General features: G+C 43.7%; 4 protein-coding genes, 2 long non-coding RNA genes and 1 other non-coding gene across 24 annotated transcripts; 2 read left to right on the plus strand and 5 right to left on the minus strand.

The window, feature by feature from the left end:
- Positions 1-91,477: 91,477 nt before the first annotated feature.
- Positions 91,478-96,731, minus strand: LOC135544557 (uncharacterized). The gene is made up of 4 exons (XR_010456348.1): positions 96,631-96,731; positions 95,283-95,784; positions 94,594-94,869; positions 91,478-92,016 (listed from the first exon to the last, which is right to left on the minus strand). It is a non-coding gene; the product is annotated as an uncharacterized LOC135544557 (long non-coding RNA).
- LOC135544781 (U6atac minor spliceosomal RNA) lies at positions 96,119-96,246 on the minus strand. The gene has a single exon (XR_010456401.1). It is a non-coding gene; the product is annotated as a U6atac minor spliceosomal RNA (small nuclear RNA).
- LOC135544558 (uncharacterized) lies at positions 96,520-100,951 on the plus strand. The gene is made up of 2 exons (XR_010456349.1): positions 96,520-99,393; positions 99,496-100,951. It is a non-coding gene; the product is annotated as an uncharacterized LOC135544558 (long non-coding RNA).
- LOC135544555 (formin-binding protein 1-like) lies at positions 100,497-204,917 on the minus strand. 18 transcript variants are annotated; one of them, XM_064972268.1, is made up of 18 exons: positions 204,619-204,917; positions 160,986-161,101; positions 153,302-153,358; positions 152,998-153,145; positions 132,112-132,174; positions 130,421-130,525; positions 124,878-125,006; positions 124,255-124,401; positions 122,523-122,726; positions 119,777-119,965; positions 112,585-112,599; positions 112,260-112,295; positions 108,270-108,379; positions 107,771-107,903; positions 107,294-107,424; positions 107,007-107,179; positions 106,656-106,814; positions 100,497-104,681 (listed from the first exon to the last, which is right to left on the minus strand). In XM_064972268.1, the coding sequence occupies exons 1-18, from the start codon at positions 204,640-204,642 to the stop codon at positions 104,674-104,676; spliced, it is 1,947 nt and encodes a 648-aa protein (XP_064828340.1). In that variant the 5' UTR covers positions 204,643-204,917; the 3' UTR covers positions 100,497-104,673. The 18 variants fall into 18 exon arrangements, with proteins under 18 accessions (XP_064828340.1, XP_064828335.1, XP_064828326.1 ...); XM_064972263.1 differs by lacking the exon at positions 204,619-204,917 and adding an exon at positions 175,804-176,037 and having other exon boundaries at positions 119,777-119,872; XM_064972254.1 differs by lacking the exon at positions 204,619-204,917 and adding an exon at positions 175,804-176,037 and having other exon boundaries at positions 107,007-107,176.
- An 11,027-nt stretch (positions 204,918-215,944) lies between these two features.
- LOC135544559 (RNA exonuclease 4-like) lies at positions 215,945-220,798 on the plus strand. Its single transcript, XM_064972273.1, has 8 exons — positions 215,945-218,170; positions 218,326-218,693; positions 218,966-219,118; positions 219,406-219,599; positions 219,739-219,827; positions 219,925-219,999; positions 220,108-220,182; positions 220,271-220,798. Exons 1-8 carry the CDS (start codon positions 217,958-217,960, stop codon positions 220,412-220,414), a joined length of 1,311 nt encoding a protein of 436 aa, XP_064828345.1. The 5' UTR covers positions 215,945-217,957; the 3' UTR covers positions 220,415-220,798.
- A 69-nt stretch (positions 220,799-220,867) lies between these two features.
- Positions 220,868-229,644, minus strand: LOC135544560 (calcium channel flower homolog). The gene is made up of 5 exons (XM_064972274.1): positions 228,435-229,644; positions 225,992-226,064; positions 225,754-225,879; positions 225,270-225,377; positions 220,868-222,680 (listed from the first exon to the last, which is right to left on the minus strand). The coding sequence occupies exons 1-5, from the start codon at positions 228,538-228,540 to the stop codon at positions 222,593-222,595; spliced, it is 501 nt and encodes a 166-aa protein (XP_064828346.1). The 5' UTR covers positions 228,541-229,644; the 3' UTR covers positions 220,868-222,592.
- A 15,307-nt stretch (positions 229,645-244,951) lies between these two features.
- Positions 244,952-249,003, minus strand: ptcd2 (pentatricopeptide repeat domain 2). The gene is made up of 10 exons (XM_064972275.1): positions 248,859-249,003; positions 248,361-248,453; positions 248,131-248,260; positions 247,595-247,712; positions 247,309-247,387; positions 247,110-247,201; positions 246,275-246,388; positions 246,119-246,193; positions 245,907-246,020; positions 244,952-245,779 (listed from the first exon to the last, which is right to left on the minus strand). Exons 1-10 carry the CDS (start codon positions 248,968-248,970, stop codon positions 245,555-245,557), a joined length of 1,152 nt encoding a protein of 383 aa, XP_064828347.1. The 5' UTR covers positions 248,971-249,003; the 3' UTR covers positions 244,952-245,554.
- Positions 249,004-273,096: the final 24,093 nt, after the last annotated feature.

The raw sequence follows: 273,096 nt of genomic DNA on the forward strand, positions 1-273,096 counted from the left end.
ATCTACATTTCCAGACAATGCTGGAATCGACTTCCACTCCCTATGGAGAAACTCACTGGAAAGTGGAATCTCACTTGAATTTAAGTGGAATTGATCCCAACTCCGACCTCTTTCTCCGTGGTGCTGGCCGCCCATTCTAAATAGCTCTGTGCTCTGAGAGATAGACAGATGTGATTGTTTGTCCTTGACAGGGCTGTGTTTCCCAAAAATATTGTAGCACTAAAGATCATCTTCATTTCATTGAAACTAAATGAACGAAGGATGATCTTAGTGCTACGATGTTTTTGGGAAACCCAGCCCAAAACAGCAAGAATGGAGGAGGAGAGGGAGGACACACATACTGTGATGATCGTCCTGTACTCTCTGTCACCTAAACTAAAGCCAAGCTTTATAAAGAATAACCAGACATTGGAAACAGTTAATGATTTCTGAGAAGTACATTTGTTCGTGTAGGTAGCACAATGCCCTTTTGATTGGCGATCTGTGAAAGAGAGAAGAAACATATTAGACTTTATGGTCATACAGCCAACAGTTGGTTAGTGTGGGCAATATCTTCTTTTACGGTGCCAGGTATAATACACATTCTAATCATGTATATACTGGTCAAAACCTACAGCTATAATGAGATCCTATTTCACTATCAAAATGTTAAGGTTAAGCAAAAATAAATGTATATAGATACTTACCTCGTTTATTATTGAAGAGGGGTTTCTGTTAAATTCCTATTCAGAGAACTGAACCATTTGGGCTTCATGAATGACTTTTACTCTCACGGGTGGTCAAAATGTACTATCTTAAAGTCATGCCACCAATAGCCCATGCCTTTGGATTACCCAAACATGGGTTAATTAATGTTTTAATTTCCCTTTTTTACATATGAATATATAAATAAGATTGAGAACTGGCACAGGTCTTGCGTAGGGACCAATGGATCAGTGGGGTGGGTATCCCAGGAAGTGGGGGGATGATGGCCAAGTGCATTTTTTACATGGAAGACGTCAACAGTTAATGCACCAACCTGTTATCTGTCTACAGGACCCTGGACAGGACTGACTGGTACGGACGAGCCTCTGGGGCGAGACTGAACAGAGACAAGACAGAAGCCCACTTTTTCGGACCATGGGCAGACCCAGACTTGACCAGACTACCACTGACAGTTAAAAGGACATCTCACACTTGCCACCTTCCCGGTCAACAACAAGACCCAGGACCTCGCACGGTTCTGGCTGGGTTCTTACCTCAGGACCTTGAAAGGCCCCTGATCTCCCCTTGTCTGCCAGCAGGGGAAGACCTAACGCCCCAGCTCGTGCTGTATGAGGTGGGCCGAAGGCCTATTCCACCTAAGGCCTCCACCAAGCTCTGGCCTACCCTCACGTGTCTGAAGGATGCACTGTGGTCCTCCCGAAACCTGCTGGTAGTGAAACAATTAGAGACCACCCCCCCCAGGCAGTGGCCATGGTAGCCACGGAGGCCCTGGGGTGGTATGGAAAAAAGGGGGCCTCGACCCCAGGCGAAGGGACCCCCACAACACCCTATGTCCCGGTGGCCACGGCCTGAAAGCGCTACGGCGCCCAGGGCTATGCGCCTCGGGGAGGGATCTCCTCTGGGCCCCGATGGACAGGATGGTAATTGATTCGGAGGAGCAGGAGGAGGTGAGTTTGACAAGGACTCACTCCATTCCTGTACAAAGGACCAAAGACAGCATTTTAACCTCTCTGGGATATTCAGGACAGTAGCGACCCACCCCGCCAACAGCCAGTGAAAGTGCAGGGTGCCAAATTCACAATAACAAAAATCTCATAATTAAAATTCCTCAAGCATACAAGTATTTCACACCATTTTAAAGATATAATTCTCATTAATCCAGCCACAGTGTCTTATTTCAAAAAGGCTTTACAGCGAATGCACCACAAACGATTATGTTAGGTCACCACCAAGTCACAGAAAAACACCAAAGGGAGGAGTCACAAAAAGCAGAAATATAGACAAAATTAATCACTAACCTTTGATGATCTTCATCAGATGACACTCATAGGAATTCATGTTACACAATACATGTATGTTTTGTTTGATAAAGTGCATATTTCTATCAAAAAATCTCATTTTACATTTGCGTGTTATGTTCAGTAGTTCCAAAACATGCAGTGATTTTGCAGAGAGCCACATCAATTCACAGAAATACTCATAATAAACATTGATAAAAGATACAACTATTATACATGGAACTTCAGATAAACTTCTCCTTAATGCAACCACTGTGTCCGATTTAAAAAAAAAAACGGAAAAAGCACACCATGCAATAATCTGAGTACGGCGCTCAGAGCCCAAACCAGCCAAAGAAATATCCGCCATGTTGGGTAGTCAACATTAGTCAGAAATAGCATTATAAATATCCACTTACCTCTGATGATCTGATGATATTCATCAAAATGCACTCCGAGGAATCCCAGTTCCACAATATGTTTGATTTATGCGATATTGTCCATCATTTATGTCAAAGTAGCTACTTTTGTTAGCGCGTTTTGTAAACAAATCCAAAGTCATGAAGGGAGTTCACTAGGAGCAGACAAAATGTCAAAAAGTTCCGTTACAGTCCGTAGAAACATGTCAAACGATGTATAGAATCAATCTTTAGGATGTTTTTAACATAAATCTTCGATAATGTTCCAACCAGAGAATTCCTTTGTCTGTAGAAAAGCAATGGAACGCGAGCTAACTCTCATGACCGCTGTTGACATCTAGTGGAAGCCTTAGGAAGTGCAACATGACCAATATCCCACTGCATCTTCAATAGGGAATGAGTTGAAATTCGACCAACCTCAGATTTCCCACTTCCTGGTTGGATTTTTTCTCAGGTTTTCGCCTGAGTTCTGTTATACTCACAGACATCATTCAAACAGTTTTAGAAACTTCAGAGTGTTTTCTATCCAAATATACTAATTATATGCATATTCTAGCTTTAACCAGTTGCGACGAGCAAACCCGTATCCGGGAGTGTAATCATAGTGCATTAGCATAACGCAACTTTTCCTTTTCATGCATATCGCAAATGAAATGAAATAAATATATTCAAAGACAAGCTTAGCCTTTTGTTAACAACACTGTCATCTCAGATGTTCAAAATATGCGTTACAGCCAACGCTAGACAAGCATTTGTGTAAGTTTATCATGGCATAATGCTATGCTAGGCTCTGCTAGCAGCAGGCAACATTTTCACGAAAATAAGAAAAGCAACCAAATTAAATAATTTACCTTTGAGAACTTCAGATGCTTTCACTCAGGAGACTCCCAGTTAGATCGCTTTGTTCCTTTTTTCCAAAAAATATTATTTTTGTAGGTGAAAAAGCTCCCGTTTGTTCACCATGCTTGGCTGAGAAATCGACCAAAAAATGCTACAACTATAACGCCAAACTTTTTTCAAAATTAGCTACATAATATCGACAGAAACACGGCAAACAATGTTTAGGATCCATCCTCAATGTGTTCTTAACAAATATATTCAATAATATATCTGTCGAGGCAGTTGGTTTCTCAAGAAGCCATTCTTCAAGGGAAATGCCTAAAAAGACGTCACGATGCTGTAGACACCTTGTGGAAAACGTGGAAAATGTAAGCTCATTCGTAGCTCATTCACAGCCATATAAGGAGTCATTGGCACGAGGCAGTTTCAAAAAATGCGGCACTTCCTGGTTGGATTTTTATCTGGGTTTCGCCTGTAACATCAGTTCTGTGGCACTCACAGACAATATCTTTGCAGTTTAGGAAACGTCAGTGTCTTCTTTCCAAAGCTGTCAATTATATGCATAGTCCAAAAATTAAAATAGCGCCCCCCAAATCCAACTGGTTAATGGCTGAGTAGCAGGCAGTTTACTCTGGGCACCTTATTCATCCAAGTTAGTCAATACTGCCCCCCAGTCACCAAGAAGTTATCAAAGTTACTTTTTAACATGTTTTTCATGTCTTAAAAATGTTTAACCTTTGTTAAATCATTTGTACACATTTTAAATGGCTTTAACATAATTTGATGTTTTTTTTACAAGAATAGGTACTTTTATTCATGGTTGTTTCTATTGTTTTTAACAACATGTACTTTTAACAAATGAAAATGTAATATTCAAATGCTGTGTCTTATGTTTTTTTGACGTCTTTATGTGTATAAAATTACGTGCAAAGATGTATGCACTGTTTTAAAGGAAATGCGACAATAAACCGTTTCCAAGAGAAACAAAGTGTGTCCAGTGCATAAGCTTGCTATAGGCGAGCCCTTAACGGTTTGGCGTAATGTGGCCCATCCTGCTCTTCTGAATTGGCACCGCGACCTGTCCTGGATGGTCGCCCACGAAAGGTCACCATTATGCACTCCAGGGGCATGGCGAGGATATCCGCGTGCCCCCGACCCGCCTGTAGCCAAGACAAGTTGGTGAGGCACTTGGTCTGGGAGTGCAGAGCTGCCAGGGACCTGTGGAAAGAAGCAGGCCCCCTGATCTTTCCGTGTCTGCCAGCAGGGAAGGACCTAAAGCCCCAGCTTGTGCTGTATGGGGTGGCCTTCACCAAGCTCTGGCCCACCCTCGCGTGTCTGAAGGAAGCACTGTGGTCCTCCCGCAACCTGCTGGTAGTGAAACGAGTAGAGACCACCCCCCAGGCAGTGGCCAGGGTAGCCAGCCCTGAGGTGGTACAGTAGAAATGGGTCCTCGACCCCAGGCGAAGTGTCCCCCACCACACCCAAGGTCCCGGCGGCCATGGCCTGACAGTGCTGTGGCTCCTAGGGAGATGCGCCTAGGGGAGGGATCTCCTCTGGGCCCCGAAGGAAGTGACGGTAATTTATTCAGAGGAGCAGGAGGAGGCGAGTTTGTTGTTTTATGCCGTTTTTGGGTACTGTATAAACGATGTAAACAGGAAAATTATCAATAAAAACTTTCACAAAAGAAAAAAAAATCATATCAGTGGTTACTATACTAATATCAACCTACGCACAGGCGCTTGAGTGACTCAATTTGTATAAACCAAACTAAATTACAAAATTGTCAATGCTCAACTGTGAAGAGTTGACAATACAACAGAACAGCTTAACTGGAATTACATTTACTCTCACGGGTTGCCAAAAATAACAATCTGAAAGCCATGCCCCTACTAAGCCACAACTCCTGTCTTCTGATCTGACCCAACTGGCTGTGTCAAAAATAACACAACGTGTGTTCTGTCAATTATTTACCCAGCATTTTTGAGAGGGCAGCTGTGTGTGGATATAGCTAACTGTTTCTGCTCGCTCTCGCTTTCTCTCTCTCTGGGATGTTCACCTACATTATGTGTCCCGTATATTCAGAGACCCTATTTCCAGCCATGAGCCACCCTCGATCCCACCAGGGAGGATAGACAGGAGATTATCGTTTCACAGCAGCAGCTAAAGCAGAAGCCATCTCTTCTGATGTAATTGTCTATCTGGGCAGCAGGTTACAGAAACAAAGGACACTTGGAGAGCCAATATTGCTGTCATTTTCTTTTGGGAAATTAAGTAATAATAATACATGAGTAAAAACTATAACAATGAGTCTAGGATTCCTTATTGGATCTGTCCTGATGTCAATCATTATCCTGAGGAAAACCATAAACCTGGAGACCTGAATACCTCATCTGATGACATCATAGGCATCACCTTCATGAGACCCTGAGCTCCGCTCTATAACCATACCAACCAGAACACGGTGACCCAAACAGGTCAGGCACACGGGACTAATACTGCGTTAAAAAAAACTCACTTCCAACATTAGTGCGGGGGGGGGGGGGACGACTAACTCCAACTGGACAAAATAGCTTTGGGCAGTCATCCAACCTGGAATTCCAACTCTTCAACTCGGCCTCTAGAGCTCAGACTTTCCGACCTGAACATCACTTGGGTCATGGTATGACCTCATATTTTTCAGAGTTCCCAGTTGTCTGGAACTCACCATGTCACACAGCAACCATGGCGACAGCAACCAGACAGCATGCCACACGCAGCAGGCGAGCGGGGCTGGTGAAATCAGGTCCCTGTCCTCAATCCGGAAGCAACATGTTTAACGACATTATAATTGAATCTGAGAAGATCCCAACTACATGTGGAAGCATGGCACACATCAATGTTACTGTAACTGCACTATATGGCATCACTATACATTGAAGAGGACAGTTGCTAGAAAGTCAACAGGCTATTTCTTGCACCAGTGTTTTACAGCATGTGGCAGGGATAAGGTAGTATGGTGAAACCAGACTGAACACTGCACCCATTCATTTAAGTTTAACCAGGCTAGAGACAAGAAGCCTGAACGGGAGTGCCAGAGCTAGCATTGTGACCCATTGTCTTGTAAGCCTTAGCCTCCGACCAGCCCTGGACTACTCTAGAAACTCATAGTATCCGTGGGCTTCACAAGTAGTGCTAAAATGATCAGATTCATCGTAGAGTTGAATGCTGTGTGCTCTACTGGCCCCATTCCATCACGAATTGGGGCCACAAAAGTCCCAGCTAGCCCAGGGCTCTCACATTCCATTCATGTTGAACCACAACTCCAGGCGGACACAGCAGGCAAGCTCTATGGACACTATGTTCCCATGGTAACATCACTCACATGTTTCAGTGCTCATGAAACTCGGGAAGCAATGTGAGTCAGCAGGGTAACTAATGGTACTCTCACCTTCTTCAGTCACAGAAATAGGAAATAGAACTCCGATAGAAATATTGCTCATGTCTCCCATTCTCCATCCTGACCTCGTCCCCGCATTGTACAGTTTATGTAAATTGGGGAGTGTGCATGAGAGAAGGGGTGTGCATTTCTATCCTATAGGAAGGAGGCGGTGAGAGAGAGTGGTTGGAAGAGACCGCCCTGTCGGTCTACTACTCCACCTCTTTCTCTCACTCTTTCCCCTCCCTCCATCCCTCCCCACACAGGCACAGATAAGGTTCTCCTATAGTTCCTCCAGAGCCTATCGTGTAATAGCAGAAACATATTCTCTCTCTCTCTCTCTCTCTCTCTCTCTCTCTCTCTCACTCACTCTGCTTCTGCTGCTGACATAATGCTCACAGGCTCAGCGGTCCACAGGGAGGGTGGGGGAACCATGGTGAACTGAAAAAGTTCTATTAATGAACTTTCTTTCTTTTCTTTGCTCCTTCTCTTTTTCCCCTAATACTTCCAGTTCCCTCTCCCGTTTTACTGTTGGTAGAGTTCTTTGCCTGATTCTACTTCTCTTCTCTCTGTCACCCTCCTTCTCCCCCCCCCTCTCTACCAATATCTCACTGTTTCTCTGTCTTCCTACTTACCATTTTTATCTGCACTCTCATTTTCTCACTTTTTCCTCTACTATCATTTCTCTCTGCTGCGTGTTGTCAGTGGTGTTAAAACAAGTACTTGTCTGGATAGCAGCTCTGTATTGCAGCTCCAACATGTTTTTAACAAAAGTACCTGACAGCTGCACATTTGTCTTGGCATCCACTTTTGAAAGAATTCCATCCCACCCCTCTGCATCACTCGCTTCTCTGCCTCTCGTTCTCGCTCCCTCACGTTCCAATTATCTCTCGCACTCAGCCTTTTCTCCCTCTCTCTCCTTTCTCTCTATTTCGCTCTCTCTCTCATTATCTCTCCCATTCTAACTATCACTCACTCACTTTTTTACTACTTTCTCAGCTATCTCCCTCCCACCTCTTTTCTCTCTTTCTCGACCCCTCCTCTTCTTATTCCCTTTATTCTTTGCCCCTTCTCACTTTTCTCTTTATTTCCCCATTTCCTATCTCAAATAGCTAATTTTCTCTCTCTACCACCCTTGTCTCCCTTGCTCTCTGTTCTTCTCGCTCTCCTTTCTTACCAGCAGGTTGATTTATTGTCATGAATCTAGCCCTGGAGGCAGAACTGAGTGATTCCTGCTTGATTGGCCAGCTGCAAAGTCAAAATCGGCTATATTGTAAAATTAACCACTTCAACGTAAAGTCCCCTGTTTAGGGAGCTGTGTGGTTCTGGTACTGGTTCTGACTGACATTTTTGCTTATAAATCGATTTGTGGACACCATATATCAAAATGGCTTGCATTGAGCAGTAGCCCTGATTCTCACAGACACAAGAGTGAAATGTATGAAGCAGGATGTGAAATCTGACACCACTTGAAGCTGGAATGTTGCTCCTACCATTTCATTCGCTCTTCCGACTGTCCATCAATTCCTGGCTGAAACCTACTTCACAGCCACTAACAATGCCTGGAATCCTTACATCATAATGCAGCAGGAGAGAGTGGTTTCGTCCTTGTAGCACATTCAGAGATCGATTTAAAGCCAGTAATCTAAAATAATTCATAGATTTTCAAGCACTTTCTGTTTGTCATAGATTGACAATATTAATATGTGAGTGAGTTCCTAAAGAGTTCAGAATGCCAAGCTATAGCTCTGTGAGACGTTTACAGCGATGGAGGCAGACAGACATTTTGATCCAGATAGACTTTTAGAAAATATGCCCATTTTCTCCAACACAAATATGTATTTTACAGTCATAAGGAAGGTGAAATCTTATAGTTAGTCATTTTATACATTGATTATACTATATTTCGAAAAATGCAAGCCAATTGAAGCCTCATTCATATAGTTTTGTTTAATAGGAAATACATCATAAATATTTCATATTTTCCTATTTGTATCATCTTTGTACTGTGTACCTGAGCTTGAGTCCTCAAAAGTGACTATACCTCAGCAACAATTTTCTTTTCCAGAAAGGTGAGTTTTTAACCTTTCTTGGAGTATGCAGCATTACTAGTAATTGTTTAAGGCCCTCTCATGATAAATATTTACTTTTGGGGATTACGTAGATTACATTTTCAATTACATTTTGTTACATTCAAGAGGATTTAATGAAAACAAAAATGTGCCTTTTTGTCTTAATTTAAGGTTAGAGTTAGGCGTTAGGGAAAGAAAGCAATTTACTGGGGGTGGTCCAAAATAGGGGAGGGCTGTTAAATTTATTTTCTTGCTTTGGGGAGGGTTGTGTGTTTTTTTATTGGGCACAGGGAAGGAAGTGTGTTTTTTCCCCCTGGTTTACATTCGCTCTTTTGCAGATGTTACTATATAAATTCTTTCATCCTAGCCAAATAACCTCATGTGCCTCCCCTATATCAAGGTGTTTTAATACTTCCCTTATGCACTGTGCTTTTCCGTGTGCTATATTTTACTATATACCACAGGTCAGTGTAGGCTACCAGTCTAACGGTCCATCCTGCCCTCTATCCACCATTCACAGTGACAATAGTGGTAGGTGGATGGTTTGTCCAGATCTGCAATAGACTAACGAGGAATAATACCACACATAAAAACATTACAAGCTGCATCAGTTTTTAACATGAATCGACAAGACCAAATAGGAATAGTTCAAAGGCCAGGTGCATCGTTATACATGAAAGAGCAGTGAAGACATGAGACACACAGCTCAAAAAATCTCCCCTATTGATCTTGTTTGGGGACAATACAATTATAATACCTAGACTAGCCTACAACACCACAATGTAATGCATATTTACATGATTGTTTTCAAGTGAATACAACATTCTAGTTAGCTAGCACTACATTGCATAAAGTGTGGTGAAAGGTTGACTCAGAGAGAGAAAGAGAATAGTTCAACAGTGTTGAACAAATACATTTCTTACAGAATTAAGAAGAAGCAAGAGAGAGAGAAAGAGAGAGCTGCCTAGATTACATAGCTAACATTGAATTCGGCTAGCTAGTTTAGCCTACTCAAACAGAGAAGGATGCTATATTAGCTAGCTGGCTATGGCTATGCAACACTGGAACTATTTCAAGTCAAGATAAGCATTTGGTTTTATTCATTTATTGCCACCGAGGCCCGCGTGTGTAACTGCGAAACTGTTGTGAGCTGAAGTCCACAAGCGAAGGGAAAAGATGAGAGGAGGAGAGCACCTAAATAGATCCAAGAAGGAATTATAATAAAACCTGTTTGGGATAGGGGGCAGCATTTTCACTTTTGGATGAATAGCGTGCCCAGAGTGAACTGCCTCCTACTCTGTCCCAGATGATAATATATGCATATTATTATTATTATTGGATAGAAAACACTCTAGTTTCTAAAACTGTTTGAATGATGTCTGTGAGTATAACAGAACGCATGTGGCAGGCAAAAACCTGAGAAAAATCCAACCAGGAAGTGGGAAATCTGAGGTTTGTAGTTTTTCAAAGCTTGGCCTAGCAAATACACAGTATTTATGGGGTCAAGTTGTACTTCTTAAGGCTTCCACTAGATGTCAACCGTCTTTAGAAACTTGTTTCATGCTTCTCCTATAAAGGAGGGGGGAATGGGAGCTGAATGAGTCATGGGTCTGGCAGAGTGTCTCAGGCTCGTGACGCGCGGTCCAGACAGAGTTAGCTCTCGTTCCAGTACTTTTCTACAGACAATGGAATTCTCCGGTTGGAACCTTATTGATGATTTATGTTAAAACCATCCTAAAGATTGATTCCATACATCGTTTGGCATGTTTCTACGACCTGTAACATAACATTTTGAGTTTTTGTCTGGACGTAGTGCTCGCGCCTCAGGAAGTTGGATTACTGGGCTGAACACGCTAACAACAAGTGGCTATTTGGACATAAATGATGGACTTTATGGAACATTATGGAACAAATCAGTAATTTATTGTCGAACTGGGATTCCTGGGAGTGCATTCTGATGAAGATCATCAAAGGTAAGTGAATATTTACAATGTTATTTCTAACTTCTGTTGACTCCAACATGGCGGATATTTCTTTGGCTGGATTGGGCTCTGAGCGCTGTACTCAGATTATGCTTTTTCCGTAAAGTTTTTGTTGAAATCTGACACAGCGTTTGCATTAAGGAGAAGTATATCTTTAATTATGTGAATAACACTTGTATCTTATATCAATGTTTATTATGAGTATTTCTGCAAAATCACTGGATGTTTTGGAATCAAAACATTACTGCATGTAACGCGCCAATGTAAACTGAGATTTTTGGATATGAATATGCACATTATCACAATTTTTGTGACTCCTATCTTTGGCTGGAAAAATGGCTTCTTTTTTTTTGACTTGGCTCTGACCTAACATAATCATATGTTGTGCTTTCGCTGTAAAGCCTTTTTGAAATCGGACACGATGGGTAGATTAAAAAGAAGTGTAACTTTCATTTCCTGTATTGGACTTGTTAATGTGTGAAAGTTACATATTTCCCAAAAATATTTTTGAATTTCTCACACTGCCTTTTCAGCAGAATGTTGTCGAGGGGTTCCGCTAGCGGAACGCCTGCCCGAGAAAGGTTAACAAAGAGCTGTTTGTATGTGGCTGCTATGAAAGTGAACATTCATTTTTTTTCATTTTTGTTTGCATGTGATAAGGGGTGTATTCTGGGAAAATGCGCCAAGGTTTTCCTTAGCCCTTAGCTGTTAAAAAATAAAAAAGTCAATAAATGAAATTGCAGCAGGTCAAATTGTCCAGAAGAGGCTGTCTATCATAGCCTACACCCAGAATTCACGCATCAGCTCCATTCTCTCACACCTTGCGTGCCTGCTGCTGAGGAGAGAGAGCAAGAGGAGACTTGGCCTAGGCTACTGCTGATTGTGAAGATGGAGACCTTTTTCATTGAAGTAAAACAAACATTAGAAGAAAAAGAGCATGCCCATAGCGAAAAGCCTACAGGGGGAATTTTTAAATATTGAAGTGGACTAAGATGAGAAGGCTACTGTGCTATTCCCTATTCAGGTAGGATGACATTTTGGAACTTACATTTATTCATAATTATTTGTATTTTGTTTATTATTATTATTGGAAATCATTGTTATTATTGTAATCCTATGTATTAATCGAAACCAGTTCTTTAAATATGCAAAACCTGTTTTGTGTAATTCTGTTGAGACATTTTTCATTGGCTAAATTAAATAAATCTGTCTTTTTAATTGTGTGCTCCATATTCAGTTTAATGCAGTGTATAAGTTGGTCTGTTGTAAAATAAATGACAACCTATTTCCGTCATTTCTTGAGTATGATAGGTACTTGCCTTTGTTGGTAATTGCTGCAAAATTGCATGGCTCAAAACTTTTGTGAAAGTTTTAACCAATTCAAAAGTGTTTTCATTCATTTTGTTGAGCCATTTTCTTTGGCCAAATTAAGTTCCAACTGTAATGCTGTGTAATTGCCGCAATATAATAGCCTGCTCATATTTTCCTAATAAAGGGCTTAAATTACCTTTTATATTATCCTAATAATGTTTAGAAACTTTTGTGAAGGTTTGGTGTGGCTTTTATTCAGCTTAAGCTACTGCAAGCCAAAAATATGAAAGCACCGCTGCTCCAACTGACTTGAGAAAGAATGTTTCAGGCCTACCAGATTTACTCCTATAATCTAACATATATATAGTACTTCTCTCTATACAAAATATGCAGATTGAAAATGTATGAATTCGCCTACTTCTGTACATCTATATGTATAGCATATGCAGTAGCCATCTGACATTAAGAAATGCTTGTCGGTGTTGTAGAATGCTGCCGGCATATCTCTCTCTCTCTCTCTCTCTCTCTCTCTCTCTCCATCTTTATCTTTCTGGAGCTAGGCCTAAGCTTCTCTTCCTTTATATAGGCTAATTATTTTAATATTATCATATAGTGGACAACTAAGCCTATAGGCAGATGCATGCAATACCTTGATGCATTTAGTGCTCAAATCTCTGACAGATGAACCATTAGGTAGACAATTACTGTTATAGGAAAGTAGCCTAAAACCAAAATAAAAACACTTGCTATGAAGTTGTGTATGTGGTACACATCGAAACACAAGGAATAGTGTTTTGTAATTTGTCATAGGCTGTTTTTAAGGACACGTAAATGCGGCTCATTTGGCCAATTTCCCTTAATTGATGGCGCTGGCTCAGACAAGTTGGATCTGAATGCATATGGATGTCGGGTAAATTTCTAAAATGTCTGGCAAATTAAAAAAAATCCTGGTCATGTTGTTCGGTGCCAAATTGTCCTAAAGGATACCCTGAAATGTGCATTTTGTTTTTATGCAGATTTTGCAATATTAGCATGAACATCTGTCGCCAATTCGACAGAAGGCTATAGACACCCTAAAGACTGTGCACTTGATTATGCCTGCACATCATGTTTCACCGGTAGACTAGGGTTGAACATTTTCCAGGTATTTTACAAAATGGTCCTTCCTGAGAATAATCACTTTTCTCCCGGGCAACCCAGTATTTCCCACCCAAACCGGTTTCATTCTGTAGCATATAAAGCATATTAATATGTCTGGATTAGATTAAAGCTTGGATAGGCATGATCATTTAAGACGGATTCTACCTAAGCCTGATTAGACATACAGAATATGCAGAAATGTTATGAGCCAAGCCCAAATAAGCCAAAATGATTGTGCCATTATCCTATCCTATACTGTACCCTACCCTATATGATGTACAGTGCATTTGGAAAGTATTCAGACCTCTTGACTTTTTCTACATTTTGTTACATTAGAGCCTTATTCTAAAATTGATTAAATATTTAAATGTTGTTGTTAACCTGCACACAATACCCCATTATGACGAAGCAAAAAACATTTTTTTTTAAATTATCCTAATGTATTAAACATTCAGAACCCTTACTATGAGACTCGAAATTGAGCTCAGGTGCATCCTGTTTCCACTGATCCTCCTTGAGATTTTTCTACAACATGATTACCTGTGGTAAATTAAATTGATTAGACAGGATTTGGAAAGGCACACACCTGTTTATATAAGGTCCCACAGTTGACCGTGCATGTCAGAGCAAAAACCAAGCCCTGAGGTCGAAGGAATTGTCTGCAGAGTTCAAAGACATAATTGTGTCAAGGCACAGATCTGGGGAAGGGTACCAAAACATTTCTGCAGCATTGAAGGTCCCCAAGAACACAGTGGCCTTAACTGGAACCACCAAGACTCTTCCTAGAGCTGGCCAGCCGGCCAAACTGCGCAATCGGGGGAGAAGGGCCTTCGTCAGGGAGGTGACCAAGAACCTGATGGTCACTCACTGACAGAGCTCCAGAGTTTCTCTGTGCAAATGGGAGAACCTTACAGAAGGACCACCATCTCTGTAGCACTCCACCAATCAGGCCTTTATGGTAGAGTGGCCAGACGAAAGCCACTCCTCAGTAAAAGGCACATTACAGCCCACTTGGCGTTTTCCAAAAGTCACCTAAAGACTCTCAGACCCTGAGAAACAACCGTCTCTGGTCTGATTGAACTCTTTGATCTGAATGCCAAGCTTTAATTCTGGAGGAAACCTGGCGCCATCCCTACGGTGAAGCATGGTGGTGGCAGCATCATCCTGTGGGGATGTTCTTCAGCAGCAGGGACTGGGAGACTAGTCAGGATTGCGGTATAGATGAACGGAGCAAAGTACAGAAAGATCCTTGATGAAAACCTGCTCCAGAGCGCTTAGGACCTCAGACTGGGGCCAAGGTTCAGCTTCCAACGACCCTAAGCACACAGCCAAGACAACGCAGGAGTGGCTTCGGGACAAGTCTCTGAATGTCCTTGAGTGACTCAGCCAGAGCCTGGACTTGAACCAGATCGAACATCTCTGGAGAGACCTGAAAATAACTGTGCTCCTCAGACTGGGAGGCTTCCCATCCAAGCTGACAGAGCGGATCTGAGAAGATCTGCTGAGAAGAATGGTAAAAACTCCCCAAATACAGGTGTTGCAAGCTTGTAGCGTCATATCCAAGAAGACTCAAGGCTGTAATCGCTGCCAAAGGTGCTTCAACAAAGTACTGAGTAAAGGTCTGAATACTTATGTATATGTGATATTTCAGTTTTTCATTTCTTCATAAATGTGCAAACATTTATAAAAAAAGTTTTTGCTGTATCATTATTGTATATTGTGTGTAGATTTACGAGGGAAAAAATCAATTTAATACATTTTAGATTAAGGCTGTAACGTAACAAAATGTGGAAAAAGTCAAGGGGTAGAATACATTCCGAATGCACTGTAGGCTATCGCAGATTACCCACAACAGAAAAACATATGAGCCCATATGATGAACATTGCATTCAGAAAGTATTCAACCCCCTTGATTTTTTCCCCACATTTTGTTGTTACAGCCTGTATGTAAAATTGAGGGGGTCACTGGCCTACACATAATACTCCATAATGTCAAAGTTAAATTATTATTCTAAAAAAAAAAAAAAATTAAAAGAAAAGTTGAAATGTCTTGAGTCAACGGGAATTCAACCCCTTTGTTAAAGCAAGCCTAAATAAGTTCAGGCGTATACATTTGCTTAATAGCAAGTCACTTAATTCGTTGCATGGACCCACTCTGTGTGCAATATAAGCATTTTACATGATTTTGAATGACTACCTCATAGCTCTACCGACACATGCAATTATCTGTAAGGTCCCTCAGTCGAGCAGTGAATTTAAAAAAAGGTTCAACCACAAAGACCAGGGAGGTTTTCCACTGCCTTGCAAAGAAGGGCACCTATTGGTAGATAGGTAAAAAGGAAGCAGGCATTTCATATCCATTTGAGAATGGTGAAGTTATTAATTACACTTTGGATGGTGTCACAACAAAGGTACAGGTGTCCTTCCTAACTCTGTTGCCGGAGAGGAAGGAAACCGCTCAGGGATTTCACAATAAAGCCAATTGTTACTTTTTTTGAAACTGAGTTTAATGACTGTGATTGGGAAAAATATTGAACATTTAAGTTACTCCACAATACTAACCTAATTGACAGAGTGAAAAGAAGGAAGCCTGTACAGAACAAAAACATTCCAGAACATGCATCCTGTTTGCAACAAGGCACCAAAGTAAAACTGCAAATAGTGTGCTAAAGATATTAACTTTTTTTCCTGAATACAAAGTGCTATGTTTGGGGAAAATCCAATACAACACATTACTGAGTACCACACTCCATATTTTCAAGCATAGTGATGGCTGCATCATGTTATGGGTATGCTTGTAATCATTAAGGACTGGGGAGTTTTTCAGGATAAAAAAGACATGGAATGGAGCTAAGCACAGGCAAAATCCTAGACTAAAACCTGGTTCAGTCTACTACACTGGAGCTGGTTACCAAGAAGACAGTGAAAGTTCGTGAGTGGCCGAGTTACAGTTTTGAAAATCTATGGCAATACCTGAAAATGGTTTTCTTGCAATGATCAACAACCAATTTGACAAATCTTGAATAATTATTTTAAGAATAAATGGGCAAATGGCAAGTGTCTTCACTGACATTTTCAATCTCTTCCTGTCTGAGTCTGTAATACCAACATGTTTCAAGCAGACCACCATAGTCAAGCAGACCACCATAGACCCTGTGACCAAGAACATCAAGGCAACCTTCCTAAATGACTACCGACCTGTAGCACTCACGTCTGTAGCATTGAAATGCTTTGAAAGGCTGGTCATGGCTCACATCAACACCATTATTCCTGAAACCCTAACTCACTCCAATTTGCATACCGCACCAACAGATCCACAGATGATGCAGTCTCTATTGCACTCCACACTGCCCTTTCCCACCTGGACAAAAGGAACACCTATGTGAGAATGCTGTTCATTGACGACAGCTCAGCTCACCATAGTGCACTCAAAGCTCATCAATAAGCTAAGGATCCTGGGACTAAGCACCTCCCTATGCAACTGGATCCTGGACTTCCTGAGGTGCCACCGCCAGGTGGTAAGGGTAGGTAGCAACCTATCCGCTGATCTGATCCTAAACACGGGGGCCCCTCAGGGGTGCGTGCTCAGTCCCCTCCTGTACTCCCTGTTCACTCATATGACTGCATGGCCAGGCACGACTCTAACAGCATCATTAAGTTTGCCGATGACACAACAGTGGTAGGATTGAACACCGACAACGATGAGATCAGGAGGTCAGAGACCTGACCATGCGGTGCAAGGACAAAAACCTCTCCCTCAACGTGATCAATACAAAGGAAATTGTGGACTACAGGAAAAGGAGGCCCGAGCATGCCCCCATTCTCATCGACGGGGCTGTAGTGGTGCAGGTTGAGAGCTTCAAGTCCCTTGGTGTCCACATCAACAACAAACTAACATGGTCCAAGCACACCAAGACAGTTGTGAAGAGAGCACGACAAAACCTATTCCCCCTCAGGAGACTGAAAAGATTTGTCATGGGTCCTCAGATCCTGAAAAGGTTTTACAGCTGCACCATCGAGAGCATCCTGATGGGTTGCATCACTGCCTGGTATGGCAACTGCTCAGCCTCTGACCGCAAGGCTCTACAGGGGAAGTGCGTACGGCCCAGTGCATCACCGGGTCCAAACTTCCTGCCATCCAGGACCTCTATACCAGGAGGTGTCAGAGGAAGGCCCTAAAAAGTGTCAAAGACGCCAGACACCCTATTCATAGACTGTTCTCTCTGCTGCCGCACGACAAAGCGGTACCGGAGCGCCTAGACTTGGCGCTCCGGTACCGCTTGCCATGCGGCAGCAGAGAGGTTTCTAGACAGCTTCTACTCCCAAGCCATAAGACTCCTGAACAGCTAATCAATGGCTACACAGACAATTTGCATTGCCCCCCCCCCTTCTACTCTCTGTTATTATCTATACATATTCACTTTAATAACTCTACCCAAATGTACATATTACCTCAATTTCCTCGATGCCCCGGCACATTGACTCTGTACTGGTACCCCCTGTATAAAGCCCCGCTATTGTTATTTACTGCTGCTCTTTAATTATTTGTTAATCTTATCTCTTACTTTTTTTTAGGTATTTTCTTCCAACTGCATTGTTGGTTAAGGGCTTGTAAGTAAGCATTTCACTGTAAGGTCTATACCTGTTCTATTCGGCACATGTGGCAAATACAATTTGATGTGATTTGATTTGACTTGAAATGTTGCCCAATTAAGGTGTGGAAAGCTCTTAGAGACTTGCCCATAAAGACTAAAAGCTGTAATCACTGCCAAATGTGCTTCTACAAAGTATTGACCCAATGGTGTGGATGCTTATGTACAGTGCATTTGGAAAGTATTCAGACCCCTTGACTTTTCCACATTTTGTTATGTTACAGTCTTATTCGAAAATGGATTAAACAAAAACATGTCCCTCATCAATTTACACATAACAGCCCATTTTTGCAAGATCCATGACAGTAAATGTCAGCCTTCTTCTGGTTGGTTATAAATCCTTTCTATTTTACATTGAAGTCGAAAAATATAATTCACAATAAGCGTCCAATTTTCCGCTGCTTAGTGCGCTGACGGTGTGGTTTGGCCAAAGCCAATCTCAAGGTAGGTAGCATCCAGAGAAAGCGAGAGAAACAGAGAGAGATGTTTAACAACATCTAGAGAGAGAGAGAGTGAAGGAGAGATTTTTCAACTTAATGGAATAACCATACAATTACTACAAGCGGCATTTTTGTCAAGGCCGTAGCCTTAACACCTTGGAACGCAAAAACAAATATTTTAAAGAACATTTCCTTTGATGTTCTGTCTCATGGGTGTAGTTTGGGGAAGTGGGGGCAGAGGAGGAGGGGGAGATGGCTTGGGGAAGGCAATGGGAGGCGGAGGATTAGGGAAGAGAAGAAAGAGGGGAGGATGTCTCTGGAGTTTGGGATGAGTAGCGCCAGACAGCTGCTATGAGGGAGGGAGGATGGCGGGCAGGCAGAGAAGCAGGCAGGCAGAGATCCCCCGTGTCCATCCATGGGAAGTATAGAGAACAGTCTTCCTGGAAACAAGCAGCAATATTTCCTCTTAATGACTTTCTCTGAGTGAGGCTAAGTTGGGGGCCCCTTTGACAAGCTTCCAGCTCAGTGTTATCTATCTGTCAAACTATGTTCCAATCTAAGGGCCATAACTGAGCTCACCATCTCTGTGGTACACCCAACCACCATCTCTCGAGGTGGTAAAGAGACGCACACATCCATCAAGTTGGTGTTGGAACAGGGTGTTGATGAGGAAGGCAGAACAGGATTTGATGAACACAATAAGACCCTCGCACCAAACGGGTAAGGATACTAAAACATATACTTAGCAATGGTCACTTATCTCTATCTTCATTCCACTTCCACACAAAAGTGGGATGCCATAACTCATGGTTCAAAATTCAGACCAATGCAAGTGAGAAGTCTAAACTATAGCACACCACTGCATATGAAGGCATGCAATTGAAACGTTGTGCAGTCAGTGGTTGGAAAATCTCATCCTTTTATGGTTTCATATCTGAGGTCCAAACTAGTAATTATCTTTCCCTGTGGTCCTGACTCTCTGTCTGACCGCTCCAGTGGAAAAGCAGAACAGTGCAATAGCCTATGGAGGAGAAGAGAGAACGTGTGGGTTTGGTTTGGGTTTCTATTCAAACTGCTACTTTCCTGGTCTGAAATCATACAACACGGCTTTAAATCATGACTTAAATGGGCATGGAGGCGCTCTAGTCCATCTTTGAAGCTGTGATTACATTTTTGTCCGGATATAAATGCATCTTTAGTGTAGGTGGTGTGTTGGTTGTTTTGATTTGTGTCAACGCCTCTTGGTAGGTTACAATGAATTAAGGTGTCAGGTGATGTGACATTAAGTTTGATTTAGGAAGAGGGTACGTAACAGACGCGCACATCTACCGTCACTTAAAAAAGATAACCTTACAAAATCTCTCTCTCACATTTCACAAAATCATAGGCTGAAGATTCCATCAACATTTTTAGCTTTGATATGACATTAAATCTACAGCTGAACTTTCTCTCTGACTGCTCCTGCTGTCTTTTTGGTTACTTAAGTTTTGACACCAGGCTGTGGCCACAGTGAATGTTTGGATTCGTTGCTTCTTCTTTAGGATTTGGTTGGTGGATCAGATCCACAGATGACAAAATCTCAATCGCAATCCACACTGCCCTTTCCTACCTGGACAAAACGAACATCTATGTGAGAATGCTGTTCATGGACTACAGCTCAGCATTCAACACCATAGTGCCCACAAAGCTCATCACTAAGCTAAGGACCCTGGGACTAAACAACCTCCCTCTGCACCTGGATCCTGGACTTCCTGATGGGCTGACTCCAGGTGGCAAGGGTAGGCAACAACATGTCTGATCCTCAACACTGGGGCCCCTCAGGGGTGTGTGCTTAGTCCCCTCCTGTTTACCCATGATTGCGTGGCCAAATACGACTCCAACGCCATCATTAAGTTTGCTGACGACAAAACAATGGTAGGCCTGATTACCGACAATGATGAGACAGCCTATAGGGAGGAGGTCAGAGACCTGGCAGTGTTGTGCCAGGACAACAACCTCTCCCTCAACGTGATCAAGACAATGGAGCTGATTGTGGACTACAGGAAAAGGAGGGTCGAACACACCCCCTTCACATCGACGAGGCTGAAGTGGAGCAGGTCGAGCAATTCAAGTTCCTTGGTGTCCAACAAACTATCATGGTCCAAACACACCAAGACAGTCATGTAGAGGGCACAACAACACATTTCCCCCTTCAGGAGACTGAAAAGATTTGGCATGGGTCCCCAAATTCTCAAAAGGTTATACAGCTGCACCATCGAGAACATCCTGGCCGGTTGTAACACCGCCTGGTATGGCAACTGCTCGGCATCTGACCATAAAGGTGCTACAGAGGGTAGTGCGTACAGCCCAGTACACCACTGGGGCCAAACATCCTGCCACCAGGACTTATATACACTATGGGGTATCAGAGGAAAGCACCAAAAATGGTGAAAGACTCCAGTCACCCAAGTCATAGACTCTTCTCTCTGCTACCACATGGCAAGCAGTACCGGAGCAACAAGTCTAGAGATTACTTACTAGAGTAGCAGCAGTGTAAAATCAGATGGGGGAGTGTCAATGTAAATAGTCTGGTTGGCCATTTGATTAATTGTTCAGCAGTCTTGTGGCTTGTGGGTAGAAACTGTTAACCTGTTAACCTGTTAAAGGCTCCTTAAGAGGTTACCAGTTTCTACCCACAAGCCATAAAACTGTTGAACAATTAATCAAATGGCCCCCCAGAATATTTACATTGACACTCCCCCATTTGTTTTTACACTGCTGCTACTCTAGTAAATTATCTCTGCATAGTCACTTTACTCCTACATACATGCACAAATTACCTTGACTAACCTGCACCCCCGCACATTGACTCGGTACGATTACCCCTTGTATATAGCCTCGTTATTGTTTTTTTATTGTGTTACTTTTTATTCTTTTTTTAGTACAATTGGTAAATATTTTCTTAGCTCTTTCTTGAACTGCATTGTTGGTTAAGGGCTTGTAAGTAAGTATTTCCCAGTAAGGTTATTCTGCACGTGTGACAAAATAGTTTGATTTGATTTGGATCGAATCCAACTTTTAGGTGCATGCATCACCACATACTATACTGGTGTGTGACGCCATTCACGGCCTACCTACACTCCGTTCTTTTATACCATACTAGTCTAAGTTCTAATGTCACCTCTGCCCACATCTCAATAGACTCAACTCTAACCACTGTACTGGTGTGTGAGGCCATTCAAATGTAACCTCCATAGTCGTGAGAATTCATTTGGGGGGTAGGAACGCTGCAATATTTTTCTACCACAGGTGGGTGGGGAGGTATTTGCCAGATGTGGAGGTCCTGAGCTGGCGTGGTTACATGTGTTCGGCGATTGTGAGGCTGGTTGTACGTACTGCCAAATTCTCTTAAACAACGTTGAAGGCAACTTTTTGATAATTAATTAATTAAAATCTCTGGCAACAGCTTTGGTGGACATTCCTGCAATCAGCATGCCAATTGCACCCTCCCTCAAAACTTGAGACATCTGTTAAATTGCGCATTTAAAAAATGGCATTTTATTGTCCCCAGCACAAGGTGCACCTGTGTAATGATCATGCTGTTTAATCAGCTTCTTGATATGCACACCTGTCAGCTGGATGGATAATCTAGGCAAAGGAGAAATGCTCACTAACAATCAAATTTCAATCAAATATATTTATTAAGCCCTTTTTACATCAGCCGATGTCACAAAGTGCTGTACAGAAACCCAGCCTAAAACCCCAAACAGCAAGTAATGCAGATATAGAAGCATGGTGGCTAGGAAATACTTCCTAGAAAGGCTGGATCTTAGGAAGAAACCTAGAGAGGAACCAGGCTCTGAGGGGTGGCCAGTTCTCTTCTGGCTGTGCCGGGTGGAGATTATAACAGAACTTGGCCAAGATGTTCAAAAGTTCATAGATGACCAGCAGGGTGAAATAATAATAATCACAATGGTTGTAGAGTTTGCAAAAGGTCAGCACCTCAGGAGTAAATGTCAGTTGGCTTTTCATTCAGAGTTAGAGACAGCAGGTGCGGTAGAGAGAGAGTCCAAAACAGCAGGTCCGGGACAAGGTAGCACATCCAGTGAACAGGTCAGGGTTACATAGCCGCAGGCAGAACAGTTGAAACTGGAGCAGCAGCATGAACAGGTGGACTGGGGACCTGGGACATGGTCCTAGGGTTCATGTCCTCCGAGAGAAGAGAGAGAAAGAGAAATAGAGAAAGAGAGAGAGAATTAGAGGGAGCATACTTAAATTCACGCAGGACACCGGATAAGACAGGAAAATACTCCAGATGAACCAGACTGACCCTAGCCCCCTGACACATAAATAATTGCCGCATAAATACTGGACGCTGAGACAGGAGGCATCGGGAGACACTGTGGCCCCCGGACAGGGACTAACAGACAAGATACAACAGGGATGTAAACAAATTTGTGCACAGAATTTCAGAGAAATACGCTTTTCATGCACATGGAAAATGTCTGGGATCTTTCATTTCAGCTCATTAAACATGGGACCAACACTTTACATGTAGTGTTTATATTTTGTTCAGTATACAGTTTGGACGCAATTACTCATTCCAGGGTTTTTCTTTATTTTTACAATTTTCTACATTGTAAAATAATAGTGAAGACATCAAAACTAGGAAATTACACATATGGAATCATGTAATAACAAAAAATGTGTTAAATAAATATAAATATATTTTACATTTGAGATTCTTCAAAGTAGCCACACTTTGCCTTGATGACAGCTTTACACACTCTTGGCATTCTCTCAACCAGCTTCATGAGGTAGTCACCTGTAATGCATTTCAATTAACAGGTGTGACTTGTTAAAAGTTAATTTGTGGGAATTTCTTTCCTTCTTAATGCATTTGAGCCAAACAGTTGTGTTGTGACAGAAGATAGCCCTATTTGGTTAAAGACATAGTCCATATTATGGGAAGAACAGCTCAAATAAAGGAAACAACAGTCCATCATTTCTTGAAGACATGAAGGTTCGTCAATCTGTAAAATTCCAAGAACTTCAAGGTGCAGTCGCAAAAACCATAAAGTGCTATGATGAAACTGGCTCTCATGAGGACTGCCACAGGAAAGGAAGACCCGGAGTTACCTCTGCTGTAAAGGAATAAGTTCATTAGAGTTAACTGCACCTCAGATTGCGGCCTAAATAAATGCTTCACAGAGTTCAAGGACAAGACATAACTCTCAACATTAACTGCTCAGAGGAGACTGCTTGAATCAGGCCTTCATGGTCAAATTGCTGCAAAGAAACCACCACTAAAGGACACCAATAATAACAACATACTTGCTTGGGCCAAGAAACACGAACAATGGACATTAGACCAGTGGAAATCTGTCTTTTGTTCTGATGAGTCCAAATTTGAGATTTTTGGTTCCAACTGCCGTGTCTTTGTGAGACGCAGAGTAGGTGAACAGATGATCTCCGCATGTGTGGTTCCCATTTTGAAACATGGAGGAGGCGGTGTGAAAGTGTGGCGTTGCTTTGCTGGGGGCACGGTCCGTGATTTATTTAGAATTCAAGGCACACTTAACCAGCATGGCTACTACAGCATTATGCAGCGATACACCATCCCATCTGGTTTGCGCTTCGTGGGACTATCATTTGTTTTTCAACAGGACAATGACCCAACACACCTCCAGGCTGTGTAAGGGCTATTTGACCAAGAAGGAGAGTGGTGGAGTGCTGCAATAGATGACCTGGCCTCCATAATCACCCGACCTCAATCCAATTGAGATGGTTTGGGAGAAGTTGGACCACAGAGTGAAGGAAAAGCAGCCAACAAGCGCTCAACATATGTGGGTACTCCTTCAAAAAAAGGAAAAGCATTTCAGGTGAAGCTGGTTGACAGACTGCCAAGAATTTGCAAAGCTGTCATCAAGGCAAAGGGTGGCTACTTTGAAGAATCTAAAATCAAAAATATATTTTTGATTTGTTTGACACTTTTTGCGGGTATTAGATGATTCCATATGTGTTATTTCATAGTTTTGATGTCTTCACGATTATTCTACAATGTAGAAAATAGTGAAAAATAAAGAAAAAATCCTGAATGAGTAGGCGTGTCCAAACATTTGACTGGTACTGTACATTGTTGTATTTTCTTTATTAATCAGACGCTCTTATCACGCCATAGTGCTGTTAGACTTCTGATACAAATGCAGGGGGAAATGGGGGCCAGAAAATGGAATTGCTATTAAAATAAATGGTAAGGAAAAGTTTTTTGTATTTCCAAAATATAGTGTAATTCAAATGACAAAATACTCCGAAGTAATACAAATATGTATTTCAAATACATGTAACATAAATACTGCCCATCTCTGGGGAGGGAGATATCGATTATGAGAGAGAGACTGTTAGGATCTGAGAGGGAGATTGAGAGAGGGATAAAGGGGAAATGCAGAGAGGGAGGGATGGAGAGGGGCGACAGGGGTCCTCATCTCAACAGGGAGTTGCTCCTTGCTGGCTGTTGGCTATTAATCCGGGGAATTGTTTGAAGGTGGTAATTCCAAGGATAATTTAGCTATTTGATTTTGAATTTCACGATCCCTTGAGGTATCACCAAAATATATTGCAGGTCATGAACAGTCAAAATTATGTCTTTCATGAAATTGAATGACATTTGGATAAAACCAGATCAAAGCACAGTATGATGACCAATGTCTGGAAAATGACGGCTGCTTCTAAATTGAACAAGTTTGATCAGAAAGTTACTGGTCCTCCTCCCCTGTGTTAAACACTTGGATTCAGAGGGCAGGATTATTAAGGGGAGAGGGTGACATATCCTTTAACACCTTTTTAGTTAATACATGATTCCATATGTGTTATTTCATAGTTTTGATATCTTCACTATTATTCTACAATGTAGAAAGTAGTTTAAAAAAATAAAGAAAAACTCTGGAATGACTAGGTGTGTCCAAACTTTTGACTTGTACTATATACAATACAGTTGAAGTCGGAAGTTTACATACACTTATGTTGGAGTCAATAAAACTTGATTTTCAACTATTGCACAAATTTCTTGTTAACAAACTATAGTTTTGTCAAGTCGGTTAGGACATCTACTTTGTGCATGACACAAGTCATTTTTCAAACAATTGTTTACAGACAGATTGTTTCACTTATAATTCACAGTATCACAATTCCAGTGGGTCAGAAGTTTACATACACTAAGTTGACTGTGCCTTTAAACAGCTTGGAAAATTCCAGAAAATTATGTCATGGCTTTGGAAGCTTTTGATAAGATAATTGGCATCATTTGAGTCAATTGGAGGTGTACCTGTAGATGTATTTCAAGGCCTACCTTCAAACTCAGTGCCTCGTTGCTTGACATCATAGGAAACTCAAAAGAAATCAGCCAAGACCTCAGAAAAAAATTGTTGACCTCCGCAAGTCTGGTTCATCCTTGGGAGCAATTTCAAACACCTGAAAGTACCACGTTCATCTGTATAAACAATAGTACGCAAGTATAAACACCATGGGCCCACGCAGCCATCATACTGCTCAGGAAGGAGACGCGTTCTGTCTCCTAGAGATGAACGTACTTTGGTGCGAAAAGTGCAAATCAATACCAGAACAACAGCAAACTACCTTGTGAAGATGCTGGAGGAAACAGGTACAAAGTATCTATATCCACTGTAGAAGGAGTCCTATATCGACATAACCCGAAAGGCCGGTCAGCAAGGAAGAAGCAACTGCTCTAAAACCTCCATAAAAAAAAGCCAGACTATGGTTTGCAACTGCACCTTGTGACAAAGATCGTACTCATTTATTTTATTTTTTTGTCAAATATCGTACTTTTCAGCATTCTCACATAGGTATTCCTCTTGTCCAGATGGGTTAGGGCAGTGTGCAGTGTTGTTGTGATTGCGTCATCTGTGGACCTATTGGGGCGGTAAGCAAATTGGAGTGGGTCTAGGGTGTCAGGTAGGGTGGAGGTGATAGTTCCTTGACTAGTCTCTCAAAGCACTTCATGATGACGGAAGTGAGTGCTACGGGGCGGTAGTCGTTTAGCTCAGTTACCTTATCTTTCTTGGGAACTGGAACAATGGTGGCCCTCTTGAAGCATGTGGGAACAGCAGACTGGGATAAGTATTGATTGAATATGTGGGTAAACACACCAGCCAGATGGTCTGCGCATGCTCTGAGGACGCGGCTGGGGATGCCGTCTGGGCCTGCAGCCTTGCGAGGGTTAACACGTTTAAATGTTTTACTTACATCGGCTATAGTGAAGGAGAGTCCGCAGGTTTTGGTGGCGGGCCGTGTCAGTGGCACTGTATTGTCCTCAAAGCGAGCAAAAAAGTTATTTATTCTGTCTGGGAGCAATACATCCTGGTCCGCGACAGGGCTGGTTTTCTTTTTGTAATCCATGATTGACTGTAGACCCTGCCACATATCTCTTGTGGCTGAGCCGTTGAATTGCGACTCTACTTTGTCTCTATACTGACGCTTAGCTTGTTTGATTGCCTTGCGGAGGGAATAGCTACACTGTTTGTATTCGGTCTAGCAAGTTAGACACCGATCCTATCCACCAATATTTGTCTATATACATTTTTCATTGGGGTGTGCTTGATATATACCATTTCTTTATTGTATTTTTTATTCTTTATTTTTTTGGACACTCTGAACTACCCTGGTTTACGTTGGCCGTGATTGGTGAGGTTGGTCACCGACGGTCCTCAGTTACATTCACTTTATCTTGGAGTCTAATAATATCACTCCTCTTTCAATTGTGCTCTTGTTTAATTGTTGCGCTTGCTGAAGAGTTTAGACCCGCGGTTCGTTTACTTAATTGTACATATCCAAAATGCTAATTGTCCGTTTGTATACTTTCACTGAATTGTTCCCTCCTAATGACATTTAACAATTTGTCACGGTTTTCTTTAGGTGAAGGAGAGTCGGACCAAAATGCGGCGTGGCTATTGTGATCCGTGTTTAATGAAACAAAGTAAACACGAATCAAATACAAAAACAATAAACGTAACACGAAAACCGAAACAGCCTAATACTGGTGCTAAGTAACACAGAGACAGAACAAGGACAATCACCCACAAAACCCAACACCAAACAGGCTACCTCAAATTGAGAACCATATCTTGCCAAACACAGAAACAGACAAACTAGACACACAACATAGAATGCCCATTCAGATCACACCCTGACCAAACAAAACATAGAAACATACAAAGCAAACTATGGTCAGGGTGTGACAGTACCACCCCCCAAGGTGCAGACTCCGGCCGCAAAACCTGAACCTATTGGGGAGGGTCTGGGTGGGCATATGTCCGCGGTGGTGGCTCTGGTGCTGGACGTGGCCCCCACTTCACCATAGTCTTAGTCCGCCACCTTGTCCGCTTCCTTGGCCTCCTAACTACGGCGACCCTACTACATGACCCCACTGGACTGAGGGGCAGCTGCTCTGGACAGAGGGGCAGCTGCTCGGGACAGAGGGGCAGCTGCTCGGGACAGAGGGGTCTGGCGCCTCTGGGCAGAGGGGGTCTGGCGCCTCTGGGCAGAGGGGCTCTGGCGCCTCTGGGCAGAGGGGCTCTGGCAGCTCTGGGCAGACGGGCTCTGGCAGCTCTGGGCAGACGGGCTCTGGCAGCTCTGGGCAGACGGGCTCTGGCAGCTCTGGGCAGACGGGCTCTGGCAGCTCTGGGCAGACGGGCTCTGGCAGCTCTGGGCAGAGGGGCTCTGGCAGCTCTGGGCAGAGGGGCTCTGGCAGCTCTGGGCAGAGGGGCTCTGGCAGCTCTGGGCAGAGGGGCTCTGGCAGCTCTGGGCAGAGGGGCTCTTCAGACTCCAGCAGCAGCGCCGGACAGGCGGGAGACTCCGGCAGCAGCGCCGGACAGGCGGGAGACTCCGGCAGCAGCGCCGGACAGGCGGGAGACTCCGGCAGCAGCGCCGGACAGGCGGGAGACTCCGGCAGCAGCGCCGGACAGGCGGGAGACTCCGGCAGCAGCGCCGGACAGGCGGGAGACTCCGGCAGCAGCGCCGGACAGGCGGGAGACTCCGGCAGCAGCGCCGGACAGGCGGGAGACTCCGGCAGCAGCGCCGGACAGGCGGGAGACTCCGGCAACAGCGCTGGAGAGGAGGAAGGCTCCGGCAGCGCTGGACAGACTGGAGCACCTGTACAGATGAGCCTGAGAGACAGCCTGGTGCGGGGGGCTGCAACCGGAGGGCTGGTGCGTGGAGGTGGTGACAGATAGACCGGATCGTGCAGGCGCATTGGAGCTCTTGAGCACCGAGCCTGCCCAACCTTACCCGGTTGAATGGTCCCGGTCGCCCTGCCAGTGCGGCGAGGTGGAATAGCCCGCACTGGGCTATGCAGGTGAACCGGGGACACCATGCGCAAGGCTGGTGCCATGTAAGCCGGCCAAAGGAGACACACTGGAGACCAGATGCGTAGAGCCGGCTTCATGACCACTCTAGCCCGGCCGATACGCGGAGCTGGAATGTATCGCACCGGACTATGCACCCGCACTGGGCACACCGTGCGCTTCACAGCATAACATGGTGCCTGGGGCTGACTCTCGGGCTTCCATCCACGCCGCCGTGCTTGTTTCTCCAACTCCATTCTCCTGTAACCCTCTTCGCACTGCTCCAGCGAATCCCAGGCGGGCTCCGGCACTCTCCCTGGGTCGACCGCCCATCTGTCGATTTCCTCCCAAGTCGTATAATCCAGACTTCGTAGCTCCTGCTGCCGCTGCCTGTTGTCACGCCGCTTGGTCCTGTTGTGGTTGGTGATTCTGTCACGATTTTCTTTAGGTGAAGGAAAGTCGGACCAAAATGCGGCGTGGCTATTGCGATCCATGTTTAATGAAACAAAGTAAACACGAATAAAATACAAAAACAGTAAATGTAACACGAAAACCGAAACAGCCTAATACTTGTGCTAAGTAACACAGAGACAGAACAAGGACAATCACCCACAAATCCCAACACCAAACAGGCTACCTAAAAATGGTTCCCAATCAGAGACAATGACTAACACCTGCCTCAAATTGAGAACCATATCAGGCCAGACACAGAAACAGACAAACTAGACACACCACATAGAATGCCCACTCAGATCACACCCTGACCAAACAAAACGTAGAAACATACAAAGCAAACTATGGTCAGGGTGTGACACAATTTACCAATACCTACTGGTTAATGTCAAATGTTTCTCATATTTCAGCTCTGTGGCAACACCTATTGGACTACACTCATTTTATGGCCATTGAAATGCCACCAATCGCTGTTAATATTTTTCAATAACTGAAACTGAAGGTTATACTCGTTGTTTAAAGTGTAACCAAAATCCAAAATGTACACTTGCCTATTGACATATTTAATTTTTTTGATTTCAAGGGCATATGTAACTTCTTTCCTAGGTCAGTTTGACCTCACTGCATATGTAGGGTAATCAACGAATGTAGGGTAATCAACGGATGTTGAGTAAGAGAGAATTCCTGTTGCTCGTCTCGTTCATAATGACAATGTTAGGATTTGTATTATTCCTTTTTTGAAGGGTGGTGTACTATCATTTTTATTTTTGTGTATTTTGGGGGTGGTTGGGGGGGGTTACGTTTGCATTATCCAAAGATTCTTGTGCTCTGCTTCTTCTCTCTCAATCTCTCTTTTCCTCGTTCTTTTTCATTTGACATCTCCTCGTATAAGGATTTATGTCTAGTTCAACAACAATTCAGGATGGTACTTTAGTGCTTCCTGTCAGACCGGTGGCATGGAACATTTGCGGTTGTGGGGGGAAAATTAAGCGCTCTAGAGTATTTTCACATCTGATATCACATTTCTTCAAGAAACGCACCTACGTGTTAACGACCATACTAGATTTCGTAAAGCATGGGTTGGACAGGTTTTTCATTCTAATTTTAACGGCAAAGCCAGGGGAACAGCAATAGTGATTCACAAACGAGTACAGTTTTCACCCTCACAAATCATTTCAGATCCTGGAGGTTGTTATAGTGGCACCCTTTTCCAAACCCTTGTTTACGTCCCTAACTGGGATGACACTAGATACATGACATCTCTTTTAGACTCTCTCCCTAATCTTGACACCCACCGCCTCATCTTCGGCGGGGACCTTAACTGTGTTATTGAACCAAGACTTGACTGGTCTAATCCCAGAACACTTACTCCTTCCGGGATGGCAAAAGCTCTTTCTACATTCATGACCCAAATGGGTTGTTTTATCGAGGGAGCTTTCTCCACCCGGTCACAAAAGACTACTCCTACTTTTCTCATGTTCATCAAGCCTACTCGTGCATAGACAATTTTTTTTAGATAGAGCCCTTCTCCACTCAGTTAAAACTGCAGAATATTCTGCGATAGTGATTTCGGACTATTCCTCCACATTCTGGACATAGCACTTACTCCGAATGGAAAAAAAAACAGTTGAATTGGAGATTTAATACGGCTCTATTGTCTAACACAGAATTCTGGGACTTTATTTGTACCAACTTAGATGTATTCATTTCAACAAATAAAAATGATGACACCTCCCCTTCTCTTCTTTGGGAGACTTTCAAAGCTGTGTTACGGGGAAAGATAATTTCTTACAACACTCATTATGTCAAACAAAGAAAACTGAAGCATCAGGAACTGGTGGACTCAATCCTGGCAATAGACCGGCAATATTCAACTCCACCATCCCCTGAATTATATGCAGAGAGGCTGAAACTTCAAACTCAATTTAATCTACTTTCCACTGATAAAGCAGAGTTTCTGTTGCAACGAAGGGGACGTACTACGAATACGGAGACAAGGCCAGCCGCTTTTTGGCACACCAACTTAAATGCCAGTCAGCATCTCATCTTATCCCTCAGGGATATATCTCCTCTTACAAGTGATCCCTCTAATACAAATTCAACTTCCGTGTCATTTTATTCTAACCTCTACAAATCCAAACACCCATCAGATAATACGGTTATGGACAACTTTTTAGATAACTTGGATATCCCATCCATTGATATGGACATGAGGAAATTTCTGTACAACCCTCTGCATATTGATGAGATAACAAAGGGTCTAAAGTTAATGAAAGTGGCAAGTCCCCAGGCCCTGATGGCTTCGTCGTCGATTTTTACAAAAAATTCTCAGATCAACTCACCCCATTACTATAAGATATGTTCACCGACTCGTTATCACAGGGCTCTCTCCACTGATGCTAACCCAAGCCTATCTCACTTATACTTAAGAAAGATAAAGATCCGGCGGAATGTGGTGGATATCGACCCATTTAACTTTTGAACGCTGATGTTAGATTATTAGCTAAGGTTCTAGCATACCGGTTGGAACCCTGCCTTCAGGATCTCATATCTGATGATCAAACGGGTTTCATCTTAGGGTGACAACTGTTTTCCAATGTACGACTGCTTTTGAACATTATACTCTCTTTGTCTATCTCTCCAGACCCCAAAATTGTTGTTTCTCTTGATGCGGCGAAGGCTTTCGACCGGTTGGAGTGGGATTATTTATTTAAGATTTTGGGAATATTTGGTTTTGGGTCCAATTTCATCTCATGGATACGTCTGCTCTATTCCTACGGCTAGCGTACCCACCAACTCTCAACATTCAAAATACTTCCCGCTCTCCAGAGGAACCCGTCAAGGGTGCCCTATGTTCCCGCTCCTTTTTGCTCTTGCGATAGAACCGGCAGATCTTGCTTAGCTGGAAATCCTTCAAACCTCCCACTGCATCATCCTGGTTGAAAGATGTAATGTCTTTTCTGCACTTAGAAAAAATTAAATACATTGAGATGAAGTACTGATAACTCCTTCTTGAGATGGCAGCCTTTAATTTCCTTTTTTGAACAGTTGCCTTCTATGGATCAGAAGTAAGAATTTTGGCGGGATACGGGAGGGTGTGGGAAGGAAGGGATAGTATGTTGTGATGTTTTTTATTTTTTTGTATGTGTACTTGTGTGCATATTTATATATTTTTTCCAATCGTAAATGTATTTTATTTGTGTATGTATGCTGCTTTTGTTGTTAAAGGGGAGGAGGTGGTTCAATAACTATAGGGGGTAAAATGATGTATGTGTTAAATTTTTATTTTGTATTTCTTTATATGTTCAATAACAAAATAAAAACATTATTTATAACCTTGTCAACGTCTTGACTATATTTCTTATTCATTTTGCAACTCATTTTATATATGTTTTCATGGAAAACAAGGACATTTCTAAGTGACCCCAAACTTTTGAATGGTAGTGTATGTCACGACTTCTGCCGAAGTCGTAGCCTCTCCTTGTTCGGGCGGTGCTTGGCGTTCAACGTCACCGGTCTTCTAGCCATCATTGATCCTTTTTTCATTTTCCATTGGTTTTGTCTTGTCTTCCCACACACCTGTTTTCAATCCCATTCATTACCTGTTGTGTATATAACCCTCTGTTTCCCCTCATGTCTTTGTCAGAGATAGTTTTATTGTCAGTGTAGTGTGTTTGTTGTATAGGTGCGCGTCGGGTCCTTGTACCCATGTTTGTTTGTTATGTACTTTTAGTGTTATGGAGCATAATCCGTGGACTTTATTAAAAGACTCCATTTTACACTCCATTTGACTCTCCTGCGCCTGACTTCCCTGCCACCTATTACACCTATGCATGACAGTGTATATCTTTTTTTAAATTCAGATTTTTCATGGTATGGTTATGGTAACCTCTACCCACATCTCAGTATTCTAAACTCTAATGTATCCTCACTCCACATCTCAATAGATTAAATTCTAACGCAACCTCTACCCACATCTCAATAGTCTAAACTCTAACATCAGCTCACTCCCCCTTTACCCACATCTGTTACCTGTCCTCTACCTACCTGCTCTATCATTGGTCTCTGATGAACTCATCTACCTGGACTAGTGGTGTGTCTGTGGGGGCAGGTTTTCACATTGTCCCCCCCCCCCCAAGCAAAAAAGAACCATGGACCACGTCCAACTCATCAAAGCTTGAGCAAAGAGAAAAGATCAGTTGCGCTCATATCCTCAGCTTTGAAGGTTCTTGAATATTGGTCTGTCTGTCCTGTTTCCCCTCAAATCAATGGAATACAGAATAAAACGCACAGGTCCCAAAGCTTTTAAAAATGGATGGATTCTGAGAAAACCAGACTCCTTTTACCAGAGCAGATCATTTTTGTATTTGCCATTAACGACTGTTAACTCGTCAGTTATGGGAGACACCGCCAACCACTGTATTCCATAGGATATATTAGACAAGTAGATGGATAGAGTCGTCCCACTTGAAAGGGAAATAGAGCTGAATTAAGTAATTAACCCTTTATAGGGCCTATAGAGCATGTTGCTGTTCATTCCAAGTGGGATGGATTGATAGATGATGCCAAGTATACTCAATGTATCCTGCCATGCCTAGAACTAAGGCCCAGGCTGTCAAACATTGTTACGTTTCACAGTCCAGTTTTGTAGCCCAGTACCAAATTGATTGTAATTACAAAAACATGTTTTCTACGACAATACTAGACATCTTCTAGGTTCTTGAAGTTACATTTTCTGAAGCCTCATTGTTCTGCTGTGTTTGTTCAGCCATGTTGTTATTACTCCTCTCTCTGGGGTTGCATCCCAAAGCGCATCCTATTCCCTATGTAGTGCTCTACTTTTGACCAGAGCCCTATGGGTGGATGTCTGCATTCCAAATAGCACCCTATTCCCCTATGGGACCTGGTCAAAAGTAGCACACTGCATTCCAAATAGCACCCTATTCCCCTATGGGACCTGGTCAAAAGTAGCACACTGCATAATATGCCATTTAGTGGACACTTTCATCCAAAGCAACTTATATTTTACATATGAATGGTCCCAGGATTTGAACCCACTACTATGGTGTTACAAGCACCATGATCTACCAACTTAGCTACAAAGACCATTAGAAAGAGGCATCCACTCAGCTGCCACTTTATAACCAGCCATTGAAACTAACAATGGGGCTGTCAGATACACTAACTGCTCTCTCAAAGACAAAATTAACTGAACTCATACTGTATATTTTACTCATAAAATAAAAATGATTTGTGAATTGTAATGGAGGGCTTGGAAGAATTGTCCTGGGACTATTGAAACACATCAGGAGGCAAGTAGCCTAGCGGTTAGAGCATTGGGCCAGTAACGGAAAGGTTGCTAGTTTGAATAATTTAGCCGAAAAGGTGACAATTCTGTTCATGTGCCCTTGAGCACTTACCCTAATTGCTTTAGATTTGCACTGGCAGTGACCCCACTCTCCTAGGGTAAATTTGGATATGCAAAAAAAAAAACACGAGATAGGACAAATATAAACACCTTTTCATCCAAAGGAAGTTGTAAAATACAGATACTGCCAAACAGCCTTTTTTGTATTTCAGGACCATTTAGCAGATTATTTTATTCTACGCAATTTACAGTCGCGTGTGCATACATTCTGTATGTAGTCCTGGGAATCAAACCCACTATCCTGGCATTGCAAGTGCCACGCTCTGCCAACTGAGCTAAGGAGGACCTCCAATCTTCTTCTCTAGATCACCTTGAGGAGCCAACTAGGCGAATAGAAACTACAGTCAGGAAGGAAGAACCCTGATGGTACAACAGGAGTGAGACGGGAGACGCTTCCATTGGTGTTCAACTGGCTATGTACAGAGAACAAAGTCACGTCAAGATCGGAGAAAGAGAGAGATGGAGGGAAGGGGGAGTGAGACTAAGGAAAAGAGGGGTTTCAAAATTGGTTGTGAATCAGAGAAGGAAAAAGACAGAGACAGATAGAGGAGTCCAGTGCTGGCTGGGTCAGGGGGCTGTTGTGCTATCTGCCTATTTACAGAGAAGCCTGTCTGCTAAAGACATTTGAGTCCCCCTCCTCTCATTCATCACTGTTTCTAAATAAACACACATGCAGCCTCTCGCATGGCTGGGGAAAACACGGAGCTACACACACGCACCCATGCTTGCGCACACAGAGTCATGGAATTTCATACAAATACTCAGAAAGACGGAATAAAATTTGCTATATGATACATAAGCAAGGTTAGTCTGGTCAACCCTTTGTTGACAATGACCTATGTAAGCCCCTCCCTTCAGACAAGTGTCTCACAAATCTAGCTGAAGGGTCCACTGGGTTGCTGGGGGAGTAGTGCTGACGTGGAGGATCTCTGGCAAGGGGTTGCTTTGCTGTCGAGTCATCCCAGCCAGGGTGAGTCGTACCCTGGACAGTCATAGCCCCACATCCCCTTCTCCCTCCCTTTCCCTTGGGTGTCATCTCTCTCTCGCTCTCTAACCCTCTTTCTTGCACTCCCTCTCCCTCTCTTCTTTTCTCTCTCTCCCTCTCACCCCAACACACACACACACACACAAACTGCTGTATTTTTCAATTGACAAAACCTAATTTACTTGTGACTAGTTGAAGTATTTTTGGTGGGTTGATCCAAAGAGTCATTTTTTACAATGTGTACAATCTATGGTATACTGTAGCCACCCGAACAGAGACAACATCTCTCTATCTCTCTCTCTCTCTCTCTCTCTCTCTCTCTCTCTCTGTCTGTCTGCCTGTCTGTCTGATTTACACTGTGGATGGATCCTGAGGGACCTTGCTGACACGCTGGATGACATGTCACCTCTCCTGGGGGGTCGGCCCCCAACGATGGGAGCATGGGGAGGGTCAGGGGGGAGGAAGTGATGGTTTGGCCCCTAGCAGGAAGTTGGCTCGATGTGGAACATTAGAATCAACTCCCTCTCTGGGTGATTGGTGATAGGGTCTTCCCATTGGCTCGTACATGGGTCTGCAGACAGTCCAACCAACAAGTGGCGGTCTTTCTCTGTGAACTAACCACAACATGGCCCGAGACCCCCCTGGAGGTCTGACACCTACTACACACAGGGATGGGCAAAATCTTGGCAATACAATTAGAAAATACAGATACAAATGAAGATCAATGTATCAACATAAACGTCTAAATACTTTTATTTTTTAATGTATTTTATTAAAATACATGTATTTTGTGTTTTAAAATACAAATTTTTTTTTGTTGTTGTTGCAAGTAGCCAGCCCAAACAACATTCTCAGTAAAGGTTACAAAATAGCTTTTCTTGCTATGACTGTGATCAAGTACATTTTCCCTCACCAAAGTATTTATCAACATTTTTACACACATTTGTATTGAGTTATTTTATCAGGCGCTTTTATCACACCATGGTGCTATCAGACATCTGATACCAATGCAGGGTGAAAGTGGGGCCACAAAATGTGAACCACTATAAAAAATGATGTTGAAAAGTATTGTGTATTTTCAAAATACAAATGACATTATTTTGAAAAAACAAAATACATTTGAAGTGTAGTTCAGCCCAGTGTTATTCAAATGACAAAATACTCAGATGTAATGAAAATATGTATTTCAAATACATGTAACAGAAATAGTGCCTATCTCTGCCTCCAAGCACACTAGTGAAGCGCGCGCCAACTCATGACTCACAGTCACAGGGGGGTGGGCAGGTTAAGGGTCATGAAATAGTGTGTGGATGAATGGCAGGTGGGTGGTGGCCGGCCGGGTTGAATTATTGAAAAATATGCCTGCAATTTATATCTACAGGCGACATTGAGGTTTTTCTTTCATTATTTCTTTCTTTCTTTCAGCCTAAACATTAGGGCCTAACTGCACTTGCACTTGCGCCAAATAGCCTCCATTCTAATTACCAAATGCTTTTGGGAACTGGCAGAAAAACTTAACGTCAATCCATGGAGGCAAAAATAACAACCTCGAATTATCTTTATCAGCATCATAAAAGCCGATTGCAGCCTACAGTATTTCAACCACATACAATATAATAATATAAAATATGCATCCAAGCCTGAATTGAAAACATGTTGGGTCATTTTCATAGCTTTCTATTTCCATATAACTAGTCAAACTGATGTCAGTTGGATATTTTTCAAAGAAAATCTTTCCCAATTTTTTTTTCGTTATTAGGCACCCACTGTCAAAACAACGCATTTTCTATATTAGCGGGTTAGGGTCCGTTGCGAGCCTTAGATTTTCACTTTATCACATATAGTCTGGCGGTTGTGGACGGGTTATTTGCAATTGCGGGCGGGTGCAAGTCAACAAACAGCTGACCCGCGCACAAAACACCCACACCAGTTAGGTGGGCTTGTTTTCTGAAACAACAGGAGCCCTCATTGCTGCATTTCTGATGTTTTGGTTGTTTATTTCTTCCTTTATTCTTTCAATTTTCCACTAAGGCCCCAATGCTCCTGGCCTTAATGGCATTAGCAGATGAAGGGGAGGGGTAAGTGTGAGGGGAGTGTTTTCCTACTCTAAAGACCCCTGAAATTCCACAGACAGACATACTGGTACATATCTCCTCTAGAATCTCCCATACTTTAACTTAACGACTGGTATGATAAATTAATGTAGTTTTCCTCTTTGAAAGATATGGCAACAGGGTGTGCTTCATTTATTTTCCCAATTAAGAATGAGAATATTTTTTGTGTTATTTAACTAGGCAAGTCAGTTAAGAACACGTTCTTATTTACAATGACTGCACGAGGAACAGTGGGTTAACTGCCTTGTTCAGGGGCAGAATGACAGATTTATACCTTGTCAGCTCGGGGATTCGATCCAGCAACCTTACGGTTACTGTCCCAACGCTCTAACAACTAAGCTACCTGCCGCCGCAAACTATAATGCACATATAACATATAATGCATCCTGTATCAAGATATAGCCAAATGATGACCTAAAACACTGTGAAACACACTGTAGGATGACCCAGAGAGGTAGAGGTATCCCTAGCCCCTGTATCTGGTGAGGGAGGCCCCTGCCTGGCTGTGTGGCAGCAGCTCTCCCCCTCAGTGCCACACAGCATGGGGCTCCCCCACAGAGAGTGAGGCAGGAATGATTCCCCTCTGTTCTGCAAGGGGTTAGGTCACACCACTGGAATGTGGAAAAAGTGATGGCTCAGTTCTCTCTCTCTCTCTCTACCTCTCTCTCTCTCTACCTCTCTCTCTCTACCTCTCTTTTACTTCTCTCTACCTCTCTCCCTCTACCTCTCTCTCTACCTCGCTCTACCTCTCTCTCTCTCTACCTCTCTTTCTCTCTCTACCTCTCTCTCTACCTCTCTCTCTCTCTCTACCTCTCTCTCTACCTCTCTCTCTCTCTACCTCTCTCTACTTCTCTCTCTACACTTCTCTACCCCTCTCTCTCTCTACCTCTCTCTACCTCTCTCTACCTCTCTCTACCTCTCTCTACCTCTCTCTACCTCTACCTCCAATTCCCTGTCTCTAGATGCCGGATGAGGTGTTTGGGATGGTGGGAAAAAACACCAACCGGCTGCTTGAACAAGGTTTTCTTTTCCTCTCTTCCATGTTAACGTGTTAACCGGCTGGAGAGCACATTCTTTCCACCTCTGTCGGCCTCACGGGCCACATCTCCTCTTCCCTCTGGTTTACACAAAGAACTGATGCTGCTTACTGGGCTCTGCTCTGCTTGCTGTGGGACTCACTGATGGAGGGAGGGACCCTGGAGGCTGCCTACCAGGCATTTGCAGTTGAATCACACTTTCCAGTTTCCCCCTCAGTGTTCTCCAGGTGATCTTTATTTCTTTTTTTCTGAGAAGAAGTTTTCTAAAAAGGAAGAAAGCCTCAAATAAAAACACATGAGGCGTGGGTGAAACAAAAGTAATTTCTCCTCTTTCTTCAAGTTCATTCTAATGCAAACATGAAAACCGCAAGTCACACACGCACGTGCATACACAGTGCCTCTTTTAAGTGGGTTAAGTGGTGCCTGAAACACAGTCTGAAACACCCAGACACATGTATAATTACAAGCACAGGCACACACACACACACACACACATACACACACACACACACACACACACACACACACACACACAGTATACAATGCATTCGGAAAGAATTGGACCCAATATCCCATAATGACAAATCAAAAACAGGTTTTTAGAAATGAAATATGTATACACCACCATAAAAAAAATTATTGTGTCCATTAAAATAATGTAAAATTGATCAGAAATAAAGTGTAGACATTGTTAATTAATGTTGTAAATTACTATTGTAGCTGGAAAATTGAATTTTTAATGGAATATCTACATACTGTAGGTGTACAGAGGCCCACTATCAGCAACCATCACTCCCGACTAATTGATCATTAGAAAACCCTTTTGCAATTATGCTAGCACAGCTGAAAACTGTTGTTCTGATTAAAGAAGCAATAAAACTGGCCTTCTTTAGACTAGTTGAGTATCTGGAGCATCAGCATTTGGGGGTTCGATCACGAGTCCTCAAATGGCAGCTTCATTAAATAGTGCCCGCAGAACCCCAGTCTCAATGTCAACAGTGAAGAGGCGACTCTGAGATGCAGAATTCCTCTGTCCAGTGTCTGTGTTCTTTTGCCCATCTTAATCTTTTCTTGCTATTAGACAATCTGAGATATGGCTTTTTCTTTGCAACTCTGTCTAGAAGGCCAGCATCCCGGAGTCACCTATTCAAATCAAATCAAAGTGTATTTGTCACGTGTGCTGAATACAAGTGTAGACCTTACAGTGAAATGCTTACCTACAGGCTCTAACCAATGATGCAGGGGAAAAAAGGTATGTGATTGTGTGTGTGTGTGTGTGTGTGTGTGTGTGTGTGTGTGTGTGTGTGTGTGTGTGTGTGTGTGTGTGTGTGTGTGTGTGTGTGTGTGTGTGTGTGTGTGTGTGTGTGTGTGTGTGTGTGTGTGTGTGTGTGTGTAAAGAAGTAAAGTAAAGAAATAAATAAAACAGTATAACGACATTTGAAAAAAGAGTAGCAAGACTATATACAGACTTATTGAGGTAGTATGTACATGTAGGTATCGTTAAAGTGACTATGCATATATGATGAACAGAGAGTAGCAGAAGCGTAAAAAGAGGGGTTGGCGGGTGGTGGGACACAATGCAGATAGCCCGATTTGCCAATGGACGGGAGCACTGTTTGGTCGGGCCAATTGAGGTGTAGTACAGTGACTTGCGAAAGTATTCGGCCCCCTTGAACTTTGCGACCTTTTGCCACATTTCAGGCTTCAAACATAAAGATATAAATTTTGCACGCCCAATTTTTCAGTTTTTGTTTTGTTAAAAAAGTTTGAAATATCCAATAAATGTCGTTCCACTTCATGATTGTGTCCCACTTGTTGTTGATTCTTCACAAAAAAATACAGTTTTATATCTTTATGTTTGAAGCCTGAAATGTGGCAAAAGTTTGCAGAGTTCAAGGGGGCCAAATACTTTCGCAAGGCACTGTATGTACATGAATGTATAGTTAAAGTGACTATGCATATAAGATAAACAGAGAGTAGCAGCAATGTAAAAGAGGGGTTGGGAACGGAGGGGTAAACAATGCAAATAGTCCGGGTATAGTAGTTCAGTCCAGGTATAATAGTTCAGGAGTCTTATGGCGTGAGGGTAAAAACTGTTGAGAAGCCTTTTTGTCCTAGACTTGGCACTCCGGTACCGCTTGCCATGCGGTAATAGAAACAAAAGTCTATGACTGGGGTGGCTGGGGTCTTTGACAATTCTTAGGGCCTTCCTCTGACACCACCTGGTGTAGAGGTCCTGGATGGCAGGCAGCTTTGCCCCAGTGATGTACTGGGCCAAACGCACTACCCTCTGAAGTGCCTTGCGGTCGGAGGCCGAGCAATTGCCGTACCAGGCAGTGATGCAACTGGTCAGGATGCTCTCGATGTTGCAGCTGTAGAACCATTTGAGGATCTCAGGACCCATGCCAAATCTTTTTAGTTTCCTGAGGGGGAATAGGCTTTGTCGTGCCCTCTTCACAACTGTCTTGGTGTGTTTGGACCAATCTAGTTTGTTGTTGATGTGGACACCAAAGATTTTGAAGACTGGTGTTTTGCAGGTACTATTCAATGAAGCTGCCAGTTGAAGACTTGTGAGGCGTCTGTTTCTCAAACTAGACACTCTATGTACTTGTCGTCTTACTCAGTTGTGCAACGGGGCCTCCCACTCCTCTTTATATTCTGGTTAGAGCCAGTTTGTGCTGTTCTGTGAACGGAGTAGGACACAGCGTTGTACGAGATCTTCAGTTTCTTGGCAATTTCTCACATGGAAAAGCCTTAATTTCTCAGAACAAGAATAGAATGACGAGTTTCGGAAGAAAGTTCTTTGTTTCTGGCCATTTTGGGCCTGTAATCGAACCCACAAATGCTGATGCTTCAGATACTCAACTAGTCTAAAGTTGGCCAATAATTGCACAAGGGTTTTCTAATGATCAATTAGCCTTTTAAAACAATAAACCTGGATTAGCTAACACAGCGTGCTATTGGAACACAGGAGTGATGGTTGCTGATAATGGGCCTCTGTACGCCGATGCAGATATTCCATTAAAAATCAGACGTTTCCAGCAACAATAGTCCTTTACAACATTAACAATGTCTCCACTGTATTTCTGACCAATTTGATGTTATTTTAATGGACAAAAAATGAAAAAAAATACAATAAATTCTTTCAAAAACAAGGACATTTCTATGTGACCCCAAACTTTTGAACGGTAGTGTATATAGGGTCCCACAGTTGACAGTGCATGTCAGAGCAAAAACCAAGCCATGAGGTCGAAGGACTTGTCCGTAGAACTCAGAGACAGGATTGTGTCGAGGCACAGATCTGGGGAAGGGTACCAATACATGTCTGCATCGTTGAAGGTCTCCAAGAACACAGTGGCTTCAATCATTCTTAAATGGAAGAAGTTTGGAAACACCAAGACTCTTCCCAGAACTGGCTGCACGGCCAAACTGAGCAATCGGGGGAGAAGGGCCTTGGTCAGGGAGGTGAACAAGAACCTGATGGTCAATCTGACAGAGTTCCAGAGTTCCTCTGTGGAGTTTGGCAAATTTTCCAGAAGGACAAGCATCTCAGCAGCACTCCACCAATCAGGCCTTTATGGTGGAGTGGCCAGACAGAAGCCTCACTAACAGAACAAGTTTGCTAAAAGGCACATAAAGACTCTCAGACCCTGAGAAACAAGATTTTCTGGTCAGATGAAATCAAGATTGAACTCTTTGGCCTGACACCATTTCTACAGGGAAGCATGGTGGCGGCAGCATCGTGCTGTGGGGATGTTTTTCAGCAGCAGGGACTGGCAGACTAGTCATGATCAAGGGAAAGATGAAAGGAGCATAGAGAGATCCTTGATGAAATCCTGCTCCAGAGCGCTCAGGACCTCAGACCTGGGCGAAGCTTCACCTTCCAACAGGACAGCCACCCTAAGCACACTGCCAGGACAACACAGGAGTGGCTTCGGAAAAAGTCTCTGAATGTCTTTGAGTGGCCCAGTCGGAGCCCGGACTCGAAGCCAATCAAACATCTCTGGAGAGACCTGACATTTGCTGTGCAGCGACGCTCCCCATCCAACCTGACAGAGCTTGAGAGGATCTGCAGAGAAGACTGTGAGAAAGTCCCCAAATACAGATGTGCAAAGCTTGTCGCGTCATACCCAAGAAGACTCGAGGCTGTAATCGCTGCCAAAGGTGCTTCAACAAAGTACTGAGTAAAGGGCCTGAATGCTTATGTAACTGTGATATTTAAGTTCTTTATTTTGAATACATTTGCAGACATTTCTAAAAACCTGTTTTTGCTTTGCCATTATGGGGTATTGTGTGTAGATTGAAGAGGGGGGTGGAACAAATTTTATCCATTTTAGAATAATCTGAATACTTTCCGAATGCACTGTAAACAGACACGCAAACACACATACAGCATAAACATACACGCACTTCGGCAAGAGATGTAGGGCACGCATTTTGATCTGAATTCCATGGAACACACTATTTCCACTATGCTTCTACTGTATACAACATTGCGTTTCAACCATATACAAATTGATCTAATGACATCAATGAGCATCCAGCCCTACAGGAAAGGAACAAACACATTCATATAATCTGATGTCAGGTGCTCAGCTTAAGTGTACACACTCTGTAGGAGAGTTGACACTGATCCCTCACATCTCGCACCCTCTCAATTGCTCTTTTTGTCTCCAGATGAGGAGATGGGCCAGTGTAAATCGAGAGCGAAATTGATTGAAATGGGAAGAGACGAGATCGAAAGAGACATGGAGAGAGTGTTTGAGAGAGAGACAGAGAGTGTACAGTTGAAGTCGGAAGTTCACTCCCTGTCCTAGCATCACTAACACAGAGCCAAGACACTTTGCCTGAGCTCGCCTGATGCAAGGGGGTCAAACAGAATAGTCCCAGAAGTGCAAAAACGGTCAATTTGGCAATCCAAGTAGGCCTAATCAAAACTGTAAAGAAAATGTACACTATTTGGACCCAGGCCTATTAGAGAACAAGGGGCAGCTGCAGTAGGCCAGGGGAAGCAGAGAGCTAGAGAAGATGGACATGCAATAATAATCATCTGTATGAAGGTGAAGGAAGCCCACTGAGGTCACGACCCCACGTGAACTTATACATCAACATTGGGGTAGAGTCTGTTGTCTCCAAGGATTCTATTGGTGTGTAGCAGTACCAGGGGCCAGGGTTGGGGGGTGGGAGGAAGGGGGCTACAGACTAGGGGGGCTAAAGAGTGGATTCAGTGGTGCAAGAGTGGAATCCAGAGACAGGGGATACATTGTGAGAGGGAGGTGGGAGGTTAGGAGGGACGTGAGGGGGGACTGGAGGAGACGGTGTTTTTCAGTGCTATGGCTAGGGACGGGGGGTTGTTGAGGTGTAAGGGTTGTGTAGATCCCCTGGATGATGGCTGAGGTAATTTAAACCACCCCTTACAGAGAACAAAGCTGACAGGGAGGGAAGAACGTGAGGTCAAGTTTGTCCTCCTGGAGGCTTTGGGATGGTAAGGGTCAGAGGTTACATAGTGTCAAGTGGAAGAGAGGGGATGTCTGAGGGAGGGGAAAAGGGAAAAAGGAAGGAGAGTAAATGACAGCCATTTACCATGATCATCAGTTAATGAAGAGAGGGGTTTCTTCTCTCCTTTCTCCTCTTTCTACCAACTTTCTATTTCTCTCCATCTCTTTGAAATTGTAGTCCATGACAACAGCTATTTCTATGATCAAACTCTAACCTCCACACACATAAACACATACCTGAATACACACACTGGTTAATTCCCTCTCTCACTCTGATGTGCAACTGCCAAATGGCATGTGTCTAACTGTTCACTGTTCACTGTTTCCCCTGTTAGTATATTGACCAGACAGGAGCAGCGATGGTGGAAAAAGGAGAAGAAAACACAAACGCAGGTCATTTAATTAAGAGTAGGTACCGGGGCTTTGTTTATTTTTAAAGGTAATCACTTCCCAAAGAAAAGCCTCTGTGAAACAGACCCACGAATGGTCCAAAACAATGGATCCCCATTAAGCAAAATTCAATTGAAAATACATGTTTTAGATGTATTTTCCCAAAACATTTTAGGTGCTGAATGAAAGGTGAAAATACTGTACGCAATTTTGGGTTGTTGAAAAGACGTATTTTACGGACATCGAAAAAATACACGTAATTTTCCCTGACGTTGAAAATGAGGTGCATTTTAGGTGCCGAATGAAAGGTGAAAAGATAACTTGTTTTCCAGACGTTAAAAATACATTGTGTATTGACGTTGAAAATAAATATTTTTTCCGCTATAATAATATTTTACGCCTCTTAATAATATAAGAAAGAGAAGCCAAGTCAACATCCCAACAGATGACGCATTATTGCTCCCACCTGTCACATGCACTTTTTTTCACATGCTTAAATAAGTGGCCACAATTGTGACCACAAATAGAGCAACCTAGAGTATAAACAGACCACTTGCAAGAACATTCTCAGTAAGTTTTTTTATTTTTCTTGCTGCGTCTGTGATAAGTTGACGATTATCTCCCTTAGTTGAACGCACTGACTGTAAGTCACTCTTGATAACAGTGTCTGCTGATTGTTTTTCCACTTCCGTTTTTGGTCAAACGCTTGCAAAGCAAGCTGGGTATTATTTTAATGAGCTCTGCCTCCAAACAAGTACACATTTAGCCTTTTCTGAATATTGTTTTTGGTGGGACTAATAAAAAGACAAGAACAGCTCAAGGACAAGGACATACATTTCAAATAAATAATGGGAGAACTGATTTTGCAGTTTGCTTGTGTAATTTGAGATGGAAGGGCACACCATGTAAACATGGCTCTTTTCAATACTGTGCGTTGCCTTAAATTTGTTTTGAATGTGGGGATTGTGAAGAGACTCCTGGTGGCATGTCTGGTTGGGTATGTATGTGTATCTGTCAGAGCTGTATGTTATTTGGTTATACAGACAATGTGGAATTTTCATCATAGCTATATTTCTCATAAAAACAAGAAGTGATGCAGTCACTCTTTCTTCCACTTTAAGCTAAGTGAGACTGGCAGGCATCTTGTTGATATTAACACTCTGTTTACAGTGAAGGACAAGATGTGCTGCTCTGTTCTGTGACAGCGGCAGCTTTCCTAGCTCCTTTTTCGCAGCACCTGACCATATAACCATGCAATAGTCAAGATGTGTTAAAACCAGAGTCTGCAGGACTTGTTTGGTTGAATGTGGGGTCAAAAATGCAGAGACCACTCCCCATCTTCACAACAATAGAATCAATATGCCTTGACTGTGACAGTTCAGAATCTAATGTAACATTATTAAGTTTTAGTCTCCTCTTCATTCATAATCAGATTCAGCTGAGGTCTAGATCTTAGGGAATGATTTGTACCATATACAATGCTTTTAGTTTTAGATATGTTAAGGATTATTCCTACCCATCCATTCTTAAACTGACTGCAACTCCTTAGTTTAGGGTTGCAGTGATTTCATTAGCTGTGGTTGCTGACATGTATAATGTTGAATCATTTGCATACATAGACACACGGGCTTAGTTTAAGGCTAGTGGTTGATCATAAGTAAAAATAGAGAATAGTAAAGGGCCAAGACGGCTCCCTTGTGGAATACCACTATACATGTACAACATCAGATAATCTACCATTAAAGAAAGCCCTCAGTGTTCTCTTAGATAGCTAGCTCTCTATCTGTGGCAGATTATGTAAAGCCATAACACATTTGTTTTTTCAATAACAAATGATGGTCAAAAAAATCAAAGGCTGCACTGAAATCGAACAATACAGTTTCTACAATCTTTATTTGATCATTTCTTTCAGCCACACATCTGTCATTTGTGTCAGTGCAGTACATGTTGAGTTCCCATCCTATAAGCGTTCTGAAATAATTCGCAAAGAAATAGCATTGTATTTGGTCAAAGGCCATTTTTGACAAAATTACTATGAACTGGCAGCAAGCTGATTGGTCGGCTGTTAGAGACAATAAAGGGCACTTTACCATCCTTGGGTAGCGGTATCACTTTGGCTTCCCTCCAGGTCTGTGGAGAAACACTTTTCTCCAGACTCAGATTAAAGATGTGGCAAATATCAAATCAAATCAAATTTATTTATATAGCCCTTCGTACATCAGCTGATATCTCAAAGTTCTGTACAGAAACCCAGCCTAAAACCCCAAACAGCAAGCAATGCAGGTGTAGAAGCACGGTGGCTAGGAAAAACTCCCTAGAAAGGCCAAAACCTAGGAAGAACTGGGGTGGGGACAGCAAGGAGTCATCATGTCAGGTAGTCCTGGGGCATGGTCCTAGGGCTCAGGTCCTCCGAGAGAGAAAGAGAGAGAGAAGGAGAGAATTAGAGAACGCACACTTAGATTCAAACAGGACACCAAATTGGACAGGAGAAGTACACCAGATATAACAAACTGACCTTAGCCCCCCGACACATAAACTACTGCAGCATAAGTATTGGAGGCTGAGACAGGAGGGGTCAGGAGACACTGTTGCCCCATTCGAGGACACCCCCGGACAGGGCCAAACGGGAAGGATATAACCCCACCCACTTTGCCAAAGCACAGCCCCCACACCACTAGAGGGATATCTTCAACCACCAACTTACCATCCTGAGAAGGCTGAATATAACCCACAAAGATCTCCGCCATGGCACAACCCAAGGGGGGGCGCCAACCCAGACAGGATACCACATCAGTGAATCAATCCACTCAGGTGACGCACCCCTTCCAGGGACGGCATGAGAGAGCCCCAGTATAAGCCAGTGACTCAGCCCCTGTAATAGGGTTAGAGGCAGAGAATCCCAGTGGAAAGAGGGGAACCGGCCAGGCAGAGACAGCAAGGGCGGTTCGTTGCTCCAGAGCCTTTCCGTTCACCTTCCCACTCCTGGGCCAGACTACACTCAATCATATGACCCACTGAAGAGATGAGTCTTCAGTAAAGACTTAAAGGTTGAGACCGAGTTTGCGTCTCTGACATGGGTAGGCAGACCGTTCCATAAAAATGGAGCTCTATAGGAGAAAGCCCTGCTTCCAGCTGTATGCTTAGAAATTCTAGGGACAATTAGGAGGCCTGCGTCTTGTGACCGTAGCGTACGTGTAGGTATGTACGTGTAGGTATGTACGGCAGGACCAAATCAGAGAGATAGGTAGGAGCAAGCCCATGTATTGCTTTGTAGGTTAGCAGTAAAACCTTGAAATCAGCCCTTGCTTTGATAGGAAGCCAGTGTAGGGAGGCTAGCACTGGAGTAATATGATCAAATTTTTTGGTTCTAGTCAGGATTCTAGCAGCCGTATTTGGCACTAACTGAAGTTTATTTAGTGCTTTATCCGGGTAGCCGGAAAGTAGAGCATTGCAGTAGTCTAACCTAGAAGTGACAAAAGCATGGATTAATTTTTCTGCATCATTTTTGGACAGAAAGTTTCTGATTTTTGCAATGTTACGTAGATAGAAAAAAGCTGTCCTTGAAATGGTCTTGATATGTTCTTCAAAAGCGAGATCAGGGTCCAGAGTAACGCCGAGGTCCTTCACAGTTTTATTTGAGACGACTGTACAACCATTAAGATTAATTGTCAGATTCAACAGAAGATCTCTTTGTTTCTTGGGACCTAGAACAAGCATCTCTGTTTTGTCCGAGTTTAAAAGTAGAAAGTTTGCAGCCATCCACTTCCTTATGTCTGAAACACGGGCAATTTTGGGGCTTCACCATGTTTCATTGAAATGTACAGCTGTGTGTCATCCGCATAGCAGTGAAAGTTAACATTATGTTTTCGAATAACATCCCCAAGAGGTAAAATATATAGTGAAAACAATAGTGGTCCTAAAACGGAACCTTGAGGAACACCGAAATTTACAGTTGATTTGTCAGAGGACAAACCATTCACAGAGACAAACTGATATCTTTCCGACAGATAAGATCTAAACCAGGCCAGAACTTGTCCGTGTAGACCAATTTGGGTTTCCAATCTCCAAAATAATGTGGTGATCGATGATATCAAAAGCAGCACTAAGGTCTAGGAGCACGAGGACAGATGCAGAGCCTCGGTCCGATGCCATTAAAATGTCATTTACCACCTTCACAAGTGCCGTCTCAGTGCTATGATGGGGTCTAAAACCAGACTGAAGCATTTCGTATACATTGTTTGTCTTCAGGAAGACAGTGAGTTGCTGCGCAACAGCCTTTTCTAAAAATTTTGAGAGGAATGGAAGATTCGATATAGGCCGATAGTTTTTTATATTTTCTGGGTCAAGGTTTGGCTTTTTCAAGAGAGGCTTTATTACTGCCACTTTTAGTGAGTTTGGTACACATCCAGTGGATAGAGAGCCTTTCAGTAGTTTAGTTGGAATAGGGTCCAGTATGCAGCTTGAAGATTTAGAGGCCATGATTATTTTCATCATTGTGTCAAGAGATATAGTACTAAAACACTTGAGCTTCTCTCTTGATCCTAGGTCCTGGCAGAGTTGTGCAGACTCAGGACAACTGAGCTTTGAAGGAATGCGCAGATTTAAAAAGGAGTTTTTCCTCAAAGAAGTTCATGAATTTATCACTGCTAAAGTGAAAGTTATCCTCTCTTGGGGAATGCTGCTTTTTAGTTAGCTTTGCGACAGTATCAAAAAGGAATTTCGGATTGTTCTTATTTTCCTCAATTAAGTTAGAAAAATAGGATGATCGAGCAGCAGTAAGGGCTCTTCGGGACTGCATGGTACTGTCTTTCCAAGCTAGTCGGAAGTCTTCCAGTTTGGTGTGGCACCATTTCCGTTACAATTTTCTGGAAGCTTGCTTCAGAGCTCGGGTATTTTCTGTGTACCAGGGAGCTAGTTCCTTATGAGAAATGTTTTTAGTTTTTAGGGGTGCAACTGCATCTAGGGTATTGCGCAAGGTTAAATTGAGTTCCTCAGTTAGGTGGTTAACTGATTTTTGTCCTCTGGCATCCTTGGGTAGACAGAGGGAATCTGGAAGGACATCAAGGAATCTTTGTGTTGTCTGTGAATTTATAGCACGACTTTTGATGTTCCTTAGTTGTGATCTGAGCAGATTATTTGTTGCAATTGCAAACGTAATAAAATGGTGGTCCGATAGTCCAGGATTATGAGGAAAAACATTAAGATCCACAACATTTATTCCACGGAACAAAACTAGGTCCAGCGTATGACTGTGACAGTGAGTGGGTCCAGAGACATGTTGGACAAAACCCACTGAGTCGATGATGGCTCCGAAAGCCTTTTGGAGTGGGTCTGTGGACTTTTCCATGTGAATATTAAAGTCACCAAAGATTAGAATATTATCTGCTGTGACTACAAGGTCCGATAGGAATTCAGGGAACTCAGTGAGGAACGCTGTATATGGCCCAGGAGGCCGGTAAACAGTAGCTATAAAAAGTGATTGAGTAGGCTGCATATATTTCATGACTAGAAGCTCAAAAGACGAAAACGGCATTTTCTTTTGTAAATTGAAATTTGCTATCGTAAATGTTAGCAACACCTCCGCCTTTGCGGGATGCACGGGGGATATGGTCACTAGTGTAGCCAGGAGGTGAGGCCTCATTTAACACATTAAATTCATCAGGCTTAAGCCATGTTTCAGTCAGTCCAATCACATCAAGATTATGATCAGTGATCAGTTCATTGACTATAATTGCCTTTGAAGTAAGGGATCTAACATTAAGTAGCCATATTTTTTGAGATGTGAGGTATCATGATCTCTTTCAATAATGACAGGAATGGAGGTGGTCTTTATCCTAGTGAGATTGCTAAGGCGAACACCGCCATGTTTAGTTTTGCCCAACCTAGGTCGAGGCACAGACACGGTCTCTATGGTGATAGCTGAGCTGACTACACTGACTGTGCTAGTGGCAGACTCCACTATGCTGGCAGGCTGGCTAACAGCCTGCTGCCTGGCCTGCACCCTATTTCATTGTGGAACTAGAGGAGTTAGAGCCCTGTCTATGTTGGTAGATAAGATGAGAGCACCCCTCCAGCTTGGATGGAGTCCGTCACTCCTCAGCAGGTCAGGCTTGGTCCTGTTTGTGGGTGAGTCCCAGAAAGAGGGCCAATTATCTACAAATTCTATCTTTTGGGAGGGGCAGAAAACAGTTTTCAGCCAGCGATTGAGTTGTGAGACTGTTGTAGAGCTCATCACTCCCCCTAACTGGGAGGGGGCCAGAGACAATTATTCGATGCCGACACATCTTTCTAGCTGATTTACACGCAGAAGCTATGTTGCGCTTGGTGATCTCTGACTGTTTCATCCTAACATCGTTGGTGCCGACGTGGATAACAATATCTCTATACTCTCTACACTCGCCAGTTTTAGCTTTAGCCAGCACCATCTTCAGATTAGCCTCAACGTCGGTAGCCCTGCCCCCCGGTAAACAGTGTATGATCGCTGGATGATTCGTTTTAAGTCTAATACTGCGGGTAATGGAGTCGCCAATGACTAAAGTTTTCAATTTGTCAGAGCTATTGGTGGGAAGCTTCGGCGTCTCAGACCCCGTAACGGGAGGAGTAGAGACCAGAGAAGACTCGGCCTCTGACTCGACTCGCTGCTTAATGGGGAAAACCGGTTGAAAGTTTCTGTTGACTGAATGAGCGACACCGGTTGAGCGTTCCTACAGCATTTCCTTCCAGAAACCGTGAGAAAGTTGTCCGGCTGCGGGGACTGTGCCAGGGGATTTATACTACTATCTGTACTTACTGGTGGCACAGACGCTGTTTCATCCTTTCCTACACTGGAATTACCCTTGCCTAACGATTGCGTCTGAAGCTGGACTTGTAGCACAGCTATCCTCGCCGTAAGGCGAGTACAGCGACTGCAATTAGAAGGCATAATGTTAATGTTATTACTTAGCTTCGGCTGTTGGAGGTCCTGACGAATCGTGTCCAGATAAAGCGTCCGGAGTGAAAAAGTTTGAGGGAAAAAAAACAAAAATATAAACGGTAATTATAAAGTAAAAATCGTAAAGTTGTCAGGTAGCAAAATAGGTTGGCAACAAAACGCACAGCAACTCGAAAACAAGTCTGCAAGTTGTGACCGGAAATGATGGATTTTTATGAGTGGAAACACTGTCTGCTTACCATCCTCAGTAGCTTTCCATCTAGGTTGTCAATACCAGGTGTCTTCTCAATATTAACGGACAACAATAATTGTTACCACCTCTCCAACACTAAATTTACAAAATTCAAAATTACAATGCTTTATTTCATTTGTATATATTTTATGTATTATGGCCAGGGTTGGGGATGGCTGTTCACAAATCTAAATGTGTATTTGAACCCAATAATGGTTGAATTGAAGACGTTTAAGCTGCCTGTCAATCATTGTTTTTGAAACCAATGGATAGCCAGTGAAAAATGAGATCTTGCAACAGCTGCATAGTGCGTATCCCAGCCTATGGAATAAAAGTCAGGCTTTTATTTCTCAATCTAATTCATGATGATAAGACTAATAAATCCATAGGCCTAAATGGGTACATGCTCAAACTCGTACACTTTGAAATAGACTTAAAGGGGTAATCTGTAGTTGCTATATCCAAAGTTCCTGGTTCTGATCTGGTCCTGTGAGAGGGATATGTGTAGAGGGAGGAAGGAGAAGAGAGATGGTGAAGGATGGTGGGGGTGGGTGGAGAGTATGTCCATCAGCCTGGGCTGGTGCTGGAGGAGGAGCGATGTGGCGGCAAGGCTGGATACTGAGAGATCTAGGAGGGGGAGACAATTTCTAGGGTGGAGGGATCAGGGGTGGTAAAAAGTGTGTGTGTGGGGGGGGGTATGGGGAAAGGTTTAGGAGGGGGAGATGGTTCCTCTGAGGTATAGAGGACTTCGGGGAGCCTACGTGCTGGCTTTGGAGTTCTGATTCTGTTTTTTTGTATTGTCTGGTCTTTTGCCGTTGTGTTGTTGTGTCTTCGTTTTTAGTTTTTTGTTTGTCGTCTAGATTTTGTGTGTTCTGGGCATTGTGGTTCTTCTTCTTCACTGCCAGAGGAGTAGAGGCATTTTGAGAGGGGAGGGGAGGTTTCTTTTGGCAGGTGGGCTTGGGAACCAGCTCCTCTCTGGCCCAGGGTTTGAGGGAGGTGGAGAGGAAGGGGATGGTGGTGGATGCTCCGGCAGGGTTGAGTGTCATTTCTGGGGCGTCTTGGGTGGTGAAAGGGGTGGGGCCCGTTTCTGTGGCGTCTTTGGTGATGGGTTGGGCAGGGGCATGTGGAAAGGTCTGGGTCTGGTTCTGGGTCTTCGTTGTTGTCTGGTGGAGCGGGTGGGGACAATTTCTGGGACATCTTTGGTGGTGGGTTAGGCGGCGCATGTGGAAAGGTCTGGTTCCTTGTCAGTTGTTGTCTGGTGGAGGTGGTGTTGGGTTAAAATTTGGGTTGGTGGGGTTGGTGGCATAGGCACTTGCCCTTGCGCGGTAAGAATTGAGGCAGGTTTTAAAGAAGTGGCCCTCTTTCCCTCACAGGTTGCTGGGTTTTGTGGAAGTAGGGTCGAGGTAGGCTGGTCCCCTTTACAGATTATGCAGATTATGGCTGTGCAGGCTGTGGTCAGATAGCAGTGTTTTGGAGGTGTAACTGCATTACAGATGTCAAATCCGCGAGTGGCTGCTCGTGTGGTCATTGTCACGAAGCCACAACCATCCTACTTGTGTTCAAAGTTCAGAACATGAAAGTGTAGACTATATAGAAATAATGACATTCAAATGTTTAATCATTAAAGCAAATAATGAAGATTTCTATGAGCCTTACTGATGTGTAGATTACATATCATATTCCAGTGTTCCAACTTGTAAACAAGGCTGCAAGGGATTTCTCTTAATGCAGCCAATGGCAATTTCGACTTCAGGTATAATGCCAGGACATGCTTGTGGATTTGACAGCTCTAACACAGTTCCACCTCCGACAGTGCAAAAACAATTTATGTGGGTGCCATCTAGCGCAGATCTGATAGAATCTAGCCCTAAGTGTGCATAAATGCTCTCTGGATTTGAACTTGAACTTGCAACTTGGGGTCCGGAGTGCATTAATGTCTCAAGAGCTCCACCAGATGGTTATCTGTTACCAACGAAAACCGAAACAGCCTATACTGGTGTAACTAAACACAGAACAAGGACATCAGGACACTAAGGACAATCACCCACGAAACACTCAAAGAATATGGCTGCCTAAATATGGTTCCCAATCAGAGACAACGATAAACACCTGCCTCTGATTGAGAACCACTTCAGACAGCCATAGACTTAACTAGAACACCCCACTAAGCTACAATCCCAATACAAACACACCACCTACAAAAACCCATGCCACACCCTGGCCTGACCAAATAAATGAAGATAAACACAAAATACTTCGACCAGGGCGTGACAATATCCATATACTCTCAAAAATAAGAGTACGGTTACGATATAGCGTTGTTCCTTTCAGAGGTACACATAGGAACATGGTACTTGTCTGTACCTTTTAGGGTACATGTGCGGATAATCTAGTATAATGGTACATTTTTCTACCCAATATATTACATGTAGAGCTGTGTTCGTAACCATGCGGGTGGTGGGAATTTAACAGTTGTGAAGTTTTCAATACCAGTTGGATGCATTCACGTGCTTTGAAATTTTGGGGAAACGCCAATGGCCAACAAGATGCGTCAACCATAAACTAAGAGTACAGCAAAGCTTCCCCAAACCATCACACTACCGCCACCATGCTTGACCATTGGTTTAAGGTTCTTACTGTAGAATACAGTGTTTGGTTTTCGGCAGGAATAATGGCACCCATGTCGTCCAAAAAGTTATACTTTTGAATCATCTGTCCATAGAATATTCTTCGAAGTGGTTTTGGGCAAACTTCTGTCATGGAAAGATAATCTTTTTTATTATCTACATTTCTATCAGCTTAATATCCAAATTTCAATCAGTTTAATACTTTCCACACTCACACAACTTTCACATCCACATTGCCTTCGTGCTATTACTTGACTTAAGACTAATGGTATCAGTTTTATTGGTTTTGTTATTAAAAATATCTATTTTTTATACAAATTCATTTAAATTGACGTACTGAAATCAGTAGCCGTGTTTGCGGATGATGTGTCTCCTCCTGGGCAGCTCAGAGTAAGGGTCTGGCCAGGTCCTTCTCCTCTTTTGCTCAGACAGGAATTTTCCTCACGCTATTATAAAATGCACCACTGGTTTTCCTCGCAGACCCCCACTGGAAAGCTCCGCAGGCAGAATCAATCATCCAATTCGTGACGCCAAATTGTCGTGGAAATTCTACACGATTCTAACATTTAACTGGAGAGGTTCCAACAATCTGTCAGGAGCTCTCCCGGGGCAGTCCCGTTAGTTCTCTTATATACTGCAGTTATATTTGCATGATTTAGCTTATTCATCATTCATCATTCATAATTCATCATTAACATTTGCTTCATGCATTTGACAGACCAATACCTCACAAGGCTTCTTCTCTTTAAGCTGAGAGCTTGAAACTGAGATATATTGCGTTCTCAAATCAAGGGTATGGGCGTACTGGTAAATTGCAGATTCTATTAGTGAGGATAGTGAGGATTCGTTCAACATGAAAATGGCTTAAAAGCAACAAATGTGTAGTTTTGGACTGGCCTAATCCCAATTGAGATGTTGTGGCAGGACTTGAAATGAGCAGTTCATGCTTGAAAACCCAAAAATGAGTTACAGCAGTTCTGCATGGAAGAGAGGGCCAAAACATCCCCACAGCGACGTGAGAGACTGATAAACAAATACAGGAAGCACTGCAGCTAAAGGTGGCATAACCAGCTTTTGAGTGTGAAGGGGCAATAACGTTTTCACACAGGGGCATTGGGTGTTGCATAACATTGTTGTGTTATTTGTTCACTCAGGTTCCCTTTATCTAATATTAGCTTTTGGTTGAATGCCTGATAACATTCAATATAAAAAATATGCAAAAGTAGAGAAAACTGTCCTCCTGAATGGCACAGTGGTCTAAGGCATTGCAGTGCTAGCTGTGCCACTAAACATTCTGGGTTTGAGTCCAGGCTCTGTCACGCTGACATGGTGTTTCCTCTGACATATTGGTGCAGCTGGCTTCCGGGTTAAGTGGGCATTGTGTCAAGAAGCAGTGTGGCTTGGTTGGGTTGTGTTTCGGAGGACACACAGCTCTTGACCTTCGTCTCGCCCGAGTCCGTACGGGAGTTGCAGTGATGAGACAAGACTGTAACTACCAATTGGATACCATGAAAAAGGGGTAAAGAGAAAACTAAATAATTACTTTCTCACGGCATTGTACTTTCATTCATTTTTTAAAACTGGTACAGTAATCTACTATCACTTACGCTATCTCCAGACTAGTCTTGTGAGGGTTCATAGTTTGTGGGCCAAAACGTTCGGACGCTACAGACATTTCCGTGAGAAGACAGATTTTCAGGATGTCCCATGGTCTGACAAACACAACTATAGCTCTGCCACTTTCATCGCAGATGGGCGATGTTGGCAGATGCACTGGATTTGAAACGCAGTCCAAGCAAAACAACAGAAACTGTATCTCTATCTTAAATTGATGGATTTTGATGGGGATTTTTTTATAATGCTAATTAAATTCCCACTTGTTACAGGTGGGCTATTGTAAAATTCACAGTAGTTTACTCTAGTTAATCCATCACACTCACTGACATGATGGTCTGGTAGGAAAGTGATTATTACAATTACATAGTTATCTATTGACACAATCTTATAGTTCTTTGGTATTAAATTCTGTTTTTTCTTTTGGAAAAGTTTTATTGTTGCATTTCTTTTAAAAACAGCACATATATATTTTACACACAAAAACGTTATAAAATCATAACAAACAGCATTTGAATATTACATTTACATTTGTTAAAAAGTACACGTTAAAAACAATAGAAACAATCATGAATAAAATTACTTTTTCTTGTATAACAAATCTGTAAAAGCCATTTAAAATGTGTACAATTGATTTTACAAAGGTAAAACAATTTTAAGACATGAAAACATGTTAAAAAGTCACTTTGTTAAAAAAGCTGTCCTCGGTACTTTGCACAGGTAGGCACCGCAGCGCTGTCAAGCAATGACCGCCGGGACCTTGGGTGTTGTGGGGGACCGTTCGCCTGGGGTCATGGCCCCCTTTTTTCCATACCACCCCAGGGTTTCCGTGGCTACCATGGTCACTGCCTGCGGGGTGGTCACTACTCGTTTCACTACCAGCAGGTTGTGGGAGGACCACAGCGCATCCTTCAGACACATGAGAGGGGGCCAGAGCTTGGTGAAGGCCTTCGGTGGAATAGGCATTTGGCCCACGCCATACAGCATGAGCATTAGGTCATCCCCTGCTGGCAGACACGGGGAGATCAGGGTGCCTGCATCCTTCCACATGTCCCTGGCGGCTCTGCAATCCCAGAGCAAATGACTCTCCGACTCATCTTGGCCGCGGCCTGGTCGGGGGAACGCGGGTGTCCTTGCCATGCCCCGGGAGTGCATAACGGTCCTGACCAGGAGGATCCCATGGGCGACCATTCCAGGACAGGTCCCGGTGCTGGTTCAGCAGAGCAGGATGGGCCACATTGCGCCAAAACGTTGTGGGCTCACCTAGAGCAGGGAATTTCAAGAATTTCCTGTATTTAGCGCCATCCATCATTCCTTCAATTCTAACCAGTTTCCCAGTCCCTGCCGATGAAAAACATCCCCACAGCATGATGCTTCCACCACCATGCTTCACTGTGGGGATGGTGTTCTTGGGTTGATTAGAGGTGTTGGGTTTGCGCCAGACAGAGTTTTCCTTGATGGCCAAAAAGCTCAATTTTAGTCTCATCTGACCAGAGTACCTTCTTCCATATGTTTGGAGAGTCTCCCAAATTCATTTTGGCAAACACCAAACATGTTTGCTTATTTTTTTCTGGTCAGTCTTCCGTATAGCCCAGCTCTGTGGAGTATACGGCTTAAAGTGGTCTAATGGACAGATACTCCAATCTCTGCTGTGGAGCTTTGCAGCTCCTTCGGGGTTATTTGGTTGCTTCTTTGATTAATGCCCTCCTTGCCTGGTCCATGAGTTTTGGTGGGCGGCCCTCTCTTGGCAGGTTTGTTGTGGTGCCATATTCTTTCCATTTTTTAATAATGGATTCAATGGTGCTCCGTGGGAGGTTAAAAGTTTTGGATATTTTTTATAACCCAACTCTGATCTGTACTTCTCCACAACTTTGTCCCTGGCCTGTTTGGAGAGCTCCTTGGTCTTCATACAGCATGGGGCGACAGGGTAGCCTAGTGGTTAGAGCGTTGGACTAGTAACCGGAAGGTTGCGAGTTCAAACCCCTGAGCTGACAAGGTACAAATCTGTCGTTCTGCCCCTGAACAGGCAGTTAACCCACTGTTCCCAGGCTGTCATTGAAAATAAGAATTTGTTCTTAACTGACTTGCCTGGTTAAATAAAGGTAAAAAAAAAATAGTGCTGCTTGCTTGGTGGTGTCGCTTGCTTTGTGGTGTTGCAGACTCTGGGGTCTTTCAGAGTAGGTATATATATACTGATATCATGTGGCACTTAAATAAAGTTCACCTGTGTGTAATCTAACTAATTATGTGGCTTCTGAAGGTAATTGGTTGCACCAGATCTTATTTAGGGGCTTCATAGCAAAGGGGGTGAATAAAAAAGAATAGTGCTGCTTGCTTGGTGGTGTCGCTTGCTTTGTGGTGTTGCAGACTCTGGGGCCTTTCAGAGTAGGTATATATATACTGATATCATGTGGCACTTAAATAAAGTTCACCTGTGTGTAATCTAACTAATTATGTGACTTTTGAAGGTAATTGGTTGCACCAGATCTTATTTAGGGGCTTCATAGCAAAGGGGGTGAATACATACGCACGCACCACTTTTCCATTTTTATTATTTTTGAATTTTTTTGAAAGAAGTATTTTTTTAAATTTCACTTCACCAATGTATACTAATTTGTGTATGTCCATTACATGAAATCCAAATAAAAATCAATTTAAATTACAGGTTGTAAATGCAACAAAATATGAAAAACGCCAAGGGGGATGAATGCTTTTGCAAGGCACTGTACATATCCCAACCAGAAGCCATGGATTACAGGCAACATCCGCACTGAGCTAAAGGATAGAGCTGCCGCTATCCAGGAGTAGGACATAGTCCGGACGCTAATAAGAAAACCTGCTACGCACTCAGACGAACCATCAAACAGACTTTACAGGACTAAGATCGAAGTCTACCATTTAAATTACAGGTTGTAATGCAACAAAATAGTAAAAATGCGATGGGGAATACTTTTGCACGGCACTGTATGGGGAAATTAATGGCATTTTTGTAGAGTTTTTGGATAAACACTGATAATAAGGTCTGTGGTAAGCACAATCTTAGGACATCTATTGTGTTTTGTTTCTATGAAATCATCTTCTGCAGCTAACGTCATGTTTTGTGTATTTTATAGAACTTACAGTGGGGAGAACAAGTATTTGATACACTGCCAATTTTGCAGGTTTTCCTACTTACAAAGCATGTAGAGGTCTGTAATTTTTATCATATCATCATTTCAACTGTGAGAGAAGGAATCTAAAACAAAAATCCAGAAAATCACATTGTATGATTTTTAAGTAATTAATTAGCATTTTATTGCATGACATAAGTATTTGATACATCAGAAAAGCAGAACTTAATATTTGGTACAGAAACCTTTGTTTGCAATTACAGAGATCATACGTTTCCTGTAGTTCTTGACCAGGTTTGCACACACTCCAGCAGGGATTTTGGCCCACTCCTCCACACAGACCTTATTCAAATCCTTCAGGTTTTGGGGGTGTCGCTGGGCAATACGGACTTTCAGCTCCCTCCAAAGATTTTCTATTGGGTTCAGGTCTGGAGACTGGCTAGGCCACTCCAGGACCTTGAGATGCTTCTTACGGAACAACTCCGTAGTTGCCCTGGCTGTGTGTTTCGGGTCGTTGTCATGCTGGAGGACCCAGCCACGACCCATCTTCAATGCTCTTACTGAGGGAAGGAGGTTGTTGGCCAAGATCACGCGATACATGGCCCCATCCATCCTCCCCTCAATACGGTGCAGTCGTCCTGTCCCCTTTGCAGAAAAGCATCCCCAAAGAATGATGTTTCCACCGCCATGCTTCATGGTTGGGATGGTGTTCTTGGGGTTGTACTCATCCTTTTTCTTCCTCCAAACACTGTGAGTGGAGTTTAGACCAAAAAGCTCTATTGTTGTCTCATCAGACCACATGACCTTCTCCATCCCAGCCTTGTGCAGGTCTGCAATTTTATCCCTGATGTCCTTACATAGCTCTCTGGTCTTGGCCATTGTGGAGAGGTTGTTTGAGTCTGTTTGATTGAGTGCGTGGACAGGTGTCTTTTATACAGGTAACGAGTTCAAACAGGTGCAGTTAATACAGGTAATGAGTGGAAAACAGGAGGGCTTCTTAATGAAAAAGTAACCCGTCTGTGATTACCAGAACTCTTACTGGTTGGTAGGTGATCAAATACTTATGTCATACAATAAAATGCAAATTAATCACTTAAAAATCATACAATGTGATTTTCTGAATTTTTGTTTTAGATTCTGTCTTTCACAGTTGAAGTGTACCTATGATAAAAATTACAGACCTCTACATGCTTTGTAAGTAGGAAAACCTGCAAAATCGGCAGTGTGTCAAATACTTGTTCTCCCCACTGTATGTAGTCAAAAAAGCACATAAAAGCTTCATAATTCATGTTAACTGACTGATATTATCTCATAGATCAAAACGTATTAGATCTCCTAAATCTACTAAAACCTTAGCCCTAATTTTTGTTGTTTAATACAAAACCCTATTATTTCACCATTCATTTTCCCCCACAGGAATGACTGAACAAAACAGAGTTAACAAATTTCAGTTTTTTGGGACTATAAGCTGGCGAGCTCTATGCCATACCTTCTTAACTGCCCGTGGGAAGACTCATTAAGTTGTAATGATTTGAATGAAATATAGAACTTCAGTCTCACAAGCAACATTATGTTCATGAATGTAGTTATATAAGAAGAGGTACGACAGAGTGCTATGGGTTTGATTATGATACTGCTATCTCTTATCTGATTTATGGTCCACTGAAGCAGCCTGGGATGGTGCTGCCTGAGAAAATACAGTCTGCCATTTGACCTCTTGAGGAAGATCCAATCTGTCATCAAGTGGTTCTGTTTCTTCATCAGACAGTGGAGTCATCGGTGAGAGCAGCTCCATGGTCTCTTCATAGTGAGAGAGAGAGAAACACAACACCTAACACACACCCTTACCTGGGTCCTAAACTCATAGCAAGGCAGCCAAAGCATACTGTAGTGGTGCAACCCAGTAGTCTACAGTGGCTTCCTCTATATCCGTTCATTCATTTGTAGTGATCTGAACAGCAGATATGTGAAAGCACTTTCTTACTTGTTTTCACCCGTCCAGTTCTTTCAGATCAGAATGAGCAGAGAACAGAAACTATTGACATTGAGCCACTTCAGGCTATTGATGCACCCAAAACCTTGGGGGAGGTGCCATACTGTCCTGTTCCTCGAATTTGAGGTTGGCTCCGTTGATGTCCATACAGGAGCGGAGACACTCCCTCATCACCATGCCAACTCACACACACTAAGCCACCGTCCAGGTGACTCTGCATCCCTACCGGCATGCAGCTCTGACAGGTGGAAGGACATCAGGGTCGTGTTCATTTGCCCATAACAAAATGCTCATTGACGTTTCACGTAGGGAATTGTTTTCCATTTCTCAAATGAACACAACCCAGAGGCGGACAGGTCAGAAGGTAGTGTGAACAGCTCTGATCGTTTGACCTAATACTGTGATGTCGTGTTCAAATCAAATCAAATGTTATTGGTCACGTACACATATTTTGCAGATGTTATTGCGGGTGTAGCGAAATGCTTGTTTTCCGAGCTCCAACGGTGCAGTAGTATCTAGCAAATCACAACAATACACACAAATCTAAGAGTAAAAGAATGGAATTAAGAAGGACAAGCAATGTCAGATTGGCATTGACTAAAATACAGTTGAATACAGTATATACATATGAAATGAGTAAAGCTGTATGTAAAGATTATTAAAGTGACTAGTCTTCCATTATTAAAGTGACCAGTGAGTCCATGTCTATGTACATACGGCAGCAGCCTTTAAGGTGCAGGGTTGAGTATCCGGCTAATGATGGCTATTTAACAGTCTGATGGCCTTGAGATTTAAGCTATTTTTAAATCTCTCGGTCCCAGCTGATTCACCTGTACTGACCTCGCCTTCTGGATGAGGGTGGGGTGAACAGGCCATGGCTCGGGTAGATGATGTTCTTGATGATCTATTTGGCCTTCCTGTGATATCAGGTGCTGTAGGTGTCCTGGAGGGCAGGCAATGAGCCTCCGGTGATACGTTAGGCAGACCGCACCACCCTCTGGAGAGCCCTGGTGTCGTTGCCATACAAGGCGATGATACAGCCTTTACAGGAGGCTCTCAATTGTGCATCTGTAAAAGTTTGTGAGGGTCTTAGGGGCCAAGCCAAATTTCTTCAGCCTCCTGAGGTTGAAGAGGCGCTATTGAGGCGCCTTCTTCACCACACTGTCTGTGTGCGTGGACCATTTCAGATTGTCAGTGATGTGTACACAGAGGAACTTGAATCTTTCACCTTGTCCACTGTGGTCCTGTCGATGTGGATAGGGGCATGCTCCCTCTGCTGTCTCCTGAAATCCACGATTGGGGGGTGATACCGGAGTGTAGCTCCAGAGAGGGTTGGCACTGGGGTTTGCCCAGGCCTGACACAGCAACTGTAGCACACACACACACACACACACACACACACACACACACACACACACACACACACACACACACACACACACACACACACACACACACACACACACACACACACAGAGTCAACAACATTGTCATAAGTACACATACACTGTATATCATTACAACACTAAAGACTTTTGTTGTACACTCACCTGTATAATTAGTGGCCTCTCCGTGTCCTGAGCGGTTAAATAAATTTGATTAGTTTAGAAATAAATTATATTTATCTTTGTGAGCACAAATTAATCAACCAATCAATGCACATAAAACAAAAAATTCAGAGATTCTTGCTGCAATAGAGCATGCTGGGGAATATTATATACGGTTCTATGTAGAACCCTTCTTTCTTCCAAACAAATCATCTTTCCTTCCAAAGAATCATCAAAGAACCCTTTCTTCCAAAAACCCTGGAACCCTTTTTTCTAAGAGTGTAGCTAATACGAATGGTGCAGTAATCAAATGTATCAAGACAGAAACAGTTTGTGCTGGCGCACCTCTCTTACAAGGGCCTTTACAAGCAAACACTTTCTGGGGAAGATATCAGGACGGCTCCAGCAAGCTAGTTGGTTAGAAAAGCCGCTATCTATGCTTTCCCGCCTTGATAACTAGGTAGCATCTGACTGCAGGTAATCTTACTCAGAGTTAGCTGCTAGAGAAAAAAATGTGTTTGCTAACGTTAGCTAGCTAAATATATAACCAATGTTAGCTAGCTACATGCACACATACACTAATGATTAGCTAACCACCAAATCAAATCAAATCTAATTGCATTTGTGTAGACCATACAGTGAAATGCTTACCAACAATGCAGTTTTAAGTAAAAATAAGTGTCAAATAAAAAATAGATAAGTAAAAAATATATATATTTATATATTAAGAAGTAAAAGTAACAAATAATTAGAGACCAGCAGTAAAATCACAACAGCGAGGCTATATACAGGGGATACCGGTACAGAGGCAATGTTTGGAGACATCGGTTAGTTGAGGTAATTGAGGTAATATGTACGTGTAGGTAGAGTTAAAATTACTATGCATAGATAATAAACAGAGAGTAGCAGCAGCATAAAAGAGGGCGGGGGGCAATGCTAATAGTCTGGGTAGCTATTTGATTAGCTGAGTCTTATGCTTGGTGGTAGAGGCTGTTAAGAAGTCTTTTGGACCTAGACTTGGCGCTCCTGTACCGCTTGCCGTGTGGCAGCATATAGAACAGTGAATGACTAGGGTGTCTGGCGTCTTTGACAATTTTTAGGGTCTTCCTCTGACATCCCCGGGTTTGAGGTCCTGGATGGCAGAAAGCTTGGCCCCAGTGTTGTACTGGACCGTACACATCACCCTCTGTAGTGCCTTGCGGTCGGAGGCCGAGCAGTTGCCATATCAGGCAGTGATGCAACCAGTCAGGATGCTCTTGATGGTGCAGCTGTTGAACTTTTTGAGGATCTGAGGACCCATGCCAAATCTTCTCCTGAGGAGGAATAGGCTTTGTCGTGCCCTCTTCACGGCTGTCTTGGTGTGTTCAGACCATTATATTTTGTTGGTGATGTGGACACCAAGGAACTAAAAGGTCTAAACCTGCTCCACTACAGCCCTGTCGATGAGAATGAGGGCATGCTCGGTCCTCCTTTTCCTGTAGTCCACAATCCTCTCCTTTGTCTTGATCACGTTGAGGGAGAGATTGTTGTCCTGGCACCACAGTGCCAGGTCTCTGGCCTTCTCTCTATAGGCTGTGTCATCGCTGTCTGTGATCAGGCCTACCACTGTTGTGATAGCGGTAAACTTAATGATGGTGTTGGAGTCGTGCCTGCCCATGCAGTCATGAGTGAACAGTGAGTACAGGAGGGGACTGAGCATGCACCCCTGAGGGGCCCCGTGTTGTGGATCAGCATGGCGGATGTGTTGTTACCTACCCTTACCACATGGGGGTGGCCCATCAGGCAGTCCAGGATCCAGTTGCAGAGGGAGGTGTTAGTCCCAGGGCCCTTTGCTTAGTGATGAGCTTTGAAGGCACTATGGTGTTGAATGCTGAGCTGTAGTCAATGAATAGCTTTCTCACATAGGTGTTCCTTTTGTCCAGGTGGGAAAGGGCAGTGTGAAGTTTAATAGAGATTGCATCATCTGTGGATCTGTTGGGGCCAGTATGCAAATTAGAGTGGGTTTAGGGTTTCTGGGATAATGGTGTTGATGTGAGCCATGACCAGCTTTTCAAAGCACTTCTTGGCTACAGACGTGAGTGCTATGGGTCGGAAGTAATTTAAGCAGGTTACCTTAGCGTTCTTGGGAACAGAGACTATGGTGGTCTGCTTGAAACATATTGGTATTACAGACTCAGTCAGGGACAGGTTGAAAATGTCAGTAAAGACACTTGCCAGTTGGACAGCGCATGCTCGGAGCACACGTCCTGGTAATCCATCTGGCCCTGTGGCCTTGAATGTTGAACTGTTTAAAGATCTAACATCGGCTACTTGCCTCAAATCTGGTAGGCTCGCGGCTGTGCTTCCCTTTGGAGTCTGTAATAGTTTGCAAGCCCTGCCACATCCGACGAGCATCGGAGCCGGTGTAGTACAATTCCATCTTAGTCCTGTATTGACGCTTTGCCAGTTTGATGGTTCATCGGAGGATATAGCGGGATTTATTATTAGCTTCTGGGTTAGAGTTCCACACCTTGAAAGCGGCAGCTCTACCCTTTAGCTCAGTGAGGATGTTGCCTGTAATCCATGGCTTCTGGTTGTGGTATGTACGTACAGTCACTGTGGGGATGATGTTATCAATGTACTTATTGATGAAGCCAGTGACTGATGTGGTGTACTCAATGCCACCGGAAGAATCCCGGAACATCCAGGAAAAGTCTGTGCTACAGTGGGAAAACAGTCCTGTAGCTTAGCATCTGCTTTATCTGACCACTTTTTTTGTAGATTTTTTTTCTCCCTCTGGTTGCACTTTTAGCATGCTGGTAGAAATTAGGTAAAATCAATCTAAGTTTCCCTGCATTAACCTGTTTGGGCTAGGGGGCAGCATTTTCACTTTTGGATGAAAAGCGTGCCCAGAGTAAACTGCCTCCTACTCAGGCCCAGATGCTAATATATGCATATCATTAGTAGTATTGGATAGAACACACTCTGTAGTTTCTAAAACTGTTTGAATGATGTATGTGAGTATAACAGAACTCATTTGGCAGGCAAAAACCTGAGAAAAAATCCAAACAGGAAGTGGGAAATCTGAGATTTGTCGTTTTTCAACTCAGTCCCTATTGAAGATACAGTGGGATATTGGTTATGTTGCACTTCCTAGGGCTTCCACTAGATGTCAACTGTCTTTAGAAAATTGTTTGATGCTTCTACTATGAAGGGGGGCTGAATGAGAGGGGAATAAGTCAGAGGTCTGCCAGCAGCCACGAGCTCAGTCACGCACATTCACATGAGAGGTAGCTCCCGTTCCATTGCTTTTCTACAGACAATGGAATTCTCCGGTTGGAACATTATTGAACATTTATGATAAAAACATCCTGAAGATTGATTCTATACATCGTTTGATATGTTTCTACGACCAGTAATATAACTTTTTGGATTTTAGTCCGACCTTTCCGCTGGAAGTTGCACGCTTGTTTCGATTTGTTTACCAAACACCCTAACAAAAGGAGGTATATGGAAATAGACAAATCAAACATTTACTGTGGAACTGGGATTCCTAGGAGTGCATTCTGATGAAGATCATCAAAGGTAAGTAAATATTTCTAATGCTATTTCTGACTAATGTTGACTGCGCAACATGGCGGATATTTCTTTTGGCTGGAGTACCGTACTCAGATTATTGCATGGTATGCTTTTTCTGTAAAGTTTTTTTGAAATCTGACACAGCGGTTGCATTAACTTCTTAGAGATAGGGGGCAGCATTTCCACTTTTGGATAAATAGCGTGCACAATTTCAACTTCCTGCTACTCATGCCAGGAATATATTATATGCATATGATTAGTAGGATAGAAAACACTCTGAAGTTTCTAAAACTGGTAAAATCATGTCTGTGACTATAACAGAACTTATGTAGCAGGCAAAACCCCAAGGAAAAACTGTTCATAATAAAAAAAAATCCTCTAACAGTTCCCTCAGTTGTCTTTGCCAAGGGAAATTAGATAGCGCCCATTTTACAGTTCCTACGACTTCCACAGGATGTCACCAGTTTTTGGAATTAGGTTGAAGTTAATCATTGGTGAAACGAAGGAGAGGCACATCCTGGAACAACGTTACACTGTTGATAGTTACGCAAGAGGGAAAATGGTGCATGTTTTGTTTACTTTCTCTATCAAATGCAGTTTGCCCCGTCTACAATTTGATCGATTATTAACGTTTAAAAATACCTAAAGTTGTATTACAAAAGTAGTTTGAAATATTTTGGCAAAGTTTATAGGCAACTTTTGAAATGTTTTGTAGTGACGTTGTGTTTTGGAAAGCTGTTTTTTTCCGGATCACATCTGCTTTATAAATGGACATTTTGGGTATACATGGACGGAATTAATCGAAAAAAAGGACCAATTGTGATGTTTATGGGACATATTGGAGTGCCAACAAAGAAGCTCGTCAAAGGTAATGCATGTTATTTCAGCGTTTTGTGTAGCGCCGGCTACGCTAATTATTTTGTTTACAACTCGGTTCAGGTGGTTCAGGGGGGGTGCATGCTATCAGAAAATAGCTTCTCATGCTTTCGCCGAAAAAGCATTTTTAAAATCTGACATGTTGGCTGGATTCACCACGAGCGTAGCTTTAATTGAGTACCCTGCATGTGTGATTTAATGAAAGTTTGAGTTTTATCGTGTTTTATTTGAATTTGGCGCTATGCATTTCCCGAGGCTATTGGCCACTTGAGACGCTAGCGTCTCACTATCCCTAATTAAGGAGAAGTTTATCTAAAGTTCCATGCATAACACTTGTATTTTCATCAACATTTATAATGAGTATTTCTGTAAATTGATGTGGCTCTCCGCAAAATCACCGCCTGTTTTGGAACTACTGAACATAACACGCCAATGTAAAATAAGATTTTTGGATATAAATATGCACTTTATCGAACAAAACATACATAACATGAAGACCTATGAGTGTCATCGGATGAAGATCATCAAAGATCATCAAAGGTTAGTGATTAGTTTTATCTCTATTTGTGATTTTTGTGACTCCTCTCTTTGGCTGGAAAAATGGCTGGGTTTTTCTGTGACTTGGTTTTTGACCTAACATAATCATTTGTGGAGCTTTCGCTGTAAAGCATTTTTGAAATCAGACACTGTGGCTGGATTAATGAGAATTGTATCTTTAAAATGGTGCCTAATACTTGTATGTTTAAGAATTTTGATTTATGAGATTTCTGTTGATTTGTATTTGGCGCCCTGCAATTTCATTGGCTATTGGCGAGGGGTTCTGCTAGCGGAAGCGTCGCCTCTAGTGAGCGACTTCCGTATGGCCGTATACAGCTCATTGAGTGCAGTCTTAGTGTCAGCATTGGTTTGTGGTGGTAAATAGACAGCTACGAAGAATATAGATCAAAACTCTCTTGGTAAATAGTGTGGTCTACAACCTTGAGACTTCCTTAGATTTCGTTTACCAGCTGTTGTTTACAAATATACATAGACCGTCACCCCTTGTCTTACCAGAAGTAGCTGTTCTATCCTGCCGAAAAAGTGTAAAACCTGCCAGCTGTATGCTATTCATGTTGTCGTTTTTGGGGAAACACAAGATTATTAATAGCTTATTATGGACCCACTTATTTGAGTTCTGGGAAAATGTGAATTTTATCAAATTTGGTTTATATTCAAACTTTGGATGGACCTAGGCCTTTTTAATCCCAAATTATTGACTGGAATTAATCAATAAACACAATAGTGATGGCATACTGTATGAATAACTTTTTAATTACAGATGCAAAGGCCTACACGATGCAACCCTGCATAAAACAGACTCAGCTGTCACGGATCCCTCCGGAAATGTCATTACGCACACCTGGCCCCTATTCCCACTGATTAGTAATTGTGTAAGTGTGCCCTTAGTTTACCAGTGTCCTGTCGATTATTGTTACAATATCCGTTGGTGCGTGTGAGCACCTGTGCTGTGTGTTTTGGCTTTTGTACCATTGTGGCTTGCTCAGATGATTACGGGTCTCGTCCCGTGTGTTACTCATTGTGGGCTTGTATTATTTATTCGAGATTTGGGTAAGAAATGTAAAAAACTTTTACGCATTCCTGCGCCTGTCTCCCGACCCATTTATACCAACATGGCATCAGCCCTGTTATTAGTTCTATTATCCAATCACAGTTGTTGTCTCTTTGTCTGTGGGACCCCCCCACCCCATTTTAGTTTTTAAATATAATTTATTTGAACAAGTACAAGGTTGCTGCAGTTTGACAGGGTTTTAATGTTTTCATCCTCCCTATGTCCAGGAATTTTAAACCATATGACCCTGATTAGAAGAATTGTCTGGTCAGATCATCACCCAAAATACAACCATTATTTTTACAGCTGATTAATTACTATATCGTACTACAACTAGGGTCCAGAGTTGGTTAGGTTAGCCTACCAGAACAGGAAGAAACTCAGGGCCCCAGGGGGAAAAAAATCCACCCCACCACTCTGGGAACTGTGGTGCCATGTTAAAAATGAAAAAACATATCCTTTTTGTATAATCAACGATCCACATTGTACATTTCTTTTGGTGGTGGGGATGGGCTTCCATAGTTTTACTTGGCTCACTGCAGAATGTAACAGGTTGTTCCTCAAAAAAAGCTATAGCTGAGGGTATTCTCTTGAAACTTCTAGGGTAGGGGTACTCATTTACATTTACATTTAAGTCATTTAGCAGACGCTCTTATCCAGAGCGACTTACAAATTGGTGAATTCACCTTCTGACATCAGTGGAACAGCCACTTTACAATAGTGCATCTAAATCATTTAAGGGGGGTGAGAACGATTGCTTTATCCTATCCTAGGTATTCCTTGAAGAGGTGGGGTTTCAGGTGTCTCCGGAAGGTGGTGATTGACTCCGCTGTCCTGGCGTCGTGAGGGAGTTTGTTCCACCATTGGGGGGCCAGAGCAGCGAACAGTTTTGACTGGGCTGAGCGGGAACTGTACTTCCTCAGTGGTAGGGAGGCGAGCAGGCCAGAGGTGGATGAACGCAGTGCCCTTGTTTGGGTGTAGGGCCTGATCAGAGCCTGGAGGTACTGCGGTGCCGTTCCCCTCACAGCTCCGTAGGCAAGCACCATGGTCTTGTAGCAGATGCGAGCTTCAACTGGAAGCCAGTGGAGAGAGCGGAGGAGCGGGGTGACGTGAGAGAACTTGGGAAGGTTGAACACCAGACGGGCTGCGGCGTTCTGGATGAGTTGTAGGGGTTTAATGGCACAGGCAGGGAGCCCAGCCAACAGCAAGTTGCAGTAATCCAGACGGGAGATGACAAGTGCCTGGATTAGGACCTGCGCCGCTTCCTGTGTGAGGCAGGGGCGTACTCTGCGGATGTTGTAGAGCATGAACCTACAGGAACGGGCCACCGCCTTGATGTTAGTTGAGAACGACAGGGTGTTGTCCAGGATCACGCCAAGGTTCTTAGCGCTCTGGGAGGAGGAAACAATGGAGTTGTCAACCGTGATGGCGAGATCATGGAACGGGCAGTCCTTCCCCGGGAGGAAGAGCAGCTCCCGTCTTGCCGAGGTTCAGCTTGAGGTGGTGATCCGTCATCCACACTGATATGTCTGCCAGACATGCAGAGATGCGATTCGCCACCTGGTCATCAGAAGGGGGAAAGGAGAAGATTAATTGTGTGTCGTCTGCATAGCAATGATAGGAGAGACCATGTGAGGTTATGACAGAGCCAAGTGACTTGGTGTATAGCGAGAATAGGAGAGGGCCTAGAACAGAGCCCTGGGGACACCAGTGGTGAGAGCGCGTGGCGAGGAGACAGATTCTCGCCACGCCACCTGGTAGGAGCGACCTGTCAGGTAGGACGCAATCCAAGCGTGGGCCGCACCGGAGATGCCCAACTCGGAGAGGGTGGAGAGGAGGATCTGATGGTTCACAGTGTCGAAGGCTGCCGATAGGTCTAGAAGGATGAGAGCAGAGGAGAGAGAGTTAGCTTTAGCAGTGCGGAGCGCCTCCGTGATACAGAGAAGAGCAGTCTCAGTTGAATGACTAGTCTTGAAACCTGACTGATTTGGATCAAGAAGGTCATTCTGAGAGAGATAGCGGGAGAGCTGGCCAAGGACGGCACGAGAAAAGAAAGAAGGGATACTGGTCTGTAGTTGTTGACATCGGAGGGATCGAGTGTAGGTTTTTTCAGAAGGGGTGCAACTCTCGCTCTCTTGAAGACGGAAGGGACGTAGCCAGCGGTCAGGGATGAGTTGATGAGCGAGGTGAGGTAAGGGAGAAGGTCTCCGGAAATGGTCTGGAGAAGAGAGGAGGGGATAGGGTCAAGCGGGCAGGTTGTTGGGCGGCCGGCCGTCACAAGAAGCGAGATTTCATCTGGAGAGAGAGGGGAGAAAGAGGTCAGAGCACAGGGTAGGGCAGTGTGAGCAGAACCAGCGGTGTCGTTTGACTTAGCAAACGAGGATCGGATGTCGTCGACCTTCTTTTCAAAATGGTTGACGAAGTCATCTGCAGAGAGGGAGGAGGGGGGAGGGGGAGGAGGATTCAGAAGGGAGGAGAAGGTGGCAAAGAGCTTCCTAGGGTTAGAGGCAGATGCTTGGAATTTAGAGTGGAAGAAAGTGGCTTTAGCAGCAGAGACAGAGGAGGAAAATGTAGAGAGGAGGGAGTGAAAGGATGCCAGGTCCGCAGGGAGGCGAGTTTTCCTCCATTTCCGCTCGGCTGCCCGGAGCACTGTTCTGTGAGCTCGCAATGAGTCGTCGAGCCACGGAGCGGGAGGGGAGGACCGAGCCGGCCTGGAGGATAGGGGACATAGAGAGTCAAAGGATGCAGAAAGGGAAGAGAGGAGGGTTGAGGAGGCAGAATCAGGAGATAGGTTGGAGAAGGTATGAGCAGAGGGAAGAGATGATAGGATGGAAGAGGAGAGAGTAGCGGGGGAGAGAGAGCGAAGGTTGGGACGGCGCGATACCATCCGAGTAGGGGCAGTGTGGGAAGTGTTGGATGAGAGCGAGAGGGAAAAGGATACAAGGTAGTGGTCGGAGACTTGGAGGGGAGTTGCAATGAGGTTAGTGGAAGAACAGCATCTAGTAAAGATGAGGTCGAGCGTATTGCCTGCCTTGTGAGTAGGGGGAAGGTGAGAGGGTGAGGTCAAAAGAGGAGAGGAGTGGAAAGAAGGAGGCAGAGAGGAATGAGTCAAAGGTAGACGTGGGGAGGTTAAAGTCGCCCAGGACTGTGAGAGGTGAGCCGTCCTCAGGAAAGGAGCTTATCAAGGCATCAAGCTCATTGATGAACTCTCCGAGGGAACCTGGAGGGCGATAAATGATAAGGATGTTAAGCTTGAAAGGGCTGGTAACTGTGACAGCATGGAATTCAAAGGAGGCGATAGACAGATGGGTAAGGGGAGAGAGAGAGAATGACCACTTGGGAGAGATGAGGATCCCGGTGCCACCACCCCGCTGACCAGACTCTAAACTACACAATTACCTTGGATCCGAAGACAGCAAAGACAACTATGTAGCTAGCTAACACTACACTAATCGAGTCGTTGAGTGTAATAGTTTCTACAGTGCTAGTGGACGTTAGCTAGCTGCTGTGCTAGTGGACGTTAGCTAGCTGCTGGGCAGAAAGCAGTGTAGACTACGTTAGGACGACGAAATACGATAATTACGCAATATCTTTGATACAAAGACGGCTATGTAGCTAGCTAAGAAGAAATTGCTAAGATTAGACAAATCAAACCGTTGTACTATAATGAAATGTAATGAAAAGTTATACTACCTGCGGACCGAAGTGTAGATGCGACCGCTCGCTCCAACCCGGAACCGGAAAAGAACAATTTGAGAAGGTCCCGTCACACATATTTTCTGGGTGGCAAAGGTCGGATGGATATTGAAATTTATCGGTGTCGTAACACATTTCACCTCCCGACCCATGCGACCCCCAATCTGTTCACACCCCTCTTGTTGGCGGAAGTAAATGTAGACATTTTAAAGCTCATTCCTGCATTTCTACAAATGTCTTGTGTGTGCTTATACGATACCAGGGATCAAAGCCCTATCAAATTCCCCAAAACCCGCAGTCCATATTGACCGGTTCTGAGTCCGGACCGTGGTCCGCCAGTTGAGTATGGGGGCTGTGAAAGGGGTCTTATGTTAAAAGTTGGGTGAAGAAAGACGAAATGCCCTCACGTTGATTACTTTTTGCAAATTAGTTTTCCACATTGATTCAGCGTCATCACATTGATTTTTGGGGTTGAAATTATGCGGAAGCAACATTGATTCAATCAGTTTTTGCCCAGTGGGAAGAAATTGAATGTGAAATTGCCTGACCAGCTGTGCACGAATTCAAATATTAATAATACCATGGAGTAACCATGTACATACAACGTGTTCTCTTTAGTTACGATGAAGAACAACCAAATCCAAGACAACCAGCATGAGCACGGAGAACGACTGTTTCTTAGCCCAGAAACTGGCGTGACGCAAAATCATATCTACCCCTCAGAAGCCACGCTCTGCCTGAAGTGTTTGAACGACCACAGCACAGTCCAACTACAATGTGACTGAAGAGTCATTACTCCCCAGGAAGAAAAAACAATAACATGGAAAATGTGAGACACGCAAAACACCAGAAGGAAGAAACAGCCGGAGATCTTGGCACAGAAAGAGGTTTTCCCTAAAAACAGCAGGCCATAGGTCTCATCTCTGCTTCTGTAGTGCGGTAAAAATGTATGCGTTTTATATCAAATGATATCCTGGCGCTGTTGCATTTATTAAATGTGAATCCAGTTCCACTGAGCTTATACTGTAGTACTCACAGTAAAACATACTAATGGCTTCCCTTGAGAATCTGCCAGAACATAACATTTTAGAATTTATCACTGTGACTCACTTTTCTGCTGTGAAGGGAAAAACGTCTGGGGGTTCTGACTGACATTCGGAGGTTCAGAGATTGAAACGAAACCCAAACATTCTGGGACATTCTCATACGGAATGATGGGGTAGAGGGAGAGACTGAATGAGACTCCATGATGACAGTTCAGTTCCACCGAGTACGGGGAGTTAGAGAGAAAACTGTGGAGCCGAAAGGAGGAAAATAAAAGTTTAAAGAGGGAAAGAAGAACTCCATTGGATAAAGGGGCTAGACAGTGTCCTCTCCAGTGTCAGGGTCTGCAGTGGCTGTGCTCCCTGGCTCTGTGCTCAGTGCTGCAGGAGGAGCAAGTTGTGGTATTGTTCTAACATACTGTAGGGTCCAGTGTGTTCTACAGGCCCTGCTGGAGATGACTGTGCTGCAGCCTGGCTGCGCTGCAGGCCTCTCTGTTCCAACAGAGATGTGTGTGAGAGAGAGAGAGGCTTGACTCCACGAATCTCTAACCTTACACATGTGTGCTCTCTGGGGAGACTGCATTCCATACACTCTCCCTCTCTCCCACCATTTCATTTTCTCTTGCACTTTGTCCCTCCCCCTTCTTTCTTAAACTCTCTGTCTTGCTGTTTTATCCCTTCTCTCTCTCATCTATCTGTCTCTTTTCTATCCCAACTTTACTCGTACCTCACTCTCCTCCCTCTTTCTTTGAAATCTGTGTAGATTAATTATTGCAGTAATTTAAATTGGCCCCAAACCAGCCCATAGGACAGACAGCATCGTGGAAAAGAGAGAGTAAGGATTGTGAGAAAATGGAAATAGAAATTTGAGTGGAAGAGCTGTGTGGATGGAAGAGGAATGGATGAGTAAAGAGAGGATACAATGGCAGAGAAGAGGTTAAAAAAAATAAGAGCTGAGAAGAAAGGAAGGAAAGGTAAGCAACAAACGAGATGGGGAGAAAGAAATGGATGAATCACATGAAAAATGAGGAGAGAGGAGATGTGGTTTAGTCTAGGTACGTTGAGAAAGGAACTCCCCTAACTGAGTAATACCACAGACAGAGATGGGCAGTATTTCTGAAATGTGTATTTCAACTACTTCTGAGTATTCTGTCATTTTTATTACACTGGGCTGAACTACATTCCAATGTATTTTGTAACAAGCTACTTTCGAGAGATGTAATTTGTATTTTCAAAATGCTAAATAGTTTTCTTTGCCATTTTTTAAATAGTTTGCCATTTTTTGGGCCCACTTTCACCCTGCAATGGTAATATGCTGTGTTAAAAGTTGTCTGCTAAATGAACTAAATACAAATGTGTATGTACAAATGGCAATTGCAAAACAGCGTGTCCCACAAAATGTGTATATATATTACTTGTACATGTTACGGCAAATGAGTGAGGAGGTGTGGAGTCTGGCGCAGAGAGCAAAAGATGTAGGAAAAAACACACTTTAATGTCCCGGAAAAATAACATGAACAAAAGTAGGAAAACAAATGATCAGAAATATTAACGGACAGCGCGAAACCCAAAATACAAACAAAATACACTCAAACATAGAACAGATGAACAAGCCCGCACGAAACAGAAGCGGGCTGAACAAACTATATATAACCCTACCCTAACAACCAAACAAGAAACAGGTGATACCAATCAGACAAAACCAAAGTAACACAGAACAACGGATCGGTGATAGCTAGTAGACCGGCGACGACGACCGCCGAGCGCCACCCGAACAAGAAGGGAAGTCACCTTCGGTAATATTCGTGACAGTACAATGCAGAATTCGACTGCACGACAGATCACACATAATTTAATATCCAACTTTTTGCCTTAAACTATTCATACCCATTTATATGTTCATATTAAACTTGTATCTGCTTTCTCAAAACACAAGATTAGTCTGTAAAACAAATAATGACACGTTATTTGGTTACAACACTGAAGAAGATGTTGGTGAAAAAACATTTTGCCATCTACAGGCGGGCGCATCAGGCTCCGCAATGAAAAGTCATTTTATTTTTTACTGGAAGGCTAGCCAACTAGTCAATTATCTATTAAACACTTCGGATACGAGGTTGGTGTCTGTGTTTTGAACAAAATGAAACAGATATATGGTAAGGAGGCCGATAATACGGGACATATTGTCAAACATGCTAACCCGTTAGCTAACATTTTTACCACACCAATAATCATAAAACGTTGATGGCTTGATCACAAAATAACACTGCCGAAGGTAACATATTTCTTAAATAGTGTTAAATATGCAGATAATATGGGGTGCTACGCTAGGTTTGGTAATAATCAAATAAAACAGTTCAATCATATACTTGGTTTCAACAACGTAATATTTTTCAATTGAGAAATCCTAACTCATTTACTTGTAACATGTTGAAGGTTTTTTTTTTTTTGATCCAAGGAGTTGTTTTTTCTACGGTGTATAGAATCTTTGGCAGTAGTGCAATCACCCGAACAGAGACATCTGTCTCTCTCTTTCTCTCTCTCTCATCTTTGGTAATACTGTAGTCACCCGAACAGAGACATCTGGCAAACATCTCTCTCGCTCTTTCATCTGTGCCACTCACATCTTTCAGTGCTCTGTCATTTCCTGTCTTTCAATGTCAACCTGTGTATTGGTACAGGTTGTCTACTTGCTCACTTCGATCCAATGTCATGTCCTTCTGGCTTTCATTAAAGCCGTTGCTGATCCAACACCCTCCGCCCAAAAACTGTACCAAAGACAGTATAGTGTGAAGATAGGCATCAACTGCTTCTGCAATAGTAATCTCCGATCACATTCATGGTGACATTGGCTAGCTAAGCTCATGCGCAGAAACGCGTCACCGGTTCTAACGGTCGTCTCGTGCCGAACTCTGCATGTGCAGGCCGTTAAATCAAACCCCAAACGCCAGCCTGGTCTGCTTGATCTGTTTCGTTAAGCGTTCCCGGAAATGTTTGCATTGTTGCGCCTCTGGGTTTAGAAACTCTATGACTGTACATTATACTGTTTGCCCCTAATAAGCATTCATATGCCATCAGTCAGAAGGCTGTTAGGAAACTAGAGTGCCCTCTAGTGGTGAAAATATGAACTAGCCAGCTCCCTCCCTACGTATCATCACCACAACACCTTTACCCTCTCCGGACAGGCCAGCTGGAGATGCTCTTATTCTATAAACAACTAAACCTGCTCTGGGTTCCACTAAAACTAATACAGGAAATATAGAAGAAAGCAAACAAATGAAACAGAAAAGCTCTAAGGGTGGATGGGTTATTATCATATTGGACCTGGAACCAAGCAGTCTGGGAGGCTGTGGGAACACACAGCTAGGTGTATACCTTTTCACTGTTGCCATATCACCCTAATGCATTCCGAATGGAGGAGTCAAGGCTAGAGTGGAGAATGTTACACTCAGGAAGAGAGTGAAGAAACAGACAGAAATGGGATACAGCCAACATGCCCTCATTGTAACGATGCGGTCCCAAAGCAGGCAGCCCATATCTGGTGAGGGCAGCCTTCACTTTGCCAGAAGTAAGCCCATATTTTCCCAGCAAGCATGCCCACATTGGCACGATGTAGCCCCAATGAGGGCAAAAATATTGGCCCATGTAGGATGCCCACATTGGGCCGAAAACACCTTCGCAATTTAATAGGAATTAAATGAAATGCATGAACTGCATAATTGTTCAACCTTAAAGGGATTTAAGAAACATGGTATTAGAAAGACAACCAAGTCAGACAGAGAATAATACTTTATTATTGGCATTATACAAATACAAGTTAATATGGACAGCCCATAAGAGGACATTTAAACTGGAAAGACACAGTAACGCTTGCAGAAGAATAATTGTGTGCAAACCACACACCCAAATATTCTAATGAGCCCCCGGCTCTAGCTCGGCTTGGTGTGGTCTGGCCTGTCTTGGTCTGGTGTGGGATTAGTGTGGGTTAGCCTGTGTTGGGCTTGTTGTGAGTTTGGTGTAGGCTAGCCTGTGTTGTACTTGTTGTGGGCTAGGCTGGGTCAGGCTGGTATGTGCTGGCCCGTGTTGGGCTGATGTGGGCTTGGTGTGGGCTAGCCTGTTCAAAACCTTGCCCACGAATACCCACATGGGGCCAATAGGGTCATGTTTACTGGGATACCTTCTTCCACCACACCGACACTTCGATTCCCAGCATTCCTTTAAGAATATACCCCTTAAGAATAGATCTAACATCACGTTTCTCAGCTGGAATGATAAGGCTAACGAAAACTGCTTAGCAGGGTTTGTTTTTTTTAAGTATGAAAATGTATGCACTCACTACTGTTGCTCTGGACAAGAGCGTCTGCTAAATGACTAAAATGTCAAAATGTCAAATGTATTGTTTAAAGATCGAAAGCTCTAAATACATGAGTGTTTTAGCCAAGAATGTGTTTGTCCAGTTTTTTTTCTCTTGCCTAGGCTGTATTCTTCGTTGTCTATGTTTTCAACTAAACACACCAACTCTCTCCCCTCTTGTCTCTCATTCTTCTCTATTTCCTCTCCCTCTCTCTTTCTCTCCCCCACTCTTTCTAGCTGCCGATGTGTCACAGACCCCCCTTCCTCTCCTCCAGTTCCCACATCTCCCGTCTCCCACACACACACACACACACACACACTAAGAGTGTAAAGGTTCCAGATGTGTGCTCTGCTGGATGATGTCAGGAAGGCAGACCGGAGGCAGCGCGCTCTGATCCTGTTATTTTTCAACTGAAAACATTTGGTTTCAGACAGAGAGGAAGAAGGGGAAGAGTCAAGAGTAGATAAGTTCCAAAAGAGCCAAGCGGCTGCTTGAACAATGATGAATTCAGAGAGAGAGAGAGAGAGAGAGAGAGAGAGAGAGAGAGAGAGAGAGAGAGAGAGAGAGAGAGAGAGAGAGAGAGAGAGAGAGAGAGAGAGAGAGAGAGAGAGAGAGAGAGAGAGAGAGAGAGAGAGAGAGAGAGAGAGAGAGAGAGAGAGAGAGAGAGAGAGAGAGAGAGAGAGAGAGAGAGAGAGAGAGAGAGAGAGCTATCTTGCTCCGATTAGTACACTGGATAGGACTGTCTGAGTCACGGACACTTGCTCATGGAACATACACGCACAAGCGCACGCACGCACACACTGTCGGGTTATCCCCCATCTGAGAGAGATGAGAGAGATGAAAAAACATGTTGTTGGAGAAATTAGTGTGTGTGTGTGTGTGTGTGTGTGTGTGTGTGTGTGTGTGTGTGTGTGTGTGTGTGTGTGTGTGTGTGTGTGTGTGTGTGTGTGTGTGTGTGTGTGTGTGTGTGTGTGTGTGTGTGTGTGTGTGTGTAAAAAAATATATATGTGAGTGAGTGTGTGTGTGTCAGCCTCGTCTGTTCCATGAGCAAGAGTCTGTGACTCAGACAGTTGGAAGTTCCCCAGACTACCAATGGTACCTGGATATCCCAAAGGCAACAGTCAGGCTGCACCAGATGTTGGTCTGTTTAAATAGGTCAACTGCAAATGGTACATTTAGAGGTGGGGGAGAGAGAGAGAAAGTGGAAGAGAGAGTGAGATAGAGGGAGAAAAAGAGAAAGACAGCGGGTAGGAGAGAGAGGGGGGGGCAAGGGACCGGTCAGAGAGAAAGGGAGCGAGAGAGACAGAAGGAGATGTATGATGGGAGAGGGAGGTGAGGTAGGGGTCTGGTGTTGTAGAGGTTGCTAGGCGACTTTTTGCATAAATAAATTATGGAGAGAAAAAGAGGTTGTGTCAGAGCATGTGGCTGACCTGTCTGATGACTCCAGGGGAATGTGAATGTGACTGCCTGGCTGGGGAGGATCAGCATGAGGTTCTGTAGCTGCCTGTCCCTCCCTGAGTCTGGTGAATACCCAACACAATCTCCAAAGAAAATGCAGTACCTTGCAATAACTTCAACAACAGAGATATTGCTGGTCGTTTTAATTGTGGCATGTAGAGGAGTATGTGGTGCTGCCTGTAGTGTGTTGACGTTTTAATTATGGCATATGTTGCCGTATGTTAGCTGCTGGGACTTTAAAATAGCATACAGGATACAGCCCTGAAAGTCGATGTCTAGTAGTTAAGGGCTGGAAGTTAGCCTGTAGACTTCTTCACCCTCATGTGAACTAAGATGAGGGAAACAGATCGCAGTTCTAAAACTGAGAAAGAGGCCTAACTAGAAACTAGCATTGACAAGGACAACAGTAAATTGAAACATAAAGCACACATACTGTAGGGATGATTTCTCATTTACACAAAGTAGCACGCACTCACGTTTCTCACTTATTTCTTGCTAATGTACCAGTTCATGATTTACACCAAACGCTGAGTTACTTAAAAACACATCCAAAGGACTGGTCCCATAGTGTTTGTCATTGAGTGTATGCATGGAGTGTGACTACAGCCTTCACTCAAAAAAATCCTGGGTTATTAAAAACACCCAATTTGGGCAAATATTGGACAGAACACACATTGGGTTATTTTGACCAAGCCAGTTGGGTTACAAACAACCCATTGTTTTCTTTAAGTTGGGTTGTTGATGCTGGGTTAATGAGCTTTGATCCACCAGGTCAGATCAGAAGACTGGAGGCGTGGCTGTGTAGGGGCATGGCTTGCAGATAGTTGTTTTTGGCCACACGTGAGAGTAAATATCTTTACGGTTCATCTGTTCTGTTGTATTGTCAACACATGTTAAGGATCAGCACTCTGGTTTCTCTTCTTTATGCACAAGCATGTGCGGTGGAGATTTTCTGGGGTTGCGTCCCTTTCTCTACTCTCTTCTATTTTATTTTATTTCGATGGACTAGCAGACAGTGCATGTAAGAGTGACTTGAATGCAGTTGGGGCTGTTCCTCTAGTGCACGGACCACCACAACACCTGAAGGGCTGCGGAATAAGGAACGGTATCAGTGTTTTGACCGCAGCCATACTTGACACCCATATTCACGGACCACTCCGGACCACTCCCAGCATCCAGAACAGGACCAGCTACCTGAGGATGAGACAATGGGCAGCAAGCCTTGAGGTGAGTAGAAGCGCTGCTGTGACTAGCCTTTACTCCCTCTGCCCCCTTGTCCTCAGCAGGGCAGTTCTCCAGAGAGTTATGGGCTTTGTGCCGTCTGACCTGAACCGCCTGGTGAAACACCCAAGGCCACAAGAATCATTGAAAGTCAAGACCACCCAGTTAGTAGAACAGTTTTGGTCAGAATTCAGACATTTCCAAGATTTGGCCTTGTTTAGTAGATTTAGAGCATTTCCACTTTCAGACACAGAATCAAAGGTAGTTACAGTACAGCTTCATAATGAATGCATCCAGGACTATGACACAAGTTTGGTTCAGTAGGTTCGCCACCCTCAAGTCAGCTGCTAGGTCCTGGACGAAGACAACGTCTGAATTGGGGCACGAAAATGGCTGCTTCAGTTAATACCAGTTTTAACTGGCACCAGTACCAGTACCAACACCATAAGAAGAGGCGCAGAGGAGGGACCAAAGATTTAACCTTCACCCGGAGAAAGCAGTCCATAGGGGTGTGCCACCACTTACCTCCGGGTCTAGGGCTTCCTTCTGTGTCCGTCCGCTCCTCAGGTTGTCCTTAATCCCCTCTGCAGATCCAGCACGACCTTTACCCGGAGCGAGCAGGCCAAAGGCGAGTACTACCTTAGTAGACCTCTGGGTCTTGGGCTCCTTGGTGGGTCTGCATGCTCCTCAGATTGTCCTTCCTCCCCTCTACAGACCCAGCACCTGTACCATCCCCAGTTCCTGGTTCCCGGCTCCCGGTTCCCGGTTCCTGGTTCCCACCCCTCAGTCCAAGCACCAGACTCAGCACCAACCTAAGTCCCAGATCCTGAACCAGCACCTCCAACACCAGACCGAGCACCAACCCATGGCTTCCAGTCCCAGCACAGTTCCCAGTTTTCAGTCCCAGCACCAACCCCTTCGCCAACACTGGATACAGCAGCGGCCACCAAAACTGCCACTCCATCCAATTGCTGCCAGCCTAGACCCCTCCCCCAACAGAAGGACACAGAGAGACCATCAAGCACTCCACCAGACCAACCTCGCCCCAAAAAACCCATCTCAACCAAGATCCAGCGTTCAACACCATAGTCCCCTTCAAGTGCATCATGAAGGAAGGACCCTGGGACTGAACACCTCTCTCTGCAACTGGATCCTGGACTTCCTGACAAGTCGCCCCCAGGTGGTGAGGGTAGGGAACAACATACCCGCCTTGCTGATCCTTAAAACGGTGGCCCCTCAGGGGTGCACGCTTAGTCCAATCCTATACTCCCTGTTCACCCACATCAGCAGGGCTACACACGACTCCAATAGCATCATTAAGTTTGCCGACGACACAATGGTGGTAGGCCTGATCACCAATAACAATGAGACAGCATATAGGGAGGAGGTCAGAGACCTGGCAGTGTGGTGCCAGGACAACAACCTCTCCTGCAAGGAGGGCCGAGGGCCGAGCATACCCCCATTCACATCGATGGGGCTGTAGTGGAGCGGGTCAAGAGTTTCAAGTTCCTAGGTGTACACATCACCTATCATGATCCAGACACACCAACACAGTTATGAAAGACGGCACGACAACGCCTCCTCCCCCTCAGGAGGCTGATAAGATTTGGCATGGGCCCTCAGATCCTCAAAAGGATTTATACAGCTGCACCATGAAAAGCATCTTAACTGGCTGCATCACCGCTTGGTATGGCAACTGCTCAGCATCCAACCGCAAGACACAAAATAGGGTAGTGTCAACGGCCCAATACATCACTGGGGCTGAGCTCCCTGTCATCCAGGACCCCTTCACCAGGCTTTGTCAGAGGAAGGCTCTAAAAATCATCAAGGACTCCAGCCACCCAATTCATAGACTGTTGTCTCTGCTACCTCAAGAAAAGCAGTATCGGAGTGCCAAGTCTGAAACCAAAAGGCTACTGAACATCTTCTACCCCCAAGCCATAAGACTGCTGAACAGTTAATCCACCCTAGGTGATGATGGTAGGCAACATTACCTCCTTGACAATGATTCTCAACACAGGGGCCCCACAAGGGTGCGTGCTCAGTCCCCTACTGTATTCCCTGTATACCCACGACTGCATGGCCTCACATAGTTCTAATGCAGTCTATGATTTGTTAAGCAAATATTTACTCCTGAGCTTATTTAGGCTTGCCATAAGAAAGGAGTTGGATACTTGTAGAAAGAGGAGGAAGGGAAGCACTACTAAGGTACACAATAGTAAATTTTGGTAGATAGAAGGTGCTCTATGGTAAAAGGGGTAAATTGGTCATCAAAAAGAAAGGAGGACCAAGGCACTCTTCATATAATGAATTAAAATGCCTTTATTAGTATGGCATGTTCAATAGAAACAAAGTTTTTAAAAACCAACGCGTTTCGGCTGAAGGCCATGCAGGGGTTGAATACTTATTGATAATCAATACTTATTGATTATTGACAATTACTCATTATTAATTAATTTGTAAAAATGTAGAAATACATTGTTCCACTTTATCATTATTTGTTATTGTGTGTAGGCCAGTGAATAAAAGAAAAACATTTACTCCATTTTAAATTCAGGCTGTAGCACAACAAAATGTCGAAGATAGTTAAAGGGTATGAATACTTTCTGAAGGCACTCGTACCCCTAGACATTGGCTCGGTACCGGTACTTCTTGGATATAGCCTCGTTATTATTTTATTGTGTTGCTATGTCCTTTTTTATTTGTATTTTAATATTTTCTTACTTTTTTACTCTGCATTGTTGGGAAAGGGCCTGTAATTAAGCATTTCATGGTAAAATCAACACCTAATGTACTCAGCACATATGACAAATACAATTTGATCGTAATTGCTATCAGAATCCAACAATTGAAATAGTCTATTACCCACAACCTGTGTTCAGAGTGACTACCATGGCAAAATAACTGCAATATTAGACTACCTTAACCATCTAAACTGGAACAACCATTTCAGTTACGGGTGCAATAAATCCATCCCCTTACAGATTGGATTAGTTTAGAAAAATGTAAGTTATTTTTGTAAAGTATAAGATCAATGAATCAACCAATGTGAATGCGGAAACATAGATATTAAACAAACTTCTAAAAATCAACCTTCAACGGAGCCTTCTCGGAAGAATGATAATGAGGTCCCTCCCACATATTTTTCACTCAGCAGGTTAACCAAAATTAAGTCAACACAGTCGATTAACAACAACACCATGCAGTGTTGATGCTACTGTATCACTTAATTTATTCACTGCATGTGGTGTCAATTTCCATCCCACTAGTGTTAACCCCACTAGAATCAACACTCAGATATAACACTCACAACACTTGGTACCTTAAACACCAAGATTTGGTGTGTAGCCTAGCGTTTTTTAGGCCCAGCCCTACATGGACCTTAAGAACATGGGAATGCAGCATCCCACCCTGGACAGTAAGATATATATTATACGTTTACAGTTCCAGCATCAGCTCAGAGGAGGAATGTCCACTGAGGATGCTAGCTGTTTCTCCATCCATGTCTGTGATGCTAATAAAGAAACCGCCCTTAGCAGCTGCCTTTCATAAACAGCCTGCTTGTTTGTAATGCTGACCCATTTGGCTGGGGTCTAAACCATGATTTCCCATAGGACCTCCACTATCCACAACTAGGATCCACTATGCACAACTACACAGCATGTACAGCCTCCCTCCACTCTCCACCCTAGCCTCCGCCCTCCTGGAAAACGGACAGTAACCGAACTATGTCCAACACTACTTTTAGGTCTCTAGTGCTGAAGGGAGGAAATGTTGATATAATTCAATGTCAGCTGAAGCAATCAATGTGATGGCTTCATAATAAAAACTACATCTGTTACACTGTTAATAATGCAATAGTCAAGTCAAACAGGCTGTCAGCAATCCCAGTTTCCTTTGATGAGTGAAAAGATGATTGATAGAGTTCAGACCTACAGTATATTTGCTTTGCTATAGTATTACATTCAAAAACACAGCCCAAGACAACACATTTGGAGTCCAAAGTTCTATCTGAACTTCCATTTGGGATCTAACCAATGAGGATCAGTGGTTCCTGGCTCCCCCCATCACCGTAGGGTCAGGGCTGGGGGGATCTGGTTGGAGGACACATCCTGGACACAAAGTGTATTTGGCCAATCAGGGCCTTGTCAGGGGTTAACTAGGATTCATGCCAGTAACAGAACACACAAGGGAAAGACAGAAAGAAAGAAAAGGAGACATCGTGAAAAGAAGAGGTTTTTCTTAAAGCCAATTGTGATCTTTGGCGATATTCTCTTGAGTGAGAGTGAAATAGAGAAAGTGAGAGAACAAATAGAACAGAAAATAGTTGATGGTAGAGAGGGGAGAGAGAAAGAGACAGAATGAAGAGTGGGTAAAGACAGTACATACATGGGGAGCGTTAGGGAACAGGAAGCAATATATCTTGATTTGTACGAAGTGCTGCGGTGGGGGCACATACAGTATTTGTATCGTAGTTTTGCTTTATATAGGTGTCCGTGTGTGCGTGTATGCGAGTGTGCATGTGTCTGTGTATGTACGCGCAAAATTTGTGTGTGAGTGGGGCTGTGTGCATATGTTGGGGATTTTGGTAGGTTAGGCACTATGTCATCCTAGGTTCAGCATTGGTCATACTGGCTCCACGTGATTGGTTTTACCCATCTCTGGTGTTCCCAGTATGAGAGTCCTGTGGGGTGGTCTGGCTGTTGAAGAGTCAGAGATAGTAAAAAGATCCGAAGCGTCTGTCCTCTCAGTCCATCTTGCTGCAGTCACACATGGTAGAAACTCACAGTTTATGAGGAGCAAAAAAAACAGGCCCTTCCAAAAATGTCCATTAAGACCACAAAGAGTGGTTAGGCAAACAAGGGTTCCTTTGTGCTGTGGCAAACATTCCTTTCACTCAACGTTCTGGCATTCATTGTAACCCGACGGAAAACGCAGCAGGCATTCATTTCCCCAATGTCATGTTCCATACTGGCACATGCACTGTATGGCTTACGGAATGGAATAAGAGTGTGTGTGCCCATGTGTTATTGCATTTGAGCGTACGGACCAGTGGCGGTCGGTGCCGTTTAAGATGAGGGAGGATGATTATTATTTTTTGGAGCATGGCCTTATTTCTTATTAAAGCATATTGGATGACTTTCATATTCCATTTACCAAAGCTCAATGTAACATAGATAGGTCAAAATTCCCTATACCCATCATGAGGTTGCTACAGTACAACCTAGCCTATTAACGAAAGTTTACAGCATAGGTGCACAGGTCGAGAGAAATTGGAGTAATCAAGGTGACAAGCATTGACACATGCAATGCCGCCTTGCACACTCTTACCTGCATCTAGCTGATCTAATGTGTAATCATTAGTCAATTAGTTGCAAACGAGAGTTTCTATTGGACAAATTCAGGTATGTTTATCCCAGTTTCATTCCGTTTGCTTCCAATTAAGAAACTGATTACACCCCTGACACAGTTTACTTTCATAGCAGCCACATACAGTACAAACAGCATGATCCCTTTGATCGTTGTATAATTCCTTCTTGCATCTACTCGCTCTCCTCTCACGTTTTCCCTTCGCTTGTGGACTTTAGTGAATAACACATCAGCTGTCTGTGACCAGGTGAAAAAACCTTTCCAAGCCAAACCTTCATATCGTAACTGCTAACCTCTACAAACAGCCTACATCGTTGTCACCATATTAGCTAACGTCATAGTCAACATAGCTAGCTACTAGAACTAAGGCATTAGTAAACCAGCTACAATCATGCAGTACAGTGTACAGTCAGCAAGCAGTTTAGCAGTTACACCAGCGGGCCCCGGTGGCAAAAAAAAATAATACAACCAAAAGCTTACCATGACTTGGAAAAGTTCAAGAGTTGGATAACCATAGCCAGCTAGCTAACATGGCATCCCTGTTTGAGCCGGGTGTTTGAGTAGGCTAAACCAGCTAGCTGCATTTGCTAGCTAAGTAAGGGGGAAAAAATACAGCAAAATATATCTAGCTCTCTCTCTCTTTCTCTCTCTTGCTTCTACTTCATTTTTGAAGAAATGTATTTGTTCAAAACTGTTCAACTATTGTCTTTCTCTCTGAGTCAACTACTCACCACATTTCATGCTCTGCAGTACTAGCTCGCTGTAGCTTATTCTTTCAGTACTAGATTAATTTTCTGATCTTTTCATTGGGTGGACAACATGTGAGTTCATGCAGCAAGAGCTCTGATAGGTTGGAGGACATTCTCCGGAAGTTGTCATAATTACTCTGTAACTCCATGGAAAGGGTTGACAACCACTAGCCTCCTAGGTTTTGTATTGAAGTCATTGTACCCAGAGGAGGATGGAAACTAGCTGTCCTCCAGGCTATGGCATGGTGCTACCCTGTGTTTAAAAATTCTTTGGGATAGGTGTCCCTTCCATGGGATGGTTGAGCTAACATAGGCTAATGGGATTAGCATGAGTTTGTAAATAACAAGACAATTTCCCAGGACATAGACATATCTGATATTTGCAGAAAGCTTAAATTCTTGTTAATATAACAGCACTGTCCAATTTGCAGTAGCTATTACAGTGAAATAATACCATGCTGTTGTTTGAGGAGAGTGCATAATTTTGAACATGAAAAGTTATTAATGAACATATTAGGCACATTTGGGCAGTCTTGATACAACATTTTGAACAGAAATGCAATGGTTCATTGGATCAGTGTAAAACATTGCAACTGGGCTGGAATAATACATTATGGCATTTCTCTTGCATTTCAAAGATGATGATACAAAAAAATACAAAAGAACGGTTGGTTTTTCTTTATATTATCTTTTACCAGATCTATTGTGTTATATTCTCCTACATTCCTTTCAAATTTCCACAAACTTCAAAGTGTTTCCTTTCAAGTGTCTCTGTACCTCTTTGCCCCCTTCTCCATGTCTTTTGTAACAAGCAGCCATATAGGTTGTCAGTCTGCTAGGGACCTGTTTTTAACGTATTAAGTGTGTATGTCTATCCTGTGTTACCATTTAGTTAGCTAGTAAACAAATAATGAAACCAATTTGTGTAGTACTGAATCATAAGTAAGGCCCAGGTTTTTGCAGATGCAAGGAGGTCACGACTGTTCAGAATGATGATATGACACAAGGTTATGATTAATAAGTTGACTGTTTGTAGATGTGATAGGTAACAACCGTTGGAGTTTAATTTGGGAGATGGTAACTCTTTATAGAACTGCTCTCTTGGTGCCGCAGATCCTAATGAGTTAATTGTTACATGATTCATTTAATTGTTTAACAATTAAACATATTTAGTTGATTAGATAAATAACAGTCTTCAGATTAACGTTGTAAGTCAAATCATGACATATGACACTGATTTGATTGAGACAAATTATATTTCCTTCTATTCAATAAGTATCATTACATTGCACAAAACGAGACAGTTCGATGGCTTGAATGCAACCCCAGACTCAAAATGGTTAGCCAGCCCATGTTTGGCCTGATAGAGAACGTATTAATTGTAATAGGAACATGGGAAATTCATAATTAGAGAACACTACTTACCCAGCTAGCACATCATGTTCTGAGAACCATATGTTTCTTAGAGCTTGGTGAGAGTGTGATTGTCCTACAGATATTTTGCATACAACCTTCCTGCACCTTTCTGGGAATGGTGCAGGATAGTTACTTGGCTTTGGTATATTCTCAGTACATTTAAGGAACAAAAAAATGTATTTCATTACTTTAACAGAAAGTTTCCTAAAATACTTTATATAAGAATGGCGCCGGGGGAGAAGGCTGTCTTTTAGCGGGCTCCTAACCAATTGTGCTATTTTGTGTGTTTTGTCGTGTTGTTTGTAAAAAAAAATTGTACATAATGTTTCTGCCACCATCTCTTATGACCGAAAAGAGCTTCTGGATATCAGAACAGTGATTATTCACCTCGAACTGGACAAAGGTTTTTCTTTAACGAGTCATCATTGTTACTATAAACTAGGAGTGGTGGGTGGAATCAGGCGCAGAGAGCAGGGTTCAGTCATTTGTCAATTTATTTCACCGGCGCAACAAAAACAGTCACGCCAACACACAGGGCGTGTACAAGTTCTCAGTCCAAACAACAGGACAAAATAGTCCGGAGAATAAAGACACAAACAAAAATAACACCATCCAAACAGAGTAACAAGAAACAAGCCCGCACGAATACCCAGCAGGCCTAGTGCCCTTAAATAGCCTACAAACAAACCCTAACACAAAACAGGTGTACCCAATTACCCAATAATCAAAACAAACGGAAAGTGAATCGATGGCAGCTAATAGGCCGGCGACGACGACCGCCGAGCACCGCCCGAAGAGGAAGAGGCACCATCTTCGGCGAGGTTCGTGACAATCATTCGCATGAAGAGAAGATGCCAATACAGGGGACTTAGTTTGGGGTGCCTTATGAAAATTAGTCGGTGAGTGAGTCACCCGCCTCTACCATCTGTCCTATTGGCCAACGTGCAATCATTGGAGAATAAACTGGGTGAGTTCTGTTCAAGATTATCCTACCAAAGGGACATTTAAAACTGTAATATCTTATGGTTCACCTAGTCGTGGCTCAAAGACAACATGGAAAATATACAGTTGGCTGCTTTTTCCATGCATCGGCAAGACAGAACAGCTGCCTCTGGTAAGACAGGGGGTCTGTGTCTATTTGTCAAAAACGTAATCAAATATTAAGGAAGTGTCAAGGTTTTGCACATCTGAGGTAGAGTATCTCATGATAAGCTGTTTAGCGCTATTTACCAAGAGAGTTTTCATCTATATTTTTTGTAGCTGTCTATTTACCACCACAAACCAATGCTGCCACTAAAAACGCACCCAACGAGCTGTAAAAAGCCATAAGAGAATACTCATCCAGAGCCAGCGCGGCTTGGGACTTTAATGCAGGGAAACTTAAATCTATTTTACCTAATTTCTATGTGCAACAAAAAGGGAAAAAAAATCTGAACATAATTCTATCCTCCTAATTCCTGCTTACAAGTAAAAACTAAAGCAGGGAGTACCAGTGTCTCGCTCAATAAGGAAGTGGTCAGATGATGCAGATGCTAAGTTACAGGACAGTATTGCTAGCACAGACTGGAATATGTTCCTGGACTCATCCAATGGCACAGGAAAAGGAAGGCAGAGCATGCCCCCATTCTCATCAATGGTGCTGTAGTGGAGCTGGTTGAGAGCTTCAAGTCCCTTGGTGTCCACATCACCAACAAACTAACATGGTCCAAACACACCAAAACAGTCGTGAATAGGGCACGACAACGCCTATTCCCCCTCAGGGGACAAAAAATACTTGACATGGGTCCTCAGATCCTCACAAACCGCATGGCACTACAGAGGGTATAGTGCGTATGGCCCAGTACATCACTGGGGCCAAGCCTCCTGCCATCCAGGACCTCTATACCAGGCTGTGACTCCAGCCATCCTAGTCATAGACTATTCTCTCAAGCGGTACTGGAGCTACAAGTCTCGGTCTAAAAGGCTTCTTAATTAACAGCTTATATCCCCAAGCCATAAGACTGCTGAACAGCTAATCAAATGGCTACACGGACTATTTGCATTGAACAGCGTAAAAAAGGGGGGACCCTTCTTTTACGCTAATGCTATTCGTTATTTATTATCTATTGTCTACACATAATCACTTTACCCCTACCTACATATACATATGACCTTAATTACCTCAACTAACCTTTACCCCTGCACATTGACTCTGTACCAGTACCCCCAGTATATAGCCTCGATTATTGTTATTTTATTGATGCTCTTTTATTTTTAACTTCAGTTTATTTTTTAAATTTTTTTATTCACTATTATTTTTCTTAAAACTGCATTGTTGGTTAAGGGCTTGTAAAGGAAGCATTCGATGGTAAAGCTTCGACAGAGCCTGGACTCGTACTCAGAATCTCTGGTTGCACAGCTAGCATGGCAATGCAGTGCCTTAGACCACTGCGCCACCAGGGAGGGATTCAGTGAAAGTTTTAAAGTTATTTTAAAAAATTCAAATAACTTATCATTTCCAGTTCTCAGAGTGTTAATAAAACCTTCCAGGAAAACATTAAAGGAACCAGAGTAAAACTTTCCCAGAACAGATCTGTTCCCACAATCATTGTGAAACCAAAAAACATACATTCCCACAACTTCCAAGGAACCAAATGTGCTAGCTGGGTAATGATTACAAGACTAGGAGAAAGGAGGCTAGAAAATGAAAAGTGATCAAGAAAGAAAAGGAGAGGGGATGAGTTGGCATCAGTTCTCTTAGATCAGTCTGTCTGGGCTATAACCCCATGGTCACTTTCAGTCAATAATCCTACCCCTCTCACAAGCCAAATGCCAGCTGCTGATCTTTGGCCCAGCAAGAGGTGATTTTTGAGAAGATTTAAATCAAAATGAATAATTTTTACATTGTACCCTTTTCTATTTTTTCATCAATATATTTTTCTTAGCATTTCCAGATGTTTCTCAGGAAATAAGCACATTTCTTGGCAGGACATAGCTCTCCACTGCTAGCACATAACACCCTGAGAACCATATGTTTCTTAGAGCTTGGTGAGAACGTGGTTGTCCTATGGTTATTTTGCATACAACTTTCCCACAACTTTCTGGGAATGGTGCAGGAAAGTTGGTTGGCTATGAAACATTCTCAGCACATTTAAGGAACAAACAAAACAAGTTATAATCTTGGTATTTCATTACTTTAACAGAATGTTTTTTGGGGGATTTTATTATTTTACCCCATTTTTTCTCTCAATTTCAATTACGATCTTACCTCATCGCTGCAACTCCCCAACGGCCTCGAGAGAGGCGAAGATTGAGTCATGCGTCCTCCGAAACATGACCCGCCAAACCACACTCCCTAACATCTGCCCGCTTAACCCGGAAGCCAGCTCCACCAATGTGTCGGAGGAAACACCGTTCAACTGACAACTAGAGTTAGCCTGCAGGCGCCCGGCCTGCCACAAGGAGCCACTAGAGTGCAATGAGCCAAGACAAATCAAATCAAATCAAATTTATTTATATAGCCATTCGTACATCAGCTGATATCTCAAAGTGCTGTACAGAAACCCAGCCTAAAACCCCAAACAGCAAGCAATGCAGGTGTAGACGCACGGTGGCTAGGAAAAACTCCCTAGAAAGGCCAAAACCTAGGAAGAAACCTAGAGAGGAACCAGGCTATGTGGGGTGGCCAGTCCTCTTCTGGCTGTGCCGGGTGGAGATTATAACAGAACATGGCCAAGATGTTCAAATGTTCATAAATGACCAGCATGGTCGAATAATAATAACGCAGAACAGTTGAAACTGGAGCAGCAGCACGGTTAGGTGGACTGGGGACAGCAAGGAGTCATCATGTCAGGTAGTCCTGGGGCATGGTCCTAGGGCTCAGGTCCTCCAAGAGAGAGAAAGAAAGAGAGAATTAGAGAGAGCATATGTGGGGTGGCCAGTCCTCTTCTGGCTGTGCCGGGTGGAGATTATAACAGAACATGGCCAAGATGTTCAAATGTTCATAAATGATCAGCATGCTTGAATAATAATAAGGCAGAACAGTTGAAACTGGAGCAGCAGCACGGCCAGGTGGACTGGGGACAGCAGGGAGTCATCATGTCAGGTAGTCCTGGGGCATGGTCCTAGGGCTCAGGTCCTCCGAGAGAGAGAAAGAAAGAGAGAAGGAGAGCATTAGAGAACGCACACTTAGATTCACACAGGACACCGAATAGGACAGGAGAAGTACTCCAGATATAACAAACTGACCCTAGCCCCCCGACACATAAACTACTGCAGCATAAATACTGGAGGCTGAGACAGGAGGGGTCAGAAGACACTATGGCCCCATCTGAGGACACCCCCGGACAGGGCCAAACAGGAAGGATATAACCCCACCCACTTTGCCAAAGCACAGCCCCCACACCACTAGAGGGATATCTTCAACCACCAACTTACCATCCTGAGACAAGGCCAAACCCTCCCCTAACCCAGACAACACTGGGCCAATTGTTTGAGGCCCTATGGAACAGAACGTTTTCTAAAGGTTCTAACATAGTTACGTTTCAAATCAAATTTGGTAATGTTCTAAGAACATTCCCCAACTGGTTTAACATTGGGGAAATTTTCAAATATACTGAACAAAAATATAAATGCTACATGCAACAATTTTTTATATTTTACTGTGAGAAATTCAGTCAATTTAAATGAATTCATTAAGCCCTAATCTATGGATTTCACATGACTGGGAATTGGGCCTCACAATGGGCCTAAGGAGCTCATCACAGTATTTCTGTGCATTCAAATTGCCATCGATAAAATGCAATTGCGTTTGTTGTCCATAGTTTATGCCTACCCATACCATAACACCACAGCCACCATGAGGCACTCTGTTGACAGCGTCGACATCAGTAAACTGCTTTACTACATGACGCCATTCGTCTGCAGTGGTGAGGCCGGTTGGACATCCTGCCAAATTCCCTAAATGACGTAGGAGGAGGCTTATGGTAGAGATATGTACATTCAATTCTCTGGCAACAGCTTTGGTGGCCATTCTGGCAGTCAGCAAAACTTGAGACATCTGTGCGCAATGTAGAGTGGCCTTTTATTGTCCCTAACACAAGGTGCACCTGTGTAATAACCATACTGTTTAATCAGCTTCTTGATATTCCACACCTGTCAGGTGGATGGATTATTTTAGCATAAGAGAAATTCTTACTAACAGGCATGTAAACAAATTTGTGCAAAATATTTGACAGAAATACGCTTTTTGCCCATACGGAACATTTCTGGGATCTTTTATTTCAGCTCATGAAACATGGGACCAACACTTTGCATGTTGCATTTATATATTTGTTCAGTATAGTTGGACAAAATTAGATCACCAAATTCTAACACTGCACCTCTGCAAGTCTTTCCCTCTCTCCATCTTTTTTTCTTCTCTCTCTTTCCCTCTCTCTCTCTTAAGACAGGACTTTCAAAGGTTTATCAATGAACTTCCAGTGAATCTATACAGAAATATTTTTGTGAAGTAGAACAACTATGAGGAAACTGTCCAGACAAGGAGCTGGCGTTGCATGGCTAGGCTGCGCAACCAAACATGACCCCATGTATCCTATTCATGTGAAAATACAGGAAACTCTACTCTTTACACCCACAAAGTTCATTCGATCCCACAAGAATGCATGCATGCAGCAGTTCGAGAGAGAGATAGAGAAAGAGAATAAATATCTCTCTGGTTGCTTGGGGGTTCAAGGTTTGTGACACACAGATCTCAGTCTCCTTCTCCCCAGATCAACTCTGCTTCCACCTTTCCTTCCCCTACTAATAAGCACCCAGCAAATGAGAGAGGCAAAATTATAGGCTAGTCAGCGGAGTGACTGCCTACTGCCTGCAGGAAAGTGAAAAGTTGGTCCTAAAACTTTAGGTCATAAAACATAGGCAGGCCTGCATTGTAAATTGATAACATCATCAAGAGATGGCTTACGATCACCAGCTAGGCTATTGTGGCTGTGAAAGCGCTAAAAGGGCGTGTTCATGTATTGTCCACACACATACTGTAGGCCTATCTATCTACAAATGGATGCAAGGGGAGGCAGATATAATTAATCTAAATAATTAGTCTATTATTCTATACTGCTTCTCTGTAACCTTGTAAGCCTAATCCCCAATAACCTTTTTTAATAGTTAATATTGTAGGCCTTATCCCCAATAACCTTTTTGAATAGACTGTTGTTGACCATGTAAAGGTCTTAAAGCCAGCTGGCAGTTGACCATGGTCATGATGTTGATGCAGGGGAGTTGGACAGCATTTGGGGCTTTTTGTTAGGACCAGCACAGCACTGAATAAGCCATGGAGCTCCACTGGGCTGCAGACAGCCCTGGTTCAAGGAGTACCTCAGCGCTGAGTTCAGCCTCAGCTAGCTGTGCGGAGGGGAGCAGAGCGGCGGTGACGACATATTTATTCCAGATGGAGAAGAGGACCGATCGACCAACAGACCCAGCTGCTGCTGACCTACGTTTTACTCTCACATCTTTCCCTTTTCGCCCCCTGCTTTTCAAAATGAATCCCCCCCCTTTTTTCTTTTTTTTTACCATGAAGTACAGATGGTTAAACAATTGCCGTTCTTTCACTAATTGAATGAAAACAAAGCAAAAACAAAAACAAATAGAACAAACACCATATGTGGATACTTGTGTCTATCCACATTTGTAATTTTGTTAAAGGCTAGCCTACCTGACAGCGTGGGGTTTGTTGTCAGTGGTCCAGGGACTCTTGACTCCTGACTCTTCACCGATGCTGTCTGTGTTTTGACTGCGTTTCCTTTCATTCGGTTCCCATGAAGTGCACATACTCATTTCAATGGAAATCATGCAAACAGTCTTGGCTGTGAAAAAGGGCTCCCATGATCGAGAATTACTGAGGAGGGACTGGAACTGATGACACACAACACGGTTGAGCTCTGCGGTGCAGGGTGTTAGAGTTACAGGCCCCTCATGTCTTCCTCTAGAGCTGAAATTGAACATAACAAAAACTTGTTCACCTCTATACTGGCACAGACTTTAATATCTCAGTAGCCCGGAACTCTCTCAGTTCAGTCCAGGCTACTACCCGCCTCCAGGCCTGCTGGCTACAACATCAAAATCTTTTCAAAGTCATTTATGACAATGGTTTGATACTGGTTTCAGCAGGGTGCACATATTAGATAGAGCTAGAGCAGTAGAGAAACCCAGTCATACACTGCTGCAATACCTATCTCACCAGTCTGCCTGCCTGATGCAGGAGCCACAGACACACACGCACACACCGAGGTGTCCTGCTGTGGTCTGTGGTCTGGGCAAAGGGCCCTGATGTCTTACACAGAGACAGAGACAAATATTTTAGCAATCTTTAATACAGACACTTCACTCGCTGGCCAGGCATACCTTTATGATGGATATGGTTTGAGGCAGGAATTGATGTTGTTCTGTCTTTGGTAGAACATGACTGCCCTCTTCTGGTCTCTTTTGGTCATTGGCCAGCAGCAAACTACCCTGCATACCACCCTGCACACCACTGCTGGCTTGCTACTGAAGCTAAGCAGGGTTGGTACTGGTCAGTTCCTGGATGGGAGACCAGATGCTGCTGGAAGTGGTGTTGGAGGGCCAGTAGGAGGCACTCTTTCCTCTGGTCTAAAAAATATCCCAATTCCCCAGGCCAGTGATTGGGGACACTGCCCTTTGTAGGGTGCTGTCTTCTGGATGGTACGTTAAACGGGTGTCCTGACTCTCTGTCATTAAAGATCCCATGGCTCTTATTGTAAGAGTAGGGGTGTTAACCCCGGTGTCCTGGCTAAATTCCCAATCTGGCCATCAAACCATCACGGTCACCTAATAATCCCCAGTTTACAATTGCCTTATTCATCCCCTGTAACTATTCCCCAGGTCGCTGCAAATAAGAATGTGTTCTCAGTCAATTTACCTGGTAAAATAACCAATAAATTGAAAAAACCTACACAAAGATTTCAGTATGTAATTAAGAAGCATTCTAATCTGCAGTACAGTGTTACGTGCTGTTATCTGTTTTCTTATGTCTTGGGGCATGAGTAGCAACTTCATTTTGTGAATATTAATGCAAATTGTTAATTCTTCAAACCAAAAGCAGCCAATGAAATAACAGTCCTAGTAAGCATAATGATTGATAATTCTTATAATGTCTTTTTGTGTGTGTGTGAAGTACATATTTCTGTGAGAATTAAATTAATTTCAAGTAGATGTATCAATTAAAAACTTGGTTGAAGATGCCACGAAGTAAGTGGCAATGCCTTAACCATATGTGTGTTGAAGGCCACTAGGGCCTCTTCCATCCTTGTCAAGGGGAGTGCTAACCTTCTCTCCTTTCATACAACACAACAACGTATGTCGAAATTACCGCCATATAATCCACTGCTAGAATATCAACTTCTCGTTCGCGGTTTGTAAAATTGAATCTGACATTTTGGGCAAATATACAATAACAGTAAAACGTATTATGTCCCCATACGTGTAATATTTTCTAACATCCAAATCAGTGGGTATATACGTTTTATTCGTTGTATTAATTTAACCTTCCCAGCATGCATTGTATTTTATTTACATATTTTTAGTGTGGGCCAATGACATTGAGTTATAGATACGACGTTTTTCAATCCAGGAAGTCAACAAAATATTTTCGAATTGGAGCCAGATCGTTTTAAAACAAAACGATACGCTGTGAAACAACTAGGTGTCTGATTTTCGTTAGTTGTCTACCTACTTTCGCCCTTGTCTCGAAGACTAACAATGTTGTTTGGTAGTAGTTCGCTGCGGTTTTCTCCCCTCCAGCCTCTGCCAGCTGATAGCAATGATGTGTATAGTATGAAGTGTTACATATGAGACGATGGTATATGAGGTATTATACGTGTCTATACCTCGATCGTAAAATGTAATATTCAACTAACTGGTATTTTTTGTACATTTTGTATTTTATTAGGATCCCCATTAGCTGTAGGAAAAGCAGCAGCTATTCTTCCTGTGGTCCACACAAAACATGAAACATTACATAATACAGAAATAACATTAATAGACAAGGACAGAACTGCATACATTTTTTTAAGGCACACGTTGCCTACATATCAATACATACAGAAACTATCTAGGTCTAATAAGGGAGAGGTGTTGCTTTATCTGTTGTTTAAACCAGGTTTGCTGTTTATTTGAGAAATATGAGATGGAATGGAGTTCCATGCAATAATGGCTCTATATAAAACTACGCTTTCTTGCATTTATTCTGGATTTAGGGACTGTGAAAAGACTGGTGGCATGTCTGGTGGGGTAAGTGTAAACAATTTGGGATTTTCAACACATTAATGTTTCTTGTAAATAAGAAGTCATGCAGTCAGTCTCTCTTCAACTCTTAGCCAAGAGAGACTGGCATGCATAGTATTTACAGTTGAAGTCGGAAGTTTACATACACTAAGGTTGAAGTCATTATAACAAATTTTTCAACCACTCCACAAATTTCTTGTTAACAAACTATAGTTTTGACAAGTCAGTTTGGACGTCTACTTTGTGCATGACACAAGTAATTTTTCCAACAAATGTTTACAGACAGATTATTTCACTTATCACAATTCCAGTGGGTAAGAAGTTGACTGTGCCTTTAAACCGATTGGAAAATTCCAGAAAATGATGTCATGGCTTTAGAAGCTTCTGATAGGCTATTTGATATCATTTGAGTCAATTGGAGGTGTCCTTGTGGATGTATTTCAAGGCCTATCTTCAATCTCAGTGCCTCTTTGCTTGACATCATGGGAAAATCAAAATAAATCAGACAAGACCTCAGATTTTTTTTTGTAGACATCCACAAGTCTGGTTAATCTTTGGGAGCAATTTCCAAATGCCTGATGGTACCATGTTCATCTGTACAAACAATAGTAAGCAAGTATAAACACCATGGGACCACGCAGCCGTTATACCGCTCAGGAAGGAGACACACTCTATTTCCAAGAGATGAACGTGCTTTGGTGCAAAAAGTGCAAATCAATACCAGAACAACAGCAAAGAACCTTGTGAAGATGCTGGAGAAAACCGGTACAAAGGTATACATTTCCACAGTAAAACGAGTCCTACATCGACTTAACCTGAAAGGCCGCTCAGCAGGAAAGAAGACGCTGCTCCAAAACCGTCATAAAAAAGCTAGACTACGGTTTGCAACTGCACATGGGGACCAAGATTGTACTTTTTGGAGAAATATCCTCTGGTCTGATGAAACAAAAATAGAACTGTTTGGCCATAATGACCATCGTTATGTTTGGAGGAAAAAGAGGGAGGATTGCAAGTGAAGCACGGGGGTGGCAGCATCATGTTGTGGGGATGCTTTGCTGCAGGAGGGACTGGTGCACTTCACAAAATAGATGGCATCATGAGGTAGGAAAAGTATGTGGATGTATTGAAGCAACATCTCAAGACATCAGTTAGGAAGTTAAAGCTTGGTCGCAAATGGGTCTTCCAAATGGACAATGACCCCAAGCATACTTCCAAAGTTGTAGCAAAATGGCTTAATAAGGACAACAAAGTCAAGGTATTGGAGTGGCCATCACAAAGCCCTGACTTCAAACCTATAGAAACGTTTGACCCAAGTTATAAGCAAAGCTACTGAATACTAATTGAGTGTATGTACACTTCTGACCCACTGGGAATGTGATGAAATAAATAAAATATGAAATAAATCAGTCTCGCTACTATTATTCTGACATTTCACATTCTTAAAATAAAGTGGTGATCCTAACTGACCTAAGACAGGGAATTTTTACTAGGATTAAATGTCAGTTTTTTAAATGTATTTTATTTTACCTTTAATTTACTAGTCAAGTCAGTTAAGAACAAATTCTTAGTAATTGTGAAAAACTGAGTTGAAATGTATTTGGCTAAGGTGTATGTAAACTTCCGACTTCAACTGTATAAAAGCCCTCTGACTACAATGAAGAGAAAGACGTTCCGCTTTGTTCTGTGCCATCTGCAGCTTAACTAGGTCTTTCCTTGCAGCTCTCAACCACACAGCTGGACAATAATCAAGAGAAGACAAAACTAGAGCCTGCAGGACTTGCTTTTTGGAGTGTGGTGTCAAAAAAGCAGAGCATCTCTTTATTACAGACAGATGTCTCCTAAATCTTTACATCCATTGAATCTATATGTTTTGACCATGACAGTTTACAATCTAAGGTAACACCAAGTAATTTAGTCTCCTCAACTTGTTCAACAGCCACACCAGTCAATACCAGATTCAGCTGAGGTCTAGAATGCCGCAATAGAGTGATTATTGGACGACACTACAACTCATCATAACAGACACGTGTATCACCTCAAATATAACGACTCATACTACATTCGGTTACATTCTAATATTGTTTACATATTGTGCGTCATGTTCAATGGGCCAAGAGAATGAAAATACAAGCGACAGAACCTAGCAACACTTTTCTGTGGATATCTCCAACTCCTACCGCCAAAAGGACCAGCAGCATGTACAACCTGTAAAGTAAGTGTAAATACCATTTTATTCCACATTCTGTCTTGTAGAGACTGTCTTTTTTAGTGCGACTTGTCAGACAGAAAATCCATGGAGTAACCATGACAACAGTCTGATGTTTAGGCAAGCCCCAAGACAGAGCCTCTCCATCCCTAAGTTGTCCAACCATCCCTACTTCACCCTGGAGAGACTGGGGCCTGTGCTTAGACCGCTGGCAGGTGGAGGTACAGTCAGAGGCCTGAACAGCGACTCCTTCAACTCTATCGGTTTTTTGCTTGTAGTCATGTTTTATTCTCGCTCTGAACTGCTGCTACTTCATGTAGTAGGTGTATGGATGCTCTGTTTGTGTAACGGCATTGTTGTCATCTCCTCTTTCTCTAATGTTTATCTTCACTGATACGCAAGTATTTTAAAGTGTGCCCGACAACTGATGTAAAAGGACTTTATAAATACATTTGATTGTACGCAAGTCTTTATACTGCATGTATTGGTTATCTAATCTTTTTCACTGGTAGGATTCTGTTTTTTTCCGAGATGGTTTCACTACGACAGGTGATGATACCAGGCAAGTAATACGCCAGTCATCTGACGATTTCACTGTCAATAGTTTTACTAGTTTTAATAGTGACTTGAGTTTAATGAGTCGTCTGTGGTGGATCGTGGACTTGTGCAACCTGTGGTTATACTGGACCTCGCTGAGGTAAGCGAACACCCTCCCCATTCTCAGGTGATTCACCTGGTATTGTCACAATTGTATTCAGTTCTAGTCAAGTTTATTCCATTTTAACCTCTAACCCAGGTTGTTTGTTCTTGGAAAAAACATACTTGAATGACTAAACTACTAAACTGGGCAGAAATGACAGAGTGTCAACATTAGCCTGCTAATAATCACTGAAACAAAAGGTAGACAGTCAGGGACCATCAGCATTTCCAAACATGATGAAAAGAGGAGCATTTTTGGGGCTATTTGACAGCAGAACGAACGCCAGTCTTAGACTTGGAGAGCATCAGAAGTTCCACAAATGATGGATAATGGAATTTCCCCCCTCAAATTGTCCTTGCACAATGTGGCAGTGTTCTGCCAATGTTCTCCGGACCACAGCGAAGACCAGTTATTTTCAACATGTATTTAATTGGCACAGTTAACACAATACAAAGTATTCAGTGCTCCGAAATGCAAGCATATACCAAATGGAACACAAACAACAAAAAAGTGCGAAACACACCATTTGGCAGACTTTACAAAACAAAAACAATAAAACAAAGTCTTAGCAAAGCGAGAGAGAAAAAAAAGTAATGGTAGGTCCTTTTAATTGTTAAAACCTTAAAAATAGACTGTTTATTTCCTCTTTTTTTGTCTTAGTTGAATCAATATTTATTTATATATATATTCTCTCTAATTCCAACAAGCCATTTCTTCTGTACAGGTGCACTGGGGCCAGGCTGAAGGTCTAGGATGATCCGAGTCCAGTAATTAGCAGGAGAGGAGATAAGCAGATCCCCCTCTATACTGGCTCGCTTCTGAGTGGCTCTATCTGTCTGTCAGCGCACTACAGATATGCACCTTCTGACGGTCTGCATGGGAATCAGTTTTGCCTTTTCACTTCTCACAAACAAAACAACTGCCAAATCAACATCCACAATAATCAAAATAAGAGATGGACGGATGGGAATAGCAAAAGGAGACTTTGACCTGACCTGATCCTCAGCCAAATAACTTATAGATTTGCGCTGCTTTTATATTATGACAAGTAACGGGGACTCCAAATGATGATGGATCACTGTTCGTTTGTTGTTCTAATGATAATATACACGGTTTGCATTGATACAATTTCAGTTGCTGCCCTTTGAAATGTTGCTTTGAGTAGTAATATTGTAATAAAAAAAAGTTTCAAGACACTCTTGAGCCTGGTCAAAGTAGTGCACGAAATAGGGAATAGGGTGCCATCACTAACGGCTTCATTAGACAAAACAAATATGTGTTATTCATTACTTCGTCTGCAGTGACTTCAGGCAGATCAAACAACTGGTTTCATCATTATAGGTGGTTTGTAGTTCAGGTGCAACAGTTTTCCAGCTAAAGAAACAACTAGCTACAAAATAAAAAGCTACAATCTCATCGACCCAAAATTGGTAAAAAATAATGATAAATAAAATGAACAAAATAAAAAATGTATGTGCCTTTGAGAGAGGGAAACAGTGGACATCATCATCTCTGTAGATGTTATGGGTAATCTACCTTGACTGCCACATACAAAATAACCCCCCAACCTTTATAAAAAAGAAAACAAGAGACGTCTTGACCTATTCAACATACCACAGATAATAGAATGGCATCTGTCTTCACACTAAGTGGTAGGATAAATCCATAGAGAGAGATAGACGACTTTAGTGCCTAAAAGCCCATTTTATCATGGGCAGTGCCATTTGAGGACTTTTACCATTTTGAAGTAGTCAACTGGGTGGGACTTCCTATGGGTTAAGGAAGGATCATCACATAATTCCATCCAGGTCACCAGGAGGGATTAGCCAATGAAGTATACGCATGAGCAAACATTCCAGAACTGCAGGTGGCAGTAAATTGCCAACCTTGGCTTTAAACCTGTTTAAACCTGTTCATACACACTCCAGCTGGCAATATGCACCCTTTCAGTTTGTTTGCCAACTCATGGTAGAAGAAAATTGACTACTTCAAAATGGAGATGGCCTCAATAGGCTGCCCATGCCCTCACAGATGCCATAATGGGACAGATACAATGATGCGATGTCTATCTAAGTCTATGGATTAAACTAGTTAAGGCCCAAAATGAAGTCTGTCTCGTCTCATATTCAGTCGCACACAACCTTGTGGGAAAGAAAGTGTGTGTGTGGATCACAGTATTACAATACTTCCATATACAGTAGTAAGTGGACCATGCAAATTACATGAGACATTTAACTAATCCTCAAGTTTTCTTCCGGGGACATTCTGTCTGTTGGGTAGGATATACAGTGGAGACGTTACACAGCACAGTATGTATCCACAGGATGAGGCTAGTGGAAGCTAACAACCACTTGCCTTCGACACACTTCTCAAACATGTACAATGTCAGCAAACAACATTACATACAGTATAACAAATTGACAAATTACATTTTATAACCATGTACTGTATGCATAAAATCATTCAGAAACAGAAGTTTCGGGAATCCAAAACATTCTTAGCTGAGATTTTGAGCAGGAGGGGGTTACTGTGAGGGAGAGCACACACTCACTGTTAAAAAAAAAGACAGGTAGGTGAACATGCTTTCAGAGACGAGGAACAGTCAAACAACAACAAAACATAATACGGAAGCGCTAGTAGAGGATCCCCAGGCACAGAACCCAAAACGTGACAAACAGGTTAAGAAGTGTAACAGGCAATGTGAGTTAACTGAAATAAAAAGCGGCATGGGCAAATCCCCCCCCCCCGGAGCCGAGCTGTAGGGTGGCGAGTCAAAGAGGAGACAGGGCATGCATGCATACTGCACGCACTGCCCGAGAGGAGTCCCATCCTAAGCTGTGACATGGCCATCAACGCAGCCAATGACCAGAATCTACCACCGGCGATGGAGGGTTTTAAAGAGGGGAGGGGTGTGGCCAGAGAGTGGAGCAGACGTGATCAGTGGTGTATAGTACTTCAAGGTAAAAATATTTTTATTAAATACTACTTAAGTCATTTTTTGGGATATCTGTAATTGAATTTACTATTCATATTTTGGACAAATTTGACCTCACTACATTCCTAAAGAAAATAGTGTACTTTTTACTCCATACATTTTACCTGACACCCAAAAGTACTTGTTAAATTTTGAATACTTAGCAGGACAGGAAAATGTTGCAATTCACTCACTTATCAAGAGACCATCCCTGGTCATCCTTACTGCTTCTGATCTGGCGGACTCATTAAACAAGAATGCTCGTTTGATATTTGTTTGAGTGTTGCCTGTGTGTTGGAGTGTGCCCCTGGCTATCTGTTCATTTAAAAAACAAGAAAATAGTGCCTCCTAGTTTGCTTAATATAAGGAATGTGAAATCATTTGTACTTTTACTTTTGATACGTAAGTATATTTTAGCAATGACATTTACTTTTGATACTTAAGTATATTTAAAACCAAATGCTTATATACTTTTACTCAAGTAATATTTTACTGGGTGACTAACTTTTAATTTAGTAATTTTCTATTAAGGTATCTTTACTTTTACTCAAGTATGACAATTGGATACTTTTTCCACCACTTTGATTGGATGCCAGTAACAACACATGATAGTATGGTAGGGAGAGTGTGCAGGTGAGATGAAGTAAAGTGAACCTGTCCCCTTTCCCAACCCAACCCCTCTCGGTCCTGGAGCTCCTAGTCCTGTCCCCTCCCCAGTCATGTATGGAGGATGTACATGATACTGACAAACACCACAGAAGACACACACCATAAATGAAGCTTTTTCATACACACATACAGTAAGATGACCAATCGGTCCATGTTTTAGTCCATTTGAAACCTGCAAAATATGGAGCTGCGGTCTGAGAGAGTGGAATGACGGCGTTGTTTCCATGGGTACTCCACGGCTCTCCAAGTGATGCTGAATCTGGACGGTTCCTTCTATGATGATGGCTCTGAGTCAATGAGTGAGAGAGAGAGAGATACGGCAACTGTATCCACCTGATTGGTTTGAATGCAAGGGTGGACTGGAGGGACACGGTTTGGCTTCCTCTCCAGCCTTCCTGTCTGATGGTCTGGTCAGGTGAGATGGTATGGGTGGGGTGTAAGCGGGTTTGTGGGGGGAGATTGTGTTGCTTCTTCCTCCCTTCCATGAGGGGGAGCTGGTCTTGTCTCTGACCACACCCTGCCGTGCTTTAGGAAGGGGTTTGGGGAGGGGTGGCATGGGAGCGGGTTGGGATTTGAGGCGAGAGAGCTAACAGCCGCCATGGTAACGCCGCGTAGCGGAAGCTGAGTTAGTACATCGAGAAGCAAAGCTTTGCAGCAACAACGGGAGCAAAATTATAAATGTGTAATGGACTATTAAAAGATTTACGGGTGCAAAATTGTGATGCTTATTATTGTTGCTTCTGGTCAGAAACTGTTGCAAAAGAAGAGAACTCTACGTATGTATCGGGTTGGAAATTGAGATGCATCATTATCGATCTCCCGTTTTTGTCTCGGTCATGTCTCTCTCTCTTTCTGACTCTATGACAATAAAAGGAACGTGAATGTGGTTGCTCTGTCTCCGAGGCTGCTTGCCCTGCCATTTCTGAGCCAGCCTCTCACACTTTTAGGAATCTGCAATTTGAAAGAAAAAAAACAACAAACAAACAAAAAATGAAGAAAAAAAAAAGAACACGTTAGAGAGAGCGATCTCAGGGAAAGAAAATATAGTTCACATACTAAATGAGGTGGAAGAAGAACTATTCTTTGCAATTGCCTTTGAAAGGAAATAATAATGTTCTCTGGCGTTATTATCAGTTGCTGTACCTTAAAAGTCATGTTTTTTATGATACTGTTTCTAAATGTTAAGTCTGGTGTGAATCTATCATTCCCAAAAACGAAAAGAGACACTTAAGCTTGTAACATGCACCAAAACATGTTACGTTAAAAAAAAGGGGGGGGGGAAGAGAAAATGACTACCACCATAACATGCCTCACATTTCATTTGGACCCCCATTTAGCAGGGTGATGAAATGGTTGTGTTAATAGCACTGTCAGAGACGGGATTACTTTCACCGGTATAGGAGAAAGAGTTGTGGAAGCATATTTGTTGAGCTTTTTGAGTTGGAATCTCTTCCAGCATGCCTTTTGGCCCTACGTTTGCACACTTCAGTAATCTTTAAAAGAGAAATGGCTGGATGTTTTAGTGGCATAAAACAGTTTCAACACCATACTGTAGCACAGACCATGCTTCTCAAATGGACTCATCTGCACCGAGGTGCTAATCAAAACCCATGCATGATCTGGCAACCAAGCACCGATGTTACAATCAGCCACACAACAAAAAAATTCCGTTCTCACAATGTTCTCACCGAGAATGAGGGAGAGAATAATGGTACAGCTCATTCTCAATCCTGAATTCCCCTACAACCGTTCTGGAAAATAAAGGCCCAGAAAAAAAAAATAGCCCCTTCCTTGGACCTTTTAGTCTGTGACATTTGTGCATCTTTAACAGTAGAGGAGTGAGACATTCCAGGATAGAGGAGTTGATATTCACTGAGTGCTATAATAGCCTCCTGAGCTACAGAATGCAGTCCTATGTATGGGGGTGAAGCGTTGTGATTCGGGTACATTCATTTGTCACAGTACAAAAAAAATATGATTGCATATGGTTTTTTTTGTGTCTTTTTTACAGCAGAATCAAATAATAATTTGCATATTTCTACATTGTACAATCTAGCATGCTTTACTACTGGGGACAGCAAGCAGTTTTTTCCCCACACACACGATCCCGTGGTTTAACCTCAAAAAAAGTGTATTATAATATTTTGTTATCTCCAAATATCACCTCGATACTGGCCTCTGTGGGAATATGATTCAGTGGTTAAGACCATCAACATTTGTAGTCAAACACACACACACTTACATTTTGCCTTTTGGTTTTCATCCTGACCACAACTCTAGTCTACCTTTGAGGCCAGTTTCTATATGATAAAATACACCTTTGTCAGGTGATAAGAACATTTTGGGGGAAATATGACTGCAAGAATGTCAAGAACAAAAAAGACAGCAGCACTCATTGATATCGTCCGTACAACCGGCCCTGATTCCCATCGAGTTGACTGGAAGTAACGACAGAAAGTTCTCCTGGCAAACAAGAGGTAACGAGGAGAGAATTCTCTCAGAACCAGTGGGAAAAGTACGCTCCGGGGTCAAGTTTCCCCCTTGGTACAGATCTAGGATCAGCTTCCCCACCCCCAATCATGATCTTAACCATTATTGTGGGAAATGTAAAAAAAACGACCCAAGATCAGTGTCGAAGGATAACTTCGCCCTACACCAAAAACAGCCAATACCTCTTTTAAAACTATTCTGTCTCCCAAATGCATTGAGATTCCCATCACATACAACACCACAGTGCATGGGACCGGTCTCAGCTACATGGTAATCATGACAGAGGCACATGGAGACTTCTGGTTGGTCCATCATTCAGAGTGGAAGAGTGGGAGGAGTGTACTCGACTCCCCGAGCCCCCCCCCCTGAAAACGAAAAAAAAAATGCCCTCGGCCCCAAAAGAAAATCCCTTCAGTTAAATGTACGTCATAGCACCTTTGGCGTTTGTTTCCAAAAGGACCTCGACATAAGACGTGGGCACGTAGCCTTCCTCCTCTTCGTTTCTGCGGACGCGTGTCCAGCCATCACCTTTATCCTCCTCTATCACATACAACAGCTCTCCCTCTGTCACTGATATAGTCCCCTCATTATGACCTAGTGGAGGGGAGGAGGAGGAAAATAGGTGGAATAAGAAAGAGAGAAAGTGAGAAGGAGAGGGGGGGAGAGAGAGAAAGGCAGTAAAGTGTCAAAACAAGGTGGAAGAGTTATTGTTGCATATCTCTCAAATAGTCAAATAGATGTTCAAGCCCACATTACCCGTGTTGTTGTCTCTGATTGGTGTATTACCTGTTAAAGGTGTATTACCTTCAAATTGGTAGATGGCTTTACAGGTGCCGATAGTGGGCAGCGTCTCCTCATCCCCATCGTCAAACTCATCATCAAACTCTGGAGTGTTGGCTATGGCCACCTTGACCTGAGTCTCTGAACTCTGCTCCTCTGTGTAACTGCCATCCGGGCTGCTCAAGGACCAACACACACACACACAGTAACTATAGCAACCTCACAACACAACATTACAGTAACAAACTACAAAGTGTTGAGTAATGGAGTGTGTGTGTGTGTGTTTACTGTACCTCTCTCTGTCCTGTGCACAGTTGTTGGCAACCGTGCTGCTGTTGCTGTTCTGTGTCTCGTACAGACCACTCTGTCTCCTGGGAGGATCGCTCTTTGATGGTAACCTCCCCTCCACCTCAGCTAGCCATCCCTGGTACACACGCGCGCGCGCACACACACACGCTTACGTTAGGATTGTGAGATGAGATTTGCTAGTGCAGTGCAGTCCAGAGTCAGATATAGCCTTCTTACTAAGGCTCCTTTCTCTATTACACCAAGCCAGAACAAATAGAGGCCGCCAAGGCAGTGCATCATTTCCAAATAAGGAAGAGGAGAAGTCAGGACTCTGGAGCACTTTACTGTTTGATCTAATGAGGTACTGCCTTAGCAAAGCCAAACAAGATAACTATGCTACTAACAACACTGAGTACCTCCAGCATCTAGAAATACAGTACATTCCTATCTGGGATAGTTCGAGAGGGTTACTCATGACTCACCTCGAATTTCTGCACCTCGGACTGCAGTTTCTCGATGTTCATTGCCACCTCTACTAGGCGGGGGTCCACACTGGCAGGGTCACCCATCTGAGGGTTCTTCTCATACACCCCCTTCATCTTAGTTAGGGCATCTCTGACGGACAGAGGAAGAGAGAGTGACACATGAATACTCAAGACATGCTCTGACAAATAGGTAGCCTGGTCTAAAGCTGATCAAGACAACCACATTTCCCCTAAATCTACCCCTGGGTATTAATATCCATCCCAAAGTTTTACTGGGCAAATTTTGGTCCATAAAAAGTCTGACTGACAGTAAAGACATGGGGGAGCTTTTATGGAGGAGTTAGGACATCATTTCCATACGAATATGGCTGAGGCTTATGTTGCAGACACACACACACACACACACACACACACACACACACACACACACACACACACACACACACACACACACACACACACACACACACACACACACACACACACACACACTTACTTCTGGTCCATCTCTTTCTGGATGTCCTTGTTTAAGTCGTCTATCTTGGCCTGAAGCTTCTTTCTTCTCTGCTCTGGGGGCAAGTGGCTGAAGTCCTCTGGTCCAGAGCCCTTATGGAGAGAGATAAATACAAACATTAAAGAGAGAGAGAGATAGTGGAAGAGAGGAAGAAAAGTTGTGGACAAAGTGAGTTTCAGGAGCATTCTACATCGTGTCTCTAAACAAATGAATATACAGTATAACATATTCTAACACCCCTCTCAGATGTTCAGTATATCTCTATGTAACACCAGAATCCTTCAGGTGCTTAGAATCCTTCAGAATCCTTAGGGGGTTTCTCTGTGTACTTGTGAGCCATTCAATCACCTTTAACCTATTCAGTCCCAAGCCTGAAAAGATATTAGGAAGCATCACATTACTTCATATCCAGTCAAATCACATTTTCGGTGTTCATATTTCAGTATCACCATAACTGCCAAGAGAGAAGCGTAAAAGGAGGTAGTGTATCTGAAATGGAAACTGTGGGGCCATTTAAGGGCAGAGGATCGCATTTCCTAATGAAGGAGCTTCCTGGATAGAATAAATATTGATCATCTCTGATGACTCATCTCTGATGATGAGTCATTCTCTCTGTTTTCTGTGTTCAATGGGCCTGCTCCACTATTTACTGCAGTTCATAGATACACCACTTGGTGGTACTATTTGGTTGTGTTTCTTAAATACACAGGTAATTATTGTGTCACAAATCACTGTACAGCAATACAATACAATGGATAATTATACATTAATTGTCATTGTATTGTTAGCAATTCAAATGGGATTCATTGTTGCTTTCCTCACATTTATATATTGCTTTCAGATTGGCTTCTTTGACTAGCCATAGTATTCATGGTATTTATCTGATCATGTGCTTGGACTGGATATGTTAAGGCTCAGACAACAATACTTGTATCATAAAAGGGACAAAGGTCAACGTCCTACTTCGCCAGGGGTCAAGGGTCAGAGGTCACTGGGGTTTACTGGTGAGAAAGCCAATATAAACACAGCAGCAGGCCAGGCTACCATGGCGATGACCTTCCTTACCTCATCTAGCTGCACTGCGTGCAACACTTACCAACCAGAAAACATGCAACATTGTCTGGTTCATGCTCAAATTCATACTTACATGATTTATACAAATGGTTGATCACTAGAATAAAGAACAGCCTGCTTGCTGTTGATTGATGTAAAAACAAAATACTCCACACAGGCGATAATTGTTTCATGAGACAAGGTGCTATACAGGTGAGACACAATATATACAAAATTATATGGACTCCCCTTCAAATTAGTGGATTCGGTTATTGCAACCACACCCGTTGCTGACAAGTGTATAAAACCGAGCACACAGCCATGCAATCTCCATAGCGAAACATTGGCAGTAGAATGGCCTTACTGAAGACTTCAGTGACTGTCAACGTGGCACCGTCATCGGATGCCACCTTTCCAACAAGTCAGTTCATCAAATGTCTGCCCTGCTAGAGCTGCCCCAGTCATCTGTAAGTTCTGTTATTGTGAAGTGGAAACGTCAAGGAGCAACACCGGCTCAGCTGCGAAGTGGTAGGCCACACAAGCCCACAGAACGGGACCGCCGAGTGCTGAAGCGCGTAGCCCATAAAATCGTCTGTCCTCGGTTGCAACACTCATTCCTGAGTTCCAAACTGCCTCTGGAGGCAATGTCAGCACAAAAACTGTTGCAGCCGCACACAAACCTAATGCCAAGCGTCAGCTATAGTGGTAAAGCTAGCCGCCATTGGACTCTGGAGCAGTGGAAACACGTCCTCTGGAGTGATGAATCACGCTTCACCATCTGGGTTTGGCGTATGCCAGGAGAATGCTACCTGCCTCAATGCATAGTGCAAAGTGTAAAGGTTGGTGAGGAGGAATAATGCTCTGGGGCTGTTTTTCATGGTTCGGGCTAGGCCCCTTGGTTCCAGTGAAGGCAAATCTTAATGCTACAGCATACAATGACATTCTAGATGATTCTGTGCTTCCGACTTTGTGGCAAAAGTTTGGGGAATGCCCCAGTGCACAAAGCAAGCTCCATATAGAAATGGTTTGTCAAGATCGGTGTGGAAGAACTTGAATGGCCTGCACAGAGCCTTGACCTCAACCCCATTGAACACCTTTGGGATGAATTGGAACACTGACTGCGAGCCAGGCCTAATCGCCAAACATAAGTGCCCGACCTCACTAATGCTCTCGTGGCTGAATGGAAGCAAGTCCCCCGCAGCAACATTCCAACATCTAGTGGAAAGCTTTCCCAGAAGAGTGGAGGCTGTTATTGCAGCGGGGGGGGGGGGGGGACCAAATCCATATTAACGCCATTGACTTTGGAATGAGGTGTTCGACAAGTAGGTGTCCACATACTTTTGGTCATGTTGTGTATCTTTACCCAGGAACTTACCTGTTCAGCATACATTTCACACTCAGATGTACATGTGCATATCTACTTGATTTGTTTGACATGCATTTGTCAATGTTGACCACTCAATAATTACTACTACACACAAAGTAATGAACTAATGATCATCACCTGGCTTATGTTATTGGGGTTGACTAAGGAGATTTACGGCAATTATTTAGAGGCAGTGGATTCTGTAGTTTATGATTTATCAAATCAAAATTCCCACAGGGCTCCAATGTAGAAGTCTGATGCAGAGGACTTGAAGACTGCCATAGATGGAATTTGAAATAAGATTCTACCTAATCTCCTCCACCACCAACTCTCTCTCTCTCCCTCTCTCTCTCTGCAGCAATTGAGCCTGGGGAAGAGGTTCGTTTCTATATAGAATTAGGAATTATAATATTAGAATGGACATGACCCTTCTAATGATGGGATAAAAAATCTGCCATTTTGGTCAGGGAGTTGGTCAAAGATGGTTTGCCAGTGCTGTGATAGGATATTGTGTAAAATAATGCATTTACAGAATTGATCTTTGAGAGGAATGATTCCATAAATGTTTCCAAATTAAACAGCCAATATGCCAACATTCCATTCAAACAATGTGGTCAACCCACAGCCAATACGGTACACTGGCTGAAATCAGTTGACGATAAGACTTTGACAAGTTGTAAATGCAACAAGTATTGATATTGAAAACCAAAATTCCGATATTTATGGCCTGTTTACATATATTTTATACATACAATTGGTATAAAACCTGTATAAACTGTATTTATAATTCTATGACAATATTTTAGGTTGACAATAATTCTGGTACACAATTACTGATATATGCCTTACTTTTATTTTCCAGGATGTTTTCCAGGATATGCCTCTACTGCCATTCATTCCAATAAGACTGGTTTTGATTATTTCTCTCTGACCAATATGGATGCCATTTTCACCCCATTCCGGAGCGTTGAGGGTTTATGACATAGCCCCTCTAGTAATGTAATAGGATCTCTGAGTTTCTACCTGACTGAGACAAAAAAAAAGCTCAATTTCATTTGTTCCCATCTGTTCTGCATTTCAGTGGAAAATACTTGGTATTCCTGGAAGGCTCGGCATCGTCTGGACATTTTATAATTTCTACATCAGAACCACTCTGAGCTTGGCAGCGAAGGCTGAAAAACATCATCTTTAGAGGCTTGCAAAGTGCATACTAAGAACACTGTTAATGACTATTTATCAAAATCAGCATGTATCACATCTTTGATTTTACAGTATCTACCCTATATCTTTGATATCAGCCATGATTATGATGCATCTATTGGAATCATCCATCTTTGCATCTAACGAGTATGAGGACAAATCAAAGGGGATGGAACTAGCAGACAGACAGACGGACGGACCTAAGTTCAAATACTATTTGAAATCCTTTCAAATACTTGACTGAGCTTGTCTGTTGCGATGAAACTAAAAGAAAACGACTTCAACGATTTCAAATAGTATTCGAAAACCCAGGTCTGACGGACAAACAAAACATTAACTGTAATTCTGATCACCTCAATAAGATTCCGGACGTGGGAATTGAGTGTGATCTGCACAGAGCACACAGGCACAGAGGGGAGAGACACAACAAACAATAATAATACACACAAAAACAAAAATTATGAGACAACAACACGGGTCTGCATCGGCAAAATCCATCCTCATGTCACAACAAAATGACTAAATAAATTAAATACAACGGACGACAGGAACCAAACGCTAACAAACAGCGGCCACACAAGAATTCTCAACCACGTCGTGGTGCTAGGTGGACGTGCACACGGCGCTCAGAATGCGGTTCACGCCACTACGGTCATGCAGTGTTACGGTCATGCTTACCAGCTTGAGAGAAAGCTTCATGGGTAGAAGAGAGGCGAGAGAAACGGCAGGAGGAGCAGGAGAGAAAGAGAACAGATAGAAGTCAGACAACAGCAGAATAACACATAGCAATTGTCCATTGCGGTTCCTCCTGGTACTGCATGCACATGCACAGCATGTCGTTAGTTGTTGACATGGATATTGAGATGAAAAAGCAGTTCCTTAGCCAAACTTCACCATATGAGGAAAATAATTGGGTGTTTCAAAACCTGGAAAGGGGAAGGTAGAAGTCTTGGATGCTTTGTATATGGTAGATTGCTGCGGTCATTGGATTCGAAGATGTTCGTCTTGACCAAGGTGACCAACCAGAGCTTTCACAAACTGAACAGCAAATGCATAGACCCATCATCATTTGTGAAAAATGGCAGATCAGATACGTGAGGTGCAACAGGTCTGAGGCTCTTTGCAGATGCTGGTTCGTTTGGATGCTCCCACAGTTTGTTCTGATTACAATGGAAAAAAACTAAGTCTGCAATACCTCAGCGAGACGCTATTCCAAGACAATAACCAGTCATTCTCAGGACTAATCTCCCGATATAACGTATGGCTCTAGTTAACTCTTCTCTCGTCTGGTGAAGTTCCACGTCAGGTTTCAGGGATGAATGACAAAATAAGAGATGGGTTTTAAAATGACTTGAGGTGATGATAAGGAAGCCAACTCACAAGTCTAGACTGCACAGGACGGCGAATTAGAGCGAGCAAAGTGAGAGAAGGAGAGACAGTGAGAGAGAGGTGAGTCAAGACACCCACTGTAGGAAAACAGGAGGACAGAGGATGGATGATAACACCCCCCTCTCTGTTCTCCCTGTACCCCCCCCCACACACACACACACACAATGACAGCATTTAACAGCAGGGGGCGGTGGTTACATGTGTCACAGTAAAGCATGATGACAGTTCGCATGTTCACATAGAGACGATATGTTTCAAACAGTGACATTCACTCATGGGAGAGGTGAGCCTAAGTGCCTGTCTGTTTGGGCCAGTCTGAGTTGTCAAGAAAGCACAAACAGACTGGCACTCAGACTAGGGAGAAGTTGCTCATAGATTCAAAGCTATACCAGGCAGGATACATGTCTATGAGCACAAGTAATCAGGAGCTAGTAGCAGCCTTCTTTATCAATGGGTTCGAACTACAACCATAACCACTTGGTTCATCAAAGATTCATTATTCATTATATTTGTTTGATTTAAAGGACAATTAAGGCAAATGATAGAAGAAGAAAAAGAGAACTGGAAAATCCATAATGTAAGAGGTTGCTTCGGTTTAATTGTACATACAGTGATTGCACTATTAAAGATCGTTAGAGCCTATTGTGAGCTCCATGGTTATGGAGAGGAGAGATACTTTTAACACCCCACTGGGTCGCTCCAGCTTTAATCCTTGTAATGACTTACTATGAGGGCGTAGTTTGTAGGAAACAAAGGAAAGAGATACTTTTAACTCCAGCTACAGCGAACGACCTGTAATCCAGTTAACAGCTCAAAGGCCGCTCTCGGGGGGGCCATGATGAGGCCAGGCCATACTCCCTTTGGTCTGTAATCAAGTCATTCACCTGGAATGGGCCTTCGATCAGCCTCCCCATCGTGCCTAATCGACATTGACAATTGTTCTCACTGTGGTATTTCCGTTAAGAACTTGCTGGTGTAATAGACAGGGGAGGTCTGTAGTTCCCCAGTATCTGTTGTAGCTGAGTGTATAGGGTCAAAACGTGACATGTTAGACGTCTCAGACAGATGGGTAGATACAGGTACATGGTATACAGATAGGCTATGGTGCCATGGTGCCAGCACATAGAAGGATGCGCTGGAGGGGTGAATTCTGGGTAGATTAAACCCCACCAAAAAAAAGTGTTATGAGCACCACAACCCAATGTTGTGAACCCCAGAAAACAAGATGAAGGAGCAAATTCACCACGCTCCAATCCCACTTCCTTAGTTTAAGGGTCGTGCTTGTGACACTTTGAGAATTGAGAATTGACCCCTACCAAAAATGTGCACTGCAGCAGGAGTCCAATGCAATTCTGGGGTTGGTGGTGTTGCAACAGAAAGCGCCACAAGCTGAGATGTGGGACAGGAAATGAGGTCATCCCTGGTTCTGATCATTTGGATAGTGTGGTCTTACGACAGGGCAGAAGGGCCATGTGAAATACAGTGGGACAGTCACAGATACTAGTCTCATTTAGAAGGAAACAAAAATATGCAACTGTGTCTGACTGGAAATAAATGATTATTTATATGTATTGTCCTTGTTTTTGAAAGAAAATCACTTTTTTTGTCTATTAAATGAGCATCAAATTGATCAGAAATACAGTGTAGTCATTGTTAATGTTGTAAATGACTATTGTAGCTAGAAACGGACAATTTTTTAATGGAATATCTACATAGGCATACAGAGGACCATTATCAGCAACCATCACTACTGTGTTCCAATGGCACGTTGTGCTAGCTAATCCAAGTTGATCATTTTAAATGGCTAATTGATCATTAGAAAACCCTTTTGCAATTATGTTAGCCCAGCTGAAAACGGTTGTGCTGATTAAAGAAGCAATAAAACTTATTTCAACTAGTTGAGTATCTGGTGCATCAGCATTTGTGGGTTTGATTATAGACTCAAAACGGCCAGAAACAAAGACCTTTCTTCTGAAACTCATCAGTCTATTCTTGTTCTGAGAAATGAAGGCTATTCCATGCGAAATCTGCCGTTTCCAGCAATAGTCATTTACAACATTAACAATGTCCACACTGTATTTCTGATCAATTTTATGTTATTTTATGTCCTTTCAAAAACAAGGACATTTCAAAGTGACCCCAAACTTTTGAACGGTAGTGTATATACTGTCAGTGCATCATCATGATATGAGACTACTGTCTGTGCTGCACATGGCTGAGACACAAACACATATTTCCTAATTAAGGCACGCACGCACGCATCGGCCAACATACACACTTACGACATATTGTCTGGCCTCGAAAGCGTACGTGGGTATGCCCTGAGTCCTCCAGTCTTTGTGATAACAGAGCGAGAGAGGGCGAGTAGGAGGCTGCTGCCATGGTTATGAGAGAGAACAACACAGCTTCATCAATTAGCACAGGGCTACTAATGAGGCTAATGGGTTTTCACTCTCCCCTGCACGCGCACACACACACACACACACACACACTTACATCATCCATCTCTCTTTCTTTCTGTGTTTTCTCACAGAAACACTCTCTGACTCACTCTGATGATGCTGTCATCATTTATCCTTGCTATATCCACCACACACTCTCTCTCTCTCTCTCTCTCTCTGTATATCTGGCGTTGGATCAGAGGGTTGGCCCCAGAGGGCTGAGGAATGACAAGCCCTCCCACTGGGGGATGCTGGGTAAAGCATACCTCTGCTGTGCAGCTGTTGGCCAAAGACTGAACCCAGAACCCAACCTACAGACACAACTAGCATGACATTAAAATACACACTCATATCACATGTTATATAACCTGTCATAAGGAAAGAAAACGGACATTGGCTATCTCAAAGCCATTGGCCCTGTCAAAGATATCACATTTCATAACTAATATTTTGCTCAGTCAATACTGAGGTTTATTGAAATGATAATATTCATATTTTCACTCACTAATAGCACCTGTGCAGTGTAGTGCTGTACTACGATTGACAAATAACTTGGTTCGTGTGACCATAGAATTAGGATTAGAATACTACAACGGACATGAATCTTCTTATGACGGTACAAAAGGTCAGCCATTTTGGTAAGGGAGTTGGTCAGCCAATGCTGTGATGAGATATTGTGTAAAACAATGAATTTGAAGATTATCTGCCCAGTATGTTTGTTTTGGGACATTTATGGTCTATTTACATATATATATTAGAGGCTATTCATACAGGCAATTTTTAGAAACCTGTGTAAATTGTATTTCTAATTTGATGACAATATTTTAGGATGACAATAATTCTATGACACAATTACTGATTTATCACATGCCTTACTTTAAATTTCCTTCATAAGTAAAAGCAGGAAATGCATCACCTATCCCTCTAGTGCCATTCATTGCAATTAGACTGGTTTGGATTTCTCCCTGACCACAATGGATGCCATAAAGGGGCGGCAGTGTAGCCTACTGGTTAGAGCATTGGACTTGTAACTGAAAGGTTGCAAGTTCAAATCCCCGAGCTGACAAGGTACAAAATCTGTCGTTCTGACCCTGAACAGGCAGTTAACCCACTGTTCCTAGGCTGTCATTGAAAATAAGAATTTGTTTTAACTGACTTGCTAGGAAAATAAAGGTAAAAAAAAAGAGGTCAATGGGTGGTAGAAGAAGGACGCCGGATTGGCCCACATTCAACAAATCTGATCTAACAAAGTGGATGTCAAATCTGTCCGGATTTTATGTATTGTAACAGGCCCACAATGTGCTGACTTCAGTTAGATTCTTAGATTTTGGGCAGTTTTCTCTGCATAGCATTTAGAAGCTGTCCCTTTTCAGGCTCTGAAAGACATGACTGTTAAACGCTAACTCCCATTCGTATAAGCTGGTAGCATAGCTAGCATACCCGAGCGGCAGGTAGCCTGGAGGTTAAAAATGTTGGGTCAGTAACCAAAAGGTTGCTGGTTCGATTCCCTGAGCCGGCAAGGTGGGAAAATTTGCCCATCTGCTGGGTAGCCTAGTGCAGGGTAGCCTAGTGGTTAGAGCGTTGGACCAGTAACCGGAAGGTTGCAAGCTCAAACCCCCGAGCTGACAAGGTACAAATCTGTCAATCTGCCCCTGAACAGGCAGTTAACCCACTGTTCCTAGGCCGTCACTGAAAATAAGAATTTGTTCTTAACTGAATTGCCTGGTAAAATTAAAAAAACTAATAATAATTAAAATTTGAACAGGGCAGTTAACCCCCAACAACAACTGCTCCTTGGGCGCTAATGATGTTGATTAAGGCAGCCCCCCCTGCACCTCTCTGATTCAGAGGGGTTGGGTTAAATGCAGAAGACACATTTCAGTTGAATGCATTCAGTTGACTGACTAGGTATCCCCCTTTCCCTACAGAAACCAGTGTTGGTAGTTTTTAACTGTAATGCAGTTGATTGGTGACGATGGCATGAACATGTGTTGGGGTTGACATCCATACAAGCAATTTAATCCAATTTTTACTTCAACATAGTATGAAATACACATATAAACAATAGCCTAACTGTAGGTTCATTTTCCTGTGGGGCAATGAGGAGATTCAGGATCTTCCCCCATTTCCATTGTTTTGGTCGAGTACAATTCACCTCTTTACCGCATGTATGGCTGCCATTTTCATACCATGCTTGAACTTTGAGGGGTTTGACATAGCACCTCTCATCATTTAATAGGATCTCTATGCATGTGACCAGTGATAGAGGGCTTCTTTAAAAGGCCTTGTGGATTACTATGACACTGAGGTGCTGTGCGGTTGCACAGCAGCTGTTTAAGCAGGGCAGGCAATATGGCCGCCCGTTCCAGCTTGTGCAGAGCAGACGGCTCATGTTTGAACTGACTTCTCTACTGCTTTTAAAATGAGTTCCTAAAAGAAAAGAAAGTTTAACACAAAACTGATGTCTACTGGGTATTCAACAACGTTAATATACACATACAAAAACAACAGAAATACTTCATCCATATGGATAATGAAAAGGAGTGAAGAGAATGTTGAGAGATTCATATTGAGCACTATTAATCTTAAAACATAGGCAATCTCGTGCTCAATACATCGCCCTGCCCGACCAAAACAAAAACCTGACCTTTTTCCTTTCTTTCCCTTCACTTCATTCAAATGTTACAGAAAGGTCATACAGGAATGAACTCATTTGAATCTGCAACATTAACAGAAAACAATGCTTCAGATATAGAACTACCCTGGCCTGCCAGTTTAGAAGATGGCCATTACTCCAATTCCTGTTTGGGAAATGTTCACTTCCTGCTAGATTTGCCCTACTTCCTCCTTCTCCTGACCTTCAATAATTTATCACAGAGAGAACATTGTTTTTATTACACTACTACTACTATTGTTCCTTTGCTTTCACAGACATCATAGGTTGTGGGCCGGGCTATGAGAAATATATGGCTCTAGTGCATTCTAACTGTTGCCCTTCAAAAGATATGAACATAAACAAACTGTATTAGTTGAGGCCGGAAGGAACACGTGAGCAGCTAAGTATGTTCTTGACCTCAGGAGGGAGCTCTGTCGGCCCCGTGGGCGTGACCTGGACAGGGATCACGGTTCTGGCTGATTTAGGAATAGGGCCATCTAAAAAAGCCCTGCTGCAAGCAAGGCCAGGCCCGACCCGACAGACTCAGTGACTCAATCAGCCAATAGCGGCCAGCGCAACGTCCTAATCAATATACTGTGACTTTTGACTTTATGCATAATCTTAACACATTATACTGTTACTGATTTTCAGTTTGACCCAGATAGGCGGAAGGAAGGAAGTAGTTATTGACTAAAAAACAAAACTTCTTCCAGTTGCTTATACTCTCCCTATTACTACACCTAGCAAATGTACTACTTGTGCTTTCTTTCATTGCATCATCATGGCGACTCCAAGGAGAGCTACAATGTGGTAGGATACCTACACATGTCTGTCATTGGGAGGGAGCTCTGGTGACACTGTCATTGTGTGTGAAGCAGTTTTAGAGTTCAAAGTAGAGACTGAGGAAACAGGTTGGAGAGTTCATGAGTTTATGTCTGGAAAGACAGACAGACAGACAGACAGACAGACAGACAGACAGACGACTGAATATGTGATTCCGCTAGCGCAGAACTATGGAAGCATGCTAGAGAAGCGTAACACAGATACAGACAGAGGCAGAACGCCGTATGGAGGAGGCTGGAGGATAGATAGAGTTGTCCTAAATAGATTTGGACCAGCAAATTTCATTGTAAGGTTGAGATTTTATCTCTGGCACACTCGGAAATCATGAAGATCTAATCGATAGCCAATTACAGATTATTAAGAGATACCTGAAGAATTTAGGCCTGATGCCAACTGGAGTATAACCTCCCCCATACAGCGACGCCACAGAGCTCAGAGACAGGCGAGCACACACACATGCGCACACGCACGCGCACACACTCACCACACTCTCACAGACACACAACCACAAACACTCACAGCACGACACGCACACACTTACCCCTCGCCTCAGGCTCCGGAGGCAAGTCATTTTGGGTTTGGAGGCCATGAACTCATTGAAGCGATTGGAGAGGGGCTCCTTGTTCTGCTTGGGAGACTGGGGGTCGTTGGGAACAGCAGAGGGTGAGGGGGGGCTGGAGGCTGGGGGGGCAGGGGGGGGCTGGTGCGGGGACGTTAACAGGGACATAAGCTACCAGTATGAGAGGGAGCCGTGACGGAGGACAAGAAGAAGAGGAGGAGGAGGAAAAGGGGCAGAATCAAAACAAGAGGACAAAAAAGGAAGGAGGGAGGAACACAAAACGAGATAAATAAGGGCCCAAATAATGTTAAAAACAGGTAACAGAAAAACCCAACGGGAACAAAGACAACCAAAAGAGATATCAAACACAAACAAACCCAGTGTCATAAGTAACCAGCTGTTATGTGGTATAATCTTGTCAGACAAACAAACGTGAAGTAAAAACAACTTGTCAAGCGACGGCCGTAACATTTCTAAACAGTGAGTCAGAAGTGTTAATAGAGTGTTATTGCAAGGTGCTGCAGCTGCCACACATTTAAACAGACAGCTTTACAGGAAGCACATGCAAGCTTCCATTTTGTAGCAAGTGGTTTTTTGGGGGGGGAAACGTCATCACATGCGAGCTCTTGGACTAGAAATTCACCATATCCTCCGAGATGTGACAGCAGCTGAATTTCAATCACAGAAACCGAACTCCTGCAATCCCAAACCACTTAACGCTCAATTAATGAGCGATCAGCCCTTTGGGAGCTAGAGAGAGATCTGCCATTTGTACTGACAGATTGCTTTGATACTCAGTGAGAGAACATGCATGAAAGCGCTTTGGATACCCATCTTTTAAAACCAAAGTTAATGAAACGTAAATAAATCAAGTAAATGGTTTACTGCACTTTTAATTCAGAGAGGAGTTCTAGTTGGACATAGATATTCCATAGATAGCAAAGGGCTAGGCTCTAACACGTGTCTTCCGTATCGGCTCTGCTCTGATACAAGTCTCACATGTTTTCACTGTTGCAGGTAGCCTACTTGTTAGAGCGTTGGGCCAGTAACTGGAAAGTTCCTAGATCAAATCCACGAGCTGACAAGGTAAAAATATGTTGTTCTGCCCCCTGAGCAAGGCAGTTAACCCACACTTCCCCGGGCACCAAAGGCGTAGAGGTCGATTATGACAGCCACCCGCACCTCTCTGATTCCCTGTATGTGTGTGTCTTTGTCCTTCCAGGACATTCTGTTCCCCTAAAGGTGTCAGGATGCTTTGGTTTGAACGAATGTGCTCGTATACTCCCTTTTTAAGACCTTGGCTTGAAAAACAATAGGACGGTTTCTCCCTCTTGGGATGCCGTAGCCAGTATACACTTTCTCAAAATAGTCGAAGATAACTGAAAGAAATCTGTCATCCATTTTGACGTTTTTGCAGAGGAGCTCCTGGTCGCGCAATTTTACATCTCAGATGTTTGGTGTAGTATTTCTCGAGTGAAAAAATGTGCACGAAAACGAGGTGTCTCTCCTTGAATGACTTAATTGAAGAATCCCTATCACCGGCGAAGGGCGAAGGGGGCGTAGACTTCGGCTTCCGAACTTGGGCTTGCCTCAAGAAAAAATATTGTGTGCACGAACAGCAGAAAAACATACCTTGCCGAAGACCAAAAACAAACAAAAAACGTAACAAAATGTTATCGTAATATACGCTCAAACTGTTTTGGATGGGAAGCATCCGGACACCTTAACCCTCTCGGGGTACAGTACGTGCATGGCCTCACAAAAAAAGGTAAGGACAAACACCCTGTCATTAGTTGTCCCTTACACTTTAGAGTCTCATAAATATAACACACTTACAATATAACAGGACGAACACCAAACAAACAACACACATCATGCTCAAACCGCAGGGAGTCGCGCTAGTGAGTGACATGCACACCCACACACCACAGACGCTCACACACACCCTAGCTCTATCACGAAGTGACACCATTAGGTACGAATGGTGCCACTTCCAACCTTAGACCCTCATCCCAAATGGCCCCGTGTTAGACAGCCTAGCCATACAGAACCAAGGGGCCGTGCTGTGGGAGAAGAGGCCATTCCAGACAGACCCCCCCCACGGTGTAAGAGGAGGGTCAATGAATGAGACTGTTAATTAGGCTACAGGACAGACGGTCCGTGTGCAGGGGAGTGAGTTAATCTGTCCGGCCCAGAGAGAGGGAGTGGAAGGGAGGAGGGGGAGGAGGGGTGGGACTCAGTTATGGAGGATGCATTAGTTGGTTGTTGTTGTTGTTGTTATGTTAACACATTAAAGTTGAGAGTTGGTTGGTGACTCAATGACAGTGAGGATGATGTTGATGACCAGTGAGTAACCAGCAGGGGGATGGGGGGGGGGGGTAAAGGGTGGCAAATAATAACACTGACAACACTACTAATGTACTGTAATCACAAAATGACCAGAACAATAAATAACAACCCAACAGAACTATAATGACAACCCAAATGAAACATTAAAGTCACATTTTACTGTTATTTACTACACAGTAACACCAAGACCTACAACAATGTCCCCTGAAGTCTCTGACAATTATCAAAGCCCTGTTAAAGACAGTATGGCCAAAAACAATGCCCATTCTTGTCCTTTATTCTTGCACAGGGAGAATGAAGTGAGGTCAACCCCCCCCTCCCAAATTTAGGCTTGACCTTCGAGTAGGTGTGTGGGAGAGTGTGTGTGTGTGTGTGTTACCTTGTTCTTGTTCTTAATGAAAGGCCACAGTTTGCCCTTGCTCTTGCCCCCACTGGGTCGTTCCTTGGCCTCTCCTCGTGAGTTGGACAGGCTGGTTTCAGAGACCGTCCTCTTCATGGACTGGCCTGGCCCATAGTCCTCAAATTCTACGTCCCCCGGGGGCTCGAACCCAGACTTATACGACTCCACCACCTGCCTCGAGTCCTGGTGGGGTGGGATCAAGTGGGGAGAGAGATAGTAGGGGGAATTCAGATCTTATGGCTAAGCAAACATTTGGATATGACTGGATGGAGAAAAGATATAGACAGGATTGAAACACTGATCTAAAAGAAACAATTCTGTTCACTCTATTTCTATTCCTAAAACCAGATTGTGTTTTCCTCATCCAAGTCCAGAAATAGCATAGGACAGAAATGTCCTCGACCAGGAAGACTTGATTTGTTATTGTAGTATTTCCAGTTGTTGTTATCAGTTCATTACTTCGGCTCAATCAAGATGGATGCAGGGGGTGACCGGAGGTCGGGGAGGCTCCACAGCCTGAACTGAGGAAGAAGGGAACGACCTGGAACTGTCACACAGGGGCTATGGTGAAAACACCAGACGTCAGGGACTGACAGTCAGGAAGCAGCTCGTTAATCAGCAGGCTGTGAGGTCTTGATCTCTATCCTATCTATACTGATAAGGTCAAAGGTTAGAGGTCATCAGCCTCTGTTATCCCTATTTTGTTTCCTGGATCAGGCAAAAGCACAGGCCTTAGCTTAGTCATCTCCCCTTCCTTTTCTAACCCACACACAAACACATCAAAAGCTGATGATTTTCTATTGCTTGCACTAAGATATGGTCCGCCATCTTAGCATACTGGATTGAATGCTTGAAAAATCTAATTGTTTTGGCCAATATCAATGACTCATGCATCAATGAGAGGAGGAGAGGGAGAGGAGAGAGAGAGCCCCTTGGCGAAGACAGGAGGTTGGCAAAGACAGTTGTTTAATTGTGAGTGTAATTGTGAATTTTCGCTCTCAAAGCGAACCTTAACGCTCTCTCTCTCCTTCACATCTCTCTCTCTCTCTCCTTCACATCTCTCTCTCCTTCACATCTCTCTCTCTCCGTCACATCTCTCTCTCCTTCACATCTCTCTCTCTCTCCTTCACATATCTCTCTCTCTCACTCACTCACTCACTCACTCACTCAATCACTCACTCTCTCACTCACTCTCGCTTCCCACTTTCTCTCATTATTGCTCCTGCCTCCCTGCTGTTTTCCCAGCTCGCTCTCTGAAACCATTAACTTTAGGAGTGTCAGGAGACGGGGTCTAAATTAGCTCAGTGGTGATTGGTTGAGTCAGGTGGCTGAGTGAGTGAGTGACAGGGCTCCAGGGAAAAGAGTCACACCAGTTGTAATCCCAGGCTCTACTACGACCGAGCAAATGAGCATTTGAGGCAGATGGGTGAGGCACATACCTCCAGTGTTTTTGAATTTAGTCATACAAAGAGCCTGGACTCTGGTGAGGAGCGAATACCATCAACAACACATAGCACCCACATGGTTGTGACTTGGTACAGTACTAAACTCACAATCGTGTGTGTGTGTGTGTGTGTGTGTGTGTGTGTGTGTGTGTGTGTGTGTGTGTGTGTGTGTGTGTGTGTGTGTGTGTGTGTGTGTGTGTGTGTGTGTGTGTGTGTGTGTGTGCGTGTGTGCGTGTGTGCGTGTGTGTGTGTGTGTGTGTACTCACAGTCTTAGGCTCAATGGACTCGGCAGCCTTAGTCATTCCGTCTAGACATTTCCCTACGATAGGCAGCACCTCGCGGTCCACCTCCGCGTACGTCTTCATGGACACACCCACCCTCTCGATCCGCCTCTCCTCCATCTCCTGGAGTTTCTACACACCCACACAAACACGTCATGTTCAGCACGCATGACAATGCTATTACAAACACCTGCTCACAGTGGCCCTGAAGTTGTCCCACACTACGCTGCTGAGGAGGTAGGACTAAACAGACTGATATATAAAGACATATAGGTCAGAAGACGTCGGGTCAATGCCCCACCAAAAGTTCTGAGCGCAGTGGTTTCGAGAACCTTCCAAAGGTCTGAAAATGTACTCTCTGTCTCTCTATTGTTCTCTATCCAGTGAAAAGGACTGTGGTTTTAGAGGTGCTCCACATTTTTCCATTGGCTCTCAGGGAGACATACGAGAATTGAAATACTTTCTTCTTCCACTCGGAGCTACTCTGGACCTGTGTGTGTGTGTGCGTGTGCGTGTGCGTGTGTGTGTGTGTGTGATATATTGGGGATGAGAGTGAAGTAATGAATTACCTGGAATATTTTGGGGATGAGAGTGTAGTAATGAATTACCTGGAATATATTGGGGATGAGAGTGTAGTAATGCTCGTTCTGTTCCTGGTTGAACTTGGTCAGGAAGTTGGAGTATTCACTCTTACTGTCAGCAGCCATCTGGTGTCTCATCTGAGCCTGCTGCCGCGCCTGAGGAGGACAACAAACACAAACACATCACACTCACACGCACACACTTAATGAACTTGGTGGCCTCATGACACACACACACACACACACACACACACACACACACACACACACACACACACACACACACACACACACACACACACACACACACACACACACACACACACACACACACAGAGAGATTACTCACACATACTCACAAGCATAAACGCACACACACTATCACAGGTGCAGGTCTGTGGAGGGAGTAGCAGTAGCGGCAGCAGCCATTGGGGATGAGTGAGAAACACACACGTGAACAGGAAAGAACCGTAGGAGCGACAAATACTCCCAACTTAACCCTTGAATGGGAGGAATGGAATTCACCACAGACTAAAAGGCTCTATGTCATCTCATCTGTCATGTTGATTATCATGCCATCTGTCATTGATAAACCACCGACATCGACAAAACATGGCCAAAGTCTCCTATATCTCAGAGTCCTAGCAGGAGCATTAGAAGGACAGCGTCCAGTTTCATAACCCTAACCCCCCCCCCCCCACACACACACACACACAGAGACAGAGTGACAGACAGGTGGGAGGGGTTTCATCTCCCCATTCCTCCTCCTACACATCTTGGAGGACAGAGACACAGTCTAGCCCAGACTTCTCCACCCACACATTAACTAGAGTTACACACACAACCAGCTAATGGGGAAGGACACAACCTCTTCGCTACCACACCTATACAGAAGGCTCGTGAATGCGTGTAAGAGAGAGGCAGGTGTGCGGAAGGACAGGCACACACCACCATGACAACACGACTGATGACAAAACCTCTCAGCCCCTTTCACATCCTGTCGACGCTCTAGGAAGTAAGCAGCAGCTAACCTACGTACAGGCGAAAATGTGGTAATGGTAATGTGAGTGTTTTGGGAAAAGAAGAAAATGGACAGAGATAACTTATAGATGCTTTTGCTTGCATAGTTCCATAAGCCGAGCAAGATGTGGATTCATGTGAACGGTATGAGGATAAAGCAAAGCAGAAGTTTACACATATCGAGTGACTGAGATATCAATTCTCTGTTCTTACACAGAAAAAAAAGAAAACGGTACAAAGACACCAAAGATAAGTTATTAAAGGTAAAAATAAAATAAAAACTACAATACAGAGCTATACAGATATACCTGAGAGGACATATGGACATTGTCCAGTACTGGACAGAGTACAGATATAGGACAGTGCTCAATGAGAGTCGGTGTGGTCACAAGCAAGGCTTGAACAGGTGATTGTGTTTTTGGGGGTGACCTGTGTGTATGTTGAGAAACAAGGTCGAGACTCGAGACGGTGTGTTGTGTGTGTGTGTGTGTGTGCGTTCCCACAGATATAAACACATGCTCTGCCCAGTGTGGACCTACCTTGTGGGAACTTCGCTTCAAGGTATGGCAGGAAAATAAATAACAACAACAAAAATACACACACAAAAGTGTTAGCCACTTCCTGCTGAACAGGACCCAGTTTAGTCCTAGCAGAGGTGTAAAAAAACGGAAGTAAAAATACTTTAAAGTACTCTTAAGTAGTTTTTTGGGTGTCTGTACTTTACTTTACTATTTATATTTTTTACAACTTGAATTTTTACTTCATTACATCCCTAAAGATAATGATGTACTTTTTACTCCATACATTTTCCCTGACACCCAAAAGTATTAATTACATGTTGAATGCTTAGCAAGACATTAAAATGGTCAAATTCATGCACTTATCAAGAGAACATCCCTGGTCATCCCTACTCACCAAACGCAAATGCTTCACTTGTGTTGCGCGAGCGTTTGAGTGTGCTATCCGTAAATTTAAAAAACAAGAAAATGGTGCCGTCTGGTTTGCTTAATTCTTGAAAGGAAAGGAATTTGAAATGATTTATAGTATATAAAGTATATTTTAGCAGTTACATTTACTTTTGATACTTAAGTATATTTTAAAACCAAATACTTAAAAACTTTTACTCAAGTAGTATTTTACTGGGTGACTTTCACTTTTGCTTGAGTCATTTCCTATTAAGATATCTTTACTTTTGCTCAAGTATGACAATTGGCAACTTTTTCCACCACTGAGTCATTGCTACATGTCCTCGACCAATGAGGACGAGTTCATCCAGAGAAGGGGGAAGTACGTGGATGATGGGTAAATCAACACAAAGCTGTGCCAGAACAGGGTAACAACATCACGTTAGGGCTACTTTAACACTGGTATTGTTAACCACAGTAGCTAAACAAATACAGAATCACTCTTTTGATGCTGAGAATTTTTCCTGCAAAGCAGTGTATTGGAGTTTTAAAAAGGCTTCTAAATGTTTGTAATTCCCACTGAAATGTCCATCATTTACAAGTGGTAAGCCTCTATCGTGCCTTTTTAGAGTACTTTACAACTGAGGCATGAGGGGCACCGAGCAGTAGAGCTTCTTTTCTACCATCTTCAGTGCTTTCCAACTAAGACAACACTCCATAGGAGACTCAGTGAAAGTACGGGGTCCACACAGAGCCATACGGGGACCTGTCTAAATCTAAGCGGTGAAGCAGCCAAACCGTAATTGTGGTATTTTTTCCCCCATCAGTGGACGACAGGAAGCTGTGAGGTTTGCGCCAGCTGCTTACTAAAACCACAAGAACCCCAGCTCAACAAACTCCAGTCTCTCTGATTATTACCGACCGCTCTGAGATATGGTCCTAACTTAAGACTACACAGCCTTGGATTTCCCTAGTCCAAATATATCCCATGTGGAATACTGCTATTATCTTAAACATAGTTAGGAGTGTATTAAGGTTAAGATTTATAACAGTTTCCGCATTACCGAATTCTCTCGGCAGTGCTTGTGATAACATACCACAAGATAAACACATAAAAACACAATCCAACACTGAGTGATCCAACCATCACCATAACTCAAATCAACGTATTCATGGTTGGGGTGGTGACATGTCATGCCTTCGTAACACTCCCAAAAATGACCGGGGGAGGGAATCGGTCTCTTCAGACAGAGGAGGAGCAAGAACACATGGAGGCGTTTTGGTTTCACACGGCTGAACTGTCTGCCAGGATCATCGAGCAGACCTCTTACGTGGCCTGGGGTAGCCCTTTCCTAAGTCAGTGATCGAAAGCGCCCTCTTTGGCCTCGCTGGTGGAGCGTTATTCATATGTTTCGTAATGAAAACCTGATGAGAATCCAGTGTTTCTATGTCAAACAGTTTCGTTCTATTTCAGTCGTCAGGGATGTGTATGAAGTGTAATGTTGGGATGCAGCCTTAGAACGGAACACATTTCAATCTGACGTGGTACAGGCGCCCTCTCCTCTTTCTAAACCCGTAAGCACGTGTGTGAGATGTGCACCTTTTGTTTCAGAGTAGATTTGTTCAAGGATAACAAGAATCGCTCTGTGTGTGATAGAAAGTGATGGATTTGGTAGATGACTTTGTACTAGTGATCTCAGCGTGTTTGCAATGCTGTGTCCATGATGATATTATGTGCCAGTGTGAGAGAGAGAGTTGAGGAACACAGGTCACGTTAAAATAGTAAGGCACCATTCCACCCCAGCTCTCCGATTCCCAGACCGAAACAGAAAGACACACATTTTCCCCATCTGTCACTATGATCAGAACGATAGCGGGCCGCTTTTGGTCTGCCATGACAACAGCAACGAGACAAAGGCTGAGTAAGAAGACGGCACAGAGTAAAAGAGCAGATGCCGGGAAATTATGTCACAAAAATAATAAAAAGGAAACGTAAAATTGAAAATGAACGTCCCAAAGTCAGCTGGGTGTATTATAAAAGAGGAAATGAAAGCGTTATCGATTTCTGCGTTTTATTTTTCTCCATGTCTTCGGAAGAGAAAGCGAATCGGAGTATGTTAAAGGAGGAGGGCGAGGTCAGAGTCAAGACAAAAACACCCACGCAACAGATACTATGTACGAATAATGTAGGAACTGTTAAGACTGCTGCCTGTGTTCCGTTAGATAGAAAACACACAACTGGAGAACACAGCAATGTGTGTACTGTGTGTGGGGGTAGAGTGTGAGTACTTACAGACTCGTGCTTATCTATGACTGGGCCTGTTTACCACAAGTGGAATGTTAATGTATCAGACAATCCACTGGCAATGATAAGCTCGACATACAAGACTCCCAAGAGCTACGTTGCCTTCCCTTACCATAACACTATACATAGTCACCAATTTTACGTTGACTAACATCAATCGTCATATGCAGTAAAAACATCCCTGTTATTACTAAAGACTTGTTGGTTTCTCATAACCAAGCAGGGAATTAATTGAGAGATCATTTCCAAAAACATAGGGGACTCAGTGCCATTCTCGTTTCCCAGACTTGGTTATGTGGTCTGTTTTTGTTGTTGAGGGAGAATCAGGGCTGATATTGTATCTCAGTTCAGTTCCTGTCAGTCCAGTTCTGTACAGTGCTGCTCTGGTCCGAGCCAATGGTCTGAGCCCACCCATTGTGGCTGTTCGGCTGTGAGTCAGTCTCAGTGGGGACATAGAGGCTTCTTGTTCAGTCCTGTATTAGCATCATAATCGGATCTGAGCCATGTCAGCTCTGAGCTCTAAGCCTGGATCGCTGCTGGGCGGACTGCTGATGAAGCAACACGCCGGGATGCTGGCGGTGGTGACCCATGATGCCTTGCAGCATGGCGTGGCGTCGGCGGCACTGTGTGGGTTAAAGGCAAGGACGTCAGAGGCTATCCCGATTCCCGACCGATGATTCGGGACACATGAGGTGGCATCGACACAAGGCCCCAAAAGCTTTTTTATAAAAAGGCCACAATTGAGGTGACTGGTGAAATTGGCCAGGGAGAGCAGAAACACAGATAAACAGACAACACATTCACACGACTCAAATACTACTTTTCCCAGCACGCATGGATGGAGGCTTGGATAGAGACAACAATGTACACACACACACACACAAACACACACACAACCCCCCCCTCCCTCAACCCACACACGGACACAAAGCTGGTTGTGCTGCCAAGCGACACGGTAGACAGTCAGGCCACAGTGACTGGCTACTCTGCTTCTGGCCTGGCCAGCAGTGATAATGAGTACTCAGTCAGTTCTGCTATCAGCCATGGTGAGAAGTGGGAGATCACTGTCATTGTGCTGCTGCTGACTGAGAGAGACAGTGCCAGCCTGTACAGAAAGCCCTGCAGCGAAACAAACTGTTACTGGTGCCTCACCCTCATGGGATGGGTGAGAGAGGGAGAGAGAGAGCGAGAGAGAGGGGGGAGCGTGGTACAGTACAAAGAGAGGGATTGGTCGGGTGTAGAGCAAGAGAGCAGTGAGCATCTGCATTTGTTTGGTTAGTGTTAAGCAGGAGAGTCTGTGATTGGTCTGTGGTAAGCGGGAGAGCAGTGACAGAACATACCTTCTCCACGTCTGCCTTCGTCACATTGATGTCGGCGTCCATTCTCTCAAAGTACTGCTGCGCCCTGTCCGCCTCTTTACAGTCCCTCTCGAACCGCCGTTTACTCTAAGGGGAGAAGTCACACAGTTCATTTAGATGTCACTCATACATATTATGGTCTAGATAAGCTCACTAATATAACATTACCTCAGTAGGTGCAATATATCTACTGTAGTATATTATGCTACAGACTTCACTCATATACAGTATGGCCTAGACATGCTCACTAATAATATAGGCTAATATACATTTGCCCTTTGGAAGCTTGGGAGAATGGAGAGGGATTTGACGTCACACAGAGTGGACGTCATATAGTTGCAAATGAGACATTGTGTGCCATAGACGTCAGTTATCCTACATTTGACATGCGGCTTCTGACACAGCCAGAGGCTCTCTCTCTCTCTCTCTCTCAAAGTCAAGTCTGTCTGAAGATTAAATAAATGTTCATAGTGGCCGTTTGTGCGCAAAACCATCCCTTCTTCCATCCCTTGCTCTGAACAATTAGTGTTTGTTCTGTGAGGGTGCACTCTGATCCCTGCCTAGCTGCTCCAAGCACAATGGGGACATTGAGGACAGAGAGAGGGAGGAGAGCTGCCATGTTCTCTCTCTCTATGTACAGTATATTTTTTCCTCTCTCTATGTTTTCTCCCTCTTTCTCTCCCTCACTCCTCTCTCCATCTGTTTTCCTATCTCTGTTTTCTCTCTCTTCCTCTCACTCCCTCAAAGGACAACCACACCGTGATAGGGAATGCCCTGCACAGGATCCCCCCCCAAAAAATCACAGGGATAGGCTCTCCTTTACAGAGAAAACAAACACATAGACACTCCTTCCACTCCTTTCTTCCACGCCTTCATTTTGTTGGCCTCTCCTGCTTCACGACTTGAGATCAGCTTGGAGAGAACCCTTTATTCTAGGCTTGTCCAGGAAAAATGCTTCAGGAATGCACAATAATTTGCTGCAGTGTCCTTGAAACTCTACTCAACACAGCTGTTCTGAGATCAGAGGTTCTCGATAACAAAGCGTCCGTGTTTCTGAGAACCTCGGCCGGAACTGTTGACCTGTTAACCTGTTAATTAGGGAATATCTTAATCTGCTTCCATGCATTCTGACCAGTCTCTGGCAGTGCATTTAACAAGGCTAATGGTCAAATGTTATTATAAATGAAACCTTTGATACAAATCTACTTGTCCAGTAAGCATAGGGCACCACACAATTTCCCCACCTGCACTTCACTTCTCAATCTGATCTAATCTCAATCTCAATCTGAGATGCAGTTATGACCGTTGATAAACTTTGAGCTCTGCTGTTCTAGTCTCGGCACTCTTTCTCATTCCCAATAAAAGGGCTATTGTTTCGGTTTAGTTTCTCTTTGGGATGGAATGGCTTCGGGAGGAAGGCTGTATTACGGCTGTATTTTACGAGTATACTCCTGTGTAAATTCCTGCCTAGTGATTTTTATTCAACAGTTCAATACCCACTAAACTTGACTAGCTGCCATTCTCACTGCCAGGTAACGGGCTTCAGTTTTTCCACCTACCATACTGCAATGTCGCAACTGCATGCACACTATGACTACTGCGTTGTCATAACTGTAGTAGTACTCTGACTATAATACTCTAGTCGGTAATACTACACTGCACACAGTACTCACCGACTCCAGCTGTTTCCACGAGCATTCAATGTGTTGCTGTGCTTTACGTCCATCATGGAAATGCTGAGAGAAAGAGAGAGAGAGAGAGAGAGAGAGAGAGAGAGAGAGAGAGATTATTATTATTATTACAATGTCTGCTTATAAATCATATCTACAAGGGCAGTGGATCAAGAAATCAAGGGAGGGGGGTAAAGAAATAGAGGGACAGAAACGCTGAGTTTGCCCTTGATGAAAGAGAAGGAAGGCAGATGAAATGAGGGGTGGTTGACGTTTCTGTAAGGACGCATGCCGTGAAACACCAGGAGATTCTCATTACAACATCCAACATAATGTTACTTTAAAAATGAAAAAATGCAGAACAAAACAGAAGCTGGTTGATAAATTAGAGCAGTGTTTCCCAACCCCTGGTCCTCCAGTACACCCAACAGTACACATTTTATATTGTAACCATGGACAACAAGCACACCTGATTCAACTTGTCAACCAATCATCAAGCCCTCAATGAGTTGAACGAGGTGTGTTTGTCTGGGAGTACTCGAGGACCCGGGCAGGGAAACACCGGGGATTAGAGTGTTGCACTGCAGAGTCACATACTCTGACACTAGTGACATATTACAGGTAGGTGAGAGCAAGCTACTGATGATTACCATGCCTGGGGATAGGACACCCATCTTCACCCCCCCCCCTAATGTAACACGGGTGGCCAGAGCCCAGAGGACCAGAAAACAATTAGGCTGTACTGAGGCATGACCATGGATGGTGTGTGTGGCTCTATGTTTGTGTGTGTGTGTGTGTGTGTATGTATGTGTGTATGTCTGTTTTGAGAGCGAGAGAGAGAGAGAGAGAGAGAGAGAGAGAGAGAGAGAGAGAGAGAGAGAGAGAGAGGGGGGGGGGAAAGAAAGAGAGCGAGAGAGAGAGAAAAGAAAGAAATGGAGGGGGGAAAAGGAAAAATAGTGAGAGAGAAAATGTTGGCATACACAGGAAAGACAGGGAGATATAAAAGGGCAGCAGGAAAGGACATAGACATACCCAGACAAACACAGATAGAGATTGATACAGAGAGAGATATTCTAAGATGGCTGCCGGTGCCAGCCTTGCCAAGCGTGGCATATTGCGCACGGAGGACATGGCAGCTGTTGGTCTGGGCACGCTCAGTAAACACGCTGGGTGTTTTTCTAACAGGCCCCACTTGGCCTCCCCCCTCCAGGGAAAGAATGAGAGAAGGAGATGACTGAGACCACACGTGGCCAAAAGACAGAGCACGTTTCTCTGCAGCCCTCTTAGTGGAAAAAAATGTATACTGGTATATAAAAAAGCGAGTACTTCTTCTCTGGATTATCATTGAACATGTTAAAAAGAAAGACTAAAAAACGGACATAAAAATCTGCGTTATCAGTTATAAAGGTCTAATAATATAATCGCTCCTGAAGCGGTTGAAACAACGAATGAAAGAGAGCTATCCCCAGCAGGCACCAGTCTGTGCTGGTCTCAGCCTCAGTAGCTGTGTTGAATATCTACCCCAGGCGTTCAAGAAAGGACACAGGCTATTACACAGAATGAAAATCCCAGTGATTGTATTTCAGTGACGTGTCAGTGCTTCTAATCTAAATGGCCTCTGCCAGTAACTCTTGTACTCAGCACGCACGCACACACACGCACACGCACACACACACACACACACACACACACACACACACACACACACACACACACACACACACACACACACACACACACACACACACACACACACACACACACACACACACACACACACACACACACACACGATAGGCACAAATGCATGCATGTCGCACACAACAAACAAACACGCGCACACACACGCACACAGACACACGTACTTACACACGCACACATACACACACACACAAACACACATGACAAGAAATTAACAAAGAATTAACGTCTCCCCAATTAAATAGTTACAGTACATGTCTATCAATGTATAGGCTTTATGAATGAACTGGGTTGACCTTGGGAATCTCAATTCTCACTTCCCTATCTCACTGGTAAAACCATGACTATCTTTGGGGAAGCTGTCAAAGGAAGAAGTCCTCAAACTGTTTCAGAGGAAGTCCTTTAGTTCTTAAAGGGAATGGCTCACCCACACAATGGTGTGAGCCACTTTAAAGGGTATGTAGCATAAACGTAACCACATGTAACATATGGATTTGTATTAGAATACACATCAAAAGTCCCAATGCAGTTTCTTTGTCCAGTATCTATGGATGCGACCCAGTCATTTGTTCTAAATCTTCCATTGCCATACTGGCTGGGAGCGTTCTTATCTCTTTCTTGCTAGCTAGCCAACTACGGCTAATATACAGTCACGTCAAACAGCGCAGCCAGAATAACAACAGTAGTTGCATTTGCATTTGCATTTGCGATTGTTTTAAGCTGTTTTCAGGTGACATTTATTTGGATACATCCATAACAATGAGCTAATGAGGCGCGATTTCGCCTGGGATAGAAAATGTGCTCTCTCGTCAGGACACTGTTGTTCAGAGTACCTAGCCAACAACACAGCTAACACAATCCCTTCAAACTGAAGCTGGAAAGACTGCAATCTAGCTGCACTTAGTTTAGTTTGACCTTTTTTCAATTGACATATCATTGTATATATCCATAGAAATGTGGCCAACTGATTCATGATTTCAACTGGTTGAGAGATTCTGCCTGCCTGCCTGCCTGTCTGTCAGTCTGTCTGTCTCGTCCCGACTCCCAACTCCCGACACGTTCATTACTATGGGACAGGTGGAGATCGAATTTGAATATTGAAACAATGTTGCAAATGTCGGAGAGACAGACAGCAAGGTTTATACAAATCTCCGCTGTTGAAAACGAAATCTTAGTCTAAAAGAATTGTGAGAAAATGTCTAGATGTGTAAAGTGTACGCTAAGAATGGGGAAGCAAGAACAGGGAGTGAATTTAGTAAATACCGGAACAAAACAAGAAACACGAGTAGCGTACAGACATGAAACAAAGAAACAGAATCAATAACACCTGGGGAAAGAACCAAAGGGTTCTGTATAAATTTGTAACAACCCAAAAAGGTAACTATGTTTGTACGTACAGGTAACCAGAACGTGACTACAACTAAGTTAATACATCTTTGACCACACTGTGGTGTTACATGCTTCCTACCCTTTAAAATGCATTGGGTAGTCCAGTGGTGTAGTCAAGTGTCTCAGCTCTTTAACTGAAAATATTAAAGGGTCGCTCCCCAAACTCCCCTTTAAAAGGTAACATGTTTGTAAATGTATCATAACTGACAGAATAGTATTTACTTCCTCAGGTCGCCACACAGAGAGGCAGGCGACAAGTCATTTCACAAGACACAAGACACTGAAAGGACCGGATCAAGTGACATTGTTAATGTCCAACTCTCTCCGTGAAGCAAATATTTGTTTCTCCATGACAACATTTCTGAGGGAAGTTTACGAAAGCAAAGGCAACGGAGACTGTGTTTTAGGGGGAAGACAGCCAACTCTCCATGTCGTTTCAAATCAACCCTTCTTCCATCACATCAAAGATAAACAAACCACACTGAGGCTGTGTTCCAAATTACGCCCTATTCCATTTATATAGTACACTTCTTTTGACCAGGGCTCATAGGGAATAGGGTGCCATATGGGACACAAACTGAGACACTAACACTCCTCCCCAAACAAGCTACTCTTGAGAACAACCAATGCTTCAGTACTGTAGTACGGAGGGCTGTGATGGAATATATAGTCCTACAGTATGTGGCGGAGATATATGGCGATACGATGCATGGACGCCATATGAAAACATTAGCGAGTCTAAAGTAAAACGAGTTTTCTAAGTGTATGATTCTGACCTGGACATCTTTACGAGGCATGGACACCATCTAAAACAAAAAGAGTCTGCCAAGTGTTTCTGATTCAGACCCATCTGCAATAAAGATGCTGCAGGTCTAGTCTGATAAGAACATATACTACACTTTTAAAACAAAACTAAAAAAGGTTCCAAGGGTTCCTCTATGGGAAGAGTTCTACATGGAACCAAAAGGGTTCTACCTGGAACCAAAATGTGGTCTTCAAAGGGTTCTCCTATGGGGACAGCCAAATAACCCTTTTAGGTTCTAGATAGCACCTTTTTTTCCCAAAGATTGTACATGTGCATCTGTATGGGCAACATAGTCTACAGACAGTGCTTCTCAGTGTCTGCCAGTCTATCTGGCCATTTAAAATTACTGGACTGCCTTGCAGTGATCCACTTGGCCCCGGTCCATCCAGAACGTATGGTCCACACCAGGGGAGGGGAACACACCTCTTATCTCCCCTCTCACATAGCCTCCCCTTCTCCTTCCCCTCTCCTCCACTCTTCAGAACAGCAACATGTTAACTGCCGGGGCTTGGGGCTGCCAAGGAGCCTGCTGTCATTTCAACAGGTCAATGACCTGAAGCGATGAAGGCTCTCACATTCAGAGGACGGGAGACTGGCAGAGAAACATGCAATATTGATAGGCTGATTAATGTTCCAAACATGCACTTTGGCTTGTATTCCCCTCAGTCTAAATTACCATGTTCTTGACTTTCTCCAAAATCTTTGCTGGTTGCCTAGATTTTGGGATAATGATTAAGAATGCGGGTTGAGTCCAAGTCAGGTAGAAGAGATTTTGAAAAGATTGGTAAGATGAAGTGTCTCATGTGATGCCAGGTTCAGTTGGTAGCCTTTTACTTGGACACGTGTTCTTCTCCCAGACAAAGGAATTGTGCACCATGCTCCTGGTACAGAAAAGAAAAGACTCTCTCTCTCACACACCAACATTTTGGACTCACCTTACAAAAAATGAGTGAACCCCCTGAACCACACAATCTCTTTAGTTCTTCAGAGGATTAGATCCATGCCAGTTCGAGAGAAAGAGAGAGAGAGATTTGAAAAAGTAATTTTTATTTTTATGGTAGACCTGTAGCATTGTTGTGTGCAGAATATAAGATCATATCTCATATCTAAGCCGGTCATCATCCCGCCTGCTAGAGCAGATTAGAAAGGTGGTCTGTGAGTCCTTTCCAGCAATCTATCAAGGTTTTCCGTCCCACAGCACACATTCTGACCAGTGGACTGAGGGCCAAGAGTGAGTCCTCCACGTGGGCAGTGCAGGAGGGCGAGGGTCTGCTGCTGTCATTCATGACCCCAGAACTGGGGAGTTCAAGGCAGTTGGAAAGAATGTGATGTACACAACAGGTGTGAATGCACGTTCTCTGGAAGGGGTGAAGTCAATGAGGTGGGCTGAGTTGTTTGGTTCAGGCACTTCCCCAAAAGGCTGTTGGTGATCGCTATACAAGCGGCCAATCGACAAATGGACAGCTGACCTCCCATGGAGGATTATACATTGGGCAATGAGTGGGATCTGGAGTTGTTCTCTTATACCCTCTCAAACTGCTGTTTTATTCACAGGCTGGTACACATGAGCGCGGTGGTGCATGATTTCAGATTGAATATTCAAGCACTGTAAGGTCTTGACCCAATAAAGGGGATTTAAAAATTATTTTAAAAAGTCTCTCTCTCACTCACACACACACACACACACACACACACACACACACACACACACACACACACACACACACACACACACACACACACACACACACACACACACACACACACACACACACACACACACACACACACACACACACACACACACACACACACACACACACACGCACACACACACACACACACACACACCATGCCAGGCTCATGAATCCAATCATCATTCTCTCTGAGTGATATGTATTATGGTGGTACTGGAGTGGAATAGATGGACCGGGCAAGAGGATCAGATGTGTATTATTGGGTTCTCTGTGTCTCTTTGGCACCAGCTATTATGATCAGTGCGCAGGTGCACATTTTTCACTGTCAGGTCTGGAGAATTAGTGACCCGAGTGCAGCTAACCGTATCGAAGACACACATACACACTAATTCTGACTGGCGGATATAAAGACCCACAATTTATCCACCAGTGTGTCTGCACAGACGCTACGAAAACCTAGTGAAACACTAACCCTCGTGTTTAGCTCATTGAAGGACACTTCAGACAGTATAGAGTCACAGTGAGGAGCGGTCATTTATGACTGGGGTCTGGGTCTGTCTGGGGGGAGAGAACAGGAGACCTTGGCCCCCCACCTCTTCCTCCTCCCCTCCCCTCATCTTCATCCTCCTTCTGCTCCCCTCCTCTTCCACCTCCTCTCTTTGGTTTTGATTTATCTTTCCACAAAACGGGAGAGGAATGGAACAGGCAGAGCAAAGCAGACCATCCCAGCCTCCAGACCAGCTCCAGATACGAAACATTCTCAACGACTCAGCTGCACCGTTCTTCCCATGATGAATGAGAGCTGTATCCCTCGCCAAGCTAGCCAAGGACATTAATGACCCTTTTGTTTTTCCCTTTTAGTTTTTCAACAGATTCTTTCAATCGTTTTTTCACATCTCTAACAGTTGGTTTTGTTTATATTTGATGGCCGATGTGGACAGTTGTCACGTTGTGGTCTGGTTAGAACTTCTGGGCAACCTCCTAATCCTCAAACACACTGCTAGAGAAATGGGTTTTTTTTTTTTCAAAATAGGCCTAAACAGATCAGGCAATTAATTTGATAAAATCATCAGAGACCCATTATCAAGACCTCTACAAGCGTACTTACTAATCATCTAATCCCAGCGCTACTGCCAGCATGTTTACTTCATATAACAACACAGAAATACATGAAAATACCATTCAGACGCCCATCATGACATCTACAAGTAGTCCAACTAATCAGCAATCCCAGATGCTCTCGACAGCGTTTAACAGTGTTTAACAGCATTTAACGTTACGAGGTCTTTCCAGGCCCTTATTAGGCTACAGCATGCAGCTAAAGCCTTCTGAGCGGGGCAGGGCATGGAGGTCCATAGAGGACAGTCAGCAGACCTGTGTTCAAATACATGTGTATTTGAGTATTTGTTATTTAAATACTTTGTTCTGTGTATTAAGTATTTTCAAATACACAGCCCAAAATAAGTACTTTTATTTGAGTCTTTGAATGGTTATTTATTTTAAAAAATTAAAAAATTAAAATAGTATACCAAAATGTACTTGAATGTATTTTTCAAAAACGGTTCAAAATACTATTTTCAAATACCTGGGTTAAAAGTATGGGAGTATATTTGAGTCAGAGCATTTTACTATTTTAAAATACTTTCCAAGTGTTTTTCCAAATGCATTATAATACTCAGCTACTTGTTTTTCTCAAATAAAGGCTTTCTGAATAAACCTGTTTTGAAATGTATTGAAGACTAATTGAAATACCTGAAATAGTATTTGAACCCAGGTCTGCTACTCAGGGCAGGCTGTGTGTTGTTGCTGAGTGACCATCTTAATGATTCCTCAGCATAAACTCAGCAACTGTACTAAGGCCTCAGAGACTTAGCCGTCTCATCCCATATTAACCCTGCCTGCTCTATACACACCATGTGTTGTCATCTGGCTAGCCTCATCCACCCTTGGATATGGACTGTGCTGTGTTTTTATGGCAGCATTAATGTTCTAGACCAGCATGCTTCACTCAAATGTGTCACTCAAATCTCCCACTCTACATGACTCAATGAACACATATTTCAATGTATGTATTTAGCCTAATTGTATGTAAAAGTGTGTATGTGTGCAGCACCTACTTTCAGGCGGCAGTGACTCTTCTTACCTCTAGGGGCCTACTACAGCACTAAGACCAAAAAGAGGGATACAGCCACTTACATAAACTAGACCCACCTGGCCTGACTCCCAGCGGAGAGACTGCCATATACCGTAAGCTCAGAAGCATCTGGGAAGGAGGAGAACTGACCCCCCTCTCACATCATCTGCCCCCTTCCCCACCTCCCCCTGTCCCCCAGAGCTGGGCTTTCTGAGGGTTCAAACAGGGAGAAATGGGAGGATGAAGAGGAGGGGGAGGGAGGCAGGGAGGGAGAGGGGAGAGGAGATGGGGGGTTCCAGTCCAAAACCCAGCTCCATAACTGTGGAATTAATGGAGGTTAAGGTATTCATTTAATGCTCCTATCATTCTGTGCTGTAGATCGATTACACCTGCGCTGTGCTGTCCCACTGAAAGGCCAGTAGGCCACTGTAAGCCCCCAGAAGGGACATCCGTAGACAAGACTGACTCAGCCATCCTATAATCCCTCTGTCTGTCTATGTCTGCAGATATCGGTCTGTTTCTACAGCAAAACAAATGGCTACAGTAGATACTGATGACTGTGTTAATGCTTGCATGTGTCCAAAAGATTAAAAGAGGTAGAACTTACTCCCGTTCTCTCACTGCTAAATAACAGTCCAGTATCTGTACATATTAGGCTACTTACTCTGGGCCACACGCTTAGCGTAGAGGGTCTCTCTGAAGAAGGCCACCTATTTCTATTCTAGACTGCTTCTTCTGATGCTTCATATAGCCAATGCTATGTTACTACAAGCAAACTAGTAAACAGATACGCTCATAAATTATGAATAAGCATGTGTAGCTCTCGGGCTTCGCGTGTTATCGACATGCACAGACATAACGTTCTATTTTCAACAACACCGTCACAACACAGGTGCTCTGTACAACAACCTGTTCCAGTCGGTTTCTGCTGCGTGTTTGGCATGACAACGACGAGGAAGTTGGCTGCTAGATAGAGCTAAAAACAGACTGACCACCAGGTTACAGCACTCCACAAACAAGCTAACAACCTGGTAGCACAACAAACAACCACTTCCAAATGCTGTAGTATTCTTACCAATTAGGAAATAAGGACAACATTGAGAAAAGGGCCAGAATCGAGTCCCAGACAGTGTCTCTATGGGCCAATAAACCAGGGTTTGACTGACTTAGGGTTAGTTACAGAGGGAATAATAAGAAACTGTAGCTGAATACTGGAGAACAGAGTCGGTTGGAATGAATATGATGGGAGACAGAGTGCTGGCTTCAAGCGCAGGGTGCAGCAGGTGTTTATTTGCAAAGGACCACAGGAGGAGGCAGCTAGTTGGGTCCGGGGAGAGGCAGAAGGTCATACACAGGGGCTCCAAAAAGGTGTCAGTACAGGCAGGGAAATGGGCTAATAACGTAGTCTGTGAGATCAGGCAAGAGGTTGACAACAGGCAGGGAACAGGCAAAAAAGGCGTTGATGAGGACTAATTTGGATATAAACAGAGCTCTGAATAGAAAGTGTAACAACAAAAAAAACAATACCTCACAATGTTGGGGTGCAAAGGAACTGAACTGAATAGTGTGTGTAAATGATATACAGATGTGTGAACAGGTGATCAGAATTCAGGTGATTGGGATCTCTAGAGTGAGCTGCGTTCAGGGGATCTGCAGTTGAAGTAGGACGTTTACATACACTCTGGCCAAATACATTTTAAACTCAGTTTTTCACAATTCCTGACAGTTAATTGTAGTAGAAATTCCCTGTCTTAGGTCAGTTAGGTTCACCACTTTATTTTAAGAATGTGAAATGTCAGAATAATAGTTGATTTATTTCAGCTTTTATTTCTTTCATCACATTTCCAGTGGGTTAGAAGTTTACATTCCCCCAGTATTTGGTAGCATTGCCTTTAAATGGTTTAACTTTGGTCAAACATTTCAGGTAGCCTCCCACATGCTTCCCACAATAAGTTGGGTGAATTTTGGCCCATTCCTCCTGACAGAGCTGGTGTAACGGAGTCAGATTTGTAGGATCCTTGCTCGCACACACATTTTCAGTTCTGCCTACAAATTTTCTATAGGATTGAGGTCAGGGCTTTGTGATGGCCGCTCTAATACCTTGACTTTGTTGTCCTTAAGCCATTTTGCCATAATTCTGGAAGTATGCTTGGGGTCATTGTCCATTTGGAAGAACCATTTGCGACCAACCTTTAACTTCCTGACTGATGTCTTGAGATTTTGCTTCAATATATCCACATAATTGTGTATCCCTCATAATGCCATCTATTTTGTGAAGTGCACCAATCCCTCCAGCAGCAAAGCACCCCCACAACATGTTGCTGCCACCCCCGTGCGTCACGTTTGGGATGGTGTTCTTCGGCTTGCAAGCCTTACCCTTTTTCCTCCAAACATAGCGATGGTCATTATGGCCAAACAGTTCTATTTTTGTTTCATCAGACCAGAGGACATTTCTCCCAAAAGTACCATCTTTGTCCCCATGTGCAGTTGCAAACCGTAGTCTGGCTTTTTTATGGCGTTTTTGGAGCAGTGGCTTCTTTCCTGCTGAGCGGTCTTTCAGGTTACGTCGATGTAGGACTCGTTTTACTTTGGATATAGATACTTTTGTACATGTTTCCTCCACTATATTCACAGGGTCCTTTGCTGTTCTTCTGGGATTGATTTGCACTTTTCGCACCGAAGTACATTCATCTCTAGGAGACAGAACGCGTCTCCTTCCTTAGCGGTATGACAGCTGTGTGGTCCCATGGTGTTTATACTTGCTTACTATTGTTTGTCCAGATGAATGTGGTGCCTTTAGGCATTTGGAAATTGCTCCCAAGGATGAACTAGACTTGTGGATGTCTACCATTTTTTTCTGAGATCTTGGATGATTTCTTTTGATTTTCCCATGATGTCAAGCGAAGAGGCACTGATATTGAAGGTAGGCCTTGAAATACATCCACAGGTACACCTCCAATTGACTCAAATGATGTCAATTAGTCAGAAGCTTCTAAAGCCATGACATAATTTTCTGGAATTTTCCAAGCTGTGTAAAGGCACAGTCAACTTAGCATATGTAAACTTCTGACCCACTGGAATTGTGATACTGTGAATTATATGTGAAATAATCTGTCTGTAAACAATTGTTGGAAAAATGACTTGTGTCATTTTCAATGTAGATGTCCTAACCGACTTGCCGAAACTATAGTTTGTCAACAAGAAATTTGTGGAGTGGTTGAAAAACAGGTTTTAACGACTCTAACCTAAGTGTATGTAAACTTCCGACTTCATCTGTATGTGTTTGAGAGTGTGAGCTGGAAAGTGGGCTGGAAAGTGAGCGAAGTTCAGGGGATCTTTGTGTTTGAGAGTGTGACTTGGAAGCAGACGTTACATCAGTCATCTCTATCATGCAGATAAAAACAATTTACTGTCCTTAAAACCATTTTTTTTAAAGCCCCTTCAATGTTGGCTTACAGAGAGGCTACTATCGCTGGATGTGGGCATTTGTTGGTTTAGAGTTAGATACGAGGCTAGCTGGCAGTCCTCAAGGCAACATTGTGATTGTAGCCAAACGTTATTAAATTGATCAGGAAGATGGATGACGGACTACCAGGTGACAAGTGTGTATGTGTAAGAAATGTAATTAAAGACTGTAAAAAAGAGAGGTGAATAAGAAAAGAGAGCAAACTGCCCTGGGAAAAGCAGAGAGACGGAGGAGGCGGAAAAAGAGGGTGTGTGCGAGTGTGCCGGTCGGTTGCAATATAGCATCCTGCATGCAGTCTGTGGGGAACATTTCTAGTGCATGAGGGCCAATCCTTTGGGAGTGGGGCCAAACACAAGACAATAGACAGACAGAGACCCAGACCTGAGGCCAGACCCAGGCTGAGCCGAGCCCAGCTAGACCAAACCAGACCCAAAGCCTACAGACCAGGGCAAACCCTGAGGGCCTGAGGATTCTTCTTCAAACAAACTCAAGAGACATTTAGAAGAGCTCCCTGGAAATCCCCCTCTCTGTGTTCGCAATCTCTATGTTGTTCTAACTGAGCTTCAGGAAAAAAATGGCTGAATCAATAGTCCTTCAGGGTTCCGTGTTTTCCTGCTGTGGTCTTTTAAGGGAAGCTCAAGAGGGAGGGCATACAGTGACTTGTCCTTGACTGTGTGGTGCGTAGACACATGCTTAGAGAGGTCAGTGGGAAAGGTCATGTCAGCCACTGACGCCTCTTTACAGTTTTCAACACTGATGTATTCCCTGGCAGAGCTTCCGTAACATGATGGGCCGTGACAGTTTTTCTGACAAACTGCTCTTTTTCTAGTTGAGTAGTTTCTCCTTGCCTCTGACCAAAACTAATGTCTAAAAGGTGGCCTCTATTTTGTTTTCCTTGAATCCTAACTAAGATATTACTACTGTGTTAATGCATGTTTACAATGGGAAGGACAAATGTGTTAAAATGGAGTTTATAAGAGAAAATATCCTCTAAATGATAGATGAGTCTAATGCAACCCTAATGGTACCTATTCTCTTTTGTCAAAAGTAGTGCCCTATATAGGGAATAGGGTGCCATTTGGGACACACCCATAGGAGTCATGTGTTGGCCCAATGGCCAGTCTTTCGGCGGCTGGCTGTGTATCTACAGTATCTTGACACAATTATGACCTCAGTGTACAGGATAGGGCAAGCGGACGGGATAGGCCTCGCTCTCTCTCTTTCCTGTGGGCAAGTGTGTCTGGGTTTCTGGATAAAGCTTGAAAGTGTTACTGTCTATAAAATAAACTGTATGGTTATGGGTAAGTAGTGTAGAAGAGCAAGACTGACCGCAAACATAGACCAATAGACAACCCGATAAGATGGAGCCAACAGACACGGCAGCCCTGCTTCTAGCTCCAAAGCAACTTTGCAGAGTTTCGTTTTTTTGTGTGTTATATCTTACATTATTAGCCCAGAATGTTTTTTTTGTGTTATTACATACAGCTGGAAATAACTTTTCGATATCAGAGCGGCGGTAACTCACCAGCATTACGACCAGGAATACAACTTTCCCGAATTGGATCCTTTGTCTATACCCGCCAGGGCAATTGAACTTATCCCAGAGGCTGAGGTATTCGGAGTGGATTTCTAGTCCGACTCAGGAGGCGTGCACAATATACACTTCTGAGTATATTATTCCGTAATGTCCAGTCTCTGGACAATAAAGTAGACGAGCTTAGGGCGAGGATATCCTTCCAGAGAGACGTCTGTAACATACTCTATTTCACGGAATCATGGCTCTCTCCGGAAAAACTGTCAGCTGGGTTCTCAGTACATCGCGCAGACAGGCATAAAGAACTCTCCGGGAAGAAGAAAGGCTTTGGTGTATGTTTCATGATTAACTCCTTGCGTCGAGCAATCCCGTATCCGGGAGCGTAATCATAGCCTCAAACTCATTACCATAACGCAACGTTAACTATTCATGAAAATCGCAAATGAAATGAAAGAAATATATTCACTCACAAGCTTAGCCTTTTGTTAACAACACTGTCATCTCAGATTTTCAAAATATGCTTTTCAACCATAGCTACACAAGCATTTGTGTAAGAGTATTGATAGCTAGCATAGCATTAGCCTAGCATTCAGCAGGCAACACTTTCATAAAAACAAGAAAAGCATTCAAATAAAATCATTTACCTTTGAAAAACTTCAGATGTTTTCAATTAGTAGACTCTCAGTTAGATAGCAAATGTTCAGTATTCAAATGTTTCCCAAAATATTATTTGTGTAGGAGAAATCGCTCCGTTTTGTTCATCACGTTTGACTAAGAAAAAAAACAGACAATTCTGTCATTACAACGCCAAACTTTTTTCCAAATTAACTCCATAATATCGACAGAAACATGGCAAACGTTGTTTAGAATCAATCCTCAATGTGTTTTTCACATATCTATTCAATGATAAATCATTCTTGGCAGTTGGCTTTCTCCTTTGAAGCAATTGGTAAAATGCACGCAGCTGGAGATTACGCAATAATTTCGACGGAGGACACCAAGCGGGCACCTGGTAAATGTAGTCTCTTATGGTCAATCTTCCAATGATATGCCTACAAATACGTCACAATGCTGCAGACACCTTGGGGAAACGACAGAAAGTGTAGGCTCATTCCTGGCGCATTCACAGCCATATAAGGAGTCATTGGAACACAGCGCCTTCAAAATCTGGGCTATTTCCTGTTTGAAATTTCATCTTGGTTTCGCCTGTAGCATCAGTTCTGTGGCACTCACAGATAATATCTTTGCAGTTTTGGAAACGTGAAAACGAGTGTTTTCTTTCCAAATCTGTCAATTATATGCATAGTCGAGCATCTTTTCGTGACAAAATATCTTGTTTAAAACGGGAATATACATACATACAGAAACTAAAGTACTTTTGTTCACCTGACCTAGAATACCTCACGATCAAATGCTAACCGTATTACCTCCCAAGAGAATTCTCTTTGGTTATAGTCACAGCAGTGTATATTCCCCCTCAAGACAATACCACGATGGCCCTCAAGGAAATACACTGGACTTTGTGCAAACTGGAAGCCACATATCCTGAGGCCTGAATTTATTGTAGCTGGGGATTTTAACAATGCAAATTTGAGGAAAATGCCTCCGAGATTAACATTGACATATACATGGACACGGTGACTGAGTTCAACAGGAAGTGTATAGGGCATGTTGTTCCCGCTCTGACTGTCCCGCCTTCCGGCGCCGATAGAGATGGCCGCCTCGCTTCGCGTTCTTAGGAAACTAAGCAGTTTTTTGTTTTTTTTTACGTGTTATTTCTTACATTAGTACCCCAGGTCATCTTAGGTTTCATTACATACAGTCGAGAAGAACGACTGAATATAAAAGCAGCGTCAACTCACCATCAGTACAACCAAGAATATGACTTTCGCGAAGCGGATCCTGTGTTCTGCCTTTCACCCAGGACAACGGAATGGATCCCAGCCGGTGACCCAAAAAAACGACTCCGTAAAAGAGGGAAACGAGGCGGTCTTCTGGTCAGACTCCGGAGACGGGCACATCGTGCACCACTCCCTAGCATTCTTCTCGCCAATGTCCAGTCTCTTGACAAGAAGGTTGATTAAATCCGAGCAAGGGTAGCATTCCAGAGGGACATCAGAGACTGTAACGTTCTTTGCTTCACGGAAACATGGCTTGCTGGAGAGACACTATCGGAGTCGGTGCAGCCAGCAGGTTTCTCCACGCATCGCACCGACAGAAACAAACATCTTTCTGGTAAGAAGAGGGGCGGGGGCGTATGCCTTATGGCTAACGAGATGTGGTGTGATCAAAGAAACATACAGGAACTCAAATCCTTCTGTTCAACAGATTTAGAATTCCTCACAATCAAATGTCGACCGCATTATCTACCAAGAGAATTCTCTTCGATTATAATCACAGCCGTATATATTCCCCCACAAGCAGACACATCGATGGCTCTGAACGAACTTTATTTGACTCTTTGCAAACTGGAATCCATACATCCTGAGGCTGCATTCATTGCAGCTGGAGATTTTAACAAGGCTAATCTGAAAACAAGACTCCCTAAATTGTATCAGCATATCGATTGCGCAACCAGTGCTGGCAAAACCTTGGATCATTGTTATTCTAACTTCCGCGACGCATATAAGGCCCTGCCCCGCCCTCCTTTCGGAAAAGCTGACCACGACTCCATTTTGTTGATCCCTGCCTACAGACAGAAACTAAAACAAGAAGCTCCCACCCTGAGGTCTGTCCAACGCTGGTCCGACCAAGCTGATTCCACACTCCAAGACTGCTTCCATCACGTGGACTGGGATATGTTTCGTATTGCGTCAGACAACAACATTGACGAATACGCTGATTCGGTGTGCGAGTTCATTAGAACGTGCGTTGAAGATGTCGTTCCCATAGCAACGATTAAAACATTCCCAAACCAGAAACCGTGGATTGATGGCAGCATTCGCGTGAAACTGAAAGCGCGAACCACTGCTTTTAATCAGGGCAAGGTGACTGGAAACATGACCGAATACAAACAGTGCAGCTATTCCCTCCGCAAGGCAATCAAACAAGCTAAGCGTCAGTATAGAGACAAAGTAGAATCTCAATTCAACGGCTCAGACACAAGAGGTATGTGACAGGGTCAACAGTCAATCACTACAAAAAAAATCCAGCCCAGTCACGGTCCAGGATGTCTTGCTCCCAGGCAGACTAAATTTTTTGCACGCTTTGAGGACAATACAGTGCCACTGACACGGACCCTGGGTCTCGACCCCGCCCTGTGCAACTGGGTACTGGACTTCCTGACGGGCCGCCCCCAGGTGGTGAGGGTAGGCAACAACATCTCCACCCCGCTGATCCTCAACACTGGGGCCCCACAAGGGTGCGTTCTGAGCCCTCTCCTGTACTCCCTGTTCACCCACGACTGCGTGGCCACGCACGCCTCCATCTCAATCATCAAGTTTGCAGACGACACAACAGTGGTTGGCTTGATTACCAACAACGACGAGACGGCCTACAGGGAGGAGGTGAGGGCCCTTGGAGTGTGGTGTCAGGAAAATAACCTCACACTCAACGTCAACAAAACTAAGGAGATGATTGTGGACTTCAGGAAACAGCAGAGGGAACACCCCCCTATCCACATGGATGGAACAGTAGTGCAGAGGGTAGTAAGTTTTAAGTTCCTCGGCATACACATCACAGACAAACTGAATTGGTCCACCCACACAGACAGCATTGTGAAGAAGGCGCAGCAGCGCCTCTTCAACCTCAGGAGGCTGAAGAAATTCGGCTTGTCACCAAAAGCACTCGCAAACTTCTACAGATGCACAATCGAGAGCATCCTGGCGGGCTGTATCACGTCTGGTACGGCAACTGCTCCGCTCACAACCGTAAGGCTCTCCAGAGGGTAGTGAGGTCTGCACAACGCATCACCGGGGGAAAACTACCTGCCCTCCAGGACACCTACACCACCCGATGTTACAGGAAGGCCATAAAGATCATCAAGGACAACAACCACCCGAGCCACTGCCTGTTCACCCCACTATCATCCAGAAGGCGAGGTCAGTACAGGTGCATTAAAGCTGGGACCGAGAGACTGAAAAACAGCTTCTATCTCAAGGCCATCAGACTGTTAGACTGTTGAGTGGCTGCTGCCAACACACTGACAACTCCAGCCACTTTATGGGAATTGATGGGAAATGATGTAAAATATATCACTAGCTACTTTAAACAATGCTACCTAATATAATGTTTACATACCCTACATTATTCATCTCATATGTATACGTATATACTGTACTCTATATCATCTACTGCATCTTTATGTAATACATGTATCACTAGCCACTTTAACCATGCCACTTTGTTTACATACTCATCTCATATGTATATACTGTACTCGATACCATCTACTGTATCTTGCCAGTGCTGCTCTGTACCATCACTCATTCATATATCTTTATGTACATATTCTTTATCCCCTTACATTTGTGTATTAGACAGTAGTTTTGGAATTGTTAGTTAGATTACTTGTTGGTTATTACTGCATTGTCGGAACTAGAAGCACAAGCATTTCGCTACACTCGCATTAACATCTGCTAACCATGTGTATGTGATAAATAAAATTTGATTTGATTTGATTTGATTTAAAACCTGCCCAAACCAGAAACCATGCATAGATGGTGAACCGTTGCCCTCAGGTGGTGAAGGTAGGAAACAACACCTCCACTTCACTGATCTTCAACACAGGGGCTCCACAAGGGTGCGTGCTCAGCCCTCTCCTGTACTCTCTGTTCACCCATGACTACATGGCCACGTACTCCTCCAACTCAATCTTCAAGTTTGCAGACGACACAATGGTAGTAGGCCTGATTACCAACAATGACGAGACAGCCTACAGGGAGGAGGTGAGGGCCTTGGCGGAGTGGTGCCAGGCAAATAACCTCTTACTCAACGTCAACAAAACGAAGGAGCTGATCGTGGGCTTCAGGAAACAGCAGAGGCAGCACGCCTCTGTCCAAATCGATGGGACCGCAGTGGAGAAGGTAAAAAGCTTCAAGGTCCTTGGCCTACATACAGTGGGGCAAAAAAGTATTTAGTCAGTCACCAATTGTGCAAGTTCTCCCACTTAAAAAGATGAGAGAGGCCTGTAATTTTCATCATAGGTACACTTCAACTATGACAGACAAAATGAGAAAAAAAATCCAGAAAATCACATTGTAGGATTTTTAATGAATTTATTTGCAAATTATGGTGGAAAATAAGTATTTGGTCACCTACAAACGAGCAAGATTTCTGGCTCTCACAGACCTCTAACTTCTTCTTTAAGAGGCTCCTCTGTCCTCCACTCGTTACCTGTATTAATGGCACCTGTTTGAACTTGTTATCAGTATAAAATACACCTGTCCACAACCTCAAACAGTCACACTCCAAACTCCACGATGGCCAAGACCAAAGAGCTGTCAAAGGACACCAGAAACAAAATTGTAGACCTGCACCAGGCTGGGAAGACTGAATCTGCAATAGGTAAGCAGCTTGGTTTGAAGAAATCAACTGTGGGAGCAATTATTAGGAAATGGAAGACATACAAGACCACTGATAATCTCCCTCGATCTGGGGCTCCACGCAAGATCTCGCCCCGTGGGGTCAAAATGATCACAAGAACGGTGAGCAAAAATCCCAGAACCACACGGGGGGACCTAGTGAATGACCTGCAGAGAGCTGGGACCAAAGTAACAAAGCCTACCATCAGTAACACACTACGCCGCCAGGGACTCAAATCCTGCAGTGCCAGACGTGTCCCCCTGCTTAAGCCAGTACATGTCCAGGCTCGACTGAAGTTTGCTAGAGAGCATTTGGATGATCCAGAAGAAGATTGGGAGAATGTTTATATGGTCAGATGAAACCAAAATATAACTTTTTGGTAAAAACTCAACTCGTCGTGTTTGGAGGACAAAGAATGCTGAGTTGCATCCAAAGAACACCATACCTACTGTGAAGCATGGGGGTGGAAACATCATGCTTTGGGGCTGTTTTTCTGCAAAGGGACCAGGACGACTCATCCGTGTAAAGGAAAGAATGAATGGGGCCATGTATCATGAGATTTTGAGTGAAAACCTTCCATCAGCAAGGGCATTGAAGATGAAACATGGCTGGGTCTTTCAGCATGACAATGATCCCAAACACACCGCCCGGGCAAACGAGGAGTGGCTTCGTAAGAAGCATTTCAAGGTCCTGGAGTGGACGAGCCAGTCTCCAGATCTCAATCCCATAGAAAATCTTTAGAGGGAGTTGAAAGTCCATGTTGCCCAGCAACAGCCCCAAAACATCACTGCTCTAGAGGAGATCTGCATGGAGGAATGGGCCAAAATACCAGCAACAGTGTGTAAAAACCTTGTGAAGACTTACAGAAAACGTTTGACCTCTGTCATTGCCAACAAAGGGTATATAACAAAGCATTGAGATAAACTTTTGTTATTGACCAAATACTTATTTTCCACCATAATTTGCAAATTCATAAAAAATCAGACAGACAATGTGATTCTCTGGATTTTTTTTCTCATTTTGTCTGTCATAGTTGAAGTATACCTATGATGACAATTACAGGCCTCTCTCATCTTTCTAAGTGGGAGAACTTGCACAATTGGTGGCTGACTAAATACTTTTTTGCCCCACTGTATCACTGACAATCTGAAATGGTTCACCAACACAGTGTGGTGAAGGAGGCGGAACTGCGCCTCATCAACCTCAGGGGGCTGAAGAAATTTGTCTTGGCCCCTAAGACCCTCACAAACTTCTACAAATGCACAATTGAGATCATCCTGTCGGGATGTATCACCGCATGGTACGGCAACTGCAAAACCCGCAACTGCAGGGCTCTCCAGAGGGTGGTGCGGTCTGCCCAACCCATCACCGGGGGCACACTGACTGCCCTCCAGGATACCTACAGCACCCAATGTCACAGGAAGGCCAAAAAGATCATCAAGGTCATCTGAAAAACAGCTTCTATCTCAAGGCCATCAGACTGTTAAATAGCCATCACTAGCCGGGTACCACCCGGTTACTCAACCAGGCACCTTAGAGGCTGCTGCCTTATATACATAGACATAGAATCACTGGTCACTTTAATAATGGAACACAAGTCACTTTAATAATGTTTACATGCTGTTTTACACATTTCATATGTACACTATCGTTCAAAGGTTTGGGGTCTCTTAGAAATGTCCTTGTTTTTGAAAGAAATACAGTGTAGACAATGTTAATGTTGTAAATGACTATTGTAGCTGGAAACGGCAGATTTTTTATGGAATATGAACATAGGCGTACAGAGGCCCATTATCAGCAACCGTCACTCCTGTGTTCCAATGGCACATTGTGTTAGCTAATCCAAGTTTATCATTTTAAATGGCTAATTGATCATTAGAAAACCCTTTTGCTATTATGTTAGCACAGCTGAAAACTGTTGTCCTGATTAAAGAAGCAATAAAACTGGCCTTTTTTAGACTGAAATTCATCAGTATATTCTTGTTCTGAAAAATTAAGGCTATTCCATGCGACAAATTGCTAAGAAACTGAAGATCTTGTACGACGCTGTGTACTACTCCCTTCACAGAACAGCACAAACTGGCTCTAACCAGAATAGAAAGAGGAGTGGGAGGCCCCGGTGCACAACTGAGCAAGAGGACAAGTACAGTAGAGTGTCTAGTTTGAGAAACAGTCGCCTCACAAGTCCTCAACTGGCAGCTTCATTAAATAGTACCCGCAAAACACCAGTCTCAACGTCAACAGTGAAAAGGCGACTCCGGGATGCTGGCCTTCTAGGCAGAGTTGCAAAGAAAAAGGCATATATCTGTCCAGTGTATGTTCTTTTGCCCATCTTAATCTTTTATTTTTATTGACCAGTCTGAGATATGGATTTTTCTTTTCAACACTGCCTAGAAGGTCAGCATCCCGGAGTCGCCTCTTCACTGACCGAAAGTCTACTGAGAGACAGACCAGTCTACTGAGAGACAGACCAGTCTACTGAGAGACAGACCAGAGAGATGGATGGATGATCAATGGATGGGTACAAATAAATAGAATATAGATATCACATACCGTATAAAATAATAGAGTTGAACAGAATAGAAAATAATATACAGTACACGGAGGGCATCAGAATATAAACAGGAAGTGTGGTCTCACCGATTTCCTCTCAGCCTTGAGTTCTGTGAGGTACCGCAAGAGTTCTGTGATGATCTGAGAGGTCAGGTTCTCAGCGATGACTTCGTGCTGACCTGCGTAGTCGTTCAGCTCATTCAGTGTTGACAGGAAGGCCCGGCATGACGTGTACCTGACAGGTCAGAGGTCAAAGAAAGTGATGTCAGAGGAGGAGGGGCTGACGCAGCAATTGATGGGTCATGACAACATGCTCAAGTCGTGTCATTCATTGAAGAAAAAACAACTATCAATGATTTGCAATGGTCGCATTGCAAAGTCTCAAACTCACTTGTTCTCCTCCTCCTCTTTTGAGTTCTTCTTGGGTTGATACTTCTTTGATAGATTCCTGTGAGGAGAGAAGAACCGTAGTCTGTTATTTCAGTACTGGGTAACAATATGTTGGATTCTTTCTACTATTTTAAGCATGTGTATACTATCCCATTGGGTTGATACAATAGGACAGCATGTAGGCTGAAATACCCTAATGCCTCCTCCATTACTGATGTCCATGTCACTGTGCCAATGGATCATCCAATACTGTTCAATCTGTCAGAGTGCTTTACGCCATTGCCCCCCCCCCTCCCCACATCCATCCCCCTGTTCCAGTAATAATGCTTATGGCCTCGGGAGCGCGAATACACAATCAGTCACCAAGAAGATGCATGAGACGAGTGAGTAGAATAGAACAGGCCAGCACTAGTAGAATGCTGAAAAAGGGGGGGGGGTTATGGTTAGGGCCAGAAGATTTTCCAGACCACGTGACCTGGCCAGGACAAAATCTCTGTCTCTCTCGCTTCCTTCCTTCCTTCCTTTCTCTCTTTAACCCTCACTCTGTCTCCTTCATTTCCCCTGTCTCTTTCTCTCTGTCAGCCTCTCTCTCTCTGTTTGCTATCGATAGTCGGCTCAACTCTGCGCCTATTTCTGGTTATCGCTCTGTACCTGCTATATGTCACACAGTCACATGCACGCACTCCGCACATGCACACACACACAGTAGGTTACTCAATCTACACTGAGTGAACAAAACATTAGGAGCACCTTCCTAATATTGAGTTGCAGCCCATTTTGCCCTCAGAACAGCCTCAATTCATCGCAGCATGGACTCTACAAAGTTTTCACAGGGATGCTGGCCCATGTTGACTCCAATACTTCCCACAGTTGTTTCAAGTTTTCTGGAGGTCCTTTGGGTGGTGGACTATTCTTGATACACACGGGAAACTGTTAAGCAAGAAAAAAACAGCAGTATTGCAATTCTTGACACACTCAAACCGGTGCGCCTAGCACCTACTACAATACCCCGTTCAAAAGGCACTTAAATATTTTGTCTTGCCCATTCCCCCTCTGAATGGCACACATACACAATCCATGTCTCAATTGTCTCAAGGCCTAAAAAAAATATTATTTAACCTGTCTCCTCTCCTTCATCAACAATGATTGAAGTGGATGTAACAATCGATAAGATATCATAGATTTCACCAGGAGTCACCTGGTCAGTCATTGTCATGAAAAGAGCAGGTGTTTTGTACACTCAGTGTATGTACAGTAGACTCTACCAGACAGCCAATAAAAACAGGTAAACCAATTAGAAGAATCCACCTAGAAATGGCAACACACCACACAAGCCAATAAGACTTCAGCAGACAGATGCAGAGCGAATCAGGAAGCAATGAGGCGTGCTGCACGGTAGCCAGGCAGCGAATGGTGAGTCACATCAGGGCTCCACTATGCCACCATTTTACTTGCATACGCACCTAAATATTTGGCTGTGCGACCTGGAACTTTTTTTTTTTTAGGAGCACCAGTACACCTCGAAAAATGAAGGATTCTAGCTTTATTACTTCAAATATTTTTTCAGTGTGCTCCTAAATGAAATTGTGTGCGCCTACATCTTTCAACTGTAAAGAGCGTAGATCAAATCAAATGCTATTTGTCACATGCGCCGAGTACAACAGGTGTAGAATATACCGTGAAATGCTTACTTTACAAGCCCTTAACCAACAATGCAGTTACTTTACAAGCCCTTAACCAACAATACAGCTACTTTACAAGCCCTTATCCAACAATACAGTTACTTTAGAAGCCCTTATCCAACAATACAGTTACTTTACAAGTCCTTATCCAACAATACAGCTACTTTACAAGTCCTTATCCAACAATGCAGTTACTTTACAAGCCCTTAGCCAAAAAATACAGTTACTTTACAAGCCCTTAACCAACAATGCAGTTGAAGAAACAGAGTTAAGAAAATATTTACTAAATAAACTAAAGTAAAAACATTTATAAAAACTAACACAATAAATAACGAGGCTATATACAGGGGGTACAGGTTAGTCGAGGTAATATGTACATGTAAAAAGGTGTAAAGTGACTATGCATAGATAATAAACAGCGAGTAGCAGCAATGTAAATAGTCCGGGTGGCCATTTGATGGATTGTTCAGCAGTCTTATGGCTTGGTGGTTAGAAGCTGTTAAAGGGCCTTTTGGACCTAGACTTGGCGCTCTGATAGCGCTTGCCGTGCGGTAGCAGAGAGAACAGTGTATGACTTGGGTCTTTGACAATTCTTTTTGGAGCCTTCCTCTGACACCGCCTAGTACATTGGTCCTGCGATGGACGCATGGCCGCAGTGATGTACTGGGCCGTACGCACTACCCTCTGCAGCCGCTTTACAGCCGAATGCCGAGCAGTTGCCATACCAGGCGGTGATGCAACCGGTCAGGATGCTCTCTTGGCGTGCCCTCGTCACGGGGGGGGGAGAGAGATACGAAGCGACCGCTGCCTCTTCAACGACTAAGCTACTGCGGCAATATAATAGAGACAATATTAATAATGCTGGTACAACAACTGTTATGGCCATTGACAGTAGCAAAGGTTATTATTAGGCTACCATGTGGGCCTAACTCTGCCAGTGAGACATGCACGTGTTCCTCCTCGGCAGTACTAGCATTGAAATGCCACACATGGGATGTGTTTAAAAAAAATAAGGAATGAACGAACGAATCATGGATGTGGTAAAAACACTACAGCATGTCTGCTCGTTCACTGTCGCTCTCTCTCTCTCTCTTCACCACAACCCCCTACTACTCTCCCCTGGTGTCTGCTCTGTTGCCAGGCAGATCTATCTCTTCCCCCGCTCTCCTTCATTTTCTCTCTTGCTTTTACCCTGCCTGTCTCTCATGGCCAGATGTCATTTCAAAATGCATTTGGCTTTCCTCCTCCTCCTCCTCCATAGAGTATTTAACCAACACACAGACAGACAGGGGGTGCTCATAGGACTTAACAAGGATTAGACCAGTGTGTGTGTGTGTGCGTGCGTGCGCGCGTGTGTGCGTGTGCCCCATATTGGGTGATACTGTGTCATTTTCTCTAGACAGTGTGTTTGTAACACCCACACCCCCATTATTCTTAGTAGTATGCACAATGCCTACTGTACTCTACTGTACTGTGGATTATGCCAATGTGTGTTACTGTGCTTGGGGGAGGAAACGTAATGCACTGTAGCCTTCTGTACTATAATGAAACATTGTGCGTGTTTATCCATTCGGTACAGTGGAGGAGGATTTAACCTAGATTATACCAGCGCATGCTGTTTGGTTTGGTGAAATAGGTCTAATGGTACTGTGCACTGTGTATTGTGCAGCCAGCCATGCCGCCTGTCTACACACTATATCATGCACGGTTTTAAATACAGTGACCTCCAAAAGTATTGGGACAGTGACCATTTTGTTGTTGTTTTGGCTCTGTACTCCAGCACTTTGGATTTGAAATGATACAGTGACTATGAGGTTAACGCACAGACTGTCCGCACAAACATCATACCCCCCCAAAAATGCTAACCTCCCCTGTTAATGTAATGGTGAGAAGCTAGTCTTATTCACAATCCATTCATAGTCATTGTATTATTTCAAATCCAAAAGTGCTGGAATAGAGAGTCAAAACAACCAAAAATGAGTCACTTTCCCAATACTTTGAGCTCACTGTATGCCTCTGGTCTAATTTCCGACCATTTCTCTTTGACCTTTGTGGTGCCGTGGTATCTGCAGAGCAGAGTGAGGTGTGTGTCTTGTCGAGGAGTCCGTTCTAATAGCGGATGTAGAGATGCTAACCCATCTATGAGGTGTTTCATACACGGCAGAGAGCTGTCACCATGTTCAGGCCCAGAGACCATAGAACAGATCTATCAAAGATCCAACAGACATCGCAGCTCTATCAGAACTCACACGGACAAGGTCAAGCTACAGCAGAATTGCAGCAGCGAGAGGGAAAAACCTCAAAAAAGGTTCAAGAGAGGGAGGAGAGGAAAAAGAGACACACGTGGGGGAGATGAGAGGCAGGAAAGAGAGTGAGGAGAAGAAAAAAAAAATATATATATATATATATAAATCTAACTTCCTCCAGCATAGAGGTGTGACGAGGGGCGGGTGATCCAAGGGCCAATTTCATTAGCATTTATTGGATCTAGGAGTGATCCAGGTAGATTCGATCTGCTTTAACGAGCTAAATTGATTGGTTGGAGACTAATTAGTCCAAAGATACACATACAATGATGCACATTGTGTCAAAGAAAAAAAAACAGAATAACCTTGTTGAAAGCTTTAGAAACAGGGCTATCTATTCTGTCACTTACAAATCATATTTTTCTGTGATAGCAGTAGGTCGTCTGGGTGAGAAACCAGGTCTCCTGCATGTCACAGGACTGTATTAGCCCACTTAGACGAAGCCCATAAGGATTAGTCCAGGAAGCTAACACAAGTCTTCAAGTCTCGGGTTACATTTCACCCCTCTTTGACCTCATACTCAGAGAACACGACACCAATATAACTGACTGGGTTCAAAATCAGGCCTACTGCACAGCCACAACAATTTCTGTGGCAAACAGAAGCAGAAGGATCTGTTGCACTCCATTTAATGAGAGTGCAACAGAGGCGGTTTGGTGATCCATCCATGTGATGAGTAACCTCGTCAATACCAGACTGATTAACGATTGTAGCGAACCGTTCATGTAAGCTCGTGGGATCAGACTGCCCGCGAGGCCATGTAATGAACAACCTTGGCTGAGACATGAAGACGTGTTAGTTTGACTGACTGGGTTATAACACATGTCTCCTGTGCACTAGAAAATGCAACTTTCTTATCACACGAGCATGGTCACAGAACCACCTGTGTTACACTTCACCCTCCTTTGACCGACTTGAAAAGATCCATCCAAGTCACAGGACCAATGGCTAGGCTTTAGCAGTCTCAACCGAGTCAAATGTTCATCTTATAATGACTACCCTTGCTGTAGACTTGAAACATGGGGCAGACTGGGACCAAAACCTGGCCCTGGCATTTTGAACACACCAGCCCATTCCTCTCCATGCGGCCCCCATTATTAGCCAAATAACTTAGCCAAAACATGTTAGACGAAATACCAGGTGGCCTGTCTGCCCTGCTTGAAACTAGACTATGTCTAACACAAACAAACACATGTCAAACTAACACGTCTTCAGGTCTCAGGCAAGGTTCTCATCACATAAGCATGGATCTCCAAACCATGCCAAGTCACCTTGCTGGATTTCGAAGACTTGTATTAGTATAGCAGATCATTTCAAAGTATCGGCCCTTGCGCAATTTGAAGTAGGCCTTTTTTTAAATAGCACGATGGGTTGAAATGCTTCAGGAGGGCGGTCACATGTGTTTTCGAGGCAGAAGTCCTAAGTTTGAGTCTCCATATGAGCTGAATCAGGGGGAAGCGGTATTCGCTAAGCAGGCAGCGTGACGTCCATTGCAATGGTGCCACGGGACTCAGATCTACAGTTGTGCTGGTTCAACCACTGGCAGATAGGGATTTGTGAAACTCACTTATCAGCCTGAAGTGTCGCGCCTTGCAAAATTTTAAATAGCGCGGTGGGTTGGAGTGCTTCAGGTGAGCGGTCACGTGTTTGCGAGGCAGAGGTCCTGAGTTTGCGTCTCGGTATGAGCTAAATCAGGGGGAAGGGGTACTCGTTAAGCAAGCATCGTGTTGTCCTTTACATGAACTTATCTTTATAGGCTTTAACTAAGTGGGCTAACTCAGTCTTGTGACACGCAGGAGAACGGGTTCTAACCCAGTCAGTCACAAAAGCCATATTAAATAGGGAGTGGAGAGGCTATCCCTAGAAGGGCTATGACAGGGCATTTCAACTATACTGAACAAAACTATACTTATGCAAAATACAATCATTTCTAAGATTTTTTACAGTTCATATAAAGTCAATCAGTCAATTGAAATAAATTCATTAGACCCCAATCTATTGATTTCACATGACTGGGAATACAGATTTGCATCTGTTGGAACAGATACTTTTTTTTTTAAAGGTACGGACGTGGATCAGAAAACCTGTGGCCTGTGGAATGTTGTCCCACTCGTCGTCAATGGCTGTGCAAAGTTGCTGGATATTGGCGGGAACTGGAACACTCTGTCGTAGACGTCAATCCAGGGCATCCCAAACATGCTCAATGGATGGCATGTCTGGTGAGTATGAAGGCCATGGAAGAACTGGAACATGTTCAGCTTCCAGGAATTGTGTACAGATCCTTGCCACATAGGGCCGTGCGTTATCATGCTGAAACATGAGGTGATGGCGGCGGATGAATGCACAACAATAGGCCTCAGGATCTCGCCACGGTATCTCTGTGCATTCAAATTGCCTTCGATAAAATGCAATTGTGTTCATTGTTCATAGCTTATGCCTGCCCATATCATAACCCCACCACCACCATGGGGCACTCTGTTCACAATGATGACATCAGCAAACTGCTCGTCCACACGACGCCATACACATCGTCTGTGGTTGTGAGGCTGGTTGGCACTGAAATCGCTCCATAAAATACTATCTCTGTGTTACAGATACCAAAGTCCGACACAGATGGAAACTAATTAAGGCATGTGGTGTGTGTGTGTGTATGTGTGTGTGTGTATGAACATGCGTGTATGTGCGCTATGCATGCAAACAGAGAGTGAGGAACTACTAGTTCTATTATCTCCTTGGTAAAGGAAGATTTATCTAGAAAGAGAAGGAGGTGGGGTTAGGGGTGAGGAGGGGTGCTGGATGGGGGTTGGTCAGTAGTCAGTACTTAGAGTGTTTAGCCCTCTTATGGGCCCTCTCTAGGGAACGAGATAAGGGATTTGGGGGGAAGATCCCTGCTGCTTGTTGTTGGGGTGTAAGAGGACTTAGGAAGAATATCCCCTCACCCCTACCCTCCTTCCTGGGAACCAAATCCCAAAATGTGGTTTGATGGAATTTGAGGGGAGGAAGAGCGCAGGTTTAAAAGGGGGCGGGACTAAACGACTGACACTCCCCCGTGTTTGGAAAAAAATAAATGTGGGTCAGCGCTGGCTGGGGTTGATAATGATGATACCTCGTTACTATGGCAACGCATGCCCCCAACCCGCCCCCCACCTTACTTCCTCTCGCCTCCAGCGGAAAACAGCGAGAGAAAAACACTATCGTGCCAGAGGGAGAGAGAGAGAGAGAAATGAGAGAGTGAGACGCAGAGAGAAACAAAGAAAGAGAGACCGAGAGAGAAACAGACAACTAGAGAGAAAGAGAGAGAGAGATGGAAAGAAAGAAAGCGAGAGACTACCGCTCCAGGCATCCTTTTTCTGTTTAGCCATCCACCTGACTAAAGCTAACATCGCTGAGTCTGCCAGGCTCTCTGATACGACCTCACTAAAACCAACACAGTAGTGATGTGCTCACTGCAGGCTGAATGAGATGAACACCGTCAAACTGTCATTGACTTTGCCTGTGCGGAAGCATGACATGCTTGTTTTTAATGGCAGTGAAATATCTTATATGTTATAATCATTATATACACTGTACGCTGAAGAAGGCTGAGAGTGAAATGATTACATTATTAAAGAGTACTATCCATTTCATTCACCCGTGAAACATCTAGACAGAGGCCTAGACTAAGGTCATAACTGGGCAATAAAGAAGCAGAACTCACTTAATCTGCTTTGCATAGTTGATTTCAATCTCCGATCGCTCTTTGACGAATTTGGTGTACCTCTCCACGAACTCGATGCCCGACTGTGTATGCTTCTCCAAGTTATCAAACTGATCCTGTAAACAGAGGAGAGAGAGAGAGAGAGAATGATGCAAGAATGAATATAACATCCCAATACAGTTCTAATGTTTTTGGCGCAGCATTCTGAGATTTGGTTAAGGGCAGCCCTCTTGCAGTGACACAAACCTCACTACAGTAGTTGCCAAGGACCAAAAGTTGACTACATGACCTTTTCCATGCGTGTTGATAATGCGGCAGCAGCTTTGAAATGTCAAGAGGTTTAACAGTTCCAGGTATCCATTATAATGGCTGTACCTTGCCTACACAAAATTACTCACGGCAACACTGTTTGTACTAATATTTTCCCCTTTTCAAAAGGCCAAGGGTTTTACAATCGACAATTAGACCTACTCTCTCGCGTTGCTACTACCACTTAACTTGTTATCCAAGTCTATTTGGCACACCTGCCTTCTAATAAGGCAACAGGGTAAAACAGAAAGAGTTGAGGTCACTTAATTGAACAGTGGGTCTAGCTAGCCTTTCTAACTTAGCGTTGTTTGTCTGTTAGTAAAAGTCTTATGGGTCTGGTACTTCTTGGAGCTAGCGGTACCGATTGCTAGCGGTACCGATTCCAAAGAGACTGTTTTTACCAGCCAAAGCCACCAATCAGACACAGCGCTTGACTTACTTTATAGACTGTCTGATATGTGTAATTCATGTATTGGGTGCCGTTGTGGGGTTTTGGTTTTCTTTCTTCTTCTAAACAGCTAATAGTGTGGGTACGACATCCATGGTCCTCCTAGTCTCTTAAATGAGATACTGGCACCCCGTAGTATTGCTGTACACTAGTGGTTACAAGCAGAAACACCTCCACTGACGAACTCCTTGACCCCACCATTTACAAAAAACACATTCAGCCTCCTCTTCACTTCCAAGTAAAAGGACTTTCACTGTAGGCTACTTTTAGCCTACAGTGAAATGCATGACTATGGCCAGTGACGGTGTCTTGTGAAAGGCTAACCCACAATGGCCTTGTAAATTATTCATAGATTCATTCAGTTATTCAACCTAACTGTACTCATCTGTACCTTGGAGTTGAACAGGAAGCATGAGGTACATGATAGTCACACGAATCCTTTTCACGCAACGTCTCTCCTCTGTCATATAGCCTAACTATGTGTAGAATAGGGAAAAACTTGATGATGTTATTAAAGTTATTAAAGCTAATAAAAAAATCTAAATACCATACAAACAGGGTAGCTGTATATATATATACATATATATATATATATATATATATATACATATATATACATATATATATATATATATATATATATATATATATATATATATATATATATATATACACACAATAATAACACCTATGGAATACATACATATATATATATATATATATACATATATATATATATTCCATAGGTGTTATTATTGTGTTAATTGACAAGTCAAACCCAGTGAGCTACCTCTGGAACAGCTGGGGGCCCATGATGAAAAGATTGAGAACCACTGACTGATTTAGTCGGCCGTTCTCAATTGACACAAGACACATTGACACATGAGTTTTTCAAAAGACACCATCACTGGCCATAGTCATATATAATATGTGTTGGCATAACACAACACATATATATATATACATATACACATACACACACACACACACACACACACACACACACACACACACACACACGCATACACACATATATATATATATATATATATATATATATATATATAGTATTTTACCCCCAATTTCAGTCTTGTCTCATTGCTGCAACTCCCCAACGGGCTCAAGAGGCAAAGGTTGAGTCATGCGTCCTCTGAAACATGACCTGCCAAACCTCACTTCTTAACACTGCCCGCTTAACCTGGAAGCCAGCTGCACCAATGTGTCGGAGGAAACACTGTTCAACTGACGACCGAAGTCAGCCTGCAGACACCCGGCCTGCCACAAGGAGTCGCAAGAGCGCAATGAGCCAAGTAAAGCCCACCCGGCCAAAAACTCCCTTAACCACGCTGGGCCAATTGTGCGCCGCCCTATGGGACTCCCGATCACGGTTGGTTGTGATAGCCTGGGATCAAACCCGGGTCTGTAGTAGTGACGCCTCAATCACTGCGATGCAGTGCCTTAGACCTCTGCGTCACTTGGGAGGCCCAAAACCTATGGAATTTTAACAATAAATTATGGTGCGGATCCAGGATTTTTTTTAACTGCATGGTTCTTCAAAATTATTTCTAAAGAAGCTTTCAGATTCTCCATAAAGGTTCTATAAAGAACACAAAAAAATGGTTCTATATAGCCACAAAATGGTGTGTACCCATAGCGGAACCCTTTTTTGGTGCTATATAGAACATTTAGTACGGACTCAGTAGAAGCAAAGGTCAAGAGCCATGTGTCCTCTAAAACACAACCCAGCTTAACCTGGAAGCCAGCTGCACCAATATGTCAGAGGAAACACCGTACACCACAGGAGTCGCTAGAGCGCAATGACTAACCGGCCAGCCAAACCCTCCCCTAACCTGGACGACATTGCTGAGACATCGCCTAACCCAATTGTGTGCCACCCCATAGGTTTCCTGGTCATGGCCATCTGCAACAGAGCCTGGACTCGAACCAGCATATCTAGTGGCACAGCTAGCACTGCCTTAGACCACTGCGCCAAACAGGAGGCCACTATAAATCTTTTTTAATGGCGCTTTATAGAACCTTAGGAAAGGGTTCCTTATAGCACCATTTAGAACTTTATGAGGATGGTTCTTTACTGAACCTTCAAAAAAGGGTTCTACTGTATCACCAAAAAGGGTTCAACAACAGTTATAAGCCAAATAACCCCCATCTGGTAGTATTAAGATGTTTGACATTTTTTGTGTGTAGCTTACAAAAACCATCCCTACTGTAGTAGAGGATAACACACTCCAGTGCACCACAAAACATTGTGCAATCATGCTTCTCTACAGCTACCATCCACTTACAGTATTGACAGTAACAAATTCACCTTGGTATAGCTCCAACAGTCCCCCATCATCTGTAGTCCACCTCAACCAAAGCAGAATCCCTCGGTGCAGGATATTCCCCAACTATCAACCGAGCTACCGTCCCAGTCAGCATGACAACGTTCTTAGTGGGGGTGTCTTTTGTGCTGCTTTAATCCATCGTTTTACACAGCCAGCCTGATACAGCTAGCTAGCTCATTGGCACAGGAAGTGGATGTGGGTTCTGCAGTTTAGTATATGGGCTTGATGCCAAAATAATATATACTTTTTTGGGGGACAGTTCTTTTTTTCTGTAGGCTATCATTAGTGCTGAGCGAATAGTGCTTCTTTAGGTTTGTTCAGTTTCGGGTTAAATTATTAACAAATAATCAAGTTTCGATTTCAGTCTTCACTATTTTTGTAAACGCTATGCATTATGGGGGTTGCAAAATGCTGTAAAAAAAAAACAATTAATAAAAGTCGCATGATGGTCGTGACTTCCCATTACTGCTTATTTATTCACATTGCTTTACTTTTTAAAAATACATCAGTTGAAGTGTATATTAAAATGTGTTTAATTTGACGACTTTATTATTTCATTTCAAGTTATCATCTCATCTCCATAGAGCTGCCGCCTATGCTGTCTGACACAATCACTATTTTAGTAGTTCTTCAAAGTAAACAAGGCATACTTTTATGACTGCAGAATAGCAGCTATCAATCACTTAGATCATGTATTTTCAGGTAGAGATAGCTTGCGAAACAACTGCTCTCTATCCCTCTCCATCGTGCTATCTTCTCTCCCTGCCCCGCACTAACCTGATGTAGCAGGCATATACGTACTCGGTTGAAGGTTTACACATGAACATCCCTCAGTGGACCCACTCATGTGAAGAGAATTGTAAAACATTTGGCTATTCTATTGAAATAAAAAGACATGCCCGTGTAGCTTCCTCTCATATCATATTCTTTCTTTGTCTTTATCCCTCACTCCCCCCTCTCTCACGTACTCTCTGCAGCATGCTCTCCTCTTTCTTTCTATCTCTCTCTCTCTCCCTCTCTGCTCCCTTCTCCATCCCTTCGTCCCTGAAGCGGTGCTCGCCACTCATTGCCAGCCTCTGTGCCAAATAGATTCAGCAGATCTCCTCACAGGGTTTGGTTAATTAAAACACTGGATAGCAGCCACTCGACAGGATCTCACCATACAACCACATAATGAGCGTCCCCCAAATGAAAATGTGCTATAATACGGAACTTCTCCACACCCCCACTGCATCCAAACACGCCGCGCACTAACACGCACAAACATCCCCCTCACTCACACACGCATCCCTCCACAGAAGTAGGAGGACCACTTTGGAAATTCATGTTTCAAGTTCTACCCTCTGGGATCCAATGCATATCTTGCCAGTGTATTATTTGACCCAAAATACGTAGGCTAAGTCACATTACCCTTCTTAGTTGAGGCAGTTGAGGCAGCATGGTATCCTATAGTCGCAGGGGGGGGAATCCACCCTTGTCCAATGTCAAAATCCAACCAAGGTCCAACTCTCCTCTGCCCAGAGTGGAACAGCCAGTCAAGCCTCACTGTGGTTCGGTTGGAAAGGGTATCATTCTCCAGAAAATACTGACGGTATCCAGTCCCATTGAAAGTACACAGAAAGGGTTACCAAGGAAGTCCAGTTACCATTCGAAGGGTCAAGCGCACTATTCCTTGACCCTATTTTCACCAAGGAGACCAAAATCTACCCTGGTGTGTCTGAGAGAACGAAGGGAAGGGGTCCCGGAGCAAGAGAGAGGGATACAGTACTGAGACACACATACACACACTCCTCCTACACACACTCTGCATCTGCGGCCAGCCGTAGCCTGGGAGCATGCAAGCTAAATGCTCCGTCAGGCGTGAGATGAACTCAGTGGGATGTCAGAGGAGGAATGATTCAGAGAAGGGGGGGGGGAATAGAGGGACGTAAAAGAGGTGGAGAAGAAAGAAAAGGATGGGTTTAGAGGGACTGGAATGGAGAAAGAGGGAGGGGTCACTTTGATGAAAGATAATGCAGATGACCGACATCCCCTCATTCATTAGCTGGACAACCCAAGGCAGGACAGTGGGGGACACTTCTGGGAAAAGATGTGTCACAATGGTGACACGTGGTCTGAATACACGACTAAGAAGACACGTTCTACCGCATAAAGAGAGAGATCTCAGAAAGAGGAGAGAGAAGAAAGGGAGCGAATGGCTTTCCACTAGAAAGGGAGAAAAAAAAACACCTTGGCCAGGCGATTCCCACAGGCGGAAAAAGTGCTAATAAATTATGAATAACACTGCATATCAGAACAAAATATCAAGGAAAACGACAGAGAGTATAGGAATCTGTGTCAAAGGTGCACTCTGATATCACAGAAAACCATCACCGCAATTCTCTACTGCCTTGACACGTCAAAACAATGTGTTTAGACAATCAGGAAGAGGCAGGGGGCCAGACAGTCACAGCATTTGTAGTCTCGCTCATCAGAAACTTGGGCGCTCGGCTTCATGAGACACTCCATCTTCATTGTTTCAATCTATTTCTGAATCTGAAATCTATAGAAATTGCCTGTCGGCATCTGCCTTCGTGTTCAAAACCCCTCACGCTGTCCCATTGTTTCATTCCCGAGGAAAACATCCTGACTATGGGGCGCAGTCCCTCTCCTCTCACCCCCTCCTCTCACCCCCTCCTCTCACCCCCTCCTCTCACCCCCTCCTCTCACCCTCTCCTCTCACCCCCTCCTCTCACCCCCTCCTCTCACCCCCTCCTCTCACCCCCTCCTCTCACCCCCTCCTCTCACCCCCTCCTCTCACCCCCTCCTCTCACCCCCTCCTCTCACCCCCTCCTCTCACCCCCTCCTCTCACCCCCTCCTCTCATTCTTTCCTCTCACCCCCTCCTATCCCATGGCCCCCTGCTCGTGCCCCACTTGCATCAGCTGTAACCTCTGACCTCATTTCCACAGAGAACTGGGACAGGCACAGCCGTTCCTACACTTGTTGTTTCAGGCCTTATCCAATCCACTATTGTACTGCACATCGGATCGGCCCATTTAATTATATTTAGTCAAATCAATATACCGTAGGCTATATCACCCCACTCCTCCATGAGATGTGCGAAGGCTTGAAATGAACAACAAAGGAGGCACTAAGGAGGCTAATGCTATACAGTATGTTACAAAAATGCACAAAGATGTGCTTGTTTGTGGTAAAATAGCTTAGCAAAGGATTTTATTTAAGGCCTATGCCTAGCTATATGCTTACCTATATATCTCTATACTACTATATGGCTCTGTGTAGGTAGGCCAGTTGACAAGCATTAGTATGCAGGGGAATGCAATCTGATTTTATATTTAATCCCATAGTTTGGTTTGGTCATCTCTCCAGGGCTGCTAATACATGATGAAGCTTGAGAGTGCACCTCGGCCCGACCTCTGTGCTACCCTTCTGTGTCACGCCTGGTATTATCCAGGCTTCTCTCTCTGCTACCCTTCTGTGTCACGCCTGGTATTATCCAGGCTTCTCTCTCTGCTACCCTTCTGTGTCACGCCTGGTATTATCCAGGCTTCTCTCTCTCTGCTACCCTTCTGTGTCACGCCTGGTATTATCCAGGCTTCTCTCTCTGCTACCCTTCTGTATCACTCTCTCTCTCTCTCTTCCTTCTTCTCATCCTCTTCCTTCTCCTCTCTCCTTAGCCCCTTACTGTAATCTAACACAGAATGAAAGGTAAAATATAACTTCTGTTGGCACTGAAAAATAATGCAATGACTTTGCATAAAGCCCCCTAGGCAATAACCTGGCTAGTTTCTACACTTTTTTTTCAACTACAGAGGGTAACAATGCCCCCATTATGCTGGCCCCCGAAGGTGGTCAACAACACTTAGATAGGGTCTGCAAATCATTGACTACTGCCAAATATTTTGGAAAGCTCTCGCTCTCCCCCTCGAACCTCCCTCCCTCCCTCCCTTGACATCTCAACTCTCCAGAGAGACTGCTGCTGTTGCTTCTGTTTAATCTCTGTTCAGAACAGAACACCAAAGAGCCGCAATCTCCCAGAGACAAGACGTGTATAATAACGGCCCTGTAAGCTCCAACATAGGATGATTCACCACGACAGGCCTTGGAAGAAGACAACAACTTCTGATGAAACGTTTGACACTGCGCCCTCTCTTCTTGACGGGAGAGAGGACACAAGGAAGCCAGATCTAGAGAAACTCCACTATAAGCTTTTTAGATTGTGATTCCCATTCTTTTATTGGCACCTAACTCCAGGTTGGTGGTTTGCTGTTTTCCATTCATACCAATGAAAGACTAGTTGACCGGACAGACTCAAAAACCCTGCTGACCATTACAGGCTAGGAGTAGTCTGTCTCACACCTTACCATAAGTTACAATCCAAATGTTGTAGCCTGCCCATCCACAACCAACTACCTCCAACCCTTCTTTACAGGTCAGTGTTCTCAATAAATGGAAAGCTGTGCCCAGTAGGAAGAGGCATTCAATAGGCCATTAGAAAGAGAGAGAGAGGGGGTGGGGGGGGGTCCGTGTTTAAGGTTGAACAGGTCAGCTGAAATAAGAGAACACTATCTAATAGCCTGTTAAGTAGTTGTCCAAGTGAGCAAGAGTCATGGACCTACATGTTTCTGTGGGTCACAAAATCTTAAGGACACACGCACGCACACACACGCACACACACACGCACCAACCAGGTGGTAAAGATAGGCCTACACATAGGTAGCTTATTATCGCATAGTCACAGAAATGTCATAAATGGGAGTGAGTCTACAAAAACACCATGCTTTCAAACACATCATGTCATCAAGGCAAAGGGTGGCTACTTTGAAGAATAACAAATGTTTTGTTTACTACATGATTCTATATGTTAATTCATAGTTTTGATGTGTTGACTGCTCTACAATGTAGAAAAGAGTAGAAATAATATATATATACACAGTACCGGATACACCTGCTCATTCAAGGGTTTTTATTTATTTCTACTATATATATATATATATATATATAGAGGCTGTCATTGTAAATAAGAATTTGTTCATAACTGATTTACATAGTTATATAAAATAAATATGAATACCACCAGTAATAATTTATTTTTATTTTATTCAACTAGGCAAGTCAGTTAAGAACAAATTCTTATTTTACAATTTACAATGGCGGCCTACACTGGCCAAACCCGGATGACGCTGGGCCAATTATGCACCACCCTATGGGACTCCCAAGTTGTGATACAGCAAGTTGTGATACAGCCTGGATTCAAACCAAGGTGTCTGTAGTGACGCCTCGAGCACTGAGATGCAGTGCCTTAGACCGCTGCGCCACTCTGGAGCCCCACAATATCATGCAGACAGAAAACATTAACATCCAGAAGTAGCATCGTCTCCCACTGTTCCTCCAGAAATAATAGTCATACCACAGGACACACGTGGAGAGAGAGAGGGGGACATCAGATGTCCCAACAGAGGTGACACAGAGAGGGGACAGATGTTCTGCTGGGCGGATAGGCAGGATAGACAATGGGACTATAACTAACGAGGGCACAAAAGTCATTGTCTCGGTCAGAGATCCTTCACATCACAGTAGAATAGAATAGAAGTGTGTCGTAGGACAGAAGTGTGGACCAGATGTTATGAGTAGGGCTCAGAGGAGACTTTCCTGATCATATGACCCGACAAGGAAAAATGGATTGGCTATAGGCCTTACTACGGCCCAGAGGTTTTCCTGGTCAGTTCACATGGTCAGAGACAAACTCCCGGCCCTTGTCACGAGGAATAAGTAATTCCACTAAGTATCACATAGTATTAACAGTAGCGCAATTAGGGTGATTTGGTCTCATCTAAATAACAGACCGGGATAATAATCAGGAATCTGATCCTGATCTTAGCATCTTGAGGAAAGCTGCCCCAGGTGTTTTTGTTGCTGAGTTACCGAACTACTGGACCTACGCACCGAGTCATATGATGTAGCCTAAAGTCCTTAGGACTTGTGGGCCTTACAACTCCTTATTTAAACTAAACATACAGAGCAAACGGTCATCAGCATCATCGTTGTTTAGCTAACAGGGACAAAGTACTTTCCTAATACGGCATTATCTTTGATCTCTGTATGTCATATCTACTTCACAAGAGTGGGAGGTGAAAGGGGGGTTTCAATTAGGTCTTCCTAAGAATATCTCTCAACGAGAAACTCTAATGAACAATAAATCCCTGATCGGTTGGTTGGTTGTGTAAAAGCCCCCCCCCCCCCGCCCAATCGGTCATTAGCTCTTTGTGATGAATATCCAATTGGTGCTAACAAGTCCACATGCACCGACAGAAGTTCTAGTCCTTGCCTGTCTAATAAACTACAATAGCATAGAGGAAAATGTATGATTGCTCAGTAGTTTTCCTATTCTAAACAACCAACAAATGTCATGACATATAACAATCTCCCTCTCTCTCTCTCTCTCTCTCTCTGTCTGTCTGACCTCAACACAAAGGCACAGTAGAGCAGAGAGGAGAGTTGTACTCTGCAAAATAGTTGTTTTGTTTCCTCCCGGCCCTATCAATGCATTAGGCTACTCCAGCGTGTCTCACGAGTATTGGGCGTCCGACCACCAGGGCAAATATTTAGTGGGAGATGCCGACCTGGGTCCCGAGCACACAGAGGCTTTGTCCATTGGACTGGGTAGGAATAATCTCCACTGGAGGACTCAGTAACCCCTAGGCGGAGGGGACAGACACACACACACACAAAGGGACACACACACCACACAAAAATACACATACACACACACATAGGTCTCCACTGGACAGTGAGTATCACCACAAACATTTGCCTTGCTGAACTAAAAGGCACAAAAGCACCTTAAGTGCCCCCTTCAACCCCACCGCCCCCCTGCCCTACTCCCCCCTAAACAATGACTTTACACAAGACTGTAATCATTAACCTAGACCTCTCCCTTCCTTCCCTTCTCTTGATGTGGCCGTTTCAGCCTGTTCTGAACCACAAGCAATGACTCCACATCACCCTGACTAAAACCAGCTCTGATCTTCCCCATGCAATATAAAAAGCCCATATGGCGTTTAGAATGTAAGTTCTCCCATAATATTTAGCCTCCTATAAGCATACTTTTGTTTCAGCTGTCGGAGAGTTTTACTCCACCCAGTTGAGCTGTTGATAAAGTATTCAAAGCGGCCCTCTAAAAATATGTATACACACACATCCTTTTTTTGCATAAACGCAGCTGTCTGAGTGTGTGCTGACATCAGCATGTGTGTTAGTGCTGTTGTTTGCATGCCACGCACATATTTATAGCAACACGACCGTGGCTAGTCGTGGTGTGTCTGTCCACACGTGTGTGCGTTCTGCTGTTAGCAGGGCTCTAAAGTGAGGCCATTGTGGTCGCATATGCTCCTAAATATTTAGCTGTGCTACTTGGAATTTTATTTTGGGAGCATCAATATGACTAGGGGAGAAGAAAAAAAATCACCAGGAATAATCGTTGTTATGGCTAGGCTTTGCTGTAGTGCTGCCTCCGAGTGCCATACCCCGCGGGCACCTATAGTGCACCTATAGGCCTAAGGCTCGTCAATCAGATGGCTTACGATTAGTGTCTGCAGCTTCCTCGAGAGGACAGCAAAATGGACACTGTGAGAGTTCCAAACGTTTTAAAGAGAGACTGTCGATGAATACAGCAAAGAGCTGCTGTTTTAATGAGTGAGTTCATGTTTACGTTTTCATTCAGCTCTGTCAACCCCCTTTTTATACGCCGTAAAATGAGCTTCTCCCTTCTTCCACTTCAACCAGCACTGCAGCTGCAATGAACGAGTGTATCAAAAGGCTTGCATTGTTATTATTAGTGGAAATACTTCACTTTCTCTGGTCATAGGAGTAACATTGGTCATAGGCCAAAATAATGCGGAGTGACTCGAGTTTCGCCATCAGCTGGAAGACGATGTCCCCTTTTTGGTCATGGTCAGTCTCAGCGGACGGTGAGAGAGCAGATGGCTGCTCCCTCCCTCCCTCCACTGAGACTGATCATCAGATGCAGGCATCGTCAGTAAATTGAAATAAAATAAAAAAAAGTTTATGCCCACTCAGCTGTGCCTCACAAGCAATACAACAACTGATCTATTACCGGTGTGATCATAAACCTTAAGTTTTGAAATATAATTTGGAAATGGTCTGAGAAGAACAACATCAGCAAGGCAATTCAAGCATAGCCAATATGCACAAACCTCATTGCTACAGACTGTTTTGAATAGGTTATTGTTGCATAGGCTTAAGATTTTTAAATCATTTTTAGAATAAATCTGAGCAGTAGATCTCAGCTTGCAGGTATTTGTATCAACATTTTAGCTTTTTATAATAAACAAAAAACTAGATTTCACCTCCTTCCTATAGGCTATAGTAATCAACTAAAATTCCAGACTTTGAACAAGCTACAGTCATGACATTTTGTACATACAGTATTTGCATCTCCTCTTAAGCAACATGTTTCTCATAAGGACTGGGGCTGAACGTCCTTTAGGTGCCTTTTGGCAAACTCCAAGCGGACCTTTCACTGAGGAGTGGCTTCCGTTTGGCTTGGTTTTTGCTCTGACATGCACTGTCAACTGTGGGACCTATATAGACAGGTGTGTGCCTTTCCAAATCATGTCCAATCAACTGCATTTAGCACAGGTGGACTCCAATCAAGTTGTAGAAACATCTTCAGGATGATCAATGAAAACAGGATGCACCTGAGCTCAATTTCGACTCTCATAGCAAAGGGTAGTTTGTAAGTGAGGTATTTCTGTTTTACATTTTTTTATACATTTGCAAACATTTCTAAAAACCTGTTTACACTTTGTCATTATGGGGTATTATGTGTAGATTGATGAGGAAAACAAACTATTGCATCAATTTTAGAATAAGGCTGTACCTTAACAAAATGTGGAAAGAGTTAAGGGGTCTGAATACTTTCCGAATGTACTGTATATGCTTTATAATGCTTTTGAATGACTTCCGGTTTTGGTGGGAAATACCAGGTTTCCCGAGAGAACAGTGATTTATTCTTGGGATGGAACATTTGTAAAATACTGGAAAAACATTTAACCCTCATAAGGACCTATAAGCTCGGCCCATTATATTTCCTGCATTTTTTATGTTCCCCACCAAACTTTGAACAAGCATATATCCTGTCCCTTATGAGCTACAATCATGACATTTTGTACAGTGCCTTGCAAAAGTATTCACCCTCCTTTGTGTTTTTCCTATTTTTGTTGCATTACAACCTGTAATTTAATGGATTTATATTTGGATTTCATGTAATGGACATACACATAATAGTCCAAATTAGTGAAGTGAAATGAAAAAAATTACTTGTTTCAAAAAATTAAAAATATTTATTGGTCTGTGCATATGTCTTCACCCCCTTTGCTATGAAGCCCCTAAATAAGATCTGGTGCAACCAATTACCTTCAGAAGTCACATAATTAGTTAAATAAAGTCCACCTGTGTGCCATGTAAGTGTCACATGATCTCAGTATATATACAGCTGTTCTGTAAGGCCCCAGAGTCTGCAACATCACTAAGCAAGGGGCAACACCAAGCTAGCGGCACCATGAAGACCAAGGAGCTCTCTAAACAGGTCAGGGACAAAGTTGTGGAGAAGTTCAGATCAGGGTTGGTTTATAAAAATATCTGAAACTTTTAACCTCCCACGGAGCACCATTAAATCCATCCTAACATTTTTTTAAAGAATATGGCACCACAACAAACCTGCCAAGAGAGGGCCGCCCATCAGAGAGGCATTAACCAGAGAGGCAACAAAGAGACCAATGATAACCCTGAAGGAGCTGCAAAGCTCCACAGCAGAGATTGGAGCATCTGTCCTTAGGACCACTTTAAGCTAAGGAAAACGCTATGTCTGTTGCAAACCCAACACCTCTAATCACCCCGAGAACACCATCCCCACAGTGAAGCATGGTGGTAGCAGCATCATGCTATGGGGATGTTCTTCGTCGGCAGAGACTGGGAAACTGGTCAAAATTGATGGAATGATGGATGGTGCTAAATACAGGGACATTTTTGAGGGAAACCTGTTTCAGCCTTCCAGAGATTTGAGACTGAGACGGAGGTTCACCTTCCAGCAGGACAATGACCCTAAGCATACTGCAAAAGCAACACTTGAGTGGTTTGAGGGGAAACACTTAAATGTCTTGGAGTGGCCTAGTCAAAGCCCAGACCTCAATCCAATTGAGAATCTGTGGTGTGACTTCAAGATTGCTGTTTTTCCTTGAAGAATGGGCAAAAATCCCGGTGGCTAGATTTGCCAAGCTTAAAGAGACATACCCCAAGAGACTTGCAGCTGTAATTGCTGCAAAAGATGGCTCTACAAGTATTGACTTTTTTTTTTTGGGGGGGGTGAATAGTTATGCACGCTCATGTTTTCAGTTTTTGTTGACTTATTTGTTGTTTGTTTCACAATAAAAACAATATTTAGCATGTTGTGTAAATCAAATGATACAACCCCCCCCCCAAAACATCTATTTTAATTCCAGGTTGTAAGGGAACAAAACAGGAAAAATGCCAGGGGGGGGGTGAATACTTTCGCCAGCCACTGTACATATATGCATCTCCTCATGAGAAATAAGTTCCCCTTAAGGATCTAGAAGCTCCGCCCATTCACAAATGGTGAACATTTTGAAAGAGTGTGTCGACTATCTACAGGCACTGTAATTCTATGCAGATGCAGCTAACAATGTATTAACGTTGGCAATGGGTGGGACTATGAATCTATCGCCGTGCGTTAGTGACACACAATACCTCAGACACCACTGGCCCTATTTTGACGAAACTTGGGTAAATGATGTGTCTCGCCACGGAGATCCGACATTCACAAAATTACACTGATTGGCGAAAGGGAGGCGCTATAGTAATAACTGAAAACTTCAATGCATCTCTCTATCAAGCAGTCGAGTCCGTTCTCTGATGTCCATCCATTGTGAGCTATCAGTGCGGATTTCTGGCGAGGGAAAAAAATACTTAATTGTTTGAATAATTGTCACAAATTGGGGGCGGGGGGGTTGCTGCCTAAATCGTGGGAGACAACATGTTTATTGTTGCCTTGTTTAAGTTTGGAGCACCAGTGCTACCAATTAAAACATGATAATTTAGATCCCTGGCTGTGAGTCACTGTAACTGGAAGGGTGGTAATGACTCATTCATTGAGGCCTTTACAGCAGAAATCATTTGGGCTTTGCTCATCAGGGAAAGTCCTTGTCAGTTGTCCAACTGATTGTAATTCAACTGAAATGTGTCTTCCACATTTAACCCAGCCCCCGCTGAATCAGAGAGGTGCGGGGGGCTGCCTTAATCAACATCCACGGCACCCAGGGAAAAATGGGTTAATTGCCTTGCTCAGAACAACATATTTATTCCTTGTCAGTTCGGGGATTCGATCCAGCCCAACAGTCGAACCACTAGGCTAACCGCCATGTGACAAATAAACGCACTGTCCCTGAGCTCCGAAGTTCAACTGACACCAAGTGACAGTAGATTTGTGCTAGTGTTACGTAGCCTACATTTAATTTAACCCAAGTAAGGTTCCTTCAGATACTGTATCATGTATTTATTTTTTTAAGTAATGCGGTATTGTACAGACTGTGGAGCTCAGGTGCGTAACTGTCTCCTAACTGTGACAGAGATGTTGAAGATGAGGAGAGAATCACCAGTTACTAATGTACACTCACAGAGCTGGTAATCTTCATCTGCAGTAGGGTCTGCAGATACTCCTCAGATGGGGTCAGCTGCTGGGTCTCATGGCTCAACCCCGTCCCTGCACCCATCCCCGGGTTTGGCGCCGAGGCCCTTCTCAGCACATCCGTTTTCATCGTGTCTGTTTTGGGCGAGCACACAGTGTCCAGGAGTCCAAAGAACTCACTCCGCCTGCGCAACATGCTCATGGTCATTGCACACCAATTTAGGAGTATGGTATAGGGCAGCCAAGGACTTTAATCCATTTTAGAAGGTGAAAAACACAATGGAGGAAAATAATACACGTTCTGACCAAGATGTCCTTTGTAGATCACAACAATAAGTCCAACAGACCAAAGATTCTAACAAAAAAGGATGAAAGAACCAAAAGGGACAAAGATAGAAACCAAGGATGAAGAGAGACTTCCAGAACCAATCTAACCAGTGTAGAACATTACCAGCCTTTACCCAGAATGCCCACGACTCATGACATGACTCAGTAGAAACCTGGTTTTGACGTGGTTATTAATCTGATTACAAACCCTTTCGCCTCACCCCGACCCCCCCGCTACCCCACCGCCCAATCAAATGTCACCATTCTCTCTGAGATTACAACATCGGGCCAATGAACACACGTCAGCCATTGTTCTTAGAGCTGTTTTTCAGAGTTTGTTATTTTTGAAAGAGATCAAAGTCTTATTTCTTACATAATCGCATTTTGTCTAGAATAAAAGGTAAACGGTGAAAATAAAGAGAGATTTCTAGGATTTAACCAACCATGTGATAGCGCTATGCAGATGAAGAGTGGGTGGAAAAACATATAGCCAAAAGCATACTGAACTATAGGCTTACAGGCTCTTGCTGGTATAATATATTAGGGAATTGGAACACATCCATACTGTATAAGGAAATTGGAACCCATACAGCTTTCCAATACTCTAAAGCCCTCAAACTCAACTATGGACCTCTGATTTAGATCTGGGACACCCGGTGGGTGCAATTCATTATCAGGTCGAAGAGAAAATCAGCAGGCTCTAGACCTTGTAGGGTATGAGTTGAACACCTCTGCTCTAGAGGGTCTCTGTTCAGGATCTGATCTGGTCTGGGACCAGGGATGGGCAACTCCAGTCTTCAGGGGCCTGATTGGTGTCACACTTTTGCCCCAGCCCCAGCATACACACCCAACTCCAATAATCGAATCAGGATCTTCAGTTTAGAACGCAATTAGTTTAACAGCTGTGTTTGCTATGGATGGGGGGGGGAGTGTGACATCACTCTGGCCCACGAGGATAGAGGTTGCCCAACCCTGTGCTAGACCTTGATAACGTTGGGTGGGTGACATGGAAGGGTGATTCCGATTAGTCCACATCTTCCCAGCTGCACGGTGCAGGCCCTGTGTTGTTGTTACTGTAGGCCTTACCATGCTAGCTAGTGGTCCTACTACTTTACATCAACGAATCAACCTTAAGCCCCAAACATACAGCCAACTGGCAGCCTCCATGCCCTGCCGCAGACTAGCACTCACGCTGAGGATCGGTGTGTTTAATGGGCAAGGGCGAGCAGTTAACAGTGAATGTAATGTCACGACAATGGCACCCCTGCCCAGAGGACCAGCTGTCCAGAGATATCACTGTGGTTGAATCCAAATTGCCACCATATTCCCTATGTAGTGCACTAGTAGTGGTCAAAAGTAGTGCACTAAGTACAGTAGATACTAGGCTGCCATTTCAGACGCAAGACTCAATCCCTCTCCAAGGCCACCAACAATAGGCTTATGCAGGCCCAGACCACAGCAAGCAAGGGAAACTCTTCAGAGCATTTCAGTTGTAAGCTATCGTAACGTGCAGGGGTGTCATGCACCCCCAAAATCTTAGGGGCATAAAGGATGTGAGGATGGCTATTTCCAGCAAACATGAGCCATAGTCATTATGCTTAGTTCTATGTAAAAAATATGTTTATTTTTCTGCATATCTAAGCATACACTGTTAGAAAAAAGGGTTCCAAAAGGGTCATTCAGCTGTTCCCATAAGGGAACCCTTTTGGGTTACATGTAGAACCCTCTACCTGGAACCAAAAAGGGTTATTCAATGAGTACTCCTATGGGGACAGCTGAAAAACCCTTTTAGGTTTGAGATAGCACCTTGATCTGTCTGTATCCTCCTGAATGGTGGTTATTCTATTAAAAAGGATCGAACCCTTTTTTTACATTTCCACCTAAAATTACATGCCCAAATCTAACTGCCTGTAGCTCAGGACCTGAAGCAAGGATATGCATATTCTTGATACCATTTGAAAGGAAACACTTTTGTGTTAATGTAAAACTAATGTAGGGGAATATAACACATTAGATTTGGTAAAAGATAATACAAAAAAAACATGCAGTTTCATTTTTTTTTTGGTATCGTCTTTGAAATGCAAGAGAAAGGCCATACATTCAGATAGGAGGATAGGTGTAATTTAGATTTTGGTCACCAGATGGCAGCAGTGTGTGTGCAGAGTTTCAGACAAATCCAGTGAAGAATTACATCACTACATAATAGGTCTGCCAGGAGTTTTCCCAAACAATATGAGCCTCTACTTTTAAAATCCACCTTTCCAGAAACAAGTCTCTCACTGTTGCCGCTTGCTATAGACCACCTTCTGCCCCCAGCTGTGCCCTGAACACCATATGTAAATTGATTGCCCCCATCTATCTACAGAGCTCGTGCTGTTAGGTGACCTAAACTGGGACATGCTTAACACCCCGGCCATCCTACAATCTAAGCTTGATGCCCTCAATCTCACACAAATTATCAATGAACCTACCAGGTACAACCCCAAATCCGTAAACACAGGCACCCTCATCGATATCATCCTAACCAACCTACCCTCCAAATACACCTCTGCTGTCTTCAACCAGGATCTCAGCGATCACTGCCTCATTGATTGCGTCCGTAATGGGTCTGCGACCAAACGTCCACCCCTCATCACTGTCAAACGCTCCCGAAAACACTTCAGTGAGCAGGCCTTTCTAATCGACCTGAACCAGGTAGCCTGGAAAGATATTGACCTCATTCCGTCAGTAGAAGATGCCTGGTTATTCTTTAAAAGTGTTTTCCTCACCATCTTAAATAAGCATCCCCCACTTAAAATATGTACAACCAGGAACAGATAAAGCCTGTGGTTCACTCCAGACCTGACTGCCCTTGACCAGCACAAAAACATCATGTGGCGTACTGCATTAGCATCGAATAGCTCCCGTGATATGCACATTTTCAGGGAAGTTAGGAACCAATATACACAGGCAGTTAGGAAAGCAAAGGCTAGCTTTTTCAAACAGACATTTGCATCCTGCAGCACAAATCCAAAAAGATCTGGGACACTAAAGTCCATGGAGAATAAGAGCAGCTCCTCCCAGCTGACCATTGCACTGAGACTAGAAAACAAGAGCACCACCAATAAATCCATGATAATAATGAATTTCAATAAGCATTTTTCTACGTCTGGCCATGCTTTCCACTTGGCCACCTCTACCCTGGTCAACAGGCCTGCGCCCCCACAGCAACTTGTCCAAGCCTCCCCATTTCTCCTTCAACCAAATCCAGATAGCTGATGTTCTGAAAGAGCTGCAAAATCTGGACCCCTACAAATCAGCAGGACTAGACAATCTGGACCCTCTCTTTCTAAAATTATCAGCCGAAATTGTTGCAACCCCTATTATACTAGCCTGTTCAACCTCTCTTTCATATCGTCTGAGATCCCAAAGGATTGGAAAGCTACTGTGGTCATCTCCCTCTTCAAAGGGGGAGACACTCTAGACCCAAACTGCTACAGACCTATCTATCCTACCCTGCCTTTCTAAGGTCTTTGAAAGCCAAGTTAACAAACAGATCACTGACCATTTCGAATCCCACCGTACCTTCTCCGATATGCAATCTGGTCATGGTTGCACCTCAGCCAAGCTCAAGGTCCTAAACGATATCATAACATCTATCGATAAGAGACAATACTGTGCAGCTGTATTCATAGACCTGGCCAAGGCTTTTGATTCTGTCAATCATCACATTCTATTCGGCTGACTCAACAGCCTTGGTTTCTCAAATGACTGCCACGCCTGCTTCACCAACTACTTTGCAGACAGAGTTCAGTGTGTCAAATCGGAGGGCCTGTTGTCCGGCCCTCTGGCAGTCTCTATAGGTGTGCCACAGGGTTCAATTCTCGGGCCGACTCTTTTCTCTGTATACCTTTCTCTGTACACAATATTTCTCTGTATAACTACAAAATAGCGCCCAACACTCTACTCAGCAAATTGGATGCCGTCTATCACAGTGCCATCCATTTTGTCACCAAAGCCCCATATACAGTGGGGCAAAAAAGTATTTAGTCAGCCACCAATTGTGCAAGTTCTCCCACTTAAAAAGGTGAGAGAGGCCTGTAATTTTCATCATAGGTACACTTCAACTATATGACAGACAAAATGAGAAAAATTGCAAATTATGGTGGAAAATAAGTACACTGCTCAAAAGAAATGAAGGGAACACTTAAACAACACAATGTAACTCCAAGTCAATCACACTTCTGTGAAATCAAACTGTCCACTTAGGAAGCAACACTGATTGACAATAAATTGCACATGCTGTTGTGCAAATGGAATAGACAACAGGTGGAAATTATAGGCAATTAGCAAGACACCCCAAATAAAGAAGTGGTTCTGCAGGTGGTGACCACAGACCACTTCTCAGTTCCTATGCTTCCTGGCTGATGTTTTGGTCACTTTTGAATTCTGGCGGTGCTTTTGGTAGCATGAGACGGAGTCTACAACCCACACAAGTGGCTCAGGTAGTGTAGCTCATCCAGGATGGTACATCAATGTGAGCTGTGGCAAGAAGGTTTGCTGTGTCTGTCAGCGTAGTGTCCAGAGCATGGAGGCGCTACCAGGAGACAGGCCAGTACATCAGGAGACGTGGAGGAGGCCGTAGGAGGGCAACAACCAAGCAGCAGGACCGCTACCTCCACCTTTGTGCAAGGAGGAGCAGGAGGAGCACTGCCAGAGGCCTGCAAAATTACCTCCAGCAGGCCACAAATGTGCATGTGTCTGCTCAAACGGTCAGAAACAGACTCCATGAGGGTGGTATGAGGGCCCGATGTCCACAGGTGGGGGTTGTGCTTACAGCCCAACACCGTGCAGGACGTTTGGAATTTCCCAGAGAACACCAAGATTGGCAAATTCGCCACTGGTGCCCTGTGCTCTTCACAGATGAAAGCAGGTTCACACTGCGCACATGTGACAGACGTGACAGAGTCTGGAGACGCCGTGGAGAACGTTCTGCTGCCTGCAACATCCTCCAGGTTTGGTGGTGGGTCAGTCATGGTGTGGGGTGGCATTTCTTTGGGGGGCTGCACAGCCCTCCATGTGCTCGCCAGAGGTAACCTGACTGCCAATATGTACCGAGATGAGATCCTCAGACCCCTTGTGAGACCATATGCTGGAGCGGTTGGCCCTGGGTTACTCCTAATGCAAGACAATGCTAGACCTCATGTGGCTGGAGTCTGTCAGCAGTTCCTGCAGGAGGAAGGCATTGACGCTATGGACTGGCCCGCCCGTTCCCCAGACCTGAATCCAATTGAGCACATCTGGGACATCATGTCTCGCTCCATCCACCAACGCCACGTTGCACCACAGACTGTCCAGGAGTTGGCGGATGCTTTAGTCCAGGTCTGGGACGAGATCCCTCAGGAGACCATCCGTCATCTCATCAGGAGCATACCCAGGCGTTGTAGGGAGGTCATACAGGCACGTGGAGGCCACACACACTACTGAGCCTCATTTTGACTTGTTTTAAGGACATTACATCAAAGATGGATCAGCCTGTAGTGTGGTTTTCCACTTTCATTTTGAGTGTGACTACAAATCCAGACCTCAATGGGTTGAAACATTTGATTTCCATTGATAATTTTTGTGTGATTTCGTTGTCAGCACATTCAACTATGTAAAGAAAAAAGTATTTAATAAGAATATTTAATTCATTCATATCTAGGATGTGTTATTTTAGTGTTCCCTTTATTTTTTGAGCAGTGTATTTGGTCACCTACAAACAAGCAAGATTTATGGCTCTCACAGACCTGTAACGTCTTCTTTAAGAGGCTCCTCTTTCCTCCACTCGTTACCTGTATTAATGGCACCTGTTTGAACTTGTTATCAGTATAAAAGACACCTGTCCACAACCTCAAACAGTCACACTCCAAACTCCACTATGGCCAAGATCAAAGAGCTGTCAAAGGACACCAGAAACAAAATTGTAGACCTGCACCAGGCTGGGAAGACTGAATCTGCAATAGGTAAGCAGCTTGGTTTGAAGAAATCAACTGTGGGAGCAATTATTAGGAAATGGAAGACATACAAGACCACTGATAATCTCCCTCGATCTGGGGCTCCACGCAAGATCTCACCCTATGGTGTGAGCAAAAATCCCAGAACCACACGGGGAGACCTAGTGAATGACCTGCAGAGGGCTGGGACCAAAGTAACAAAGCCTACCATCAGTAACACACTACGCCGCCAGGGACTCAAATCCTGCAGTGCCAGAAGTGTGCCACTGCTTAAGCCAGTACATGTCCAGGCCCGTCTGAAGTTTGCTAGAGAGCATTTGGATGATCCAGAAGACGATTGGGAGAAAAAACTCAACTCGTCGTGTCTGGAGGACAAAGAATGCTGAGTTGCATCCAAAGAACACCATACCTACTGTGAAGCATGGGGGTGGAAACATCATGCTTTGGGGCTGTTTTTCTGCAAAGGTACCAGGACGACTCATCCGTGTAAAGGAAAGAATGAATGGGGCCATGTATCATGAGATTTTGAGTGAAAACCTCCTTCCATCAGCAAGGGCATTGAAGATGAAACATGGCTGGGTCTTTCAGCATGACAATGATCCCAAACACACCGCCCGGGCAACGAAGGAGTGGCTTCGTAAGAAGCATTTCAAGGTCCTGGAGTGGCCTAGCCATTCTCCAGATCTCAACCCCATAGAAAATCTTTGGAGGGAGTTGAAAGTCCGTGTTGCACAGCAACAGCCCCAAAACATCACTGCTCTAGAGGAGATCTGCATGGAGGAATGGGCCAAAATACCAGCAACAGTGTGTGGAAACCTTGTGAAGACTTCCAGAAAACGTTTGACCTCTGTCATTGCCGACAAAGGGTATATAACAAAGTATTGACCAAATACTTATTTTCCACCATAATTTGCAAATAAATTCATTAAAAATCCTACAATGTAATTTTCTGGATTTTTTTCTTCTCATTTTCTCTGTCATAGTTGAAGTGTACCTATCATGAAAACTACAGGCCTCTCTCATCTTTTTAAGTGGGAGAACTTGCATAATTGGTGGCTGACTAAATACTTTTTTGCCCCCACTGTAGTACCCACCACTGTGATCTGTATGCGCTCGTTGGCTGGCCCTCGCTTCATATTCGTCGCCAAACCCACTTGCTCCAGGTCATCTATAATTCTTTGCCTCATCTAAAGCCCCGCCTCATCTAAAGCCCCGCCTCATCTCATCTCACTGGTCACCATAGCAGCACCCACCCGTAGCACGTGCTCCAGCAGGTATATTTCATTGGTCACCCCCAAAGCCAATTCCTACTTTGGCCGCCTTTTCTTCCAGTTCTCTGCTGCCAATGACTGGAACAAATTGCAAAAATCACTGAAGCTGGAGACTCCTATCTCCCTCATTAACTTTAAGCAGCACCCTCAGGATGACAAATCAGAGCAAGATTACTGAATGCAAGTACTTCATTTACCTTCATAGGTGAATGTATCAAACCAGTTGCCGTGCTAAAAAATGTTTTGTTGTTGTGCACTCTCCTCAAACAATAGCATGGTATTTTTTCACTGTAATAGCTACTGTTAATTGGACACTGCAGTTAGATTAACAATTATTTATTCCAGGATGGGAGTGTCTCTGCTGCTGTTACTAAGAAGCTTGATCTTGCAAGCTATTGTTAGCCACTAAGTTTGCAAAACCCAGCTGGAGAGAATGTGCAGTTATAATTCAATAGTTCTAAGATATATAGCTGGCAAACAGTAGTGAATTTCATACAAGTGTAACTTGATCACTGCACTTAAATTGAGCTGCAGGAGTGACTCACCTCACGAAGCTTCCATTTTGCCTGTTGTGCTTCTTTGTAAACAAACACAAGTGACTGGCTCAAACCTTTGTTTTGGGAACCTAGTACCGGAAAAGCTTCATGATGAAAAAGCTTCATAATAAAAAATGATCCAAGGGGCGAAATTATGAATGTGATCTGCTTTATCTATTACCTAGTGCACAAGTTGACTGCAGATATTTATTTAAAAAATAAACTAATATTCAAAGCCCCAAAAAAATAACTTACCAGAATGCTAACAAAATGCTAACAAGTACACTACATGACCAAAAGTATGTGTACAACTGCTTGTCGAACATCTCGTTCCAAAATCATGGACATTAATATGGAGTTGGTCCCCCCTTTGCTGCTATAACAGCCTCCACTCTTCTGGGAAAGCTTTAGATTTTGTAACATTGCTGTGGGGACTTGCTTCCCTTCAGCCAAAAGAACATTAATGAGGTTGGGCACTGATGTTGGGCAATTAGGCCTGGCTAGTAGTCGATTAGGCCTGGCTAGTAGTCCCAATTCATACCAAAGGTGTTCAATGGGGTTGAGGTCAGGGCTCTGTGCAGGCCAGTCAAGTTCTTCCACACCGATCTCGACAAACCATTTCTGTATGGACATCGCTTTGTGCACGAGGGCATTGTCATGCTGAAACAGGACAGGGCCTTCCCCAAACTGTCACAAAGTTGGAAGCACAGAATCTTCTAGAATGTCATTGAATGCTGTAGCGTTAATATTTCCCTTCACAGGAACTAAGGGGCATAACGCAAACCATGAAAAACAGCCCCTGACCATTATTCCTCCTCCAACAAACTTTTATAGTTGGCACTATGCATTCAAGAAGGTAGCGTTCTCTTGGCATCCACCAATCCCAGATTCGTCCGTCGGACTGCCAGATGGTGAAGCGTGATTTATCACTCCAGAGAACGTGTTTCCACTGCTCCAGAGTTCAATGGCAGAGAGCTTTACACCACTCCAGCTGACGCTTGGCATAGCACTTAGGCTTGTGTGTGGCTGCGTGGCCATGGAAACCCATTTCATGAAGCTCCCGACGAAAACAGTTATTGTGTTGACGTTGCTTCCAGAGGCAGTTTGGAACTCGGTAGTGGGCGCTACGCGCTTCAACACCTGGTGATCGCATTCTGTGAGCTTGTGTGGCCTACCATTTCGCAGCTGAGCTGTTGTTGCTCCTAGACGTTTCCAGTTCACATTAACATGACTTACAGTTGACCGGGGCAGCTCTACCAGGGCAGCTCTAGCAGGGCAGAAATTTGACGAACTGACTTGTTGGAAAGGTGGCATCCTGAGGGTGCTACGTTGAAAGTCACTGAGCTCTTCAGTAAAGCCATTCAACTGCCAATGTTTTTGCTATGGATATTGCATGGCTGTGTGCTTGATTTTATATACCTATCAGCAATGGGTGTGGCTGAAATAACCAAATCCACTAATTTGAAGGGGTGTCCACATACTCTTGTATATAACGTAAACTCACACACTCTTGTACAACACCTTATTTTAGCGCCCCAAAAACGTAATACTTGTCAATACCATTGTAAAGCACAATTTCTCCCCTTTCCAACAGAATCAATTACATGACCTAAACGCTGCCCTTTTCTGCATAATTCAAGAAGACAATGAGCCCTGTCGGGTCTTTTTTTTAAATGGAGGATGGGGAAGCAAAACTAATGCGTGATAGTGAGGAGAGATGTTGTGTGGAAAAATTGCCTTGTTTCATTCATTCTGTCCAACTTATCACCTTATCGCCTCTAAGATGTAAATAAAACACTATAAAGAGTTTATATAATGAGTCATTACATACCTATTTGAAGGTTTGTGTCAAATTTGAACAGCGGCTTTGAGAATGATGATCGCATGCAATGATGACGCAAAAAATGACTAGGTATCCCCCCTTACCCCCGTCACTGTCCATTTCTTGTTTTTAAATGATGAGGGAAGTTCTACACCTGGTGGAGAGAGATTGTAAGACAGAAATAGTTGCTTAATGCGTGCTGTACGTTACGACATGACACGTCACAATGTAACGGAGGGTCCGTTTTTTCAACTTTTATCCAATACTACAGAGCCATTACCATGTTGATCAACGCTTGAATGGAAACCTAGTTCACACCCCCGGTTTTGAAGTCAACACAATCACTACAGTCCCATTAGTTTTCTTTGTAGCCTCGTTTGAATGTTGCGGACATTTGTACGGAATGGGGTGAGTTTACGTTATAGTGTACTAAGGACTCCATAGAGAGAGCAACATAAATGCTAACGAGTGTATTGCAAACATTTTGAAGATGCTCACCACTTAGCTAGATAGCTAACTAGCTACTAAATTAGAAAACCAAATGCACAATTGCAGAGCATCTAGCACATTTCAGACAGTTAATGACACACCTCCAGAAACACATTAATCTCAGGGACCAGATAGTTATAAGATATCTAGCTGGCAAACATTTATTTTGGCATTCCATACAGTAATTAGATCACCTGGCACACTCTGCACGACAGTGAGTGACTCAAAAGGCTCCGGTCTCTTTTCGTTGGTCTCTTTTCGTTGTGTGCGTGAAACAAACACCACGTGACTGGGGACGACCATAAGCTACATAATAATGTGACGGATTAATTGAAAAGCGCAATGTTCTTCATCTCCTAACGTACTGCACAAGGTGACTGCAGGTATTTACTTCAAAAGTAGCTACAGATATTCAAATGTATAAATATTTTTTTTTTTAAATCTAATAAATAGTTTATACGGTATTGACGGTATTGAAAAACCATCCTGTGAGTTTTTCCAAATATGAATATTACAGAAAAACATTTAAACAAAACATTTGCTTTGGAGGACTGCCTAGAATTGTGAGCATGACCACACAATTTATTGTCATCATGGGCCAAATCTATTGGTTTCTACCCAAAGTTGCAAAGGAAATGTTGTGATCTATTTAACCTCTTACATCTATGGGGGCGCTATTTCATTTTTGGATGAAAAACGTTCCCGTTTTAAACAAGATATTTTGTCACAAAAAGATGCTCGACTATGCATATAATTGCTACCGTTCGAAAGAAAACACTCTGACGTGTCCAGAAATACAAAGATCTTCTCTGTGCGTGCCCTATAACGTGAGCTTCAGGCAAAACCAAGATGAGATGGCATCCAGGAAATGACAAGGATTTTTGAGGCTCTGTTTTTCATGATCTCCTTATATGGCTGTGAACGCAAGAGGAATGAGTCAACCCTTTCTGTCGTTTCCCCAAGGTGTCTGCAGCATTGTGACGTATTTGTAGGCAGATCATTGGAAGATTGACCATAAGAGACCACATTTACCACGTGTCCGCCCGGTGTCCTGCGCCGAAATTGGTGCGCAAAAGTCACCTGCCAGTATTTTTCCATACGATACAGAGAGTAAAGCAAGCTTCCACGAACTGCATGTCAATGAAGAGATATGTGAAAAAACACCTTGAGGACTGATTCCAAACAACGTTTGCCATGTTTCGGTCGATATTATGTAGTTAATCCGGAAAAAGTTTTACGTTGTAGGTGACTGCATTTTCGGTTCGTTTCGGTAGCCAGACGCAATGTAGAAAACGGAACGATTTCTCCTACACACAGACGCTTTCAGGAAACACTGCGCATTTGGTATGTGACTGAGAGTCTCCTCATTGAAAACATCAGAAGCTCTTCAAAGGTAAATGATTTTATTTATTTGGTTATCTGGTTTTTGTGAAAATGTTGCGTGCTACATGCTACACAAAATGCTATGCTAGCTTTGCATACTCTTACACAAATTAGTCAATTTCTATGGTTCAAAAGCATATTTTGAAAATCTGAGATGACAGTGTTGTTAAGAAAAGGCTAAGCTTGAGAGCAAACGCATTATTTTAATTTTATTTGCGATTTTCAGAAATCGTTAACGTTGCGTTATGCTAATGAGCCTGAGGCTTAGTCACAAACCCGGATCCGGGTTGGGGAGTTTCAAGAAGTTAATAAACACAAGAGACAAGCAACAATGGATAAACGAGTGTGCTGGTATAGCATGAACAGCGGCATCTATTGGTCAGAACCTGTTACTTTCACACTACTTTACGGTAAATAATGCAACCGGCTTCAATAACTAATTGCTCTGAACAGGGATGGCAAAAAACATCACTAGATTCACAGGGAATACGTTACATAGTATGGGCTATGTAAGCAATACTTCAGGCTGCAGCTTCATACTACTTGTCAAACATAGAGAACTGATGATACTGTATACTGGTTGTCAGGGTGGGGTTGGCATGGGTGTGGGTTCTGTGGGTGGCTTAAAAAAAGAAAGATTCCTCATGTCTTTCTCATTGGTAGGTAGAAGTTTGGTCCAAATCGGATGTTGGATACCATATTTATTGAAAGAAATGACCAATTTGGGTGCAATCAATTAGTTTAGCTGAGATACAATTACATTTCTACAAAATAATTGTTCAGGAATGCCAATCGTACCTGTTTCTAACTCCAGAAACAATTTCAGAACAATCTGAGATGGTGGGTGTTATGGCCTGCTGAAATGACACGGAACGACTCACCAAAGACCTCTGTTCATAAATAGCCCATAGCCTTTCACTGAAGGCTAAAGGAAGGAGGGTAGTGTAACTCTAGTAGAAGGGCTTCTCGTTTTACCGTGGCCCTCCCAATTTTAGTTAGCACTGCTTCTTATCGCAGTCCAGGAAGACCACCAGGGTCAGTTCACACCACAAGGGGGAGGATCAAATCACCCCAAGTAGGAATCCACCTCAACACAACCTCCTGCCAGCCACTATACACCCAACGCTCTATTTTGGGGGGCTCAGATTGCCTGTACCACGTCTTTTAAGCAGGCACGCACCCTCCAGGTAAACACGACAGTGTATGGTGTCTGTTCCCGTGTTTTCGTTTAGTCAACACTCCAACATCGTACATAAATCTTTGACTAATGACATAGTACCTCTCTCTACATCACGTAGAGGCCCGGAGAGGCCGTGACCTCATGGTCTGTACAGACATAAACACAGACAGAAATGGCAAGGGTAACAATTTGGCCGTAAAGGTTAGTGTCGAGATGGGGCAGTATAGACATACTCTGTGTGAAGTAGGAAACAACCCTCAAGCCTTTTGTGAAGTGACCCTTTCTCTCTCTCTCCAACCATCAGAGAGGTTTTCATGCAGTCTGGACTGGAAACATTTCTATTTTATTAGTCATTTAGTCAGTTGTGATTAGAGATATTTCCTAAACCACCAAATAAAGGAATGCTGTTTTGGTTGCGTCTACTGCTCTGGCTCCTGGCTGTCACTCTGGCAAGTTCTTTTGGATGATCTGGCAGTACACAGTGTCTATCCATATATGGTTTGAGGCATGGTGGGTATGTGGAGTGAGGGATAAGATTGCAATATGTTTGTGTGGTCCAAATCTACTGTACCTCCATGGGGCTAGTCGGAGGCGAGCTGCATGCATGAGTACGTATCAAAGTAGGCCATTGTGGAAATGAGAACCAGGTTTTACGTAAGAGAGAGAGAGAGACACGTCAGCCTACTTATGCACCTTCCTCTCATTTCAAACCCGAAAATAGAAGGTATGACACTTCACAGATCTATCACCCGGACTGAGAATGTGCCTGTGGACGGGGATGAAATGGTATGCCCTTGCAGATGGTCCTTCTGGGGGAATGGATGTTGTCGGGGACATACTGGTTAATTAGTCTGCTATGGATGGAAGAGCAAAGATGTTCTGCAGTGACGATGACATGAAAGCTTAGGGCCACATGGGGTTACAGAGACTGCACTTTGGGGAGATGGGGTGGCTTCTACACTGCTGTACAATCTAACATGGACAAACATCTGGCTATTAGTTTTGATTCAGCAATTGAAAGTTAATGTGATGAATTTACAGATTTGAAGAGACAAGCATTAGAATGTCCTCACCTACATTCAGACTCGCCTCACAAAAAAAAAAGAATCCCTGCATTGCTGTTAGTGTACCCCCTGAACCACACGATCTCTTCGGTTCTTCAGAGGATTAGATCCATGACAGTTTGAGTGAGTGAGTGAGTGAGTGAGTGAGTGAGTGAGTGAGTGAGTGAGTGAGTGAGTGAGTGAGTGAGTGAGTGAGTGAGTGAGAGAGTGAGCGAGTGAAGCAATGTAGGCTGGATCTGCCTAAAAGGCTATAGTTCATTCTTACTCCGCTACTTAGGCTAGCAGCCAGTGAGATACATATTCATTTAACTGACACAAGAGATAGGCCTGGGCCAATCAGTTAAATCATCGGAATCACTTGACATCAAACGGCCATTAAAAGCACCTGCGTTCCAAAGCACAGAGTCCTCGCTCTTTCATGTCCTGTGTAAGCACATCTGGTCTGCATATTATCTCCCCCCAAAAAATCTAACGTTTTATTGTTTTTGTTGTTACGACTTCTATTTTTCTACTTGAATTTTCTTGTATGCATTTGCTGCTTTAGGTTACGGGTCATATTTTTCAACAACAATCCGTGCAGTTGGAATTGAAAAGACAAAATAAAAGGGGGGGGAATCTCTACTGTGAAATCAGTGGAACGCTGGACATGCTTGCCAGCCGTAGAGCCCTTTACAAACATGTCTGTTGAGAGTGACTTGTGGCATACCCTCTCGATCTGGTCCCTGAGACTAATTTGTTTCTGGAGGTTTGTGAATAGCTTTTGGACTACTTCCCTGCATTCTGTATCACTGGATAGGGAGGACAGCGTGGTGGACTGATTTGTCATATTATACTGTGGCCAGTTTGATTCTCTCTCTGTCATTTTCCTAACATCCTTCACAATACATTTATAGACACATAGTCTACACTGCAAGGTAGGACTCAATGATGATGACTCAAAACGATGGAGAACTATCAGGGTATCGCAATAACTTCCTGTTTCAAAAGGTCTGTTTCCTCTCCAAAGAAACAACAGTTACTTCTACCCAGGGGACCAATCAAAGGACCTGTTTCCTTTTGAAAAGAAAAAAAAATCCACACAACACCTGGCATAATGAACTGCTGTCCCACGGTGATTGAAAAACAGGAACGATTTGAATACCTGATGGCGGAGATATAAGAAAACAGACAGGCCGAGAGACACACTGTTCATGTCATATGTGTTACACTAGAATGAGCTCATTCGTAGACCTCTTCCAATATTTCTCTCAAAGGGGTTTCTAATGAGAAGATTGTGATCAGCACTGGCAAGTCTGTTTATATTAGCAGAGCTACAACAGCCACCACTTTTTTCTATACCAACCTCTTTTCAATTTACGGAGGAAAAGACGTTAAATTCACCAGACGTAACGTTGACATTAGCCGGTCAGTACATTCCAAAGCTCCCTACTGGGGTCTCTCGTTGAGGTCACAGGGAGAACAGTAGTGAAACCTGAGTTTAGAGTACAGAGGAAATAATGCAAAGTTCTACGAGGAAGAAAGATGGAGCTATGCCTACTGGACCTGGGAGGCGATCTTCTTCCTCGTGTTAGCCAGGTGAAGCGAAAAAGGAAAGTGGCACGTCATCCTTTCAGTATTTGGACAGGAGAAAATCAAACATTACTGAAACGTATGGTACTTACTAGAGGTCGACCGATTACGATTATTCAACGCCGATAGCGATTATTGGAGGGCCAAAAAAGCAGATGCCGATTAATTGGCCGATTTATATTTAAAAAATGTATTTGTAATAATGACAATTACAACAATACTGAATGAACACTTATTTTAACTTAATATAGTACATCAATAAAATCAATTTATCCTCAAGTAAATAATGAAACATGTTCAATTTGGTTTAAATAATGCAAAAACAAAGTGTTGAAGAAGAAAGTAAAAGTGCAATATGTACTATGTAAGTAAGCTAACGTTTCAGTTCCTTGCTCAGACCATGAGAACATATGAAAGCTGGTGGTTCCTTTTAACATGAGTCTTCAATATTAACAGGTTGTAGTTATTATAGGAATTATAGGACTATTTCCCTCTATACCATTTGTATTTCATTAACCTAACTATTAGATGTTCTTATAGGCACTTTAGAATTGCCAGTGTAACGGTATAGCTTCCGTCCCTCTCCTCGCTCCTCCCTGGGCTCGAACCAGCAACACAACGACAACAGCCACAATCGAAGCAGCGTTGCCCATGCAGAGCAAGGGAAACAACCACCCCAAGGCTCAGAGCGAGTGACGTTTGAAATGCTATTAGCGCGTGCTAACTAGCTAGCCATTTCACTTCGGTTACACCAGCCTCATCTCGGGAGTTGATAGGCTTGAAGTCATAAACAGCGCAATGCTTGACGCACAACAAAGAGCTGCTGGCAAAACGTGCTGTTTGAATAAATGTTTACGCACCTGCTTCTGTCTACCACCGCTTAGTCAGATACTTAGATACTTGTATGCTCAGTCAGATTATATGCAACGCAGGAAACGCTAGATAATATCTAGTAATATCATCAACCATGTGTAGTTAACTAGTGATTATGATTGATTGTTTTTTATAAGATTTATAAGTTTAATGCTAGCTAGCAACTTACCTTTGCTTACTGCATTCGCTTAACAGGCAGTCAGTCTCCTTGTGGAGTGCAACAAGAGAGAGGCAGGTCGTTATTGCGTTGGACTAGTTAACTGTAAAGTTACAATATTGAATCCCCCGAGCTGACAAGGTGAAATTCTGACGTTCTGCCCCTGAACAAGGCAGTTAACCCACTGTTCCCAGGCCGTCATTGAAAATAAGAATGTGTTCTTAACTGACTTGCCTAGTTAAATAAAGGTATAAAAAAAATACAGATTTCCGATTGTTATGAAAACTTGAAATCGGCCCTAATTAAATCGGCCATTCCGATTAATCGGTCGACCTCTAGAACTTGCATGACCATTTGACTACATTAGTGAGAGGATGGTGAAGCGGTCTCTCTGCCTTCCAAAGAAGAAGTTCTCCATCAGAGCATCTGACAGCATGAGATAGGATAGGTCGACCTTGCGGCGATCGTCCTTGTTGGATGCACGACACACTAGAACTGACTGATGCAATCATCAGCCAGTCATTTGCCTTTGCCCTGAGAGAGAGCCAAATCAATGATGAGTCAGGAGTGATCAACCATGACGGCTGCACTAGATACAGATCAATCCTCTTTATAAACAACCACGCACCATTATTGCCTAGATACAGTGCAGGTTAAGATCATTTTGGATATGAGATCTCGAGTAAAAAGTCTAGGCCTGTTTTGCCTCTCATCACTCAAGGCAAGAGCAATCGAATGTTTCCAACATGAGCATAGATCTATCATGTCAGATATCTTGATCCAGAGCAGCAGATAGACTCCACCACAGACCACACATTAGGCCTGGGGGAAACATAGATATTCTGGGTCATCATCACTAAATGGATGAGTTTAACCCGGGACCTGGCAAATGGGGCACACACTGTGACATCATCATTGTCAGACAGAGGACGGAGAGAACAGAGGGGACCCGTCTGGCACGTGTCACAAACCTTTACCCATGCGGACAGGGCTGGGGCTAGTTCCTCCACATTGCCCCACCCGAGAGAGAGGGGGAGAGAGAGACAGAGAGACAGAGAGAGAGAGGACATTCTGTGGTCTGACGCAGAGATATATATATAAATATATCCCATTTAGCAGACGCTTTTGTCCAAAGCGACTTACAAGTCGGCTGGGGCCACTACTTTTACATATGGGTGGCCCCAGCGGGAATCGAACCCACGACGCTTGGCCATGCTCTACCGACTGAGCCACACACACTGAGATGAGAACATTGGAGGAAATCCTGTTCTCATATGACAAGCAAACATACACAGTTTGCAAGAAGAAATTGCTAGATTTATATTTTATATTGTTCCCAAACATCTGTTCATCTCAACTTTCTAGCAACGGTGAAGTCAACAACATCTTGGTTTGTTTGTGTTTTCTTCTTGCCTGCATCTCAAGAGTCAATCTCAAACCAGATAAATATTTATTCAGTTCATGTTTTAGGTTGCTAAGCAACACGTCTGGTGCAAGAGCCAATAATCTGCATGAGGGAGGCCCAGGGTCAACTTCTGCTTCAGAGAAACATTGGTAGCACTCACTTGTTCTGACTTCTCTCTCTGCGCTTGTGATCTAGGCTCATTGTGTGTAGGCATACATCACTGATTAAACTGTGGAAACCTGTGGTGAATGTTTCAATTTACTTTTAACTATTGAAGCCTGTAGCTTCAAACAGTCACAGACAAAACACTGACTGTAGAGCACACCCACTTGACTTGAGAGATGTGCAAGCTATTAATAAGCACATAGTCCGGCCTACACATATCTTCAACTCACCCCAACTATGAAATGCAAGTGAAAATATCAGGATATAATGCATTAATCAAGACGTGTTTTCTTTTCATCCCCAACTGAAAGTACAGTAAGATAACCATTTAAAGGAGACCATTAGCCAAAAACTTAACTGGACTGGATCTAAGGTTTTGATTGGGCTACTTATAGTAGCTAATTTACAATCTGAGTTGTTGTTTCATGAGCCTTGAGATGTGTGTGACAAGTTAAGGAAGAGAGCGATGATTGTGTTTTGTCTACTCTTGCACAGCAAGGTATGCAGAGAGCCGACACAAGACATGACAAATGACAGTCTGATTCACACAGGTGATTCACACAGGTGGCCAGGGCTACTGTGATTAGGCTGCACTCGTGTTCTCTCACGGTGTTGATGAGAGGGTTACAAAGACAGAGACGTCTCCTGACGATTACAGGTCCTACAGCAGAGTGAGAAGGAAGACCTTAGTCCTTCCCATAGGAACACAGGGATGGGACCCACACAAAAACATGTCCCCAACAGTAGTAGGGGAGAGTGGGGGGAGACCAGACACTCCGTCACCTGTCCTGAACAAGCTTAGTGTGTGTGGTAGACTAAACCAGATTAAACAGAACCCATTTGAATCATAGAGCCAAGGTTCTGCTATTTGTCATTGAAAACGTGGTTGAGTAGTTTCCTCCTCCCCCTTAATGTTTCAACCTTCTCCTTCTCCTCCTCCTCCCCTGTGGAGCTCTCGAGTGGCGCAGCGGTCTACGGCATTGCATCTCAGTGCTAGAAGCATCACTACAGACACTCTGGTTCGAATCCAGGCTGTATCACAACCGGCTGTGAGTCCAATAGGGCAGTGCACAATTGGCCCAGTGTCGTCCGGGTTTGCTGGTGTCGACCGTCATGGTAAATAAAAATGTGTTCTTAACTGACTTTCAGGACAGCAGTTCCCTTTAGGGAAAGAGACTGAGAAACTGAGGAGGCACATCCCGTGAAACCACACAATGACAGAAAGGCAGAAGTAATATGAAAAGCAACACATCATATCATGCAAATCATTAGGCTACTGCTATCATGCCTGGGGAAAATCTGCATATCCCTACATCTCTCTCCCTGTCTTTCTCACACTTTCCCTTATTTCCCTAAAACACTGCACACCCTTTAATGCCTTCGCTCTTTCCTTCTCCCCTTCACCCTTCACTCTTCTCCTTCTCTCCTCCTCCTCCTCCTCTTCCCCTGTGGAGAAAATTGGTTCTCCTTATCTCTTTCAATGCTCCTGAGCTCTTTCTCCTTTGTCCCTCCTTCCATCCTTGGAGTCATGTGGAAGAATTAGAGGTGAACCTATTCAGGCGGTGAACCTATTCAGGCCTCCTTGAGGGTCAGAGAGGGAGTTAGGGAGGAGGGGGAGACATTAATAACACTACCACTCGGCAGGTGGGTGAAGGAGTTGTGAAAAGAGGGAGGAAGAGGAGGAAGAGGAGTATGGAACCCCCTCTGTCCCAACAGGGAAAGGAGACATTGGGCCTATTTCCCCCCCTAGGGTCCCAGTCCCCTGACCTCCCACTTCATTAAAGGAAAGGTTCACCCATTAGGAATGTTAATATTGCTCTCGAATGAGCCATTAATCATGTTTTTACGAAATTCCTACCTTGAGAAATGTTTAATTTAACGGAGGCTCTAGCACATTTCTCCTATTTGTCTGCCTCTTTAGCCCAGGGTGCATATCATGGTGCAGTTGCCAGAGATACTATAGAAAGGAGATAGGAACCCAATGAATGAAGGAGCGTATCACACACCCCCCCCCCCCCCAGCAGACTGTCGACCAATCGCGTGCACACAGCCATGCAATCTCCATAGAAATCAGCAATAGAATGGCCTTACTGAAGAATTCAGTGACTTTCAATGTGGCACCGTCATAGGATGCCACCTTTCCAACAAGTCAGTTCGGCAAATTTCTGCCCTGCTACCGCTGCCCCAGTCAACTGTAACTGTGGAAGAACTTGACTGGCCTCACTAATGCTCTTGTGGCTGAATAGAAGGAAGTCCCTGCAGCAATGTTCCAACATCTAGTGGAAATCCTTCCCAGAACAGTAGAGGTTGTTATAGCAGCAAAGACGGGACCAAGTCCATATTAATGGCCATTATTTTGGAATGAGATTTTCGATGAGCAGGTGTCCACATACTTTTCGTCATGTAATGTAGCTACGTTTGCTAGATAGCTAGCTATCCAGCCCATAGAGAGAGCATTGCATTGTGGATTTTGTAGTGAACTTGAGCCACAATGATTTTTCATGTTGCTACCAACTTTATTATAATGCCAAAATTAAACATTTGTTCACAAAGAATATTGTTCTCAAATATTAGTGTTATTTAACACTGTAAATTAAAGGAATGAGGGTGGATTTTTCCATTAAGACTCTCTCACTGAGAGAGCAGGCTTGGGTTTCAGCCCTGGAAGTGCCCTGAAATGTCAAGTGAACAGCATGGGGTACATGGCAAGGGACAGGGACCCTGGGGGAATCCAGGGCCAGACCAGGGGTGTGGATCGGAACAGCGGAGGAGAAGGAACTCAGGAAACTAGAGAGGAAAGCCACATCTCAAACTTTAAAACCCTGGGCCATTCACAGCCCAGTACTGTACTCAGTACTTACCCAACAAGAGCTCGGCATTGTCTGTATCTATTACAACTATCGATGCATGAGCGCCAGTCAAACAAACAAAGCCCATGAGGTTTAGATTAATTTCAGTGAGTCTGGGACTCCAGCCCTGCCCTGTGGCTGCAGTCTGGAACCCTCCACTACACTACACTAAAACAGTGTGAGAGAAAAGCAACTTGAGGTACTTTCAAAGGGCCTCCTCGAGTCCCCGACAAACCACTTTCCCATTCTCTATTAAATTAACGGGTGTAGGGCCAACAGACAGGCATGTGGCTACAATTAAACCACTAGACCCAGGCTAAAATTCCTCCCTCTGCTCCCCCGCTGCTGCTGTCCCCATCGAACCTGTCAGCTAAACATGCAGCTATTAAGGGCCAACACTGGCACAGAAATGTGTTCAATTTCTTGTTGTGGAGTTGTGGTTGAGCCCAAAAAAAACTCACTTTCAGTTGCTGCTCTCTGAGCAGTGTCGCCCTCCCTGATTCCATCGGCCGGTCAATGAGAGAGTGAGAGCTGCCTCAATGTGTGTATGGGAATGTGTGAGTATAAGTGAGAGTATCTACAGTGGACACACCTACTCAAAGCTGTCATTAAGGCAAAGGGTGGCTACTTTGAAGAATCTCCAACACTTTTTTGGTTACTGCATGATTCCATATGTGTTATTTCGTCGTTTTGAGGTCTTCGCTATTATTCGATGTAGAAAATAGTTCAAATAGTTCAAACTTTTGACTGGTACTGTATGTCTGTGTGTGTTTGTCTGTCTCCTTCTCGTGCTAACCCTGGCCAAACTCCTATGAGAAGTGAAAAACTAAACGGAGTGTTGAACTTGTTAAAGTAATAACCCCGGGAACGTTCTTCCCTTTCAGAGGCGGGATTTGAGCAGTGTACTGTGTAGTATGTGTACGGTCTACTTGCTATGATCCCTCTAGCGTAACTGAATTAAGAGCTTTATTAAGATTATAGGAACGTAAATGATTAGGCTTCCCTCTGTCATGGAATGTTGCCATGCTGAGTGGCGATCCGTCGCTGGGGGCAGGTGGAGCAGAGCTCCGACCTGAAGATCACTGACATCAGGATTCAACCTTGTTCCCAGTTGTCGTGAAAGCAGCATACATCCAGAGAATGCCAGACTTTGATGACACCGTTTTATGACCAAAGTTGCCCACAAGAAGGACCGCCGCGCCACCTTCCTGTTCAAGTGAGCACAGCATAACAGTGATTCCAAAAATGTCTTGCATGCTGCTGTATAAATGATGTAATATGCCAGGGAGATATGTACACTGTAGCTAAGAAAGTAATACTAAGTGTATGTTGTGTAGTAAGCTGTTAGTAGCCCATGTGCCTCACCTTAATAGTTTTGTCCCTTTCCCCCTCATAACTTAGCCTACTGTGCTTACTTGGTGGTGCACATGTAGCCTATAGCCTGTTTTAGATAAATGTTATGGGAAGTTTCATCATAGCGCTTGATGGTTTTTGCGACTGCACTGAAATGTTCCAAATTGACTGACCTTTATGTCTTAAAGTCTGTATACCACCCCTGCATTGTCACAACACAACTGATTGGCTCGAACGCATTACGAAGGAAAGAAATTCCACAAATGAACTTTTAACACCTGTTAATTGAAATGCATTCCAGGTGACTACCTCATGAAGTTGGTTGAGAAAATTCCAAGAGTGTGCAAAGCTGTCATCAAGGCAAAGGGTGGCTACTTTGAAGAACCTCAAATATAAAATATATTGTGATTTGTTTAACACTTTTTTTGGTTACTACATGATTCCATCTGTGTTATTTCATAGTTTTGAGGTTTTCGCTATTATTCTACAATGTAGAAAATAGTAAAAAATATTTTAAAAAGGCATATAGTGAATAGATCAGAGTGGCAGCAAGTATCAAACCTTTAATGGTTGAGTGTTTAGCCATGTCCTTTTGATCGGTTTTGTCCAGTTTTGTCCTGCACTCACTGACAATTTAGAAGCCTTTGTTAAGGTCTATACAAGTGCAAGTGATATAAAACACCAACTATTAATTGGTATGCTGTAATACATAATTACAATTAAACAAAGGAAACACTCCCAAAGCTGAATTAGTTTGGTGAAGATCTTACACACCTACATTTAGAAATGTGGAGAGATTTTTATTTAACTAGGCAAGTCAGTTAAGAACACATTCTTATTTTCAATGACGGCCTAGGAACAGTGGGTTTACTGCCTGTTCGGCGGCAGAACGACAGATTTGTACCTTGTCAGCTCGGGGATTTGAACTTGTTGTTTGGGTCCTAATATTAATGAGGTAGAACTACTAGAACTACTACCACATATCACGTCAATTGGTACAGCACTCTCACTAACGGGTGCAACAAGTATAGCCTCTTAGAAGGCACGCCACCAAATGTGTTGATGAGCCACAACAATACCAAGTGTTCCAAAATTACAGTATGGTACTGTATTCTGTGGGGGTGGTACTGAATTACAGTAAATAACTGGCAGCACAATAGCCAGTAAAATACTGTAGACTTACAGGAAAATGTTTTTAGATTCAAAAATACAAAACAAAACAGTATGGTACTGTAAGGGGGCAACAAATATAGCCTCTATCAAGGTTTCATTGTAATTCTACAGCAGTGTAACTGAATGCCATTGAGCCCCCATGATGCATTGCTTTTAACAGTACTGTACTGTAATATAGAATTACAGTCGCTAACTGTGACAGACTTGCTGCAATGTGTTACAGTGTAGAGTTCAGTGCTTCTGTAGTTACAAAATGTTTTCCTGCCCCGGTCCCCACTGCGAACCAATCACGGTTCACCACCCTTGACTTTCTCTGTCAATAGCAACATTTGTGCGCAGCAGAGCTTCAGAGAAGGAAGAGAGAGGGGGTGCTCGGTGAGACTAAAGCCGTGCATACACAAGATACTGGTCTCCTTGCTCAACTTACGCAAAAAAAAGAACAATTAGCATATCTGAGGTTGATGAAATTAAGCCAGGGAAGATTTTTGCCCACACCACCGGGGTGTCCCAGAGTAGTCTCAGAGATCTGTGGCAGCACACAGAGAGAGAGCGAGAGTGAGGCAGGGAGAGGTCCAGTGTTCATACCTCCTGCTAGGTTACAAGAGGGACACAGCCACCTCAGGAGAGACTACATGCCCTCTGGACCAGAGAATGATCCACAGAGATTAGGCCTACACATGACATATTAAATATGGCACCAATGGGCCTATATTTAGTACTAGCTCCGAGAAAAGGTATTCATAACAAAAACAAAACAAACCTAGTGAACAGGTAGGAGTAATCTGCCTATTTATTTGAATGTCATTTTGCATCATAAATTTTAACAATGAGGAACAACAGCTAGGCCTACTATATAAGAACACTGAATTCGGAGCTGCAAGGCCAAGAGAAAGGATTTGTCCAAAAGAACTAAGAGCCAATAGAATGTGAGTTAGATTTACCGAGTCACTTCTGAGTTCGGTCTACACTGTTCAGAACTTTCTGCTCTCTGTGTCAAGTGGAAAATGCCTGTCTGTAGGTCAATAGAAATCAGATTATTTCTGAAGTCAACCTCATGCAAGAGGAGAGAGAGAACCCGAATGGATTTTCCAATAAACTGTCTAACTGAGACTCCCTTTACCTCAGTGGAAGGCTGTGTGCAGTGTAGGAGTAGCCTATGGACGACATCACAACTAGCTGAAGGAATGCGGCGATGGACCTAGCCATGGACCTATTCCTTTTCATTTAGACATGACAAGATTCATCCCCAGTATGATTACGTGGGGGTAGGCTATAAACTACCACAAGTGATTCTACTCATATGGAATGCAATAACTCTAAGCCTGTTATGTCAGCCCATCGGTAGCCTATTACTGGTATTATTCACTCGCAATGGCTCGCACACGCAGACACACACACACAAGTACCTCACCAAAGGTATCTGTTTGATGAGAAACATAAATAAGTTGAATGACCACATAGGCCTACAGCAACTCTTGTTGACCACAGTTGTGTGTCAAATTCACTCTCACAACCACTCCAAAAAAGCATCGGGGAGCTGCTGCTTTGTTACAATGAAGCCAGAGATGAAAACAGATAGTAACTAAGAACAATTTTCAATGAAACAGAAAAGAGCAACTAACCAAAACTTTAACATTACTACCTAAATGGAACATTCTCTCTCTAACGACAGGTAACCTAACCACATGATTTAGCCTGCAAAGAGGCTTATTCTGGTCTTTCCCCGCCTTTTCTTTTCAAGACCAGCAGAAGCATCTGAGAGCGTCACATCACAAGAAGTCTGTCCACTAGGTCTATAACTCTCTCCAGTGATGTTCTTCTCGAGTGGTTGAGAAACATGGCTTGTTAACTGTGACACTGACTTCACTTCCTGAAATATCACTTCCTCACTCTCTGTGTGTGCTCAGGCCGCAAACACCACGAGGTGAGCTTGATAAGACCCATGGGGCAACACACCATTCCTTCCCTTTCTGTCACATATAATTTAAAATGGATAAAACTGGCCTTGAAGAAAGCAATAAATAACATAACACTGGAAACATTTATTTGCCACTCAAGGTAATCCACTCGTGTCATCTTGGTTCTACACATAGGCCTACAAACGTAAGTTAAGATGCACTTGAAGAGTTTTATTCCAAAACGCTATATAATCATTTTCAGAAATGCTGGTGAATTAATATTTTATTGTTTTAAAGAAATTATGAAAGAGATTGGTGTATTTTCCCCACTATCTAATCATGGCATGGGGTTGTTAAATGTTTAAAATCTATCACTTGATGGTTTAATTTCAAGAGACACATAATGTTTTTTTGCAAAATGCTATATATCCGCCTCACTCTCAGAGATATAAGTAGTACTGCTAGGTTTTATACAATCAAATGTAACAAATGACAAAACATTTTATAAAGAAATGTACAAATAATACATTTGTGACATCAATATTTAGAAAAACAATGTTTTTATTCACTACAGTAATATGAGATATGTATGTAAAACATTTATTTACATTTGACATTTCAGTCATTTAACAGACGCTCTTATCCAGAGCGACGTACAGTACGTGCATTCATCTTAAAATAGCTAGGTGAGACAACCACATATCACAATCAAATATACAGGATATGAACATTTCATTCTAGCTAAACAATTGACACAGTGTATCTAAACACAGTGTATTTGTATCTAAAATTTATGAATGAAAAATCCTAGAACACTAATATAAACAATCATTTCAGAAGAAAAAAAGAGCTGTGAAAAATTGGTGGATATAGCGTTTTGGAAATAAACTCTTCACTTGTTCTACAAATGACAGCACAGGGATGTCACCACAGGACAAAGGGCGGAAGACAGTGCCTACCCCAATCTTAAATTGGGTTTTGCATGACAGCAAGGGACACCGAACACACTAGCAGCTTTACCACTACTAGGCTACAGTACATCCCCAGCTCACACCTGTAGAAGTCTGTTTGGTTGTAAAAAATGTTTTTAAAAGAGTGTCTGGTTCTTATTCAGCCCCATCAGAGCACTGAGCATCTAGTTGTAATACATTATTTGCAAACGGTCCGCATCCACTGTGAACACTACCACTGTATGCTTTTCTGAAAGAAAGCAGACAGGAAAGCGTTTTGGAACACCCTGGGGCAATTATCTATCACCATTATCTGGCCAGCAGAGCACTGCATCTTGGTTCGGCAATAAGCTAGCGGTTAAGAGCGTCGGACCTGTAACAAAAGGTTGCTGGTTCGAATCCCTGAGCCGACTAGGTGAGAAATCTGTTGATGTGCCCTTGAGCAAGTTACTTAACCCTGATTTCTCCTGTAAGATGCTCTGGATAAGAGCGTCTGTCTGCTAAATGACTAAACTGTAGTAAGAAAATTAGGGCTGATGTCATGGCTCAAATACGAGGCCTCAGAAGCACTAAGTGTTCTCCATAAACTTGGACAAGGGAAATTATTGGGGAAAATTCAGGAGAACTGACCCGTTTGTAGCCCTCTCCTTCTCCCCACCTCTCTCTCTACCTCCTCTCTATGAGGAGAAACACGTACCAGATTTAACCATCTCCAGACCCCGCTGTTTCTCCATCTGCTAAAACTGACTTCATCTGTAGGAGGCAGGGAACTTAGCGCAAGCACACACACAAGATTTCCCACTTGTTCCTATCACTGAGATTGAAGCATGTTTCAGATGTGAAGTACGCAACAGGCAATCAAGCAGGTTCTCATGGCATCCCACACTGTAACTTTGGAACCAGTGTCTCATTTTACAGCACAACAACAACTTCTGAAACAAAAGGCAAAAAAGAGGAATTCCACAGGCTGTGACTGCTTATTAGGGCTCCGTAAAAATAGCTGTGGCAGTCCTGTAATCTTCTTCATTCTCATGCCGGAGTTTATGACACATTATGTGGGATTTGGGTTTTGTGTGTGTGGTCTGTTGTAGGCCTGTATCTTGGAATCCATCACATCTGAAGCCCCTCTTCGAATATAGAATTAAGTTGTTTTCTTTTGGGCACCAAAAGCAGACAAGCTGAAATAAGTGAGAGCCTTTCTTCAAGGCTATTATACAGGGATTGATGTCTGTTGTAGGTCAACCAACTAGCTTACATTTTTCTTCAAATTCTGGTATCAGGGCACATGAGTGGGTGGATGAAATGTGGGATCATAGCTATGGAATGTGCAGTGGTATTCAGCTCTTCCCCCTACTTCTATTTGACTTCCTCACCCTCTTCCTCCTCCTCTTTATTTAAAATAAAGTTGGACAGACAGCAATCACACGGTTTGGTTTCGCTAAATCAAGTGAGTTTTGACAATCCAGCAGTTTTGATTATGGTGCTTGCTTGATTGTTGGTTCTATGTGTGAGACATGAGAGGAGAACTAACTGTCATACAGCACAGTGAGTGAGTGAGTTGTGTCAGTGTGGGTTCTGAGAAACCGCAGCCCTGGTATATCCTGTTCAACTTCCAACTGTCAACTCAGACTCTCCTCTGTTGCCAAGACAAACCATATAAAGGAAATGTGTAGGCAGCTTAAATCTAAAACAAAATCCATAAGCACTGATAAGAAACCATCATATTACTGCTGCTCTTTTTTTGTTAAATATTCACACAATGTAGGCATTTGAGTATATTAGGTATTTTCAGAGTTTACAGGTACCCCACTACCACCAAGCATTCATTTACATAGAATAATGTGTAGTCCGTGACAATATGTAGGCTATTACAATGTGTTCAGCTTTCTCATAACAAGAGAGGAATGGAATAGCGGTGAAATAGCCGAAGCACTGCCTGGAAACCCGAAGAAAGGGGTGTGTTTCAGATACGCATGTTAGTGTTATGTTGAATTGTGTTGAATTGGATGCATTGTGAAATAGCTAAGTGAAGATCATCATTATGATGTACAATCTACAACAGCCACATGCACAACGGTCTGGAAAACCTATCTGCCCCAGTTAGAACTGGACATATTGACCACATCTATACAATAGCCTAGGCTACATGTCAGTCAAGGCAGGGAACATGCTCAATTTGAATTCGACTTCGTTGGAATGAGCTGATTGACTACTGGGAAAGATGGTGTGGCTTTTATAGCAGTTGTTGCAATGTAGCTAATAAACATTCAGGCTTGGTTTCCAAGCAGTCTTCGGGATATTTCCTACTATTGATAGCCACTGATAGACCGTTATCTGGGCTAATAAATAAAGCGCTGGTACTTACCCATAGCTCTGACCCCCAGCTCATGGTTCCAATGCGATTTCCTCGTAATAATCCACGATTCAGATGGGGTGTACCGATGGTAAACCACTGAGGCGGGTATATATATCTATATCTTTTTTTTATCTTGCTTTCAGGCTGACTGTCTCTTCGTGAGCGCCCTCCAAATGTGTCCTTCCCTCCTAGTGCGTTATTTTTTTTCTTCTTCACCTCCTCATTCTGCCTTCTACAAAATGGCCAGAAGCCGCAGCATAATCTTCAAACGGAGTATGTGGTGCTGCTGTTCCGTGCTGAGGGCGGGAACAGCAATGACAGCGGCGGAGGCGCGTGCACTCAGGAAAAACGCACGATAATTTACGTAGTTGTTTGTGTGTGTGTGTGTGTGTGTGCGAGGGGGGGGGCGTTGGAGACACAGATGATTGTTTTGTTTATTGAACTTTTGTATATTATCTACCTCACTTGCTTTGGCAATGTTAACACATGTTTCCCATGCCAATAAACCCCCTTGAATTGAATTGGATTAATTCGTGTGACAATTGATAATCACATTATGTGATATATTTTTACACTGCGGTGACTGCCACCGATTTGCTCCTCAACCGTCCGTGTTTTGAATTAATTAACCATGATACTCAAATGGAGTAATGCTAATAACAAATCATCCTATTAATAATGGGCCATGTCATATTATGGCCTTTATCGAAGTTCTAAAGGTTATGTAATACATGTTTCACTAGCCACTTTAAACAATTTCACTTTTATATGTTTACATACCCTAAATTAATCATTTCATATGTATATACTGCACTCTATACCATCTACTGCATCTTGCCTATGCCGTCCTGTACCATCACTCATTCATATATCTTTATGTACATATTCTTCATCCCTTTACACTTGTGTGTGTATAAGGTAGTTGTTGTGAAATTGTTAGGTTCGATTACTCGTTGGTTATTACTGCATTGTCGGAACTAGAAGCACAAGCATTTCGCTACACTCGCAATTAACATCTGCTTACCATGTGTATGTGACCAATACAATTGGATTTGATTTGATTTGATGCATAAAGAATACTTCAAATGTAGACCTACATGTATTGTCTTGTATGTTGAAGTGTGATTTGGGTGCATTGTTCTGAAACAGGATGAATGTGATGAATCATTAAGACAACACTGCTCCCTGGTGTTAAAGTATTTTGTGAAAAACCTTTCTATGCCATCTCCTACTGGCAGTAGTTATCGTGGTTATTGCTGGGGATCAGAAGTTCTGTTCAGAGAGGCAGGTTGAGGGGATTTGGGGCATGGAGGTTGGGTTTGTTGTATTACTATATGGATGACACAACGTCGTTTTATTGATCTGTGTGTCAGTAGAGTATGCTTCCTTGTAATTTAGTCGTATAAAAAAAACATTATGCTAATGACGAGAAGGAAAGCAGTCCCATGCTGGACAGAGGAGTGTGGGGCAATGGTGAGGAGTAGGAACAGGGCATTTAGAGTACTGAAAAGGATGCATCGCTTTCAACATCTGATTCAGCGTAAGGAGGCCCTGGTGAGGAGAACTATCTGTCAGGCAAAGAGGCCATGTTGGCGTCGGTCTGTGACACCATTGGAAGGGCGACACCTGTGGGAGAAGTGTGGGGGATGATTACGAGGATGAGTGGGGTCAGAGGGGAGTGGAATTATCCAGTGTTAACAAGTGGGAAAGATGTGGCAGTAAGAGATGAGAAGGCAGAGATGATGGCCAAAGCGTTTGTCCAAGGCATAGCTCTGCAAATGTGTCAGAGGTGTATTGGTTTTCTTGTGTCGAAGGAGAGGCGGACCAAAACGCAGCATGGTTTTTATTCATGGTTCTTTAATAAAGAAACTATACATGAATAGACTAACAAAACCAAGAAATGTGAAACACCAAAACAGCCCTATCCGGTGCAAACACAGAGACAGGAACAATCACCCACAAGAGACCTAAAGAATATGGCTGCCTAAATATGGTTCCCAATCAGAGACAACGATAAACACCTGCCTCTGATTGAGAACCACTTTAGGCAACCATAGACTTACCTAGAGTACTACTCTAACCACAATCCCATAACTACAAACAACCCCAGACAAAACAAACCACATAAATCCCCATGTCACACCCTGGCCTAACCAAAATAATAACGAAAACACAGAATACTAAGGCCAGGGCGTGACAGTACCCCCCCCCCCCCAAAGGAGCGGACTCCCGGCCGCCACCTAAATCGATAGTGGAGGGTCTGGGTGGGCGTCTGTCCACGGTGGCGGCTCTGGCGCTGGACGTGGACCCCATTCCAACATAGTCTCTGTCCACCTCCTTCGCGTCCCTTGATTGGCGACCCTCGCCGCCGACCCAGGCCTACTAACCCCAACAAAGAGCCCACCTGGACTGAGGGGTGCCTCACGACTGAGGAAGTTCAGGACCGAGGGGAAGCTCGGGACTGAGGGGGAGCTCAGGCAGGTTGATGGATCTGGCAGATCCTGGCTGGCTGGTGGTTCTGGCAGATCCTGGCTCACTGGTGGTTCCGACAGATCCTGGCTGACTGGCGGTTCTGGCTGACTGGCGGATCCTGGCTGACTGGCGGATCCTGGCTGAATGGCGGATCCTGGCTGAATGGCGGATCCTGGCAGACCCTGGCTGACTGGTGGCTCTGGTAGATCCTGACTGACTGGCAGTTCTGGCAGATCCTGGCTGACTGGCAGTTCTGGCAGATCCTGGCTGAATGGAGGATCCTGGCTGACTGGCGGATCTGGCGGCTCCTGGCTGACTGGCGGCACTGGCGGCTCCTGGCTGACTGGCGGCACTGGCGGCTCCTGGCTGACTGGCGGCACTGGCGGCTCCTGGCTGACTGGCGGCACTGGCGGCTCCTGGCTGACTGGCGGCTCCTTGCAGACTGGCGGCACTGGCGGCTCCTTGCAGACTGGCGGCTCCTGGCTGACTGGCGGCACTGGCGGCTCCTGGCTGACTGGCGGCACTGGCGGCTCCTGGCTGACTGGCGGCTCCTGGCTGACTGGCGGCACTGGCGGCTCCTGGCTGACTGGCGGCTCCTGGCTGACTTGCGGCTCCTGGCGGCTCCTGGCTGACTGGCGGCTCCTGGTGGCTCCTTGCAGACTGGCGGCTCCTTGCAGACTGGCGGCACTGGCGGCGCTGGCGGCACTGGGCAAACGGGAAGCTACGGCAACGCTGGAGAGGAAGGCTCTGGCGCCTCTGGACTGACGGGCTCTGGCGCCTCTGGACTGACGGGCTCTGGCGCCTCTGGACTGACGGGCTCTGGCGCCTCTGGACTGACGGGCTCTGGCGCCTCTGGACTGACGGGCGGGAGCTCTGGCAGAGCCGGACAGGCGGGAGACTCTGGCTGCACTGGAGAGGAGGTAGGCTCTGACAGCGCTGGACAGACGGACAGCTCAGATGGCGCTGGGCAGACGGACAGTTCAGGCGGTGCTGGACAGACTGGAGACTCTGGCAACGCTGGAGAGGAGGAAGGCTCTGGCAGCGCCGGACAGGTGAAAAACTCCGGCAGCGCTGAAGAGGAGGAAGGCTCTGTCAGCGCTGGACTGAGGAGCTCTGGCGCCTCTGGAATGAAGGGCTCTGGCGCCTCTGGACTGAGGGGCGGAAGCTCTGGTAGCGCCGAACAGGCGGTAGCACCTGTATTGATGGGATTGAGAAACAGCCTGGTGCGGGGAGCCGGCACTGGTGGTACCGGGCCGGGGACACGCACCTCCGGGTGAGTGCAAGGAATAGGACACACCGGGTTGTGAAGGTGTACTGGAGACCTGGTGTGTATAGCTGGCATCAAATCCCCCGGAACTCCAACACACATTTCAGGCTGAGTACGAGGAACTGACACAGGTGGCATCGGACAGCTAACACGCTCCTCAGGGCGCAACAGCTTTCTCTACTCTGTCCAATACATCCTCAACACTCTCAGACTCAGCACTCAGCTTCGCCAACAGCTCCAATTCCATCCATGGCTCCTTAAGGTAAACAGGGGGAGTTGACTCAGGTCTGACTCCCCTGTGACCCCTTCCCTGTGGTCCTGGGTTGGTGGGTGATTCTGTAACGGTTTTCTTCTGGTGAAAGAGAGGCGGACCAAAATGCAACGTGGTTATTATTCATGGTTCTTTAATAAAGAAACTATACATGAATAGACTAACAAAACCAAGAAATGTGAAAAACCAAAACAGCCCTATCTGGTGCAAACACAGAGACAGGAACAATCACCCACAAGAGACCTAAAGAATATGGCTGCCTAAATATGGTTCCCAATCAGAGACAACGATAAACACCTGCCTCTGATTGAGAATCACTCTAGGCAACCATAGACTTACCTAGAGTACTACTCTAACCACAATCCCATAACTACAAACAACCCCAGACAAAACAAACCACATAAATCCCCATGTCACACCCTGGCCTAACCAAAATAATAACGAAAACACAGAATACTAAGGCCAGGACGTGACAAGAGGAGGGGCAGAGGGGGAGAGAGAGGAACATCCTGGAGTGCTGGATAGGAGGGAGGATGTAAATAATGTGTTTACCATGGCAGAGGTGAAAAGGGCAATTGTTAAGGCTGGGTTAACTTCACCTGGGAAAGATGAGGTGTGCTATATTATGTTGGCCCATCTTAGTGATGAGGCACTGGATAAGGTTTTGGTGTTGCACAACACATTTACATTTACATTTAAGTCATTTAGCAGACGCTCTTATCCAGAGCGACTTACAAATTGGTGAATTCACCTTCTGACATCCAGTGGAACAGCCACTTTACAATAGTGCATCTAAATCATTAAGGGGGGGTGGTGAGAAGGATTACTTATCCTATCCTAGGTATTCCTTGAAGAGGTGGGGTTTCAGGTGTCTCCGGAAGGTGGTGATTGACTCCGCTGTCCTGGCGTCGTGAGGGAGTTTGTTCCACCATTGGGGGCCAGAGCAGCGAACAGTTTTGACTGGGCTGAGCGGGAACTGTACTTCCTCAATGGTAGGGAGGCGAGCAGGCCAGAGGTGGATGAACGCAGTGCCCTTGCTTGGGTGTAGGGCCTGATCAGAGCCTGGAGGTACTGCGGTGCCGTTCCCCTCACAGCTCCGTAGGCAAGCACCATGGTCTTGTAGCGGATGCGAGCTTCAACTGGAAGTCAGTGGAGAGAGCGGAGGAGCGGGGTGACGTGGAGAGAACTTGGGAAGGTTGAACACCAGACGGGCTGCGGCGTTCTGGATGAGTTGTAGGGGTTTAATGGCACAGGCAGGGAGCCCAGCCAACAGCGAGTTGCAGTAATCCAGACGGGAGATGACAAGTGCCTGGATTAGGACCTGCGCCGCTTCCTGTGTGAGGCAGGGTCGTACTCTGCGGATGTTGTAGAGCATGAACCTACAGGAACGGGCCACCGCCATGATGTTGGTTGAGAACGACAGGGTGTTGTCCAGGATCACGCCAAGGTTCTTAGCGCTCTGGGAGGAGGACACAATGGAGTTGTCAACCGTGATGGCGAGATCATGGAACGGGCAGTCCTTCCCCGGGAGGAAGAGCAGCTCCGTCTTGCCGAGGTTCAGCTTGAGGTGGTGATCCGTCATCCACACTGATATGTCTGCCAGACATGCAGAGATGCGATTCGCCACCTGGTCATCAGAAGGGGGAAAGGAGAAGATTAATTGTGTGTCGTCTGCATAGCAATGATAGGAGAGACCATGTGAGGTTATGACAGAGCCAAGTGACTTGGTGTATAGCGAGAATAGGAGAGGGCCTAGAACAGAGCCCTGGGGGACACCAGTGGAGAGAGCGCGTGGCGAGGAGACAGATTCTCGCCACGCCACCTGGTAGGAGCGACCTGTCAGGTAGGACGCAACAAGCGTGGGCCGCGCCGGAGATGCCCAACTCGGAGAGGGTGGAGAGGAGGATCTGATGGTTCACAGTATCGAAGGCAGCCGATAGGTCTAGAAGGATGAGAGCAGAGGAGAGAGAGTTAGCTTTAGCAGTGCGGAGCGCCTCCGTGATGCAGAGAAGAGCAGTCTCAGTTGAATGACTAGTCTTGAAACCTGACTGATTTGGATCAAGAAGGTCATTCTGAGAGAGATAGCGGGAGAGCTGGCCAAGGACGGCACGTTCAAGAGTTTTGGAGAGAAAAGAAAGAAGGGATACTGGTCTGTAGTTGTTGACATCGGAGGGATCGAGTGTAGGTTTTTTCAGAATGGGGTGCAACTCTCGCTCTCTTGAAGACGGAAGGGACGTAGCCAGCGGTCAGGGATGAGTTGATGAGCGAGGTGAGGTAAGGGAGAAGGTCCCCGGAAATGGTCTGGAGAAGAGAGGAGGGGATAGGGTCGAGCGGGCAGGTTGTTGGGCGGCCGGCCGTCACAAGAAGCGAGATTTCATCTGGAGAGAGAGGGGAGAAAGAGGTCAGAGCACAGGGTAGGGCAGTGTGAGCAGAACCAGCGGTGTCGTTTGACTTAGCAAACGAGGATCGGATGTCGTCGACCTTCTTTTCAAAATGGTTGACGAAGTCATCTGCAGAGAGGGAGGAGGGGGAGGGGGAGGAGGATTCAGGAGGGAGGAGAAGGTGGCAAAGAGCTTCCTAGGGTTAGAGGCAGATGCTTGGAATTTAGAGTGGTAGAAAGTGGCTTTAGCAGCAGAGACAGAGGAGGAAAATGTAGAGAGGAGGGAGTGAAAGGATGCCAGGTCCGCAGGGAGGCGAGTTTTCCTCCATTTCCGCTCGGCTGCCCGGAGCTCTGTTCTGTGAGCTCGCAATGAGTCATCGAGCCACGGAGCGGGAGGGGAGGACCGAGCCGGCCTGGAGGATAGGGGACATAGAGAGTCAAAGGATGCAGAAAGGGAAGAGAGGAGGGTTGAGGAGGCAGAATCAGGAGAAAGGTTGGAGAAGGTATGAGCAGAGGGAAGAGATGATAGGATGGAAGAGGAAAGAGTAGCGGGGGAGAGAGAGCGAAGGTTGGGACGGCGCGATACCATCCGAGTAGGGGCAGTGTGGGAAGTGTTGGATGAGAGCGAGAGGGAAAAGGATACAAGGTAGTGGTCGGAGACTTGGAGGGGAGTTGCAGTGAGGTTAGTGGAAGAACAGCATCTAGTAAAGATGAGGTCGAGCGTATTGCCTGCCTTGTGAGTAGGGGGGAAGGTGAGAGGGTGAGGTCAAAAGAGGAGAGGAGTGGAAAGAAGGAGGCAGAGAGGAATGAGTCAAAGGTAGACGTGGGGAGGTTAAAGTCGCCCAGGACTGTGAGAGGTGAGCCGTCCTCAGGAAAGGAGCTTATCAAGGCATCAAGCTCATTGATGAACTCTCCGAGGGAACCTGGAGGGCGATAAATGATAAGGATGTTAAGCTTGAAAGGGCTGGTAACTGTGACAGCATGGAATTCAAAGGAGGCGATAGATAGATGGGTAAGGGGAGAGAGAGAGAATGACCACTTGGGAGAGATGAGGATCCGGTGCCACCACCCCGCTGACCAGAAGCTCTCGGGGTGTGCGAGAACACGTGGGCGGACGAAGAGAGAGCAGTAGGAGTAGCAGTGTTATCTGTGGTGATCCATGTTTCCGTCAGTGCCAGGAAGTCGAGGGACTGGAGGGAGGCATAGGCTGAGATGAACTCTGCCTTGTTGGCCGCAGATCGGCAGTTCCAGAGGCTACCGGAGACCAGGAACTCCACGTGGGTCGTGCGCGCTGGGACCACCAGATTAGGTGGCCGCGGCCACGCGGTGTGGAGCGTTTGTATGGTCTGTGCAGAGAGGAGAGAACAGGGATAGATAGACACATAGTTAACAGGGTACAGAAGAGGCTACGCTAATGCAAAGGAGATTGGAATGACAAGTGGACTACACGTCTCGAATGTTCAGAAAGTTAAAGCTTACGTAGCAAGAATCTTATTGACTAAAATGATTGAAATGATACAGTACTGCTGGAGTAGGTTAGCTGGTAGTGGCTGCGATGTTGACACTACACTAATCAAGTCGTTCCGTCGAGTGTAATAGTTACTACAGTGCTGCTATTCGGGGGCTAGCTGGCTAGCTAGCAGGTAATTGCGTTACGTTACTTTAAAAGAACGACAATAGCTGGCTAGCTAACCTAGAAAATCGCTCTAGGCTACACAATTGTCTTAGATACAAAGACGGCTATGTAGCTAGCTAGCTACGATCAAACAAAACAAACCGTTGTACTGTAATAGTTACTACAGTGCTGCTATTCGGGGGCTAGCTGGCTAGCTACGTTAAAAGAAGGACAATAGCTGGCCAGCTAACCTAGAAAATCGCTCTAGGCTACACAATTGTCTTAGATACAAAGACGGCTATGTAGCTAGCTAGCTACGATCAAACAAAACAAACCGTTGTACTGTAATAGTTACTACAGTGCTGCTATTCGGGGGCTAGCTGGCTAGCTACGTTAGAAGAACGACAATAGCTGGCCAGCTAACCTAGAAAATCGCTCTAGACTACACAATTGTCTTAGATACAAAGACGGCTATGTAGCTGGCTAGCTACGATCAAACAAATCAAACCGTTGTACTGTAATGAAGTGAAATGAAAATGTGATACTACCTGTGGAGCGGCGGAATGTTGACCGGGTAGTTGGAGTTCAATTCGGTAGAGGTTGGCTAGCTGTTGGCTAGCTAGAGCAGCATTTCCTACGGATAGGACGACAAATAGCTGGCTAGCTAACCTCGGTAAATTAAGATAATCACTCTAAGTCTACACACTCTAAACTGCACAATTATCTTGGATACGAAGACAGCGAAGACAACTATGTAGCTAGCTGACACTACGCTAATCGAGTCGTTCAGTTGAGTGTAATAGTTTCTACAGTGCTAGTGGACAGTGGGTGTTAGCTAGCTGCTTAGCTAGCTGCTGGGCAGATACGTTAGGACGACGAAATACGATAATTATGCAATTGTCGTTGATACAAAGACGGCTATGTAGCACAGTGTGGGAGGAGGGGAAACTACAAGGCAGCTGGAAGAAGTGGTACTAATCCGGAAGCCAGGGAAGGACCCAACGAGGCCAACAAGCTATTGGCCAATAGCTTTAACATCACATGTAAGACTATGGAATGTAAGATTATGGAACATATGATTACAGAGAGGCTAACTTCCTGGAGAGCAGGGGGCTAGTATGGCCACATCAGAGTGGGTTCAGGAAGGGAAGGGGAACTATGGACCCAGCGCTCTGCTTAGAAGCAGAGGTCAGGAAGGCTCAGGTGAACAAGGAGACTGTGCAGCTGCCTTTTTTGACGTGGAGAAGGCGTATGATATGATGTGGACGGAGGGGTTGTTAATCAAGTTTGATGTTATGGGGATAGAAGAAAGAATGTACAACTGGATAAAGGATTTCCTGTTTGGAAGGTCTATCCAGGTGATGGTGTGGAAGTCTCTATCAGGCAGCTACCTGGTGGATAATGGTACACCACAGGGGAGCGTGATTAGTCCTCTGTTGTTCTCAAGCATGATAAATTATGTTTACTTTCAGGTACAGCCAGATGTTGGGATGTCGTTATTTGCAGATGATGGGCCTTGTGGAAGAGGGGAAGACATGTGCCACACATAGGCAGGAAGGTAGAGGAAGCAATTGATGAGGTAGAGCGGTGGGCATTAATGTGGGGATTCAGGTTCTCTGTAGAGAAAACTCAGTGTTCTTTACCAGGAGGAAGGTGGGAGATGAGGTATGCTTGATGTTATATGAGAGAAACTTGGAGAGTGTGGGGGCCTTCAGGTTCCTTGGGGTATACTTTTACAGTAGACTGACCTGGGCAGAGAGAGGGGTGGGAAAGTGTAAAAAGGTGCTAAATGTGATGCGCTGTCTGACGAGGAAGGAGTGGGGAGCTGGACGTTCCTCATTGAGAACCATGTATGCTGCATTGATTCGATCTGTAATAGACTATGTCAGTATAGCGTATGGTTCGGCAGCCCTGGCCTCATTTGAAAGGCTAAATGTCATAGAGGGGCAAGGACTCAGAATATGTAGTGGGGCCTTTCGGATCTCCCCAGTGGCTGCAATACAGGTGGAAATGGGGGATATGCCATTGCAGATTAGGAGACAGCAGCTGGCAATGAATTATTGGAACAACCTACAGGGACATGGGGTGTCTCATCCTGCGAAAGGGATTTTACAGGAATGCTGGGAACATGAGCGAAAACACAAAGCTTTGACTGGGTGGGTAATACCCAGGTCGAAGAAGATGGGACTGTATTGAAGGGATTTTAGTCCAACGGTAGCTATTCCTGTAAATGCACCGTGGCTACTCCCGCCTCCAGTAGTTAATCTAGAAGTGTTGGAGAGACTACAGAAAGATAGGGAGGGTGATGATCCATCTGATTCGTTTAAGAGAAGTCTGGATACTGTGTATCAGGATTTTGTGGCCATTTACACAGATGGTTCAAAAGATCCAATGACAGGACGTACTGGGTCAGCATTTGTAGTGCAAGAATGTGGGGTGGCAGTCAGGAAACGTGTTACAGATCATCTGACTGTATATATGGCGGAGCTGATGGCCATACTGTTGGCCTTGCAGTGGGTGGAGGAAGTCAAGCCACACAGAGTAGTTATTTGCTCTGATTCATGTGCAGTGTTGATGAGTCTCCGGTCCTTTAGCTCACGTAGCAGACAAGACCTGCTTTATGAGGTGCTACAAACCCATTGTAGGATTAGTCAAAATTGTATACAGATAAGATTTTCTTGGGTCCCCACCCCGTATGGGGTGGAGGGGAACGAGGCAGTTGATCTACTGGCTAAACAAGCACTTAGTAGTGGGGATGTTGAGATTTTAGTTTCAATGAGCAAGGAATATACAAAAATCCTGATATGGACAGTGATGGTGCAGAGATGGCAGGAGCAGTGGAGGGCAGGCATTTTTTTCAAGTACAGAGGAAAGTCGGGGGGGGTGGCAGGAAGGGACAGAAAAGAGGATGGTATTTAAGATTAAGGCTGGGACACAGCCAGTTGAATAAGACCTTAAATGTGATCGGAAAGCATCCCAAGGGGAAAGTGTGATTATTGCCAGGAAACAGAGACCGTGGAGCATGTATTGCTACAGTGTGGGCAGTATCAGAGGCAAAGAGAGAGGCTGAGATCTAATATGTGGGAGAAGGGGATACGGGAAATTAGTTTAAAGAATATATTGAGTAGAACGTCATTAGATATAGTCTCAAATAGTTTGTTATATATTTTAAGAGAAACGGGGCTGGCAGGTATGATTTAGTTTCTCCCTGTCTCTGGCCCACACTCCAGTACAGTAGGTGGCGGTAATGCACCATAATGTTGGATGCCAATCGCCGATAAACCCCACTGAAGAAGTGGACTTGCTGTATGCATTGTCTAAGCACGGTGTAGATTTGATCCATAGTTCGGGGGAATGGGAAATGGTGGTGAGTAGTGTGGATGAAATGGAAGAAATTGAGAAAAAGTTGGTGAAGCAACAGCTTTGCTGGAACGCAAACAATATTGGTGTCAGGTGTGATGATTTGGACCAGGAGGATGAGGGACAAGGACCGGAATGGTCGGTAGTGGAAAGATAGGAAAATGAGAGATCATGATACAGAAAGCAGTGGATCATCTAGTAAAGAAAGCATGAAGAGGGCCAAGGTAGGAAGCAAAATTACTTACATGTTGGAGTGGAAAGTGGTGATAGTGTTTGATGAGACCACAGGGCCCCACTTACATCCTATCCAACTAACTAATGCCGTAGAGAAATAGGTAGGTGAAGTGAAATTCGCTTGGTTAATGGATATGGTAGATTGTGTGGTAGCCTGGCTCCGCAAGAGAAGCCATGTCCCTGGTGCTTATGCTAGATTGAGGGGAGTCATCACTGGGGTCCCAATATCTATGTCCACAGATGATATTAAAGAAAATGTGAAGGGAGGCAGAGAGATTGAGCCCAAAAGGTTGATCAGTAGGAAAGAGGGTCAAAGAAGTGAAAGCTTCTGTGATGTCAGTGATGCTGAGGTTTGAGAAAGTCTTGCCGGGAAACGTACAGGTAGGATTCCTTAGTTTCAATGTTAGAGAACTTGTCCCATATGCACTGCAGTGTTTTAAATGACAAAGAATGGGACATTTTGCTGCTCAGTGTAAAGGAAAGAAAATATGTGCCAAGTGTGGAGGGGCACATGATTATGGCGAAGCAATGTGAAGGTTAAGTGCTGTAATTGTGCGGGAGAACAGAGTGCAGCATTTGGTGGATGCCAGGTACAGAGAGGCGAGAGAGGCTCAGAGATATAGGATCAGTCATGATGTATCGTATGCAGAGGCCGTCAAACAGTTTGGTAGAACTACAGTATGGACTGATGAAGCTTACATGGATGTACCTGTAGTAAGTGGACCTAATGTCAGGGCTGGTGCTTCTGATGGTCCTGGCATGGTTTTGAGGCCTGTTCAAAAATCTGGTGCTCATGAATGTGCTGTGTCAAAGGAAACTTTGATAATTAATGAAATTGTCTTCATAGATTTTATTGGTAAGGTTATCAATACGACTCGGTATGTGGAAAGCAGAAATGCCAGGTTGAAGGTTATTGCAGAGACAGCAAAAGAGATATTGGGGGTAACAGATTGAAATGGTTGTTGACATGCAGAACAATCCTAAGGGTGGAGTGTTTCAGCATGATATAGATCAAGTTTAATGTGTTTGTGGAGGGTGTGGTAGAAGTCAGGGATTTATTTGGTTTAGAATTTTTTTTCATGGTAGTGCTGAATTGAGCAGATCGTGATTGATCGTACATTCCAGTACAGTAGGTGGCGGCATGCGATTGTTTGCGGACCGCCATGATAGCATAGAAGAAACAAAGAAAGAAGATGTCTCTAGGAACCAAGACCAACCCTCGTTTCCTGTCGGACATTCACATTTGTGACACATTGCATAAGTACACATTTCAGCACGACGTACGGAAAAACATGTGTAGATATCTGTTTGTAAAGCATAACGAGTATGGCGAGTTTGTAAGTATTCATTAAGGTATTTGTAGAGGTGAACTATTGCGGTTCAAACCGTCAAATCATTGCTTTAGCAAATGTAATTAGCCAGCTAATTTACTAACTAATGCTTGATCTCTTGATCACATGTTAGCAAAAGTAGCTAGCAAGCTAACGTCATCCAAGAAGCCAATTTACTGAGCAACATGACGTTTGAAGTATAGTCGGCTGTCACATATTAAGTCAAAGGCTAGTCGCTAAGCAATGTTCACTTTTTAGAATGAGACGTGAAGACCTAAAGTTATAATGAACGTTCAGGCTGCCATTACACTGCAACGTGTCTTTAGCAGCTAACGTTAGCTTGCCTAACTCCCCAAAAAATTTGAAGAGGAGAATTGATAGACATATTTTCTAAATCAAAGCTCATAGTCCTCGAGATATGTCTAAAGTCAAGCCAGAGAAAACGGACTCCGCTGCTTGTTCTAAAACGCCAGAATCCAGCCAGGACCAAAAGAAAAAGAAACCTGTAAAGAAAAAGTTTTTTGAACACACCAAGAAACAACCAGTGGCTAAAGATCAAGGTAAAACCAATGCATTGCTTCCCCCGAAAGATGCCGAACAGTTTTCAGCCAATTGGAAAACGTTACTAGAGGTAAGGACTTGGTTATGACTTGGCTAAGTCAGAAATGTTGTGCTAAATATTTTTTGGATAGATGATTACAGACCTGAAGGCATTGGTGCAATGTCATTACTGTCTAAAATGGGATGTTGTGATGCTATTAAAGCTCGCTCACTCTCTACTTGCAGGTGTTCAAATCCAATCCCCTGCTAGTAAAAAATAAACCAGTTCAGCAGAACTCAAAGAAGGAAGTCCCTAAGAAACCCACTAAAGACATTTCAAAGAAAGACGAGGTGGTGGAGGATAAGAAGCCTGCTAAATACTTATCAAAGACAGTGGATGATGCCAAGACCATGCAGGTGTACAGTAGGAAAGTAGGGAAGGACAGTGCCGTCCCCAATAAATCCCAGGTGAATGGGAAAGGTCCAGGAACATCGGGGACAGAACAGCCTAACGCCAAGAAGAAGAAACCGAACAATGCCCAGGTGGAGGGTAACACACAGATGAAGAAGAAGAAGAAGAAAATAGAGGAAGTGGAGGAAAAGAAACCCACTGAGTAAGTCCATCCAGTGTTACCAATATCGCTCATAAGCAAAACATCTGACAGGTGTGTGTGTATATATATAACTATTGAGATTTTGACTTCAACAACCTCTCACTGTAGTGAAAGGCATGTGCACGGTTTGTGTCTGAGTGTTCAGTCACTTCAATAGTCAGTTGTCAAACTTGCATCCAAACCTAAGGTCAAATTGTCACATTATTTCCACTGGCACCTCAGTGTTGGTTAATGTTTGTGGGGGTTAATACATGTAATCTGTCCTCTACTAGATCGGACATGTGGTTTGATGACGTGGACCCTGACGACATTGAGGCCACAGTGGGGACAGAGGCAGCGGATATCATGAGGAAGATGCAAGGCATTCGGAAGACAGATGCCCAGACCACAGAGAAGGCGCTGGTCAAGGACAGGGGGTTCGAGGGGTAAGTTAGACACCAGCAGCTCTTAATCGTAAGGTGTATATCTGCATGTGCTCTATGACGGTAGCAGCTGTGTTGGAAAGGTAGCACTTTCTACAACAGACTATATGGCCAGATCCTGGATTAGCAGTCCTACTCTGAGACATTTTGTGGATATGGGCCCTGAGCTTATTACTTCACCATAAAGTACAGAGCAGAATGTTGTTGGCTGTCTTCAGTCACTTGAATGAAATGATTTTTCTGGTGTGACCAAGCCTTTTTCTCTCCCTGTTCATCATGGCACCTGTCAGCCTTACCAAGGCGGTAGCTATGGACTGTGAGATGGTGGGTGTGGGGCCAGATGGAGAGGACAGCATTGTAGCCCGGGTCTCCCTTGTCAACCAGTTTGGGAAGTGCATCTACGACAAACACGTCAAGCCCACAGAGAAGGTGACAGACTACAGGACAGCTGTTAGCGGCATCCGGCCGGAGAACATCAAAAACGGTGCCCAGCATGAGCCAACCTCAGACCTCTTAACACTATATTAATGTTCTTATGATGGCTTTGGAAACTTTGAACTAGATTTTCTGCGCATTGTTTTCAAATGTGACTTTTGTGTCATCAATGCTGTTGTATGCTGCAGGTGAGAATGTAAAGACTGTACAGACAGAGGTGGCTGAGATCCTCCGGGGGAGAACGCTAGTGGGACACGCCATTCACAATGACCTTAAGGTATACTTCTATGATCTAACCTACACTAACTAAAACCTGACTTGACTTGAGATCATTGTCAACATTTACATACACTTTCCATACTGAAATCTTTCAGATTTTGCTCTTGGATCACCCGAAAAAGAGAATCAGAGACACACAGAAGTATAAACCCTTCAAGAAAATTGTGAAGGTAGAGACTGTTTTTTTGGGAGGGGGGGGGGGGGGGTATTATGTGTGACCGAATGAGTTATAATAACACTATAAGAGGAAGGTATGAACAGTGTAATTTTCTTTTCAGAGTGGTCGGCCCTCTCTGAAACTCCTGTGTAGAGAGATACTTAACGTCAAAGTACAGCAGGGAGAACATTCATCCGTAAATCAGATTTTTATCAACATTTTTAGATCACAATTATACAGTTGTCCTCTGTGAGCCATAGCCAATGTCTGAGAATGTTTTGCAGGTCCAAGACGCCCAGGCGACTATGAGATTGTACACGATGGCGAAGAAGAATTGGGAAGCAGAGATCAAGGCGAGTCATAACAACCCAGACTTAATCAAGAAGACCAAAGAACCAAGGAAGCCCAAATCAGCAAAACTCAAATGAACCTGACTGGTTCTGAAGTCTTAACTGTATCATTCTGTTATGGGACTGTGGACTAACCATTGACTAGGGGGCACAGAACAGGTGGCTTGACTGAATTAATGGGAAGTGGATCGTTTGGCGACCCATAAGGATTGCACAAAGAAGTTTGTTCAAATGGATTTTGACTTTATTCAAATCCCACTTAGCCCAAATCACTCAAATATCCTAGTGCTCCTTCAACTATGCATCGATCTTTCATTCATTGTCTGGTACATCCTCTTCGGTGTTCTTTTTGTTCAGATCGGGGTTTTAAAATGTAATCTCTTATCTTTTAACGTCCACAGGTTAGGTTTAGAGAAACTGTTGCATTTGTGGGCTTTAACATTAAAAGTTTGATATCTTTAATCACATGCAGTATGTAATGTTTTTACACTTATGTGCATGGATCATGTAATAACTGGGAAAAGACGGGCATTGTTTTAAAAGGCAGAATGTTTATTTTTTTGTCAGATGGGGAGAGAACAATACCATATAATAAGCAACTGAGTTTGGGCTCCAGTTCATCGTGACATAAATAAGCGACAAACCAAATTCAACATCAATACACAGAAGCATATGCACACACTCCTTACAGCAAACTACAGGTCGGTTATCATTTCTACTGCACGGGCAACCTGTTAACGTTTAAGATTAACGCTTCCCTTTTTTGAGCCCATTGTTCCATAACAATATTGTGTAGCTGTGCTGTATAGTGTAGGCGTGAAGAACTTCTGTGCCTAGAGATCATGATAAACTAAGGATAAGTGTCCCTCCTGTATATGGGCAATAGAGACCTCTGGTTTAATGCATGAAACATGTAGTCAACCCAATTTCTAGCTCTTCCCCAGTTGCTTTCTGTGTCAGGGAAGGTAACAGTGAAGCTACATTAGACAGCTGCTAACATGCATGTTGCATATTAATGAACTTAAGCCTAAATATTATTTTATATTGTATGCCTTAGTGAGATTATCGCTGGTGTTCCTTCAGTGTTTCATTTTTTTTTTACAAAAGCTGGTTCATGTGGATAGTACCTTTTGCATTGGTTAAATTGACCTGCAGTAGCATGTTAGCTAGTTATCCAGTATCTAGGAAACAATAGGCCTACCTGAGAACTGGTTGTGGGTGACCATTTCAATGAGAAACTAAATTATTTCCAATCCAGAGCTAAAGTGGGAAATAATCCCAACGGTAGCATGTTGCTGAACAACACATTAGTACCTGTGATCAGAGGTTGGACATAAGTGTATATTTCACCTGACTGAGGGACAAAGGCAAATCATGGCTCTGTTACACACGAAATAGTCCCTGAATCAAGACACATTCCCTCATAAGTCCTTTAAAGCATGCTTCCATGGGGCAGATCCCACTACTGTATGTAGGGTCACAAATATTCTGAGGTGGCATAGATCAATCAGGTTCTAGAAGAGAACACCAATAGCATGTGAAAGGTTAAGAGGTGCTAAAGCAGCATAGCTATTCAACTCACATTCTTAATCTGGTTTTCTCAAGACGCAACATGCAGCTGTTTGATTAGATGCACATTTTTAGAATGCTGAGAAAGTAGCTCTTTTTATACATGCACTGAAAGCTGTTGTGATTCACGGTTACATCATAGCTCCATGTCCGAGGTCCTCTGTAGGTACATTAAACCTAAACATCCATTGTATATCGCAAGTAACAGATATTAAACAAAAAGAGGACTTATCTTTGGGTTTACTGGATGGAATGGATATACGTTTGGGATAACTCAATGGATGAATTTCCGGCGGCACAATGAGAGTAACATGATTTGGGGAAATGACTTCACAAAAACAAAGCTTTCACATTCACTATCGCCCAGGTTTCTTGAAAGGCGGATTGGCTAAGAGGGTACATAACTTTTCCTACTTGCCAAAAAGGGTAACCCCAGTAACCAGGAAAACAGCACAGCAGATAAACCTTTATGTTAAAATGTCATGGAAAACAAAATTCACACTAAGGACCAAACAACATTAAATATATATGGAAAAATGACACCAAGTAAGACATCAAAGATGCAGCCATTTAGGTAAATAAATAAACTCAGTAACTGAGAGTAGCAGGGATGACATTGTCCCTTGGTTAAGGATAGTGTTGTTCCTCTGTGGGAACAGATAAAGGGATGATGGGATAGCCATCTCACTATATTGACCCGTCAGTCGTCCCAGTCATCTTCTCCTCATCCCCCTGTTTCTCGTGATTCAGCCTGGCGTAACTCACCGCATCGCCCCTGAAAGAGGGAGGAGAGAGAGAAGCAAGCATGACAAGTTCAATCTTATTTGTCACATATGCCGAATATACCATGAAATGCTTAATTACAAGCCCTTAACCAACAATGCAGTTAAGAAAATATTTACTAAATAAACTAAAGTAAAAAATGTTAATAATGAGGGGGGTATTGGATTAATGTGCTGGGGTACAGGTTAGTCAAGGTAATTTGTACATGTAGGTAGAGGAAAATTGACTGCAAAGATGTAACAGCAGTGTAAAAACAAAGAGGGTGGTGTCAATGTAAATAGTCCGGGTGGCCATTTGATTAATTGTTCAGCAGTCTTATGGCTTGGGGATAGAAGATGTTAAGGAGCCTTTTGGGTCTAGACTTGGGGCTCCGGTACCGCTGGCCGTGCGGTAGCAGAGAGAACAGTCTATGTTTGGAGTCTTTGCCGATTTCTTGCCTAGTATATAGGTCCTGGATGGTAGGAAACTTGGCCTCAGTGATGTACTGGGCTGTACACACTACCCTCTGTAGCGCCTTACGGTCGGATGCCGAGCAGTTGCCATACCAGGCGATGCAACCGGTCAGTGCAGCTGTAAAAAAAATTGAGGATCTGGGGACCCATGCCAAATCTTTCAGCTTCTTGAGGGGGAAACGGCATTGTCGTGTCCTCTTCACGTATTTCTTGGTGTGTTCGGACCATGATAGTTTGTTGGTGGTGTGAAATTTAACTCTCAACCCGCTCTGTCGATGTGAATTGCCGTGTGTTCGGCCCTCCTTTTCCTGTAGTCCGTGATCATCTTCTGTGTCTTGCTCACGTTGAGGGAGAGGTTGATGTCCTGGTACCACTGCCAGGTCTCTGATCTCCTCCCTATAGGCTGTCTTTATCGTTGTCGGTAATCAGGCCTACCTCCGTTATGTCATCACCAAACCTAATGATGGTGTTGGAGTCGTGCTTGGCCACACAGTTGTGGGTGAACAGGGAGTACAGGAGGGGACTGAGCACCCACCCCTGAGGGGGCCCTGTGTTGAGGATCAGCATGGCAGATGTGTTGTTGCCTATCCTTACCACCTGGCTGCGGCCCGTCAGGAAGTCCAGGATCCAATTGAAGAGGGAGGTGTTTAGTCCCAAGGTCCTTATATTAGTGATTGAGCTTTGAGGGCAATATGGTGTTGAACGCTGAGCTGTAGTCAATGAACAGCATTCTCACATAGGTGTTCCTTTTTTCCAGGTGGGAAAGGACAGTGTAGAGTGCGATTGCGTCATCTGTGGATCTGTTGGGTCGGTATGCGAATTGGAGTGGGTCTAGGGTTTCTGGGATAATGGTGTTGATGTGAGCCATGACCAGCCTTTCAAAGCACTTCATGGCTACCGACTTGAGTGCTACACAGCGGTAGTCATTTAGGCAGGTTACCTTTGCTTTCTTGGGCACAGGGACTATGATGGTCTGCTTGGGAGTTTTTCCTAGCCACTGTGCTTCTACACCTGCATTGCTTGCTATTTGGGGTTTTAGGCTGGGTTTCTGTACAGCACTTTGATATAGCAGCTGATGTATTTATATAGCCCTTCTTACATTTGAACATGTAGGTATTACAGACTCGGTCTTGGAGAGGTTGAAAATATCAGTGAAAACACTTGCCAGTTGGTCCGCGTATGCTCGGAGTACACGTCCTGGTAATCCATCTGGCTCCGTGGCCTTGTGAATGTTGACCTGTTTATTAAAGGTCTTGCTCACATTGGCTACGGAGAGCGTGATCACACAGTCGTCCGGAACAGCTGGTGCTCTCATGCATGCTTCATTGTTGCTTGCCTCAAAGTGAGAATAAAAGGCATTTAGCCTATTTGGTAGGCTCGCGTCACTGGGCAGCTGAATTTCCCTTTGTAATCCGTAATATTTTGCAAGCCCAGCCACATCCAACAAGCGTCAGATCCGGTGTAGTAGGACTTAATGTTAATCCTGTATTGAAGCTTTGACTGATGGTTCCTCTGAGGGCATAGCGGAATTTCTTATAAGCGTAGTGATTAGTGTCCCGCTCCTTGAAAGTGGCAGCCTATAGCTTGGTGTGGATGTTGCCTGTAATCTATGGCTTCTGGTTTGGATATGTATGTACGGTCACTATGGGGACGAAGTCGATGAATTTATTGATAAAGCCGGTGAAGTGGTATACTCCTCAGTGCCATTGGATGAATCCCAAAACATATTCCAGTCTGTGCTAGCAAAACAGCGCAGCATCCAAGTCACTGGTACTAGCTGCTTTAGTTTTTGCTCGTAAGCAGGAATCAGGATAGAATTATGGTCAGATTTTCCAAGAAAACAGGGTGATGCTGAATGTGAGATTCACAGGGTTACTTTTTGTCACTCAAGTTTATAAGGGGTATGAACAAAGCAGTCTCCTGTTACAAGACGTTACATTATTTTACATTTAATGAATCTTGTTACTGATTAATAACACCTGAAAATCTAAATGTTGATTGAGAAATTTGAACTGAAAGGGGAAAAAGTGCAAGAAAAAAAATGACATCTAAAATACGTACACTATGTACACACACAGTACATTCAAACCAAAATCTTATCACTAAAAGTATAAATAGAAAAGTCATACTTTTTGCCCAGGGAGGCGAGACCATAGAGGACACCTGTAGCAAAGGCAATGGCATTCCCAAACAACGTGGTGATGGAGAAGCTCAGAAAAATGGGAAACAGTGCCATCCTGGAAATAAGAGAAACAGGGATTGATTACAGAGAATATGAAGTGTGTTTTTCAACTGTGATTTAGGAAAAAGTGCCATCCTAAAAAATAAATGTTTCCCAAACTCGGTCCCTTGGACCCCAAGGGGGGTCTTGCCCTAGAACTACACATCTGATTGAAATAATCATCAAGGTTCATTTTAATCAATTGTGTAGTGCTAGGACAAAAAACAAAATGTGCACCCCTTAAGGGTCCCAAGGAAGGAGTATGGGAAACACTGAATCACATTAAACCGGTAGTGGGTTTATCAACTGGTTAAAGGTTCATTTAAATTCTAGGCCAAGACAAATGAACAGGTGAGACCTGTGAAGCCAGCAGGTCTCAGTCCAATTCTTACCCACAATAGAAGAAGGCTTTCTGCCATGGCTTGAATTTGTCCGCTCTAGCCGCCACTGCATTCGCAAACTCAATGAACTGGCAGCAGAATGGGACTTCACACAGGAACAACACAAAGGCATTCAACCTTGAAACAGGAGGAGGACGTTAACACAGTGCTGGTGAATATTTTTTACACACACGAGCAAACACACAAAGGCACACACGTAAGGATCATATTGTGGAAAACTGAAACTTACACCATCCATACTCCAGCTGCGATGTTTAAGGGGTTGACAGTGACACACATCCACACTCCTGAGATGGCACATGCTTCAGTGGGAGAGAAAATTATATTACATGCAATGTTACATTTCTCATTATGCAACTAGATCAAGTACATACAGGCACAAATAGGGACACCATGAATACCAACAGACTATAATAAAAGGAGTCTTTGTTCCAAGTTAGAAAGATGATTCATACAAACCTATTCATACAAACTCAAATCAAATAAAGCTTAACTAGAAACCACAAGGGCCTGAATTTGTCATTTAAACATGGTTTTGATACCAGGGAAACCAACACAAGAGGCTCAGCTCTTCTCTGGCAGAGAGCTATATTTGAGACAAATAGGTGGCAGATGATGGGTATTAATCAGAGTTTACAGGCCCCCTGCTAAGTTCCTACAAGGCCCCTGCTATGCACTGCCTGGTTGGCTCTGCTGGGTGCTACCAGTCCACTGTGAGCATGATTAGGGACCCAGACAATGAACAGATGGGATACTACCTTGTATCCATTGTACTGTGTACACACACACACAAGTTGGTACAGACTTAAGTAAATTAATTCACACAGCCCACTACAGTAGCTCATCTTGTCTTTTGTACCCAACTTTGATTTTGGCAAAATTATTAACTTGTGGGGTTTGAAACCATTGAAAGATGCAGTGTGCAGAAATTGCTCAAGCCATTTCCTGGTTGCTAAAATTCTAATAGTTTGCCTAATTTCAGTTTGTGACAAAACAAGCAAGTAAAATGTAGAGAATCATTGTACCATCTAAACAGCTGTGAAATATTTTCCATAACCGACAATATTGTATTTTCAGCTGTTTGAAACTGGTGTACAAAACCGAAAATAAAAGACATGAAGCATAGAAATAGCACACTTAAAACAGATCTACCACTTCTTAGACATGCTTTCAATGAGAATGACATATCTGTAACTCCTATTTCTATGTGAATTTGGTCAGGTCACCCAAAAAGTTACATACTGCAGCATAGAAAATCTTGAAAACACGGCTCATGATTTCTATCAGGAGAGAAACCTTACACTACTAGTGACTGATTGATGGAATAAAAAAAATAATTGACTCCCTTTTTCTCCCCTGTCCCATCACTGCAACTCCCGTACGGACTCGGGAGAGACAAAGATAGAGAGCAATGCGTCCTCCGAAACACGACCCTGCTAAGCCACACTGCTTTTTGACACACTGCTCGCTTAACCCGGAAGCCAGCCGCACCAATGTCCATGTGACCGGCCCCCCACAAGGAGTCGCTAGAGGGCGATGGAACAAGGACATCCCGACTATACCCTCATGACGCTGGGCCAATTGTGCGCCGCCTCATGGGTCTCCCGGTTGCGGCCAGCTGCGACACAGCCCGGGAACAAACCCGGGTCTGTAGTGAACGCCTTAGACCGCTGAGCCACTCCGGAGGCTCTTGATGGAGATCTTATACTAGTGTGATTAAATGAAAAGTTATGGCACTGATTTTTTTTATTTTTATCCCACAGTACCAGACGAGACCATTCAGCAAACTAGCACACTCATGCCATACAACCACAGACACCCACACACAAGAAGACACACATACATGCAGTACTCTGCAGCAGCTAACATCAGAGGAAGCATATAGGACCTATCCTGCACTCTGATTCTACATCATGCTGAATAATACAGAGCCCATTGACTATGCAACGGTCCTGCATGGGAATGTGATACAACGGCCAATACTCCGGTATCACAGCCACAGCAAGGCAGGAAAGGGATAGGTGGGAAGGGAGGGCAGGGCTGCAATAGGCCTAATGCTGGGGAAGTGCAACATAAGCACAAACATCAACTCTGTCTGTCTCACAAAATGACTGTATATATGAATGGACAAATGGTTATTATCTATGCATAGTCACTTTAACCCTACCTTACAAATTACTTTGACTAACCTGTACCCCCGCACATGGACTCGCACCAGTACCCCCTGTATATAGCATCCTTATTGTTATTTTATTGTGTTACTTTTTTCCCTTCATTTTTTACTTTTGTTTATTTAGTAAATGACTACTTATTGAACTACATTGTTAGTTAAGGACTTAAGCATTTCACGGTAAGGTCTACACCTATTGTATTGGGCGCATGTGATAAATACAACTTTATTTTATTCGATTTTTGGTCAAGGGCCATGTTAAATAAATAAACAATAGGCTAGTATGCCAGGAATAGGTCATGAGAAAAACGTTTAAAATGCTTGCCGGTAACATGCTTCATGATCTGTCACTGTCATGCAAGGCATAGACCCATTAAAACATTTAGAGACTGTAGACGTGGAAGCAGGGTGCGCCAGGACCGATTAGAATCAGACGGTCGTGTATACAGTAAGCAGGTGCAACCACAGGAGATAAGAAAATGGATGGTTAGCGTTTACTTACATACACCGCCCAGGACCCCAGCGATTTTGCAGAGCCATCGATACCACCATGACATGCCATCATCATCGGTGACAGGTTTTGGAGCTGCTGTCTCGTCGGAGTTCATTTTGCCCCAATAAATTATTCACTGACTTGCCTTGTCAATATAACAATGGCCATTGGCTGGGGCTCACTAGGACAACGAAAGCTAACGTTACCTGGCCAACGTCAATGATCTTGCTAACAGTTGACAAAAACATATATTTCGATAGCTTTGATCGTGTCTCTACTCTGGCTAGCTAGATAACAATCTATGGCGGTTATCAACTGAGCATGGTTTTGTCTTCAAGATAGCTCATAGCTAGCAGACTGGTTAACTTAGACGCTAACGGTTGCCTCTGTCGCCAAAGCCTGTTAGCTTGTGTCACTGCCAGTCGCCAAATCCTGTTAGCTTGTGTCACTGCCAATGTCAACCAACTTTCCTATCCAACAAACTTGCCAGTTATCCGTTTTTCTTTCAAATTAGACAGCTACCATTACTCATTTACACCATTCAACAACAACGATTATTACGACCTGCTCTCTCCACTGTTTCTTGTCCTGTCTTCTTCGGTGCGGTTTATCGGCGGTTGGCATCCAACGTTATGGCGCAGTACCGCCACGTACTGTACTGGAGTGTGGGCCAGAAGCGGGGAGAAACAAATCCTACCTGCCAGCCCGGTTGTCCTTAAAAAGATTTCAAAATATTTGAGACTATATCTAATGACGTTCTACTTAATATACTCTTTAAACGAATTTCCTGTATCCCCTTCTCCCTCATACTAGATTCCAGCCTCTTTCACATATAAGAATTTATTGAACTTGCTGTGTTCCACCCTTAAACTTGTAAACATAGCCTTGTCTCTTCTGTCCCTAAAAATAGCCTTGCCTGCCCTTAGTATCTCTATTCCACAGCTCCTGGCATCTCTGCACCATCACCTTCCATATCAGGATTTTTGTCTCTTCCTTGCTCATTGAAACTACAACATCAACATCCCCACTTCTAAGTGCTTGTTTAGCCAGTACATCAACTGCCTCGTTCCCCTCCACCCCCAAATGGGCTGGGAACCAAGTAAATCTTATCGGTTTAACCCTGCCAGGGGTTTGCAGCACCTCATAAAGCAGGTCTTGTCTGCTACGTGAGCTAAAGGACTGGAGACTCATCAACACTGCACATGAATCAGAGCAAATAACTACTCTGTGTGGCTTGACTTCCTCCACCCACTGCAAGGCCAACAGTATGGCCATCAGCTCCGCCATATATACAGTCAGATGATCTGTAAAACGTTTCCTGACTTTCACCCCACATTCTTGCACTACAAATGCTGACCCAGTACGTCCTGTCATTGCATCTTTTGAACCATCTGTGTAAATGGCCACAAAATCCTGATACACAGTATCCAGACTTCTCTTAAATGAATCAGATGGATCATCACCCTCCCTATCTTTCTGTAGTCTCTCCAACACTTCTAGATTAACTACTGGAGGCGGGAGTAGCCACGGTGCATTTACAGGAATAGCTACCGTTGGACTAAAATCCCTTCAATTACAGTCTCATCTTCTTTGACCTGGGTATTACCCACCCAGTCAAAGCTTTCTGTTTTCGCTCATGTTCCCAGCATTCCTGTAAAATCCCTTTCTCTCTACAGAGAACCTGAATCCCCACATTAATTCCCACCGCTCTTCCTCCTCAATTGCTTCCTATACCTTCCTGACTATGTATAGCACATTTCTTCCCATCTTCCATGAGGCCCCATCATCTGCAAATAACGACCCCCAATATCTGGCTGTACCTGAGTAAACATCATTGATCATGATTGTGAACAACAGAGGACTAATCACGCTCCCCTGTGGTGTACCATTATCCACCAGGTAGCTGCTTGATAGTGACTTTCCCACCCTCACCTGAATAGACCTTTCAAACAGGAAATCCTTTATCCAGTTGTACATTCTTCCTCCTGCCCCCATAATATCAAGCTTGATTAACAACCCCTCCTTCCACATCATATCATATGCCTTCTCCACATCAAAAAGACAGCTACAACAGTCTCCTTGTTCACCTGAGCCTTCCTGACCTCTGCTTCTAAGCAGAGCACTGGGTCCATAGTTCCCGTTCCCTTCCTGAACCCACTCTAATAAGGCGATACTAGCCCCCTGCTCCCCTGAAAGTAAAAGGAAGTTAGCCTCTCTGTAATGATACGTTCCATAATCTTACATGCATGTGATGTTAAAGCTACTGGCCGATAGCTTGTTGGTCTCATTGGGTCCTTCCCTGGCTTCCAGATTGGTACCACTACTGCCTCCCTCCAACTGCCTGGTAGTTTCCCCTCCTCCCACACTGTGTTGTACAACACCAAAACCTTATCCAGTGCCTCATCACTAAAATGGGCCAACATAACATAGCATACCTCATCTTTCCCAGGTGAGGTTAACCCAGCCTTACCTATTGCCCTTTTCACCTCTGCCATGGTAAATGGTGCATTCAACACATCACTGACATCCTTCCTCATATCCAGCACTCCAGGATGTTCCTCTCTCATTCTATCTCTCCCCCTCTGCCCCTCCTCTGACAAATTTGCAGAGCTATGCACTTCGACAAACGTTTTGGCCATCATCTCTGCCTTCTCCTCATCTGTTACTGCCACATCCTTCCCACTCATCAACACTGGATAATCCCACTCCATTCTAACCCCACTCATCCTCTTAATCATCCCCCACACTTCTCCCACAGGTGTCACCCTTCCACTGGTGTCACAGAACCGATGCCAACATGACCTCTGCCTGACGGATAGTTCTCCTCACCAGGGCCTCCTTACACTGAATCAGATGTTGGAAGTCATGCATCCTTTTCAGTACTCTAAATGCCCTGTTCCTACTCCTCACCATTTCCCCTCACTCCTCCATCCACCATTGGACTGCTTTCCTCCTCCTCCTCCTCCCTGAACTGTTTGGTATAGCCTCAGTAGCTGACCTCACAAATGCTGTTCTCACCCAGTTATTCATACTATCCACTTCCCCTCTCATATCCACCCAAGCCATCACCTGCTCCCTCAGCTCCTGAATTGTATCCCACTTTGCCCTTCCAAACACCCACCTACGTAGCACCACTCCTCTCAACCACACCTCCACCACCACATATTCTCATCTAATACCTTTGCCTAGCATCCTATAAGGATTATCATGCATTATGAAGGTGGCATATCCCCCCTACATCTCTGTCCCTACGAACCACTACATGTCCTTCAATGATAAACTCCACTGACGCTTTTTTTGGTTACTACATGATTCAATGTGTTATTTCATAGTTTAGATGTCTTCACTATTATTCTACAATGTAGAAAATAGTAAAAATAAAGAAAAACCCTTGAATGAGTATGTGTGTCCAAACTTTTGACTGGTACTATATATCCTATGTTGACTTCATTTGGCAGTACCTGGTCCTTGAAGTGGAACAGAATAGACAGGCTATCTACCCTAACTCCACCCCTTGTTTTTGTTTTTTTTTACCTTTATTTAACTAGGCCAGTCAGTTAAGAACAAATTCTTATTTTCAATGACGGCCTAGGAACAGTGGGTTAACTGCCTGTTCAGGGGCAGAACGACAGATTTGTACCTTGTCAGCTCGGGGGTTTGAACTTGCAACTAACCACTAGGCTACCCTGCTTGCAATCTTTGAACATTCACTCTCCTCTTTAGTGCTAACACTCACTCCTGTTATCACCCCTTTAATCCACTGCTTGATCAGTCCAGCTGCTCGGCACCACCGTATACTTCCCTATTTGCTTCACTCTGGGAGCTTTTTCCCTCCGCGCCATGACTTTACAGAACACCAACAAGCTCCCATCTCTTAACACTTTAGCATGGATAACTTCCCCAATCAAGTATTTTATCACAACCGTCAAACTTATCGGACTCATTGCTCCAACTCTCTCTTTCTTCCCTAAACTTCAGAATCACTTTATGCTCCTCCTCACCTCCATGCTCCCCTCGCGACTTATCTTGCCCTTCCTCGGCACTCTCTACCTCTGAACTGCCGCTAGCGTTGGAAGCTACGTTTCTCTCCTCAAACTCCTTTTTCTGCCTCCATAGACCTCTCGCTCCCCATCAAACCCCTACTCCCTTTCTCTCCCGCTTTCTTTTTCTCACTCCCCTCTTTATTTGTACCACTATGCTCCATACTTGCTTCACTTTCTTCTCCATCACTATCTCCTACCATCTTTGACCCAGTCACAGCATAGTAGTGCCGAACCGCTCCCACACCGAGTAAAGTTTGATTATCAACGATTGATCGCTAGCCACAGCTTTCAGCCTCTCACTCACTTCTGTCCACCATGAACCTCCCTGGACTGATTAAAATATTGTACGTCACCATTTGTTTACATGTGGGTGTGTTTCTAGCGGTGGTACTGCAGTAACCTAACGTAGCCTGCCAGCACGTCGCAGGGGTAAAATAAACGCCTGAAACTAGATCAAAATCAAATCAAATTTTATTGGCCACATGCACATATTTAGCAGATGTTATTGCGGGTGTAGATAAATGCTTGTGTTCCTAGCTCCAATAGTGCAGTAATATCTAACAATTCACAACAATACACACAAATCGAAAGTAAAAGAATGGAGTTAAGAAATATATAAATATTTGGATGAGCAATGTCAGAGTGGCATTGACTAGAATGCAGTAAATACATATAAAATGATTAAGGCCGTATGTAAACATTAAAGTGACCAGTGTTCCATTCCAAGCTATGTATATTTAGGGCAGCAGTCTAGGGCCCTGGCGGAGTGGTGCAGGGTTGAGTAACCAGGTGGTAGCAGGCTAGTGATGGATATTTAACAGTCTGATAGCCTTGAGATAGAAGCTGATTCACAGTCTCTTGGTCCGTGCTTTGATGTACCTGTACTGACCACACCTTCTGGATGGTGGCGGGATGAACAGGCCGTGGCTCGTGGTTTGATGTTCTTGATGATCTTTTGGCCTTCCTGTGACATCGGGTGCTATAGGTGTCATGGAGGGCAGGCAGTGTGCCCCCGGTGATGCGTTGGGCAGACCGCACCACCCTATTGAAAGCCCTGCGATTGCGGGCAGTGCAGTTGCCATACCAAGTGGTGATGCAGCCCGACAGGATGCTTTCAATTTTGCATCTGTAAAAGTTTTTGAGGGTCTTAGGGGCCAAGCCGAATTTCTTCAGCCTCCTGAGGTTGAAGAGACGCTGTTGCGCCTCGTTCACCACACTGTCTGTGTGGGTGGACCATTTCAAATCAGCTCCTTCATTTTGTTGATGTTGAGGGAGAGGTTATTTTCCCAGCACCACTTCGCCAGGGCCCTCACCTTCTCCCTGTAGGCTGTCTCATCATTGTTGATAATCAGGTCTACTGTTGTGTCGTCTGGAAACTTGATGATTGAGTAGGAGGCATGCGTGGCCACACAGGTATGGATGAACAGGCAGTACAGGAGGGGGCTGAGCACGCACCCTTGTGGGGCCCCTGTGCTGTGGATCAGCAAAGTGGAGGTGTTGTTTCCCACCTTCACCACCTGGGGGTGGCCTGTCAGGAAGTCCAGGACTCAGTTGCACAGGGCGGGGTTCTTGGAAAACCAAGATGGCGTAGTAGTGCAGACTTGGTTTGTCGTCCTCTTGTTTGCTGTTTGTATTTTTCGTCTTTTTTTGTATATATTTCAATTTATTTTTCAATCTCTTTTCCATTTTTTTTATTAAATATACCTTCCGTTATTAACCCACCTCACTCAATGTGACATGGATCCGCTATTTTTTTCCGACCTTATAGCCAAAACTTTCATCAGAAGCCGGCCATCAGCCGCTAACCAGCTAATTAGCTACTAGCTATTTAGCCACTGCTAGCAGCCTTTACCCTCTGTACAGGCACCAGCCGTTTTTTAGCCTGGATAAATCCTGCCAGCCTAGGACTGTTTTTCTCCACTACAATGCCGGATTCCTGTCGTAAACCCTGGACCATTACTCCTGGTCCTCACAGCTAGCTAGCTGCCTCCGAGTGACCCAGCCCCGAAGTTAGCCCTGAGCCAGGCGCATCTCCCGGCTAGCAAACAAAATTACTACAACTACAATACCTCTTTCGCCATCTGGCCCACTCCCTTCATTGACACGGCGCCCCGCCATACCACCACAACTGGTCCGCAGATATAATTCCATCCGCTGTGCCCTCAATCGGCCTTTGCCGGATGTTGGAGCAGATGCTTCTACTTACCCCGGCCTGCTAACTTTAAATGCAGTGTCTCCCGCATGCCAGCGTAGTAACGACTACGCAGCGGGTTCCCTGCTCCATCTATTGCTGTTCACTGGACCCTATGATCACTTGGCTACATAGCTGATGCCGGCTGGACTGTTCATTTATCACGGTACTCCATTTTGCTTTTGTTTTTTTGTTTATCTGTCGGCCCTGGCCCCGAACTCAGACCCTGTGTGTAGTTAACCGACCCTCTGCCCATTCATTGTCATTTTACCTGTTGTTGTTGTCTTCGCTGATTAGCTGTTCTTGTCTTATCTGTTCTTGTCTTAGCTAGCTCTCCCAATCAACACATGTGATTGCTTTATGCCTCACTTTATGTCTCTCTCAAATGTCAATATGCCTTGTATACTGTTGTTTAGCATAGTTATCATTGGTTTAGTTTACAGTGGAGCCCCTAGCCCCACTCTACATCCATCAGATTCCTCCTTTGTCCCACCTCCCACACGTGCGGTGACCTCATCCAGTATAACCAGTACGTCCAGAGATGCAACCTCTCTTATCATCACTCAGTGCCTGGGCTTACCTCCACTGTACCCGCACCCCACCATACCCCTGTCTGCACATTATGCCTTGAATCTATTCTACCACGCCCAGAAATCTGCCCCTTTTATTCTCTGTCCCCAACGCACTAGACGACCAGTCTTGATAGCCTTTAGCCGTACCCTCATCCTACTCCTCTATTCCACGGGTGATGTGGAGGTTAACCCAGGCCCTGTGTGTCCCCAGGCACTCTCAATTGTTGACTTCTGTAATTGAAAAAGCCTTGGTTTCATGCATGTTAACATCAGAAGCCTCCTTCCTAAGTTTGTTTTACTCACTGCTTTTGCACACTCCGCCAACCCTGATGTCCTTGCCAAGTCTGAATCCTGGCTTAGGAAGGCCACCAAAAATTCAGAAATTTCCATACCCAACTACAACATTTTCCGTCAAGATAGAACTGGGGGGAGGAGTTGCAATCTACTGCAGAGATTCTGTCATACTTTCCAGGTCTATGCCCAAACAGTTTGAACTTCTAATTTAAAAAATGAATCTCTCCAGAAATAAGTCTCTCACTGTTGCCACCGGTTATAGACCCCCCTCAGCTCCCAGCTTTGCCCTGGACACCATATGAGAATTGATTTCCCCTCATCTATCTTCAGAGTTCGTTCTGTCAGGTGACCTAAACTGGGATATGCTTAACACCCTGGCTGTCCTACAATCTAAGCTAGATGCCCTCAATCTCACACAAATCATAAAGGAACCCACCAGGTACAACCCTAAATCTGTAAACATGGGCACCCTCATAGATATTATTCTGACCAACTTGCCCTCCAAATACACGTCTGCTGTTTTCAATCAGGATCTCAGCAATCACTGCCTCATTGCCTGCATCCTCTATGGGTCCGCGGTCAAACGACCACCCCTCCTCACTGTCAAATGCTCCCTAAAGCCCTTCTGCGAGCAGGCCTTTGGAATCGGCCTGGCCCGAGTATCCTGGAAGGATATTGACCTCATTCCGTCAGTCGAGGATGCCTGGTCGTTCTTTAAAAGTAATTTCCTCACAATCTTAAATAAGCATGCCCCTTACAAAAAATGTAGAACTAAGAACAGATATAGTCCTTCTTTCACTCCAGACCTGACTACCTTTGACCAGCACAAAAACATCCTGTGTGGGACTGCAATAGCATCGAATAGTCCCCGCGATATGCAACTGTTCAGTGAAGTCAGGAACCAATACACACAGAAATTTGCATCCTGTAGCTCTAACTCCAAAAGGTTTTGGGACACTGTAAAGTCCATGGAGAACAAGAGCACCTTCTCCCAGCTGGCCACTGCACTGAGGCTAGGAAACACGGTCACCACGATAAAATTATGATAATCGAACATTTTAATAAGCATTTCTCTATGGCTGGCCATGCCTTCCTCCTGGCTATCCCAACCCCAGCCAACAGCTCTAACCCCCTGCAGCTACGTGCCGAGCCCCCCCAGCTTCTCCTTCACCCAAGTCCAGATAGAAGATGTTCTGAAAGAGCTGCAAAACCTAGACCAGTACAAATCAACTGGGCTAGACAATCTGGACCCTCTCTTTCTTAAACTTTCCGCCGCCATTGTTGCAACCCCTATTACCAGTCTGTTCAACCTCTCTTTCCTATCGTCCGATATCCCTAAAGATTGGAAAGCTGCCGCGGTCATCCCCCTCTTCAAAGGGGGTGACACTCTAAAGGGGGACATTCTAAACACCCAAACTGTTATAGACCTATATCCACCCTGCCCTGCCTTTCTAAAGTCTTCGAAAGCCAAGATAATAAACAGATCACTGACCATTTTGAATCCCACCGTACATTCTCCACTGTTCAATCCGGTTTCCGAACTGGTCACGGGTGCACATCAGCCATGCTCAAGGTACTAAACGATATCATAACCGCCATCGATAAAAGACAGTACTGTGCAGCCGTCTTCATCGACCTGGCCAAGGCTTGTGACTCAATCACCGACTCAATAGCCTTGGTTTCTCAAATGACTGCCACGCCTGGTTCACCAACTACTTTGCAGACAGAGTTCAGTGTGTCAAATCGGAGGGCCTGTTGTCCGGACCTTTGGCAGTTTCTATGGGGGTACCACAGAGTTCAATTCTCGGGCCGACTCTTTTTTCTGTATATATCAATGATGTCGCTCTTGCTGTGGGTGATTCCCTGATCCACCTCTATGCAGACGACACGATTCTGTAACCATCTGCCGCTTCTTTGGACACTGTGTTAACTAACCTCCAAACGAGCTTCAATGCCATAACACTCCTTCAGTGGCCTCCAACTGCTCTTAAATGCCAGTAAAACCAAATGAATGCTCTTCAACCGCACGCCCGACTAGCATCACTACCCTGGACGGTTCTGACCTAGAATATGTGGACAACTACAAATATCTAGGTGTCTGGCTAGACTGTAAACTCTCCTTCCAGACTCATATTAAACATCTCCAACCAAAATTAAATCTATAATCGGCTTTCTATTTCGCAACAAAGCCTCCTTCACTCACGCCGCCAAACATACCCTAGTAAAACTGACTATCCTACCGATCCTCGACTTCGGCGATGTCATCTACAAAATAGCTTCCATTACTCTACTCAGCAAACTGGATGCAGTCTATCGCAGTGCCATCCATTTTGTTACCAAAGCCCCTTATACCACCCACCACTGCGACCTGTATGCTCTAGTTGGCTGGCCCTCGCTACATATTCGTCGCCCGACCCACTGGATCCAGGTCATCTATAAATTTATGCTAGGTAAAGCTCCACCTTATCTCTGCTCATGATAACAACACCCACCCTTAACATGCGCTCTAGACAGTATATCTCACTGGTCATCCCCAAAGCCGACACCTCCTTTGGCCGCCTTTCCTTCCAGTTCTCTGCTGCCAGTGACTGGAACGAATTGTTCCGGGATTCTTCCGATGGCATTGAGGAGTACACCACATCAGTCACTGGCTTTATCAATAAGTGCATCGAGGACGTCATCCTCACAGTGACTGTACGTACATACCCCAACCAGAAGCCATGATTTACAGGAAACATTCGCACTGAGCTAAAGAGTAGAGCTGCCGCTTTCAAGGTGCGAGACTCTAACCCGGAAGCTTACAAGAAATCCCACTATGCCCTGCGCCGAACCATAAAACAGGCAAAGCGCCAATACAGGGGTAAGATTCAATCATTCTACACCGGCTCCGATGCTTGTCTTATGTGGCAGGGCTTGCAAACTATTACAGACTACAAAGAGAAGCACAGCCGCGAGCTGCCCAGTGACACGAGCCTACTAGACGAGCTAAATCACTTCTATGCTCGCTTCGAGGCAAACAACACTGAGGCATGCATGAGAGCATCAGCTGTTCCGGATGACTGTGACCGCGCTCTCCATAGCCGACGTGAGTAAGACCTTTAAACAGGTCAACATACACAAGGCTGCGGGAACAGATGGATTACCAGGACGTGTGCTCTGGGCATGTGCTGACCAACTGGCAGGTGTCTTCACTGACATTTTTAACATGTCCCTGATTGAGTCTGTAATACCAGCATGTTTCAAGCAGACCACCATAGTCCCTGTGCCCAAGAACACAAAGGCAACCTGCCAAATGACTACAGACCCATAGCACACACGTCCATAGCCATGAAGTGCTTTGAAAGGCTGGTAATGGCTCACATCAACATCATTATCCCAGAAACCCTAGACCCTATCTAATTTGCATCCCGCCCAAACAGATCCACAGCTGATGCAATCTCTATTGCACTCCACACTGCCCTTTCCCACCTGGACAAAAGGAACACTTATGTGAGAATGCTATTCATTGACTACAGCTCAGCGTTCAACACCATAATACACTCAAAGCTCATCACTAAGCTATGGATCCTGGGACTAAACACCTCCCTCTGCAACTGGATCCTGGACATCCTGACGGGCCACCCACAGGTGGTGAGGGTAGGTAGCAACACATCTGCCATGCTGATCTTCAACACTGAAGCCCCCCAGGTGTGCCTGCTCAGTCCCCCCCTGTACTCCCTGCTCACCCACAACTGCATGGCCAAACACGACTCCAAACAACATCATTAAGTTTGCAGATGACACAACAGTGGTAGGCCTGATCACCGACAATGACGAGACAGCCTATAGGGAGGAGGTCAGAGACCTGGCCGGGTGGTGCCAGAATAACAACATATCCCTCAACCTATACAAGACTAAGGAGATGATTGTGGACTACAGGAAAAGGAGGACCGAACACGCCCCCATTCTCATCGTAGGGGCTGTAGTGGAGCAAGTTGAGAGCTTCAAGTTCCTTGGTGTCCACATCACCAACAAACTAGAATGGTCCAAACACATCAAGACGGTTGTGAAGAGGGCACGACAAAGCCTATTCCCCCTCAGAAAACTAAAAAGATTTGGCATGGGTCCTGAGGTCCTCAAAAGATTCTACAGCTGCAACATTGAGAGCATCCTGACTGGTTACATCACTGCCTGGTACGACAATTGCTCGGCCTTCGACCGCAAGGCACTACAGAGGGTAGTGCGTACGGCCCAGTACATCACTGGGGCAAAGCTGCCTGCCATCCAGGACCTTTACACCAGGCGGTGTCAGAGGAAGGCCCTAAAAATTGTCAAAGAACCAGCCACCCCAGTCATAGACTATTCTCTCTACTACCACATGGCAAGCGGTACCGGAGTGTGAAGTCTAGGACAAAAAGGCTTCTCAATAGTTTTTACCCCCAAGCCATAAAAGTCCTGATCAGGTAATCAAATGGCTACCCGGACTATTTGCATTGTGTGCCCCCCCAACTCAACCCCTCTTTTACGCTGCTGCTACTCTGTTTATTCCACTACCCGCCAACCCCTCTTTTACGCTACTGCTCCTCTCTGTTCATCATATATGCATAGTCACTTTAACCATATCTACATGTACATACTACCTCAATCAGCCTGATTAACCGGTGTCTGTATGTAGCCTTGCTACTTTTATAGCCTCGCTACTGTATATAGCCTCGCTACTGTTATTTTTCACTGTCGCTTTTATTTCTTTACTTACCTATCGTTCACCTAATACCTTTTTTGCACAATTGGTTAAAGCCTGTAAGTAAGCATTTCACTGTAAGGTGAACACCTGTTCTATTCGGCACACGTGGCAAATAAACATTGATTTGATTTGAAGGCTGAGCTATAGTCAATGAACAGCATATGTATGTATTACATATGTATTCCTCTTGTCCAGATGGGATAGGGCAGTGTGCAGTAACGATGGTGATTGCATCGTCTGTGGATCTATTGGGGCGGTATGCAAATTGAAGTGGGTCTAGGGTGTCAAGTAAGGTAGAGGTGATATGATCTTTATCTAGCCTCTCAAAGCACTTCATGATGACAGAAGTGAGTGCTATGGGGCTATAGTCATTTGGTTCAGCTACCGTTGCTTTCTTGGGTACAGGAACAATGGTGGACATATTGAAGCAAGTGAGGACAGCAGACTGGGATAGGGAGAAATTGAATATGTATGTAAACACTCCAGCCAGGTGAGGATGTGGCTAGGGATGCCGTCTGGGCCGGCAGCCTTGCGAGGGTTAACACCTTTAAATGTCTCACTCATGTCGGCCATGGACAACATAGAACCCAAAGCCCTTGGGAGCGGTCAGCGTCGGTGGCACAGTGTTAACCTCAAAGCAGGCGAAGAAGGTGTTTAGCTTGTCCGGGAGCAAGACCTGGGTGTCCACGACGTGGCTGGTTTTCCCTTTGTAATCCGTGATTGTCTGTAGACCCTGCCACGTGTCTGAGCCGTTAAATTGCGACTCCACTTTGTCTCTGTACTGACATTTTGCCTGTTTGATTGCTTTATGGAGGGAATAATTACACTGTTTGTATTCAACCATACTCCCAGTCATCTTGCCATGGTTAAATACGATGGTTCGCGCTTTCAGTTTTCTATGAATGCTGCCATCTATCCACGTTTTCTGATTTGGGTAGGTTTTAATAGTCACAGTGGGAACAACATCTGCTATACACTTCCTGATAAATTCAGTCACTGTGTCAGTGTATTCGTCAATGTTATTCTCAGAGGCTACCCGGAATATGTCCCAGTCCACGTGATCAAAACAATTGTGAAGCAGCCTCCCTGGTGGCACAGTGCCAGCTGTGCCATCAGAGACTCTGGGTTCGCACCCAGGCTCTGTCGTAACCAGCCGCGACCGGGAGGTCCGTGGGGCGACGCACAATTGGCCTAGCGTCGTCCGGGTTAGGGAGGACTTGGCCGGTAGGGATGTCCTTGTCTCATCGCACACCAGCGACTCCTGTGGCGGGCCGGGCGCAGTGCGCGCTAACCAAGGTTGCCAGGTGCACGGTGTTTCCTCCGACACATTGGTGTGGCTGGCTTCCGGGTTGGATGCGCACTGTGTTAAGAAGCAGTGCGGCTTGGTTGGGTTGTGTATCGGAGGATGCATGACTTTCAACCTTTGTCTCTCCAGAGCCCATACGGGAGTTGTAGAGATGAGACAAGATAGTAGCTACTAAAACAATTGGATACCATGAAAAAGGGGTAACATTTTAAATTTAAAAAATAAATAAATAATTGTGAAGCATGGATTCCAATTGGTCAGACCAGCATTGAACAGACCTTAGCACGGGTACTTCCTGTTTGAGTTTCTGCCTACAAGAAGGGATGAGCAAAATGCAGTCATGATCTGATTTGTCGAAGTGAGGGCTGGGGAGGGCCTTGTAGGCATCCCAGAAGTTGGAGTAGGAGTGGTCAAGTGTTTTAGCATCGCAAGTACTACAGTCAATGTGTTAGTAGAACTTCAGTAGCGTTTCCCTCAAATTTGCTTTGTTAATATCCCCAGCTACAATAAATATGGCCTGAGAATATGTGGTTTCCAGTTTTCTCAAAGTCCAGTGTAGTTCCTTGAGGGCCGTTGTGGTATCAGCTTAAGGGGGAATATACCCGGCTGTGAATAAAACCGAAGATAAATATCTTGGGAGGTAATACGGTCAGCTTTTGATTGTGAGGTATACTAGGTCGGATGAACAAAATGACTTGAGTTTCTGTACATAATCACAATCCCACAATGAATAGTTAATCATGAAACATACACCCCCGCCTTTCTTCTTCCCAAAGAGTTCTTTATTCCTTTCTGAGCGATGTACAGAGAACCCAGATTGCTGTATGGAGAGAGCCATGATTCCGTAAAATAGAGTATGTTATAGTCCCTGATGTCTCTCTGGAAGGAGATCCTCGCCCTGAGCTCGTCTACTTTATTGTCCAGCGACTGAACATTAGCAAGTAATATACTCGGAAGCATGGGATGTTGTGCACGCCTCCTGAGTTGTACTAGAAGTCCAATCCGAATACCTCTTCTCGTCTTCGAGCAGCCTCAATTGTCCTGGGGGGTATGAACAAAGGACTCAATTTGGGAAAGTCGTATTCCTAGTCGTAACACTGGTGAGTTACCGATGCTCTGATATCCAAAAGTAATTTCCGACTGTATGTAATAACACAAAAAACATTCTGGGCTGATAATGTAAGAAATAACACACAAAAAAGCAAAATACTGCAAAGTTGCTAGAAACAGAGCTGCCATATCTGTCAGGCGCATCTTGTCTATACTACCTATTTTTTTTTTACCTTTATTTAACTAGGCAAGTCAGTTAAGAACAAATTCTTATTTTCAATGACGGCCTAGGAACAGTGGGTTAACTGCCTGTTCAGGGGCAGATTGACAGATTTGCACCTTGTCAGTTTGGGGGTTTGAACTTGCAACCGTCCAACGCTCTAACCACTAGGCTACCCTGCTGCGCTCTATACTAGCGCATAATTTCTAGAACCATACTGTACGGTCTTTGATGCTGGTTTTGATGAGAAAAAAAAACACTTTAGGGGGACGCTCTCCTTCCTGCATTGTTTAACCAATATAGTACATTCAGAGGTGGTAAAATACTGTCGCCTTGTTAGTTGCGTCACAGCGTTATTATTATGTCTCAGTTTCAACTAGATAGCACAGCCACAAAGTCAAAATTGGCTATATTGAAAGAACTAATGAAAATAAACATTTAGCTTTTTGGTCATAGTTTAAGGTTAGGGTTAGGTATAAGGTTAGCAGTGTGGTTAAGCTTAGGGTTAATGTTAGCTTAAAATAAAATCACATTTGAACTCAATACATTGTATTAATATGCAGTGTTTTTACGACTTCGTGGCCGTGGTAACTGGCGACGATGGTGCGTCACAGGCATCCCATTTCCTCTGAAAACCGGAACATCAAGTTGTTTTGGACTCAACAGAGGCTAGTACCACAGACAGAGCAATGAGACAGATATTTCACCGGATGTATAAATGAGAAGCATCCGCTTGGCGGGTAGTTTGAGGAACCCCAGTGGCCAGCAGTGGGAGAAGATGGACCGTAATGGATTTTGTCCGAAATTCTGCTAATTTTCTCATCGATGAAACAGCTCAATAAAGTTTTCTGTTCCTAAAACTACAATTATGATACGAACAGGGTGGACTAAGTTTTGTAGACTTTACCCTTTGCAAAAGTAAAAAAAAGAAGCGTTGTTTAGGAGTGCAAACGCGAATTGCGGTATTGCACATGCACACTTGGCAGAGTAGGCGTTACCTAACTGAAATATGCTGGAACGCATAGGATCCCAATAGGATCTCACTAGCTCGTGCTTGGTCTGCCCACTATGACTAATTTGTTTACATCAGAAACGACACGCTGTGGTTTATCTTGGTTTAGTTATAACAATATTTGCTGGTCCTGCAGATGCTGCACTCTACAGCGCCAATATTAAATGGGTGGGTGCATTCAAGATACAATCATGTGATCAGTGGTGTAAAATAGTGTAAAAATACTTTAAAGTACTACTTAAGTAGTTTCCCGGGGCTATCTGTACTTCACTATTTATATTTTTGACAACTTTTATATATACTTCACTACATTCCAAAATAAAATATTTTTTACTCCATACAGCTCACCTGACAACCAAAAGTACTCATTACATTTTGAATGCATAGCAGGACATGAAAATGGTCTAATTTACTTACTTATCAAGAGAACATCCCTGGTCATTCCTGATGCCTCGGATCTGGCTAACTCACGAAACACATGCTTTGTTTGTGATGTCTTGAGTGTTGGAGTGTGCCCCTGGCTATGTGTAAATTAAAACAAAACTTGAAAATGTGGCCATCTGCTTTACTTAACATAAGGAATTTGAAATTATTTATACTTCCACTTTTGATACTTAAGTATATTTGAGCAATTACATTTACTTTTGATACTTAAGTATATCGAAAACCAAATACTTTTACTCAAGTAGTATTTTACTGGGTGACTTTCACTTGAGTCATTTTCTATTAAGGTATTTTTACTTTTACTCAAGTATGACAGTTGTGTATGTTTTCCACCACTGCATGTAATGCTAATGTTTAGGGATACATGAGTGTTATGATTTACTCAGGTATATCTATGATGCATTTGTGTTATTGATTTTCTATTGTGTTATTGACTGTACGTTCGTTTATCCCATATGTAACTCTGTTGTTTTTGTCGCACTGCTTTACTTCATCTTGGCCAGGTCGCAGTTGTAAATAAGAACTTGTTCTCAACTGGCCTACCTGGTTAAATAAAGGTGAAATAAAATGTTAAAAATAAAGTGCATCTACCTAATGTAAGGAGGAACTGGTGACAGGAATCAAAGCAAAGTAGAGGAAAAATATTAGTGCTATCAAAACTAAGAAAAATACTGTTTTTATAGCATTCAATATTTAATACATTTTGATCAAACAATTACAGGTGTGTCTCACATACCCTTACATTCTTCTTTCCACACATTGCTGTCAATGTCTGATGTTATAGTGTTGCATTGATGTGAGGTGAGCATCCCTTGAATTCAAGGGAGCCTTTCCACAGCCAGGAGTTTATTCTTTCTGAAAGGCTCTAAAGGATCTCCCAAGCCATTGAACTTACAAGTATATCGGTTCCATCCTAAAGCATATTTTAGGATAGACCAAAAATACCAAGAAGGAAGGATACCGGGGGGTCTCTGGTTGAGAGGAAAGGTTGATTTCACTGAATGGTACAGTATAACTAAGGTCCAGGTGGAGGGAGAGAGCTAGAGCAAAGCTCAGAGACCATCTCTGTTCAGTCCCTTTTGAGTGGTGTGAGATGGCCATGACTGGGACAGCTAAAGTTTAGGATGACTACATTGCAGTCGAACTGCACAGAATCACTGATCTACAAATCACCTTGCATCCCAAATAACTACTCATTATGGGGTCAAGATTGCGATTCTGCACCACAAACCGATCCCCTCAAACATGCTGGGAGATACACCTAGTCCTCCTCCTCACTCTGAGAGCAGAGTGGACTGCAGGGGCCTCAGAGTCCTCCGGCTGATCAACCTCTCCTCCATCATTCCTATGGGCATCCTCCTCTTCCCCGTGGGGGTGTGACACAACATTTCGTCCAGGCTCCGTTGTGTCACCTGACCAGCATTTTGGAGACGGGACACTGCCTCCTCCACACCCGCCATCAAAGGACTGTCCTCACTCCGCAAACGCACCAGGTCCACCTAAGAAATACGTCACACACGTATTGATGAATTAGATTTGTGACTGGATAATAACGTATAGGAGATAATAACGTATAGGTTATGCATTAGACTTTACAAACATCAATTGGTAGGGTGTTTTTCTCACCACTTCCTGTGCAAATTCAGGCTTCTTGATAAAGACAGTAGTGCTAGAACCCAAGGCTAGGGTCAGGATGAAGAGGGATTCTTTTACAGCTCCTGCCATAGCCAGTATCAGAACCTGGAACACCACCACAAAACTACATCAAATAGGCTGCTCCCAGGGTGGGAGCTAGACACATTACAAAGATATAGTGAAGACTGAATATTAGAACTCACTTTGAGATTTTGGCATATTCTGCTGTCAGTGCTCATAATCTGACCAAACATGGATTGTGCTTTTTCAACATCATTCTGGAAGGAAAATAAAATATATTGAATCACATTTGTATATGAGAGAGAAAGCGAGAGTGCGAGAGAGGATGGATGACCAACCTGTCTAAGTGCTAGCGCCACAGTGAAGCAGTAGGCGTGCCTGGGTATCATGTGTCCTTTGGTCTGTCCCTCCTCCATCAGGGCAGTACAGATTCTATAGGACTCTGGAGTGTTCTGGTAAACAGGAAACAGGGCATTACAGCACCTGTCTATTGACAAATGTTATGCATATACTGATAAGATACATGTCACTATTGTAATCCCTTTTGGAATATTCAATGAGGGTTGTTGACGTCAACCGCCTGTATTCAGTTGAGCGAGATGCTATGTTACTAGCCTCATGCCATGAATATGCACTGTTTTTTTCCATCAAAGTTGACAGGATGCCACGTGTCCTACTTATTATCAGTACACTCCTAACAACTAAAGCATTACGAAACCTGTTTACATTGGACTCGTATGCTAGCTACATTTAGTTTTGTTCAATTAATTTCTCTCACGACAGCCAACAATTTATCTAGTTGGCTAACAAGGTACGCTGATCACGCAAGCTATGTGGTTATTTGCCGTGCTAGCCAATTTGCAGCTAGCTAACACCACCAAAGCAAAAAGAGAATGAACTGGAAATAAACGCTGTCTGAGGATTTTGTTTGTGTCTCTCTGATAGTAAGTCAATTTGTGTATATGACACATTTGTTCTGTTCTTTTTGGTTGAATCAAGAAATATGAACTTGTTATTTTGTGCTAGCTGGCCAACTAATTAGCTAGCTAGCACTGGATGTTTGCTCTGGAACCTCTTGGTTGTGCGTGCATATAGAACATGTTATTGTTTTGACAGTTGAAAAGGTCTATAGGGTGGAACAATACAATGTCTGCAAGGTAGACAAATCCTCACCAGTTTATAGCAAGTACCAGTTGCTAATGTGAACGTGTCCTTGTTGAATGGCACACCTTGGTTCTTCATGTCTCGCAGTACATCCAGACCACCTAGTAGTATGGACAGGGTTTAGTGATGACAGAGATCAGTCATCTATAAATATACACTTTCTTGTTGAATGCCTGCTGGCTTTTATTATTAAAAGAATGTCACTTACTCTCATATAATCCTTTCATAAACAGCATGTCTATGGCAATATTGAAGGAGGTTGAGTCCGAGAAGAATCCTCTCAAATCCTGTTAGAGAAAGAAGATCATATATTTACAAATTGACCAAATACAGTGTGTGTAAACTTCAATCAATGCCCTAGTCGTCTATAGTAGTCTATGGGACTGCACTAAAATAATTACATCATATTATCTCTATAGCACTTGTTATTCTTAGTTCATTCAGAGATGATTAATTATTATAGTCTAAGTACTGCGTATTAATAGATTGTTTACCTTGTCTGTCAGTGTGGCAGCAGCCATCTCCTCCAGCCCCAGTTCATAGCACAGCCTCATGAAGAGAGGACCAAACTTAAACTCTCCAAATGCTACGTTTCTGTTCTCCTCATGGTATCTGGACAGCAGAACACACAAACATATACAAACACAGACCCATGACAAATTTCAACTGAATTTTGATTTATTTAACTATTAGGCAAGCCGGTTGAGAACAAATTCTTATTTCCAATGACAGCCTCACCGGCCAAACCCTAACGATGCTGGGCCAATTGTGTCGCCACCCTATGGGACTCCCAATCATGGCAGGTTGTGATACAGCCTGGAATCGAACCAGGGTCTGTAGTGATGTCTCTAGTACTGAGATGCAATGCCTTAGACCGCTGCGCCACTAAGGAGCTGTTTTGACAGCTAATTGTGAGCATACTCAGGATAGAGTTTGACACCACTGAATATGTGAAGTATGAAATACTAAATCATCAGGCCAGTGGCCACAATGCATTAGCAAGAAACTAGTATCTCACTGTGACCCATACCTGTAGATGGCACCTCTGGCTGTGACCATGTCCTCTGCAGATTGGCAAAGGTGTAGAAGCAGCTTTAACTCATCCTTCAATACTAGCTGTTTCTTCATCAGCTTCTGATTAAATACCTCAATATAATGACCTGGAGAATATAACATGGGTCTGTCAACTACAAAAGTAGTAGTTGTGGTACGGTAGTATTAGATCCAAACAGTAAGGTCATATCAGAATCAGTAGCCTACTTTTTGATCCGGACACTTGATGAGCCACTGCCAGTTTCCGCTGCTGAAATTCTTGTAGCTTGACAACATCCTCTGACAGCAGATGCCTTTTTGCTGAAATGAATGAAGCAACAGGAGTAGTCAGCATATACATGGATATGAATTAGGTTAAGGTTAAGAAAGGGCTTTAGCTCAAATGCAACAAAAAACCTTTGTTGTCAATTTGACAAAAGCTGTAGGCCATCTGGACAGGACCGGGTACTGTACTGTACTTTCCCACGTATCTGAACAAGTTCAACACTTGTGATAATTGGCTGCATGCATTACACATTCGTATGGAAAGTTGAAGTAGTTCCAAGATAGATAAATATGATAACATGACAGGAGAGACAGCTCAGCCGCCGTCACAACAACATTGACATTGAGTCGAGACAGATTCCGTGGTGGTCGACAAGCAAGCGCAAGCGGCACAGAAACTCCACCATGACATCATATACATAAAATAGGTTTTTCATATACCTCCTACCCTGCATGTCATACAGTCCGATTGTATGAGGCCACGACATAATCCCTTTGAGGGAATATCATGAAGCAGTACTCGGAAGCAGACGCTGATTCTTCCAAGCGCCATGTTGCCCCCTGACTGTACTATTACTGCGACAACCAAGGTTTGAAGAAAAAAATCTGCTTTCGCTGCGCCGGGTTTGTTAGAAGCACAGCAAACTATTATACATTGACTAATTATAGTTATTGTTTACCATGCAATTAATAGCTTATGTAACAATGGAAAAATACAAATATACACGTTTTATTCTCCACTTTTACACGATTTAGTTGGTACATTCCAAAATGTCTGCGCCCTGTCACCGTGTTTACTATTTTTTTTTACATTGGATTTCCAAATGTCTTGGTAAAACGAATATTTATTCTGACCAATGGACTGTCTTGGAGTAAAATAATCAATCTCTTTCCATCTCATTTCCATTCTTATTCGCTGTCCGATGTCTGGTAGTGTTTATATCAAGTCAAAGAAATGAATTTCGCACATGCTGAACAGAAAGGTAAAACGTCATACAACCTGCAGGAGGCAGTGTTCCATACACAATTTGCTTCCAACAAAAAATGGTAAAACAAAGATGTTATTTTATATTGACAAGATAGTCGAGTGACCACTATAATGGAAATATGTCCTCAAATACGAAATGTTAAGTGGCTATTTCAGCCACACCTGTTTCTGACAGGTGTATAAAATTGAGCACACAGACATTGCATCTCCATAGAGAAACATTGGCAGTACTCCCTTATTCTTTGCTTGGAAAAAGAAAACACTACTACTACTACTACTACTAGTACTACTACTACTACTACTACTACTACTACTATCTAACACTACTACTACACTCCAAAAATAAAAACAACACCACCCTACTCCACTATTTAAATCTATTTAGTCCTACCTCAGGCCAACAACCTGAAAGGATGGGACACCACCCCTCAACACACCGTTTAACTATTCTGATGTCAAGTCTCGCACACCCAAATATCTCTCTGTGGCTGCAACCACAACCTCAATTTTCTGCAACTTACGTTCCATCCCTGCAGTACAGTTGATAACCATTGCTATAAATCCTATCTAACTGAAACATATCACTTTTTGGCCTACAGTGGCATATGAAAGTATTCACCCCCTTGGCATTTTTCCTATTTTGTTGCCTTACAACCTGGAATTAAAATGGATTTTTGATTGTATAATTTGATTTACACAACACCCTTTGCAGCAATTACAGCTCCAAGTCTCTTGGGGTATGTCTCTCTAAGCTTGGCACATCTAGCCACTGGGATTTTTGCCCATTCTTCAAATCAAAACTGCTCCAGCTCCTTCAAGTTGGATGGGTTCTGCTGGTGTACAACAATCTTTAAGTCATACCACAGATTCTCAATTGGATTGAGGTCTAGGCTTTGACTAGGCCATTCCAAGACATTTAAATGCTTCCCCTTTAAATGCTTCCCTTAAACCATTCAAGTGTTGCTCCAGTGTTGCTTTAGCAGTATGCATAGGGTCATTGTCCTGCTGGAAGGTGAACCTCCATCCCAGTCTCAAATCTCTGGAAGACTGAAACAGGTTTCCCTCAAGAATTTCCCTGTATTTAGCAGCATCCATCATTCCTTCAATTCTGACCAGTTTCCCAGTCCCTGACAAAGAAAAATATCCTCACAGCATGATGCTGCCACCACCATGCTTCGCTGGGGATGGTTTTCTCAGGGTGATGAAAGGTGTTGGGTTTGCGCCAGACATAGCATTTTCTTTGATGGCCAAAAAGCTCAATTTTAGACTCATCAGACCAGAGTACTTTCTCCCACATGTTTGGGGAGTCTTCCGCATGCCTTTTGGTGAACACCAAACGCGTTTGCTTATTTGTTTCTTTAAGCAATGGCTTTTTTTCTGGTCACTCTTCCATAAAGGCCAGCTCTGTGAAGTGTACAGCTTAAAGTGGTCCTATGGACAGATACTCTAATCTCCGCTGTGGAGCTTTGCAGCTCCTTCAGGTTTATCTTTGGTCTCTTTGTTGCCTCTCTGATTAATACCCTCCTTGCCTAATCCGTGAGTTTTGGTGGGCGGCTCTCTCTTGGTAGGTTTGTTGTGGTGCCATGTTCTTTCCATTTTTGTATAATGATTTTATCATGACACAAGGCAAGACCCAGATGCAGACACAGGAGGCAGATGTTTGGGAGTCTTACAATATTTTTTAATCCAATAGGGTAAGGCAAAAGAATGATCATGGACAGGCAAAAGAGTCCAAAAGGTACCAAAGGGTAGGCAGAATAAAGACCTGGGCAGGCAGGATGACCAGGCAGGCGGGAAGGAAGTCCAGAGTCAGGCAGGAGTCAAAACCGGAAAGACTATCAAAAAGAAACTCGCAAAAGGAGTACGGGAAAAACACGCTGGTTGACTTGACGAACATACAAGACGAACTGGCACAAATGGGCAGGAAACACAGGGATAAATACACTGGGGAGAATAAGCAACACCAGGAGGGGATGGAGACAATCACAGGAACAGGTGAAACAGATCAGGGCGTGACAGGATTTAATGGTGCTCCGTGGGATGTTCAAAGTTTCTGATATTTTTTTTTTATAACCCAACCCTGATCTGTACTTCTCCATGACTTTGTCCCTGACCTGTTTGGAGAGCTCATTGGTCTTCATAGTGCCGCTTGCTTAGCGGTGCCCCTTGCTTAGTGGTGTTTCAGACTCCGGGGCCTTTTAGAATAGGTGTATATATACTGAGATCATGTGACAGATCATGTGACACTTAGATTGCACACAGGTGGACTTTTTAAAACTAATTATGTGACTTCTGAAGGTAATTGGTTGCACCAGATCTTATTAAGGGGTTTCATAGCAAAGGGGGTGAATATATATGCACGCACCACCAGTAATTTGTTTTTCATTTCACTTCACCAATTTAGACTGTTTTGTGTATGTCTATTACATGAAATCCAAATAAAAATCCATTTATAAATTACAGGTTGTAATGCAACAAAATAGGAAAAACGCCAAGGGGTTCTGAATACTTTTACAAGGCACTGTATCCCTTTTACTGGTACAGATCTACTACTCACACCACTCCTCTCAGGATCCCTCCCCATTGCCCCATCTTCTTCTCCTTTCTTCACTGCCTCAGCATATGACAACTTCTGCACTACTCTTGTAAGTCGCTTTGGACAAAAGCGTCTGCTAAATGGGATATATTATTATATTATATTATTATTATATATTACTCTAACCCTGGAAACCTCAACCTGCCTCTCTCGCGTGGACATTTCTGATCCCCAGCCCCATGGGCACCTCTACAATTAACACATATCACTACTTTGCCCAATGTTACACATTCCTTTGTCTTATGCCCTTCTGTAGACTTCTCACACTTAGGAACCTCCCTCCTACACAGTGATGCCACATGCCCATAAGCTTGACACCTGTAACAACATAATGTATTTGGCACAAAAGCTCATACAGGATAACTTATATATCCTAACATCACTTTGTCGGGCAAAGACTCAACATCAAAACTCAAAAGAACAGACAATGACTCTTCTGTTTCACCACTCATGCCACCCTGTCTAAGTCGCACCAAACGACGAGCATCACAAACACCGGGAATTTTCCCCTTCAGCTGGTCAACTTTTACATTTACTGCTATCCCAGTAATCACTCCTTTCAATGGTGCCCTTTTCTTGAGAGCAAAACAGTTCCCATTTCTTTACCCCATTCATTTAACGTGGAGCGCCTTCTCCCCCTGACCAGCAAAAACACAAAGAATTATCACAAGACCACCTCTGGTTACCCTCACCGATTCCACAGCACCCAACTTTGTTTTCACCCACCCTGAAACCACAAATGGATCAGCCAAAAGGCAAGGGTCAGCTTTTTCCAAAAACTTCACTCCTACTGTCACATGCTCATATTTATTCTGACCCTCGGTGCAAGCCTCGGGCTCTGAGAGCTTCACCACATCTACCACCTCCGATACTTCGACCTAATTCATTTCCATTTCTCCTCCTGTCTCCCTTTTTTCAGCGATTTTTAACTGACTCAAGCTCACCCTCTTCTTCCCTTTCTCTCTTAGACCTCATCTGCCTCTCTTTTTCCCTCTATTCCTCCGCCGTATTCCAAGTATACATCTCCTTATGATAATACTGCAATTCTCCTGACATACATCTTGTTCTTGCCTTCTCAAGGGACTGCCCTTGCAGTCTCCATTTAACCGGCTGTCACAATCTCCGTACAATCAGCACGAACCCCTCGGGATGTAGCGCTCAACAGTGCATCCCAATTCTATATAAAGCAGCTCCTTCGTCTTGATGTTCTTCTTTATCACAAGCTACAGTGACGCTTTTCCATTTCAAACAAGCGCGCTCTTCCAACCACCATCCACCGTCTTGATTCAAGTGCTTGATACACTCCCGTCAGAATGGCCTTACTGAAGAGCTCAGTGACTTTCAACGTGGCACTGTCATAAGATGCCACCTTTCCAACTAATCAGTTCCTCAAATTTCTATGATGCTTTGTGGGTGGCAGGTAGCCTAGCGGTTAAGAGTGTTGGGTCAGTAACCGAAAGGTCGCTGGTTTGAATACCCGAGCTGACTACGTGCAAAATCTGTTGATGTGCCCTTGAGGAAAGAACTGAACCCGAATTGCTCCCGTAAGTCACTCTGGATAAGAGTGTCTGTTAAATGACTAAAATGTGTACTGAACAAAAATATAAACGCAACATGTAAAGTGTTGGTTTCATGAGCTGAAATAAAAGATCCCATACATTTTCCATATGCACAAAAAGCTTATTTCTCTGAAATGTTGTGCACAAATTTGTTTACATCCATGTTAGTGAGCATTTTTCCTTTACCAAAATAATCATTATTTTCAAGGAGCTGATTAAACAGCATAATCATTACACAGGTGCACCTTGTGCTGGTGACAATAAAAGGCCACTCTAAAAGGTGCAGTTTTCTCACACAACACAATGCCACAGATATCTCAAGTTTTGAGGGAGCATGCAATTGTCATGCTGACTACAGGAATGTCGACCAGAGCTGTTTCCAGAGAATTTAATGTTAATTTCTCTACCATAAGCCGCCGAGCGGTTTTCTGATGTTAACGTTGTGAACAAAGTGCCCCATGGTGGCGGTGGGGTTATGGTATGGGCAGGCATAAGCTACAAACAACGAACACAATTGCATTTTATCAATGGTAATTTGAATGCACAGAGATACCATGACGGGATCCTGAGACCCATTGTTGTGCCATTCATCTGCCGACATCACCTCATGTTTCAGCACGATAATGTACAGCCCCATGTAGCAAAGATTTGTACACTATTCCTGGAAGCTGAAAATGTCCCAGTTCTTCCATGGGCTACATACCCATTGAGCATGTTTGGGATGCAGTGGCGGTTCTAGACGATTTCAACTGGGGGGGCCAAGCTGGAGCCAGTTGTACTTTTAGAGGGGCCAGTTACATTAGAAGTTATTGTTGTCATATAGTTTTCTTCACTGCATTGCAGGCATTAGCAGACAAAAGACCATGTTCATAAAAAAGAACAATAGCAAAAATTAGTTATGTAAAAATTATATCATACTCCACATTTAGGGGGGCCACAAGGGGGTCCAAAATTGTTGTCACAGGGGAAGAGTTGTCACAGGCCCCCTCCCCCCAGAAACGGCAGTTTTGGGATGCTCCTTTTTTTAAGGTATGTGTCACCAACAGATGCATATCTGTATTCCCAGTCCTGTGAAATCCATAGATTATGGCCTAATGAACATATTTCAATTGACTGATTTCCTTATATGAACTGCAAAACTCTTTGTTGCATTTATATTTTTTGTTAATTGTAAAAAGCTCAACATTAAAAAAAATGTAGCTACAGAAGCATTTAGTAGAAGCACCTGTCCCCTAAAAGGTCTCTGCAGGGCCCTGCTTACAAGCCCTTCCCAGCTAGTTTATGCTGGCTAGCCTCGTGGAGAACCAGACTTCCCTAAATGGGAAACCTGGGGAAGTTCATGTCACAAATCAGCTAGAAAAAAATTCAGAGACGCCGCACAACACGTCAAACCAATCAAATGCCTTGCTTGGGTGAAGGTCCTCATTAGATCAGGTGTTCCCAAACTTTTTCACTCAGTGCCCCCTCTTCCAGAATTGGGGAACATCCCCTGCACGCGCGTGCCACGTCTATTTCTATGGGCACAAGCACTGTTCATGACACAAACCGTTCACAGTCCTCTTGTTGGTGGAGAACATTTTGCAGGTTTGAATCTTATTTCCTGTAGTTATAGACATTTTGTAATGGGGTACAAAAAACATTTTGCCATTTTAAAGAAAAAGTTCTAATGTCTATTCATGTGATATTTGAGTGCACAAAAAATTACAGCAATATCTATGGGCTAAAGAAAACAAAATAAAAAAATGTTTACTGACATGGGCTAGTTGATCTGGATATTTCTGACAAGTTATAAATAGCTCTCTAAGCTACGCAATGACTAACATGACAATAGGAACTGATGATGCACTAGCAAATTTCGAAATTGAACCTTGTGCATTCTGCTTTTACAACTATCAAGAGTAAGTTTAAAGCTGGAACTCTTGCTTGAAAAAAAATACAACTCTGGGGGGGTTTGGGAACCACTGTTGTAGGTGCAACAGTGCATGAGCATTGCAGCGAAATCGGCAATTAAAACCCCATCAAAATATGTTGACATTTGCCATGTTTGTGTTGAACCGTACAACTGTAACAGGAACAAACACAACTTTTTGAGAGGCAAATCATCTTTATTGCAACCAGACTACACACTGGCTTAATAAGAAGAGACAATGGGACCGGTTGCACTGAGTGATGCGTTTTCAAAAGCAGAATGTGGCTCCTGTCGCAATCTTCTACTCAAATATAAAAGAAGTGCCAATAATGTGGAAAGAATTGTTTTGTGGGGGAAAGAGCAATACTAGAGTTAGAAGGAAAAGATGTGCCGCAGCTGTCTCGACCCCCAGAAGTACCAAAAGTGTCTCTGTTCAGGTAAGCACCGAGAGGCCAGGAGGCCTATTCAGGAACCCAACCCCAGCGACTGTTGACCAGCCGCAAGATATAGGAAGTCAACTGATAGAAGCACAGGTTTATGGTTAATTATCAGCTGTAAGTGACAACAACGAAAGTAGGCTAATCGCAGCATAGTTAAAGTGCTCGACCTTCAAACACCATAGCTACAGCACTTTTGTCAATGCAATAGGCCATGCAGCTTCAGGTGAACCTTTGTTAGATTGTTTGTTTGTTTATTGTCCCAGTATGAGTCATTACAGTGTTCATAGACTCAACATATCAGGCTCACATTTAATAATAACTTCAGTTGATCAACTTCAATTGTATCCTAGATAACGTTATTTTTCCTTGACAATTGTGGCGCATTCAAAGTTTATTATTGCAAAATGCACAATCTCAGATATTCAAACCTTATTTTCCTATTTTTTATTTGGGCTAGTGTCATCCAGGTTAGGGAGGGTTTTTCTCCCCAATTTCATGGTATCCAATTGTTAGTAGTTACTATCTTGTCTCATCCCTACAACTCCTATACAGGCTCAGGAGAGACAAAGGTCAAGACCCATGCATCCTCCGAAACACAACCAAGCCACACTGTTTCTTAACTCAGCATGCATCCAACCCAGAAGCTAGCTGCTCCAATGTGTAGCAACCTGGTCAGCAAGCACTGCTACATGAGTCGCTAGTGTGCAATGAGACAAGGATATCCCTACCGGAAGATGCTAGACCAATTGTGTGTCACCCCATGGACCTCCCGGTCGCGGCCAGCTGCAACAGAGCCTGGGCTCGAAGCCAGAGTCTCCGGTGGCACAGCTAGCACTGGGATGCAGTGCCTTAGACCACTGCGCCACCCGAGAGGCCATATTTACCTATTATTTAAGGTCACTGTTACAATTACTTCTGGCACAGATACTTAGAGGTCCTTTGGAAAGAATTAGTATGCTGTATGTCTTCCAGGTAGTCGACCCAGAGCAATACCAAAGTATTTGATGCAAGAACTGCAAACACAATATGTGCCACGCAAAATACCTCATCCAACATCAAGAGGCCCATGCCCAGTTTGACATTGCATAGAAAGTCAGCAAGACCATTGGAGAGCAGGCAGACCTAATGCCACAATTTGATAAAGACTATGAGCTGAAGCCAGAGTCTGGAAAGCACTCGACCTCAAGAAGATCTGAGGACATCAACCATACAGTAATCGTAACTTTGACTGTTGATTTCAGCTGAAGTTTTGAGACCCTAGAATATAAATTGTTATCCTAAAATGCCACAGCTACAGAGGAATTTATAAAAGAGGAAAGAAGACATAGTACCGAAACCAGTGACAATGTAGACTCACAAAACATGTATTTACATTTATAATGTTACATTCTTTTCTGCATTTATTTGTTTATATATATATATATACACATATATATATATATATATATATATATATATATATATATATATATATATATATACAGTGCCTTGCGAAAGTATTCGGCCCCCTTGAACTTTGCCACATTTCAGAATCAACAACAAGTGGGACACAATCATGAAGTGGAACGACATTTATTGGATATTTCAAACTTTTTTAACTAATCAAAAACGGAAAAATTGGGCGTGCAAAATTATTCAGCCCCTTTACTTTCAGTGCAGCAAACTCTCTCCAGAAGTTCAGTGAGGATCTCTGAATGATCCAATGTTGACCTAAATGACTAATGATGATAAATACAATCCACCTGTGTGTAATCAAGTCTCTGTATAAATGCACCTGCACTGTGATAGTCTCAGAGGTCCGTTAAAAGCGCAGAGAGCATCATGAAGAACAAGGAACACACCCGGCAGGTCCGAGATACTGGTGTGAAGAAGTTTAAAGCCGGATTTGGATACAAAAAGATTTCCCAAGCTTTAAACATCCCAAGGAGCACTGTGCAAGCAATAATATTGAAATGGAAGGAGTATCAGACCACTGCAAATCTACCAAGACCTGGCCATCCCTCTAAACTTTCAGCTCATACAAGGAGAAGACTGATCAGAGATGCAGCCAAGAGGCCCATGATCACTCTGGATGAACTGCAGAGATCTACAGCTGAGGTGGGAGACTCTGTCCATAGGACAACAATCAGTCGTATATTGCACAAATCTGGCCTTTATGGAAGAGTGGCAAGAAGAAAGCCATTTCTTAAAGATATCCATAAAAAGTGTTGTTTAAAGTTTGCCACAAGCCACCTGGGAGACACACCAAACATGTGGAAGAAGGTGCTCTAGTCAGATGAAACCAAAATTGAACATTTTGGCAACAATGCAAAACGTTATGTTTGGCGTAAAAGCAACACAGCTCATCACCCTGAACACACCATACCCACTGTCAAACATGGTGGTGGCAGCATCATGGTTTGGGCCTGCTTTTCTTCAGCAGGGACAGGGAAGATGGTTAAAATTGATGGGAAGATGGATGGAGCCAAATACAGGACCATTCTGGAAGAAAACCTGATGGAGTCTGCAAAAGACCTGAGACTGGGACGGAGATTTGTCTTCCAACAAGACAATGATCCAAAACATAAAGCAAAATCTACAATGGAATGGTTCAAAAATAAACATATCCAGGTGTTAGAATGGCCAAGTCAAAGTCCAGACCTGAATCCAATCGAGAATCTGTGGAAAGAACTGAAAACTGCTGTTCACAAATGCTCTCCATCCAACCTCACTGAGCTCGAGCTGTTTTGCAAGGAAGAATGGGAAAACATTTCAGTCTCTCGATGTGCAAAACTGATAGAGACATACCCCAAGCGACTTACAGCTGTAATCGCAGCAAAAGGTGAGGTGGCACTACAAAGTATTAACTTAAGGGGGCTGAATAATTTTGCACGCCCAGTTTTTCAGTTTTTGATTTGTTAAAAAAGTTTGAAATATCCAATAAATGTCGTTCCACTTCATGATTGTGTCCCACTTGTTGTTGATTCTTCACACAAAAAATACAGTTTTATATCTTTATGTTTGAAGCCTGAAATGTGGCAAAAGGTCGCAAAGTTCAAGGGGGCCAAATACTTTTGCAAGGCACTGTATATATATATATATATATATATATATATATATAAATAAATTAAAAGATCTATGTACCTTTTTTACCATTTGTATAATTACTTGTACAATGTTATGTTCAGTTAGCATTCTTCTTGTTGTTGCTGTCTGAAACTTGATATAAGAATATGTTTTATGGGCTGTGATGTGTACTGCAAGAGCAGTATTCAGTGCATTCAGAAAGTATTCAGGCCTCTTTACTTTTCCCACTTTTTTTACTATGTTTCAGCCTAATTCTAAAATGGATTCAATAAATAAAAAATCGGCAATCTACACACAATATCCCATAATGACAAAGCGAAAACAGGTTTTTAGAAATGTTATCACGTTTATAAAAAAAAAACAGAAATACCTTATATACATAAATATTTAGGCTCTGAGACTCGAAATTGAGCTCAGTTGCATCCTGTTTCCATTGATCATCCTTGAGATCTTTCTACAACTTGATTGGAGTACCCCTGTGGTAAATTCAATTGATTGGACATGATTTGGAAAGCCACATACCTGTCTATATAAGGTCCTACAGTTGACTGTGGATGCTAGAGCAAAAACCAAGCCACAAGGTCAAAGGAATTGTCCGTAGAGGTTCGAGACAGGATTGTGTCAAGGCACAGATCTGTGGAAGGATACCAACACATTTCTGCAGCATTGAATGGAAGAATTTTGAAATCACCAAGACTCTTCCTAGAGCTGGCCACCCAGTGACCAAGAACCCGATGGTCACTCTGACAGAGCTCTTGAGTTCCTCTGTGATGGGGTAACCTTCCAGAAGGACAACCATCTCTGCAGCACTCCACCAATCAGTGATTTATTTAGAATTCAAGGCTCACAACCAGCATGGCTACTACAGCATTTTGCAGCGATACGCCATCCCATCTGGTGTGCGCTTAGTGGGACTATCATTTGTTTTTCAACAGGACAATGACCCAAAACACACCTCCAGGCTGTGTAAGGTCTATTTGATCAAGAAGGAGAGTAATGGAGTGCTGCATCAGATGACCTGACCTCCACAATCACCCGACCTCAACCCAACTGAGATGGTTTGGGATGAGATGGACCACATAGTGAAGGAAAAGCAGCCAACAAGTGCTCAGCATATGTGGGAACTCCTTCAAGACATTCCTCATGAAGCTGGTTGAGAGAATGCCAAGAGTGTACAAAGTTGTCATCAAGGCAAAGGGTGGCTACTTTGAAGAATCTAAAATATATTTTGATTAGTTTAACACCTTTTTGGTTACATGCTTCATACAGTATGTGTTATTTCATAGTTTTGATGTTTCACTATTATTCTACAATGTAGAAAATAGTAAAAATAAAGAAAAACCCTTGAGTTTGCCTAGTTTAAATTTGTGACAAAACAAGCAAGTATAGTGAAGAGAATTATTGTACCATCTAAACACAATCAAATCTATTATCCATGACCACAAATGTTGTATTTTCAACCATAGCATCCTGCATACCACTGCTGGCTTGCTTCTGAAGCTAAACAGGGTTGGTCCTGGTCAGTTCCTGGATGGGAGACCAGATGCTGCTGGAAGTGGTGTTGGAAGGCCAGAAGGAGGCACTCTTTCCTCTGGTCTAAAAAAATATCCCAATACCCCATGGTAGTGATTGGGGACACTGCCCTTTGTAGGGTGCTGTCTTCTGGATGGGACGTTAAACGGGTGTCCTGACTCTCTGAGGTCATTAAAGATCCCTTGACACTTATTGTAAGAGTAGGGGTATTCTAAATTCCCAATCTGGCCCTCAAACCGTCATGGCTCATTCATCCCCCTCCTCTCCCCTGTAACTATTCCCCAGGTCGTTGCTGCAAATGAGAATGTTGTTCCCAGTCAACTTGCCTGGTAAAATAACAAATAAATAAAAAACTGTTTGCAGCTAGTGTACCAAACCAAAATTAAGATGCAAAATTGAACTTTAAACGTGAAGCATAGAAATCGTGCACTTAGAATATATAACTCACTTCTTAGTCTTACTTTTAATGAGAATGACAGATCGATAACACACATTTCTATGTGCATTTTGTCAAGTCTCCCCAGCTTTAAATGACTGAGTTTCCACAAATGTGATGATATAATCATCAACACCCATGTGAGAGATATGGGGCATGGGGTGGCAGGTAGCCTGCGGTTACGGTGTTGGGTCAGTAACCAAAAGGTTGCTGGATCAAGTCCCCAAACTAACAAGGTAAAAATCTGTAATTCTGCCTCTGAACAAGGCAGTTAACCCACTAATCCCCAGTAGGCTGTCATTGTAAATAAGAATTTGTTCTTAACTGGCTTGCCTAGTTAAATAAAGGTTTTAAAAAAATGCCACAGCTACTGGGTCTTCTGTCCTTGTTGTGATGCAGCTTACAAGTGTGGAACAAAACATAGCAGATTGGCAGGAAATCTCAGTGAATGAGTTTTACAGTGAAATAATAGCAGCATCCCTTGCTTTTTATTTCTGTCCTAGTCAATGCAATAGAATCCTAATCCAATGCGCTCTGCCTACAAGAACATCTCTTGCACAGTTAGTTTTGCAGATTTCGTTTTGTTTTGGTATATTGCATTGAAAGTGGCTGACATTGCGTTGATTCAATCACAATTCCGACAGTAGAGCAAAACGTTAAGTGAAGATCAATATAGTGCTTCTCTGGATAGCTGCCTGCTATGTTTTTCACGCTCAACAGTTTCCTGTGTGTATGGTCCAACACCCAAAGGACATCGAGCAAACTTGACACAACTGTGGGAATCATTGGAGTCAACATGGGCCAGCATCCTTGTAGAAGACGTTTGACACCTTGTAGAGTCCATGCCCCATCAAATTGAGGCTGCAAAACTAACTCATTTTTAGGAAGGTGTCGTTAATGTTTTGTACACTCAGTGTACTACTTACAATTATCTCAACATGTCTGTAACAAACTGGTAATATATGGATACTGCTTGGCAAAATCTCTAGAGTTTAGGTTTGGTGCAAGCTCTCTCTCTCTCTCTCTCTCTCTCTCCCCCTGTCTCTCTCTCTCTTTCTCGCTCTCTCTCTTCAGTTCTCTCTCCCTCTCGCTCTCCCTCCCTCTTTCAGGTCCATTAGGGAAGCTCGTTCCCCTGCAGAGGAGAAATATTAAACTGGCCAATCCACTCAGGGCTCCTTGGCCTCCTGAATGGTGTGGTGGTATAAGACACTACATGTAAGTGCAAGGGGCATCACAGCAGTACCTGGTTCAAATCCACATCTGGCTCTGATTGGGAGTCCCATAGGGTGGTGAACAATTGGTCCAGGTTAGGCCATCACTGTAAATAAGAATTTGTTCTTAACTGACTTGCCTTTTTTAAATTAACATTTAAATGATAGCGTTTGGCTGAGCTGGTAGAGGGACTGCCTCTACTGCCTCTGTGTTCTAGCCAAACCAGGCACCTGAGGGTCAGTCAGACAGGGCCACACTGTAGACAGAGGCTCCTGGGTCTTTATGGGACAAGACACAGAGGGAGAGAGACAGAGAGAGAGAGGCTGGGTTGATTGCAGCTGAGTTTGTATTTTACCCTGTTGGCCCCTCACATGAACCCATGGACAACGCCCAGTAGCTGAGTCACGAAATGCCATCAGATGGACACAGTATTTCAGCCCCTCTATCTACTATTTAACACAGCTGATGGAATTGACACAGCTAACCAACTGATGGGACTGGATACAAGATACCCGATGTATAGAGGTTGTGTGGAGACATAGACAGAGGAGGTTGTAGGTATTAGGGCAGCAGGTAGCCTAGTGGTTAAGAGAGCTGGGTCAGTAAGGGAAAGATCGCTGGTTTGGCTCCCCGAGCCGACTAGGTGACGACGTGCCGTTGACCATCTGCTAAATTTCTAAAATGTTAATGTCTTACCTAAGTCAGTTTTGTCAAACTCATTTTACATCGGGGGACGCATGGGCCGCACCGAAAATGTGTTATATTTACTCACCGTCAAAATGTGCAAAAAAATAGTCCTTTATCCATTGTCAATCAATTTGTGATACTCCCTGACTGTCTGGCTTTCATTTCATGGTGATTATTAGCTAGCTGGACACAGTCAAGAAGCTGAATGAATGTAGGTCCATTATCTGTTCTACTTTTCGATTTGATATATTGAGTATATTGAGTCCCCCAAAATATATTTCTAAACAATGTATCAGCCAAAATGTGACACCCACCCTGTATTCAAGAGCATACTGTATCTCAACCAATGGCGGGGTTAGGGTTAGGAGTTCCCAGATGTCTTGAAAGCACCATTACTTGCTACTCAGACTGGCTCAGTGGCTCACAGGGCATGGAAGCCACACACTGGCTGATTGGTATGCTGCCTGCAATTCTCGCTAAATTTCACCAGCACATCACGTGCCACATGGGGAGTGAAGACACTTGATCGCTGTTATTTTCCCTGCAAAAGAGCAGCAAAGTAAATTAAAACAATATGGGGATGAGGTATGTAATATATAGATGGACTATGTACAGCTGCAGCGATCGGTTAGCTGCTCATATAGCTGATGTGTCAGGATTTGGCCAGGGTTGTTTCGGGTTTTGGTCACCAGATGCCCCCATTGTGCTTTTTGACCTTATGTTTTTTCCCTTGTTCCCCATTATTATTTGCACCTGTGCCTCGTTTTTCCCCTGATTGTATTTAAACCCTTAGTTTCCCTCAGTTCTGTGCTCTGTGACGGTGGATTACGTCCTTGCATCGACTACCGGGGACTCAATGCCATAACCGTCCGTAACCGTTACCCGCTACCCCTTATGGCCACAGCCTTCGAGCTGCTCCAGGAAGCAGTTGTTTTCACTAAGCTTGACCTGCGGAACGCATACCATCTTGTGCGGATCTGACCTGGTGACGAGTGGAAGACCGCTTTCAACACGCCTACTGGTCACTATGAATACTTGGTGATGCCCTTCGGCCTGACCAACGCCCCAGCGGTGTTCCAAGCGCTCATAAACGATGTGCTTAGGGATATGCTTAACATTTTTGTGTTCGTTTACTTGGATGACATCCTCATCTTTTCGAGCTCCCTTCAAGAACACACTAAGCATGTCAGACAAGTACTCAAACGCCTCCTGGACAGCCATCTGTACGTTAAGCCGGAAAAATGTGAATTCCATTCATCCCGAGTACAATTCCTGGGATTTGTAGTGGAACCCGGTCGAGTCCAAATGGACCCCAGGAAGGTAGGGGCGGAAGCGGATTGGCCCACCCCCAAATCCGTTAAGGAAGTTCAGCATTTCCTGGGCTTCACAAACTTTTACCGCAAGTTCATCAAGAACTTCAGCTTGGTGGCAGCCCCTCTCTCAGCTTTAACCAAGGGTGGCAATGCAAGGTTTTTGTGTGGAAGAGAAGCTGAGACGGCCTTCCAAGGACTCAAGCAGCGCGTTCTCTCTGCTCCCATCCTGATACTACCGACTACGGATGAACCATTTGTGGTGGAGGTAGACGCATCAGAGGTTGGTGTTGGAGCTGTCCTGTCTCAGAGGGGTGAAGACAAGAAGCTTCATCCGTGCGCTTTCTTCTCACACCGGCTTACCCCGACTGAGAGGAACTACGATGTGGGGGATCGTGAACTCCTAGTGGTTAAGATGGCATTGAAGGAATGGAGACACTGGCTCGAGGGGGCTTCTCACCCGTTTCAAGTGCTTACGGATCACAAAAATCTGGAGTATATCCAGCAGGCGAAGCGGTTGAACTCTAGACAAGCTAGATGGTCTCTTTTCTTCAATCGATTCCAGTTTATCCTCACCTATCGGCCCGGGTCGAAGAATCTCAAACCGGATGCCCTGTCCCGAGTCTACGCTCCTGCCATTCGAGATGACACGGACATGCCTGTCCTTCCTGCTGCTAAGATTGTGGCTCCGATCTCGTGGCAAGTTGAGGATACCGTGAGACGTGCTCAAGCTAGCGAACCGGACCCGAAAGGAGGTCCTGCCAATCGGTTGTTTGTCCCCAAGGCAGTGAGGACTCAGGTCCTTCTGTGGGGGCACTCCTCTCGCCTCACCTGTCATCCGGGCGTAGGTCGCACCTTGGAGTTCATCCAGCGTAAGTTCTGGTGGCCTACCATAAGAGAAGACGTTGCCACTTTCGTCAATGCCTGTCCCGTGTGCTGCCAGGGCAAATCTTCTCACCTCCGCCCTCAAGGACTCCTTCACCCTTTACCTGTTCCCCACTGACCCTGGTCCCATATCTCATTGGACTTTATTACTGGACTTCCTCCATCCCATGGCAATACTACTATCCTAGTCATAATCGACAGGTTTTCAAAGGCGGCCAGGTTCGTCCCTCTGACTGAGTTACCTTCTGCCAAGGAAACGGCTGAGTTGGTAATTAATCATGTGTTCCGAGTCTTCAGCATTCCTCAAGATATGGTTTCTGACAGAGGTCCCCAGTTCGCCTCAAGGTTTTGGAAGGCCTTCTGCCAACTCATGGGGGCTTCTGCCAGTCTATCTTCAGGGTACCATCCGGAATCCAACGGCCAAACAGAGAGGATGAATCAAGAGCTGGAAACCACCCTCCGATGTATGACTCGTGACAACCCGTCCACATGGTCATCCTTTATTGTTTGGGCCGAATACGCGCACAACACCTTGCGCTCCTCCTCCACTGGTATGTCCCCGCACGAGTGTCAGTTTGGCTATGCTCCTCCATTGTTCCCGGACCAGGAGGCAGAAGTCAGAGTGCCTTCAGCCTTGAAGTTCGTCAGACGCTGTCGGCTTATGTGGAGGAAGACCCGTCTTAATCTTATGCGTTCCTCACAGAGGTACCAACAACAAGCCAACAGACGTCGCCGTCCCGGGCCTACCCTGCGCCCCGGCCAGAGAGTCTGGCTCTCCACAAGAAACTTACCTCTACGGGTGGAGTCTCGCAAGCTGTCCCAAAAATACATCGGTCCCTTCAAGGTTGCCAGGAGAGTTAACCCAGTTTCTTATCGCCTACACTTACCCAGATCCCTTAAGATTAATCCCACATTTCACATTTCATTGTTAAAACCTGTTGTTTTTTCTCCCCTTGTCCCGGCAGACAGACCTCCCCCTCCGCCTCGTGTCATTGGAGGCCAGCCGGCTTATACCGTCCATCGGATACTGGATTCCCGCCGGGTGCAGCGGTCCTGGCAGTATCTGGTGGACTGGGAAGGCTACGGTCCCGAGGAGCGCTCCTGGGTTCCTGCCAAAGACATCCTGGACCCTGACCTTATTCGTCAGTTCAGGGCCCTCCACCCTGAGAGAGCTGGTAGGAACGTCAGGAGCCGTTCCTAGGGGGAGGATTCTGTCAGGATTTGGCCAGGGTTGTTCCGGGTTTTGGTCACTAGATGCCCCCATTGTGCTTTTTGACCTTATGTTTTTTCCCTTGTTCCCCATTATTATTTGCACCTGTGCCTCGTTTTTCCCCTGATTGTATTTAAACCCTTAGTTTCCCTCAGTTCTGTGCTCTGTGTTTGTATGTTAGCACCCAGCCCTAGTGTTCTGTGTTTTCTTGTCGATTCCGGTGGATGCTCTTGTGGAATTCTGTTTTTGTTTTTGAGTGTCTCTTGAGGCTTTTTTGTGCTATTCCTACCACCTTTTGGATTTGCCATTTTTGTATTTAAGGACTTCTCCTTTTTACTTTATTAAATACACCGTCTTAAGTACTGCTGTGTCTGCCTCATCTTCTGGGTTCTGCTGACTATTTGTGGCTCAGTTGGTTAAGTGACTGTTTCTCACTCCGGAGACCCAGGTTCGCAACCGGGTCCTGACATGATGTTCAAAGTTACTGAGGGAAATGTAATTCTCCAGCTTCAGCGATTTTTGCAATTTGTTACAATCACTGGCAGCAGAGAACTGTAAGGAAAGGCGGCCAAAGGAGATCTTGGCTTTGTGGATGACCAGTGAGATATGCCCGCTGGAGCGCGTGCTACGGGTGGGTGTTGTTATCGTGACCAGTGAGCTGAGATAAGGTGGAGCTTTACCCAGCATAGACTTATTGATGACCTGGTGCCAGTGGGTCTGGCGACGAATATGTAGTGAGGGCCAGCCGACTAGAGTGTCATGACGTTGGCCTGTGGGTAGGTTTATGATCCCCCATAAATACATTTCTCCCTTCCCTCTCTCTTGACTCTACAGAGGGACTCTTGGTAATCCTTTGTTAAACATAGAGAGTCTGGGAACATCAAAAGGTGGGGGGAAAGGAACCATATTTCGGTAATCCAACCAGTGGAAAATATGCGTTGGTACTTAATGAATATGATGTCAGTTCGGTTGTCAGCTGAGACATTCTTATTAATAATAGGATGACAAAAACTGTATCTTGGAAAGTCCACACATTATAGTTATCAGATTCACATGAAATTGTTGTGCAATTTAAATGTTTAAATATGAAACTATTTGTGAAAAGATTAAATGTAATTGTAGCTTCCAAATGAGAGAATTTGGTTTTCAATAGTGAATTAGGCACAACTCAATGGCCCGCCCATGTGTAGAGACATTGGTTATAAACTATGAAACACTCCCTTCTCTCCCTTCCTATATAAAGCCCTTGTCGACAATGTAACTTCCTGTTCCGGGTACATTAGGGTGACGGTCCGATGTCAGACGGATTCAGATAATAACCTAATGATATTAGCATTGTGATTCAATGTGAAGGTGACGATCGACACGCCGAACGGATGAATTTCGACCATACCAGCCAGAAAATAGCATGAGCTTAAAGGATGGCAACTTTTATGAACTCTTATTCACTAAAGAAGTGATACCACCTAGGGTATCTAGCTGTAAACGTGGGCTAGGAAAGGACGGACAAAGGACCTATGCTAACAAACAACACAATACTATCAAGTATCCAGTTTACCACCATAGGACAAGGAAGATCTCTGTTGGGCTACAAGGCCAGCATCTACGACCAACTTACCGAAGCACAGCTCAGAGTAAATATTTATTCCATTCTCCTTTTTCAAATGGGCAGTAATTTAGAATGCATGAGATACTGTATTTATGATAGTATAGCTTCTCCCTTTGTTCCTCAGTCTTCCCACTCTTTCCTCTAACCCAACCCCCTTTCCTTTGTGTAACCAGCCGTCATGTCGGCTCCGTCCACCAGGGACGTTTTTTGTATGACATACTATCCATTCTGTGTTTATGGAATTCTGTGTGATTATTTAGTTATTTAGTAAATAAATAATTAAACCAAAGTTTGTATTGCTGATTTACCTTGTTAGCCAGGGTTCGTGAAGAATTTACAACTTTCAGATGAGACTGAAATAAGGTGACTATTAATATGGACTGTTATTGATGTAAATATTACTAGGTCTTTAAGAGTTTATTCGGGAAGATAACAGCTCTATAAACATTATTTCGTGGTGCCCCAACTTTTTTGTTAATTATCTACCTGATTAGCTTAATCAGGTAATATTAATTACAGAGAAATTATTTTTATAGAATAGCATGTCATATCACTTAATCCGGTATAGCCAAATACACGACAAGAGCAAACAAGCCGCAGTGGTCGGTGGTATTAGGAGCTTTGGTAAAAAAAATGGACGGGACTGTGATAGACTGCATCCAATTTGCTGAGTAGAGTATTGGAAGCTATTTTGTAGCTGACATCACCGAATTCGAGGATCGTTAGGATAATCAGTTTCACGAGGGTAAGTTTGACGGCGTGAGTGAAGGAGGCTTTGTTGCGAAATAGAAAGCCGATTCTAGATTTGATTTTGGATTGGAGATGTTTGAAATGAGTCTTGGAGGGGAGTTTACAGTCTAGCCAGACACATAGGTATTTGTAGTTGTCCATGTATTCTAGCTCAGAACCGTCCAGAGTAGTGATGCTAGATGGGTGGGGCGAGTGTGGGCAGCGATCGGTTGAAAAGCATGTATTTGGTTTTGCTAGCGTTTAAGAGCAGTTGGAGGCCACAGAAGGAGTGTTGTATGGCATTGAAGTTCATTTGGAGGTTAGTTAACACAGCGTCCAAAGAAGGGCCAGATGTATACAGAATGGTGTCGTCTGCATAGAGTTGGATCAGGGAATCACCCGCAGCAAGAGCGACATCGTTGATATATACAGAGAAAAGAGAATTTAACCCTGTGGTACCCCCATAGAGACTGCCAGAGGTCCGGACAACAGGCCCTCCGATTTTGCACACTGAACTCTAATTTTGAAGTAGTTGGTGAACCAGGTGAGGCAGTCATTTGAGAAACCAAGGCTATTGAGTCTGCCGATAAGAATACGGTGATTGACAGAGTCGAAAGCCTTGGCCAGGTGGATGAAGACGGCTGCACAGTACTGTCTTTTATCGATGGCGGTTATGATATTGTTTATTACCCTGAGCATGGCTGAGGTGCACCCGTGACCAGCTCGGAAACCGGATTGCACAGCAGAGAAGGTACGGTGGGATTCAAAATGGTCAGTGATCTGTTTATTAACTTGGTTTTCAAAGACGTTAGAAAGGCAGGGCAGGATGGATATAGGTCTGTAACAGTTTGGGTCTAGAGTGTCACCCACTTTGAAGAGGGGGATGACCGCAGCAGCTTTCTAATCTTTAGGGATCTCGGACAAAATGAAAGAGAGGTTGAACAGACTGGTAATAGGGGTTGCAACAATGGCGGTGGATAATTTTAGAAAGAGAGGATCCAGATTGTCTAGCCCAGATGATTTGTACGGATCCAGGTTTTGCAGCTCTTTCAGAACATCTGCAATCTGGATTTGGGTGAATGAGAAGCTTTTTTGCTAAAAGTATTATTATACTATTGATCAATGACATTTTCAGATCACCCAGTAGTGCTATCTGCAGGGTTAGCTCCAGGTAAATATTGCAGTTCTTCAGCCATTCCTGGACCTGTGACCAAAAACAAGCTACATACAGTATGGACAGTACCAGAACAAATTATCTAATGACTCTGTCGCTTTGCAGCAAAATCTGCAGAGCTGGGAATGTTGTACGTTTTAAATCCGGCGTCGTTTTGCATATCAATCGGTACGTCAAAAATCTCTTTTTCTCTTTATGGCATGGCTGTCAATTTGGTCCTTAAATGAAACTGGTATACTTTTGGATTCATCACAATTTTCTTTAACTAATTATGGTCTCTAATATAGGGCCGAAAGACAAGATCCTTACCTTTGCCCCCTTCTACTTTCCTCTTCCATTTTTTTGCGGTAATGCTGCAATTAGTTGGTTTTGGGTAATTTTGGGTAGAGCAGATACTGTATGTCCATAAGTTTTTGTTAGCTGCATGTGTGACATAACTCCAACAGTCCTATTTTGAATGTAATTTACGAAGATTATTTTTCATATTTTTTTTATTTATTGTCAATTAGTGTTTTTGAGTTTAAACACAATATTTGTTGTATTATTTGTTCTGTCTTTTCTGGTGGATTAAATTGAAATTGCAACTAACTTCCTATGGCTTGTTTTAAAAATAGCGATATTTGGGAGATCATTTCCTTTTCAAATAACTGAAAGTGAGAGCTTGTGATCTGAATAAAGGGAAAAAGGCCATTCTTGAACATAGGGTGAGACGTTCTTACTAATTTGTTAGAAGACCAGTACGGATTTAAGTATAACTTTTGTATGACTGAAGCCTTTAGTGGAGGTCTAATGCTTTTATATTTAATAATTTCTGCCCTCTGAATTCATATTCATCTTATAAATAGGCATGTGATTTTTCCACAAATAGAAAGGTATTTTGCTTTCCATGGTAGCAAGATCTTATCTGTGTTTGCTAACTTTCTATTAAAATGTATTGGAGTGAGATCATTTCTTTCTTTCGGGATATGTATACCAAGTATATCCACATCATCATCAGGAACATTTTATTGGTAAACTACACGATAATGTAAAAGTTGTATTTTTAGTGATCCAATACACAATATAGTACACGCCATCATTTTGTCGTAATCCAGAGAGTTTAGAAACATTATCTAGATCCTCTATGAGGCTGTGGATGTCACATCCTGATCTGTTTCACCTGTCCCTGTGCTTGTCTCCACCCCCTCCTGGTGTCGCTCATCTTCTCCAGTATCCCCTGGGTACTTGTGTTCTCTGTTTGTCTGTTGCCAGTTCGTCTTGTTTGTCAAGTCAACCAGCGTTTTGTCTCAGCTTCTGCTTTTCCCCAGTCTCTCTTTATGAAGCCCTGCTATTATTGTTGGATCTGATTTTAATAGCTAACATTTTGATGGCCATAATAATTAGATATGACGATAGTGGACAACCTGTTTTCCTCCTCTTGACAGTTTAAAACCTTCTGAGAGGTAGCTGTTACTTACTATTTTACACCATGATTTTAACACATTTTGTAAGAGATTCTCCAAAATTGAAATGCTCCAGGCATTTATATATAAACTCCAGTTGTAATTTATCAAAGCCTTTTCCAAGTCAGCTATGAATAGCAGGCCTGGTTTCCTAGATTTTTCATTGTGTTCTATTGTTACCAGTACTTGCCTTATATTATCTCCAATGTATGGTCCATGTAAAAAAAACTGTGTGATTAGAATGAATAATGTCCGACAATACCTTTTAAATTTTATGTGCTATACGTTTTGTTCAAATTGTTGCATCACAACACTGAAATGTAAGGGGCCTCCAATTTTTTTCATGGACTGGATTTTTATATTTCCCACTTGGATCCCGTTTCAGTAATAATTAAATCAGACCTCCTTGTTGAGTGTCTGATAATCTCTACCTTTTACATAGGAGTGGTTAAAACATGCTAATAACGGTCCTATGTGTATGTAAAAAAAGGTTGGGTACGCCTCAACTGTTATGCCATCCATTCCCAGAGTTTTCTCGGACTTAAAGGCTTTAATTGTATCAAGAATTTCCTCCTCTGTAATTTCTCCTTCACATGAGTCTTTCTGTATGGCTGTAAATCCATACAATTAGCTTTGGTTAGAGGATATTTTATTTATTTATCTAGGCAAGTGACGTAAGAACAAATTCTTATTTACAATGACGGCCTACCCCAGCCAAACCCTAACAAGGACCATGGGCCATTTGTGCGCCGCCCTATGGGACTCCCAATCACAGCCAGTTGTGATACAGGCTGGAATTGAACCACGGTCTGTAGTAACATCTCTAAAACTGAGACGCAGTGCCTTAGACCACTGTGCCACATGGAAGCTCATAGGTGTAAAGTACTTTGCTTCCTCTTTCAAAATATAATTTTGTGAATTGTGGGTGACTCCATCATTTGTAACAAGTTTCAGTAAATTCTTTTTGGTAGCATTTCTATGATGAAGATACAGAAATATTTTGGTGCATTTTTCCCCATATTCCATTCAGTTTGCTTCATTTTTTTATAACATTTTACACTTTATCTATTTTTGAATAAGTTCCTCCATTTCTTTTTGTTTTTCCTGTAACTTATTCTTAGCCTCTATGGTACAGTTTTTATTGCTATCTATCTGTTTTGTTAGACCTTCTACCTTGTTAGTATGGACTCTTTTGACCTAAATTGATTTTGTTTTAGAGATGAGTATTGAATTGCATGGCCTCTAAAGGCACATTTAAAAGTGTCCCATACAATAAGGAGATTTTCTGTAACTATGTTATGAAAAATTCAGTTATAAATTCCTCTTCCCTAGTTATAGGTTTTGATAAAAATGTCCTATATCCTCGCCCACATGGAAATTCAGTAACAGTAATGTAAATGCCAATTATCTGATCATCTGACCGCATTCTATCCCTTATAATAAATAAAAAAACATTTGGTGCCAACGAGAATGACATAAGAAAGAAGTCAAGAACACTGTGTTAACAGTCGGTCGGTCGGTCTCTCTCTCTGCATCTCTGTCTTTCGGTCTCTCCCTCTTTCTCTCTGCATCTCTCTCTCTTCCTCTCGCTCTCTGTCTCCCTCTCTCCCTTTCTTTCTTTCTGTCTGAACTCTCCTTCTCTCTCTCCCACACACATTAATAGACAGTGTGGCCTTGGTTGAATGTCCTTGACTATACACATTCTTCTGACACTCTGACTGCCCCATCCTGTGTTGCGAGTCCTCTCCTCCTACATCCTGGCTGGTTTACATCCCTTGCTGGATTATCTGTGACATTGTAGAGCCTGAGTCTCTGATACAGTATGTACTTTTTGTAAGGCCTCCTAGACCTTAAAAAAGCTTTGTTCTTATGCCACTCCTTCTACCCGATGGTT

The sequence above is a fragment of the Oncorhynchus masou genome, chromosome 8, assembly GCF_036934945.1.
Source record: "Oncorhynchus masou masou isolate Uvic2021 chromosome 8, UVic_Omas_1.1, whole genome shotgun sequence".
Lineage (NCBI taxonomy): Eukaryota > Metazoa > Chordata > Actinopteri > Salmoniformes > Salmonidae > Oncorhynchus > Oncorhynchus masou.

What these genes read in the sequence shown, in the direction of transcription:
- LOC135544555 (XM_064972253.1), bottom strand. Translation starts at nt 176,022, where the DNA reads ATGACCATGAGCATGTTGCGCAGGCGGAGTGAGTTCTTTGGACTCCTG. An exon ending in TCAAGGCTGAGAGGAAATCG is followed by an intron (nt 132,175 to 152,997) that starts GTGAGACCACAC and finishes TCTTTCTCTCAG; the next exon opens with CATTTCCATGATGGACGTAA. An exon ending in CCGAGGTGCAGAAATTCGAG is followed by an intron (nt 107,425 to 107,770) that starts GTGAGTCATGAG and finishes CGTGTGTACCAG; the next exon opens with GGATGGCTAGCTGAGGTGGA.
- LOC135544559 (XM_064972273.1), top strand. Translation starts at nt 217,958, where the DNA reads ATGTCTAAAGTCAAGCCAGAGAAAACGGACTCCGCTGCTTGTTCTAAA. An exon ending in GAGGAAAAGAAACCCACTGA is followed by an intron (nt 218,694 to 218,965) that starts GTAAGTCCATCC and finishes GTCCTCTACTAG; the next exon opens with ATCGGACATGTGGTTTGATG. An exon ending in AGCAGGGAGAACATTCATCC is followed by an intron (nt 220,183 to 220,270) that starts GTAAATCAGATT and finishes AATGTTTTGCAG; the next exon opens with GTCCAAGACGCCCAGGCGAC.
- LOC135544560 (XM_064972274.1), bottom strand. Translation starts at nt 228,540, where the DNA reads ATGAACTCCGACGAGACAGCAGCTCCAAAACCTGTCACCGATGATGAT. An exon ending in TGGGGTCCTGGGCGGTGTAT is followed by an intron (nt 226,065 to 228,434) that starts GTAAGTAAACGC and finishes CTCCCACTGAAG; the next exon opens with CATGTGCCATCTCAGGAGTG. An exon ending in GCAGCTGGAGTATGGATGGT is followed by an intron (nt 225,880 to 225,991) that starts GTAAGTTTCAGT and finishes TCCTGTTTCAAG; the next exon opens with GTTGAATGCCTTTGTGTTGT.
- ptcd2 (XM_064972275.1), bottom strand. Translation starts at nt 248,970, where the DNA reads ATGGCGCTTGGAAGAATCAGCGTCTGCTTCCGAGTACTGCTTCATGAT. An exon ending in TCAAGTGTCCGGATCAAAAA is followed by an intron (nt 248,261 to 248,360) that starts GTAGGCTACTGA and finishes TATATTCTCCAG; the next exon opens with GTCATTATATTGAGGTATTT. An exon ending in GAATATGCCAAAATCTCAAA is followed by an intron (nt 246,021 to 246,118) that starts GTGAGTTCTAAT and finishes GTGGTGTTCCAG; the next exon opens with GTTCTGATACTGGCTATGGC.